The following is a 288,358-nucleotide window of genomic DNA, read 5'->3' as shown; positions in this document are numbered from 1 at the left end:
AGCAGTCAATAAATATTTGTTGATTGATTGGTTGATTCCTGTTTTGAGGACAGCTCTTTAGCTTCTATGACACACTAGCTCTCATTTACATATAGGTATAGTTAAATATAGGTATACATGCACACACACATGTATATGTATATGCATGTGTGTATATATGTGTGTGTGTGTGTATTGTTGTTGTTGTGTTTGTCCTTTTTGCCAAAGAAGACCACGTCAGCAGAGAAATAATGACATGACTTGGAGTTGACTTTGTTCTGAGTGAGGAAGGGCGGTGCAGGTCTCCAGCCTCACTTCTCCTCCAGAGCCATCTGAATCCAGTGACCAGATATTCATCAGGACAACCAGAGACGACCCAGGATGCACTGGGAGATCTTGGCCCTTTTAGGCCAAGGTCTATTCAGGTACTTATTTAGGGTGAGGTAATACCCATTCATTGAATAGGCCTGTTTAAGAAGGGGATGACCCCTTTAATGTGTGTGTGTGTGTGTGTGTGTGTGTGTGTGTGTGTGTGTGTGTGTGTGTGTGTGAACTGATTCTTTTGGATCAGTTAGTATATCTGTTAACTGTTAGCATATAAAACTGTCAACATGCCCTGGATTGCTTAATGAAAAACCAAATCAAGAGCACTGAAGATATTTATATTTCTGCATATTAGAGTCCTTCCTTTGCCTTTCTCTCATTCTATCTTGTATTACCTTAAAAAATTTTATGCCCCTATTTATTAGGAGTGCTTTAAAAAAGACATTTTGCAGTCTGTGAAACATGGACATAGTGAAATGTTATTATTCCATAAAAAATGACATATGAAAAATTAAGGGAAGCATAGGAAGGCTTATATGAACTGAGACAAGGTAAGGTAAGCAGAAGCAGGAAAATAATAATTCAAAATGTAAATGGAGAACATTTAAAAATAGAAACCATGCAGTATGATTACTACAACCACATTTGACCTTAAAGAACAGATGAGGAATGCATCTCTTCTTTGTAGAGGTGGATGGCTATGTGTGTGGAACAGTGCATATACTATTTGACTCAGTTGATGTGTTGGTTAGTTTTGCTAAAAATGTTTGTTTAATATCTCTTTCTTTTTTTGTTCTTTGTTACAAAGGATGCTTCCATGATTGGGGGAGGGAGGTATATTTGGAAAGAAAGATGACATAAAAAAGAAAATATGTCCATTTTAAAAGTTTAAAAATGAAATGCTTTGTTTTTTTAATCATAAGTGCTAAGCAAAAGTCTGCTGAATTTAATTAGTTTATTCTTATACTTATTCATTTAATCACTAAAAATGTATTCTACTTTTTGGGATATTTGCATTGTGCTCAGTCCTGTGAGACATACAAAATCATGTAAGATATAGAAGTTGCCCTTGGTACATTTCACGCTGCTTGTAGGTAATTTGCAGGTCTATATTTGTTCTACAATGATCCAAACATTGTTCCAAGTTTTCTTAAAGAGTAATTCCAGGGAACTGTGAGTAGGACACAAAGCCAGAACCAGGGCACAGCACTAGAGTAAAGCATCATGAAACAACATGTAGGGTGACCACCGAGATTTGTTCACTGGCAGGCAAGCTAAACAAAGACCAGAGATATTGTTGCTGGCAGGTATCCATAGGAAAGGTGCGAATTAGAATGAAATACCCTAGGCTTCCCTTGATACCTTTGCTCTGTGACAGAGACTCAATTCCTTTTCAACCAGAAAGATGGTAGTTGGCTATTGAGAACATCTTTATGCTAACGTCACACCTCTAGAGTTGACTTTTTTAATTGATTTTGTTGGATAGGGTTCCTAAAATGAGTTGAAGGGATACTAATAACTGGGATTTGCAAGGAATTAAAAGGAATTAACATATGTCAGTTAATGAACTGGGCCAAGGACCTTTGATGAAAGTATCAGAGAAATAGTTAAAAGACTAAAGTTCTTGAACTGAATCCATCTGTTGGATTTTGCTGACTGCCTGTCTAGATACCAATGTTATGACCTTAGGCTGTACAGAATAAAAGAACTTGAACATTTACTGCCCAAGGAAAGGTTTACTATTCTACATCATTTTCCCACTCCACCACCCCGAGCCCAATTCACTCCAAGATCAAGAAATCAATGAAACAACTAGTATTTATTAAGTGCTTACTATGCTCCCGGCACTGTGATAAGGACTGGAGATACAAAGAAAAAACAAAAAACAGTCATTCAAGGAGCTTACCTTCTAATGAGGGAGAAAACAGAGAGACAGACAGACAGAGACAGATTACTCAGATGGTAGCCAAGAGCTGCAAATGGCCTGAAATGGACAAAAAATGAAAAGATAGTGAAAGACAGCAACTCGGTGAACACTAGAGACAAGTGCAGGTGCCCAAGAGATAACACAACATCCAGCAGGAAAAGGAAACACACTGTCTAGCATAGAACAACACGATAACACCCATCATCACCTCTGTATCCATCAACGGAGGTGTGAACCACACATGTGCTCTGGTCATAAAAGTCCCCATGTGTGTGTGCCTCTTTACATGTGTTCAGGCTATACACATTCTCTGCATATGTGTCCTTTCAAATATCTCCCCATTCTCAAGTGATACTGCATGTTTCCCTTCATGTATATTTCCTGGCTTCATGAGGTCCCTGCATGCATACTACTTCACCCCTATGCTTTGACCATGCTCTTGTCTGCATGTATGTACTTCTCCCTCCAGCATTAAGGTAATCTCTCGGACAGTATATCCCTGTGTGTATGGGGAGGAGGGAATCTTTTCTTGTCACCTAATCAACTAAGTTATTTGATTAAATGTCTTTTGTTTTAAGCTAATATGTTCTTTCTGACTGGATTACTAAAAATTTACACTTCGATGGGGGCTTATGAGCTGTGATGTTGAGTGAATGTTGACCTATACCTACAAAATATCTTAAAAATGATAGAGTGTTCAGGGGCCCCGTGAGTGTCAAAAGAGCTCCAGATGCTACAAACAACAAGAACATAGGCCCAGAATATACTGCTGAGTTACAATACCTGAACATGGGAGGCTACACGATGTAAAGAAAAGAGATCTAGATTTGGAGTTAGAGGTGGTTGTTCAGTCACGATCAACTCTCTGTGGCTCATGTAGGGTTTTCTTGGCAGAGATACTGGAGTGGTTTACCATTTCCTTCTCTAGCTCATTTTACAGATAAGGAAACTGAGGCAAACAGGGTTAAGTGACTTGCCCAGGGTCACACAGTCTGTAAGTGTCTGAGCCCAGATTTGAACTCAGGTTTTCCTGACTCCAGACCTGGCACTTTTATCTACTGAGCCACTTACTCTGCCCTTTACTGACTGTATAACCCTGGGAAAGTTACTAATCATCTCTGGGCCTCAATTCCCTCAACCACAAAATGAGGCTGGACAAGGTGACCTCAAAGATCCCTTCTAGTTCTAAATCTATGATAGAGTAACACCAAGACACAGCACCAAGGTTTAGCACCATGATCCAATATGACAGCCCTGAGACTCAGCCCTAGGACAAGGTGCCAAGTTTCAGTGATGGGCATAGTGCTAGGAGGTAATACTGGAACACAGAAACAGGATACAGCGCCAAGACACAAAGCCAGGGCACCGAGACACAGTGCCAAGGCACAGATCTGAGACAAAACACCAGGAAACCACACCAGGATAAAATGCCAGAAAACAGTGCAAGGATACAGCAGCAGGACTCCAAATAAAGTACACTCCCAAGACACAGCACTGGGATAGAATAGCATTCATAGAGCATCTTACAGTTTGCAGAGCACTTTATAAGCATCATCTTATTGAACCCTGGCAACAACTCTGGAGGAGCAGGTGCTATTATTATCCCCATTTCACAGATGAGGAAACTAAGGCAGACAGAGGTTCAGGGGACTCATCCAGAGTCACGTGGCTACTAAGTGTCAGGAGGCAAGATGTGAAAGCTCAAGGCCCCTCATTCATTGTATTGGATACAATTCATTGTATCCATTGACCAGGATTCAATATAAGACGGCAGAGCACGAGGGTTCAGCACTGGGACATCGCACCACAGTACAAGGTTAGGACCCAAGACAATGTCACTGAACCAGGACGGGAGAGCATGATACAAGCATTCCATAATAATGATTTTCCATTATTCTATGGATTCTCCCCATTTCCCCACTCTTCTACACTCTGCTTCTTTGTAATCATTTCTCCCCCAGGAAAGTAAAAAAAAACCAAGACACAGAGAGCGAAAACTCAAAAATTAAGTAACACACACACACACACACACACACACACACACACACACACACACACACACACACACACACACACACACACACACACACACACACACACACACACACACACACACACACACACACACACACACACACACACACACACACACACACACACACACACACACACACACACCACCAGTCTCAGAGTGGGGTTTAGGGGTAGGTGATGGGGTGAGAAAGGGCAGGCTGCGGCTCAGAGGCAGAATCCCCAAGCCTTTAGATCTGATTTTATGGATCTGCAGTAGCTAGCTCCTGAATACACATTTACTAAGCTGTGACGGTCCCGTGTTTTGTTCTTTCCTGGACCACATCCCCAAGCAGCTGTTGAGGGCCCAGCAGCTTCTACCATGATCCAACACTGGCCCCTTCTGGATTTCAGCGGGACTACCACCTGAACTGCTGTCCAGTGGAAATCCTTAGGATGACATCTCACCTGGAACCCAAAAGGAAGAACCCAGGAAAAAGAGAAAGGGCCCCATACTTGAGGCGGGAAGGCATGGCAGAGCACAAATCCACTGCTTTCCTATCAATCAACTAGTACTCATTAAGTGCTTACTAGGTAACAGATACTGTGCCAAACACTGGAGATACAAAGAAAAGAGTAAAAATGGTCCCTGCCCTCAAGAAACTTAGATTCTAATGGGAGAGACAACACATACATAAATATATATATATACAGGGTACCTAAGAAATTACCTTTGAGAGGAGAGAACTGTCAGTGGGGAGACAGGAAAGCTTTCAGCAGGAGCTATTCCTTGAGGCAAATCTTAAAGGATCCAAAAGTGAGAAGGGAGAACGTTTTGGGAATAGAGGGAACAGTCAATGAAAGGTATGGAGATGAGAAATGGAGTATTTTGTGTATGGAACAGCAAGTAGACCAGTATGATAAGACAACACAGAGTGTATGGAGGGGAGTAATGTGTACAAAAACTGAGAAGCTAGGAAGGGGCCAGGTTGTGAAGGGCTTTCAGTGACAGAAGGATATATTTTCTCCTAGAGCTAAAAGAGAAGCACTGGGGTTTACTGATTTGGAAGGGAAAGTGGCATGGTCTGACTTGTACTTGAGGGAAATCATTTCAGCAGCTGGGTCGAAGACAGAATGGAGTACAGAAAGACTTCAGGGAGACCAATTAGAAACCTGTTGTGATCATCTAAGGGAGAAGAGATGAGAATCTACACTAAAGTGGCAGGTGTATAAGCAGAAAGCTGACCTATCAAACTAGACCCAGAGAGTGTCAGTCAGGATTGACTTCTGCATGGGCAAAATAAAGTTGCCTACTGGCATGTTTCAGGAGTCTGAAGAAAGCCACAATCCTTACCTGTTGAGCTAATATATGAAATTCCTTTAACAGAAATTCACTCCACTTTTAGAGATGAGGATTAAAATGCTAGTCTCTCAGAGAAAGAACCTAATGACTTAAACCAAATCTTTTCATAGTTTTAGAATCACAATATGTTAGAGCTGAAAGAGATCTTAGACATCATATTATCCAACACTGTTATTTTTTTACAGATGAGGAAACTGAGATCCAGAGAGGAAAAGAGGCTTATCAGAGTTCATATATTAAGGTAGCAGTAGATACAGAATGAGAAATCAGGTCTCCTAATTGCCAACCCAGTGTTCTTTTTACTGCACCATGGATTCTTAATTTGGCATCCATAGATCCTAGATCAATTTCAAGGAGATCTATGAACTTGGATGAGAGGATAAAAAAACACTTCTTTAGTTTCACTAACTTCTAACTGAAATTTAGCATTTCCTTTAATTATTTAAAAATATTATTCTGAGAAAAGGTCCATAGCCTTCACCAGACTGCCAAAATGGTCCATGACATAAAAAAGGATAAAAAAAAAATTAAAAAACAAAACAAAACTCTGCACTACAATTCATTTTTGCCTAGGACCAGCTCTGATGTTTGCAGAGAGATAGGAACATTTAAACCCTTTCCCATTCTTTCAATTCTGTGACATTCTAGAACCCTGGGCTCTTTGGAAGGATACTGAGCCATTCATGGAAGACTTAAGGAATCATATGATCATAAATCTAGAATTGGATAAGACATGAGAAGTCATCTGATCTAACCACTTCATTTTACTTTTGAGGAACCTGAAGCCCAAGAAGGTTAAATGACTTGACCAAGGTCACACAGACAGTAAGAAGCATCAGAGGCAGGATTTGTACCCAGGTCTTCTGATGCCAAAGTCTAAATGTGCTTCCTCGTCTAGGAAGAACCTTGGTAAGAGAGGGAACTCTCAGCAGAAAATATTTCCCTTGACAGAACCACACCCCTTACCTTCCCCACAGTACTCATGCCACACGTAGACTTTTCAGAGATGGATTTTAATACCAGAGAAATGTTCAAGAATCACAGAAAACTGGAGCCATCTTCCTCAGTACCAAGGAAGGGGTTGCCTGTGAGACTCCCACAATGCAAGAGGGTCCCCTTAGCTTGCAGGAAGTGGGTACAAGCTAAGAGATAAGGAAAGGAAGAGTTCTGCTTCAGGATAACAGTTTCTAGGGGGAAAGAAAGAGAAAGAGGAGAAGAAAGAGGGTGGCTCACTGTGGCTCTTTCTATGGTACCCTTCTTGCCTCAGGATATTGAGTCATCCTGCAAACACTGGGTGGAAAGAGCTTAAAGAGGAATTTTCTCTTCTCCTAGGATGGGAGGAGGTCTTTGTGTGGTAGGGAGGAGCCAGGAGAGAAGACTGGGAGAAAAAGAGCTGATTCGACCCCTTCTCCCCCTCCTGCCCCTCAGGTTACTGCTGGTACCATAATCAAGGCCCATGATCTTCCAGAGGGCTGGACTCAATGAATTCTCCATCTTTATCATCACTTTGGGTTCCTTTTGAGGACCACATTGTCATACTCAGCTCCCTTGGACCAGCTGGACAGGGAAACCCCCAAGAAGTCACCCAGTCCACTTTGATAGGGTCGTGTGACACCATTATCAGCTGTGGCCTGTGTCCTCCAGGCCTCACCCTGGGGTTCCTGGGGGCTGTCATACAGGGATAAGGCAGCCACTCCCTCCGGTTCATCATAGATGTGATCAGGATGATGTGGCAGCCGTTCCTCGATGCAGTCATAGAGAGGGTCCACTGAGGGATGGGGAGGGGTGGGCAGTGCTTCCCTGGGGCTATTCCCCAACAGGGACCTAGCCACTGAATCAAAGGGTACAGCATACTCACCCTCTGGAGCTCTGGGATAATGGGAAGAAGGAGGAATGGATGGGGATGGTGGGGGGAGGGAGTCATGAGGCCGGGAATATGGATTTTCAAGTAGTGGTAAGGATGATGATACTACAGTTGGTTGATAAGAGGTTCCACAAGAGGCAGAGTTCTTCTGGGCAGAAATAGCATCCTCCAAAGCCAGAAAGATCTCATTGCCCTTACGGGTTTCAAACTCGAAATTCCCTTCTCCTGAGGCACAGCGCCGGCCTGCTTCAAAGGAAAACGTGACCTAGATGTTGAGGTGGGAGCAAGAGATCAGTTACTGGCCTGCCTCTCCAATCCACCATTTCCCATCTCCCTGTAAGATTTCTTTTCCCTTTGTTTTGCATGCCCGGAGCAGTATAGGATAAATTGAATGAAGCAATTTTTTTACAGATTGAAGGTAGAAATTTAGAGTGGTTTAAAAACAACAGAGTTTAGAACATGGTTAGCAAGAATAAAATAGTTCATTAAAAGAGAAGGCTGCCAGATGGACCCTACTTTGTACTGCCCTACTTGGCAACCTTGCCTAGAATGGCCTCATGCAAGGGTCTGAGGTCTCTGTCTTCCCCACACCAGACAGTATCCTGGTCCCATCCTTAACTGGGCACGCTGCTACAAACCCCAAATGGTTTGTAGTAGTTGCCCCAAAACAAAAACTCCTAGTTACAGCACTGCCCAGGCCCCAGCATTTATGACCTCTTTTCTGAACACCCACTCTTCTCTAACAGCCAAAGACTTCCTTCTTGCCAACTCTCTCTCCCTTGACCTTCTCTATTGGTCCTCATTTTCTACCTCTCCTTCCTATCACTTTCTCTTCCTCATCCTCTTTTCCTAGTTCCTTTCCCCTGTATCTGCCCTTTACTCTCACACTCCTACTGTCTTATTCATTCTACTCCTTTCACTCTACTACCTCATTTCCTGTCTCTTTACTCCCCACCCTTTGTTCCTTCTCCATCACATTTTGACTGCCCTCACATCCTTGTCCATCCCTCCCATTTCTCTAATTCTCGTCTTCCTTATATTTTCTCTAACCCTTCTCCTACCTCATCTTCCTCCCCAAAACTTTTCCATCATGTCCCATCCCCCTTCATGAACACACACACACACACACACACACACACACACACACACACACACACACACACACACACACACACAGCCTTCTATTACCTTATCCCTCCCAAATCGTCGGAGGAATCTGTAGGGCCAAGTATATAGTACAGTGCCTGGTTCAGACCCGCTCCGAAGCTCTAAGGCGCTCTCTCCTGCCCGAAGTTTATAAGACCCCTGAAGCTGGCACCGCTCACTTGCTTCTGTGGGTCTCACAGTCACAACAAAATCCTTCTTTGTGGTCACTATGGAGAGGAAAGACACCATTGTGGGAATGCTGCAAAGTGACACTAATCAATGCTTAGCTCCAGAAAAGAGATATGACAGAGATACAGAGGAGAGGAGGACCTTGTGATATCAGACTCAGTGGATGTGTTAGTTTTGCTGAATCGCTTTATTTATTTGGTTTTTTTCTCTCCTTTTATTGTTATAAGGGATGACTCCTTAGGAAGGGGAGAGATATCTTGGGAAAAACAGATGAAACAAAAACAGAAGATATTAATAAAATTTCCTAAATATAAAGGTGATATAAAAACAAAAGATATTTTAAAATTTTAAGGAAAAAGAGGCTATTTGGGCTAAACTGGCCTTAGTCACCTCTGCTCTGAGTGACCCAGAAGGTCCATAGAGCAACATTCTTTCCCCACCTATCTTGAGAGAAGAATCTCTCTGAATGATTCCACACTCCCCAAATCTTCCAGAAAAGAGTCCCTCTTTTCAACCTGACACATTCACCCTGCAGGCATCAAGCCCCAGCCACATCCACTCCAAGCTTCAAGCCCACATCCTTCCTGCAGCTGCTGCCAGAACCCCCAGTGGTTTCAAGTCATCCAGCTCCCATCCATAGGAGCCCAGCTGCAAGTAAAACTTTTGTCCTAGACTCTACTCATCATAGATACAAGCTAGTGCACCTACCTGGAGAAAGATTGCAATGGGAAAGGTAGGGAAGGGGTCTTCATTCTGACCTCTTTACTTCCAACTGCCCTCATTTACTGATTGAAAAAGGGTTTGTGGACTGGGAAAAGGCAGAGAGGAAAGAGGGTTTGGTCTACCATCAGATACTTCAGAAGTACAAACAATCCAGAAAAAAAATTAGGAAAATAAAGGTTTCAGAATGACCCTGCCACCTTCACCTGGACATCTTTGTATTCTGACCACCCTAAAACTAGCAGAGACAAGAGGGAAGGGACTGGGCCAAGATGAAGGGACTGTACCTTGGACTGATCTTGCTGTCCATGACTCTTGTCCCCACCCCCACCCCTCCTCAGGATCACACCCGGATGTGATGGTGAGTTAGAGATAAATTGGGGGGTGAGGGGGAGAGGTTAGAGAGAGGCCAAGCAGAGGGCCAAGCCCAAACCACAAGACAGGAAGCAAGTGGGCCTTGGATGGGGCCTGTCACTCCTCTCCTCCCCAGTCCTTTGACCCTTACAGCACTCACAGTCAGAGAGCATTCTAGTCCTCAGGACTAATGGAGGGAAGGGGGGTAATCTGGCCTGCTCCCTCTCACCTGAGGATGCACTGCTATACAGAGCATTCTCTTCCATGCATGGCACACCATGCTGCTTTGAAGTCGAGTCTTCCTGCCCCACTGGCTCCCTCCGTTCTATTCTCTGCAACTGAAGAAAAGGGACAAAAGTCCACCAAGGGCCACTTCACTCTAGTCCCAATCCCCAAAATAATCCCAATTTCTCCAACCTGTATGCAAGGAGCACCTGCAAGGCTCATTTCTCCACACCCAAACCTGCCCTTCTCCACACTAGCTGTCCCTTTAATCTTTTGGACTGTGCCCAATTTAATCTGCTACTTCCCAGGGCACTCTAGTCCTGTCTCTTCAACCCCAATGGCCCTTGGTGGAACATTTCCACCAGGAAGTACCTAACAATCCCCCTCCTGTAGCTCCTACCCCCATCCATTCAGGATCCAACCTCTTGGCTCCTCACCGGAAAAGCCAGATGACAAATGGCTTGGAGCCATTCGCTACGCTCAAGGGAGGGGGCAGCTAGAAGGCATAAGCGCTCAGTGGTCTCCAACAGGAAGGGACTGGTATCCTTAGGGCTGCCAGCCTCCCCTCCAGCCTCTGCTGCCCGCAAACAGTCACTGAGTCGGATGACTCTCCGAGCAGCCTCCCCGCGGCGGGGTTTCTCTGGGCCCTCCTGAAACTCCAGCCGGGCCAAGGAACAGCTAGACTCTCCATACAGCACAGCCCAGAATCGCCGCCACTTCTGAGGTCAGGGTGAGACAAAGACAGAGAGGTGATGAAGGACATGTCGAGAGACAGCCACTGACTCATGGGAAAAGCAGGCCAGAGACTGCGACTGCGACTAAGAAAGACCAAAGGGTAATTTTCAAAAAAGAGGCAGAGGCCGTAAGAGTAGCCACTGTCACCACCATCAATTAAAGAGATAGAATAATATAGAGTGGGGAAATTAGACATACATAGAGATTAACTGAATGAAACCAAGATTATCCGAGAGAGACTAAATCGGCTTGAGAAAGATTGCCCAGAATTGAGGAAGGCAGTCAAATGGAAAAATATTCAGATACAAATTGAAAGAAAACCCACACAGATAGATCATGGTTCAGACAGAGACGGAGAGATAACAGAACCAAGGCAAAAAAATCAGATCAGGCTACAGTATCATTTGGGTCCCAAATTCCAAAGAAGGAATGAGGAAAACAGAGGGAGAACCTGGAGTTGAGCCCTCTTGCCCTGGGGAGACTTCCACAAAAGGATTCAGGTTCAGGGACCCTTCCTCAACTCTCCCAGGGTTCTTTTCTGCTTTCTGGGCATTGAGATAAGGGTCAAGATAGAAACTTCTCCCAAGGAGTATGAGACTGTAAAGCACCAAAGACCCAAACTATCCCCAAACAAAGCTATGCTGGGAGAGAAGCCACCCCCAAATGCAAACACCAGCTGCCTAGTCTCCCACCCTCCAGCAGTAGAAGGTACTACCAAGAGAACAATGGACCCTTGAATTTGCCCCCTTTCTCTCCCCTAGGCAGTCTTATGTCACAACAAAGTGAATAGACTGGGGCAGAGGACTTGGGAGAGGAAGGTGACCATCTCCCTAAACGTTTCACTCTGGAGGCTAGGGCCTGTCTGCACAGAGCCCTAGGGACAGTACCCAGGATTCCTAAGATATTCACACGGGCTTTGGGGCACCCAAGGAGACACCTCTACAGCCCTCTCAGCCCAGAACACTCACATACTCCTTCTTACCTTCCCAAAAGTCTGCTGTTGCTGAAAGTATAGGAAGCCTTGCTTTACTATCACCTCACCCATCTCTCGACCATCGCGATGTCCCTTCCTGCCGCTTAACTCTTTTACTACAATCTTTCCTCGTCTCTCCTTCTGGTTCCCCCTTTTCTCTCAAATTTGTTTCCTCTCTCTCTGGAGTCCCCAGCCTTTCACTGGTCTATCTTGATGACGACAGACTGTGTGGTATTTTCGATGACTTGGGTTTCACACTTTAGCTTCCTGTATTCTCAGCTTAGAAAGAAAAAGAGCATGAAAGAAGATTCAGCTGTACTAAGCCCCAGCTCATACGTCGTTTGGGACGCAGAGACAGAAACCAAGAGACTCCAACCTACACAGAAACCAGGGTACAGATGCAGAGTGCTTCTCATGCTAATGTACAGACATACAGAGGCCAACTTCAGCAAAGAAAGCAGTCTAGAAAAACACACATACCCAAACATCCCCAAATGTTGGTCTGGAAGGGAACTGCCATTTTGCAGAAGAGGAAACTGAAGCCCAGAGATGGGAAATAGCTTGTCCAAAGTAATGTCAAGAGTTAAATAACAGGACTAGAGTCACAGAAGGGGCCACCCAGATAATTTAACCCCAAAATTTAACCAAATCTATTCAACTTATCAGTGAGGAAACTGAGACTCAAAGATGGGAATTGACTTGTCACTTCTATCACAAGGAATAGTCAGGATTTGAACCTAGACTTACCCACAAATGCACCTATAGGCCCACCTGCATAGATACTACCCTTCCATATAGAGATATAGAGATCAAGGGTTTTTTAAGTTATTTAAATTATTTCCTGGAGCTCTCCTACCCAAGACAAGAATGTATGAACATATAAAATATATGTGAATGTAATATAAAAGAATATGTAAAATTATATTTTTATTTATATATGTGTATGTATTAGGAATCTCTCTCTCTCTCTCTCTCTCTCTCTCTCTCACACACACACACACACACACACACACACACACACACACACACCACCCTACAGAGACATTCACACTGAACACTATTAGAATGGGCTTACTTCCTACCTCACCCATTGCACAGATGAACTACTTCTTAACCAGTAGAAACTCCCTTAGGGCAATATCTTTGCTAGAGAAAATCACTTCTATATGCTACCTGGAGGGTTGGGGCTTAGGGAAAGGGGTAGAGGATTGAGATAAAATGTGGATGAGGAGAAAGAAAAGAAGAAAGTAGACAATATTTGAAATTTTGGTTCTTTCTAGAAAATAATAAAAGCTCCCACCTTCCTGAACAGAACACAGATTCCATTCAGAGATTTAAAGTAGTTTAGAAAAATCCATGCTTCCTAGGGAATATTGGGTAGAATCTGCACAAGCATATGATATGGAAATCTTGCAAAGAGCTAACAGCTGCAAGTTCCTATGGAAGTAAGCATACAAGGCCATAGGCTTTAAAAGGAAAAAGGTCTCCTTTTAACATTCCATCCCATCCCTTCATTTTACAGGAGAGAAGAGTAAGGCATAGAGAGGTTACCTGTCTTGCCTATTGTTACAAAAGTAGTAAGTGATGAAGTTAGGAGTCCCTCCATTCCCTATCTAGATCCAAGACCAAAGGAAACATGAATGCTGTTGTAGGTAAACTATATCTAGAAGTGAGTCCGAGTATTGAATTTTGGTCTTCAATTATGTTATGGACCGTTTTTTTCTCCCTGTCTCCTCCCTGCTTCCAACTCTTAAATAATCCAAGGAGGATGGATCTCATGGACCAAGTTTCAAAGTTCTTTCCCAATCCTTAGTACATGCCCTGAGATCACTAAATAATAATAGTAGTAGTCATAATGATAATAGTTAGCATTTATGTATCACTTTAAGGTGTGCAAAGTGCTTTACAAATATTATCTTTTTTTTTTGTTGTCCTCACAAAAATCCTGGAAGCTAGGCACTATTTTTATTCCCATTTTGCAGTTGAAGAAACTGTGACAGGTTTGTGACTTGCCCTCAGTCACAGAGCTAGTAAGTATCTGAAGCTGAATTTGAACTCTGGTCATCCTGAATCTAGGACCAGCATCTTCTATCCACTGAGACAAGTTAGAGAATCCCAGTACATAAGAATCATAAGGCATCAGAGCTGAAAGGACTGTTCAAATCCTTCATTTTATTAATAAGAAACCATAAAAACTAACATTTCCTTAAGCACTACTCACCTCAAAAGGACACACACACACACACACACACACACACACACACACACACAACCCCCCCATTTCCCTCCCTTCTATCACTGCCTCTCCCCAACAGTCAGGTAGAACTGTTCCACTCAGAACCACAGGAGGGCGTCTGAGTTTACCATATTGCCGAATGGAGAGTTGCTTGGAACCCAAATAACCCTGGAATTACAGACTCCCTTCCCACATAGAGAGGCAGATGGAGGATTCTTCTATCTGGTTTTAGGGGATTGGGAGGACAATGAGCTGCCCTCCTAACCCTTTCCAGGGAGTGCCCAATAGGCAGGCATATGGTGCCTTCGGAGACAACTTGGAGACCTTGCCCAGGGGTCACGTGCCCCTTCAGAGTCACAGTTACCTCCTGCTAGTGATAAGCGGCAGGGTCCATTCTAGTCTTATCTCTATCACTAATCTAATCTTACCTCTCCACAGAGGGGAAAAAAATAATCTCCTGCCAAAGAATGAGAGAATCCAGCACTGGAGACCCTCTGAGGCAAGAGGACTTCAATAAAACCATACATATGTATAGTATTTTAAACTTCTTTCCTAGAGCACTGGACTGAGAATCAGGAAGACTCATCTTCCTGACAAATCCAGCCTCAGACACTTACCAGTGTGTGACCCTGGACAAGTCACTTGACCCTATTTGCCTCAGTTTCTTCATCTGTAAAATGAGCCAGAGAAGGAAATGGCAAACCCCTGTAGTATCTTTGCTAAGAAAACCCGATGTGGGACAAGAAAAGCCCGATGTGACTGAAAAACAACAACCTCACAATAACCTTATAAAGTAAATGGAAGGGACATTATTAGTCCTATACAGATAATGAAAAACACAGGCAGAGAACTTAAATGACTCCAGGATACTTTCCTAGGCTAATATACTTCATACATTGCCTCATCCATAATATATAGTGGGAGACAAGAGCAGGAGTTCTTAACCTGGAGTCCACAGACCCTCAGGGGATACGTGGATAGATTTCATGGGGTCCCTGAACTTGGATAGGAAAAATAATTACATCTTTATTTCTGCATAATTGTTTTCTTTTTGTAATCCTATTTCTTTTAGAAAGGAAATAAGCATTTATTAAATGTGTCAGGCACCTACTATGTACCAGACGTTGCGCTGAGTGCTATGATCTCTTTTAATCTTCAAAACAACACTGGAAGGAAGGCGTTACTATTATCCTCATTTTACAACTGAGGAAACTGAGGTACAAAGGTTAAGTGATTTGCCCAGGGTCACACACCTTGTAAGTATCTGAGGTTGCATTTGAACTCAGCTCTTTCTGCTCTATCCACTGCACCACTTAGCTGCCTTTTATTTTATGCATTTTAAAACAAAATACTGAGAAGGCATACGGAGACTTCACCAGATTGCCAATGCTATCTATGATGCAAAAAAGAAATAAAAAGAGAAAATGGTTAAGGACCCCTGGCCTAGAGGACAGAATTCACTTAGTAAACCAACCAGGGCTAGTAGTGGGAGCTCAGCCCTGCTTAGAGTAGTGACAGTGACCCAAGGTGCCAAGCATCATACTCCCCTCCCCACCTTGCTTTTTCACTTCTCTTTCTCTCCAGCTCTCTGAGTCCTCTCTCAGGCTCTCTTGACTTACTTCTTCCTCTCCTTGTTTCCAAAAGAAAGTTTCTCTGGGTTCAAATAGAAGGAGAAAAGTCCAGAATTTTTTTTCAGCAGAAGCCACACAGAATCTCTTAATAATAACTAGCCAACTCTTTTTGTGATGGCAAAGAATTACAAATCAAGGGGATCCCCATCAGTTGGGGAATGGCTGAACAAGTTGTAGTATATGATCATGACGGAATACTATTGTATATAAAAATGACAAGCAGGATCTTCTCAGAAAAACCTGTAAAGACTTCCGTGAACTGATGCAAAGTGAAGTGAGCAGAACTAGGAGAACATTGTATATAGTTAACAACAATACTGTATGATGATCAACTGTGAATGACTTAGCTATTCTCAGAAATACAATGGTCTAAGACAGTTATGAAGGAGTTTAGATGACAAATGCTATCCACCTCCAGAGAAAGAACTGATGGAGTCTGAATGTAGATCAAAGCATAGTTTTTGTTTTTTTACTTTCCTTATTTTCCTTTATTTTTTTTTGTCTGTGTTTTCTTTTGCAACATGGCTAATATGGAAATATATTTTGTTTGACTATATATGTATAATCCATATTAAATTGATTGCCTTCTTAAGAAGGGAGGAGAGGAGGGAAAGAGAGAGAATTTGAAACTCAAAATTTTAAAGAAACAAATGTTTAAAATTGTTCTTACGTATAATTGGAAAAAGTGCAATTAATTTTTAGATAATAATGATAAAAGCTAGCATTTATACAAGGCATCCCAATGTTCCAAAAATCTTGGTACAGTTTTAAGCTATTAAATCTTTTTAAAGATATCTTAAATCTTTAATTTTTTAATCTTTAAAATATCTTAAATCTTTTTTAAAATCTTTTTAAGATACCTTAAAAGTTTACATAGTTTAAAACTCCACTAAGACGTTTGGAATGCCCTGTACAGTGCTTTTTATTATAAATATCATCTTATTTTACTCTCACAAGAATTCTGGGAGAGAGGTACTATTATCTTCCCCATTTTACAGGTAAGTAAACTGTAGCACAGAAGGGTTAAGTGACTTGCCCAGAGTCATACAGCTAATATCTGAGGTAAAATTTTAACTCAGATCTTCATTGCACATCCAGTGCTCAGTTCATTTTGCTACCCATCTACCTTTTAGTTCACCCATGTTCTTTACACTCCTGTTTTCTTCCTAATGTGCCTTGGTCTTATTTTATCAGCTAGACTGGGGGAAAGTCCATTTTGTTACTGTTGTTTCTCAAGTGTTTTGTTCCCATCATAGTTTAACTTACACTGAACATCTTTAAAATATTGCACATGAAACATAATAAAATTCCAAAGACAATCTACTTTGCCGAGGGAATGCAATACCACATGATAATTTAGTGTCTTAATTTCCTACCCATTTTGCTTACCTTTCCACTTGTTTTATGACTGCTCTCTCTATTCAAAGGATTTAAACTTGTGCCAGCTGGAACCTATTAATTTGGAACATTAGAATAGATCTTCCAGGAAGACCACATTTTTGAAGGAGCCTTTGCATACTGGTTGTGTTTTCTGGGGGAAACTCTTTGAGTGAGGTGATTTTTGTACTTCTTAGTATCCACAAAGCAAACTGCACTGTCTTGAGAACAGAAAGCAATTATTAATCCCATTTTCTATATAAGGAAACTGAGACTCAAACAGATGGAGAAATATACTTCATCAATTAACTGATAGATGATCTGAACTTAAAAAGTTAAAATCTCACACCTATAATTGAAATTTAATTCAATAATGTATTGGGCACACAACTGTGTGCTCAGAAAAGAGAGGGGGGAAGGAGAAATATATTGACTAAATTTCAGAATAGGAGAAAATATTAACATTGATTCCTAGGACTCCAGTGTCCAGAACTTAAATTTTAGAAAAACCTGGGTTTTAGCAAACTTGTTTCTGCTTTCTCCACTATCCTCCAATTCAGTGAGAAGCAAGAGAGGCTCATGAAAAGGTCACTGGATTGGATCAGGGCACCTTGGTTAAAGTCTCTGCTCTTATAACAGCTATGTGACTAGAGGTAAGTCATTTCATCTTTCAAGTCTCAGTTTCTTCATCTGCAAAGTGTGGAATAATAACACTTGTATCACCCTACCATACAAAAAGTGTTCTTTAAACTATGAAAAATTATACACTAGAAATGATTATTTTTAGTGCCTAGGTTTGGCTGGAAACAAGGAAAGAGGAAGAAACTTCCAGTTTTGTGGGCTACTCTCCTTCCCAACACATTCTCCCTTAATTCCTCCATCATTATGACACCCCCTACACACTCTCTATCTTGACTCTACTATGTTCTAAAGGCTGATTTCCAAGCTCCCTGAACCTCAATTTTCTATTCAATTATACTAGAAGAGGTACATCTGATCACTACATTTCCATCACTGGGAGCAATCCAAGGCCTGCAAACAAGCTATAAACAAGCTTTAGAGGTTTCCAGGAAAATCTAATTTTTAAGGTTCCAAATTAGAGCCAAGAGCCAGATCATATGGAAAATAGCAACCAGTATAACCTGGCAAACAGTATACAGTGAGGGAAACAGAATTCACAGAATTTCACAGCATTTTAAGGGTTGGAAGAGATCTCAGTGACCATCTAGGCCAAGCTATACCTGGAAAAAAATATTCCACTACAGCAAGCAAGACAAGTAGCTGTCCAGTCTATGAAGACATCCTGTGAAGGGGGACTCCCTGCCTCCCAAGGCAGTTATTCCAATTTGACATATGACTATTTGAAAATCTGATTATCAATTTGATGGAATTTTTTCCTTTATATAAAACCTGCATTTAAGGCTTTTTTTTTTAACTTCTTTCTCTTTTTTATCCCCTAGGTTAGCCTAGGTCAGTGGTATCAAACTCAAATAGGAGGCATATTGACTTAGAAAACCACTTATTAACATTATCTATCTAACCTAATATTATCTGTCTACATTATCTATGTTCTATTGTATTTTTATATTTTTTTGTTAAATATTTTCCATTTTCATTTTTATTCAGTTGGGCCCACACTCTGGAGAGTTGGGGTGTATAATGGACCCTTAGGCTTCAGCTCTTTGACACCTCCATTTTAAAGCCAAAGAGCACAAGAGGAATCTCCCGTACATGTACTTGAACATAGCTATCAGGTCCCCACTAAATCTTCTCTGATCCAGGCTAAACACCCACTGTTCATTTAACCAGACTTCATATGTCATTCATCATCCTGGTCACTTTCCTTGAGACCCAATCCAATTCATCAGCATACTTCCTAAAATGTGGTGCCTGAAACTGAATTCAGTGTTGCAGATGTGCTCTGCAAGAGCATGTACCAGGACTACCATGTCCTTATCCCTGGAAGCCTTGCCTGTCATATCACTCTGTTGACTCCTATTACGTTTGCATTGAGGTTCCACAAAAAGTCCTGGATCTTTTGCAGATGAACTCCTCTCTGTCCTCCCCCTTCTTGACTTGCAAAGATGTTTTTTTTAAACCACTTAAGTTCAAATGGAAGGCTTCTGTTTATCTCATCACATTTCTAATTATTAGATTTGGTCCAAAATTCCAACAGTGAAGATCTTTCTGAATCCTAGATCTTGCAATCTAATGCAGATCAACTGTCCCTCCTATCTTTGCATAGTCTGCAAATCTAAATACCTGATAAGCATTGCCTGGAACAATGGTTTTTTCAGTCTTGGTTCTTTTGCAGCATTTGGCCTTGGTGACTGACTTTACCTCCTAAATACTCTCTCCTATCTGGTATTTTTTAGGATTTTACTTTCTCTTTGTTCTCCTACCTCTCTGTTTCTCACTCTCCTTTTCTAGATTAACATTAGAGCCTCTAACAGGAGGTATGTATATCCTCAAAGCTTTATCCTAGGCCTCTTCTCACTCTATACTTTCTTTCTTGGTAAACGTATTGTCTCAATTATTGCCACTACAACTTATTTCCCCAAACTATAGTTTGAGATCTTTTTCCTGAGCTCCAGTTTCACATGCCAACTGCCTACCAGACAATATAAACTAGATGTCTTATAGCCACCTCCAACTCAAAGCACCTAAAATAGAACTCATCATTCTTCCAAAAAAAAAAATGTCTTTTTCTGTCAAGGCAACTACTATCCTTCTAAGCAGGTTCTTAACCTCAGTTATTTTCAACTTCTCACTCTCTCTCATTCCACATAACCAATCAGTTGCTGAATTATGTCATTTCTACATCCACAACTTCTCTCTTATCCATTCTTTTCTCTCTAGTCACACAGACAGCATCCTATTTTGGGTTCTCATCATCTTTCCCTGAGACTATTGCAAAGGACTCTTTATTGATCTCCCTGACTCAGGCCTCTCCCTTCTCCAATCCATCTTTCTAACAACTTCCACATTGATATTCCTAAACCACTATTTCACACTCTTGCTCAATAATGCCCAGTGGTTCCCCATTACCTCAAGGATCAAATACAAATTCCTCTATTTGGTATTTAAAGCTCTTAACAACCTGGTTACAACCTACGTTTTCAAGTTTACTGTGCATACACACACACACCCCCACACACATACACATATATGTAATATATACATACATATGTATATGTGTGCATGTGTATATATATACATATACATACATATATATGCGCATGTATACATATGTACACATTTTTACACATACACACAGATAGAGAGAGAGAGAGAGAGAGAGATACACATACACTTTCATAGACTCCACAATCCAGCTAAACTGACTTTTTTGGCAGTTCTTCCTCATACAGTATACTCTATCCTTGTACTGGTTGTTCCCCGTGCCTGAAATACACTTTTCCTCACCTACGTCTCTTAAAAGTTCTACTTTCCTTTAATATTCAGTACACGCCAACTTCTACATGAAGTTTTTCCTGATTCTTTTCCCCAGTTGCCATTGTCTTTTCAAAGCCCTTGTGTCTATTTAGCATATATGTACTATTTTTTCACTTTAACATGCTATGTAAAAGTTAGCCTAATGAATGCTTGTTTCCTTCCTCTCTTTCCAGCTAAGATTCCATCTTTTTCAAGAAACCTTTCCTACTCTCCCTTAATGCAAGGGCCTTTTGTCAAAGCCCATAAGATTATAACCAATATATCCTGTTTCTTTATAATTTGTTTGTGTTGTTTGCATAACATACATAATCTCAATAGATTCAAAAAAAAGCTTTAACAAAGTACAATACTTTTATACTAAAAACCTTGTAAAATAAAAGCATAGAGGTATATGTTTAAAATATCATAAAAAGCATCAAAAGCAAGTGACATATGCAACGTATATACACTAGAATCTCTTCCAATAACTATAAGTGAAGCAAGGATGCCCACTCTTCCCATTATTATTTAGCAGAATTCTGGAAATGCTAGTAATAGCAATAAGAAAAGAGAAAAGAATAAAGATAAGTAAAGAAGAGATAAAACTATCCCTGTTTGCTGATGATGTACTGGTTTATTTGGAAAGCCCCAAAGAATCAGCAAAAATATCAACTGAGGCTATAACTTTAACAAAGTTGTAGGCAAGAAAATAAATCCTCAAAAGTCAATAGTATAACAAAACATAATAAGCAATAGTAGAAAGGGAAATGCCATTCCATATAACTATAAAATCCATAAAATATTTGAGGAACAACCTCCCAAAGCACACAAAAGACTTGTACAGATTCAATTAGAAAGTTCTCCATAAAGAAATAAAGAACAGCTTAAATAGTTAAAGGAGTATACAGTGTTTATGTACAGATTGCGCCAATATCGTAAAAATGACAATACAACCAAAATTAATTTATACTTTTAATACTATGTTAATCAAACCCATGGGGATACTTTAAAGAGCTTGATAAAATAATAACAAAATTTATTTGGAAAAATAAAATATCTAGAATATCAGTGAAATGATGAAAACACATAAGGATAAAGGGGGTATAGTACTTCCAGAATTTAAACTATATTATAAAGTATTATAAAGTTTAAACAGTCATCAAAACCATCTGGTATTGGTTAAAGAACAGAGAGACAGCTCAATGAAACAGACTAGAGAAGAGAGGTTCAGAAAATATAAGTAACCTAGGGTAGAACTTTCCATTTGATAAAAACTGCTAGAAAATCGGAAAAGCAATCTGGCAGAAATTAGGCTTAGACAAACATCTTAAACCACATGCCACAAAAAATTCTAAATGGGTATGTATCATTAATATTAGAGATCATACTATAAAAGAAAAAAATTAGAAGAAAAACAGATCATGTGCCTTTCTCAGTTGTGAATATGAGACATATTAACTAAATGACATAGAGAGACAATTACAAAAAATAAAACACATAACTTTGATTACTTCAAACTGAAAAGCTTCTGCACAGTCACATTAATGCATCTGGGATAAGGGAAATGGAAGATAGGGGAGAAAAATTTTTGTATTAAATTTCTCTGATAAGGTTTTGGTATCCAAGATACTATAGACACACACACACACATACACACACATACACATGTGTGTGTATGTATCTGTGTGTATATATGTGTGTGTATTATATATAAAATACATACATACACATACATATATATGACTAGTAGCCATTCCTCAATAAACAAGGGAGCAAGGGGCACAGTGAATAGAATAATAGAATGCTGGGCCTGGAGTCAGGAAGACTCATCTTCTTGAGCTCATATCTGCTCCCCAATACTTAGTATCTGTATGATCCTGGACAAGTCACTTAATCCTGTTTGCCTCAGTTTCCTCATTTGCAAAATGAGCTGAAGGAAGAAATGGCAACCCACTCCAATATCTTTGCAAAGAAGACCCCAAATGGGGTCATGAAGACTCAGTCACAACTGAAAAATGACAAATAAATAAGCGGTCAATAGATATGAACAGGAGAGGTGGAGCCAAGATGGCAGAGTAAAGGCAGGGACTTGCTTGAGCTCTCCTCCATACCCCTCCAAATATCTTTAAAAAATGGCTCTAAACAAATTCTAGAGCAGCAGAACCCACAAAAAGATGGAGTTAAACAAATTTCCAGCTCAAGACAACTTGGAAGGTCAGGAGGAGAAGTCTGTTGCACCAGGTTTAAAGAAGAGAGTGGTCCAGTATAGGCTGTGCCAGCATAGACCAGGTCCCAGCAAACCCAGAGTAGGTCTCAGGGGATTGAATCACTGGCAGCAGTGGCAGTTTCCAGACTTCTCAGCTCACAGATGTCAAAGACAACTTAGAATGTCAGCAGGAAAGGTTGTAGAAAGGGTGAGAGTGGAGTACAGTTCATCACAGACCACTCTAGCACAGCCCCAGTCACAGCAAACCAGGAGCAGGCCTTGGAAGCGATTGAATCAGAGGTGACTGCTTCCAGAGTTCTCATCTCACAGAGAGTAGGGGGTTGAAAAACTGGTCAGAAAGAGATTACAAGGGTCTTTCTGCTAGCCCTGAGGTGGGACTCTGTTGCTTTGCCCATACCTGGATCTGGGTCACAGTCCTGGGTGGCAGTCCCAGGGCAAGAGGGAGCACTAACACAGCAGAGTTTGTCACCACAGTAAAGGAGGGTCCCTCCTCACACTTCCAGGGCATAAAAGAATGCTTGTGGTTACTGACAGATCATAATACAGGCCAGGAAAGTAGTAAACACCTTTCCTTAGATCATACCACCTCAAAAAAACTGAAAACTTACAGATCCCTAGAAATATCTCTAAAAACAGTTGTATGAAACCCCTGAAGCTTGGGACAGTGCTCCCTCTGTCCTGGAAGCAGAGTCCCATTTTAGCAATGAGTAAAAAGTCAAGAAATAGGTTTGAAAAATGAGCAAACAACAGGGGGAAAAACTCTGACCATAGAAAAATACTATGGTGACAAGAAAGATCAAAAAATACACTCAGAAGAAGAGACAACAAAGTCAAAGCTCCTACACCCAAAGCCTCCAAGAAACATATGAATTGGTCTCAGGTCATGGAAAAGGTCAAAAAGGGTTTTGAAAATTAAGTAAGAAAGGTAGAGGAAAAATTGGGAAGAGAAATGAGAGTGATGCAAGAAAATCATGACAAAAGAGTCAATAACTTGGTAAAGGAGACAAAAAATACTGAAGAAAATAGCACCTTAAAAACAGACTAGGCCAAGTGGTAAAAGAAGTCCAAAAAGTCAATGAGGAGAATATCTTAAAAAGTAGAACTAGCCAAATGGAAAAGGAGGTCCAAAAGCTTACTGAAGAAAATAATTCCTTAAAAATTAGAATGGAACAAATGGAAGCTAATGACTTTGTGAGAAATCAAGAAATAATAAAACCAAAAGAATGAAAAAATAGAAGACAATATGACATATCTGGCTGGAAAAACTACTGAGCTGAAAATAGATCCAGGAAAGATAATTTGGAAATGATTGGCAATGACAAAAAAAAAAAAAAAAAAGCCTAGACATAATCTTTCAAGAAATTATCAAAGTAAATTGCCCTGATATTCTAGAGGGTAAAATAGAAATTGAAATAATTCACTGATCACCTCCTGAAAAAGATCCTAAAATGAAAACTCTCAGGAATATTAACCAAATTCCAGAGTTCCCAGGTCAAGAAGACAATATTACAAGTAGCCAGAAAGAAACAATTCAAGTATCTTGGAGTCACAGTCAAGATAACACAAGATTTAGCAACTTCTATTTTAAAGGATCAAAGGGCTTGGAATATGATATTCTAGAGGGCAAAAGAGCTAGTATTACAATCAAGAATCACCTACCCAGAAAAACTGAGTATTCAGGGGAAAAATTGGACATTCCAGGAGATAGAGGACTTTCAAGCATTCTTGATGAAATGACCAGAGCTGAATAGAAAATTTGATTTTCAAATACAAGACTCAAGAGAAGCATAAAAATGCAAATAGGAAAAGGAAATCAAAAGGGTTTAATATTTTAAAGTGTTTACATTCCTATATAGGAAGATGACATTTGTAACTCATAAGACCTTTCTCACTATTAGAGTAGTTAGAAGGAATATATATAGACAGAGGGTACATGTGTGAGTTGAATATGAAGGGATGATATCTAAAAAATAAAATTAAGGGGTGAGAGAGAGGAATGTACTAGGAAAAAGAGAAAATGAGAGGTAGAATGGGGTAAATCATCTCACACAAAAGAAAAGGCAAGAAAAAGCTTTTACAGGGGAGCCAAACAGAGGAGAGTAAGGGGGAGCGAGTGAACCTTACTCTCTTTGGAACTGACTCAAAGAGGGAATAGCATACACATGCAATTGTTGTTAGAAATGTATCTCACTCTACACGAAAGTAGGAAAGGAAGAGGATAAAAGAAAAGGTGGTGGTGGTGATAGAAGGGAGAGCAGATTGGGGGAGAGGGTAGTCAGAAGCAAAACACTTTTAAGGAGGGACAGGGTGAAAGGATAGAGAATAGAATAAAAGGTGGCAGGAATAGGATGGAGGGAAATATAGTTAGCAATAGTAACTGTGAAAAAAATTTTGAAACAAGTTGCTGTGATAAAGGCCTCCTTTCTCAAACATACAGAAAACTAAGTCAAATTTATAAATGTCATTCCCCAGTTGATAAATGATCAAAAGATATGATCAGTTTTCAAATGAAGTAATCAAAGCTATCTATAGCCATATGAAAAAAATACTCAAACTCACTATTGACAGAAGAGGTGCAAATTAAAACAATTCTGAGGCACTATGTCATGCCTATTAAATTGGCTAATAGGACAGAAAAGGTAAATGGCAAATGTTGGAGGGGATGTGGGAAAAATGAGACATTAATGCACTGTTGTCAGAGTTGTGAACTGATTCAACCACTCTGTAGAGTAATTTGGAACTATGCCCAAAGGGCTATAAAACCATGCATACCCTTTGACCTAGTAATACTATTACTAGGTCTGTATCCCAAAAGAGATTTTAAAAAAAGAAAAGGACCTATATGTACAAAAATATTTATAGTAGCTTTTTTCTAGGGGTAAAGAATTAGGAATTGAAGGGATGTTCATCAATTTGGAAATGATTGAACAAATTGTATTATGTGATTTTGATGGAATGCTGTTGTCCTATAAGAAATGATGAACAAGAAGACTTCAGGGAGGCCTGGAAGGACTTATATGATCTGATGCTGAGTGAAAGGAGCAGAACCAGGAGAACTTTATGCACAGCAACGACCACAGTGTGTGAGAGTTTTTTCTGGTAGACTTAGATTTTTGTAATAACACAAGAACTTCTTACAAAAAAAAAAAAAAAATCCCAATGGTGGTTCTCAAGGCAAAATGCCTTCCACACTCAGAGAGAGAAATATGGAAGTCACTCACATAATGTAACAGATCATGTTTGTGTATGTGTATGTGTTTGTGTATCATGTTCTGATTTGTTATACGATTTCTTTCATTTATCTTAGTCTGACTACATAGCATGACCATAGTGAAAATATACTCAATAGGAAAGTATATGTAGAATCTATATAGAATTGTATGCAGTCGTGGGGAGGGAAGGGGGGAGTGGGGGGTAGGTGGGGGGGATAAAATCACAATTGTATGGCAGTGATTGTTAAACATTAAAAAATAAAAAAATAAAAAAAATTAAAAAAAATTAAAAAAAAAAAAGAAATGATGAGTAGGATTTTCTCAGAAAAACCTGGAAAAACTTGTATGGGCTGAAGCAGAGTGAAATGTACTGTGGTACAAAGTAATAGCAATATTGTAGGATGATCAGCTGTGAATGATTTAGCTGTTCTCAGCAACATAACAATCTAAGACAACTCTGAAAGACAGGATGAATAAAGCTAACCATAATTAGAGAAAGAACTGATCATATCTGAATACAGATTGAAGTATACTTTCTTTTTACTTTATTTTTTCTTGAGTTTTTTTGTCTGTTTTCTTTCATAATATGACTATTATGGATATGTTTTGCATGACTACACATGTATAATCTATTTTGAAGTGCTTGCCTTCTCAAGGGGGGGAGGGAAGAAGGGAGAGAATTTGGAGCTCATAATTTTAAATATGGATATTAAAAATTGTTTTTATATGTAACTGATGAAAATATTAAATAAAGGTTTAAAATGGGGGTAAAAAAGGATATGAACAAAGAATTCTTAAAAGAACTGCAAAGTATTTACAATCATATGAAAAATGCTCCAAATCATTAATAATAAGAGAAATGCAAATCAAAACGACCCTAAGGTTTTATCTTACACCCTGAAAACTGACAAAAATGGCCCCAAAATGGCAATAGTTAATATTGGAAGGAAGGTGGAAAGATAGGTACACTAATACATTGTTAACGGAAATGTGAAGTGGCATAATCATTTTGGAAAGCAATTTGGAATTATGAAAATCATGTGATGAAAAAGTTCACAACCTTTGAACCAGAAACTCCATTACTGGGTTTATACCCCAAGGAAGCCATCAATAAGAAAAAAAAGGTCGCATATACTCCAAAATATTAATAGCAGCATTTTTTGTGATAGCTAAGAATTGTAAACTAAATAGATGCTTACCAATAGGAGAATGTTAAACAAATTGTGTTATCTCGATGTAAAGGAATATTACTGTACTGTAAGAAATGGTATGATGTAATGAATATAGAAAAGCATGGAACATTCCATATGAAGTGATGCAGAGTGAAGAAAGCAGAGCCAAGAAAACAAGATACACAATGACTACAGCCATGTAAATAAAAAGAATGAAATACCAAAACATCAAAATAGAAATGAAACAAAATTATAAAGATCAAGTGGGTCTTGAATGAAGAGATATAAAAAGATACCCTCCCAATCCTCCCCTTTTATGGTGGTGGGAGATCCATAAGTGTTATACAGTGCACATATTTTCAGACTTTTTCAATGTATTGATCGGTTGTGCTGAATTTTTTCCCTCTCTAAAAAAATACTATTTTTCATATGGGATAGCTCCTAGAAAAGGAGAACAAATGGGATACTATGTTGATACAAGAAACAGAAAATACCAATAAAAATTATCTGAAAAAAATAAGAGAATAGATTTAAGCCAGTGAAATTGACTTTTTTCCAGCAAAATTCAAGTATACATACATACATACACACACAAGCATATGTTATATATATGTACATATATTATTAAAAGGATGATTAATAAATATTTAGAAAAAGAAGTGATCACTAAGTATCAGCATGACTTCATCAAGAATAGATAATACAAAAATCATTCCCCAAGAGATAAATGAACAAACAGTTCTCCAAAGAATTAGAAATAATTAGCAGCCATTTAAAAGAATGCTCCAAATCTCTAATAATAAGAAAAATGAAATCAAAACAATCTTCAGATTTCACTTCACATCCTTCAAATTGACAAAAATAACAAAAGATGAGAGTGGTCAATGCTGGAAAAGTTGTGGAAAGATAGATACACTGAAGCATTGTCAATAGAGCTGTGAATCAGAGCAATCATATCGGAACAAAACTTGGAATTATGCAAATAAAGTGACTAAAATATCCATACCTTTAGATCCTGAGGTTAGACTACTAGGTATATATTCCAAGGAAGCCATTAATTAAAAGAAAGTCCCACATGCAGCCTAATATTTATGGCAGTGTTTTTTATGATATCAAAGAATTTGAAATAAAGTAAATACAATTAGCTGGGGAATGGCTAAACAAGTTGTGGTAATAAATGTAATGGAATATTACTGTGCTGTAAGAAATGATAAGATCTATATAGAATGATGCAGAGTTAAGTAAGCAGAGATGAGAAAACAATCAAAACGATGACTACAACAATGTAAATGAAAAGAACAACCACAGAAAACCCAAAAGTAAATATTGCAAAATAACAAAGAACAGACATGTCTAGTAAAGATATATAAGAAGGTATTCTTACTCTACCCTTTTGCAGAAGTATAATATCTCCAATTATGGTACATTTCACATATATTCCAACTTTTTCAAAGTATTTATCAGTTTAGATGATTTTCTCTGATTTTTCTTTTTGTCTTTAGGGTTTTTTATTTGTTAAATAGGAAAGTTCTCTGAGGGGGGGATAAGCAAGTATACTGGGGGAAATGTTGGAAATGGCATCAATAATTTTTCTTTTTAAAGAGAGATCACGCCAGACTAATCTTATTTTTTTTTCCTGACAGTGGTACTAAGTTGGTAAAGAAAAGAAATGCTGCAAGTTTGAGAATGCTTCTCATGCTGTTCTATTGCAAAAGATGGAGAGACATGAGCTAGAAGATGGCACAATGAAATGGATTAGGAGCTCAATGAGTAGCTGAACTCAAAGAATAGTTATTAATGAGTCAATGTCAACTTGTACAGATGTCACTTATGTAGTGTCCCAGAGATCTGTTTGACCTTGTGCTATTCAATATGTTCATTTGTGTGTGTGTGTTCATCCTTCCTTGCCAAAGAAGACCTTGCCATCAGAGAAATAATGACATGACTTGCACTTGACTTTGCTCTGAGTGAGGGAGGGCTGTGCAGGTCACCAGACTTACTTCTCCTCCAGAGCCATCTGAATTCAGTGACCAGATATTCATCAGGATGACTGGAGATGATCCAGGATGAGGCAATTGGGGTTAAGTGACTTGCCCAAATCCTAGTAAAGGAAAAGAGTAGATCTAGGAGGGATGTGGCAATGAAAAAGGTAGAATGGTGAGAGATTATGCTCTGAGAGAACAGTTTCAGAATTCAAGATGTTGGTGATGGAAAAGCTTTTGGTGACGACAAGGTCTAAGATGTAGCCAAGGTAGAGTAGAGATAGAAGTAATGAAATTCCATGAAATGTTCATGGCATTTGGAATAAAGAAAAAGGATTTATTAAGAACTTAGTATATACCAAGCATCACGCCAAGTGATGCAAAGAAAAAGAGTAAGATAGTTCCTGCTTTCAAACAGCATGCATTTGTGAAGGTTAGTGAAATGTGAGAACAGGATATTCAAAGGATCATCCACATGAATATTGAAGCCACAAAGGAGAAGTAAAGAGGAAAAGCATAAATCAGATACTATCATTGAACAAAGAGAGAAAATGACATACAAGTTGAAAGATGACTGTAATAAATCTAATCCAGACTGCCAGAGTTATTTCACCTGCCTGCTCCCAAGGTATGGTTTTGGATTGGCAGAAAGAATTACTCTCTGAATGCTTTTGTGAAAGATGAAGTTCATTTGAGAGCTTGAAAGAAGACAAACTTCTTTCTTCATTACTGTGCTGAGAAAAGAGACATGTTGTTCTAGACTCTCTTCAGGTAACAACCACAGAGAGAGAGAACCAATTTTAGAAGACAGATATGTAAGGGAAAGCTGACTTTTCAGTACAGCTGCTTTCCAATTCACTTTCCAAGTGAATTAGGGGAAGACTTGAAATTCAGAATAGCCCAAATAGAAGCCAATGATTTTTTGAGATAAGAAATACTAAAACAAAGTCAAAAGACTGAAAAAAATACAAGAAAGTATAAGGTATCTCATAACTAAAACAACCAACCTAGAAAACAGATGAATGCAAGATAATTTAAGAATCACTGGACTACTTGAAAGCCATGACCAAAAAAAGAAAATGTCAGACATCATATATCAAGAAATCATAAAATTGCCCAGATAGCTTAGAACTAGACAGCAAAGTAAAAAGAGAAAGAATCCTCCAGTCAAAAAACTTTAAAATTCCCAGGAACATTAGAGCCCAAATCCAGAGCTTTCAGGTGAATAAAAACACTGGAAACAGCTAGGAAGAGATAATTCAAGTACCAAAGAGTCAGAGTCAGGATCACACAAGATTTAGCAGTCACCACTTTAATGAAGTGAAAAGCTTGGACTATGAAATTCTAGAAAGTAAAACATAAAAGCTTACAGCCAAGAATAACTTACCCAGCAAAACTGAGTATAGCCCTGCAGGGAGAAAATGGATCTTTAATAAAAATAGAGGGCTTCCAAGTATTCCTGATTAAAAGACCAGAACTGCTACGTTAAAACTTTGAAATATAAATGCAGGAATCAAATATAATAAGGTAAATTGAACAAATCATCAAAAGAGACAAAATAAGAATGAACTTTTTACATTCAAATATGGGGAAATGATATGATATGTGTCTTCTCAGAACCCTATTATCATCAGGGGTCATAAAGGCAGCCTAACAAGACAGAGGTTCTAGAGTTTGGTTTTATTTTTTAATGTTTTGATGATCTTGAAGAAAGGGAAGGGAGGTAAAAAGTAATAACCTAGGAGGAGAAAGAGTGGGGAAATTATCTCACATAATTTGAGTATGAAAGTAGGAGACTGCACACACATACACACACACACGAGGAAATGGTGGTAGCAGCTAACATTTGAACCTCACTTTCATCTGAACTGGACAAAGGAGGGAAGGATAAACCCATAAACACATAGAGTTGGGTTCAGAAATGCATTTCAATCAACAGGAAATAAGGAGGGAGAGGGAAGAAAGGAAAGAGGTAAACAAGTGGGAAGGTATATTAAAGAAGGGATTATTTCAAAACCAAGTCTAAACATGGAAATTGGTCTCAAAAAGAGATTTAATAGGAAAGAAAAAAAGAATAAGAATCTGTGATTAGGTTCAGAGTGAGAGAAAGAAAAGAACAGAGGAGCAAAAGTAGATTGCATCAAACATAAAGTACTGATTCTAAGCATACTCCTTCAATCTAGCCATCCCCTTCTTTATAAAGAGGGGTCAGAACATGCTTTTATCCACACAGTGACCAACCATGATTTCAGAGGACTCATGATGAACCATGCTACCTACCTCCTGAGAGAGAGGCAATTGACTCAGGGTACATAAACATACACACACACATATACTGGTACACAGCCACTGAGGAAATTCTGCTTGAAAATGCATTTTTTCAAATACTTTCCCAATTACAGGTAAAAACAATTTTAACATAATGTTTTTTTAATTTTTGAGTTCCAAATTCTCTCTCTCCTTCCCTCCCTCCTTTCCCCCTTTATTGAAAAGGCAAACAATTTGATATAGTTATACATCTGCAGTCATGCAAAAAGAAAACACAGGCTAAAACACAAACAAGCAACAAAAATAAAGTTTAAAAAAGTATTCTTTGATTTGCATTTAGACTCCATCAGTTCTTTCTCTGGAAATGAATAGCATTTTTCATCACAAGTCCTTTGAAAGTCTTGGATCATTGTATTGGTGAACATAGCTAAGTCATTCATGTTGATCATCACACAATGTTGCTGTTACTGTGCATAATTAATGTTCTGGTTCTGCTCATTTCAGTTTGCATCAGTTCATGTAAGTCTTTCCAGGTTTTTTTGAGAGCATCCTGCTCATCATTTTTTATAGTTCAATAGTATTCCATCACAATCATATCCCATATGTTCAGCTGTTCCCCAACTCAATTTCTAATTCTTTGTCACCACAAAAAGAGCTGCTATAAACACTTGTGTATATAGAGGTCCTCTTCCTTTTCTAAAAAAAAGATCTCTTTGGGATACAGACCTAGTATTGCTGGATCAAAGAGTATATATGGTTTTATAGCCCTTTGGAAATAGTTCCAAACTGCTCTTCAGATTGGTTGGATCAGTTCACAACTCCACCAATAGTGCATTGGTATCCCAATTTTCTCAGATCCCTTCCAATATCTATCATTTTCCTTTTCTGTCATATTAGTCAATCTCATAGGTATGTTATAGTATTTCAGAGTTGTTTTAACTTGCATTTCTCTAATCAATAATGATTTAGAGCATTTTTTCATATGACTATAGTTTTAATTTATTTGTGTGCAAACTGCCTGTTCATATCCTTTGGTCATTTAGCAATTGGGGAATGACTCAGGACAATGCATATTTGTCATAAAAGGTTTTTTTCCTTTCTTCTTAAATGTGAGTAGGGGTATGAAGAAAAGTAGGAAAAAATAATAACAATGATAATATAGTTAACATTTATAAAACTTCTACTCTTTGCCAGTCACTGCTCTAACTGCTTTACAAATACTATATCATATGACCTTCACAACAACCCTGGGAGGTGGGTAAGTGATATTATTCTCATTTTATTTATTTTTTTTATTTTTTATTTTTATTAATTTATTTAACTTTTAACATTCATTTTCACAAAATTTTGGGTTCCACATTTTCTCCCCTTTTGTCCCCTCCCTCCACCCCAAAACACCGAGCGTTCTAATTGCCCCTGTCTGCCAATCTGCCCTCCCTCCCTCCCCACCCCTTCCCTTTGGAAGGCAAGCAATTCAATATAGGCCAGATCTGTGTAGTTTTGCAAATGACTTCCATAATAGTGGTGTTGTGTAAGAACTAATTATATTTCCCTCCATCCTATCCTGTCCCCCATTACTTCTGTTCTCTCTTTTGATCCTGACCCTCCCCATGAGTGTTGACCTCAAATTGCTCCCTCCTCCCCTTGCCCTCCCTTCCATCATCCCCCCCACCCTGCTTATCCCCTTATCCCCCACTTTCCTGTATTAGTAAGATAGGTTTTCATACCAAAATGACTGTGCATTTTATTCCTTCCTTTAGTGGAATGTGAAGGGAGTAAACTTCATGTTTTTCTCTCACCTCCCCTCTTTTTCCCTTCACTAAAAAGTGTTTTGCTTGCCTCTTTTATGAGAGATAATTTGCCCCATTCCATTTCTCCCTTTCTCCTCCCAATATATTTCTCTCTCACTGCTTGATTTCATTTTTTTTTTTAAGATATGATCCCCTCCTCTTCAGTTCACTCTGTGCACTCTGTCTCTATGTGTGTGTGCGTGTGTGTGTGCATGTGTGTGTGTGTTATCCCACCCTGTACCCAGATGCTGAATAGTTTCAAGAGTTACAAATATTGTCTTTCCATGTAGGAATGTAAACAGTTCCACTTTTGTAAAGTCCCTTATGACTTCTCTTTGCTATTTACTTTTTCATGCTTCTCTTCATTTTTGTGTTTGAAAGTCAAATTTTCTTTTCAGCTCTGGTCTTTTCATCAAGAATGCTTGAAAGTCCTCTATTTCATTGAAAGACCAATTTTTCCCCTGAAGTAGTATATTCAGTTTTGCTGGGTAGATGATTCTTGGTTTTAGTCCTAGTTCCTTTGACTTCTGGAATATCCTATTCCACGCTCTTCGATCCCTTAATGTGGAAGCTGCTAGATCTTGTGTTATCCTGATTGTATTTCCACAATACTTGAATTGTTTCTTTCTAGCTGCTTGCAATATTTTCTCCTTGATCTGGGAACTCTGGAATTTGGCCACAATGTTCCTAGGAATTTCTCTTTTTGGATCTCTTTCAGGCGATGATCTGTGGATTCCTTGAATACTTATTTTGCCCTCCGGTTCTAGAATCTCAGGGCAGTATTCCTTGATAATTTCATGAAAGATGATGTCTAGGCTCTTTTTTTGATCCTGGCTTTCAGGTAGGCCCATAATTTTTAAATTGTCTCTCCTGGATCTATTTTCCAGGTCAGTTGTTTTTCCAATGAGATATTTCACATTATCTTCCATTTTGTCATTCTTTTGGTTTTGTTTTGTGATTTCTTGGTTTCTCATAAAGTCATTAGCCTCCATCTGTTCCATTCTAATTTTGAAAGAACTATTTTCTTCAGTGAGCTTTTGAATCTCCTTTTCCATCTGGCTAATTCTGCTTTTGAAAGCATTCTTCTCCTCATTGGCTTCTTGAACCTCTTTTGCCAATTGAGTTAGCCTATTTTTCAAGGTGTTATTTTCTTCAGCATTTTTTTGGGTCTCCTTTAGCAGGGAGCTGATCTGCGTTCGTGCTTTGACTGCATGTCTCTCATTTCTCTTCCCAGCTTTTCTTTTTTTTGTTGTTGTTGTTGTTGTTTCCCAGATCAACCCTGGGTTTAGCTTGATAGGTGTGTGGGAGGTGTGGTCTGGTCTCAGGCTATCTCCTCAGCTGGCCTGAGGCAAAGGCAAGGTCCGGGGGGGGGGGGGGGATGGTGATCCCAGCTTCCCTATTGTCTTCCCTTTTCCCCTGGAGGGCTGGGGCACGCCTAGAGGCTAATGCGTGTTCCCGCCCCTCCTGGGGCTCGTCTCCCGGGCTGAGGCTTGCTTGGGTCTCAGTGCGAATTTTCCTCTGCCCTGGGTCGTCTGTCCCTCCAGATCGCCTCCACCACGGTAGGAAGAATCCCCCTTTGCCACCTCTCCAGCCTCTGGTGTTATGAGACCACCCGCCCCCTTCTGCTGCTCCCACTGATCCGGGATCAATCTGGGGAAGAAGTTTATGGTTCCCTCACGGTCATCGGGGGGGAGGGGAGAGCACTTACTGATCACTCCGGCATCCCAGCTCCTGGATGTTCAAGTAGTGACCCACTGAAGTCCCGTCTTTAGGCTGAAGATTTCAAAGGCTGTTGCGCTGATATCATTGGCTCGGCCTGGCTTATCTCCTGCTCCGCTGGTCTCGCCCGCCACTCTCGGGCCCCTCGGGTCGCCTCCCCCCTGCCGCGCCGACCGCGCTGCGCTGTGCGCCGGGGTCTTACCCCCGCGGAACAGATCCCTCCCGTGGACCTTCCAGTCCAGCCTGGGCTCCGAATCTGTCAAAGTCCGTCTCCCACTGGATTCTACACCTCCAAAGTCTGGTCAGACTCTCCCCCCAGATATATCCAGAGGAGTTTTTCCAGGAGCTTAGGTGAGTCGTTGCTTTCACTCCGCCATCTTGGCTCCGCCCCCTCTTCCCAGCTTTTCTTCCACCTCTCTAACTTGATTTTCTATGAGCCCTTCTATGGCCTGAGCCCATTGAGTGGGCTGGGATATAGAGGCCTTGACTTCTGTGTCTTTGCCTGATGGTAAGCATTGTTCTTCCTCATCAGAAAGGAAGGGAGGAAATGCCTGTTCCCCAAGAAAGTAACCTTCTATAGTCTTATTTCTTTTCCCTTTTCTGGGCATTTTCCCAGCCAGTGATTTGACTTCTGAATATTCTCTTCACACCCACTTCGCCTCCTGATCCTCCCAGCCAGCGCTTGGGGTTTGAGATTCAAATGCTGCTTGCCAGCCTCAGGGCTTTTGGCGGGGGAAGGGCTGCTATTCAGTGTGTGATTAAGTTCAGGTGCTCAGGTGGGGGCAGGGCCGCCTCACGGGCTCAGTTCCTTCAGGGGGTTTATGCAGAGACCTTCAACAATGGATCCAGGCTCCTGCTTGCTTGTGGAGCCCTGGTCTGCTCCCGTCTCCACTGTTGCCTCCTGAGGGGGCCTGAGTTATGGGGGCACCCCACTCCCCTCTCGACCCGCCAAAGAGACCTTCTCACCGACCCCTGTCACCTGTGGGTGGAGGGACCCACGTGGCTGCTGGAGATTCTGTCCCTGAAGCCCACTCGGATCTTTTCCTCTCGGTGCAGCGGCAGCAGCAGGGCTGTACTCAGCTCCCAGTCCCAGCGCCCAGTCTGCGGTGCGAAGGACCTTTTGTGAGAGGTTTGCAGGTCTCTCTGGAACAGAAATCTCCCTCGCTCCAAAGTTCTGTGGCCTCTGGGTGCAGAATTCGCCGTGAGTTACTTTTTTGTAGATGTTCTATGGGTTGTGGGTTCAGAGCTATGTGGATGTGCGTCTTTCTACTCCGCCATCTTGGCTCCTCCTCTCATTTTATAGATAAGGAAATTGAGGCAAACAGAAGTTGAATGATTTCCCAGAGTCATATAGCTAAAGAATGTCTGAAACCAGATTTGAACTCAGGTCAGGTCAGAATACAAAAATAAACCTCAGAATAAAAAATAAATGCTTGTTAATTGGGGGGAAAAGAAAGAAAAAGATCTATACATTATGGTCAGTGCAGTGATTAATCATGATACCACAAGATTCATGATGAATCATACTTCCCACTTCTTGAAAGAGTTGACTAGAGGTGCAGAATGATACACATTTTTAGACATGACCAATTAGGAAATTTGTTTTGCTTGGGCGTACTTATTCTTTGAGGCAGTTAGGTTGTGCAGTATAGTGCCAGGCCTGGAATCAGGAAGATTCATTTTCCTGAACTCATATCTGCCCTCAGACACTATCTATGTGATCCTGGGCAAGTCATTTAACCACTTGACCTCAGCTTTCTTTTCTGTAAAATGAGCTGGAGCAGAAAATGGCAAATCACTCTCATATCTTTGCAAAGAAAAGCTCAATTAGAATCACAAAGAGTCAGACGTGACTGAAAAACAACTGAACAATAAAAAGTTATTTGTTCCATGAAAAGGCTTTTATTTGGGAATAAGGGGTAAGGTACAGAGTTAAGGCAGAGTAGCAGAAGTAGATAGTGATCCCTCTCCACCCCACTCAAAAAAGTCTCAATGAAGCATTAAAACATATACAGAAAAGAAAAGCAGGACTTCAGAAGTCAGCATAAACAGTGTAGTATTTGAAGCATTATGCAAAATTTAATAATTGCTTTTAAAAACCAAGTAGTATGCAATAGATATACACTGTGTCACACAATTCTCTTTCTCTTTTCTTCTTTGTATAAGAAAATGTTCTTGTTTGGTCTTGTTTATCAAGTTCATAATAATAAAAAAGACAATTTTGAAAATTAAAAACTATATAACTCTACTACTAAAAAAAGAAAAACTCTGCATTGGTATATATTTGTACATGCATTTATTTATACTCTAATATTTGGGCTTTTTGTACGTGCATTTATTTATACTCAAATATATTTTTTGATATTATTCAAATATTAATTTGTTTGTTTTTTAATTTTCAAAAAATCCTGGGCCGTCACTAACATTGAATTTCTTTTTTTCTAAATGTCCCCATTGTTTGATAAGTCACCTAGATAAAGCCTTTCCTTCCATCCTGCACATGGATAAGAAAATGTTTTTTACAAATCCAGGACCAAGGAATGCTAAGTTTGGCCTCTGACTTCATTGTGGAGATTTCCATGTGGTATATATCACAGAAGCAGAAAAAGGTGACAGGAACTTCATAATGAAATGAGGAAGCAAGTCTCCTTCACATAGGGAAACCCAAAGGCCTGCCAAAGCTATCTCAAACTGTGTATCTGGACACAAAGTTAGAAATCTGCCTCCCATATCTGCACAGCAAGCCTAGAAAATCATACCCTGAAGATGAAGTGTACTAAAGCCATTCAGAGCAACATTACCAACTATTTAAGACCCTCAAAATTTCATCCCAATAAATTTAGTTTTAGATGTACATTTTGTGTGCAAAAGTTTTGTTTTGGGATGTGGTTGTCATCTGTGCACAAAAGGTAACCATTTCTAAATGCTGCTAACTGATGGGGAAGATTGATAAAATCGAGAAGCCCTCTGAACCCTCAGTTCAATTTAGTGGGTAAAGGTCTATTCTCAGACTTATTCTCTTCCTTCTTTACGGTCTCTCCCTTTGTGATCACCCTTTCTTCCATAGGTTCAACTACCTTTTCTATGCTCGTTGCTGTTCAGTTGTTTTTCAGTCATGTCTGATTCTTCATGAGCCCATTGGGGGTTTTCTTGGATGAGATACTGGAATGGTTGGCCATTTCCTTTTCCAGCTCATTTGACAGAGGAGGAAATTAAGGCAAATAGGGTGAAGTGACTTGCCCAGGGTCACCCAGCTAGTATGTGTCTGAGGCTGCATTTGAACTCATGAAAATAAATCTTCTTGACTTCAAGTCTAGTAGTCTACCCACTGCATCACCTAGCTGCCCTCCTTCTGTCTGGATGACTCCTAAATCTATATCTCTGGCCCTGATCTTTCTTTTGAGCTCCACAGTCACATCACTTGTCTACAGGCTATCTCTAGCTTGACCTTTGGGGACCACAGATTAAAACAGAGCCTGCAGTGATAATGTTTCTAACAAGGATCCCAGGATGAGGAAACTGAGGTCCCAGAAGGTTGTGTCTTATCATGGTCATACTGGTAGTAGGCATCAGAATTGGAATACGAACCTTGGACTTCTGACTCCAGAGTCAATCATTCTTTTCACCATGGCTGGTAGGAATTTATTAGCCTGGAACATTGCAGAGCTAATCAAAAGGGCTTTAAACTGAAAAGGAAGGGGTAAAAGGAAAATTGCCTGTGCACACTGACCAGACTAGGTATTCATAAAGTAGCTACAGTATAAGAGAAAAGAGCAGTAGAGATGTCTAGAAATTCACTTGAAACAATATCTGTGAAAGGAGTCAGAAATGAAATGAATGCCTTCAGATGTCAAATAAAATGTTTGGATAACAAGCTAGGTGAACTAAAGAGAATAAGGAAAAGAAGGAAATTTGACCTCACAAATATCAACGAGACTTGGTGGAGTAAGACTACAATATGGCTCTAGAAGTTTATATCATATTCAAAAGAAATAGGATATGTAAATGGATATGCAGTAGAAAGTAATATTGTGTACTAACATGGTATTGTGTGTAGAGGAAAGCATATGAAAAGCATTTGTGAGGATTTCCAGCAAAGAGAACAACATGAAAGAGAGCAGCCAAACCCGTCTTCCCCAAGAAAGCTTTAGTGTGATGATCATCAGAGGCAAAAATGGAAGCCATATTGTCATCAAAGAATACCTACAGATTACAATGAAAGAAGAAATAGATGATAAATTCAGGAAGCAGGTCACAAACTTGGCATTGAGTCATGATAAAGTAGTGATGAGAGATTTCAATTACCCAGATATATGCTAAAGTACTATCTGCCAAAAGTAGTTAGGATTTTTTTTTTGATTTACAATTTGATCAAATAATTGATTTGCAATTATTTTTTTCTTTCAGAAGGTAGAGGAGCCATGAAGCTGAAACTATATTCTGAATCTGATTTTCAACCAACAAGGAGGAACTAGTTGCTGGGATGGAAATCACAGGATCTTTAGAGGAAGTAAATACTCCATTTTAGAATTGGTGACATGGATGAAGAGTAAATAACATTCTGACATTTATCCTAGGAAGAAGAGATTTCAAAAGTTTTTTTTAATTAAATTTTATTATTTTCAACCAATAAAAATTCTCTCCCCCTAACATGAAGAATGAAAGAAAAATAAAACCCCTGTTACAAATACAAATCATCAAGCAAAGCAAATTGCCACATTAGCCATAGTTTTTTTTTTAAAAAGATAAATACACACATACATATGCATGTACACCATCTCTCTATCAGAAGGAAAGTAGCATGTTTCAACATTAGTCTTTTAGAATCACAGTCATTATGCTGATTAGAATTTCAAACTCTTTCCTAGTTGTTTGCTTTACAATATTACCGTCATTGTATAAATTGTTCTTTTAGTTTTGTTCTCTTGACACTGTCATTTCATAAAGTCTATCTGTATTTCTCTGAAACCCTCCCCTTCATTGTTTCTTAAAACACAGTAGCATTCCACTACATTTATTGTTCAGTCATTCCCTAATTGATGCCCCGCCCCCAACCTTCGATTCCAATCCTCAAAAAAAGCTATAGATATTTTTGTACTTCCTTAGTTAGAGTTAGTTTTGTTTAGGATGGGTCTTTCCATTAATATTCTCTCTAATTCTTCTTTCTCCCTTCTCCCCTTTTCCTCTTATTTTCCTGCTGAGTGAAATATATTTCTGCACCCAACTCTAAGTGTGTGTATTCTTACCTCTTTTGACTAATTCATATGTGAGGTTCAAGTGTCAGTCATTCCCCACTCTCTTCCTCTTTATTTTTATAGACTTCTATTTGTACAACCTGATTTTATGAGATAATTTTTTCTAATCTTCTTCTCCTTTTCTCTCCGCTATCATATTCCTCTTCCCTTCCCTTTCCATTCTTTTAAAACCACTCCCAGAACAATAACAGGTCTTGACACAGTAACCAAACGTCTTTTTTTTCTGCTCAGGGTTACTAGTCTGGTAGAATAAGGGGATGTTGTTTACAGTTTATCTAGGTTTTAGGAAAGCATGTGATAGTCTTTCATACTGGTTGAAAAAGGCTGGAGGGGAAGGTTGAGGAGTTGCCTTGAGTCTCTCATCTAAAAGGGGGTTATATAGAGGAGGAACTAGATTTATGCTTCCTCCTGCCCCAAGAGAAAAGAAATAGGAGCCATGAGTGGAAGATCCCAAGACACTATGTCAGGAAAATGATATTAACAATTAGACATATTTAAAGAAAACCTGGCTAGTTCAGGATGTTTCCTGGAACTAGAGACGTTCAGGCAAACGTTGGATGACTATTAGTTGATTACGTTGAAGAGGGGATTCCTTTTTAGTCACAAGTTAGATGAGATGTCCCCTTAATCCCTTACAACACTGACATTCTGTGATGTCTCCCCAGCACCTCCAAATCAACAAAGTCTCAAACAGAGCAAATAATCAATCATTTTTCCTCAGCTTGGTCCTACACTGTCATTTCTTTCTGTGATACCACCCGGCACCCTCTCTCCTATTTTGACAGCCTTTGAGATAGCTTTGGCTATTTTCTCTCCCTTCCCGTTCATATTTTTGTTGATTCCATTTCTGCAATATACTCTGAATCTGTCCCCTTCTCTTTGTTGCCATTGCTATCACCTCTTTACAGGTCTTTATTACAAACATTAGCCTCCCAACAGATCTTTCTAACTCCATTCTCATTCTCACTTTTTCAAATCAGTCTTTCAGAATAATCTTTCCTTGCAAATAAATCTGGTAATATCATTCCACTGCCTTTTTTTTAAACAACAGTCACAACAATCTTCAGTGGCTCTGTACCATCTCCTGAAAAGAATTTAAATCTTTTGATCTGATATTCAAAACTCTATCCAATCTTGTGCCATCCTATTTTTCTAGCCTTATCTCAGAAGAGACTATACTCTGTCCCCCGCGTTATTACTCACTATAGTTACCTATACTTGGAAGACCCTCCCTTGACTTCTTCACTTAGCAAAATTTTTTTAATTATATTTTTCTATTTATCTTTAGTTTTCAATATTCACTTCCGAAAGAGTGTGCGTTCCAAATTTTCTCCCCATCTTTCTCCTCCCCACAAGAGGTGTGTAACTTGATGTAGGCTCTATATAAACTTTCATATTAAACCTATTTTCACATTAGTCATGTTGTAAAGAAGAATTAGAACCAATGGGAGAAACCATGAGAAAGAAGAAAAAGAGAGAGAGTGCAAATAATATGCTTTGATCTGCATTCAGACCCCACAGTTCTTTTTCTGGATGTGCACATCATTTTCCATCATGAGTCCCTTGGAGTTGTCTTAGATCCTTGCATTGCTGAGAAGAGATAAAGTGATCAAATCTAGTCATTGCACAATGTGGCTGTTACTGCGTACAATGTTCTCCTGGTTCTGCTCATTTCACTCAGCATCAGTTCATTTAAGTCTTTCTGCAAAATTCTTTAAAGTCCAACTCAAATGCTTCCTGTTTCAGAAAGGCTTCCCTCTCTGTTCCCTTAAATCAATAAAAGAACCTTTCCCCTTTCCTTGGACTTCAAATATCACCTTGTTTTTAACTATCTAATCCAACTTAACTTTATTATTGTATATTATATTTTGCTGAGATATTAGATGCTTTACCTACCCCTACTAGACTTAAATTCCATGGTTGCAAGAATATTATTTAAACTGTTATCTGCTTTGGAGCTTAGTATAGTGTTTTAAGCAGGGTGAATTTCTAACAAATCTCTTTTTTTTTTTTTTAATGAATGAATAGAAGGACAGGCCAAGCCTGTTAGAGGAAAATTATCTTTCCTACTTTTTTATTGTAAACAATAACAATGAGTGAAAAAATCAAATAAACATACAAAACAAATGGCAAAAAAATCTTAAAATCTTTAGCACTTAATACAATGAAACCAAAGTAATTCACAAATAAGAGCATCCAAATTCATTTAAAGTTCTGCTGTCTAAGATCAAAGCTTGATGAGACCTCAAAGGCCATGCATGTTCTCTTTTACAGATTAGAAAACTGAGACCCAAGAAAGTTAAATATTTGCTCAAGGTCACAAAGGTAGCAAGTATCATTTGAACCTCAATATTCTGATTCCAGAGCCAGTATTCTTCCCACTATACCTGTCACTCTGCCTCCTAATCCACAAATGTTATGCTAGACAAAACATGAGGCCACCTAATCCAACACTTCTTGTCATAAGAAGAAACAGGCCCAGAGAATTTCAATGATTTGCTCAAGGTTACTTAAGTAAGAACTGAAAAACACAGAACTTGAGCCTATTTTAATAATTGCTGTTGAGTCATTTCAGTCATGTCCAACTCTTCTTGACCCCATTTGGGCTTTTCTTAGCAAAGATACTGGAGGGGTTTGCTGTTTCCTTCTCCAGCCCATTTTACAAATGAGAAACCAAAGCAAACAGGGCTAAGTGACTTGCCTAGGGTTACATAGCTTATAAATGTCTGAGGCTGGATATGAACTCAGGTCCTCCTGACTCCAGATCTCACATTCTATCCACTGTGTCACCTAGCTGCCCCAGTTAAGTAGAGGGCCCTAACATCCAGGTAGATCAGGGTCAGCCTCATCTGTCAGACAGTCAACAAGCATTGTGGGTCAAGCAATATGCTGAGCCTTACAAATATAGAAAAAGCAAAACCATGGTCCCTGAAAAGAGTTCACATTACAGTGGAATGCAACATGAAAATAGCTACACCTGTAAAGATACAGACGGTGTAACTGGAATGCAATATCAGAGGGAAGGCATTAGTAGTGAGGAGGACCAGGAAAATAGATGTCCTATAGAAGGTGGGATTGGAACTGAGTCTTGAAGAAGGCCAATTGACACTAGTTGTATGACTGTGAGCAAGTCACTCAAAGGTTCAGCTATTTCACTTGTAAAAACAGAAATCATGACACTTGCAATAAAGGGGAAAAAAAGATTAATGAGACACAAAAAATACACAGAAAAGAGCAGAAGGAAGATAGATCCTCAGAAGAGGAGAGAGACAAGCAACATTAGTACAATGCTAAATTTAGTACCCATTTTAAAAAACAAAAAAACCAAGCTGTATGTAATAACCATAATTAGAAACAGCTAGGTGATACAGTAGATAAAAGGCCGGGCTTGGAGTCAGAAAAACCTGAATTCAAATCCATACTCAGACATCTACTAGCTGTGTAAGTGGGCAAGTCACTTAACTCTGTCTGCTTCAAATTCCTCCTCTGTTAAATGGAAATAGCACTTACCTCCCAGAGTGTAAGGATAAAGTGAGTTAATATTTGTAAAGTGCTTTGACATATGTATATATATAGTTATATTTAATATAATTACATTATATTAGATATATTAAATGTAAATACTAGCTATTGTTAATATTTCATATACTTTTCTTTCTTTATGGGTTGAAATATTCATGTTCATTGATATTTGTTAATTTCACAATAAACAAAAAAGTCCAAAAAAATGCTTCTGTAGCAAGGTAATGCCCCATAGGCACTCTTATATCTGCTTTACAGGCTTGTTACAAGGAAAGTGCTTTGTAATTCTTAGAATACTATATAAGTGTGTTTATTATTGTGGTGTTATTTTGTTATAAATATAAAATCACTGAATCTCAGAGTTGAAGGGGGCCTCAGAAGTTATGGCTCAGGTAACCCAACATATCCCTGAACAGGAATTCTCCTTACAAAATCATTCAATCAATAAGCTATTTTCCTATAACAAGCATAATATGGAATGTGCCCAAAGGAAAGCAGGAGGATGATTTAGGGTAGTGAGGAGACTAAAAGCTACATCATAGGAAAAATCAGTCCAATGAACTGAAAACTTTATGGAAATTAGTTGAAGGAACTGGGAACCTTTAGCCTAGTGAAGGGAATATTTAAGGTGGAATATGCCAACTGCTTTGAAGTATTGGAATGGTTGGCACATGGGAGAGCAATTAGCCTTGTTTTACTTGGGCAACTGAATGGGAGATATGGGGGACAGGCATATATATATATATAAATACACACATATAGGTATGTATATATACATATATTATATATATCTTGCTTTATAGGGGAAAAAGATGGGCAATATTTTATAAGAATCACAGCAAACCCAAAGTGGAATGGCCTACTTTGAGAAGAAATGAGACGAGAGAAGCAGATATGGAGCTGAAAGCAACCATCTCATTTTAGAGATGAAGAAAATGAGTCCTAGACAACTTAAATGACCTGCTCAAGCTCACATAGGTATTAAGTGGCAAAGCTAAGATTTGAATCTAGTTCCTTTGACTCCAAATAAAGCATTCATTGATGCACTCAACAAGCACTTACTAAGTATTTACTACTTGTTCTTCACTGTGCTAGGCTCTGAGGGGAGATATAAAGACAAGGGCAATATAATCCCAGCTCTCAAAGGGCTTATATTCTCTTGGAGAAAAGCAAGTAAGTACACAATAAGCAAATGCAAAACATTTACTAACCAAATAAAAAGTAACTGAGGGTAGAGGGCCTTAATGTCTGGGTGGATCAGAATTAGCCTTATCTGTTAGTTAGCACTAAGGGCCCTTCAGTATGCTAAACCCTTCAGATACAGAAAAAGCCAAAACATGCAAATAATGATGTTAATGCAAGATATAGACAGTGTAAATGGAAGGTAAAATAAAAGGGAAAGCACTAGCTGTGAAGGGGACCCAGAAAAGACCTCTTGTAGAGGGTGGGATGAGAACTGAGTCTTAAAGGAGACCAGGAGAGCCAAGATACAAAGGTGAGAATGGAAAACATTCCAGGCATGGGAAACAGCCAGTAAAAGGGCATGGTATTGGAGATGGAGTGTTGTATGTGAGGAGTGGCAGTAAGCCAGTTTATCTAGCACTAAGGAAAGAAGTAAAGCACAAGCCTGAAAAAAGAGGAAGGCACCAGATTGTGAAGTGTTTTAAATACCCAACAGCATTTTATATTTGATACTGGAGATAACAAGGAGTCATGGGAGTTTATTAAATGGGGGGAGGAAGAGTAACATGGTCAGATCTGTGCTCCAGGAAGACCACATTGACAGCGGAGTGGAGAATGGATTACTATGGGGAGAGACTTGAGACTGTACATCCAACAACTGGGCTACTACAACAGCCCAAGAGAGAGGTGATAAGGTCCTACATCACGATGGGGCTGTGTGTATAGAGAGAAAAGAGGTTATGAGACAGGTGTTGTGAAGGTAGAAGTGACAAGACGACAGCAGATGTGGTATATGAATGTAATGGAATGGTATTGTGCTATAAGAAATAGTGAGCAGGCAGATTTCAGAAAAATCTGGAAAGACTTACGTGAACTGACGCTGAGTGAAGTGAGCAGAGCCAGAAGAACATTGTTCACAGTAACAGCCATATTGTGCAAAAACTAACTATGATAGACTTTGCTCTTCTCAGCAATGCAAGGATCTAAGACAATTACCAAAGATTCATGATGGAAAATGCCATCCACATCCAGAAGAAGAGTCTGAATATAGATCAAAGCATACTATTTCCACTTTTATTTTGGTTTTTCTTCTTTCTCGCAGTTTTTTCCTTTTGTTCTGTTTCTTCTTTCACAACATGACTAATGTGGAAATGTGTTTAATATGATTGTACATATATAGCTTATATCAGATTGCTTGCCATCTTGGGGAGAAAGGGAAAAATATTTGGAACTTAAAATCTTATAGAAATAAATGTTGAAAACTTTTTAAAAATAATTAATTAAAAAGATGACAACAGATTAGGTATATGGAGTGAGTTCTAGTGGGGAGCTGAAGCTGCCACCAATGAAAGAGATATTGTGGAGGTAGAATCCACAATGAGATGTGAGGAGTAAGGAAGAGTGAAGAGTAGATGACTTCAATGTTGCAAAGTATGTAGAGGAGAGTAAATGGTAAGAAGATCAGAGCAAACTGGAAAGGTAAGAAGCAGCCAGGCTGTGATAGACTTTAGACACCAAATAAAGTTTTTTTGATTTGGCCCTGGAAGTGATAGAAAGTCATTAGAGTTTAAGTAGGGAAGTAATATGGTTAGACCCATGTTTTTGGAATATGATTTTAGCAACAGTTGAGTGTGAATGGGATTGGGGAAAAGACTTGAGGCAGGGACACAGGTTAGATGGCTCTTGGCAATAGTTCGGACATGGGATGAGGACCTATACAAGGGTACTAGAGATGTCAGAAGAAAGAATAGGACTCATACAAGAGATCCTGGGAAGGTAGAAATGACCAAACTAGACAACAGATTGGGTATGTAGGGTGAGTTTAAGTGAGGAGTCAAGGATGGCATAAAGGTTGCAAGTCTGGATGACCAAGAGGAAATTAGAAAGAGGGGAAGTTTTGGGGGCAAGAAGTCCTATTTAGTTTGAAATGTCTGTAGGACATTCAATTTGAGATGTTCAAAAGGCAGCTAGTGATGTGGGACTAGAGGGTCAGGAGACAGAAGAAGACTGGATAAATAAATCCAAAAATCATCTTCATAAAAAGGATAGTTAAATCCATTGGTACTGATGAGATTATTGGACAACAAAGAAGAGGGCCTAGGACAAAAGCTTGGGGGACTCCCAGGGTACCTATGATGTCATTCATATCATGATCCCGGAAAAGAAACTGAGAAGGAGCAATCAGACAATGAGAATGAGGACAAAGCAACACCATAAAAAACTAAGGAAGAGTGACGATTAAGTGCCTCCTATGGGTCAGGCATATGCTAAGCACTAGGGATACAAAAGGAGGCAAAAGGAAGTTCTTGTCCTCAAGGAGCTTACAATCTAATGGGGGAGATAACTTGCAAACAAATATATATAAAGTGAGCTATAGGCAGGATAAATAGGAAATAATTAAAAGTCAGAATTAATAGGGTTTGAGGAAGGCTTCCTGTGGAAGGTGGAATTTTAGTTGGGACTTCAAAGGAAGCCAGAGAGGTCAGTAGTCAAGGCAGAGGAGGGAGGGCATTCAAAGAATGGGAAACAGCCAGAGAAGATGTATTCTGTTATTCTGTTCTTTTTCTACCTTCATGTTTTCAAAGAGGACCAGTGATACCATGGCTAATATATTGACTTTCAAGTGAATTGGGTTTATATGAGGCAGAGTTGCACAAAGTCATCACCTCACTCTCTTCCAGAGCCATCAAAGTCCAGTAGCAAGACAAAAGTTAGGATGACAGGCAATGGCTTAGGATGCATTGGGTGACCCTGTTGTCTTTGATGTCTGACCAGGCTCTAAGAGTACTCCATATCATTTGCTTCAGCTGCCTTCATGGTCCTTGGAACAAATTGTTCTCATCTCATTCTTAAGGGAAACATCTTCTCATGCTTGGGATAGACATCCCCCTAACTCACTGATGAGTTTGAGGCCTGTCAATTATCCTCAACCTGGTTTAGCCTTTCTGCCCAGACATTTTATCTGGATGTGGTCACTGCACATGCTACAGCTTCTTGGAGACATAGGTAAAAGTTGGGTGAAGGTGGACAAGCAGCCCTGAAAAGGGTTCAGCAAACCCTCACATGGGAGGTGGTAGTCCTCCCTGAACACGCTCATATACCTTCTACAGTAACAGGGAACATAGGAGGCAGTGGAGGATTTAGGGGAAAAATTAAGTTCTGTTTTGGATATGATGAATTTAAGAAGTCTACTGGACATCTAGTTTGAGATGTCTGGAAGGCATTTGGAGATGTGAGAATAGAGGTCAAAAGAGAGATTAGGGCAAGAAAAGTAGATTTAAGAATCATCAGCATAAAGATGGTAATTAAGTTCATGGGAGCTGATGAGATCCCCAAGTGAAGTAGTATAGAGGAAGAAGAGAAGGCCCAGGACAAAACCATAAAGGACACCTATCAATAGAAGGGATGATCTGGAGGAGAACTTAGCAAAGGACACAGGAGTGGTCTGATAGGTAGGAGGAGATCCAGGACAGAAAAACCTAGAGCAGAAAGAATAGCCAGGAAGAAAGAGCGATCAACAGCGTCAAATGGCTGCAGAGGTCAAAGAGAATGAGGATTGAAAAAAGGCCATTGATATACTTAGGAATCCCAGAGAACCAAATAAAAAACTACTTGAAATAATAAACAACTTTGACAAAGTTATAGGTTACAAAATAAACCCACACAAATCTTCTGCATTTCTATATATTACTAGCAAAGCCCAACAGCAAGAGATAGAAAGAGAAATCCCATTTAAAGCTAGGGTAGACACTATAAAATATTTGGGAGTCTATCTGCCAAAACAAACCCAGGGACTATATGAACACAATTACAAAACATATTTTTCACACAGATAAAGTCAGATCTAAGTGAATGGAAAATATCAGTTGCTCGTTGGTAGGCCAAGCCAATATAATAAAAATGATAATTGTACCTAAATTAATTTAGTTATCCAGTGCCATTCCAATCAAACTATCAGATAATTATTTTCTAGAGCTGAAAAAAATAATATCAAACTTCATCTGGAAGAACAAAAGGTCTAGAATATCAAGAGAACTAATGAAAAGAAATTCTAGGGAAGGTGGCCTAGCTCTACCAGATCTCAAATTGGATTATAAAGCAGCAATTATTAAAACAACTTGGTACCGGCTAAGAAACAGAAGGGTAGACCAGTGGAATAGGTTAGATACTCAAGACACAGTACTCAATGAATATAGCAATCTACCATTTGATAAACCCAAGGACCCCAGCTTCTGGGATAAGAACTCACTGTTTGACAAAAATTATTGGGAAAACTGGATGACAGTGTGGCGGAAACTGAGCATAGACCAAGGCTTGACATGGTGCACAAGAATAAAGTGAGGACATGATCTACATATAAAGACTGATACTAAAAACAAACTAGTGGAGCAAGGAATAGTGTATTTATCAGATTTATGGAGAATGGAAAAATTTTTGACCAAACAAGAGATAGAAAACATTATAAAGTGCAAAATGGATAATTTTGATTACATTAAATTGAAAAGTTTTTGCACAACCAAATCCAATGCAACCAAGATTAAGAGGAAGCAGAAAACTGGGAAAGAATTTTTGCAACTAGCATCTGTGACAAAGGCCTCATTTCTAAAATATATAGAGAACTGAGTCAACTGTACAAGAATACAAATCATTCCCCAATTGAAAAATGGTCAAAGGATACGAACAGGCAGTTTTCAGAGGAAGAAATTAAAGCTATCTATAGTTATATGAAAAAATGCTCCAAATCACTATTGACTAGAGATGCAAATTAAAACAGCTCTGAGATAGCACATTACCCCTATCAGAGTGGATAACATGACAAAACAGGGAGATGATCAATGTTGGAGAAGATGTGGAAGAGTTGGAACACTAATTCATTGTTGGTGGAGCTGTGAGCTGATCCAACCATTCTGGAGAGCAATTTGGAACTATGCCCTAAGGGCTACAAAAATGTGCATACGCTTTAACCCAACAATACCACTTCTAGGACTGCATCCCCAAGAGATCATAAAAATAGGAAAGGGTCCCATATGTACAAAAATATTTATAGCCGCTCTCTTTGTGGTGGTTAAAAATTGGAAATCAAGGGGATGCCCATCAATTGGGGAATGGCTGAATAAATTATGGTATATGAATATAATGGAATACTATTGTGGTATAAGAAAGACTTCAAGGAGGCCTGGAAAGACTTATATAAACTGATGCTGAGTGAAAGGAGCAGAACCAGGAGAACTTTGTACACAGCAACAACCAGAGTGTGTGAGGAATTTTTCTGGTAGACTTAGTACTTCATTCCAATGCAAGGACTTAAAAATTCCCAATGGTCTCGAGGCAAAATGCCTTCCACACCCAGGGAAAGAACAATAGAATTTGATTACAGAATGAAGCAGACCATTTTCGTTTGTATTATGTTTTGTTTTGTTTTATTTCTCCCAATCATTTTAATTCTTCTATGCAACATGACTAAGGTGAAAATGTATTTAATAGGAATGTATGTGTAGAACCTATACAAAATTGCATGCCATCTCAGGTAGGGGAGAAGGAAGGAGAGGGAGAGGGAAAAAAAATCTAAGATATATGGAAGTGATTGTAGAACACTGAAAACAAATAAAATAATTTTTAAAAAATGAAAAAAGAAAAAAGGCCATTGGATTTGGCAATTAAGAAATTATTAGTAACTTTGGAGAGATCATTTTGGGTGGAATGATGAGGTTGGAAGGCAGATTATAAGGAGTTAAGAATATAATGAATGAAGAGAAATTGGAAGCATCTATTGTAGATGGTCTTTTCAAATAGTTTAACTACAAAAGGCAGGAGAGAGGAAGATAGCAGGGATGGAAGGATCAAGTGAGGGCTTTTTTTCAAGACAGAAGAGACACTGGTATATTTGTAGGCAGTAAGAAATGAGGGTTTGAAAATTAGGGAAAGGGTGGGAATAACAGAGGCAGGTAATCTGTTGGAGGAAATGGGATGGAATGGGATCATTCAAACAACTAGAGTTGTTAACCTCGGTAAGGAGAAAGGCCATTTCATCATGTGAAACAGGGGTGAAAGAGGTGATGGTGGCAGAATATACCTGAAAGGAGATGAGGAAGAGAAAAGTGGGTGCTCATGGAGAATGGTCTCATTTTTTTCTGTAAAATATGAAGCAAGGATCTCATCGGAGAGAATTGGGGGTTAGTGGGGAGCCATGGGAGATTGGAGGAGAGATAAAAAAGTTTGGAGGAGCCCCTGTGGAGCATGGAATAGTGAGTTGATAAGGAAGGTATAGTAGGATTTCCTAGCAGCAGTGAGAGACACTGAAATTGCAATTGAGTAACAAATTTTTGGACTCAGACTAGTTCCTTGATTCCCTCTATCTTTGTTTAGCAGCACATATGTAGGTGCAAGCAAAGTCGACAAATGATGGGAGTGTCCCAATGCTGAGATTTTGGCTGGGTATAATTGGTGATAAGGCAGATTGGGATTCAAGAGAAGACAGCGTAGAGTTGAATTGGTTCATCAAGGGGTCAAGAGAGGGAGAAGAGAAGAGTGGCTAGTGTAAGAGAGATGAACTGGGAAAGTTGTGGGGTCAAGGGATTGGAGGTCATGGTTGGGATAAAGTGTAGGTTTCTGTAAGTGAAGGTAGAGGGAGAGATGAAAAGCCAATAGACTATTGTTAAATAAGGGGATTCCAGAATTTTTGGACAGGGAGGTGATATATTTATGGGTGATGGCAAAATGGAAGATGTGACCATCTTTGTGTGTGGCTGAGGAGAATAAATTCGAGAACTGAGTGGTTAGGGTATTTGAGAGAGAATCAATATGTATGTGAAAGTCCCTTAGTCAAAGACTGGAGAGACGTCAAGAAAGATAAGGACTGATAAAAGACTACTGGGCTTGGCACTTATGAGATCGGTAGTAACTTTATTTTTAATACTGTTTTATTTTTTCCCAATTACATGTAAAAACAATTTTGAACATTCATTTTTAAAAATCTTGAGTTCCAAATTGTCTTCTTTCCTTCCTTTCCTTGCCCCTCCCTGATATGGTAAACAAATTGATATAGGTTATACATGTGTAATCATGCAAAACATATTTCCATATTAGTCATGTCATGAAAGAAGAGACAAACCTCAAAAGACTAATAAAAATCTCCCCCAATAAAAATAGTAGGCTTTGATTTACATTCAGACTCTTATCAGTTCTTTCTTTAGAGGTGGACAGCATTTTTCATCATGAGTCTTTTGGATGCCTTGGATCATTGTATTAGCCAGAATAGCTAAGCCATTTAGAGTTAATCATTGTACAATGTTGCTGTTACTGCATACAATATTCTCCTATCTTGTTCATTTCACCTTACAACAGTTCTTATAAGTCTTGCCAGGTTTTTCTGAAAGCATCCTGTTTGTCAGTTTCTTATAGCACAACAGCATTCCCTTACAATCACATGCCACAATTAGTTCAGTCCTTCTCTAACTGATGGGCATCCTCTCAGTTTCCAATTCTTAGGTACCTCAAAAAGAGTTGCTATAAATATTTTTGTACAAATAGGTCCCCATGCCCCCTTTTAAAATCGCTTTGGGATACAGACCTAGTAGTGGTGCTGATGGGTCAAAAAGTATACAAGGTTTTATAGCTCTTTGGGAATAGTTTCAAATTGTTCTCCTGAATGGCTGGAGCAGTTCACAACTCCACCAATTTTCCCATATCTCCTCCAACATTTGTCATTTTCCTTTTCTCTCATGTTAGTCAATCTGACAGGTGTGAGGTGGCACTTCAGAGTTGTTTTAATTTGCATGGATAGTGATTTAGAGCATTTTAAAAATATGACTATAGATAGCTTAGATTGTCAGAAAACTGCCTGTTCATGTCCTTTGACCATTTGTCCATTGGAGGATGACTCCCATTCTTACAAATTTGACTCAGTTCCCTATATAGTTGAGACATGAGGCCTGTATCAAAGACATTTCCAGTAAAAAAAAATTTCCCCCAAGCTTTCTGCTTTCCTTCTAATCTTGGCTGCAGTCAGGGTTAACTTCAGGGAGAGTTGGTTCATTTGAAACGATCGAGTTATTTGCGGTTTAGAATTGCGTGAGAGAAGAGGACCGGAGTCAGCGAGTGTAGACAGCTTTCTCAAGTTCAGCCAGCAAAGGAGATAGGTGGTGGATGGCGAAGCCAGTGAGGGTTTTCTGAGAGTGGGGGAGACGCGGGGCTGCTCCGATTTGGTGGGGGCCCTCTGCTGGGGGAGTGGGGGGGAAGGTCATCTGTAGCCGCGGAGGGCTTTGGCACAGAGGGGCCCTCTTCCTTCAAGCGAGGCGCGTGCACGAGAAGCGGGTGGCAGAGGGCATCTGAGGGGAGTGGGCTCCCAGCGGACGACCCCGGGTCTGCCCCCGACACCCGGGCTGAGGGAGGGCGGAGCCATGGAAGCTCCGAGCAGGGGGGAGGCTCCCCGCCTCCCCCCACCCCCAGGGCCTTTTCCCTCTTTGTTTGCCATTTTTACCGCATTACAGCTACCTGTGGACGAGTCCTGCAGTCCGTGAGCCCACGAGGTTGGGGATCCCTTATCTCTTTCGGGGTCAGTCCCTTCCCTGCCCACTCGCGTCCCCCGAGGCTTGGCACCTTGGGCTGCATACAGTAGGCGCTTAATACATTTTTGAAATGAATGGGAAAGGATGTCCTCCTCCACTCCCTGCATGAAAAACATTTTACTACAGTACGCCTATGTTTAAACAGGTCCGCCCCCACCCCCACCTCCACCGCCGGGATGAGGAGGCTGGTTTGGCTGTTGGCCCGGGAAGAGATGGTAGCGGGTGTAGACCCCCAACTCGCTTAGGGACTGAAAAGACAAACCAAGAGAAAAGCACCAGGATCTGAGAGGCTGAGGTTCTGTAAAGATGCAGGGTGCTAAGGGGCTGATGGGGACGGGGTCTCCAAGGTCGGGTTCACAGAGGAGCCTCGCCCCTGCCGCGCTGGGCCACCCGACCCAGATCCTGTAGCCTACACTTGCCCGCCCGCCCGCTGCGGGGTAGGCTCGGCCCCTTTAAGAACCATGTAAACAATGCTTTGTTCCCCCCTCCCCCTCCTCCGTTCTGGCTCTCGCCTCCTCCCGGAGCCCTCCCTCCCTCCCAACGCTTTCTCCGGGTCGCTGACGTTGCGCGCGTTTACGCCGTCCCACCAGCGCTGCGTATTCTGCAACGGGGTTGGCGGCCGCGGCGGCTCGTACGGTTCTGGGTGGGCTACGCTACAGGCGTAAGGGGGGGGGGGTGCGCCTAGCGCGCAGGCGCATCGGCGGTGGTATCGGCGGCTACGGCGGCGGCGGCCCTGGCCGAGGTGCGCGAGGAAGGGGGGGGGAAAAGGGGGGACCACAGAGGAGCATGAATGGAGCAAAATGGCGGATCATGTGCAGGTGAGAGGAGCCGCGGGGGGGCGGCCCCGGAGAGCCGAGGTGGAGGTGGAGTGGAGGAGAAGGAAGGAGATGGAGGCGCGCGCGGCCCTGGGGGCTCGTGCCGGCGCCGGGGCCCGCGCGGCCTCCGGAGCCTTGCCCCCCCTTGGCGGGCCGGGGCCCACCGCCGGTCGGCCGCGGCCTCCACTGCCCTAATCCTTTCCAGTCCGCCCCGCGCCTGGCCTGGCCTCAGCTCGGCTCTCCCTTCCCGGGGGACCCGAGGCGCAAGAAGCGGCGGCCAGCTTCAGCTCAAACCCGATCGATCCCTCGTCAGGCTGGGCCTCCCCCCCTTTCGTCCCCTCCCCTCGGTACTGGGCCTGGAGGGAGGGGCGGGAGGCAGCCTCCCCGGAGAGAGCGCGCGTGAGGAGGCCCCTTCGGCCGCCCCCCCTCCCCGCGGGGCCTCCTCGCCCGCCTCCCGACCCTGACGGGCAGCGGGCGGGCTGGCGGGCTGGCCGGCCTGCGCCTCGCGAGAAAGGACGCGCCAACCCTTCCCGCGCTCCCCCGCCCCCACCCGAGGAGACCCCCCCCCTCCTCCCCTCCCTGCACGGCCTCCTCTCGCCTCCAAAATGGGCGCCAAGCCCCGAGGCCCCCGCGAGCTCCGGTTCAGCACCCACACCCCCTTGGAAACGAGGGGTGTGTCTGCCCCGAGTGGTGCAGTGCGAGGTTCGGAGGAGCCCGTTCTGGGGAAGGGGGGGTCCCAGGTGTGGCTCCCTTCCCCTCCCCCACCCCGTCTCTCCTGGAGTACCTGGGCCTAGGCCACCTTTTCTGCGGGCTCCTGGACCGCGTGGCCGCCTCGGGAGGGGGACGTTTGGCCCAAAAATGGTGCCAGGAGCATGGGAAGAGGGGGTGATGGTGCTCCAGAAGCGGGGGGAGGGAAGGCCTAGAGCGGCGGGGGCTGTGGGGGGATCCTCCCAGAAGCCCCCGTGGGAGCTCCACGCGGGGGTGGCCAGTGGAAAGGGAGGGCGCCGGCGGCCCACCTGGACTCCCCGGCCGGCCGGGCGCTGGGGGCAGGCAAGTCCCTTAACCTCTCTGACCTTCACTTCCCTCCTTATCCGCAGAATGGGCATAAAGTAATACTTCTAACCACCCATCTTACAAGATGATTCTGAGGAAAGTGCTGTGTCAAAGGTGAATAACCGGGGAAACATCAGCCATCACATTTTTAAAAATAAGTCTTGACCAAAACTGCTGGCAGGAATATGTTCAAGCGGAAGGGACTCATGTAAAGAGAGTGGAAGTGTCTTGACTTTGAGCCCAGTAGCACGCCACCGGAAAATAATAATGATGTCCAAAAGGCAGTTTCTGTAAAAGAGAACCAAAGTGCTTTTCTCTTAACCGAAAAATCAAGTGCCTCACTTGCTAGATATTCAAAAACAAAACCACATAGCCTGCGTCCTCAAGAACAGATTTTACTGAAAGAATACACTTGCACACAGATAAGTAAATGCAAACATTTGTGGAGGGAGAATCAACCAACCAACATTTCTTTAAATGCTTGCTATGTTCTAATAACAAGTACTGTATTAAATGTTGGGATTACTAGACAAAAATTAGTCTTTAGCTGTAAGAAGGAAAATGGGAATTTGTGACTGCTCAGTCATGTTACATGTTGAGCACCCCACACTACCTTGCCTTGTAGTAACAAGGTACAAATATGTCAGTTAGGCTCTGGGAATTCAAAGCAAAAAATTCTTACAATTAGTTTACAAACTTCCACAGTTTAAGCCAAAAGAGAGCCCTGGTAAGATGAATATCAGAGAATCATTAAAATATTCTTCCATAGTGTTGTTTTAGGAAAAAATCCAGTAATTCAGTTTTGAAAGCAAAGAGATACATTCAATACTTCTACTCTACTTTTTTTAAGAGTTTTGGTACAGTATTCCAAAGTAGTGGGTGGTGTTCTTTAGTATTTATCAACAGAACTTGAGAGTTTTACAGATTGCTGCTTTTTCTGTAAGCCTTTTAAGTGATTTCATAGTATACATTCTTCACAAACATTAAGATAAGGTCAAGGGATAACTTTTTATAGTTATTAAAACCTTCCAAGGAAAGACCCATGACAGTATATTCGAAAAGTAGCAATAGATTAATATTATTTAATGAAAGTTAAGTCTGAAACAACCTGGCATAATTAATACAGAGTGGCCTTCACAGCCAGAGACATCCAGGTTCAGGTCTCATCTCTATCACAGTTGTGGTTTGGTGATCCTGAGGAAGTCCCTTTACCTCATAGTGTTGTGGGCCACTCTAAGACTGTGAATTGCAGAGGAGATACAGAGAGGAGAGTACCTGGAAGGAGATGCATTGGTGGAGGGAGTTTCTTCATCTAGATGTTCTCTGTTAATAATGAAATCAAATTCAATCCCTAATCTTCAGTCTTAAATGCAGTGCGTTAAAGAACTTGTACTGTAATACTGTTGGACTTGTCATTACAGAGTCACGATTATTTGTATTTGAAAGTTGCAGGTACACTACTATAATTTTTGGTTCATCACATATTTGGTACCTCTCTGGGCCACCAGGGTGAGTAGTTTATTCAAAGTAAGCATATTCCATGCACCCTGGTGATTTTTGGGTTAGCTGTAAACTAAAGTCATGGAAGGTATTTTCTAAATTTTCTTATGGGATAATAGTTCTAGAAGATTCTAAAGGCTAAAAAGTTTGGTAGAAGAAAAATTATGATCTAATTTTGCATCGTGGTGTCATATTTAACAAGTTACTATAGAAGTTACCCAAGTTTGTCATTTCATCAACCATAAAAATGATTACAGAGTATGATTGAGAAAAAAAACTGTCAGTGTAAGATTCTCTTTACCTATTTTCATTTGCCTTCCTCAGTTTTTTAATATTTAAAGATGAATAAACATACTCTCTAAGAAGTCTGTGTCAGATTGGAATTCAATATTTTAAAAGCAAAGTTACTGTAAATATAATGCATTGTGCAAAATGTGGGCATACAAAGATAAAGGATGACAGAAGCCCTCAGAAGCTTACAAATTTTACAAATTGTGAGAATGACACTTAGTGTGTAATAGTAGTAAGAAATTAAAAGGATCAGATGTTCTACTTGACCCTGTGGCCATGTAATATAAAAAAAAAATTTTAGGATCTTGGCTTAGGGTAGTTGTGGGGGAGAGAAAATGATTATATGAATGAAAAATGATTGTTTTTCATTGTTTTAAACCTGGTCCATGTATACTTTTGTGGAATGTTACTGCCAAAAGTGCTATGAATATCATTAAAGGAGGCACTCATTATTTTAAAGTTTCCAAAGCAGTAATTAAATATTGACTGCTAGTATAACTGGGGAATCGTGAAGAATCATTTAAAACAGGAAGGTTAAAATTTAACAGGATGCAAAACTGTAAGCCCTACTACAACAGATAGAATTGATGGGTATTTAATTGGCCTTTAAAAATATGAAAGATAATGAAGGTAGGAGCCATGGGTGATCTGTTTTGTGAAATCATCTTCTAAAGAGTTACATACTACTTACACATATTTTGTTAATTAATAGAGAAAGAAGACTGTAACTTTAGTAATTCCTTCCTATCCAAAGCAGGATTACTGAAGGTGGAGTACAGTATCCTGATGCTGTTACCCAGGTAGCATGTCAAAACTATCATTAAAAGGTATATGAAAGGATAGGATAGTAATAGAGATGGAAGTTGTTGGGGGAAATGCTGAATTTTTGTTACATGGTTGAATTCAGAGAACTTGGAATGAATTCACTTTTCCACCTCTCTCCCTCTTGTCAGTATACCTGGATGTCTTAAAAACATATTTATATCCACCTCGTATGTCAGATTTCAGTTTCTCACTTGTAAGAATGAGCTTCATAAGTGTTGAGAAGAGACTACCTTTATGCTCACACAAATGTGATTCAAGCTTTATGGAACAGAATCCACAAGAAATAGAATTATATTTCTAAGGGGCTTAAGATTCCTTTTCGTTGTCTTACTAAGTGAATTTTGTCCTTTTTTAAGATTCAAAAAATTACATTGCTACTCACCAGCTTTATTTTCTTTCCCCAGTAGGATTTTAGAAAGAATATTGTACCACAACCCTGAAATTTTTTAAAGTGTAACCAACCAATAAAACCAACATGTTAAAGCCTCTGTTTCTACATATAAGTACTAAGATTATTTTCCTCCTTTAAGAGATCAGGAACTGCATCATTCTTTAGGAATCACCTAAAATCAGTACAATAGATAATGCAACTGTATAGATGTGTTACCTCTCATTTTCATTGACTTTTAAATATACTTTTGATAATTAACCTGTAAAGTGGGTTCTATAACTTTTAAAGCCATGGGAAGAGGAACATATGGAGATGGAGGAGGAGCAGCTTTTTAGATGCATAAGCAACATTATTTTCTTAATACATTAACTTGACCAACTGGCTTTAATAGCATTGCATTGTTAAGTGACCCCACTCCCATAACTTCTTCTCTTACCTCTATGTTTTCATTTCATTTTCACTTATTTGCATAGTTTATTGGGGAGGGGTGACCTTCAGCCCCAAGACCACAAAAACTTGGCTTGGATTCAGTCATAGGGTCACACTTGAGGACCTAGAGGGTCACATGTGGCCTTGAGGCAGCAGGTTCTCCACTTGGTTTATTTATTATCTGCATTTAAAATTCTGTTCACTTGTGATTAATAACTTCATAATCACAATTTCATAAGTTTATGTAGCTATATTTTCTATTTCCAAATCTTTCTCTGGGATTTGATGTTTTGCTTCAGAACTTCACATTGCCCCTAGCAAAGTAGAAAAATGTATATTTTTGTAAGTTGAACTATAAACATAGGAAGCATTATTTGAATTAACTTCATGGTTAGTGAAATAGTAATTTCTCTCTGAAAACACACTGGTTAAAACTTAAAAGAGAGACTGAGAGAAAATTGATATTGGTAGTTTGAGGAATCAGACATACTGGAAAAAATACCTCCTTCAAAGGCAAGATGGAGTTGCAGTTCATTCTTATAGCTGTGGTGAATTTAAAGGAAGGCTTACTGTGGTTGTATGCAAACTAATCTAATGGTCTCCCTGTGTGATCAGGTGACTTAAATTAAGTGGTTTGAAGAGTGTGGTAGCATAGTGGAAAGGATTTTGGAGTTAAACCAAGCATATCTGCAGGAAAGTTTGAGTTGGGTTTGTAGCTGAAAGGTGTGTGATTAAGGCTTGAAGATTATAAAAAGAGGAGCAGTATTTTCTCAGAAACTCTCCAAGTCTTTTCCCCCCCTTCTTCATTCATTTGTTCATTTATTTATGGTTTTCAGCATTTGCTTTTATAAGATTTTGAGTTCTAAATTTTTCCACCTCCCCAAGTAATTTTTAAAATACTTGTCAGGTCCTTAAAATAAGTATAATATGTATCATCACTTTATCTTAAGAAAAGTGCCCTATTTTCCTTAGATTGTGTTGATTAAAAAAAAAAAATTCCATGTATTTCTCCTAATTTAAAAAAAAATGTCTTAAGTTTGACTCGTACAGTTTTTTCATTCATCTCAGTGACTCGACTTTTTTCATATTTTATTTCTGCATTCCAAAAGGATATTGTCTGATTTAAATACAAAATTTAGTTTGCTTTTTAAAAACTTCCAACACCGTTTACCCAGAGGCTAGATAGATGGGTCATATTTGCTGTAGTATCCAACCAGAAATTGCTTTGAATACCAATTTAACATCTTTTAGTAGTTAATGTTTTTACCTTCTACTGTTCTCAACTATTTTTTAATAAGAAAGTTGCATGAAATAGTTTCAGAAGTGGAATGAATGTTGGATTCCACATGGGGTGGAGAGGGTTTTTGTCACTACTACCTTTTCGCCATTGAACAATTTTTGACTTCTCATTTGTAAAATGAGGGTGTTGGACTTGAAGGGTATTAAGATCCCTTCTAACTCTACATCTATAATCTTTACATCTATCTTTTTTTCTTCCTGTCTGGCTGTTACTCTTTTAATTTTATGCTATCAGAAAAGCATAGAATCAGTGACTTCAAACTTCCTTAAAAAACTTTATCAGACCCTATCATTCTAAAGCTATTCTCTGCTATGTGCCAGGCACTGTGCCAAGTGCTGGTGAGACAAAGAAGGGCAAAAGACAGTTGCTGCTCTCAGGGAGTTCATAGTTTAATGGAAGAGACAACATGCAAGCAATGTACAAATCAGCTGTAGAAAGGTGGAGGTTAATTAAACACTAAAATTAAGGAGGATCAGGAAATTTGGGATTTGATGTTTGGCTTCCTTGAAAATGATGTTATGAAACTCATAGAAATGGGGGGAACTAAACCATACATAAGGATCTGACTTAGAAAATTGACTTAGATACTGACTTAGAAAACCACATATTAACAATTTCTGTGTTTTAAAATTTTTTTTCATTTTGTTAAACATTTTTCAGTTACATCTTAATCTGGTTAAGGCCTATGTTATTTTGAGTGTTGGCCCTATGTTTGATATCCTTCTGTAGAAGGTGAAATTTTAGCTGAAAATTGAAGGAAGTTGGTGAAAACAGGAGTCTGAGGGGATAGCCAGTGAAAGGGAGGTGAGTGTCTTGTGTGAGGAATAGCAGGAAAGTCAGCTGTCTATACTACTCCTTCCTCTCCTCTCTGAAACTCCTCAACCCTTTGCATTCTGGCTTCAAGTTAAGTGATGTTGTAATTATTAAATCTGATGGTGTTCTCACTCCTTTTCCTTCTTGACCTGTCTTCTGCACTTGACATTCTAGACCACCTGTTTTTCCTAGACAGTACTCCTGTTTCTTTTGATCACTCCTCAGATTGCTGGTTCATCAGCCACATCAAATCTCCTAAATGTGGGTGTTCACCAGGGTTGTATTCTAGGTCCTCTTTTCTCCCCTCCCTCCCATCTCTTCTCCTCTTATGCATTTTTAACTATCACCTCTGTGTAGATGAGAGTCCCGGATTTATATATCTAGCCCAAATCTCTTCCCTGAGCTCCAGTTCCATGTCACCAGTTGTATATTGGACATTTCATACTGAATATCCAGGCAACATCTCTGACTCTGTGTCCAGAATTAAGCTCATTATCTTCCCCTACAAAACCTCTTTCAGACTTCCCTATTGTGTTGAATTGTTTCATCTCAGTTTCCCAGGTTTGTAACCTGGACCCCGCCTTAGCTACTCACTTTCCCCTTACCCCACAAATCCAGTCAGTTGTCAGATCTTGTCAGATTTCTGTCTTTACAGCATCCTCCCATCTGACTCTACTCACACAGTTACCACCTTAGTTTAGGTCCTCATTATTTATTCGACAGCACTCTGATTGATCTCCCTGCTTCAGATCTCTTTCCCTCTCTGGTCCATCCTACAAACTACTTACTTTGCTGCCATGGAAATTTTCCATAGGTATGGATCTGATGACATGACTTCCTTACTCATTCAAATCCAATGATTTCCTCTAGACTCTTAAAGCCCTTCACACCTAAATCCAACGTATCTTTCCAGCCTCATTGGATGTTATCCTCCCTCCTGCACACTTGGATCCAGCCACACCTTATTCTTCACATAGGCTTTTGCATTGGCTGACTCCCATACCTGGAATGCGCTCTCCCTTAAGCCTGCCTCTTGGAATCCAGTTTTGAAGACATAGCTCAAGTACATAGCTCTTCTGCATGAATCCTCTCCATAAAAGCTTCCCTCCCCCGACTGCCCTCCTTGTACTTAATGACTTTGCATATATTTGTTTACATTTTATTTATGCTGTATATTTTTCTATATGTACTTGTCTCATTAAAATATAAGCAATTATATCATCCTTTGTACTTGTATTCTTAGCACTCAAAACAGGTGGCATTTAATAAATACTTGTTGATTGATTAAACTAGGAAGGACCTTAGAGATCTTAAAATTAGGAGAGAAATTCATCAGCATAAATGAAAACCAAAGCTTATCTGACTTTTGAGTTTTGTAGTTTTAGGATCATAATTTGTTTTTCCTTTGGTTCTTTTTTTAAATTCAGTTTTATCTTAGTTCAAAATTCTCTTTCTCCCCTACTTATTAAGAAGGCAAGAAAAAACCCATTTACAAATTTGTGTGGTCATGCAAAACAAATTTCTGCATTAGCCATGTCAGTTTTTTCTTTTTCTTTTTAGTGAGCACTGGCAAAAGGAGAATGTGTTCAGGATTTTCTAGTTCATCTTGAGAGATGATTTGGATGAGTATTTTTGTAGGCTTTCTAATAAATGGACTAGAAACCTATTTTAAATCAGGCTTCTAAAGATGGGGCTGCCATCTTTGCTCAGCCCAATCCAAGAACTTCAGGAAGATTGAATCACAGTACACAGACATATTTGTGCAGTTTTATGCCAGTGGAAGCAACTCCCTTTTAAGGTGAGCACTCAAGTCCAATCTCATGCTGATCGAAGAGGCAGCTGGTATGGTATAATGAAAAGGGTGCTAAGTCTGGACTTAGGAAGACCCAGGCTCCAATCCATCCTCAAACGCTATGTGACTCTGGGCAAATTCTTGCTTAAGTTTCCTCAAATGTAAAATGAGGATAACGACAGCACCTACCTCCCAGGATTGTTGTGAAGATCAAATGAGATGATTGTAAAAAGCATTTAGCATAGTGCCTAGCACGTAGTAGGCAGTGTAGAAGTGCATATTCTTTCCCCTTCCCTAGACTGGGCATGACTGCTTTGCTTTAATGAGAAGAGGCCCATAACCTTAACTGGCCCTACCTCTACAGAGCCCTTCTAGGTTTATGTGACTAAGTTAGCTCTCCTCTGGATCTGTTGTATTCACCTTGGGCAAATGACTTCATCTCAATGAACTTCAATTTAATTAGCTGTAAAGGGGAATAATAATAACAAGCGACCTCATGGGGTTGTTGGGATAATCTCACTTTATAAATTATAAACCATTATGTAAATAAGAACCATTTTTATTGCCTGGAGACAGATCAGCCTTGAGAATTACTTGCTGTATTTGATCATGATAATCCAGCTACAGCAGGGATTACTATCAGCTTGATAATAAGGGTTTGGTAAATAAAGATATAGTAAATAAATCCAAGATTGTTGAATCTTTTTCCTGTCTTTAGAATTAGAAAAAAGCTTAAACATCATCTATCTATCCAATCTATGTTGTAATTTTTCTGACCAAAAGTCATTCGAACCCTGATCGAATTCCTCTGGTATAAGAGGAATCCATTATCTATTCTAGCAGCCCATTTCATATTTGGGCAATTGTTAGGTTCTTTTTAGCTTAACTCTTCCTGCCCTGAAACTTTCCTTCACATAGTGGGCCTTGTTCTTCCCCTGTGGTCAAGTAGAATAAACATAATCCTTTTTCCGTTTGAAAATTCTTGAGCTCTTCAATGGTAAAGAACAAATCTTCACTTTTCAATCTTCATATTCTTCTGCCTATATATATCACCAATTCCTTTAACTACCCTTCATAGGACTTGATTTTGAATCCTCACTGTTATGAATGCCCTTCTCACACTAATGATTTTCTCCAGGTTGTTGCTGTTTCTAAAATGTCAGAATTGAAAATCTTAAGACTTTGAATAAGTTAGAGAACAGGTGGAACTATAACTTGCTCTTCCAGCCTAAAATAAAATCAAATTACTTTTTTTGACTGTACAGTTAATTCTTCTGTAATGCGTGTTTTGAAAGTGCAGATTTGTTCCAATGCAACTGATGTATCAGGGAACATTTTGAATGTAACTTGGATTTTGAGTTTGCTTCTTCAAGATTTCTTCCACCAGAAGAGCAAGAATGCAGAAAATGGCACTATTTCACAGTAACTCAAAAACTGCAACCCTTCCAGTACTCATGTCTATAAGTAAACTTGAGGACTTTTTCAAGGTAAAGTGCCATATTTATTGTATATCTTGTGATACAGCAGGAACTGTAAGCAGAGAAGGGTACCATCCTTACCACTACCCTTATCTCTTTAGACTTATGCCAAGGCCTCAGGCCTCCAAGCCTTGAGTTGCTGAGGCCTGCCACTAATGTAGAATTTACTTATTTCTGAACTATTTAACATGTATAAAACTGTTACTGGTTTTTATTAGATTCTTTTCGGTATGTGTCACTGATGAAGTTTTTGAGCTTTTGCCCCAGCCCCATTTTTCTTACAAGCTCTATGGTTTTTATTGTGCAATTTTACATACCTTGATGCTTTTGGAGAATGTATATGTTGAGTTATAGCAGAACCAACTATAATTCTTTTTTCCTATTTTGCTTACCGTTTACACTAAAATGTTCAGATCATGTGTGTTCTAGCCTTGCTCCCATCCTGTTCTTGTATAGTAGATTTTCTTCTACCTTAAAGATTTAAAATTTAACACAGACATCCTTGTCTAAAGGTGGGCTTCTCTAGTGCAGGGTGGAGAAAAAAGTATACAGTAGAGAAAAAAAGAAAACTTAGGGAAGCACTGAAAAGCAGGATAGTTTGGAAAATGATGTGTAATATTTGTTACATAGTTTAAAAAAAGTAAACAGCGTGAAATAGAGATGCATGGTTTCACACTGAATTCTTTTTGTGCCATTCTGTGTATATGGACTTTTTTTTTCTTGGTGTATTTAAGTTCAAAATGAATAAAATTTAAAAAAAAAAAAAGATTTAAAATTTAGTGTTAATTTCATCTGCTTAGATTGACACCATTACTTTAGTCTGTCAGAATTTATTTTCAGATCCCAATTGTTATCTAGTATATTAAATATCCCTTTTGCTAACTGCAGATTCAATAAGAATGATTATGATTTCATTGAAGTTGTTGATAAATGTCTGAATAAGATAAGCCTAAAGGCAAAGTTTGGTAGCATTCCACTAAAGATTTCTCTTTAGGTTATTGATCACCACTCTTTGGGTTCTGTTGTTAAATCATTTCTAACTCTACAATTATCCCATCTGTATCTATCTCCACATGGTACAATGGAAAGGGTTTGGAGTTAGAGGACTTCTGGGTGATGGTAGGCAAGCCACTGAACCTCTCTCTCTTATGCTTCTTCATCTGTAAAGATTCATTCTAGCTTTAAATCAATAATCTATAAGGATATTATCACTTTGTCAAATACTTTATTGAAATATGTATGTATCATAGTTTTTGGTATTACCCTACTCTGTTCCTCCAGTAACATTGTCAAATAAGAAAATACAGTCATCTTGACATGACCTGTCAGACTATACTGCTTTGTAGTGATCACTAAACTGTCTTCAGTGCTCTCAAACCATGCTTTTAGCCATTCATTCTAGAATTTTACCAGGAATGATGATCAGGATCACCCTGTATACAGTTTGAAGAATCTGTTTTGCCATTTAAAGAAATTGAGAAGTTTGCCCCTTACCAGTCTTGTAGCACCTTTTATTTGCAACAGTGCCTCAGAAATCATTAGTAACTATGTAGTCATTGCGTTTACAAATTATTTCAGTATCCTGAACGTATACTTTGTCCAGACCAGGTGACTTGAATTTATCAAAGGCAGGTTTCTTAACATTTATTTAGAAGTTTCAGCTACTTAATTATTTTCATTTAAGTTCTCAGTTTGAAGACTTTTCTATTCGTTAGAGAAAACAGGTACAAAATTAAAATTTAGGAACTCTACTTTTTTTTTTGATCCTCTAATATCATTGTTTCTTATTCCTCCTCTAAGAATGCAGGTTTTTCATTTTTATTATTCCTCTCCTACCTCCCCACACCATACATAATTCTGAATGGTGGTGGTGGTTGTTTGAGACCTCTTTACTGTTAATATTTTTAGCAAGATTCCACTTGTTCTGGATTTCAGCTTTCCTAAACCTGTTCTTACAGGATTGTCAGTGCTTTGTAATGGTACTGTTATATACTCTTAATTTAAACTTTAGCACAGTTCCTTTTTTTTTTTTTTTTTTGGTAAGTAACTTATGTTGTTAAACTAAAATGTAAACTTAAATTTACAACTATTTAGACTTTTAAAATAACTTCAGCATACAAGTACCTACATTAATTTAACATCTGACCTTATTGAAATGGAGCTATATTTTTAAAAATTATATAACTACCCATTTTTCCTGAATAACTCACAGAATGCATATTCAGAATTTAATTCTTAAAATTAGTTCCATATTTCTTGATCCTCTGAGTCTCAGGCCACAGAATTCTATCTTTTTATGCAATCTCTTCAGAATCTACTCTCCTAACATCTTGGGGACACATCAGATAATGATACCAGTAATTCCGTTTTTATCTGTCACAGAGGTTTCTGTCATTTTCACTTTACTGATTGATCTTTTCTTATTGGTCAAAGTGGGGTTCAGAATAACCATTCCCTTCATCTCTTCCTCTGTCTTCTGAGGGATAAAATTACTAGCAGTGCACAATGAAGAATTTGTCATACGATGACAAGACTTGGGGTCAGAAGACTCGAATTGGAATCCTGTCTCAGACGTTATAGCTATGTGACTCTGAGCAAACTGCTCGACCTCTTGAAACTATGCCTTAGTTTTCTTATTTGTAAAAATTGGGGTAATAATAGCACCTTCACTATAGGATTGTTGTGAGTTAACATATATAAAGTATTTTGCAAACCTTAACATGGCATATAAATGCTAACTGTTATTGTATTGTCAGAGAAACTTCTAGCAAATGTCTGTATTTGAAGTCCCTGATCAGAATTTTATCCTGCCTCTGTGACAGCTTTGTGATTTATGGCAGACACTCTTTGTCCATTTCCTTCCTTTGTTCTAACAGTTTCTAGTATGTTTCCGGCATGATATGTATCCTTTGATCTTTCTCCACGTGTTCTTCACCATGCTTAGCCATAGGTTAAAGGATTTCTGCATGGATACATGCTATCCTACCTGGTCTATACCTTTTTTGAAGGAGGTTTGCAAAGTTGATCTCTCAACAACCTTGTGTAATAGTTAAGGCAAATAACATTCCCATTTGACAGATGAAGAAACTCACAGATTGTCTTAAGTTTACATAGTGAATGGCAGAGTTGATTCTCAAATCTAGGCTAATGGTCTTTTAATAGTAACATGTTGGGTCTTTCACTTGTAACTATTGAAAGAAAATTTTCCAAGAACTGTCCAGTGAATTTTAGAGCAGCTCTACCTTATGTAATATTTTATTTGCCCTGCAGGAACGATATTCTGAATCAAAACAGCTAAAAGATCCCGTTTTCAAATTAAGTTTAAAAGCCTTCATAATGTAACAAGTTATTTTGTCACTCCTCATGCCTTTGTTTCTAAGTATTTTTTAATTTGAAGATATAATTTCGTCAATATAGAGAATTTGATTAGGAAACTGTTACTAGGCAGAGCCACAACTATTCTGCCTTATTTGCTTAGAGCACTGAGAAGGTAAGTGACAATGTGTATCCATTGTCCCACCACCCAACAATATCAGAGGCAGAACTTGAATTCATATCTTCCTGTTCTGAGGTCAGTTCTTTATCCATTGCTAGATGCTATTTCTTAAGTACAAATATATACGGAGAATTCTGGAATTGCAAAGAACCTCTAGTCCAACCCCCTCCCCTTTTTTTCTTTAATTTTAATATTTTCTTTTTTTTCCAGTTACATGTAAAAACAATTTTTAACAGGTTTTTTGGGTTTTTTTTACAATTCTGAGTTCCACATTCTCTCCTACCATCCATCCCCACCCCTCTCATTCAGAAGACAAGCAGTTTGATAGAAGTTTTGCGTGTGCAGTCATGAAAAACATATTTCCATGTCGATCATGTGAAAGAAAACAGCAAAAATCCCAAGAAAAATAAAATTTAAACAGCAGTATGCTTTGATGTGCATTCAGATTCCATTAGTTCTTTCTCTGGAGGTGGGTAGCATTTTTCATTATGAATCTTGAGAATTATCTTGGATATATGTATTGCTAAGAATAGCTAAGTCATTTACAGTTAATCATTGTACAAAATTGCTGTTACTGTGTACACTGTTCTTCTGGTTCTCATTTCACTTTGTATCAGTTTGTGTAAATTTTTGCAGGTTTTTCTGAAATCATCCTGCTCCTCCTTTCTTATAGCATAATAGTATTACATCACAATCATATACATGTTTAGCTATTCCCCAGTTGATGGGTATCCCCTCAATTTCTCATTCTTTGCTGCCACAAAAAGCTGCTATAAATATTTTTGTACGAAAAGGCCCTTTTCCATTTTTTTTTTAATCTCTTAGGTATGTAGTAGTGGTATAGCTGGGTCAGAGGTTTTAATATGTAAAACACAGTTTTATAGCACTTGGGCATAGTTTCAAATTGTTCTCCAGAATGGTTGGATTGGTTCAGAATACCAGCAGTACATTAGTGTATTCATTTTCCCACATCCTCTCCAGCATTAGTCATTTTCCTTTTCTGTCATTATTATAGCCAGTTGGATAACTGTGAAGTAGTACCTCAGAGTTGCCAAACCCCTTATTTTGAAAATAAGGAAACTTGTTCCTAAAAGGGTGAAGTGATTTGTCCACTGAGTAATAAATGGACTTAAGACCTGGCAGTTGTTTTGGGGGGTGTGGATGGATAAGGGAAATTATACTTCCTATTACCTCCAGGAACAAATATAAAATGCTGTTTGGTCAAAACTCTTTATAACCTAACCCCCTCCTAACTTTCAAGATTTCTTACACCTTTCTCCCAGATGGATACTTGAAGCTGGTTACACTGGCATCCTGACACAGATAAGATACTGCATCTTTCAGCTTAGTATTTTTGCTGGCTGTCTTTCTCTACTCTGACTACTGACCTTCCTAGTTTCTTTTAAATCCCAAGTGAATTCCTCCCTTCTACTTGAAACCTTTTCCAACCCCTTCTTAATTCCAGTGCTTTCTACTCTCATTTATTTCCTATTTATCTTATGTATAGCTTGCTTTGTATGTATTTGTGTATTGTCTACCTCATTAGATTGCAGGCTCCTTGAGGGCAGGGACTATCTTTCTGGCCACTTGTATTTTTAGCTTGACCTGATAGTTCTGAAATTTGACTATAATATTCCTTGGAGATTTTCATTTTGGGATCTCTTTGCTGAGGTGATCAATTTCAATGCCTATTTTGGACATCAGGGCAGTTTTCCTTGGTAATTTCTGGAAAGATGCGGTCCAGGTCCTTGTTGTCAAATGATTCCGATATTGTTTCTCTTGGATCTGTTTTTCAGGTCACTTGTTTTTCCCATAAGTTATATTACTTTTTTTTCCATTTTTCCATTTTTTTGAATGATTGATTCATGGGGAGTCCTGGGATTGGTGTTTGCCTGCTCCACCACACTAGGACTTGGAATCTCCTGCTGATTTGCTGGGGTGGGGCTTGCTGCTATCTTTCTGGGATATTTCTTATCCTGGAATGTGCACCCCATTTACCCTAGTGAGATGGAGCTATCTTACTGGTCCTCTATGTCTTTCAGGCTAAAAACAGACTGCCTCACCCTATCTTTCTGCTGGCTCCTCTGTTCCAGGATTTGTTTTGGGAGCGTTATTTTATGGTTGTTTGGAGGTGAATATGGGAGAGCTACAGAGATTTACTGCTTAATTCATCATATTGGCTCCCAGAAGTCAGTCTGGGGACTGTTTCTGCTCTTTTTTATATTCCCAGGATTTAGTACAATACCTGGCAACATAGGTACTTACTAAATATTAAATGATTGGTTGAAAGTTTTATAAAAGAGTAATTCTCGAAATTAATACAAAATTTTCTTCCTCTATATTAGAGGCCCCAGGAAACTCCTTGGAGAGGAAACTTGCTATCAATGCAAGTTGGTCACCTTCCCCAAAAGGGAAGAGAAATTCCAGAATCTTAGAAGTTAAGTGATTTGTCCAGGCTTACACAGCCTAGGGCAAGACTTGCATCCATGTCTTCCCTGGCTTTAAAGCTAGCTCTACATCTGCTGCTTCAAACTGCTTCTCATTTATTTATACGTAGGTTTATGACCATAGGGCAGTCAGTCCCCTAGGCAACTTTCAGACAGCAAGTTGCTGATTTGCATTAAAGGAGTTTCCTTTCTGAGAATTCTCTAGGCTGATCACAAATTAAATCACAAATTTAAAAAAAATTGCTAACGGTAAGATAAGAACTCCATGTTTTGTAGTACTTTGAATTTTAATAAGCATTTTTGTATGTCCCAGTTGTTTGGTTTGTCATTATCTTTGGTCATCACATATTTATGAATAATATGATTCTGTGTGACAGTGGTTTACAGTCATAAATAATTTTGAAATTGGCTTTATGTAACATATTTACTTCAAAATTAGAAATGCATAATACTTTGCCAGATTGAGACTCTACAAGTTTCAGGTAGTATGCAAAATGTAGTGATACAGTGTGATTTCTAGTCCCAAATACTGCCTAATGTGTCTCACTGATCAGTATCTCAATGATCCTCGATGCATCCTTTAATCTACATGATATTTTGCTATTTTATTAGATATAGTACATACAGTGTTTGCAAGTTGTAGATTTATTACCAGATGTCCAGTGGCTTCCAAAAGCTGCATGAAATACTGTTTACTCGTATGTGTCATCCTAGCAGGGGTTCCTAAATGGAGGTCCATGAAATTTATTTTTTATATACATACGTGTATATGTATGTGTGTATAACTTTATATTTTAGTGTAATTGGTTTATAGTCTTTTTATTTTTTGTATTTAAAAGCATTTTGAGGAAGCCATAGGCTTCACCAGAGTTGGGTCCTTGACCCAAAAAAAGGTTATGAACCCCCTTGATTTAAAAAAAAAAATTATTTTTGGTTTTCAACATCCACCTGATAAGACTTTGAGTTCTTAATTTTTCCTTCCCCACGACGTCATGCAATCTGATATAGGCTATACGTGTACAATCATATTAAACATATGACTAGTCATGTTGTGAAAGAAGAATCAGAATAAAAGAAGGAAAAACCACAAGAAAGAAAAAAAAGAGAAAATAGTGTACTTCAATCTGCATTCCCTCCATAGTACTTTCTCTGGATGTGGATAGCATTTTCCATCATGAATCTTTTGAAATTGTCCTAGATCATGGCGTTGCTCAGAAGAGCTAAGTCTTATAAAGTCTCTCATCACATGGTGTTGCTGTTAACTGTGTACAATGTTCTCCTAATTCTACTTACTTCATTCAGCATCAGTTCATGCAAGTCTTTCCAGGTTTTTCTGAAATCCACCTACTCCGCATTTCTTATGAAACAATAGTATTCCATTACATTAATATACCACAACTTTGAACCTCTTTACTTTAATAATGTTTCTGATAGTAACTGCCAGAGTGGAACCCCCTCAGGTCTTTCTCTGTTTAATCCTTTGCTAAAATGCTCTCAAAGTTTATGGTCAGCATCAAGAGGAAATATTTCATTCAGCTACTGGAATTGAAATTCAAGCCAAATGACCTGGCTTCTTACCCATGTATTGTTCTTCACAAAAGGAAGGAGTGTGTATTTAGGGATTTTTGAATGAACTATGTAATTTTGAAGACTTAGGACCACAAATATCTCTGAACAACAGTTGTAAAATTCTGCGAAGTTTTGCTTCATAGTTTAAAGTCAATTAATTCTGCAATATTATCCCAGTTTAGTTCTCCTACATATATTGTCAAAAAGAACAGCTCTGATTATGAACTATCTGAGAACAGGAACCACTTTTTACCTTCTCGCACCTATTACAGTACTAGTTAGTTAGAATCAATATTTAGTAAACTTTTAATGAATGTTTCAGAAATGTTCAGTAGGTAATTTCCCAAAGCCCTTTTTCATTGCTTTTGTTTTCATGAAAGAACTTAGTACTAAGGGCAGTTATAGTTTAGGTTGTCATGCAAAAGAAACTATTATGAAACTATTAGAGGAAGGATTACGCCAGAGGGGCAAGCACCTATGTGCCACAGTGAAATGGAGTGCTGGGCCTGGAATCTGCAAGACCTGAGTTCAAATGTGACCTCAGATATTTATTAGCTATATGACCCTGGGCAAGTCACTTAACCACTGTTGTTCTCAGTTTCCTCAACTGTAAAATGGGGATAATCATAGCATCTACCTTGAAGAGTGGTGAGAATCAAATACTTATAAAAGCACTTAGCACAGTGCTTGACACATAATAGGTGCCATATAAATAATTACTCCCTTCTACCTGCTTTAGAATCCCAGAGAATCTGAAAACCAGCCTTGAAGGGTACAAGGGGGTGTCCTAAACCTTGGGTTGGAGGAGAAAGTGAGGCTGGTGACCTTGCACAACCCTCTCTCAAATCAAAGTCAAAAGTCATATCATCATTTCACTGATATCCTGGTCCTCTTCAAATATGAAGGACAAACACAACAACAAATCTTGGGTTGATGAATGGAATTTAATAGAGGTGGAATATAGTATTTTTTTTTTATTTTGTAATGTTTAACAATCACTGCCATACAATTGTGATTTTTATCCCCCCCACATATCCCCCACTCCCCCCCTCCCTCCCCACGACTGCATACAATTCTGTATAGATTCTACATATACTTTCCTATTGAGTATATTTTCACTATAGTCATGCTATGTAGTCAGACTAAGATAAATGAAAGAAATCGTATAACAAATCAGAACATGATACACAAACACATACACATACACAAACATGATCTGCTACAATATGTGAGTGACTTCCATATTTCTCTCTCTGAGTGTGGCAGGCATTTTGCCTTGAGAGGTGGAATATAGTATTAAGGAATCACTATCAGGCAGAATGCTTCACTCCTTTGATTTTGCTATAAATACTTGGTTATGAAACTTACAAGTTTCTGGTTCACTCTTCTAAAATAGTGCAGCATTTGGGGTTCTCTCCTGCTGGATACTCTGCTAAGTTTTCATAATGTTTTTTCTTGGTTCTCCTGTTTGTTCTCTCCTTAGTCTCCTTCGATAGATCTTTATTTGTGTACCAAGGCTCTGTCCTGGGTCCTCTTTTCTTTCTGTACATTCTTACCTCAGTGACCTCATCAGTTCCCATGAATCTATTTATCTCTGTGCAGAGAACTCTCAAATCTAGATATTCATAAGTCTGTTAAGCTCCAATTCTGTGTCACCCGATTGCCTATTGGATATTTCCATACAAACCTGCCATAGGCATCTCACACTGTACATGTACAAAATAGAAGTTCATTTCTTTCCCTAAAACCTTGTCCTCATCCTAACTTCCCTCTTTCTGTTGGTGGTACCATCATCCTGATTTAGCAGCCTCATTCAACTTTAACCCTTCATTCTCCTTCAAACCATATATACGTTCAGTTGCCAAGTCTTGTTGATTCTGCCCTGAATTGGACCCCTTATCTCTATTTATATAACTACCACTCTTTCATACCTTTTCAGCACCTTTTGTCTCCTAATAGGTCCCCTTGCTTCAAATTTCTACTCTCTTCCACCAATCCTTTATACCAGGGGTCTGCAAACTATGGTCATAGAACTAAGAATGTTTTAAAATAAAATAAAAGTTTATTTTAAAATGTAAAATCCATTCTTATTGACTTCAGAAAAGCAGGTGTTGGACCAGATTTGGCCAACCCTTAATCTGCATGGTAGCTAAATTAGAATCTCTAAAGCACAGGTCTGCCGAATCTGCTCAAGAAGCTCTAGGTCTAGGATAAAAGCCTGTGTTTGGCTGCAAAGTTATTAAATAAAGGGGGTTTGGGAGAAGGATCACTTTTAAGTTTATAAAGCATTTTACATGTGTTATCTCACTTGATCCTCTCAATAGTCTTTTGAGATATGTGCTGTTACTATATCCATTTTATAAATGAGGAAAGTGAGGCACCACAAGGTTCACTTACTTGCCCCAGATCGTGTAGGGTACTGAATATCTGAGGCAGGGTAGAACTCAAGTAGTGTTCTATCCATTGTATTTTATTTACTAGCTAAACTGACTTAGTTGTTCCTCATGCTTCACATTCTGTAACCTATTTCTGTGCCTCTGCATAATGATCTCCTCTGGAATTCACTCTTTTACCCCTCCATATATTAGCTTCCTTTTGCCAGGGATTCTTACCCTTTCTTGTGTTGTGGATTTCTTTAGCAAGTCTAGTTTTCTCAGAATAATTTTTTAAATGTACAAAATAAAATACATAGGATTACAAAGGAAACCAATTATATTGAAATAAAGTTATAAAAAAATTTGGTAAGTTCATGTATCCTAAGTTAAGAACCCTTACTTTAAAGCTTTGTTCAGATGCCATCTATAGGAGATCTGTCTTGTGCCTATCAGGTGCTAGCATACATACCCGCATTTGTATTTACTTAAACATATTTTGCATTATATGTATGTGCTGTTCTATACTACCTACTGTCTCCTACCCTCAGGAGAAGTAAAGGCCAGTACTTGGTTTTGCTCTTTTATCCCCAGCTCTTAGCACAGTTACTGGTACATCATAACTCTGAATAAATAGCTCTCGAATCAAAGTGAAGAGTAGGGGCCTTAGAGGCTTATTCTTTTGAATCTTTACAGCACCAAAAAAAATTGTTCTTGCCTTGGATATTTCACAGAATCACAGAAATAAGAATTGAAAGGACATTTAAAGAGATTATCTGGTCCAGTCCTCTCATTTTACTAATGAGAAAACTGAGACCCTGAGAAGTTAAATGATTTGCCCAAGATGTTAGAGCTAGTTACTAATGGCAGAACCCAGCCAATTCTTATTTCTAAGTCTAGTGCTTATTTACAAAACATTCTATAGAATTATAAAATATTAGAGTTGGGGGGAACCTGTAGAGGTCACATAATGCAATCCATTTTTCCACTGAATTAATATTTGCCTAAAACGAGTATACTGGTATTTTATATTTTTTATCTTGGTATCAGTGATAATCTTTGTCAGCTTTCTTTGAATATTTTCAGTGACATATTGTTTGTGTGGATAAAATAGCATTTTTAAAACCAATTATGGTTTATCAAATGTCACTTTGTTTAACCAATAACTAGATATTTGGGCTACTTATTTTTTTAATGATATGACCATTTTCATGTTAAAATAATATCTATTTGAATAAAGATTATATCTAGCTTTAGAAATAGGGCTCAGAAATGTAAAATTTCTAGAGAACTAGATGAGAATAGTTAATCTAATGATATGTTGCACAAATTTGCCCCCTTTTTTGAAGATTTTTTGTTTTTTAGTGATTTTCCTTTACTGTATTGGTCATCGTCTAGCTTAGCATATCATATTTATAAGAAACTGAATTTTTGTGTTTCTGTCTTTACAGCATAAGAATTCTTTTTAAATTTTTCTTTCAATCATTAGAAACATCTTAAATCCTATTTCATAAATTAGCAATCAACTAATAGGAAAAAGATTAGAAGTTATGACTGGACACATTTTAACAAAAATACCTGAGGACTGTGTATGTGTGCGTGCGCATGTGTGCGCATGCCATGCTAAAAATAAAGCATTTTGGGGGGGACCTCTGTATAATTTTTTTTCACAATGATAACTATTTTTCAATCTTTAAAAGTTCTTATTTTAGACAGACTCTTGAACAGATAGTTCACAGCCATCAGCCCTTTCTACTTTAGTGCCTGTTTCATCTCCTGAAGGTTTTCCAGAGCCACCACCCTCATCATGCAGTTCCATTAGCTTTCCCAATTCACATTTGGGCTTCTTGAGCATCTTGACTTTTTGGACAAATACATCATGGAGAGAGTAAATGGACTGGCAAGTCTTTTCTGTGTCTTTTCCAATGCTGTCTGGAATTAGTTTATTGACTACTTCTTTCAAGTCATTTGTCTGCACCTCTTGGGTCATGATTTCCATGATTTCCATCATTTTCTTAAGAATTTGATGGACCTGTTGGTGCTAGGCACAAGAGGTCTTATAGATCTGGTTGTTGCACTTTTTGGTAAAACCAACACAAAAGAGGCAGAACAAGTACACATCTGTAGTTTTGACATGTACATGGGCTTCAGTCATGGTCTTCTGCTTTTTGACCATGGAGCTTATCTTGTCCTGGGTAAGGTCCATTCCATGGAAATTAGTCAAACAGTTTTTATCCTAAACATCTTCAGTAATTAACTTGAACTTAAGAAAAGCAACTTCATCATTCTGCAGATCAGCAAGGCTCTCTTCAAAAACTCAACCCTTGAAACCTTCAGAGGCAATTTTTGTTCCTTGAGTCCTTGTAACCAGTGTCTTGCCAATATTGCAAATGGTGAACATAGCTGATGCTTTTACATCATACCAGTCTTTCTTCGAAAATGAATCAGCCGCTTTCTTCTTGGCTCCTTTTGTTGCCGCGTTTGGTGAGGCGCTTATTCTTGCCCACTGATCTCGCTCTGAAAACCAAAAGCCCTCCATATCATCTTAAAGTGAGGGAGACACAGATTCTAAGTTTCCTCCCAACTTGAAAATCATGTGATTTTGATTTAAAGCATGTGCATAGTTGTAGATTCAGATTCTGTTAACAACAGAATTTTGTTCCAATAAACTCTTTTCTGAATGAATTTTAGCACTTAGGTATACTTAATTAAATCATACGTATAAAACAACCCTCAGAGTTCCTAGTGCCCTTCCTTTTAAAAGATTTTTTAATGTTTTTTTATATTTTCTGTTTCTTATATCACCATACTATTCCATGAGTCTCCTCCCCTCCTCTCTTAGAGCCATCCCATATGACAAATAGTATTTTTTAAGAGAAAAAAACTCTGCACAAGTTAAAAAATACATTGAAAAAGTTCACAAACATATTCAATGTGTAAAACCTGTGGACCTCCTACCTCCACATAGGCTTAAGATTCAGTGTACCTTCTCATATCTCTTCATTTAAGTCCTGCTTGATCTTTATAATTTTGTTACATTTAGTTTTGATTTTTTTAGTGTCTCCTTTTAATTTACATTGTTATAATTTCTATGTATATTGTTTTCTTACATCTGCTTACTTTACTCTGCATCAGTCAATTTAGATCTGACCATGCTTCTATGTATTCATCACATATCATTTTTTATAGCACCATTCCTTTGATAAACCAGTTTATTTAGCCATTCCACAGTTGATGGGCATCTACTTTGTTTCTAATTCTTAGCTGTTAGAAAAAATGCTGCTGTAGATATTTTGAAGTACATGGGGACTTTTTTTCTGGCTTCTTTGGGGTATAAACCCAGGATAAATCCAAATTGCAATGATTTACAGCATTTTTCAGTGCGGTTGTGAATGGTTTGCAATTTTTATTTTGACAACTCGTCATTCTTTTCCTTTAACCACTTTCCTATTGGAGAATGTCTGTTAGTCTTAAATATGTTTATTAATTGTTTGTGTATATTAAGTACCAGACCCTTATCAGGGAAATTTGATGCAAAGATTTTTCCCCTCTTTCCACCACTTCCATTTTTATCCTAGATGCATTAGTGTTTTGGGCAGAAGCTTTTCAGTTTCAACTAGTCACTTATTTTATTTGTAAATGCCTCTCTCTTTTTTTAGTTAAGAATATATCTCTTTCCTATAGCTGTAAGAGATATATGATCTGTTGTTCTTCTGATTTTTTTTAATATGATCTTTACATTAAGGTCAGGTATCCATTTGGAATATATTATGGAATGTGGTGTAAGATGTTTATCTAAGTTTAATTTCTGCCAGCCTACTTTTCAGTTTTCCTAGCAATTTTTTATCAAATTGAGAATTTTTCCTTAGGTAGCTTTGTTTTCTACATTGTGAGGCACTGAATTATTCTATTTTTTCTGAATCTCTTGTCTAATCTGTTCCACTGATCTCTATCTGTTTTTTAACTAATACTGTATGGTTGGGTGACTGCTGCTTTATAATATAGTTGGAGGTCTAGAAGTACCATTCCCCTTTTGTCATTTTCATCATTTCCCTTGCTATTCTAGGTTTTTCCAAATTAATTTTGTTATTATTTTATCAAGTTCTTGGTAATTTGACTGATAGAACACTAAGTTATTGGCATTTTATTGTATTGGCATCTGCTCTGAACATTCCTCCAGCTATTTAGGTTCTTTATTTTTTTAAGGAGCACTTAGTAATTTAATCCATACAAGTTTTTGTGTGTAGTGCCTTTCCTTTTGACAGATCTATGCTATTTGAATTACTGACAGTTATACTTCCATGTGATAATGATATATAACATTTTCTCAATGTTTTGACAAAGTTTATTGCTATGAGATTAGATTCTATTTTGTGGAAAATTTTTACTATTTATATGGAACACAAACCACTACCCTTCTACTATAGACAGAACTCAGATCTGATTATTGAGGGAATGGCGTAAAATGTCTTAACTGTTTTTCTACAATATTTGATTTTAATGACACTTCATTTACTATTAAAGGATATAAAACTATACATATGTGATTTGTCATCCAAACTGTCATCTTGAAACAAAAATGATAGTTGCTGGCAATTTACAAGTGAGCAGATCTTTGTCATTAAAAAATGTTTTTTAATTTTTAAAAAAATGCACCTAGAACCAACAGCAACATGGCATTGTGAGTAGACCATTCAGGGCTTGGAATCTTGGAATCAGATCCTGCCTGTGATAATTACTTGCTCTGTAATCCTGGGTAAGTCACATAATGTCATTACATGTCAGGTAATTCCCTGAGCTATATCTACTAAATCTAGACTATTTGGAACTCAGGTTGGTGAAATGAGGAGCATTACTGAAAATTATCCATTCTAGAGAAATCTCGGTTCCTTCACCTATTTATGCACTCTACCTAGAAGTGGAAGAAATATATCATCATCACCATCAAAAAACAGCAAGTATTTAAGTACTTCCTGTGTTCCAGGTACTCCTGGCCCTGGGAATGCAAAGAAAGGCAAATGGAAGTGAGATCCACAGTTTACAAAACTACTAGTATTTATTAGTGTGTTACTTATAACAGGCCACATATTTCCCCAATTTGATATTTGTCAGACTTACAAAATAATACAAACCTGCCTATAGTAGATTATGAAATAGTTTAATTTATTAACTGAATATTAATCAGTAAACATTTATTAAAATAGTACCTACTGTGTACCAGGAATTCTGCTAATATCATTTGATGTCCAAAAGTAATAGTTAAAGTTTCTTAAAATTAGGTTTAAGATGACTGAATAATTAAAAAAATCTATGATATTGTGGACTGAGCCCTTTTAGATAGCTCTTCCCAGTGCTACAGAAAATGAAATATCAATATTAAAAAACTATAAAAGCTTTGTTGCCAGATTTGCTTTCCCTATTCATTAGGGTACAGGAGTCAGTGGCTGTCAATTTCCATGAGTGTCTATAGTGTGTTATCACTGTGAGCCAGCTTTGACTGCTACCACCTTTATACACGGACAAATTGCAGAATGAAAAAGGTATCTTTTGTGAGCTTATTTAGTACAAAGAGTCTTATCTAACCCTTCCTGGAAGTTAATAGCTTAGCCGATTTATAACCTTGGTGTGTAGTTGCTAAAGTACCAAAGAAAACAGAATACCTGGACCAAAAAATATCCTATTTAGAATCATTGTTTTCCTTCTCTAAAAGTAATTGACAGATGTTTATTAAATGCCTTCAAGGCACTAAAAGTAAGTGAGTTGTACTTGGTCTCCTGTAATACTGTTTGAATTTATCTTTAGGATTGTAGTTTGAGAGCTAAAAGGGATGTTACAGGTTACTTAGTACACAAGTTACTTGTCTGGCATTTGTACCAAGGAATCCCTTTAACATCAAAACCAGCCTTCTTTCCACTCTACAGATCTCTGCTTTTTCAAAGGACTTGAGATATGAAGAAATGTAATCGTACTGTACTAGTAATAGTAAATGTAAATGTGATAGTATTGCAACAGATTTACAATAAGACCTTTTTAAAAATTAAAGTGGCATTTCTTTGAATAAAAATGACTGGTAAATGAAATTTTGATTATGTACATGCCCCTTTAACATACATGTTTTTGCTTGTGGCATTTTATCGTCTAATTCATTAATAGTGAAGTAAAGATGCTGGCATTTTTAAATTCATTCGACTAGATTTTTTTTAGGTTAATTTACAAATTTGCCCCACTTTTTTTTTTAAAGAAAATCTTTTCATAGAATGGATCAGTAATAACATGGTTTTATGGTGTATTTTCCTTTTCACTTAAAGACTTAAATTTTTATCAGAAATTCTAGACTAAAAATTAACTGCAAATAAAATTTGAATATTCTGAGTTTTTTAATATAAGATGGATTGAGTTTAAATAAAATGGAATCTAATTAAACTGAATCAGTTTTTACTTATATTACTATTATATAATGGTGCAGTAATAACTATAGAACGCGTTAACAATCTAGAAACAACATCCCTCTGCAGAAGTCCTTGTTCAGTATTGTATCCAGTCACTAAACATTTATTAAGTGTTTACTATGTGCCACACTGGGAATGCAAGGGAAGTAAAAAATGGTCCCTAGCCTCAAAGAATTTCCAGCCTAATTATATACAAAAATATAGACAGGATAATTTGGAGATAATTTCATAGGGAAGGCTTCTTAATTTCATTAAGACCTGCAGTCACATTAAGAAGGACCTGGAAAAACTTCTTGCAGAAGGTAGAATTTTAACTGAGATGATGAGGGAAAACGTTCTAGACATAGGAGACAGTAAGAAAAAAATGCAGTGGTGTCTCATTTTGACATAATGTAACATTGGATCCTCAAAGGCTATGTGAGCTGAGTGCAAGCTCCAGCACATTCTACAAAGCCATTCCCTATGAGCTGCCCTTTCTCCTCCTCTCACTTTATCCAGTGATCTTCTCCTGGCTCCCTTCTGTGCAGGCCCTCATCACCTCACTCCTACCTAGACTTTTGAAATAATCTTCTGGTTGACTTTCCTACTTCTAGTCTCACCATTCTGGTCTATGTCCCTACTCAGCTATCAAAGTAATATTCATCAAGTGCAGGTCTAATCATGTCAACCACCCTATTTTTAAACCCCAGGAAAAAAATAAAATGTTTTTGATTTTTAAAGCCCTTCTAGCCTGGCCCCTTCCTACCTTTCCAGTCTCTTTCCAACTTCAGACTCCATGACTTCTCAGTGACTGTTCTCGTCCCTGGAAGGAGCTCTTTCCCTCTTCATCTCTCATTCTTGGCTTTCCTGACTTCCTTCAAATCTCAGCTGAAATTCCATCTATTAGACTGCTAAGCCTTTCCTGATCTTCCTTTGCTAGTGCCATAATTATTTCCCATTTCTCCTGTATATCTTGTTTGTACATAGTTTTTTGCATATTTTATCCCTTATTAGATTGTGAACTCCTTAAGAGCAGGGGTTGTTTTTGCCTTTCTTTTGCTAGGACTAAGCACAGTGCCAGGCACATAATATTACTTAATAAATGCTTACTGACATGACATAACTTTCTGTGATGGAAAGGTGTTCAGTCTCTACATTCATACTTAATCTTATCCTTTCCTATTTCTTCCAGCAGATTGCTCATGATATCATCCTTTCTCTCTTTAGTCTTTAATCCCTTATTACATACTGGCTTCTTTTGTGCTGCCTGCAAACAACACCCATGTCTTAAAAAACACACCATCCTTAAAGAATCCTCACTTGATCTATCTCCCCTCTAGGTGTTCTTATATCCCTCCTTCTCACCTATGCTTGGTGGTTCCACTTCTCACATTCCCTTCCAAACCCTCTGTAGTCCAGCTTCCATCTTCATCATTCAACTGAAACTACTCTCTGTGAAGTAAGTGATTTCTTAATCTCCAGATATAATGGCTTTTTTTTTCCTTCTTGCCTTCTCTGCATCATTTGATGCAACACAGTTGATTTCCTCCTGGGTAGTCTCTGCTCAGTTGCCCCAACCACCGCAATCACACACCAGCTGTTTTTTGGACATTTAAAATTGGACATCCTACAGGCATCTCAAAATCAATATGTTCAAAACAAAACTTGGTATCTTTTCCTGCCATATCTTCCACTTTTCTAGACTTCCCTGGGGGTTGAAGGGAGTGAGGGGGGAAAGGTAGAAGGGGTGAGGAAAATATAATTGGACTGAGACTATTCAGTTTCTAATAGTGGGTGATGATCCAAAATGGGCAGCAAGTTGATTTGGGAGCAGATTAAATCCAACTTTGTGCAACATTACCACCAGTTATTTGATAATCGCAGAATCCAGTTATGATCAATATATATTGGTGCATTTTTGTCTCACGTGGCAAGGATAGCAATTCCAGAGCAAAACAGCGCTTAGGAGAAGTTGTCTAGCCTTCTGTTTCAGAAAATACAATACAGATTACAGCACAGGGCTAACAGTCCACCTCAACAGCTATATGTACTCAGTAAAATCATGGGACAGCTAAAAGCTGATGAAGACCTCATCACCACCTGGGTCTGCAACAATACCATGTTTAGGCTAGTACTGCCCAATTTTAGCTGATTCTCCTCTTCTCAAAGTACCCATGGGGTTTCTTTCTCTCTTCCTTACATTATTCATACTTCCTCCTCCCACCTTCTTAAAACACTGAAAATAGCATTCTCAAGACTACAAGACTTGAAGTGCGTAGAAACCATGGTGGTGGTGTCACTATTTGAGTGTCTATTCAGAAGTTAGACTAGCTACATCTGATGAAATTTATGTTGTACCATTGCATGCCTTAGATACACTAAGTAATGCAGAAGGTTGCTTGGTTGTTTTTTATTTTTAAGACTTATTAACAAGTTGCTCTAGTAACCTAAAGAAATAAAGGAAGAAATAAGACTCACATATAACATTTAGATATTGATTTGTTCAGATGTTTTGATGCCTTGTTATACAAGTAAACCATGAAAGAGTTACTTTTAAAAAATAACTTCCCTAAATATTGTGGAGGTTACCACCGTTCTCTGAAACACCTCAGCCTCCAACCTCATTGTCATTTGATTCCTCCATCTTTGTCCTACATCACTATTTGTTCAGATGAAGAAAAGATGGGTGAAGCTTATGAAGCTTTTCTTGCCCCCCTATCTATCCACTATTTAACTACTTCATATATCTTTGTTTATTCTTCTATATGTATTTTACATGTACTTGTTCATCTTTGCTGTTAAAATGTAAACTCCTTGAAAGTAGAGATTGTTTTTATTGTTGATAAATGATTGTTGATTGCAGGGGAGCATTAAGAGAAATTCCATTCACAATAACTACAAAATATATAAAATATCTGGGATTCAGCCTCCAGTATACTCAGGATTTATATGCTATTCCTATAAAACTTTATTAGGGGAGCTAGGTGGAACCATAGTGGATAGAGTGCTGGGCCTGGAGTCAGGAAGACTCATCTTCCTGAGTTCAAATCCGATCTCAGATATTTACTAGCTGTGTGATGCTGGGCAGGTTGGCTTAACCTTATTTGCCTCAGTGCCTCATCTGTAAAATGAATTAGAGAAGAAAATGACAAATCACTCCACTGTCTTTGCCAAGTAAACCCCAAATGGGGTGATGAAGAGTTGGACATGACTGAAAAACGACTAAACAACAACAAAATAAAACTTTATAGAAATAAAAGAAATCTTGACTAGAAGTTCAGTGTTCATGGTTAGACCACACAAAGTAATCAAAATTTGTGTAGGACCTAAATTAATTTACAACTTTACAAACTACCAAGGGTTTATTTTATAGGACAGATAAAATAATAAAGTTCTGTTACAGAAACAAAAGGTCCAGAATCTTCAGGGAAATGGCAGAGGGAAGAGAGCTGAAGGAGCATAACATTACCAGATCCTAAACAACAATATAAAGGTTATAATCATCAAAACCCTTTGGTACTACTGAAAAAAATAGATCTGTGGAACAAACCATTTTGTTATCAGTCAAACATTTAAGGGTCAGGCATTGTGCTTAGCTGTGGGGCTATAAATTAGAAAAACAAAATGTCTGCCCTCAAGGAGCTTACAACTTCATGGGAGGGAAACCATGCAAAAAAGGAGGCTGAAACGGAGAACAGGCAGCTTTCATGGATTCAAGAACAAGCTGAATAGCTGAGGTGGTAAATGAAGGTAGAAAAATCTTAGCTGTTTATAAAGCAAGGTCTTAAGAGGAGTTCATTTCTCAGTTTTCTAACCCTGCAGTCAGGGGGAACAGACAAATGATGGTGTTGAATATCTAAAGTGCATCTATTTCCAAGATGATGGGTTTTCAAGTGATGAGCTTATCTCTCAGTGTAGTCATGTTGAAGCCAACTGAAAAACTAATTCCTCTTCCACATAATTGCCTTTAAAATATTTGAAGATAGCTGTGATGTCCCAACAGATTCCACAAAGTTAAATTCCCGATTTCCTTTAACTGACAGGATTCACATGAATCTTCAAATATTATTTAGCCATTTTACAGTCTAAACTCTCTTGAGGGTAAGAACTGTTCTTTTTCCTGGTTGAATGTAAGTTCGGAGGGGGCAGAGGTTGTCCTGTTTGTATTCCCAGCTCTTTACACATTACCCGGCTTATGTAGTAAGTACTTAGTAAATGCTTGTTGAATGATATGGCATTTACTCTGGAGGTCCTTACCATTTTCTGTCCTCTGAATATTCCTCCAGCTTTTCATTTTCTTTCGTAAAATGAGGAACCGAGAACTCCACAAAATATTGTAGCTGTTTTCTGGCTGGAGAAGAGTACAGCATCATTCTTGGAATTTTGACTGCCATGACTCACTATGGAATAATTGATATTGTAGTTCACTAAAATCCCCAATCAGTGTTTTGTTTAATAACTAAACTTTCCCCATCATGTACTTTAAGGTCAGTTTTTTGAACCCAGGTGTAAAACTTTTCATTTAGTGTGACTCTCAGCATGTTAAGTCTTTGTATCATCTGCTTTTATCATCTCAGCTTTGTATCATCTGCACATATGAACAGCATGACATCTGTACCATTATCCAAGTCACCAGTAAAGATTGTTAACACCAAGCCAAGCACAGATCCTGAGGATACTTTAGAGACTTTTCATTCTCTGAGCTCTGCCTTCTTCAACAAGTTTTGAACTGTCATCTAGCCTACATCACTCCCATCTTTTCTAAATATAATCAGATACTTATCTACAGCATTCCCTGGTATGCCAGTTTTAGCACCTCAGTGAGAAAAAGGAAGGAAGATAGGGAAGAAGATTGGTTTGGTATAGTCTGTTCTTGAAGCCATGCTGGGTCTCTGTGATTATTACTTCCTTTCAAAAATAATTTACTAATCATCTCTTAGATTTTTTCAAGGGTTTGAAGTCACTTCATTGTTCTATAGGTTACTGATGCTATTCACTTCCATATTCGAAAAATCAGGACATTTGTCCTCAAGTACTATGGATGGTATCTCTTGCTTTTTTTTCCAGCCCTTAAGCCATTCAAATTTACTAGGTTTTTTTTGTATCCTAGAGCAGGGATGAGGTGAGGCCAGGCATGAGGGTTCCCCACCCCTGCCCCAGAATGTAGTTCATTTGTACTGGGTAACTCATTCATTAAAAAAAAGGCCGTCAGGTGTTTTTGGTGTGTGTTCCCTCTCCCTCTCTCTCCCCCTGCCCCTCCCTTCCCCTCTCCTCATCTCCCCCCTCCCCTCCATATACACATGCACAAATTAATTCCCTATTAGCCGTTTTTATTCTGACCCGCAGAGTCCAAAGACAATAGTGGGAGAAGGGAATCTGTTTAATAAGAGCTGATGACAGAACTGGAGAACAATTTTGGAAAAATTAGGTAGTTGTGTCTAACTCTTAAATTTTCTAGATTTTTTTAAAATCTAAATTTTACATCTTGTCAAAACCCTCTACAATCAGTCTCCAGCCAACCTTTCCAGCCATTTCATAGTACTATTCTTAATGTGTTCTATATCACAGAAGAATGTGCTATCTTGTCATCTTGTTATCTTATTGGTCTCTTCCTTTTCCATTTCTTAGCTCAGTATTAACTCTCCCCAAATCCCATCTTTCCTATCTCTAAAGTCTCTCCTTCAAGCTATGCCCTGTATTAAGCCATACCTAGATATATTCCCCTTTTCAAAATTCTCTTCCTCAGATTTTTCAGCATGTTGCTGAGAAATTGCCTTCCTTTCCTTTACATTTATCATACATATTTACATGTTTCCTTTCTCCACGTTCCCCTGTTCAATTATAAATGCCTTGAAGTTCTTTATATCAATTTCTTTTATCCTTAGCACCTAACAAATAGCACCTTGAAGATAATATACTTAACATGTTTATTGGAAACACTATATAAAAATAAACTATAGCTTCGTCATATTCTGAAAACCTATCCATTGGGGACTGTTAAGAGTAAAGCGTAATATATAGTGTTGGTATAGAGCCATTAGTGGTTACTTACAGTAAAAATAAACTCCTGAATTATGTTTAAAAAGGGCCTATTTTACACTAAATTCCACAGTATAATGAAAGGTGTTAGAGTGAAACACCAGTGTTCATTGATTCAATTGATTGCATCAGCTGTAGCTAGGTGTTAAAAGACTCTGAGTTCTGTTCTCATGTTAATACTTGAGAGTAGTTGTATGATTTAAAGAAAATTTCTGAGCCTCAGCTTCCTGATCTGTTTAATAGAGATTATATTTGCCTGGCTTTGAAAACGTACATGAAATAAGCTTACAAGCTTCAAAGCAGGGGTGGAGTTGTTTTGTTTGTTTGGGTCTTTGTACCTCTAGAACTTCTTAACACTGTACCTTGCTGATAATAGATGTGTAACTAAAGTTTGTTAAATTGTTTCATTGTATGAAAAGTATAAAGCTTTATTCCAAATTAAAGTGGTGGTCTTGATCATTTTTTTTCATAAGCAACTTTGCCAAGTTTTCATTTATTTATTCCCTCATCAATTAGGAGAAAATGGTAGGTAGAGATAGAAATGACTTTGAGAGGAGAGGGATTGAGAGATACTGTAGTAGTTCTTTTAATCACAGGGCATTTTACCTTTCCATTAGGGCAGCTAGGTGGGTGGCATAGTGGATGGAGTTCCAGGCTTTAGAATTAGGAAGACCTGAGGTCAAGTCTGGCCTCACACAGTAGCTATATTACTCTGCACAAGTTACTTAACTCTGCTTCCTTCAGGTTCCTCATCTGTAAAATGAGCTGGAGAAGGAATGGCAAACCACTCCAGTATCTTTGCCAAGAAAACCCCAAATGGGGTCACATAGAGTTGGACACTATTGAAAAACGATTGACTGAAACTTTCCTTTCCCTTCTAAAACGCTGTTAGGAGGACACAGGAATATTTGAAGAGGAATTGGACAAAAAATGTCTTTGTGCATTTGAGACTTCTGCAGATGTTCAGTTGTGGCAGCCCATAGGAAAGCTTTTCCTGAGTCTAGGACATTGGAGCAATGACTAAGCATCTTAGACCTAGATCTGGAAAGGACTTTGGAAGCTATCTAGTCCAGCATTCTTATTTTATTGATAAAGAACTGAGAAGCTTAGAGGTCTTAAGTGACTTGCCTAAGGTCACAGAGTATTTAAACTAGTCACCGAATTCCAGATCCAATTGTCTGTTGCATGTATGTGTGCACACACATTCACACACATGGATATTTCTCCACAATTCCAGTTACCGATTGCCTCAAAATTATTTTCTGTGCTATAGGTGGCTAGACTCTGGATGTCCTGAATTTGTTCCCCCATTCCAGTGTTAAATTCAGGAATTAATAGTGTAGTGAAGGTCAGTTTATTAATTCCATGCTATTAGGGTGAGTATATGCCATTGTATAATTATTTGAATGGCTTTTCTTCCTAAATCTAGCCAAAGTCTTAGTGGCTTACCCAACTTGTGTTCTTCTTGTCATTTGTCATGATATTTCAACTGCTATTTCAGCAAGCATCCTAGATTGATACAGAGGAGCTTGCCCAAGAAATAGTATATATAGTATCCTTTTTATGTTTCCTATACAGGTAGTTGCATGAAGCTGATGGTTACTGGAGAATACGTCTATGTATGCTTTGTTCTTTTATAATTTTGACCAAACAGTAAATTTTATGCATCACATGAAGTACATAATGTTCAAGGAAGACGATTAATTAGGTAAACACACTGTATTGAAAATAATATGTTAACTATAGCTTTAAAGAAAAACAATTTATAGTTTTCCTTCTTTCTTGCAGAAGTTAAAGTATTGTAGATGCTGCCCCAAAACTGCTTTTCCCAGTAATCGAGTAAACTTTAGTCACAGCAAGAAAGGCTATTTCTGAAAGCTAACTTTGGGTTCTGTAGCTCTTGCTTACTTACTGTACAGTAAAAAAGCTTCTAAAACCAAGTAGGGATTGTGAAGTAGGAACCCTAGGTTGATATTCTTTCCAAGTGTTTTTTATTGCTGTGCTTAAGCATCAATCAGTGCATCTTCATTCAGTGTCTTCTATTGTGAGGCTTCCTGTTAATTAAATCAGCTCGTGAATAATTATATTTAGTTTTGAATGATCTGCTAGGCTTAACTTCCTGAAAAAGCTGTTTAAGGATTTTGTACTTTTTGTGAGGAAGACACAGAAACTTAATTTAACTTACCAGTTCATTCCAATTTGAAAAGTTCTAAGTTCCTGAAGTAAAGCTGGAGAGGCCTTCAGGATTTGTGTAACTGACTTCAGCTCTATATCTGATTACTGAAGGAGACAGTGTGATTTTATTCAAGGTCCATAGTCTGTTTAACAGAGTCAGTCTTATTTTGTTCAAATCAGCTCTCCCAAACCATTTTCCATATAGTACTGATATGTCGTAGAATATTCATAAGGTTATGAGGAAATTTGGAGGCTGACAACATTTTTCATCTCTTAAGATGAGATTGTGTGTTTTCTAAAAGTTTATTTGTTGCTAATTTTGGTGTGAAAATAGACTTAATTTCCTCTATTTCTGTTGATATTTTGACACCTCCTTACCCTCTCAATATCCCATTCCACTACTTTTTTTATAGTTTACAGAGCTTTAATGTTATACATTTAGAAGTAAGGTCCATGGTATTTCACAGTCTTCTGTTCTCTAAAATTTCCTCAGTGCCCCTTGATCCCAGGAATATTAGAGGGCCCCAGACCTAATGGATTTTGCCTTTACATGTTCTTCCAACATAATTCAAGCTCCAAACTGACCTATGTCCAGATTAGGTTCCTAGTCCTAAAGGTTTACAAAGTGGAATATCTACAAGTTGATTTCAAAACAAAAGTGATGAAATGTATCCAGTGTCCATTTGGGGTATGTTAGAGCTAAATTGATGTAGTACTTCACAGGACACAGGAGAATTTTCTTAAATCTATTCTGACTCCTTACAGCTATTTTCAAAGAACACTTTCCTCTTAAGATTTAATTAGCTTTAGTAATATTCATTGAAGGCATAGTTTATATTGCTGAGCTCCAGGGGTTGATTTTTATTTGCCCCTTCTAACTTGTGAGATTTCAAATTGTTCTCATGAAGTAGCTGAGCTTCATTGGTCAAATTGTATTGCTGTTTTGTTAGTTGTATTTTGCTAGTTCTTCAAAAAGTTGTCACTTCATTTCAATTTTTACTGACTATTTAGATTGAGACTTTTCTCCCCACAAAGAGCAGGCAACTAATAAACTAACTTTCAAAATCAGTTTGGGAGATGTGTGCCATAGACACTGCCTTTTGGGGCAAATTAGCCTTCCATAGGGTTGAACTTCCTTCTTCTCTAAATTTAAGTGATACTTTTATATGTTATATGTCCTAACTCTTATTTTATTTATTTACTTCTTATTTTTAATTACCTCAAGCACTATAAATTATTTCTTTTCAAGCTGGCGAAGAGGTTGATAGCTTTTTCTGCATTGAGTTTATAGTCCACAAATATTTATATCAACATTGATTTTTCAGTGTACTATGTATGCAAGGCACTGTAGGAGGCAGGATCTTCAGTTTCCTAGTTGTAGAACAGTCAGTGAAGAAAGTCCTCCTATTTATTTAGATCAGCAACAATTCTTGCCACTTCTCTGGAGGCACTGATGAGGGATCATACAGCCACTGGGTATCAGAGGCAGTATTGGAATCCAGTTCTTCCTAAGCTTTTGAGGCATTCTTTTCTACTATACCTCTCTATCTAATAGAATGAGGCCACAGAGATACAAAGAGAGAAAAAAGACATAGCCCCTGTCCTCAAGGATCTTACATCTTTACTCATAGATATAGTATGTACACATGTAATCAAGTAAAAATAATTTCAAGACGGTAAGTACTAGCACCAGAGTAAATGAAGAAAGGTTTCAGTTAGGAGGTAAAATAGCTGAGTATTAAAAGAAACTATATTCAGAGGTAAAGCGGTAATACATTCTAAGTACTCCTATTCAAGGGCCAGTTAGTTGGACCAGTATAAATGTAGAATGTGTGAAAGAGAAAAATTGAAAGAAAGATAGTAAAGATTGATGAGATGCAGGTGCTGAAAGGATTCCAAAAGCCAGTGAATTTTTCAAGAAAAAGAGAACCTGGGTAGACCTGTGTTTTGAGAATAAATTGGTACATTAGATCAAATTGATAGTGATGCCTGTTTGGCAGCCATATGAAGGATGGATTGGAGAGGGCAGAGACTAGAAACATGGATATGAATAAGGTTATTGCAGTATTCCAAGTGGAGATGAGGGCCTGAATTCTGTGAGTAGAGAGAAGGGAAACAGATATGAGAGTTGTCACAATCAGCAAGACTTGACAACTGACTGGTTGAAAGGGGGAGAGAGAGAGAAGTAGAAGATAACTAAGGCTACAGCACCTAGTTTGTTGAAAAGATGGTAAAGCCTTTCATTAAAATAGGGAAGTTGGGGGGAACGGTAGGTTTACTGGGGCGGGAGGGGAATAATGAGTTATATTTTGGACACATTGAGTTTGAAGTATTAGTAATTCAGTCATCAAAATTAAGTGCCTACTCTATGACAGGCACTATGCAAAGCTCTATGGGCACAAAGAAAGGCAAAAGACAGTCCCTGCCCTCAAGGAGCTTACGATCTAATGAGGAAACACTATGCACACAACTTTGTACAAAAAAACTATACAAAGAAAAAGTAGGAAATAGTCAATTACAGGAAAGTCACTTTGAAGTAAAAGGAATTGAGAAAGGTCTCTTGGAAAAGCTGAGATTTTAGCTGAGACTTAAAGGAATCCAGAAGGCAAGAGGAGGGAGGACATTCCAGGCATGGGGACAGCCACTGAAAATGCATATGATAAGAGATGAGGAATGGAGTTTCTTGTTTAAGGAACTGAAAGGAGTTCAGTATCACTGAATGGAAGAATACTTGTTGGGGGGTGGTGTGGGGTAAGGGTGGAGTAGGATATAAGAAGACTAGAAGGAGGCGATGGGGAAAGGTAGGTTATGAAGGGCCTTGACAGTGTAGCAGTGGAGCTCAGGAGAACTACTAATGGACCTTTTGAGTTACAATATTTTATGCCTCTCAGCTTTTCATTAAAGTAAACCAGGATAAAGGAATGCTCATTTAAAGATTTCAAGAAGAAAAGGAAAACTGAGAAAAGAGCAGTTGTTCCAAAGGATAGCATGTAACCAGTCAGTAAATGTTAAGTGCCTACTATATGCCAAACACTAAGCTATGGTCTGAGGGTACAAAGAAATGCAAAAAATAGATCTCTGATCTCATTAGAAGCTCAATCTAATAGGGGAGACAGACAATATGCATGCAACTGTATAAACAAACAATATACTGGATAAATTGAGGGTAATAACTAAGGGAAGGCACTAGAATTAAAGACATAATGAAAGAAAGTAGGCTTTTTAGCTGGGACTTGAAGGAAGCCAGGAAAGCTAGGAGGCAGAGATAAGGAATGAGAGTGTTCTGCGCATGGAGGCCAGCAGGTAAAAGTCAAGAGATTAATGTCTTATTTGAAGAAAGGCAAGAAGGCCAGTATTGCTATATTTCAGAGTGCATGGGGAGGTGGCAGTATTTAAGGTGTTAAGAAGATTGAAAAGGGGGGCAAGGCCAGGTTATGAAGGGCTTGAAATACCAAATAGAAGATCTATATTTAGTCCTGTAGGTGATAGGGGACTATCAGTTTTTTGAGCAAGAGGGTCCTATGATCATCAGACTTATACTTTGGGAAGATCACTTTGCCAGGTGAATGGGAGGTAGACTGGAATTAGGAGAAACTTGTGACCGGCAAGTCAAATAGGAGGCTGTTGTAATAGCCTGGGCATAACCAAGGTGGTAGCACTGTTAAGAGGAGAGAAAGGGTTATAGTCAAGTGATGCTGCAAAAGTAAAGTCTATAGGCCTTGGCAACAGATTGGATATGGGGTATGAGAAATTGAGGAGTTAAGGATAACCTGTAAGTTGTGAGCCTAGGTGACTGGGAGGATGGTGGTATACCCACAGCTATGATGAGGAAGTTTGGAAAAGGAAAAGGTCACCAAGTGAAATAATATAGAGGAATAAAAAGAGAAGAGGGCCCAGAATAGAGCCACAGGGGACACTCACTTCTAGAGTGAAACTTAGATGAACATCTAGCAAAAGAGACCAAGAAATGGTCAGAAGGGGAGGAGGAGAACTAGGATATTAATGTTACAGAAACCTGGAGAGAAGAAAATATCAAGGAGAAGAGGGTAATCAGCAGTGTCAAAGGCAGCAGACAGGTCAACAAGGATGAGGATTCAGAAAAGATCATTAGATTTGGTGATTTGTTAATTGTTAATAACTGGAGAGAACAATTTCTGTAGATATAAGAAACTGAGAGGAATGAAAGTGGAGACACCTATTGCAAGTGACCATGTCAAAGAGTTTAGTCACAAAAGGAAAGAGAAATATGGGACAATAGTTAGCAGGGATGGATGGATCAAGTAAGGTTTTTGTGAGAATGAAGGACTCACATGGGGGAAGCAGCCAGTAGACAGGAAGGGATTGAATGTAAATGAGAGTGGGAATGAGTGAGCAAAATGCAGAGAAAGGTTATGAAAGGATTATTTGTACATATTGGCCACCTCATTTTGTTAACATGGAAGTGAAAGAGGAGATAGTGGAAGAAGTTATCTGGGTGATGTGAGGTGAGGAGGTAAGAAGGAGGAGCCGTTGGTGAATGTCCTCCACTTTTTTGGGAAGATAGGAGGTAAGTTTCTTAACTGAGAGGATGAGGTAAGCTATGGTAGGTTTTTTGTAATTTTCTACAGCTATATTCAGCAGAAGCAGCACTTGTATAGGAACAACGGCAACTGATAGTGGAGTGATCCAAGGCTTACTTTGTGGGCACGGAGTAGCTTAGTAGTTGGTGAAATTAGTTTGAGACTGGGAAGGAATATAGGGGTATGTTTGGGAGACTGTTGTATAAGCATTTCACTCTTACTTAATGCAGTTAAGATTCTAGATGATCGGAATTGGGGAATGTCAGCACAACAGGAAATATATCGGTGCAGCGTCCCCTATCAGTCTACCTTGGACTCATTTAAAATGCCTTCTATGAATAATTGAATCATACTGGGAAGTTTAAGCATATAGTAAGTCAAAATTGTAATAGGTCCCTGATAGTTTCCAGTTCTTGTTACCCAAAAAACTACTATAAAATATAATTTTGTACATATAAGACACTTTTTTCTTTGATTGCTTTAGGTTTTAGTTTTAGCAGTGGTTATCACTGAGTCAAAGTACTATTAAGTAACTTTTGGTTCATAATTCCAAATTTCTTTCCAGAATGACTGGACCGATTAACATTTCCCCATAACTGCATCAGTATGCATGTTTTCTCACAGCACCTCCAATATTTGTAATTTTTTTTGGTCAATTTTGCCCAGAAGAATCTCAAAATTACTTTAATTTTCTTTTCTCTATTGGAGTTTTGGGAGATCTTTTTCCATATGACTTAAATACCCTGGTTGTCTTCCCTTGAGAACTGCCTGTTCATATCCTTAAATTATTTGTCACTTGGAAATGAATACTTACTCTTATAAATTTGAATCAATTCCTTACATATCTTGAAAGTGAGAACTTTATCAGAGAAACTTGCTGCAAAGAATTTTTTCCCTGTTAACTTTTCCCTTCTAATCTAAATCCATCAAAAGGCTAAATAAATAGTAGTATACTGAATGTAATGGAATACTATTGTCTTATAAGAAATAAAGAAAAATATGATTTCAAAGATACCTGAAGTGTGACTTGTTTGAATTGATGCAGATTGAAGTGATCAGAGCCAGAACAATTTATACTATAATATCAGTATTGTTAAAAATGAACAATTCGGAAAGTCCAACTTGAATAAGAAAGAACAAAACTGACCATCTGATAGAGATGGTATACTGATGCAGAATAAGAAACAAATTTTTGGACACGGCAAACAATTGGAATTTTTTTTTTTTTTTGCATACCTGTGCTGATGATACAGTGGCTACTGCTTTTCTTTTTGATAGGAGGCAAGAGAGAGAAAAATGCTGAAAATTTGGGGGTGGGAATGAACAGAAGAAAGGCCAGAAAAAATCACAGACCAGTAGGACAGTTTTGAAAGCTGGATATTGATTTTATTACCTATTTAAGAGAAAAACTAGGAGTAGTCAGGTGATTCAGTGAGTAGAACCCCCAGCCTGCAGTCAGAAAGATCAGAGTAAAGATCTGATCTCACGTAACTTCCTAACTGTGTGACTCTAGGCAAATCTCTTAACCCTGTTTGCCACCATTTCTTCATCTGTAAAATGAGCTAGAGAAGGAAATGGCAAAATAGTTTGCCAAGAAAACCCCAAGTGGGGTCATGAAGAATTGGACACTTTGTACAACAACAAAAAGAAAAGCAAGCCATATATAATAGAGATCCAATTTCACATGCACATATCTTTCTCTTTAAAGCATCTGCGAGGTGAATATTTAATAACATTTTATTATGCAACACATAGTGCCATCCTCCTTCCTGTATTGCTTATAATAGTAATAATTTCAGATCAGTTTTATTAACTATGAAATTTTAAAAACCTTGATATTTAACATCAGTTACAGGCCTTAAAAAACTGTACAGTAAGGCATTGCCTGTTTTATTTTTAGAGTAAAGGGGAAAGGGGTCCGTCACTTTAAAAACAAAAACAAAACTTTGAAAACCATTAGTGATAAGTGTTGGTGAGCCTAGAATTCATCCTGGAAATTTGGAGATGGTGGTTGTGGGACTGGCTGTATCTTAATCTCTGATTTGCCTCTTTCCTAAAGCTGTGGTTGACACTTAATGTGTATTTCACAAAATCTCAGAATTTGAAGGACCCTCTGAGGCCAAGCATAACAAGTATAATTCTTCCATGTTAGCACTTTTAAATAGCAAAGCCATCATTTCCCTTCTAAGTCTTCTATCTAATTTCCCCTCTTCCTTCACTGGAAACTAATGGCATTGACATGCCTCACCATCCTGGTTTTGCCCTTCATCAACTTTTACTATTTTTGTCATGGACCACTGTGGTAGCCTCTATATACCTCACCAGAATGATGATAATGTTATTGTTGAATTCAAATTTAAAGAAAATATTAAATTTTAGTTAGAGATTAGTAAAAATAAAGATATAATTTTTTCTTATCTAATTTCCCAGAACTCCTGAAATCTATCCATGGACCCTTTATGGTGTCTGAGGATCCTGGGTTAAGAAGCTCTTCTCTTGGTTCACGCCTTAGCTCCTGTGAGTTTAATTCTCTGTCTACCAGACTGACATTGACTACCAGATCTCAATTTCAGTTTCTTCTTTGAGCTTCAATGCTGTGTCACCAATTGAACATTTTTAAAGTGGATGTCCAAGAGGCATCTTAAACTCAGTATTTTAAAAACTGAATTAATTATCCTTCCTCCTAAATCCTCTCTGCTTCCAAACTTCCCTATTTCTGATGAAGGTATCTCCACTTATACAATGTCTTAGGCTTATAATCTTAACACCGTCCTCAACTCTTCACTTATTTCCATGTCCAGTCAGTTTACAAATCTTGCTGTTTTTTACCTTCACAACATTTCCCAGGTTTGACCCCTTCTTTCCATTCACATATTTACCATTGTATTTCAGGCCCTTATCACAACTATCCTCTAGATTATTGCAAAAGACTTTTTCTTGGTCTTCCTGCCTTTAATTTTTTTGCCATTCATACTACTGCCAAAGAAATTTTCCTTAAGCACATATCTGACCATGTAACGCCCCTAGGTAGTCAGTTCCAATGACTTCCTGTTGTCTCTAAGATAAAATGTAAGCTCTTCTGTTTAGCTTTTAAAGACAGACAGAACCTGACTCCAACTTGTTTTTCAAGCATCATTGGACACTGCTCCCCTTTTCATGTGTTGTGGTTCTGTTAAACTTGTCTTCTCTTCTGGTCTTAAAACACTACATTCCGGCCCTTGTCTCTTTGCCTTTACACTAGCTGTCCACTATGTCTGGCATACACTCTACCTGGTAGAACTCCTTCTTTGCTTTAATAGGCATCTCAGGCACCATTTAAACCTTTCCTGAGTCCTACAACTTCTAATGTTTACCCTTACAAAGTACCTTTTATTTTACTGCTTTTGTATATTTTTGTATTAACTTTATATTTGTAGGATATATATTTGCATACACACTTGATTTCCTTGTTAGGATATAAGCTTATCTTAGGTAGATGGTTTCATTCTTTGTACTTATATCCCCAGTACCTAACACAGTGCCTGTCACAAAGTAAGTGATTAATATATACTTGTTGATTGGTAAAAATATTAAGTAGTATTGCCCTGCAGACCAATTCCTGTCACACTCTACCAAAGTTGCCTTTTAAGTTGGCAGCAAACCATTGACACTCTTAATTTCTTTTTTTTCCGTGAGTGAAAATTCTTCTGTATACTCTCTCACTTTTTTTAAAAAGAAAGTTAAAAAAAATATGCTTCAATCTGCATTCAGACTTCATTAATTCTTTCTCTCAAAGTGGATAGCATTTTTCATTCTAAGTCCTTTCAGTCATTTCCCTTTCTCTTTTCGCCATCCCCTCCTTTTTCTCTTTTGAGTGAAATGTATTTTTATACCCAGCGGTGTGTTTCTTCTTTCCTCCTTTGACCAGTTTGTGGGAGAGTGAGGTTTGAATCAGCCATTCCCCCCCATTCCACCCTCATTTATGTGGACTTCAGCTTTAACACCTGAACTGTGAGTTAATTTTCCCTAAATTTCCTCTTCCTCCCTAATGTATTCTCCCTTTCCATTCCTCTTTCAAGATATAACAAAACCGTTCCTCGTCTAATTAGACTGCCTCTGTGACCCCCTGATGATGATAGGGTGCAGAGGGTACACATATATCATCTCCCCATATTAGAATGTAAGCTGTTTATCTGTATTTACTCCTTTATTGTTGTTAACCCATATTTGCTTTTTAATGTTTCTGTTGAATCCTGTGTTTGAACTTAAAGGTTTCTTTGTAGCTCTGGTCTTTTTATCAGGAATGCTTGGAAATCCTATTTCAGTAAAGGTCCTTTTTTTTTTTTTCTTCTGTAGGATTGTAATCAGTTTCCCTGGGTAAGGTTGTAAGTCTGTATCCCTTGTTTTCTGGAATATCATATTCCAAACTCTGTGCGCTTTTATTATAGTAACTAGTACATCTTACGTGATTCTCACTATGGCTCCTGAGTACCTGAATTGTTTAAGCCTGCTTGCAATAGTTTTTTTTCTTAGACCTCAAAGATACGGATTTTTGCCATAATATTTCTGAGAGTTTTCATTTTGGAGTTTCTTTCAGGAAGTGACTAATGGATTCTTTTTTTCTACTTTGTCCTCTGGTTTTAAAAGGTTTCTTTAATAATTTCTTGATATATGATGTCTAAATTTTTCTTTTTGGTGGGGGTGAGAGTGGAGTTCATGGCTTTTGTGTAGTCCAGTGATTCTTAAATTATCTCTCTTCCATCTGTTTTGCTGTTTAGTTGGTTTTGCCATGACATACCTTGCGTTTTCTTCATTTGTTCAATATTTTGACTTTTAATATTTCTTGTATCATGGAGTTTTTAGCTTCTGTTTGAATTCTAATAGCATTTTACTAAATAACAAGCATTTACTGAGCACTTACTGTGTGCCAGGCACTACACCAAGCCCTTGGGATCCAAAGAAAAGCAAAACCATGATCCCTGCTTCAAGGAGCTCACATTCTAATGGAAGAGACAATATGCAAATAACTATATACATATATGCAAGATAGAAATAGAATCAATGGACTGGTCTTGCTTCTGCTTTCTTGGGGTAATGAGTAGTATGTTATCCCACAGTCCTGGGGACAGCTCAGGCTGGAATCCTGCAAGATTTCAGTGCTGCCAAAGTGGTCTGATCTATGCTCCATCCTGTGCCCCACTGCCTCCCTGGGTCTGCAAGTTCACGACTTGGGTTTGGATCCAACCACTCTAGTCTGTAGGCTTACCCTATTTGGATTTTCAGTAAACTGCTGCTAGACTAACCACTATCAGCCAGTTGGGAAACTGATGCTTCATAGTGACGGCTTTAAGTTTGCCTTTGGTCTGGAATTCCTGCCCCTATTATTCCTCTGCAGGCTTCAGACTGAGCTGGAGACTGGAATTGAGCTCCTCCACTCTTGTGTCTGAGGCACATAGCCACTACTGACTTCTAAAGTTGCTTTTTACTAACTCCACAGCTCAGGGCTTTTGACTGCCTCTTACTCTGTAAAACCACACCTAGGTGCAGGTCCCCTACTCAGGCCATGCTTGAGTCTTTGACCCCGAACTGGGTAGTGAGCAGTAGAGCTGCTTTTTTACACTTGTTCTGTACTCTGTAACAAGTTCAGGCCCTTCTGTACTGGCTCTTGATATCTTCTCACCCTGATACACATCCTCCCCTTGTACTGAAATGCTCTGCCTGGTCCTTCCTTGCTAGAGCCTTTCCCAGTGTTTGCAGACTTCCCTGTTTCCCTAGATGGAAAATATATGTGATTTTTTTTCCCCCTTTGATTTCTTGATTAGTAGTGGGTCTGGTACATTTTTGTTTTAGATCTATTTAGAGAAGTTGGGAGGGAGGGGATTTGGCTATCTGCCACTCTGCCCTCTTGGCTCTGTTCTTCTTTCAAGAACTCATTCATAATTGCCAATGCTCTGCTGTACATGTGTACCTTGAAGTCCTGTCAGCATCAAACTAGAAATTCATATTGTCTCCAAAACCATCTCTGCTTTTGTTGTTTAGTCTTCTTCTCCCCCCCGCATTAAGTCCATCTCTTCATGAACTTATTTGGGGTTTTCTTGGCAAAGATACCAGAGTGGATTGCCATTTCCTTCTCCAGCTCATTATACAGATAAAGAAACTGTGGCAAACAAGATTAAGTGACATGCCCAGGGTCACACAACTAATAAGTTATCATATTTGAACTCAGTGAAATGAGTCTTCCTGATCCCAGGGCTGGCACTCTATCCATTGCACCACCTGTCTCTCCTTGAAAATTCTCTATTTCTGTGTGTTTCCCTCCTATCTTTCCTGTCATCCAGGTTCACTGGAGTCAGCCCTACCTCTTATCTCCCATCCTAGTCCTGTGTATCAGATCACCTGCTGAGTCCACACAGTCTCCATTTTTATCTTTTTCTTTTTTTATCTTTTTTATCTTTTCCTTTCTTTGAACATAGCCACCACTTTTGGTACAGGCCCTCTTTTTCACTTCTCACCTGGATTATTTTAATGGTCTCCTAATTGTTCTCTGCTGTTTCGAGTCTCCTCCTTATCCATTCTGTCCCCCTCACTGCTGGTGCCTTCATTTATTGTCTGTATCTTGCATGTACATAGTTGTTTGCATGTTGTCTCTTCAGTGGAATGTGAGCTCTTTGACCATGGTTTTGTCTTTATGTCTCAGTGACTTAGCATAGTGCTTGGAACATAGTAAGCACTTAATTGTTGATCAGTTGCTTTTCATACCTTAAAGAGAGGGAGAGGGACTGAACCTGAGATTTCACTGTTATGAGGGACTCTCAGGTGAAAGTGCCAGTTGTACTTTCTCTGCAATTTGGAGACCTGGAGTTAAACTGTCTAGGTTTGCTTTAACTCATAGTTGTCAGAGATAGAACTTGAATGAATCTTCTGTCTCAGAATCAGCTTGATCTAATGTTTTCTCAAAAACCTGAAAGCTCTCTATAAATGTCGTATATTCTCCTGGTTTTACATAGGCCTTCTTAAGGGAAAGAAAACTCAAGACAATTTAATTTAACCAGATTTGACAGAAGTGTAATTCATCCAAAGTTAAGTCAAGCCCCACAAATTTCTTAAAGATACAATATATGAGGGACAAGCATTTGGTTTGTGAAAAATACTGTTGATTTAGCATTTAACATCACTCTGAAGGGGTTTGTCCATTTGAGTCTCTAATTTTTTCATCCCCATTGGTCTGTGAGAAGAGACTAAACTCAGACACCAGTGATATTAATTTAATATCAAAGATGTGAGAACATTTATGTAACAAGGCTAATAAATCAGTAAGTTATTTGTGGCCTATTTAGTTTGGATATTTTATACTTAAGGAACAAGTTGTTTGTTTTGGTTTTTTATTCCCTGCCCATAATTCACAAGTCAACATACGTGTTTATTACGTTAAAACTTGATTAGAATTTTGGTGTTAAATTTAGAAATTTGCAGTTTCATGTGTTAGCTAGTTCATTGCCCTTATCTAATGCCTACCAGACTCCTGCTTTGCATTTATCACTTGTTGAAAGTGTTGTATTTTTATCTTAGTTTTGATAGCTTGTAGACATTTCCCAGAAGCAAAGCAAAATAAGGTCTTGCTTTTTTTATTCTCAGCAACAGCATATACCTGAGTCCTAAAATCTTACTTTATGATTTACAAATAGTGGTTTTTCATATTCTATTAAAATTCAATTCTGTCATTGTTCCAAGAGCATGAATTAGTAAAAGATTGAACTATTACAATTCTAAAATAAAGTTTTCTGATTGTTGATAAACTTCCTTTTTTGGAGTTGATTTTTTTTGTTGTTATAAAGGAAAAAGGGTTAAAAAGATTTGAATTTTCTAAAAGGGGAACAGGAAGAATTTAAGAAAAGTAATGGCTTATAAACACTGTGGTATTAGCAGATTGAAGCAAATAATTTTACACTGCCTCCCTTTGGCTCCACCCTAGGATGGACCCATATTACTGGGTGGTACTAAAATTAAATTGCCTTAGCCTGATCCGTCCAGACCTTTTTGCTTAGGAATGTGCTTGAGCCAATATGACCTCTGTGGGCAAAAGATTCCAGACTCTATTTGTGTTGGTATTCATCTCGAAGTCATCTCATGTTTAAAGTGGCTGAATCTTGAGAACTACTGAAAGCCTGTTCCCATATTCACCTGTCCTACTTATCCTTTGAAACTTTAGATATGAAAAGTAATGCCAAGAAACCTTTTTTTTTTTTTTTGCCTGACACTTTAGACTTAGTTTGGCTTACCAAAAATCTAGGGGCAGGAGGGTGTTCTACCACTTTTTGTATTCTCTCTTTAAGTCAGCTTCACACTTTACTCCATTGTAGCATCTAACTTTGAAGAAATTTGCTGATATTTGTGAACAAACAAGGTTGTCTTATCCTATTGGGATACTATATAAAGAGAAATAGAGTAGGAAAAAAATTTATTTTCAAGGTTTGGTTTTTTTGTTTGTTTTAAAGAATGTAATATAAAGAATGTGTAATGAGCTTATAAAATGTTTAGGTCAAGAAGAACAAAAGCAAAATTATGTGCAATGTAAATAATATAAGCCAACTATGTATGTATATATATATACACATACACATATATATACATACACACACATATATAATGTCATCTCTCCTGATAAATGTGTAGGTTCCTTCAGAATCAAGGATTATTTAATTTTTGTGTTTTTATATTTAGCATTTATCACAGTGCTTGGCACATAGTAGATACTTAATAATTGCTTTTTGATTAATTGATACTGGCTCCTGTGCTTATGCTAACTATTAAGCTTTCAAACTATGGTGCTAGAGAAGACTTTTGAGAGTTCCTTGGACAGCAAGGAGAATAAATTTAGGCCAATACTTAAAGAAATTAATTCAGATTCTACACTGGAAGGTCAGATACTGAAACTGATACTTAAGATACTTTGACCATACAATGAGAAGACAAGACTCCTTGGAAAAGACCATGGTGTTGGGAAAGATTGAAGGGAACAGTAGAAGATGAGATGGACCATCATGGAAACAACAAATACGGTGTTGGAGAGTTAGTGGAGAATAGAGGGGCCTGACCTGCTATGGACCATGGGGTCATGAAGAGTTGAACACAACTGAAGAACAGAAGAATTCAATAGTTTTTGTATTTAAAAAACCTCACTAATTTTGGACTTGAGAAGACCAGTTAGAATTATTTGAATCAATCCCACAGTTACTAAATCCTTAATAACCGAATATTTTTTAAAATTACATTAAATTAATAGACAGTAGCCCCAAACTCTGCTACTCACTAGTTTACAGTGTGGTCTTGGGCTACTCACTTTCTCTCTATTATCTATAAAAATTAGGAGAATGAACCAGACAACTCTTAAGTCTCTTCTCTCAACTCTTAACATTCTTTTGGTCTAAGTACAAAAGTAAGTTAACAAAGTTTTGCAATAATGGAAGGGTTTTTTTAGTAGCTACTTCACTGAATGTGTAATTACCACATCAGTTGGTATCTTAATGTGTTCATTGTTTCTAAGAGCTTAAAAGTGGTTAATTCTCAAGTTGGTTAAACTTAATCTCTTCTCATTTACTAATTTTGCTTAGAAAAATTTGTGGATGCAAAAATTTTTAACCTTACTAAATAAAGAGCTGATAGTGAATCATAGATTGATGGGAGTTTTCACATACGGAGTAGTTTCAGCAGTAACTTTTAGATATAAGGCATCTGATAGTTACAAATATATAAATTCTTGTCTTTTATAAAATAGAATTCCTCTATAATGAGCCTACACACAACTTCTAATAGTTTCAGGTCGTTCAGTTAAAAAAATTTGAGATTGATCTTGGTTTTTTTTCTTGCAGATGTATTCAGTATTTTATTCAGCTAAAAATCATTTCCAGTTCAATACTACGTATTGTTGGCAGTACATATCTCATCCAACACATAATATGATAGCAACTAGTTGGAAAACCAAAGGGTATATCTGATTCTTGAACTGCCTGTTAAAGCTATGTAATATTGGATTGCTTTTAAAAAAGCAACAGTATACTTTTAAAAACAGGGTGCAGAGTAATGTTTCCATATTTCCATCTGATCTGAAGAATGTAAATGATGTTAAAATTAAAAGTCCAGCTTGTGATATAAAATTCATCTTTATCCAAACTAAAATTATTGTTAAGATAGTATTAATAACGTGCAGGAGCCTGTAGTTTCAGCAGGTCACACTTTACATTAAAGATCAAAGTAATTGTGGCCTATATTCTTTCCACCTATGCTTAAGAAACTTGATAACTTAGCGGTACAGCCAAATTCGATAAAAAGGTAAGTTTACTGTACTGATTTTAAGACATGTTAGTTTCTGTTGTGAATGTCATTCCTTTAGTTATTGCTGTTGGTGAAACCAGAGTGGTTCTGGGATTTGGATTTAGGTGGATTGAGCTCCTTGTATGCAAGAACTCTACTTTCCTAATTAGAAATTCTCCTTCCAGTTTTTGGAAGAAGTGTGTCTGTCAAGCATGTGGCTCATTCCAGAATGACCAGGTGAAAATTCATTGGAAAAGACCTTGATTTTGGAAAAGATTGAAGGCAAAGTGAGAAGGAGACAGCAAGATGAGATGGATCATGGAAACATGATCTTGGGCAGATTTGGAGAGATAGTGGAGGATACAGGGGCCTGGCCTGGTCTGTGGGGTCGTGAAGAATTGGACACAATTGAACAAACGAAAGGGTGTGCTAGCCTTTGTATTAAGTGATTGTAAAGCCCATCCAGAGAAGAGTTGGGTAGAGTAATTTGGTTGCTATTCATCTAGGTCTTGAGTAGATACTGTGGTTAGATACTAAAATTTAGCCTCAAGATGTGTTAAGGAAATTTTGGTTTACTTAGGGAAATCTTAGGTAAGTTATTAGAGAAGTGGGGGGAAGATTCGTTGTGATCTCTCTATAGAGCAGGGGTTCTTCACCTGAGACTAGGGATCTTTCAAAAATGTTTTTTAATAACAGTACTTCAGTATAATGATGTCCTATTTTGTGTCTTTATTATTTTTGTGCCCTTAATTTTCCAAAAAGGGATCTGTAGGTTTCACCAAGCTGCTGAAGGAGTGTATGACACACCAGAAAAGGTTAATAGCTCCTGCTTTAAAGGATCAACTTAGTAAGAAGAGCCTTAAAAATTATGAACTCTTTAACTATAAAACTGCTGCACTGATAAAGGCTTGTATTGTCTGCTGAGCCTAGAACTCTTTACCAGATTTTACCCTGCAGCGTTTTGTCAACTGGATTTTTTTTTAAACTTACCATTAACAGAATGTAGGTTTGTAGCGGTGGGGAACTGCTAACAGATGCTTAGCCACAATCATGTCAGCAGTGTGGATGTAATAAACATAAATGAGATACATTTGCAGATGTATTCCTTGTATCTCAAACAAGATTACTGTTTGAATGAATGTTCAGGAGTTATAACTTTATTCATCTATTTGATTGATGCTACTAACAGAAATTCTAAAGATTAATTTTTAGTTAGGAGGAGATTCTGTGGAAATTTTTTAATTATTATGTACAGCTAAAAAAAAACAAACCTGTATCATATCTTAAAAAATAACCTTGTGGCTGAGATTTACCTAATCTTTTATTTGGAGTATCATGAAAACAGGTTTTGAGTTTGTATATGCAGTAGTTCTTCCTTGTAAAAAGTTTTAAGTTTTGCATTTAGAACTTATGCTTGATGCCAGATTTTATGTACACATATAAGTTCTTCCACTTTACCTTGCTTTGAATTAGATAAGATAATAGTAAGGTTCCTGGAAAGTCAGAGGAACAAATTAAATAAGTCTAATGAAAGTCCCAATGTGTGTGCATCTCCCAATTGAAATTGTTGATCCTTATGTGCTGCAATATGTGCCTTGCCTGTTTCCTTCAGGTTGATATTTGAGCTTCAATAAACAGGAGGAGCAAAATAGGAAGTAGTTTTCATGGCCTTTTAGGGCTTACTGCTTAGTAGAGAAGCTGTGATTGTTCAAGTCACAGCATAATGAAGTGAGGCGGTAATGAAAAGCTTTGGGCACACTGGCTGTGTAACTGTATTTATAACTTCAGCAGTCAGTTTATATGGGTTGGCTTTATTATATGTGTGTGAATGGTGCTTTCTGATAACAAGATCCCTTTACTATTAAGAAAGTAAATCCTGTTGCTGCTGAGAATAGTCAAATGCCTACTTTCAATTCAAATCATTCCTGTCAATTTGTACTTGTATTAATGCTCCTTGGCTTTTTTTCCTTATTCATTTCGTAATATACTCTTCTCTCTCCCACCTTCACTATCCAATGAGCCATCCTTTGTATTAAAGATTAAAGGAGGTGAAGGGGTTGTATACAGTCAATATGTTGGGCTGTGCTTAACAGTATATACAATACTACACACACAGAGCATACTCTCTCTCCCATTCATTCACACACTTTAAGGAATTAGGTACATTTTCTCAAACCCTTCCCCAGGACCAAACTTGACCATAATTATATAGCATTTGGTTTTATTTATTTATTATTTATTTATTTATTTTATTTTTGGCAATAGCCTTTTTCAGTTATATGAATTCAGTCCTGGTTTTGTTTACTCAACACTGTTAAATCATATAAGTCTTCCTGTGCTTCTCCTTATTCTTTATATTCATCATTTCTCACAGTCCCATTGCATGTTTATGGGCCCTGGTTTTGTTTCCAATTTTTTTAAGACATTCATTTTAAAGACAAAATACTCTGTTCCCATCATGAAAAAAGAAATAAGTAGAGGTTCCCATTTGTGGACAGAGTTCTTGTGAATAGTCCGTGTCTATCTGTGTGCTAAGCAGTACCATTTTTATCTTTATTGCCAACAAAACGTGTGTGACTCTCTACATTAAACATAACTTTTGCAGGCTAATAATATTTAACATTTTCCAGATATATGAATACGTGTTATGCTAAATACAGTAAAAATTCACTTAAAATCATTGCAGTATTCATAGTAACTTGTATTCTAGTGATACAGTAACCATAATGAGATCCATGAAATCTTTTTTTTTTTTAAACCTTAAAGAAAGAAGGAATCTCCATACTCAAAAAGGTTGGGACACACTGGAATAGATTTAGACCACTTTTTGGTCTTGAATCCTACATTTACATCATCCCTGCTTTCTGGAATTAGTTCAAGATTTAGAGAGAAGGGTTTGTTTGGGGGAGTTTCCTTGTTCTTATCTCCAAGTAAACATATGCTGCAGCTGGGTTTAAATTGCCAGTGTCATTTAAATGTGTAACTGACCCAGGAGTTGCATGTACTGCAGAGAGAGACACTGTTCAACTTGAGACATGAGGTACTTGAGGGAAAAGGTGCGTACATTTTGAAGCTTCATTCTTTTTCTTGGTCTAGACCTGTGATTTCATCACAACTCATCTGTAGCTTACACTCGAAGAGAATTTCCTCAAATGCTGAGAAGCAGACATGTCTATGGTCCCAATAGCTAGTATGTGTTTGTGGAAAGAATTAACCTGGGTTTAATTCTAAAGCTGTCTCTCTCCACTACTTCCCCTTACGGCTGAGAAAAGATTATGTTTTAATTTTTACTCACTGAAATTTACTGCCTTGTATGTATTTCAGCATTGACTCTTAAAGACAAATGGAACATTAGAGATCATAACTGAGTCCCAGCAAAGTTAAATGAACTGTCCAATGTAACATTTTGCAGCAAAGCAAGCAATAGAGGTGAAATTGGAGCCACAGTCAGATGTTTGGGATTTTTCTTAATGAAGTGAACTAGTCTTCTTTTTTGGCAATATAATCTATTTTATAGGGTCACATGAAAGGAGAACTGTAATTCAGAACTCATTACAGTCTATGTATGTAATGATTTATATGTAAAAATGACATACCAGCAATGCATTTGATTCATCGGTGATGAAATTGCTGGCAGAAGTAAATTCTGTTTTTTTATTTGAATGATATTATAGAAGGGGCTTGAGGATAGGAAAATTGTCCTGTAAGAGAAGGTGTATGTGTGTCTGTATGTACCAAATGGAGCAAAATGTTTTTTTTTTAATGGTATCATGTCCTGTAGAAATGAAAGATGTGAGACTTAAACTTTTTGAATGTATTGATTGGCCTCTTAAATATGATATCCTTTAGTGGACCATTCTTTTGGAATAGTATGTAGTGAAAATGCAGTTTCAAAGATTGTTTCGCTGGAAAGCCTGCAAAATACATAACTTTTTTTTTTTAAGAAACCATAAATATTTTTCATTAGCTAGAATTGGATGAGTCTCTCCAAACACTACTCCAAAGTGAAAAATAATCCTGTTTTCATTTTTTTTTCCTTTTCGGTTGATGTTTTCTAGAGCCTAGCCCAACTAGAGAACCTGTGCAAGCAGCTCTATGAAACTACTGACACAACGACCCGACTCCAGGCAGAGAAAGCCTTGGTTGAATTCACCAACAGTCCTGATTGCCTGAGCAAGTGCCAGCTCCTCCTGGAAAGAGGGAGTGTGCGTATGATCTGATGATTTCTGAAGAATAGTGGAAAGCTAAGGAAAAGCACCCAGTGCCGCTTTAACTTAGGGGAAAGAACATGGTCACTTGGGGCCATCTACCCTGGTTTTTTGCTTTGATTGGTGTTGTTTTCTCAGACTTTCTATCCATCATACTCTTACTGTTTGAAAAATAACATTAGTCTGACTGGTAGTTGTAGTAACTGGCTACTCTGAGATTTCAAAATACATTTACATTTCTCTTTCCATGGAAATTGGCTTTTCAGATGAGTAGATCATAGAGGCCAAGCACTGCCATGAGGAAAATTATTTTTAAAATTAATTTTTTTCTTTAAATCTTTTTCTGTCATCTTAAACTAGTTTTTTTGGAACTCTGCTTCCACTTAGTGGTCAAGTTTTTATACTTAATTTACTTTGCTAATAAATGCTTTACATTTAAGTAGAAATGGCTTAATGTCAGTAGCTGCTTTCGTATACATATTTAAATGTCTTCTTTTTCCTGTTATTCAAAGTATTTGCTAAAAATAACCTTCAAGTTGTTATTTAGTTATGCATGCAAAAACTTTGAATCATAGAAGGCTTATACAATTTGCCTATAAACAAGGAAAGAGGGCACTAGGTGGTGCAGTGGAATGAAATACTAGGAATGAAGTCAGAAAGACCCGAGTTCAAATTTGGCCTTAAAATTCTTACTCTGGGTAAAGTCACATAACCACTCTTTGCCTCTGTTTCCTAAACTGTAGAATAAGAATAATAATAGCACCTGGCTGCAGTGTGGTTGTGAAGATCAAATGGAGCATGATTTGTAACATGCTTAGCCATGTAGTAGTGTGTGTATGTACTTATTATTCTCTTTCCCTCCCCTTGATTGCCTATTTTCTTCTTTTACGTTCTAAAGAAAAAATTTCTATAATGAAGATTAATTTAAAGCCTAGGAAATGTACTTGAGGTGACAAGTTTGTGGTCAAAGAACATATACTACTATGGTCTGCAAAATCACTTTTTGACATGGCATTTTAAAGTATGTTCTTTAAGGTATCTCTGCAAATAATTCTTAAAACTACTTGATCATAAGATGCAATATGGTTCTAATTACACATCCATCTCAGGATGTCATTAGTCCTCTTCAGAACGAAGGACGAACAGCATACATACCAACAAACCTTAATGTACCCCCAAAGTGAAATCTGCCGCCTTGTATTGAGACCTCTAGTTTATTTTATTGCCCATATTCTGCACATTTGTGTCTATGCATCTGAGGCCATGAGGACTTATTGCTTCTCCTAGATATAGCCTTTTGTAAGTTATTGGGTCTTTTCACTTTTCTTTTTTCTTTGTCACACTTAATCTTGGTGGTATCTGGTTTAGTGAATTTATCCCTGCCTTCTTTCCCCACAATTTTCAGTTCAAACATCTCTTGGTAGAACAAATCTCTAAAGAAATGAAGTTTACCAATCATTGTAAAAGGTGTTTGATCCATATCTAAAGTCCTCAAATCCAAATCCCCTTCTTCAACACTGTCTTTTTAACCAACTCTTCTCATTCCATGTTGTCCTTTCTCTCTTGAAGGCACATTAGTAATTGAGTTGCAAATAACAACTATACCCATGAGGTCTTTAGTTTCTTGCCTAGGGGGTTATGTCCCTAGCACTGATTTCTAGGATCCTTTTCCAGATCACATAGTAATCATGCATAGTCTGACTGAGAAGCATAAATCATATTTTGTGTCATGGATTCAAGTTCCGTTAGTTTCCCATGTTAGATGCATAGGTGTTTTATTTTAAAATAATATATAACTTTAACATTAGTGGACAGCCTTTTGGTCTAAAAATGCAACTGTATTCATGCAATTGTGTATGACCCTTTATTAAATTATTTTTTAATAATTACCTTGAGCCTGTTCCCTGCTTAATATCATGTTAAAACCATATGGAAGAATTCTTACAAGATTCTTTCAAGTGGATTATAATTAGGTGGAATGCTCACTTTTCAATAGGTTCATTAAAACCTATACTCAAGTGTGACAATTCTACTTACCTCCAGGGAAATTTTTTATTTTTCATAAATTAATTTTATTAATATACTCTAAAGCTCACTTGACACTGAGTAGTATGTACAATTCTCAGAGCTGTAATTGATCAATAACCATGCTGATGGAAAGGTATCATTTTGGGATGAGGTGCAGATCATAATTTCTAATTTTTACTCTTACTGTATACGTATTAAGAATATTTTAAGATAAAAGTCATCAGGCATTCTTAGTTTTAAGTAGTATGAATGACATCTGCTGCTCCAACCAGTTCAAATAGCCTTTCACACTCTTTAATGTGTCTTGTATGCTTCCCTTTGCTCATTGTTATGATCTGCCACCTCATTAATTTAGCAGATATCTGAATTGGGTTCCTTATTATGGTGGATTTTGGGTTTTGGTGTTTATTCCAATTGCTTGAATGTATTTGTTTCCAGATTGAAGCTATATATGCTTGTCCTTAGCATGCTCTGTGACATTTATCCTTGGAATTATATGCTACATTAATTTTCTAAGATTAAAATGCATCAAAATTTATTACTGCTTTTAAGGCAGAGTTTGAGCAACAAATAAATTTAATAAATAAAAACTTCTGGTTTACCAGCTAAACACTTCATTTTGAAACTCAGACTTTCTTGATTTGTTTTCACAGTCATCGTACTCCCAGTTATTGGCAGCTACATGCCTTACAAAGCTTGTATCGCGTACAAACAACCCTTTGCCATTGGAACAACGGATAGACATTCGTAAGTACAAAATTTTCCATGCTGAAGCAAATTAATTGATTTTATTAATATTACTTTGAATAGGAGCTAAATTCATCTTTGCTTGGTAATGTTCTGAAAATTGCTACACATTAAATTATTAAGACCTTTATAAATGATGAGAAGGCATATAAATGTATGTTTGTGAAACAGAGGTAAAAACTTAGTTAATTTTGTAGGTGACTCATCTTTTCTTTATCTGGGATTTTCTTTCATTCAGTCTTTATAGGCACCAGTAAATAAGAAATTTATCAGTAAAGGTTGCACTTCTGTCAAGGATATTTTCTTTAATTGCCTAAGAATGACTACCTTTATGTTTCCCTGAATGTAATCTAAAACTCTATATGTGTAAGATTCATAAGTCTGGACTACTTTTCTAAAATTTTAGCTACTATTTTTTAATAAAAATAGCATGAAATTTTAGAATGAATAGTTTCATGAAAGTTCACAATTCTGTGACCATCCAGTAATTGTAAAGAATGACACTTATTTGTCAATGTCTGCTATTACACTTATTATTTCTGTATTGTAGGGAACTATGTGCTCAACTACCTTGCCACTCGGCCAAAGCTGGCTACTTTTGTGACCCAAGCACTTATTCAGTTGTATGCTCGAATTACAAAGCTGGGTTGGTTTGACTGTCAGAAGGATGAATACGTCTTCAGAAACGTAATCACAGATGTCACAAGGTTTTTACAGGTGAGATTTTTTTTTTTAAATATACTTTGCCACTTCTTCCCTATTCTTTAAAAATTAAATGATTTAACCATCTGAGGGGTAGCTCAGCAGCAGCTTCCTCAGGAATGTAGTAGCTTTAGCACCTGAAGTTCCTATGCAGACTCTCTGCCCCAAATAGAGAGTGAGAATGATAAGCACAAAACCAAATCTTGTTGCTTTTATTTCCACCAGGATAGTGTTGAACACTGCATCATTGGAGTGACGATTCTGTCTCAGCTAACCAATGAAATTAATCAAGTAAGTGCTACAGCCTTCCTCATTGAAGTAAGTGTTCTATTTTTTTCTTTAGTATTGCTGTTTTCTGCTGTGTGTGGGATGATCTTTTTGGCAGTTGTGTGCTTTTGCGGTAAGTGATTAATGTCCTTTCTGGAACAGAGTTGGTTGGTTGGCTTTTTCTCTACATTCACAACCTTCCTTAATCTTAGTGCCACATTCTTCTTTCCATTTCCAAGTATTTGACTCTGCTTTTCCAGTTTCCTTAATGATATTAGTGTTCATTGTTAAAGACAAGAGCCATGATGCTGAAGCACCCTATTCTGTGTTAGCAGCATTTTACCTGTGAAGGCAATTCAGTCCAACAGGATGAGTCACCAGATCCTTGCCAATATCCTTTAGGTGCCTCTCTATTCCTCTACAAATTATTAAATCTTTATACTCATTAAAAAATCTCAACCATCTTAACTGTTATAAAAGTTATTGCCCAGAATGCTTTCAGAATACATAAAATAATCAGTTTTGTACCAAATAATTTTAAAAACACTAGGGGGAAAGTGGCTATTTTAATTGACTTCACAAATTTGTTTAAACAAAATGTTTTTTTGCCCTTTGTCTTGGGACCTATACAGAATATGCTGTTGAAAAATGAATTCTGGATCTTCCTAGTTTGTTCATTTGTTACATAGGCCAATATTAATTCATATTAGTTGTACCCCTCCTTTAAGTTGTCAACAGATTAATTATATTAATCATGCTATTGCTTATATACTTTGCAGACATTTTTATTAACTCTGGCTCTGAGAAAATCTAACATAAGTTAGATTAACTTAAAACTTAGATTTCAGTTTTGCAGTTTGTAGTCTACTAAAGTCAATATCATGTTGTTTTGTTGCATGCAATTCCTGTTACAGTTAGTAGTAGGTAAGCATGAGTTATCCGAATTAGCATACAAATTTTCCTGGGTTTCTTCACTTTCATTTTTAAATATTAGCTTCAGAGTTGGCAGTGTGACATTGGGGTTAAATAGCTTAACCTCTCTGTAAAAAGGTTATAACTCTCTGATGCCCCTTTTAACTTTAAATTCTATATATTTGTGCTATTAAAGTGTTTCCACACATTTTATTATCTTATCCTTCATAAAGGATCAAGATGTGCACAACCTGTGCTTCTCATTTAGACATACGATGCATAATATATTTCTGTCTCAACATTTAGAAATAATGAATTGTTTATTATGTATGATCCAGCAATATGTTTCCCAAAACACATAGATGCAAAAATAAGATACTAGAAAGATTTGGAAAGTGTTTTCAACATCAAATGAGATAATATATCTAAAGTGCTTTGCTATCATCCATACATATTTTCAAGTTGTTGTTTTCCATTGTGTTGTAGTGGCTGGATTTAAGACAGAAAATAGAATTCAGTGGAAGTTTTTTACAACCTCCTTCACTTCCCCCACATAGAACAAACTGAAGAGAGTCCCATGGTTTGATTTTCCTTTTCCCAAAAATAATTGCTGTGTGACTCTCTTAGTGGGGCCAAAAGAAAACTGGCTTCTTTGAGACATAGCTAGTGCGCTCTGAACTTCCAGAGCAAATATCTAGGAAAGCAATAAACTGCTGAAGAAGTACGTAAGTAAGCACCATAACCTATGTGCTTGTCACTTGTTTAGTGTTCTTACACATATTCAAAAGAAGCTCTAAATGTAGTTTACATGTAGGTGGGAAATCAGAATCTATACGAGGGGTCAATGAGAGAATCATACAGAACAGCATAAAGTGATAATGTATGTGATGCAGACTGCGAAAACTAAAGTTCTACTTTAGGGCACGGTGACAAGTTTTATGTCTCCTTTATGAGGACCAGCCTAGGTAAGTCAGAAAATACTGTGGGTTGGCCAAACTGTACTAAAATTACCGGCCTCAGTAATTCTCAAGGGCTATTGGTGGAGCTTTATGAGGATTTCAGTCTGAGTCTGGGGGCAAGAGGGATCTTTCCATTGATTTAATCATGAGCTCTTGAGCTGTTAAAGTACTACGTACATATGGGTAAACCATATTTTACTGCGGTTAGTACTAGGAGAATGTTTCCAAGTTAAACAGCTAATTTAGCACGTGGTAGTTGTTTTATTGAGATGCAGACCTTGCTGCAGTGTCCACTTTGAGGTTCAGCTATAACCTAATGAAGATTATTAACATCTGTTAATTTAGTAGTAATGATGATATTACCTGGCTTAGTTGAAGAAGAAAAGAAAAGATGTTTTACATGTCAGTTCTTCATCTCAACTCTTCTTAGTTGTATTTCTTCATAAAATCTAAAGTGATTTCCTTTTTGATTGCCGGGAGCTAATTTTCCATTGTTCCCCCTTGTTTGTTCTTTGTGATAAAAGGGCATGTAAGTATGTAAAATATAGACTGTAATTAAAATTGCTATTTTCAGTCTTTAATATGGAGCATATGGGAGAAAGTTAGTATTTTTTAAAATATCTAGAATTTTTTTGCCTGCTTTGTTTTTTGTTAATGAATTCTAAACTTGGATTTGGTTTATTCACTTTCTGCACAGGCAGACACCACCCATCCTCTAACCAAACATAGAAAAATAGCCTCCTCTTTTCGAGATTCATCATTATTCGATATCTTCACTCTCTCGTGCAATTTACTAAAACAGGTGAGATTGAAGGTTGGGTCCTGCCTTATATATTTGGAGAAAGGAAAAGTAATTTGAGGTGTGTTAAGATTTCTTTCAATTTAGGTGTTAATCTAATTCATGAAAAATTTATTAAATACCTGCCACGTGCAAGGAATCCTACCTAAGTACTGGGGCTATAAAGACAAAATGAAAAATGTTGCCTTCCCTCAAAGAGCTAAAATTCTTCTGGGAAGAAACTTAAGCATCACCCTCATCTTTTACATCCTTGAGAAACACTTTGGTGCAGTGCAAGGTCTGCTGGGTTTAGTCAGAAGACCTAGGTTCAGATTCTACTTTTATCACTTAGTGATCTATATGATCTAAGGGATGGCACTCACCTTCTTTAGGTCTCAGTTTCCCCATCTATGAAAGGAGGAGATTGGACTAAATGACCTCTACAATCCCTTTCAGCTCTAAATATGCAATTTTCCATAGTGCCTATCTTAGAGGATTTTTAGAGTACCATGCCACAGTGATAATTATTACAAGCCTATACCGCCCCCCCACCCAGACCCAGAGCAGTTAATTGGCTACCTGTCCATCCTTTTCTCTTTTGAGATTTTGTTTATAACCAAAGTTTAAAACGTTATGCCTTTTGTTGAAACTAAGTCTCTCTATCTTGCCCAGGCTGGAAGTGCAGCACCACTTGCCTAATCCTACTGCTAATTGGTATGGAAGTTTAATCTACTCTCTCTTTCCAACCTAGGCTAGTTCATCCTTTCTTAGGCAACCTGGTGGCTCTCTCTCTTCCCAGGGGCTCCCTCTGTTAGTGCCAGATTTATTATGAACAGCCAGTGAGTTTTAGTTTTACTGTAGCTCAGAATTCAAGAGATCCACTAGTGTCAGCCTTCCCCAGCAGCAGAGATTATAGGAAAACCAAATAAAACCTTCCTGTAAGAAGAATAAGCACAATGTTGCTTAGCCTCCTTGTACTCTGGGAGGATATTTAGGCTGCACTATGTTAATTCACAGAAACTAAGCTGGTTTGACTATCTCCCACTGAGTGAAGTACAATAGGCAACATCTATAAGAAGAGGATTTTTAGGGTTGTTTTGAACATCCGTTCAGGTTTTCTAACCTGGAGGGGGAAACTGATATTACATGAGGAAATTAATTTTTTTAAATGAGGAAGTCAGTTGGCTAAAAGTTGCATAATTTATTGATGGAAATGAATTAGCAAGAAAAGTCTTGTCTACACATCAGTGACTCCATTTGAGTACTTTGTCCCATCAAAGGCTAAATGGAATTTGTGGAGTTGTGTGACATGGTTAAGGAAATAATTTAGTCTCCAGATTTTTCTGTTCATTTTTGTCATTCTGTTCTCATTTTCCAGGATGCCCCAATTTTTAGAAACAAATCAGCATTCTTTCTCTTGTGCCCTTTTTTACCAGTTATTTCCACTGCTTCAGAATTCCCAGAGCATACCCAGGTCATACAACTTTCCCAAAAAAGTCTTTTAGTTCACATTATTTTTCTTTGTCAAGGAGAAGCGTTTTATATGCCTGGAAGAAAGATGTCAAACATACGCATACCTCTAATAATACCAGCTGCAATTAGCTAAAGCAGTGACTGAAATGTATGGATACTGTCACTCTCATGAACTCCTGTTACCATTTACCTCTTTAGCTATGTGTCTTGAACTCAAAACTTTCCCTATTTTGGATACTAATACTCTTGGCAAAATTGTATCATCAGAAAAGGATGTGCAGTTAGCTGAGGGACTTTTTTTTTAAGACAAGTTTACAATTCCATCCCCAATATTAGACCTGCCAGGAGCTAACTGGCTTTTGGCCCACAAATGAATTCACTTGGTATCATACTATGATTCAGAATTTCTCTTGTTCATTAAGTCAACAGAAAAATCTAGTGTACAGTCTTTGGAGTTTGACATGTCTTTTTAAAAAGGGAATCTAAATTCTAACTTAATTTAATGTTGCCTAACACTTCCTTTTCTGCAAGGGTTGGTTAAAGATGCCCATGCTTATAAAAAAAGATTTACCAAACATGAGAATTTCTCTACCACCCTTCAGATAGTATGAGTTCCCTGAGCAACATTTCATTATTGTCTCCCCTCTTCCCTCCCCCACTTTCCCCCCATGGCAACACCTGCCCTGGTAGGTAGTGATAATGGTATGGTAACTGAAGTGGTAGGTAAGGAACCACAACTTTTGGCTGATGGGTCAGTTTTGTCAGCATTGGCATCACTTGGGTTTCCTGAGTTCATCTTGCTATTTGTTTTCTCCCCTTTAACCAAGAGTGTTAGCAAGTGGTGACTATTCTGTCCACAAAAAGGATAGATTTTGTGTAAAACTGAATGATTATTTATCCGTGTATAAATATGTTCTTTGTGGGGAAATAACTTTGATCTGCTGAAATGGGAATATTCTTTCAATCTCAACTACTTGTTTTGTATATGTTTAAAATCTCCTGATCTTTACAGGCTTCAGGAAAAAACCTGAATTTGAATGATGAGAGTCAGCATGGTTTGCTCATGCAACTGCTCAAACTCACCCATAACTGCCTAAACTTTGATTTTATCGGCACATCAACAGATGAGTCCTCAGATGACCTGTGCACAGTACAAATTCCCACTAGTTGGAGATCAGGTAACAATTAGAGAATTGGAAAACAACCTCATCACCTGAAATGGATCTGTTTCTGAGACACAGTACTGACAAAACCATTCAAGCATCTTCTCCGGTGGAAATCCTTAAAATCTGAGGGGGAAAATTGGGGCCTGTAGCTTCTCATAGAGAACAAGAAAGAATTATGCCAGCAAAAAGAAACCAGAGATGGCTCGTGAGAAGGAAACCTTTACATGTGACCTTCTTAGAGAGGATTTCTTTAAGGGGTGACAGCTCTAGAGATGTTTGATTAACCTTCTGCATTAATCATTTTAGGGAGTTGTATTTCTCATTTATGATTTTTTATAGTGTCTTAAGATCTTGTCTATTTATATTTCTGAACATATGAAAATCCTTTCTCTTCAGCATCATTTTAATAGATCCCTTAATGCCATTTTGCTTGCTCCTCTATTATCAGTCTTAAATCTATTTCTTAAGGGATCTAAGAAGTCTAATTTAGCTTTGTTTACCTTCTATGGGAATAAACATTTCTGCCCTCAAAATTTTTTTTACCATCTTGAGTAAGCATAAGGGTATATTTGCATATATTGCCAGAAGTATTCCAACAAACAATGATGCAAACATATTTAGTAAAGTGCTTTTTTCTGTTTGTTTTAGCATTCTTAGATTCTTCCACCCTGCAGCTGTTTTTTGACCTGTATCATTCCATCCCTCCTTCATTTTCACCTCTGGTAAGTCAGGACATCAGTCCCTAAAAACAAAGGTCGTCAGCATTGATGAGTGAGCCTTATTCAAATATCTTTCAAGGCATTTGCTTCAAGGTGATATAGTTAGACCAGGGATAAACCCTGTTGAAAACGTGTTTGTTAGAAAGATGTGATTAAACTTACTTTAGGCCAATTAAGCCTGAATGTAAAATATTTGTCAATCAACCAGACACTGAAGATGGTCTGTGTTTTGTTTTGTTTTGTTTTAAGTACCATTATTAAATCTGAGTTTAACTTGTACCTCACATTGCTGTGAAGTAAAGTACCTCTTCTTCCATAGTTGGACTATTAAAAATCAGACTGATTTCTTCAGACATACATTATAGAAATAATGGGTGAAAGGTATACCCTGGGGCCAAATTTGGATGCCTACACAAGCAGTATGGAAACTGCTTGTAAATGACATGCTGTCCTTTTAGAACAATCCTTAACCTGGACAGACTTCTTCAAGTCCTAAAGTTTTATTTGTTCACATACATAGACACCAAATAGCAAAGGAAGGAGAATTTTATAGCTACATGATGAAATATCTACTGTTTTTCATTGTTTCCACAATGGAACTAAGGCTCCTGGATACCTTTATGCTTTTCCAGGTTGCCAAAAAGCTATATCTGTCACAGAAATGTTAATTCAGTGCAGGTAGAAATGATGTGCTTTTTTATGGATATGTCTTTACACTGCAACTTAGCTAAGGTTGATAAAGTACAAAAAGGTTTGCTAAAAAGAAAAACATAGGCCCTTAAGCAGAAATCTAAAGCAATTAAGCTATTAATTGCTTGGAGTTTTAAAGCATTAAATATGTACATCGGCAAGAACAAGAGAGGAACTATTAAACTGGGCAGGGAACAGTGAATCTAATTAGCAGCTATGAACAACTTGGTTCTAATGTTCCTATCTCATAATAAAACTGCCCGGATAGCCTGAGTTATACCAGTCTTGATCTTTCTATGCCATTAAAATTGGAGAGCCCAATGAGGTATAAAATAGATGCCATTATTAGAGATGAGGAAGGCTTCTTTAGTTAAGAGTATGTGAGTAAAATAACCAGTTGTACTATCTTCAGTTCTTTTTTTCTGATTAATTTCTTTCCTTTTCTGTTTTTAGGTCCTATCCTGTTTAGTACAAATTGCTTCAGTCCGCAGGTCCCTGTTTAATAATGCAGAAAGGGCAAAGTTTCTCTCTCATCTTGTTGATGGTGTTAAGCGAATACTGGAAAATCCACAGGTGAGAGTGCCACATTTGGCAATAGACTAAAAAAGAGTGAATCTGAAATTCTCCAGTACAGTGGTGTCAAACTTAGAAATGGAGCCCCTAAACCACATAGAAGACTCTAGTGGGCTGTATGTTGATTTTAAAAAACACGAATTAACACATTTGTTTTATTGTACTTTTATTTATTTTGTTAAATATTTCCCAATTACATTTTCTTCTGGTTCAGGCTGCAGTCAGGAGTGTTGTGAGCCAGATTGTATGTTTAATACCTGCTAAAGTATGCTTGCTTCCAAGCATGGATATGCTTGAGTTCTCTTACTCTGCATGATGTGAGGAACTTGGGGAGGGAATGGATAACTCTGATTATCATGGTAAATTATTATAGCGCTAAATTTTAAAGGAAGGAACCATTTTAGCCAAAATTGAGACTATTAGCATAGTAACCTTATATATATAACCTCATAGCTGACTTTATATAGTGCCTTTAGATTTGCAGAACTCCTTACAAACATCTCATTTGGTCCTTCTTGCTGCCCTATGTGGTAAATATTACTGACTTCATACTGACTTTTTTTTTTTTTTTTTTTTTTACAAATGAGGAAACTAAGACTTAGAAAGATTAAGTGACCCATACAAATCAAGCAGGATTTCAACTCCGTTCTCTCGTAAATCCAAGTCTAGCCAGCCCCCTTTCCACTATGCCATGCTCCTGCATTAGTAATTTTTTTTTGCTTTCAGATATGCTTTTTCTCCATTCCTAATCTACTTTAACTAGTAGTATGCTGGAAGGAGATAAAGGTTTCATCCTAAAATACCAAACTCTGCCCATTCTCTTGTTAATGAAACATTCTCTAACTTTGTATCTATTTGCTGTGCTTAGTACTTCACTTGACAGATAATGTAAATTAATTTTTTGTGACCTAGAGAAATGGTCCTTTGTCCCAAGTATGTCATTAGTAATCATTATAACTTTAGACAAGCCTCCTAACCTTAATTTAAGTGAATCAGTTTTTCCTCATCTGCATAATGGAATTAGTAAAAGTCGCCTTTCATTTATCTGAAGGTGATCTTTACTTGACATAATTGATGTGAAAGTCATCAAAAAAAAGTATTTTTGCACTGTGTAAATATAAGATGTTCTGGATAAAGATTCATCTCAGGAATTAAAAACATTCACTCTCACTTCCTACCTCTGCCCTTCCCCCTCTCCATCATCCCCCTCCAAAGAAACTCCACACATTTACTGTACAATACTAGGAGTTGAAGTACATGACACTCAAACTTTCTTTTCCTTCTCTCCTCCCTTCAGAGTTTGTCAGACCCAAACAATTACCATGAGTTTTGCAGACTTCTGGCCAGATTGAAAAGTAACTATCAACTGGGAGAATTGGTAAAGGTAGAAAACTACCCTGAGGTTATCCGGTTAATAGCCAACTTCACAGTGACAAGCTTACAGGTTTGCTTTGGATTTTATTCCTTTCTCCTTGTCTACAGTGTTCTTCTGCTGCTAATTGATTTTACCTTTGTAGGAATACCACCCACTTTTTTTACCCACTCAAAGACTGACCAACCCAAGGGCATGGTGAACTCATTTCCCCTCACAACTACATTTGATTTGGAGGATTCAACCAATTTGTTTTTCAGGGACCGGTTTGGTGGTTATTTTAGCCTTTTAATTTCCCGCATTTTCACTTACGCTTCATTTTCTGGAGATAATTCTAGAGAATGAACAGAGAAAATGAAAAAGACATTCAAATTCAATTTATTGGGGTGAGAATGTGGTGATGTAAGAGGTTGAAGATCACTAAATTTTGACTGTATTATTCCTCATTAAACAGTAATTTAGAGCTAGCTTCATTGGTATTAAAACAATTTAAATGATGATCTCTAAAGATATTGTGTGAGACTCTGGATTTCCTAAAGTATTTTTGGGCCATCCAGTCTTGTAAACATTTATTAAACCCCTACTCTCTGTCAAGCGTGGTGCTAAGCTAAGACAAAACAGGAAAGAGGGTCACGGTTGTCTTGTTGTGTGGAGTAGAGACCATACAGAGAAGCATGTGCAGAATAGATTGAACAGCATAGCCCAGTTTCTGCCTTCTATAAAGGAAGACGCTGGGAGGAGTTTGGTACTCTGCCCTCTAGCCTTCCAGTTAGAGGGGACAAGAGGCTAAGGGAGGTGCTGTCAGTCAGTGCTTGTGTGTGGGCATTTGTTTTCAAGTAAAATGCCAGTAAATAAAACTTGAATAGGTAAACAAGGAAGTGCCTTTCATTAACTAAAAACAAGAATTTATATTCCCACTGTGTTCTCCAATCAAACCTGACATATGTGAAAATGACAGCTGTTATCTTAGTTGTTCCTTTTCATATAGACTTCCTGCATCCGATTTTTTACTTTACATCAATAAATGCTAATTTTTATTATACCTTTCTTGTTTGTTTAAAAAAAAAAAACTTAATTTGAATCAGAAATGCTCTTTTTTGCCTCTAACACTGTTGGAGTCTTAATTTGTCTAATTTTGCTTCACTTTGAACAGGGTTTTCCTCAAATATATGTAATGGGAGAGGGAAAGCATTTTCAATGTTTTCAATTTTAAGTTAATATATGTTCCCAAAGAAAAACATTTGGTCATAATACGTGCATACATATAATAATACTGATAAATTAACTTGAAGTAATATAATGTTTTTATCAGGACATAATATGTTACAATTTTATTATCCCACATCAGTTCTGCAAGTTATTAATTAAGATTCCCTTAAGTGGAAGTAGTAATGTACAGGATGGGGGAGGTATTACTAACCAAAGAAGTCCTCTTTTGAGTATTTAGGCTAAGTAATACCTTTTCTAAAAGAGTCCTAACTACTATGTCATTTTACCAGTGTCATAGCTCACATAATCAAATGCACAGTGTAGCAATTTAAGTCAGGGTGGGAGGGGAACTGAGTCTCTTGAAGAAGTGCTGAAAAAGTTGTATCTTTCATTTATTTTCTTAAGTACTTATCAGTTAAAATATCCATTAATGATCTTTTAATCAGAAAAATATGGTGGTTAATAACTTTGAAGTGGAACCCTTATCTGTACTTCCTTTGAAGTTTTATTTTGACTCCTTTGGAAGTGCTACATGTAGTCCATGGAGAATTGAGCAAAAGGAACCTCACTTGAATGGTATATTTTCTTTCATCTTCAGGTGCTTTATTCTGAAGTATGCTATATTGCTTTTGTTATAAAGACTGACAATAGATAAAACCACCTTCTCACTCCTCATTCCCTAATTTTTAATATGTTTTTAATATTTATTACTTAATAATTGGCAGTACAAAAATTACTCCTGGGTTTGGTTATATTTAGTAAAAGTTTTCCTTTCAGCTATGAAATATGTAACCAGCAAAGAAACTTAAAAAATATAGAGGTCTTAACAGAGATGGAACTTTGGTTTTGCTCTAAGGTTATCATTTAATAAATATATAACAGTCTTCAAGTCAAATTTATTTTTATCCTAGTTTGCTTAACATAGGGTGGTCAGGTGGTAGGAACAGAAAGAAAGCTTAAAAATTATCTTTTAAACCATCTAAGATAGGATTCCCTCACGTGGCCAAGACATAAAGATTAGAACCAGAGGATTTAAATAGAGGAGATTCTAGTTCAATTAGATTGCCACAGCCAGGTTAGTCATAGAGTATTTATTAAGCACCTCCTGTGTACTAGTCATTGTGCCAAGCACTGAGGATACAAAGAAGAGAAAAGCAACCCATTCCTTCAAGGAATTCACAGTCTAATAAGCAGACAGCTAGGGGTAAACAGGATATACGAAATAAAGGGCAATGGAGTATCTTGTTCAAGGAACACCATGGAGGCCAAAGTCACCGGATCATAGAAAGGAGTAAAGTCTAAAAAGACTGAAAAGGTAGGAAGGGGCCAGATTATGAAGGGCTTTAAAAGGCAAACAGGATTTTATATATGTTCCTGGAGGTGACAAGGAGCCACTGAAATTGATTATAATGGTGATATAATCAGACCCCAATTTTAGGAAGAGCTCTTTGATAGCCAAGTAGAGAATGGATTGTGGTGGGGAGAGACTTAGGAAAAAGAGACCAACCAGCAGACTACATCAGCCTTACAGATGTGAAATGATAAGGGCCTATGCCATGGTTCTGGTAGTATCAAAACAGGGGACATAATATAAGAAATGTTGAGAAGGTGGAAATGACAGCACTTGACTGGATATGTGGGGTAAGAGAGTAATTGAAGATGCCACTTAAATTTGGAGACTTGGCTGGGGGGATGGTGATATACTAAACAGTAATAGGGGAGATTTTGAGGGAAACGATAACTAATTCAGTTTTGGATATGTCAAGTTTAAGATGTCTAGGACGTTCAGTTCAAGATATCTAATGAGCAGTTGAAGATATGAGAGTAGAGGTTAAGTCTAATACATAGTTTTGAAAATCATTAGCATAGAGATGCTAATTGAATCCCCCAAGATCACCAAGGAAAATAGTATAGAAGAGAAAAGGGCTTAAGATAGAACCCTGGAGGAAATCCACTGTTATTAAACTTGACCTGAAGTTGCAACAAAGAACACTGAGAAGGAATTGCCAAATAGGTAGGTGGAGAACCAGGATACTCATGTCACAGAACCCTAGAGAGAAAAGAGTCTCAAGGAGAAGAAGGTGATCATCTGTGTCAGAGGCAACAAAGAGAAGTCAGTAAGGATGAAAATTAAGAAAGGACCATTAGATTTGGCAGTTGAGAGTGTTAGTAAGTTTGGGGAGAGTAGTTTCAATTAAATAATGAGATCAGAGAAACCAGACTATAGAGAATTAAAAAGAGTATGAGATGAAAGTAAGTGGAGTTAACTGTTTTTTATCATATATGGCCTTTTCAAGAAGTTTAGCTGTGAAAGGGAGAAGAGATGTAGATTGATTGCTAATAAGGATGGATATTAAGTAAGAGTCTTTTTAAGGAGAAGAGAGATATGAACATGTTTATAGATAGTAGGGGAGCATCAGGTGGTCAGGGAGAGATTGAAGAAAAGTAAAAGATTGCATTTGTGGGACTTTGGGGAACACTAAGATAAGCCCCTAACCCTCTTAGAAGTTCTCACCTGAGAGAGTGAGAGGAAAAGAGCTATAGAGCAACTGTTTCCTTTATTTTTTTAAAAGTAGGCTCATATACCATATTATATTGGTTTTAAGTTTTTTTGAGGGCAAAAACTGCTGTTTTTCATCTTTGTATCCCCAACACAATGTGTATCTCCCAACACAGTGCTTTTTATTAAAATGAAGGGAGTTATTAAACTATATGCTTCACAGAGAGCAAAGGTTGGGGAAAGGCATCCTTAAAAAAAAAAAAAACAACTTATATTCCCTTTGTTGCAGCATGTGGCCAATCTGTTATTATTCAAAAAAGTAAAAATAATCCTTCCACCTTTTGATTCTCCTTAGCACTGGGAATTTGCCCCAAATAGTGTGCATTATCTCCTGAGTCTGTGGCAGCGACTGGCTGCCTCTGTACCCTATGTCAAAGCCACAGAACCCCACATGCTGGAAACCTATACCCCTGAAGTCACCAAAGCCTACATCACATCACGCTTGGAGTCTGTGCATATCATCCTAAGGTAAGGGAGCTGAGTCACCCTAATTATCCTACCCACAGCCTGTCTGATACCTGAAGTCTACTATGTCACCCCCCTGCCCTCGCCCCCCCCAAAAAAAAGCTTGAGTCATAATTATGGCTAATACAACTAAAGCCTTATTTTTCCTTTTGTTTCAAGAAAAAAATAGAACTAACATGGTACTTGATGTCATACTTTTTGAGAGGATAGCTATTTATTCTTCATTATCCCCCTGGTTTTTCTACTTTTTCACCAGGCATGGCTTTTTCTTTGAAGATAAAAGATATCAACAAAATCTTCTACAAATTCTCTTTTCACATGGGAGAAACATTTGTAGAGCAAAGTTGAAATAAAAAACACATTATGTACAATATAGGTATTAAATATCAAAGCCCTAAAGGTCTAAATTTTTTTAAGATTTAAGTAAGAGTTTTATTTCCTCACAAGATCTTATGTCACTTCTAACTCCAGGATCACTGAAAAACATCCAAAAACAGCCATGACTGTGATTGAAGAAGATGCAAACCCCATCAGAAAGACATTTTATAAAATGAAATAGTTCTTCATCTGGGAGAACCTTCCTATTGCAGGTTGATTGCTACTAAGTGGAATTCTCTTGGACTCTCGAGACTTAGCTTTTGATTTTCTCTCAGTATCTTAGCTTGTTCAGGTGCAAATTCGATTAATGTTACGTAGCTGTGGTCTTGGTGTTGGTGATAGGGAAGAGAGGGAAGGAAGTGAAACATTTATTAAGGGCCAGCTATTTGCCAGGCACTGTGTTAAGTAAGCACTCTTACAAATATTCTCTCATTTGATAGGAAATAGGCAGCCCCAAGACAGGGTAATTAGATTTGAAATTAGGGCTGGACAGGTGTGTTAAGAGGCTTTCACAAGCCAATATACAGAGTCAAGGGATTAAGGTAGGAACTAGTAAGTCAGGGTTTATTGTGACTGAGGGCCAAAAGTCTTATATTCCAGTGATCATCAGAGTTTTAGTCACAGAATCTTGGGGCTGAAAGGACCTTAACAATTATCTAGTCCAATCTCCTCATTTTTACAGAAGAGGAAACTTAAGATGGAATGGAATAACCAACTCTCAAAAGATCAGGGCAGGCAAGAGTAAAAAGTCAAGCAATTAGCTATGTTTAGCTTCAAAGATGAGAGATAGGAGAAAATGGCCCTGCCTCACTCCTTCACAGAGAGAAGAGGTCCATGAGTGTGGAGCATTCAATATGTTTTCCAACTTTTTCACTGTATTGATCAGTTTTCAGGAGAAGGGAGGATTCATTCCTCTTCCTCTTTTTTTTCTTTAAAAAATTGTTATATGGAAAGATTGGTAAGGAAAATAGAGGGATAACAAGGGAGATTTTGGTAATGCATTAAACAAAATGTACAAGTGAACATGTTTTCAGAGTAAAGGCTATTTGCTTTCTTTCCACTTTTCTGCTTTGTATGGTTTAATGATTAGGATCTCTAAGTGATGGGGAAAATGGCTGCAGGTAGAGAATTGACATTATCTGGGCTATCTTCCCTTTTATTGAGTACAGAGATGGTCTGGAAGACCCGCTGGATGATACAGGCCTGGTCCAACAGCAGTTGGATCAACTGTCTACAATTGGTCGCTGTGAATATGAGAAGACATGTGCACTCCTTGTCCAGTTGTTTGACCAGTCAGCCCAGTCGTATCAGGAGCTGCTCCAGAGTGCCAGTGCCAGCCCCATGGATATCGCAGTGCAAGAAGGTGAGTGCTTCAAGCAGGATCTTCCAAAACTGGCTACATGACCTTTAATGGGATTGAGCATGCAATCAGGACTCCTTTTCTAATACTGCATTTCTTTTCTCTTCAGAAGGGTCTCTGTTAATCAGTTTCATCTGTACACCAGAAGAAATATTTTTAGTCAAGTGGAACATAAACTCTAGAGAAATTTCAAATTTCATTTGACTAAAGCAAGGCTTTTATAGACCCTGAAATATTACTGTTGCTAAAAAAAAAAAAAAACAACACACATTTCCCAAGATCAGTCAGTTCAGTGTCTCAAAGTAGCCAAAAAAAAGTGTATGTTGGGAAATCTCTTTTTGGCCCTGGTCACTGAAAGAAAGTTGTATTAACATTGCTTTTTTCCATTGCAGGACGGCTAACATGGCTGGTTTACATTATTGGTGCAGTGATCGGTGGCCGTGTTTCATTTGCGAGCACAGATGAGCAAGATGCCATGGATGGGGAACTGGTCTGTCGGTAAGTGCTTTCTCAGACTCCCATTCTGCAGCATCTCTTCTGAGTTGTAAGGCAGCTGTGACAACCTGCTTCTTCTATGGCTTTCTTCCTCACTCCTTGCAAATGAGCTAGTGAAGCAGATAGTAGTAATAGTGGTGGTAGTGGTAGTGGTGGTGGTAGAGTTCAGATGTAAGCAGAGTCCCAACTACAGTTTGTGGAACATATATGGTCTCATAAGGAAGGCTGAACCAGGGACCTGTTAATATAGTATTAGAAATGCCAAAATGGAGCCTGGCTTCTAGTCTGTTCAAGGGCACCAAAAAATGTTAGGTGAAGTTGATATGTGGACCTGTTATTGGATTGACATAAAATACTAACAGGAAATACTTCTAAGAGATTGTCACTGTTCTATGGGTGCCTCTAGAATTAAGATCATTGGCCTGTCTGTTGGTCCGTTGATCTATGACCATAAATCCAAACAGGCCATACAGTTTCCTGCTTACAAGATTTCTGATGAGTTCATTTAACTGGGATTCTCATTTTACAAATAATCAGTCGCAAAAATGTTTAATGACTTCTCCACTGAACTGAGCCAGAAATGTCGTCATATTAGTAACTCTGAAAACTTGTAATAAAATAGAGACTTAAATGCACATCCCTAAACATTGGTTTCATTGGAGAGGGCTACATTCCAACATAGTGTTTTAGGATTATTTGGTCTTAAGACAGGCTCGTCAAACACCACACTTGAAAGTCCACTTTGTAGTTTAGGGGTACCTTCTAGAAATCCTACTTCTTTCTCCTTCTGTAGCTACAACTTATTTTCATATGCTCTTTTATTTTGCCTTCAGCTTCATAAGTGTGATGAGTTCAGTTTCATTATCTTGTGGCACTTTTTTGGAAGTTAGGGAAGGGAATTTATGTATCTTTATGATTCTGTAGCCAAATTCAAGGGATGCGCATACGTGAAAATTTGGAGTTTGAAAGAAGAGACCTTAAAAGATAATACAGTCCACTCACGTAATTTTGAGAGAAAGAAAATGAGACCCAGAAAGGGAAAGGGTCTTAACCTAAGGTGAGAGAGCTTATTAGTGGCAGAAATAGCTGATTTGGCAGAACTCAAGTGTCTTTAACTGTTAGCCATTGCCTTTTTCCCATTATACTACAGTGTTCTGCTCAAGAGTTTGTTTTAAGAAATATTAAGTGTTTCTGTTTTTGTTCACACCCATGACTTCATTGGTGGAGGGAATTTGAATGAGGAAACTTTACCAGTCCAAACCGGCAATTTCTCTTTTTTTTCTGAATAACCAAGATTTTCTATTATATCATAACCAATGATCTATTCCACAATATAAACTGCAACATTTGATACAAGCTACCCTGCCTCCCTGAGGGGAAAAAAAAAGAGAATGTGAAAATACAGTTGTGGCAGTTACTTACAGAGCTGTGTTCCTTCTACATCTCTAGTGCATCAGTGTCATTAGAACCTAAATGTCTGAATCCCATATGTTAACCCAATGCTAAAGCACTAGCACACTATTCAGAATAGGCAACTTTTCTTAAGAGAGTTGCCTGGGCACTTGAAGTTTAAAGTGACTTGCCCAGGTTTACACAATCAGTGTGTGTCACATAAAACTTGAATCTAGGTTTTCTTGATTTTTCTAGACTACTTCATATTCACAATACCATGCTACCTCTTAAATAATGGGAGGTATTAGTATCTAGCTGCTTATTCATTCCTGGATTAAAGTACCTGCTTATAGGGCATCAATGGAGAATTTACTTCCCTCAACAGAGCCCAAAATCTGAAAAGTAGTTCTTTTAAGACTGGCAAATAATCTTAAGGTATTTCAGAGTAGATTATGTCTCCTAGAACATCCAGGACTTATTGCTATTGAGAAAGTCATTGCTTCTCTACCTCTAGGGTACTCCAGCTGATGAACCTGACAGACTCTCGCTTGGCCCAGGCAGGGAATGAGAAGCTAGAGCTAGCCATGCTGAGCTTCTTTGAACAGTTCCGTAAGATCTACATTGGGGACCAGGTGCAGAAATCCTCCAAGGTAACAACCACTGCCCACCAGCATAGCTTCCCCCTTTGGGACTCCCAATTTAGGTGGGGGCTGGTGACATCCTCAAGACTAGGTACCAGACTGAGAGCAGACTTCCACTCTTAAGGCTTCTGAATTCTGAAAGTCTGCTCAGCATTCTCAACTTCTGTCAAAGAAGATGTGCCCAACAAGCCCCAAGTATGGGGATTTATTTATATATATATATATATGTATATGTATATATGTATATATATATCTGGGTGGCAAAGAGTAAGATTTGAGCAGGCCTCCTTCAGAATTAGGGCATTGTCAGCTTGGGTAGGATGTTTCAGTGTGCCAGTGCAAAAAGACCTGCTCACCCTTTCAGCAGGTGAGATATTTCAACATAACCCTTCATGCCCCTCCCATCCTTAGGTCTAAAAGAAAGTGTTGGTGAATGAATGTGAATATTTTGACTCCTCTCTCCCTGCTGCCCTTTTTTCTTTCACTCTTTTAACAACCAGCTGTATCGCCGACTCTCAGAAGTCTTGGGCTTAAATGATGAGACCATGGTCCTGAGCGTCTTCATAGGAAAAATGTAAGTGTTGGAGCTTGCCAACAACAGGAGTCAGGCCAATGCACTTCCTGTTGCAACAGTTAATTTGTGATCCTGGCAATGTGTTGCCAGTGCTTTGGTCTTTCAGCCTTGATTGTTTTGCGTCAGAGCATTGTGCATCTGAATGTGTGACAGATTGTGTTTAGAGATGTGGCCCGGCCCCAGAGCATTCCAGGGTTGCCCAGAAGGGAATTTAATTTCATCCACTATAGACTCTCACTTTGGCGTTAGGGACACAAATGAAAACTGTCACTTGTTATTACTTAAATGGGCACATACCCAGTCAGTGTTTATGGTCTTTACCAGGGGTTCATACTTGCTGATTTTTCAGCCAGTTAAGACTCACCTCAAAATGGACCTCCTTCTTTGAAATCTAATACTGTTAATTGAACCCAACCCTGAAGTGGAACTTCATTGGCCGTTTTCTTTAGATTGAAAAGACAACCTTATTTTTGTGCCCTTTGGTGACATTTCTAGGAGCTGTTTCTTGAACCACGTGTCAGGAGCCAAATAATCACACCCAGGGCTGTGTATAGGATGGCATTTTGCCTTCTTCCCTTCCCAAACCACACTCAAACACATGTGCTGGTTCAGACAAAATTAAACCAAACAAGGTGGGTCTAAAGGACTCTTCCAATCAGGAATCAAGAAGCAAGGGCTACTAGAATTCTGCAGCTGACAGTGGATGGTGCAGGTGTAGAATTGTATACATCTGCGTGTTATCACTGCCGCAGCAATCTCTTACCCTTGCTGCAGAAATCAGCCCTGGAGTGCCCCAGAATTCCAAGGGCCTGGGTATGGGCCAGTATAGCTTTGGAACCAAGTAGTGAAGATTATCTGAGGATAATTTTGTAGTCATCAAATGTAAGTACAGTGACTTTATACCCATATTTTGTGGTTGTGATGTCTGTGAATTGTTGGAAGAGACTTTTGATGGATAATTTTCCCCTAGTTCCTTCCTCTAGGCAGCAAAGAAAGTAAAAGGTTTGTTTTTTTGTGTTTTGTTTTGTTCTTAGCATCACCAACTTGAAGTACTGGGGCCGCTGTGAACCGATCACCTCTAAGACACTACAGCTTCTCAATGACCTCTCCATCGGATATCCTTTTTATTCATGTCTCTAGTACCTCAATCCTGTGCACATAACACAAATAGCAGCATGCCTCACAATTACAAATTGTGGCCATCCACTCATTTGGTCCTAGTTAAAGTTTAGTGCAAACTCAGATATTTTTGTAGCAGCAAAAGATAAATAGCCAAACAGAAGAAAATTCCAGCTCACAAAAAGGGAACAAACTATTTAATGTAGGTTTCTTCCTGCCATTTCTTGGAATTTTAGTACGTATTTCCACGGCCATGGCTTTCCCTAGGTTGCCCTTTCAATTCATTGGCAGAATCCTAGTTAGGTATCTCTGCAGGAAGGATAGAGAACAAGTTATCCAGCCCTCTTGGATTTCAGACTATTAGAACTTTTAAGACTTGCTTTGCCTCAATCAATGTTATTGCAAAAAGAAAGCCTTGCTTTTCCTCTCCAGAAAAATGTGACAGGGAGTCTTGTCAGCATTCTACTCTTGGACAATAAAGTTTAAATATACATGGGCCAGGCAGCCTTGAATTTTTCTGTTTTTTATACTGATACAGTCAGATATTTTAGATACAGGATTTCAATTATCCAGTTTCTTTACCCTAGCTCCACTTACTTTTTCCTTGACTCCTCTCTCTCTCGTCTCTACGTACAGCAGTGTGAGGAAGTTGGTGAAACTTAGCGCAGTACAGTTTATGCTGAACAATCACACGGTGAGTATCTTCTTTCCTTCTACCAGGTCTGTCTGACCTGCAGACCCTACGCACACGCTGGAGTCACCTTCAGAGTGGAGTTACTTGATGCTATGCTGCAGCAATAGTAGTTCCTAATTTACATTCCCAAATTATAAAGAATATTTAAAAGATGTGTAATCCCTCAGCAAGCATTTATTAAGCACCTATGAAGTGCTGGGGGTGTCGAGAATTCATTGCCATCACCACAGTAAAAGGCACTGTGTGGAACTACTCCTTGAAGGTGGTAAATCTAAGCACGCAAAAATCTCTGGCGTTAACTTTCTCTGCTGATAAATTAGCTGCAAGTAGCAAAAAGTAACAACCACCAATTCCTTAAAAATGTTCAGGTGGCTGTCAGCTGCAAAGGTCTCACAGATTCCAAGGCTCTTGGCTTGTAAACTGTCTTAACTCATGCAACTCATCTATTTGATTTGTTCCTTTTCTTTAATAGAGCGAGCACTTTTCATTTTTGGGTATTAACAATCAGTCCAACCTGACAGACATGCGGTGTCGAACTACATTCTACACGGCACTTGGGCGCCTCCTCATGGTGGATTTAGGTACTACAGTTAATCCTAGGGGTTCCTTAAATTCTCATTGTTTTATATTGTGTTCTGGACATAGGAAGCACTGAATTTGTAAGGTGTTTTCTATCCACGTTAACAGAAAGCTTCCTGAAATGGCAAGGTCATTTAGCCAGAGGAGGAAGGAAATTTGAAATGCTATAATATAGCTCCATGTAACTGAAAGATAAACATATGTCCTTGAAATTTTCTTCTGATGAGCAATGATTTTTAAAAGTCTCTTACTTGTAGGGAGGCTAGGAGGCTTGCAAGCAAGGTCTGGCAGCTTTTCCCTTTATATTTCACATAGACTTTTCCTTCTTTAATTGGTACCAAATCCTATAGGAGTGTCCTACTTAGAGGTAAAGGGCACCTCTAAAGATAGCCTGAGGCTGCTAAGTTCTCCTATCCCATCCTGTTTTTTATGTGTTCATGACAGTGCGGGATTGAATTGTTGGCAGGGGGCTGACACTTTTGGGTTTTTCTTCACTCCTAGGGGAGGATGAGGATCAATATGAGCAGTTCATGTTGCCTCTTACAGCAGCATTTGAAGCTGTTGCCCAGATGTTTAGCACCAATACTTTCAATGAACAGGAAGCAAAGGTGAGTCTTCTCTCATTGATCAGTTGGATTTGAAGGTATTCATTGGACGAGGGATTAAGTTAGGCATCACTGCAGACAATAACAGACCTTCTGTCATATATCCAGTGGTTTTTAATCAGTGACCTAGGGTTTTCCCATGGCCATCCATAGTTATTGTATATGAATATTGGCAATGTTCATGTTAGATTTTACTTCTTACAACTTTAGAGAATTGTCATCTCTTAATTTTTCTTTATTATTTTACTACTTACCCACCTTGTCACTTAACCCAGAGCAACCTCAGCATCCCAGTTTAAACACTAGGACCTTATCACTCTAAAGATTCTTTATAGTTTCTACTGCTTTTAGAAGAATTGGTTTCAAATTCCAACTCTGGCAGTGTGGCTTTTGGCAAGTTTACCATCTCTCTGAGCCTCAGTTTCCCTCTATGTAAAATGGGAAGGTTATTGTAAGGAGAGTGCTGTGCAAACCTTTAAAGCGCTATATAAATGCGAGTTTGTATTACTGCTCCTGTTTCTGATATTACAGGCACCAGGGCTAAGCATAAGTGACAGTAAGCCATGGTCCAGGAAAAAGATCATTTACTTTTGCAGATATATCCCTGGTATCTTTTTCTTCATATTCATAAAGCCATTTCGTTTTAATCATCAGTGGTAGCAGGCGAGTCATGTCAGTATCAGTAATCCTCTCCACACTGTACTTTATTTTTTGAAGTATTGGTACTGAGTTCTAATCGATTGTATTAGCATTTAAGGTAACAAACCTGCCCCAGTATTAAAAATTTTGTTAAGGTAATTTTAATGAAATATAGGTCTTGCTGCTGTAGCCCCAGCTGATAGAACAGCTCTGGTAATACTAGAAAAGAAGTAGCCTAAAGAATCATTGCTGTTACCCACTCCTTTCCTACAAAAGGCTCTCAGAACTACCTAGTGGCTCTTCTGTCTTTATCACTATAAATGAAATCTTTCAGGTTGGCCACTTCTTAGCTTTTAATTTGGGCCTGTCACATAAACCCAGGGGTAGCCTTGGCCTACCCATTGTTTCCTTAAAGCTAAGCTTGTAGCTAGATCTACTTGAGAAACATTATTTGGTTGAGTCATCCTGCCCCAAGGGCACAATTCCTTCTGGACTCTCTGGTGATTTGCAGTATTTTTTGAGTATTTTGATAGGGGCTTCATGCCCACTGATAGACCAAAAAAGCAGTACCGTATAGAGAAACGCTAGACTGTGAACTAATTTGGAGACCTGACTTGTTCTAGTACTGTCATTAACTGAGGAGCCTTGAGCAAGTCAGTTCTCTTTGAGCCTGTTTCCTCATCTAGAAAGTGAGGATTAGATTGGAGGGAGGAACTCTAAGATCCCTTCTATTTCATACAGTCTTTAATTATGTAAATGCTGAAGATGCTTAGAGATAACCCTGCTTTCAAACACATGAACTTAAAAAGACTTTGATACACATTTAACTCTTTTATGTGGTATGGAATGGCTCTTGATGCCAACAGCGTGTCATGATGTAACAGTGCTTTGTGCCATTATATAGTCAGGAAAGCAACCAGGTTTTGGAAAATATAGCTTTTCTACTCTTGTACTGAATTGATCATTTAACTCTCCCATTTTCACACATGACACTTATTTGTAATCTTAAAATTTGTATTATTTTCAGTTAAAGTAATTCATTTCAGCTATTTTAGAACTGGGGAATTAACTCCATTTCCTTAGCACTTACATAAATGCAAGTAAGTTCTCTAAAGCTAGATGATTTCCTTATGCTGACACATAAATGAAAATGATAGGGAAAGAAAAATTTTTATAGTAAAGAGAATTTGACTGTGGAAACATTAAATCCCCAATGGTTTTATCTTCATTAAAAATAATGATCATACCTCTGTTTTTTGCTACAGCGAACTCTAGTGGGCCTAGTAAGAGATCTGAGGGGAATAGCTTTTGCCTTCAATGCGAAGACCAGCTTCATGATGTTGTTTGAATGGATGTATCCTGACACGGAAGGGAATTGGTCTACAGTGAGAATTGACTAAAGGCTATTTCTTCCATAGGGTAGAATTGGGGTAGGCTTTGTGTGTCAGTAATGATGGGGTGGTGAGGAATTTTCCTGTATTCACAGGAAGCATTCTATATATAATCTGTTGAAGAACAGGTAGTTTGGTATTACTTAATGTAGTCAGTAAGTTCGGAGGGTGGGTAAATAAGCCACTCAGACTTCTGTTAGGCTCAAGATGAGTAAGTGCATGTGTACCTCAACAGTCTTACCTTGAGACATTTCCACGCACATTTCACTTCAAATAAGAGTTACAAGTTACTAAGAAAAGATATGTAAGACCATTCAGTGGAAAGATCCAATTAGAAAGCCTGAGTTCTAGTTCTGGCTTTACTTCAAATTGTGACCTTGAACAAATAATGTATTTGATGAAAATAAGGCACCTAAACTTCAAATCAAGAGAATAGCTGGTTCTCTTAGTCATCTCACTGAAGTGATATGAAGATAAATGAGAATTTAAGAACTTTGAGCTCTTTGGGGAAGAAACTATGTAAATTAATAATATATTTTGTAAATTAGTTGTCTTTTAATGTGAGTTTGCTGTATTGGTTTATTGTTCACAAACCAGAGAAACGTGAGTCTGGCGAAATTTGTTGTTGGACCCTTCCTTTTTCTTTGGCAGATGCTCAGAAAATCGTTTTAAATCTGGGGCCTTTTGAAATAGTGCCCAAAGGAGGCTTCCTTAGCTTACTACTTACAGGTACCCATCTTACATGCCAATCCTTCAGAGGGCAATTGAACTTTGGTACCATGACCCAGCCTGTACTACACCTGTACTCAAACTGATGGCTGAATTGGTACATAACAGGTAAGCTTGAAAGGAAAGTCACAGAGTAAATCTCAAGGTAAATTGCTTCTTCTGATGCCCCAGGCAGACTTTGTGTGTACTTTAGGATTCACTCTCTAAAAGCTAACCTATTATTTCCTATCCCTTCACTCATATCGTCTCTCCTCTAGATAAAAGAAAAACCTACCTAATCACACACTACATTGATCCTAGTAGAGACATCAGCAAACACATAAAAATCTTCACCAGTTAAAACTGTCCTAATTAGCAGGCTTACGACAGGCTTTTATCAAAAGAAGTAAGATCAGAAATCTTAGTTCAGGAATAGAAGTTTGACCAAACTGAAAACAAGAGGATTTAATTATTAACTACCAAGTATCTGTGAGATAACAGGCAATCCATAAACAGAGGAGATAGTCCCTTTTTTATTTATTTGAGTCAGAAGATCTTTCACCATGGTATAGAGCAGAAAAAAGGAATATGGTGTAGTGAGCAGTTAGGAACTCAAAAGATTTTTAACTTTGGCTTCAAGCTCTGACTTCCTTTTTGACCTTGAGCAAGTCCCATTCTTTAGTTCTATTAAGAATAGTCTCTGGGCAACCTCTACCACTTTAAACACCTATGCACACTCGTACTTGCCACAGAAACCACGATGAATGAAATCATGTCTTTAAATTTAAAGGTGCTATTAAATGACTATCAGAGACTAAAGAAAGAACAGTGTTTTCTGTCTCCTTCTTGTCTTTTCAATTTGAGTGAAAGGCAGAATATCTAATGTCACATCCTTCAGTATACAAGTAGCATACCTGGTTCCACACCATTGAGCTCATTAAACTTTTTCTTTGAGGGGAAGGAGATGGGCCTAACCCCAGATTCTGTGTCCTGTGTATATGTCCTAATACACTAAAAACTAATCCAGGAAGTCCAATAATAAGCTTTTCCAAAGCACCCAAGACAGGATAGGATACAGTTTGGAGGGTGGAAGGGTGAGGAGTGGCAGGACTTCTTAAAGTTACATTGACCTCTCTAGCACCACACTTGACTCAACAGTCTCCCATATTCTCTGCTCAGGTCCCAACGACTTCAGTTTGATGTCTCCTCCCCAAATGGCATTTTACTCTTCCGGGAAACCAGCAAAATGATAACTACATATGGTAGGTACAGTGGAACAGCTTTGCCTCCTGAGAGGATTATAGTTTGACTACAGAATGGCAAGCAGAAAATATAAGCTTTAGCCTGACTGAGAGCTAGGCTGACATTCCCAGGGATTTATCTAATTTGAGTTATCAGATATTTCTGAAGTGCTCGCTATGTGCAAGGCAGTCTAGATGACACAGGTGAATAGGACTGGTCCTAAGAAACTTTGTTACATAATGCCTTGGGGCAAAGGCAACAAACAGAGGCATCTAAGAATTGTCCAACATTCTAAATAAGAAAAGGAAGGTACAGAGTGGCTTAGCAGTTTTGGGGGGATAATACCCCCAAATATTGGGTTCCTGATGATTGGAGGAATACCAGGAACAGAAAGGTGTAGTGGACTTGCAAAGATATCCGAGCAAGAACCCTCCCTCATTCACAGTCATAAGTTTAATGTCTGTGTCTAGAAGCTGATTTCCTTTCAATGTGTAGTTAGTAATTAGACCAAGAATGGAGAAATGTACCACCCAGTCAGATATGGAAAAGAGAGAATAACCTTGCTTACTCACCTCAGCAATATATCCTTAGCTTAATCATTATTACATTTAGCCAATTTGCATTTTGGATAAAGATACTTGTTAAAATTCTTCTCTTAGTTTCCGTGACTTTCTCTGGAGTGACCAGGCCAGGGACTTAAATGCCAAGTATTCTGTGTCTTACATATGTTTTATGTGTTTGTGCACTCAGGAAATCGCATCCTGACACTAGGAGAAGTCCCAAAGGATCAGGTCTATGCTCTGAAGCTCAAGGGCATCTCCATCTGCTTTTCCATGTTGAAGGCTGCCCTCAGTGGAAGCTACGTCAACTTTGGGGTCTTCCGTCTCTATGGAGATGATGCATTGGACAATGCTTTACAGACCTTCATCAAGCTGCTCCTCTCTATCCCACATAGTGACCTCCTGGTAAGGCCTAAATTGTACTGGTAGAGTCTAGGCCTTCACTTTCATTCAACCTTTCTCCACCTAGAGTTAGGATTAACTGTTTTCATTTTTATTCATATAAGTTAACTATGTTTTGTGTTCTTTATACTTCAGTTAAGTATCAGTAAATTTTCCTCACCCCAGCACCATATCTTGTATCAGTTCATATAAAGTCTACTCATGTTTCTTTTAATTCTCATTTCTTACAGTCAAATCCCAGTCCACAACATTCAATACCAGTTTGTTCAGTCATTCCCCAGTCAACGGAAACCCTTTTTGTTTCCAGTTTTTTCCTACTACAAAGAATTCACCTACAAAGATTTTTGTACATGGGGTGCCCATCTGTCACTCACATACTTGGGGAATATGCCAGTATATCCCTGGACCTGAAAATATAAGCAGTTTAGTAGTCTTTAAAACATAATTCAGAATGATTTTTAGAAGTTGCCATTAGTAGCTCCACCCAATATTTTAGTGTACCTATCTTTGTAGTGCACCTTTAAGTGGTAGCTATTTCTTTTATTGCCTTTGAAATTTTTGATGTGTGAGGTGAAACCTAAGTTTGAGGTTTTTTGGGGTTTTTTATTCTCTAATTATTAGTGATTTGAAGGGGTTTTTTTCATATAGCAATTGCCAGTTTGCGTTCTTTCCTTTGCAGTCTGTTCATAATCTTTACACTCTAAATCTTTTAGGGAGTTGCTCTTAGTCTTATATAGCTGTATCATTTCCCCATAGGTCTTAAGACTATACTGGGTTTTGTCAGAGGTGTTTAATGCAGAAATGTTTTCCTATATAATAAAAATTCTATATTTTGTGATTATTTCTCCTTCATTTGGTTATGACTTTCCCTCCTAACTACACCATGTAGAGCACTTAATATTTGGGATTCATGTACTATGATGTGTTGTTAAAATGCTAGTTTATACCTGTTTTTTTCTGTCAGACTACTTACCTCTACCTCCCATGTTGTTATGATTACCAAAACCAAGTCGTTTTGGGCGACTGATGCTTTGTAATAGCTTTAAGTCAGCCAATGCTAGTCACACCTTTGTTCTAGTGTGTCGGCTTTCAGGTGTTCATGTGTATTTTGTAGTTATTTTAAATTGTATTTTTTCTTTCTGGCTTTTTATCCTGAAGCTTGTTAGTATAGAGGAATTGATGACTTTTGTATTCTGCAATTTTATTGAAGTTGTTCATTGCCCTCAATTGACTTTTATCTGTCTTTTTGCCCACAGGATTACCCCAAGCTCAGTCAGTCATACTATTCATTACTGGAAGTCCTCACCCAGGACCATATGAACTTTATTGCCAGCCTGGAACCCCATGTTATCATGTATATTCTTTCTTCCATTTCTGAAGGACTCACTGCACTAGGTAGATACCTGGGGTCTTTCAACAAGAGTGCACATATTCTTCATTCAGAGCCCACCTTGTATGGTGATAGAGAAGCATTTAGTAACCCCTCTTGGAGTGGAAGACCATTATAACACTTGAACTTCTGAAGTACAAGGTTTCATGGATATATGGAACAAAGAACTGAACATCTGAAAGATTAATCTTACTGTGTTCTCTCCACCCCCCCTCCCCCCAGATATATAGATATCCACCAAAGCAGAGTATAACAATACGTTGGATCCCCAAAACTTGAACCTTTACCCTCTGTAATATTGGCTTAGGCTATCATTTAGTGGTCCCTCAAGCCTTTTTGCCATGAATTCATTTGAATAAAACTCAGTTCAAAATTTCTTTAACATCTGATGATCTCCTACTGGGTACAAAGGTTGTATGGTATTTTGAGGTTCTCCCACCTATCTTTGTTCTCTCATTCATCCTGTCTCACACTGATACCTGATTCAGTTTTATTTTTAAACTGTCTGTAGAGGGTAGTTAAGTATTTTCCTTGACCCTCAACCAATTTTAGTTTAATCTTGGAAACTGGATAGCATCATAGAGAAGAAGGTACTGATTGTCAACCAGTGACCCCTACGCTGACTAATTGAGCTGTGCTATATCCTCCCCTTCTATAAAATGGATAAAATAGTCTGTCTTTTCTGTTAGAAGTGATGTTAGGTCATCTATATGAACGCCAAGATAAACATGTGGAAGTATTATTACTAGATAAATTTGTACAGTAAACTCCACTGCTTTAAATCTGCTTTGTAATAATTTTTCATTTCCACAAAGCACTTAGTCTAGAACTGCACTCTTAACAAATCAGATAGATACATCTAGGATTGATGACTTAACTAGACTGGAGTAGTAATATGTCCATGATTCATTAATTATTTAAGAATTTTATGCTATTCCATGCCTTTTTTGACTCAACTTTAGGAACTCTGCCCTATATGAGAACAATAAGTTAAACGGGAACTAATTATCCTGGTAGAAAAAACTATAAATCACTATAATCTATAAATTACTATAAATCACTACCTGCTGTCAAATGTTAAGCACAAGTAACCTCTCTGCCCAAGGATTTGAGGCAATAGCATCTCAACTCCATTCCTCTCTTCCCTTGGCTCTCCCAGACACTATGGTATGCACAGGCTGCTGCTCCTGCCTGGACCACATTGTGACATACCTCTTCAAGCAGCTATCACGTAGCACTAAGAAAAGAACAACACCTCTGACCCAGGAAAGTGACCGTTTCCTGCACATTATGCAGCAGCATCCAGAGATGATCCAACAGGTAAGCAACTTGAGGGTGAAAGCAGGGAATTGAATTCTATCAGGACAGCTCCTTCCGGCAACATCCATACAAAATGTTTGACCCCTCTCTAACCACCCTAATTGTGAAGTTAAGTCAGTGTCATTTTAGCAAAATGATTGTCATATGTGGATAGGGTCACAATTCCTACCTTCTGTGCTCCAGTTTATCCTGTCCTTTTACAAAGATCCCCCATTTCCTTCCACCCAAAAAAATTCATTAGCCTGGGTTAGGACCTAGGTGTAAAGTTTAAAGAGTAGTAGAAATTAACTATGATCCATCCAGTTGGATCTGGTTTTCTTTGTGGTCTACATATATATTTTGAAGATGGCTGATCAGGGTTAAAGATATATGTGGTCTTAAGATAGTATGAAAATTAGCTGTTCCCCCACAGATCAAATTCAACACTTCGGCATTATAATCATGATGTTCTAACTAACTTCTGTTCCATTAGTAGAGACAATTGATGCCTCCAGAAATGTTATAATTAAGATGAAATGAACTTTTTTTCAGAGGCAGGTTTTAGAAATAAGGACATTTAAAGCTTGGTAACACCCACCAAATCCCACCTACCAAAAATAGATTCATGGAAACCAGAAAAGTTCCATTTACCTTCACCATATTAAGCTGTCCAACAGCTTAGTTCCTGAATAGGCTCAGAGGTTGCTCTCTACACAACAGTCTAAGGACCTCTCTTTAGATTCTTGGTTCTAACTTCCTAGATGCTGTCAACGGTGCTGAATATTATCATTTTTGAGGACTGTCGGAACCAGTGGTCCATGTCCCGACCTCTACTTGGTTTGATATTACTTAACGAAAAGGTAAGAAATCTACTGTACAGAAACTACCCAAAATGCAAAGAGACACACACAGAGACAGGAACCCTCTTCGAACTACTGGCAGCTTGATTTCTGCCTCCAGAACACTGCCAGGTTGATCTTTTGCATAAATCTGTTGTTACTAATGTGTTTAAATGCTTTCAGTTGGCTTATTACCTACCAAATAAAAGTCGACTCCAGCAAGTTCTCATATGTACCTGGCACATGAAGCCCCTCACCTCTGCTCATATTGTTTCCTGTGCCTAGAATGGTTCCCTCCTCCATTTCTGCCTTTTGAAATGCTACAAATTATATGGTTAAGGGCATGATCCAAATCATAGAATTAAACCAAAGGTGCTTTAACCTTTTTTAGGGTATTGGACACATCTGGCAGTCTTTGTGAACGTTTTTAAATACATAGGAGGAATCCAATTATATTTAAAAGAAAGGAATCCAATTATACTGAAATGAAGATTTGTATTTTTTTTTTCCCATCCAAATTCAGAGACTGCCCAAAATCTCTCCATGGGTCCCAAGTAATCAGGGATGCCCAAAGCACTACTAGCAGAGGTAGATTGGGAACCTAGCCTTTCTAAAAGCTTTCTTTCTACTACTGTTTAGAGAACATGAATGCCAATCTGCCTATCAGGCCTTGGGTAAAAAACACTTAAAATTTATTGGTGGACATAGGGGCCTCAGGGAAGAAAGAGTAGGACCTATGAACTATTTCAAATTTATCCTTTATGTAGTTTGTGCATGTTTACCTCCCCCATTAGATTGCCAGCTCCTCAAAGGCAAGGACTGTCTTTTGCCTTTCTTTGTGGCCCCAGTATTTAGCACAGTGCTTAGCACATAGTAGGCCTTTAGTAAATGTTTACTGACTACATTCAGAACTTAAATGTTTCCTTTTATACCCTTACCATGTTTTAGTCTGTTTTACAGCTCTAGACTGTAAAGCTCTATCCAAAAGACTTACCTTCATTTTTATGTTTTTATATATCTTTTCATGTGCAGGGTTTTGTACACAACAAATACTTTTTTGTAATAGTTATATAATGAATTGAGAACTTAGTCATGGCACATAGGTAAAGCCTAAACCATCCTTTCTCTTTCCCTTATCTTTTGTTTTACCCTTCTTACCCACCTAACAGTATTTCTCGGATTTGAGGAACAGTATAGTGAACAGCCAGCCCCCTGAAAAACAACAGGCAATGCACCTGTGTTTTGAGAACCTGATGGAAGGCATTGAACGAAATCTTCTGACAAAAAACAGAGATAGGTGAGTATATAGTGATGTTTCCTAATGTTGCAGCACAGCTACAGGATTTACTTCCCTTAGCCTTTTCCTACTCAGAAAATGTTATAAATGATGCTTTTTGGTGCTGGTAGTGTTACTTTAGATAGATAGCATTACTTTACCCAGGTCCAAATCTCAGCTATCCCCTTTTCCTTATCTTGAATGCTGGGTAACTACCCTGTTTGTCTAATGGAAACATCATAGAATTGTGGAAATACTTCTGGAAACTGAGACCTGTGTGCTTCTCTTAGTTCTGTTAACCTCTGTGTGACCTTGGGTTTTTATAAGTAAGTTTCCTTAGTAAAATGAAAATGTTGGGAAACTCCCAAGACTTTTGAGTTACTAAAGTGTTTCTTATGGATTTTACCCAATTTCGCCTGCAACTTTTCTTCTTTACTATGGACCTGAGACTTAACTAGACCCTTAATTAAACTTGCTGCAGAGCCTTCAGAAAAAGGGGAACATCAAATGGTCAGTGTCAGTTCTCATGTTTAGAGGACTAAAAGGTGGGGGGAAACATTCATAAGACAGACTTTCCTCCTTTCTATAACCCATGCAATTCTTCTACAGGTTCACCCAGAACTTGTCAGCATTTCGTCGGGAAGTCAACGACTCCATGAAAAATTCCACCTATGGCGTGAATAGCAATGACATGATGAGCTGACACCTTACCAGATTCCACCTGTACAGAGCAGTGTCCCTTTGGTCTGGCCCAGAGGGTTGAACAATTCTGAGGGGAGAGGGTATGGCTGACCCTTCCTCCTTCCTCTGGGGGGATTATAAAGGTCAGTTTGGCTGTTTTCCCAGGGAAGAGGGGTGTGAGCCTGTGCTCACTGGGGGGCAGGGCACTGCTTGGTTCCTGGGAGGTGGGGTGGGCTTGGGGGAAGTGGGGATAGTAAGCAGGAAGGTGTGAGAATCCAGCCCCCTCTTCCTGGTGGAGGGGAAGAACCCCCGCGTCCTGACACAACCTGCCTTGTATAAACATGTACATTTTTTCATAACATTTTGAACAAGGTTTATATTGACTCAAGTTTAAAAAAAAAAAGTGTGATTGAAAAATTTTTACAGAGTCTAGTGCACCAATGCTGAAGTGAGGGGTTGTGTATGCGAGTGAGGAAAATGTGTATTCTGGTGGCCTGAAGCTTTACTGGATGAGGGTGTGTGAAAGTGCAGAGATATATTTAGTGACAAGTGTAGAGAGAGGCAAAAAAAGTAATTCCAAATGTATATTTTTTCTTATTGTCCGTCCCTTCACTTCTCCCTGAAATTACCACTTCCTGTTACTGTCTTAACCCTTGTTATTAGGAACTCTAAGCCATGTCCAACCAAGCACCATCTCTCCTTTACTATATCCTTGAGCCGCTACCCCACCCCCAAACAGATACTCCAGCTAAAGTGTTTGATCTTGTTTCCTTCTCCCATTTCCCCAGACTGAGGCCTCTTGCTCTAAGGCAGTGTGATTTTTAACTGTATGTTCAATGATTTCTTGGGTCTCAAGTATGGAGACACAGGAGCTGAAATAAAAGCTTATTTGCCCTGGCGCTGAACAGCTCTGAACATGGCTACTTCCGGCCAAGTTCCTGTGGCCAATAACTTTTAGTCTTCCCCAGCCCTTGAGGCAGAGTGTGTGTGTGTGTGTGTGTGTGTTTGTGTGTGTGTGTGTGTGTGTGTGTGTGTGTGTGTGTGTGTGTGTGTGTAGATGAGTGTGTGTGGATGTATGTGTGTGGATATTTATATATATCTATATATACCCTGCACTCATGAATGTATGAGCTGGAGAAAGTTACCACAATGGAGGGGGTTCTTAATAACAAGGTCTGCCTAGCATGAAATATTTAACATCCTTCCCCTTCTGCCCCCCTTAAAAAAAATACATTGTTTCCTTTAAAAAAAAAACCCACCATATTAAACGTTTTTAACATTAAAAACAAAAAATTACCTACAGAGAAATAGAGAAAGCTGTTTTGCCTTGTACCTTTCCCACAATTGTTGCTGCTAGTTGTGTGCATCTCTAGTTCAGCTCTTGCCCAAGGGATACATCAATTAGGTTTTATTTTCATTTCTATTCCCTTGCCCACCCAACCTTGTTTAGGTTTTTGTTTTGTTTTGTGTTTTTTTTTTTTTTTGGTTGTGTTTTTGTTTTGTGTTTTGTTTCTGTTCTTTCCTCTGGCGATTGTGTGTTGGGTCCTTTCTTGCGTGGTCAGATTGACGGTTGACTTGTAAGGGTGTTTGCTACATACAGTGTAAGCATTGTGACCGCCAATAAACTTCAATGGTTTCTACTGAATTTATTCTCATCCATTCTTTATGTGTTCTAGTCATGGCATGGATATTAAAGCATAATTGGTACAATGCCAATAGCTGGCAGGTTACCATTGTAACCAAACCTGCTTCTAGACATTACAGGAAATAGTATAAATCGGTAACCCACAAATGTACAAGATATATAGCAAACTTGACAGCTGTTATATAGTTGCCCTAGAGTTAGAGCAATTAAAGAGCACATACATTTAAAGAACTATTTACTCAGAGTGCTGGGAAAGAACCAGGAAGGGTAAAAAAGAAAGTCCTTTTTATACAAGTTCCCATATAAAGTTCACAAACACACCCAACAATGTCTCATATTTTTGTATATTTTGTTAAGGTATGGCCTAATATCCATACTAGTCATAAAATCAATTTTTTTCAAAATGATTGCTCCTTGAACAGTTGTGAACACTGCACAGTTCTGAACACTGCCTCTTTTGTACACCCTGAGAAGAGTTTGTATGACACCTCCAGTGGTCCAGTCAGGAAACTACATAGAGCAGATGCCAAATAATGATGTCTCTTTAATCCACAAAGGTTCCTGTGCAAGTTCTCTTGAACATTAGATTCAGTGATCTGAATGCTCCTGCATTCTTTACCTGGACATAGTGCTGTCTTTCTCTGCTGCTCCATTCTGCTGAGCACTGTTGTAAACAGCTCTGTTATAACCTTCCCGGTTCCTAGCTATTTCAATAGCAAAAAACTGTATCCTGGTCACTGGAAAGCAAGGAGAATTAAGTTTCAGACACCCTTTTCTTTTGATTAGAGAATAAAAAAACTTTTCTCCCTCAACTCAAAGGTTTCATCCACAAGAAAACAACAAAGGCCTAGGGGATGAGTTTTATACCCTAGTAGAAATACACGGATAGTAATTTCTTAAGATCCTATCTACGGAAAAAATTTCTGCACTACAGCCTCACCATACTCACCAAAGATAGTGTTTTCTTCACTGTACCCCTGAGTACAGTCCAGTCGCAGCAGTGTACCATAGTTGAAATCTTCAACAATACCATTGAACTTCATGCAAAATGGTCTCCATTTCTGTGGAAGCATAACATAGACCAGAAAAATCAAACATACCCATCTACTATGGCCCTACAAAGACCAAATCTCTAGTAGGAAACAAGCTTACACCAGGATTCACTGGTGAGACAGAATTTTAAGAATACGTAGAAGGACCAAACTGTGTTCTTATCCATATAGCTAAGAAAACAGACACAGAATGAAATTTTTTCTATCAATTGATGCACCTGGTCCTAAAGTTAAAAGAGAATACAGCTGGGTACACAGGGAGCATTAGCTACTGGGGAAGTTAAGGCTGTTGGAAATTGCTTGAGTCTGGGAGTTGCTGAACAGATCAGATATCTGCACTAAGTCAGGCACTAATATGGTGAATTCCTGGGAGCAGGGAGCCTAAAGACGGGCAAACTAGCCCAGTGCAACAAGGTAATTTTTCCACGTGGATCAGCAGTTGGGGCCAGGCTCATGAACAACCACTGCACCTCCTCCCTGGCTGAGACAAGGTGATCCATCCTCAAAAAAAGAAAAGGTGGACATTAAACCCTCAGTCTGTATTAAACAGTGCTCATAATCATTGAATATGTGATAATTATAACTAACACCAATAATGCCTTAAGTGGGAAAAACAGTTAACTAATTAAAGTAACTAAAGTTACAAGTTAAATTTTAGAAGTGCAGCCAATTTCTAACAATCTAGTCATGGGATAACATATCCAAAAGACCTAAAATGCCTCATTTTAACCTTTTCTTTAAATACTTTGGAGTAAGCTACTTACCATAGAGATGCCAGTAACATGTGAAATAGCCAGAAGGCAAGAGACCCACACAATCCATGAACCAGATAAGCAGCCTCTGAATATCTATAACCATTCACTTCCATATTAAAATAAATCCATAAACCACAATTTTAATTCAGTTCTTAGAAGATCCTCCTTACTTCTTTAGCTGGTTCTGATTTGAGCTCTTCTGGGTCCAACACATCTATCTTGAGCTTCCCGAAGTTCTCCCGGAAGTCTGAATAAATCTGGTCATCCACTTTAGTGAGTCTTAGGAACAGTGGGTCAACTGAAGAAATCAACTGCCAGATAAGAGGAAAGCAAACATAAATCTTAACTCCTAGGCACAATGATGTCATTACTATAAAGAACAATGCAATCCCCTTGACCTTAGTCTACTCTTTCCACTGTATGATCTTAGATCTGGAGTGGGAAGGAACATTTAATTCAAGCTATTCATTTTACAGAAGAGAAAACTAAGTGATCTGCCCATGGTCCTACAAGTAGCAAGTGGCAGAAGTAGAATTTGAACTCAAATCCTTTCTTCTCAAATGTAGAACTTAATTCTACTACACTACTGTCTCCTAGGAATTAGAATCTGAGAAAGAATGAGAAATAAATATAGTAGTTCTTTTCCCATGCCAAAGCCAAGTTCTCCATCTTTTTCTGCTCTTTACCCATTTACCCATTTTTTCTACTCTTCTACCCATTTCAACCTCCCAGAAGACACATACTATAAAATGTTTGGCACCATGAAGGGTCTCCTTAATTCTATTTGAATAGTTGAATAAAAAAGACTCACATTGTAATAAACCTCAGCATGCTGCATAGCCTTCATGGCCCAAACCATCTCAATGTTAGGCTGCAATACAACAAAGAAGAAGTCATCTCTCAGCATTGCTCCCAGTGTGGACACAAAACAGCAAGCAACCTAAACTGAAGGAAACGGCAAACTAAAGAGGAAAATGAAGCCCAGCTCTTCTGGGCAAAAAACTGACAAGATTCAACTATGACTGACCAGAACACTATCCAGGATACACCACAAGACAAGGGACAACCACCAAGCTGTCCTATGTCGCTAGATGGATCATGACTCACCAATTACATTGCTATAACAGATGGAAGATAGGACAGCCATGTAAATCCAGCTCTTAATGAAAAAGAGTACTGAGTAGACTAGAGTCAGGTCAACTATTTGTTTAATTCCTTAGCTCTTAAGACTGACTTGATTTGCTTGCACACCTGAGTTCTTCAACTGTAAAATGAAGTTAATCTGTGCTTCTATATCATCAAGCTCTTTGTATTCATAGATCCTATTCCATTATTAAGTATATAAATGGCACTGTGAAATGCAACAAATTAATATAAATTAAGTGCATAGAAAAGGTACATGAGAGATACTATTTCTAGCTAGGCAATCAATGGAGATGGAAGAGATGAGGAAAAGTTTCATGGAAGAGGAAAAATTCAACTTAGGATTCAAAGAACAGATAATGATTTAACATGAGACTGGAGGTAGAAGCATTAAGGATAAAGGTCACAAATGAAGGGAGAGTTCAGGGAATGGTGAGGAGTTGGAGTCATGATGGGAGGCCTTAAATGCCAAGCTAAGGAATTTGGACTTTATTCAGTAGGCAGTAAGTGTTTGATGGTTTACAACTAAAAAATTAGCTAGTAAGTAGTATACAGGATTGACTGAAAGGGAGAACATGAAGCGAGAGAGACCATTTACCAAGTCAAGATGTAACAGATCTAAAAGTGTTATACAAAAACAAGGTATCAGTAATAATCATTAAAGCATCCATATCCTCCAGTGCCTCATCTTGACCCCTGGTTCTTAGATAGCCATGCCAAGTGAGCCCAAGATCTGGGAGATACTCTCCTAACAAGCTCGAAAAGTTTCAAGAATGGATCTGGTTTAAAACTACAAAAATCTACTGGCAAAAGTCTAGCTAATGCGAGAAGGTCATCACTGTAAAGCTAGCTACCTCATGAACATTTTCAGCCACAGCAACTCATGAAATAACATCTATCAACGTGTCAAAGTACACATGTAAATCAATAGAAAAGGTATTCACATGGACAAAATTACATTTGCCTAAAATAAGATCATAGCTAGGATGGGTCAGAGACAGGATTTTAATCTAGGTCTCCTGAATCTTTCAGACCAGTCCTCTTAAGAATAACACTACCACCTCACTATTAATCCATATGCAACTTTTCTAGTCAAATGTGTCTCACTGAGTACATCTTATCTCAACCCTAACCTATTTCAAGGCCCAACCTGACCCTAACCCACAGATTGAATGAATAGTCTCTCCTAGGACTCATAGTAGCACATATTACTAACACTCATTCAATACATTATTCTCCTTGAACACCTTCAATAAGCTCCCTTGTAGCCTAGAACATCAAGTCACAATCAAGATAAGCTCTAACCTGCCTTAGGTCATCTCTTCTTCACATACTCAATAGAACACTTGGTTGATACCTTAAATGCTTATTATTTTACATTGTAATTCACAGGATCTTCAGTCCTGTAATCCATGAGCCTCATTTTTACAAATGAGGAAACATAATCAGAAAGGTTAAGGCACTTGCTCCAGATAACAAAGGTAGTTAGTAGCCAAGTAAGGATGCAATTCCAGGTTCATTCAGTTTCAAATCTAGGGCCCTTCCATCACACCGTGCCTCCTTCATTATTGTGCAGGTGCTCCAACACCTAAGCTCCAGGACGGCAGGGGTAATGATGTCTTATTTCATCATATTTCCCCAGAACTGAACAGTACCTTTGCACATGCCTGTAGGCAGAACAAAAACCTGGCTTCTGTGACCAACCTGATAAGATTTCAACAAGCCACTTATTAAACACCCACCCACAGCAAGGTGGACCCATTGTGCTAGATGTTGGTTATACAAAGAGAATAGGGAAAGAGACTCTCCTTCCAGAAGACTGCAAGACAACAGATAATTTGGGGAGAGTGGGCAAGGTAATAACAGCCAGGCAGATCAGGAAAGGAATCATGTAGAAGTTAGTACTTGAGGTGAGCCTTGAAAGATGCTAGATAAGCATTCTAAGAGGTGGAAACCTAAGAAGTGCCTTCCAGGCACGAGGGACAGCTAGTACAAAGAAGAGAGTGTCCTGTATGGGAACAGAAAGACAATTTGACTGTACTGTAGTTTGTATGTGAAGGAGAGTAATGTATGGGGTCATTTTGTTGTGAAGAGCTGTTAATGCCTAAAAATGTATATTCAGCCTCAAAGGTGACAGGGAGCCAATAGTTTACAGAGAAGGGGAATGACATGGTCAGACCCGCACTTCAGAAAAATTTCTTTGGCAGCTCTATGGAAGATGAATTGGAGTAAGGAAAGGGGAGGCAAGAGACCATTTTGGAGGTTACTGGAACAGTCCAGGCCAGAGGTGATGGGAGGGGGCCTAAACCAGGAAGAATGGCTACCTAAGTTTAGAGAAGGGGTCAGATGAGGGAAGATTTGACAACTGATGAGAGGAGGAGTAAGAGAGTAGGTAAGGAGTCAGGATGACGCCAAGGTTTCTAACTTTGACGACAAGATGGTGGTACCCCCAACAAAGAAGGGAATCTAAAAGACGGAAAATATACTGATTGTGAGATGCCTATGGAATACCGGGTTTGAAATATTCACAGATCTGGATCTGAAAAGAACCTCGGAGGTGGGCTGATACAAGCCTTCATTTTACATTTGAGGAAACCTCTGGGAAGGTCCTAGCTTGCCTAAGGTCACACCAGAGCGGGACTTCAGCCCCACTCCCTCTCCCTCGCAGCCAAGGTTCTCCGCCTCGTCAGACGCCGCGGACCCCCTGGCACTCTAGGGAGGCCAACTGACTCCTTCTCGGATTCGAAGCACGCAGGATTACGGTGGAAATCAAACATACTAAGTAGCTATCAAACACATATTTTTTGAAACCTGTTCATGGCCCCACCGCGTAAAGACTGGGGTAAAAGACCTGTTTGCAGGCAGCAGGAAAAGAAATTGAAAATGGGGGGAGGGTGAGCGCGGCAGCGGAGAAGGGCATGCGGGGGCGCGCGCAGAGCGTGGCCCGCTCAGGACCGGTCGTCAGAATCAGTCTTGGGGGAGGGGACAGTGGCGAGGGCTGTCACGGGGTCGGGAGCTGAAGAGGAGGCGCTCAGGGCACGCGCCCCGCCCCCCGCCGGATGTCCCCCGTGCGTCCCCCCTCCCCCCACCCCTGCCCGACGCTTAAAGGCTCAACGCCGCGGCCTCGGGGACGTCGAGCGTCGGGGGCGGGGCCTGGGGCCCAAGGCCGGCACGGGGTCTGACGGGCAGGGGGCGGGCCGGCTGGTACTCACGTCGTTACCGTAGGCCTCTGCCGGCAAGGAGAGAGCGTGGGCCGCCGACAACAGCTCCCCGGGGCCCTGCGAAGAGAACAGCGGGGACACCGCGCGGGTCACAGCCCCGTCCCGCCTCGCCCCGCCTCGCCCCATCCCACCGGCCTCGCGACCCACACTCACCAGCGCATCCAGGCAGTTTCCCCCGCTCCCCGCCGCCATGGCTGCCCAGTAAACGCGCCCCTCCCCCTGACCCTCCTCGCAAGCGCCGGTTCCGGGAAGCTACCGGAAGTAGATCCTCGCCTGCGAAGGGGAAGGAAGTGTGGCAAGAGTAGGGAGAATGGGCGGAGCCGCCAGTGCGCCTGCGGGGGCGCGCTAGCCGCCCCTACACCGGCAGAAAATCGAAGTGGGGAAGAGAATTGGTCCCTTCTCCTCTCGTCCTCCTCCCTCCGCTGCTGAGGCGGGCAGCGCCGTTTGGCGCGGGCGCTCTGGGGAGGCCGGCTCTGGGCTGGCGGGAGGAGGCGGTAGAGGGGAGCCTCTAGGGACGACTAAGGTCTGGGGCGCTTCCGAAGCGTGGCCGAGGAGGTCGTCGTCTGTACCCGCCTGTTGGCCGGGGGAAGCCTTACTCCGATGTCCCGGAAGTGCTTCTGCCGCGAACTCTCCTCCTGGGAGATTGCTTCCCAGCCTGGCTGCGCCTCTCCCCTCCTCTGCAGCCAGGAGTGCAGCCTCCAAACCGACCCCCTGGCCACCGTGCACCTCCGTTCCCTCCGTGCGCATCTTAGTTCTGGAACCTTGCTGGGGTCTAAGCTGTCATGTCCCAGGTTGACCGTGCCAGCCTCCTCCTCCCCGGGGCATCCCCACCCTCAGGTCCGTCTAGGGACCTGCGAGTTGTAAGCTCCTTGTGGGCAGACCCACTTAGCGCAGTGGAATGGAAGTGCTTCTTCATTCTCCTCCTCAGGAGGGTAAAAATAAATTACATAGTTTTACTGATGGCTTTCCCGAACCTGAGTCCTGCTGCCAGTATCGCCACCCTGGCTTGGCAGAGTGGGAGACAGATAAAGGGAGGTCCAGCAGCTTGCCAACGGCACGCAGCTCCTTGGCGATAACATTGGGAGGCTTAGATGGAATTAATACCTGGGAATTAAGGTGGTGTCTCCAGCCCGAGGCTTCCAGTGGACTCAGGACGTGCTTTAACGTTGAAGCTATCCAAGGACAGGACGCTTGAGATCAGCCTAAGAAAAAAAGACCAACAACCGCTGAATGAAACCCCAAGAGATATCTAAGGGGTACTGAGTGTTAAGAATCTTTTTCAGAAATATTTTTTCATTTCTTAAGAAAAACACTTCCCAATTAAATTTTTAAAAAGTTTTAACATTGATTTTTAAAAATGGAGTTCCAAAATCTCTTCTCCGCTCCTGCCCTTTCCCCGCCCCTGGAGTGATTATACATGTGAGATCATGCGAAATACATTCCATGTGGAACATGTTGAAAAAGAGAAACACCAAGAAAAAAAGTGAAACAACTATGCTTAAGTGTGGAGTGTAGAGGATCTTCCGCTGGACCTCAGGAGACCCAACATTAACTCTATGACCTGGAAATAGAACTGTGGGTCGTGTTACCTGTCAGTCTCATTTGTAAAATGGCAGTACTTCATTAGGTTTTTGTGAGGAAAGTGATTTTTAAATGTTAAAAGTGAGCTTTTGTTAAAACTCTAACAGACCTTTAGTTGTGTCCCCCTGATAATCCTTAGCCCTTTGCTCCATAGGTTGTCTCCCCTCTGATCTCTTCTCTCAGGTTTTAAGATGATCCCAGGAGCCTTAGCTTCCAACTTCCAGGTTTCCTCCTAGAGTACTAACTCTCCACCTGTGGGGGTGAGAGGGTTTGGGGCGGGGGGAATCGTCAGTTAGTTGAACTAATCCTCTCTTAATATTCCAGCCATTTGGGGAAAGCACTTCATTATTCAGGTCAGAGTCCACGGCCGCAGAGAGGAGTTTCCTCATCCGAGGAGTTAGAAATTAGGACCTTATCCAGTCTAGTCAGCACTAAGCAGCCAATAGAGGTTCTAGTTCCCATGCACACCCACCACATTAAGGATTGCAGGCCAGTCTTCCCAGACCTCCTGACTTTAAGAACCAGATAGACATATTTGATACCTGGAAGAGAGTGGTCAGCTCCAATTTGAAAACAACTCTTCTTAACTCCCCTGTAGAAAAACCCAGACTTTGCCTTGTGAATTATTATCTGCAAAGGTGAGCTTATCACAGTGCTTGGCACATAGAAGGTATTTAAAAATGTTTACTGATTGATTGGTTAAGGACTTGCCCTAGGATGGGAATTCCCCTGGAAACCACAAAGACTAAAATTGTCCAACCTACAATAAAAGAAACTGAGGTAGAGCTCTGAGCCAATGGCACTTTATTAAATGTCTGTAGTCCCTGCTAATGAAGTGGACCTCAGATCTTCAGACTCTAAGATGCTCACTTCTTCCAGGGCCTTATTTTTATATATATTTATATATATATATATTTTTATAAAGTTTGATACCAGATTTGATACCTGAGCATTCTAAAGGGCTACATAAAATGTAGAATCCCATTAGTCGATAGACCTTGTTTCAAAGGCCAAAAATGATGCACTAACTAGAAATAGTATGTTAGCAAGGGGGTCGCAGGTTGGGGGAAGCATGAAGGAATCTCCATCAACTAAGTGGTCGTAAGATGGTCACCTGTTCATGTTGAACAAGAGAGAGCGGTCCAGAGGTACAGAAATAAGTTGAGGGACTTTCCATGTAATTGAATCATCTCAACAAGAGTGAAGGGCCTCTAGTTAGCTTCCTGTGATTAAGAAAGTGAGCTTACAATCTTCAGCTCACAGTTCTGGGGTCTAATATACAGAATTTTATAATCACTACCCCTATGGAATCATAGCAAATGAATAATACTGATTAAACTACAGTAGGGGTTCAAAGAATTATTTCTTACATCCCCCTCTCTTCGATTCACAGAAAGACCCCAATCTTTCTGTGAATCATTACAATCTAAATGGATACAGTGTAGTTTTCCATGGGTGACACAAAATCAGAAGGGGGCAATCCTATTACTTAGGCACAAAGATGACATTAGAAAAGAGGGAAATTGGCACAACTTATACTGATTATGTTTCATTTGATTAAACATTAACTCATAGCATACTAAATATATAATAAATGTCTGAGGTGACTCTCGTTGACCAAGAAGGACGGTAAAACATGACCTGTAAGATATATATAAATCAGGGCACCATTGCGCATTTGATCAAGAGCAGCAGTACACACATTGTTTGCCCTACACATGGGCTCTGGAAATCTTTTGAATTTATGAAAATGATTCAAGCAATTTTGACAAACAACCAACCCGTTATGGTGAAGAGAGGCAACATCCCAGCAGACAACACGAACAGATCTAGATAACTAGTATAGGGAGTGGAGGAAAATAAGGAATAGGTTGAGGTCTATGAACGAAGGAATCCTCAATTAGTGGTGGTGGTGGTGGAGCAAAAGCTGGAGTAGAAAGAAGACTGAAAGACTCAAGGTTCTAGTCACTGCAGGCTCAGGAATAGGTGGATTAGGAATCATTTGTGGAGGGGATGATGATAATGATGATGATGAAGGGGTTGTACTTATTCATCAGATCTCGTACAGTTGCCCAGCCTCTTAAACATCCTCTGATGCAATCCTGTGCTCCTCTGGAGAGCTCTCCTCTTAGCATTATTGGAATGAGCAGAGTTTCAGAGCAGTTTCTAGTGAGTTTGCTTCTCCAGTTCAGGTCAAGATTGGTGAGTCTATCTTCACACAAGTTGTCAACAAGTGACAAGTTGGACAAGTGGCTGTCTTGCAAATTGCTACTGGATAGCTGGATTATCTGGAGTAACCCACTGTTACTTAATTAAATCTATTTGTGTGCTATAATGATGCACCCTTTCCCCCACACATCCACCCCTGCTTATAAACTAAAAAAGTAGGTGACATCTTTGGGAAGCATGCATCTACCTGTTTTTGCATCTTTTTGGTAATAATCAGAGAATTGTTGAATAAAGTTCTCTCTCTTGTTATCTTAAAAAAAAAAACAAAACCCGAAAAAAAGTATACCTGGGGAGGAGTGGCTTAGTTTCTTCAGTTACACAGACACAAGAGAGCTGTAACATTGTATTACTGTTTCCTCTTCTTCACCACAAGTTCATACACAGTGAATAGTCAAAATAATAGCATTATAAGATATAATTACATGATCCCAAATGACACCCACTTACTATTCAAAAGTTTTCATTTCTCTATTTTGGATGGGAGAGGCCCTAGTTCTCCCAATGGCAGCGCTGCTGAGTTTCACAATGCCCCACCAGCAGGGCTCACCCCAAACAACCTCACAAACATCTCGTAAGAGGACTTCATCATTCTTTTCTCCTAACAGTCACTTATTTACTGATATTATTATTATTTTCTAGTTTTTTAAAAATATATATTCCAATAAAATAACATATTTATAATGTAACAGTATTGGGATTGAAAAGAGGAAGAAATTTGCTTTAACAGCTTCTCTTAGCCTTCTTATATTTAAAACACCACTCAGGTGATAATAATTTAGTTAAATACCTTTCAAATTTATCACTTCATGGAAACTCATTTATTTTATTACCCCTGGCATTTTCCTACTAATCATAGTAGTTTACGTAGTGCCCACCCTGTGCCAGGCTGTTTCTATGCTTAAGCCATTTTTAAGTAATGTTTTTAAAATGTGTAGTCAATAATTTCTCAATTTTGTTACCATTCCATACGAATTCGAAAAAGCACCTAGAAATGGGCTAACCTGTTTCTCGATTATATTCCTACAGGGTCTCAACACTACAGTACTCATCCTTTACAGTAAGCCAGGCACTGCATTAAGCAGTTCACAACTATGTGTCTCTCCCAACAACCCTGGTAGATAAGTGTAAATATTTATTATCCTCTTTGTACATACAAGAACTGATTAGATTCTCTAATTTTCATTACAATATTTTCAGCGCAATCAGTTTTGATTTAGAATGACTAGTGGCAATAACTGAACTTCATTTTTACCCAAGGTGCAATTATTTTTAGTTGACTTATATTTTTAAAAAAATTCATGGTGATACTACCAACTTGCCATTACTGCTTATTTTTCTTTTAGTTAACCAAAGAGCCAAACAAATTCCTTTAAATTTTTGAAATTACTAATCCTTTAGCATAACTATTTAAACCAGAGCAAAGAGAAAATCCTTTATCAATCACCCTGCATTTTATGAAACTTACTTTGTAGTCTTATATTGACTTGGGCAGGAAAATATGCAGCAACTATCAAAGAATATTGCTTTAAAAAAATTCCTAAATCCTTTTTATTTCAGTGAAATTAAGACCCTCTCTGAAATCTCCTTTTCAAAACTCCAAAACCCTTTACTTTGAAACCTTGAATTTACACTGTCAGGGCAAAAAAACTCCACCTTTCTTTACCCTTCTACTCATTCTTAACTTTTCTTATTTCCTTATGTAACACTACTATTTGTTTCTTCTACTTACTTAATTCCTCTAGTAAACCCCTTCTTGGTTCTTGGTGGTTATAAATGCATAGTTCATACCAATTTCCTTAAGGGCTACTGGGCAATTAGAACTAGTTACAATCTCACACACAGTTTTTGTAAGTGATGGGCAAATAGACAAAACAGCTCCCTCAGCACAACAGGTTCCTCATAGTACAGTGTCACAGATTTAAGTAAACTGGATGACTTTGGAGAGGAAATCATCTATTCCTTCTCAAAGTTAACTTCTTTTATGCTGGAAAGACATTCATTCATTCAGCTATTTTGGCAATGCCCAAGGGGATTGGCCATGGCCTAATAATTATGGCACAAGGATGTCACAGGTATTGGTAGTCTATAAGGTTCTTTGCTATTCTCCTCACAATAATAAGTTACTATTATTGCTCTCTCCTTTATTACTTACTCTTATTGAAACACTGAATATTTTTCTCAAAGGCAACTTCTGTTTTGGTGCTTGTTGACTGTGAATGCTCCCAATTCCTAATTGCCTCTTTCTTTTCCAAAGGTTTGATAGTTTCCAAAACTGTAGTATCCCTGTTAGAAATTTTATGTTTGCCTCTCATCACAAGAGAAGCCAATTTCCTAGTAGTTATAAATTAACAGAAATCCTTATTATACTGATTCAACTTTGAAGTCACCTAAATGAAATATAGGTCAATAGTTAGAAAATCTTAACTTTCACAAAGGCTATTAACTGCCAAGATTTCAGATTTCAGGGCCCAATATCATCAATATGCTCGTGCTTTAATATATATTTGACAATGATTTAAATTAGATAATTTTAGTATTTATTTTATTATTATAATTTCTTGATTTAAAGTTTCTATTTTTATTAAAATGCCGTTCTGAGTTCATATAGTTAACAGAAATTGTACTACTTAAAACTATCTGATGGAGATAATATTTTTCTGAAGGGATCAGAGGTACAACTTTTTCTCTATTTCCTTTCAAATCACTCAAAAATTAAAGCCATTAATTTTTTTTCTAAACCTAACTTATTATAAGGAATCATTTAGTAGGGAATTCAGTTCACTGTTTATTTTATGACTTTGCAAGCTTCCAACTGATAAGAATTTCTTTTATAAGTTTCCTTACTTCATCCTATAAAATATTTATTTGTCCTGAAATAATTTGCGAGTTTTGCTTTTTCCTCTCAAAATTTTGGTATTTTATGCTTTTGTAAGCCATATGCTCATTTTAATTTGACCTTTTGTAATCTAAGCACCTTCTATTAGGTGTGCATGCAATTAACTTATTCCTATATCTGTCTTTTTTATGTTCTTGTTTATTCAGTAATATTCAGTTATCCTTTCCCTAACTCACTATAGCCTTATTTATACAATTTGGACTTATTTTCAATAAACAGTTTCAGCACCTCTTACCTAAACAATTTATTTAAACTAGTAATATCATTAAATTTCACTTACTTTCAGTTGCAATCTGATTTCAAAACATGCATTTCATTCCTAGGATTGATCTTCAATCTGGAGTCCCACTCAGGACTTGTGGAGTACCCTCAGGTTGGTTATGTAAAAGCAGGAAACAACAGGAGAGTAAAGGAACTCCAATTGGACCCACTTTTATTCTTCTATGAAGATGCTCTAAAATTTTCTTCTAATAATAAAAATTCTTCTCTGCAATAGACATCTCAATTTTAAATACAGTTTTAAGTATACTTTTATTCTACATTAAAACTAAAATCAATTTCATAGATTGATACCCTAAAATTTCAGACTTAGGGATTGGCTAACTAAAACTTCTTCAGGCTTAGGAAATGTGTTTCCTTTTAAAATTTTGAGTTGTAGAATAATATAAGCTCATAACAGTTTTAATCTAATTTCTCTTATACTCTGTTTTTCTTATTTTAATGCTCCCCTGAATTCCTATCTCACGGACTCTCTTCTGAACAGATTCATAATGAATAAAACAGTTCTTAAAATTAGAACTTCAGCTTTAAATCAGTCCCTAGTCATTTTAAAGGTCCCATTTAACAAATATCTGATCTGTGACTTTGTTATTCATGTTTTCATTAAACTCTACAGAGTTTGCTAGTACTCCATAAGCTCATCAAAATACTTTATAAAGAAATCCGTATTATAATTTAGAAACGAGAGAAATTGGATTATTTTTTCACAAATTTGGCTTTTGTATTTCAGTTTTCAATTAATTTCTGTATCTGTTTTTCATCTCAGTGATCTCCAACATGGTCAGTGTTGGAAACAGAGAAAAAAAGAGATTTGTCCTCTTTTAAGACTTTTTTTGGGGGAAAGTTTACATTTTCACAGTTTGTTTCTTTGGTTGATGATGCCAAAAGAAAAGGCATCGTTAAAACACCTGTTAGCTATGGGTTAGTACAAAGCACAAAGTAGCACAGCACAAACACAACAGACACATTTCCCATTCTCTTAGAGATTTTCATGTAAGGTCCCTTTCTATGTGAAGTAAAGAACCCACTATTCTTAAACTTAGTTTCATCCTTTACAAAATGAGCCCACACAGAATACATAACATTTAATCAGACCTGAACTTGTCTGAAGTTTTTCTTTAAGAGATTTTGAAGCCAAGATCTTACCTGTCCCCTCTATTAAGTATAAAACTTATGACCATCATAGCTGGGGGTCCTGCTGTCAGCCAAAGATAATTCTTCTGCTTCTGAATTATGTTAATGTTTTATCAAAAAAAAATTAGTAATGATACAAAATTGCTTTAGTTTAATTTGTCAATTTGTTTCACCCATTTAAAGTGTACTTTGTACTTAAAACAAGTCCCTAATAGAGAAGCTGGTTAAAGTTCTATTCCTCTAGACTTTTTGCCAAAGTATAATCACAGGAAGAAAAACTGAAAATGATGAAGAATTTACCAGCATCAGTAGTTCATTTGTTCTAAACTGATTTAGGGAGATTGTTCAATAAAATTCCATAACTTTTTAAATAATCAAAAGCTCCATGCTTTGGCCAAAACAAACCCCTAAGCCCTTTGTATTCTCAAACCAAACTTTATATAGCTTAATAGCTCTTTCTTTAGTCATCTCTGGACAGGGAGTCCACCCATGTCCCAGTGGGGATCCTATAGGATGCATCTATCCTCTTATGCCCAACCCTATGTCTCCTGGGGTCATCCCCAACCAGGAGTGGTACTCCTGAAGTGAAGGAACTTCTCCTGAAAGAATTGGACTAGATTCCTGAGGTACATGCCTTTTTAACTTACTCTGTGTGAGAAGTGAAGACACTGGACATGGCTCCCCTCTTCTGTCTGCCCGAGTTCTGCCTATATGGAAGTTCTTTTCCTACATCTAACACTGTAATATTCAGGGATTTGTTTTGGCAAACTCTCCACTACTTCCAGTTGTTAATCTCTGAGCTTAACCTCTAGGGTCCTAAAACCAGTCAACTAGGGCCCAAAGGTCTTTTATAAGTGAATATTCAGCAAAATTTATTGCCATTTTCCTTTAAAACTTCCTAAAAATGTAGATTTGATTGTCAACAACTGCTCCTAAGAATATAAGTGATAATAACCTTACTCTTTAAATGAAAGGGAGCCTTTTCCTTTCCCTGTCTGTGTAAAACTAAAATGAACATTCTTCTCAGGTCAGAAGAGGTTGGGATTGTTTCCAGGGTAGAAATGCCTTGACAGCTTACCACTGAGGTGGGAAATCTTTTTCCTAAGGCTGTCGAGTCCAGCCCAAATTATTGCTCCCTCAAGATAGTGTCAAAGTGGGGAATCACTCCCCCAAACCCTACCCATCTAGGGACTAACTGATCATAGGGTCATTCAGATGGATTCTTTACCCAACTGTGAACCACTGAAATGAGTTCCCTGTCAATTTGTTTGAGAGACTTTCCTCCTCATGACAAAAATGAGTTAATTACTCCTTGATAAAAGAATTTAAAGGTGAAAAAAAAAACCTATTTTAACCTACCAACAGATAGTTTTAAAATTAGCTAGGTGGCTAGCTGACTGAAAATGAGAAACTAGCAGTTCCACTGCTGAATCTCCCTGGTCTTTACAAAATGAAAGTAAAGAAAATGGAGGAAAAGAAAAGAGAGGGAAAAAAAACATATACACGTATACATATGTATAAAAATTTAAAATTATGTCCACCTCATTTTTATAAAAATATAATTTGAGTGCTCCAGAGCTCACAAATTTAGACAGATTAGTCACAAATTCAAACAGTCCGTCTTAATCCGATTGGGGACCCTTCTTAAAGAAAATGAATTTAGGGTAAATCAAGACAGACTCACCGATCTTGAAGAGACTTACCTCAGGCTCAGAGAATTTGAGTACTGACAGCAGGGGGAGTCCAATCTCATAGAGCCAGTGTCCTCGGGGAAGCCATCAGTGAAAATTCATCCTGGTGTGTACTTCCTTTTTGGGTCTCATGCTAGGACTAGCATAAAGATGTTGAGATCCACACATCGGTGTTCCATTTTGGAGTGCCAATAATGGAGGGATTAAAATGATCCAACTTACAATAAAAGAGACTGAAGTAGAGCTCTGAGCCAATGACATATTATTAAAGGGTCCATAGTCCCCTCTAATGAAGTAGATCTCAGATCTTCTTCAAGATCTAAGATGCCCCCTTCTTCCAGGACCTTATTTTTATAAGGCTTGATACCAGATTTGATACCTGACCACTCTAAAGGGCTACACAAAATATAGAATCCCGTTAGTTGATAGACCTTGTTTCAAGGGCCAAAAAATGATGCATCAGTTAGAAATGGTGTGTCAGCAAGGGGGTCTCAGGTTGGGCAAAGCATGAGGAATCACCACTAAGTGATCATATGATGGTCACCTGCTCATGTTGGACAAGAGAAAGTGGTCCAGAGGTACAAAAATAAGTTGGGGGACTTTCTGTGTAACTGCATCATCTCAGCCATGCTGGGCTTGGTCAGCATAACAAGGGAAAACAAGGGTGAAGGGCCTCTGGTTAGTTCCCTATGATAAGCAAGTGAACTTAAAATGTACAGTTCACAGCTTTGAGGCCTAATATACAGAACTTATCATCACAACCCCTATGGAATCATAACAAACTGGTTAATACTGATTGGACTAAAGTAGGTGAATTATTTCTCGCAAATATTTGGTATCTTTGTAAACCATAAAGTGCGGCAATAAAATTGAATTATCATCATATCTCCTGCCTCCATCAGTAATTCAGATAATTAAGTATCAATTGTCTAAAAACATTTAAGAAAAGCTAAGTAGATACAGGATGACTGGTGCAGTCCATTGTACAATCCACTGAATTTGTTCTTCTCTCTTTTTTTTATCTCTGTGCACACACATATATACGTGTATATGTATATTATATGGGTGTATCTTGGATAGGCAGGATAAGCATTACAAATGGGCGATGAACTGGTCCCAGGATTATCAGAAAATGAGTTGAATCGTTTTGGGGAAACTGCGTATCACTCTCAATGATCCCAAGATGCTCCCTGAGACAAAAATTCATCTTTTAAAAACATCACTACTCTCTCAAATACTCTAAATGGGAGTGAACCATGAAAGGCCACAGTCTCCAAAAGATTATAATTTCAAGTTACCCATAGGACAATGAAGAGATGAATGGTAAGCATGAATAGGTTATAGTATATTACCAAACATGACTTGCACACAAGGAGAGACATAAAATACATCATTCAGGAGATATATAATGAGAAAAAGAAGTAGTAGGACTGTCCTATTAGCAAGAGTGATGGATGACAAAGGGATAATAACCCACTTCCTCCATCAGCACCACATAATGTTAAAAGATGTATAGGAAGACCCCTGGTGCATTAGGTGGATTCTTTACGGAGTATTTATGGACAGAAGTATAGATGGATTGTGATTTGCACTATTGGAAAGAGTGTCTACATTGATGAGATCTTGGACTTATTGAAGTATTATTATCTGCCTTGACTTGTGACCTCCAAGATGCTCTCCCAGCTTTCTCAATGTCAATGGTACTAGGCTCACTTCCTCTCAGCACCACTCTTTGCAACATTCTCAGTACCTGGATGACCCTTCTAACGCCAAGACTTGAAGTTCCTTAACTTCCTTGATTCCTATGACCTTCATTGTCCACACTACTTCAGCTATCTAATGCTGGGTCCAAAATTGTCCAACCTATAATAAAAGAAACTGAGTCAGAGCTCCAAGTCATAGGACTTTATTAAAGGGTCCATGCCTCTAATGAAGTGGAACTCAGATCTTCCTCACGATCTGAGATGCCCTGTGTCTTTAAGGCCTTAGTTTTATAGTGTCTGATATCCAGGTGATACAGAAGAGGCACCACAAAACTCAAGGCCTCATTGGTTTATAGATCTAGACCTTCCAGAAGGTTCTATACAACATGCAGAATTCCTTTGGTTGGCAAACAAGCTGATAAGCAGACCTTGACAGACCTATCAACCTTTCAGGAGGTCCTACTGAGCTGATGAGCAGACCTATGGGCTGGGCTGATAAACATATACATGGGCCAGTGGACTGTTAGAACGGCATTAGAATGCAGTCACAGACCAACTAGCAGGGTCACTTATTGGTCAAATGCTTATGGCCATCTCCCCATGTAGGACATAGAAAGATAACAAGGGGCAGAGGGACCATAAAGATAGTTGGAGGACTTTTCATGTCATTGAGTCACCTCTGCTGTGCTGGGCTTGGCCACCATAACAAGGTAAAACAAGGGTGGAGTTAATCTAGCTAGTTTACTATGATTAAGCAAGTGAACTTACAATCTGCAATTCACAGCTCTGGGGCCTAATATACAGAACTTATAATTACCATCTCTATGGAATCATATTAAACTGATTAATTCTGATTAGAATAAAATAGGAGTCTAATAAATCATATATCACACTTAAACTTCACTATCCCTTGAAACTACTCAGTCTCCAAGATCTTGAACTCTGAAATTCCTCTGACAACTTGATGAGTGTGAGGTTGTTTTAAACTATATTTCTCTTGTTATTAATGATTTGGGGCATTTTTTCATATCACTTTTATAGTTTGAATTTTTTCTTTTAGGAACTACATTTAGCCATTTATCTATTGGGTAACAGTTGTTGTTCTACTATATAATTATAGGTAAATAGATAGATAGATAGATAAATAGATAGATATATCAAAATTTTATCAGAGAAATTTGCTGTAAAAGAATTTCCCCAGTTCACTATTTCCCTCCTAATTTTAACTACATTGATTTTGTTTGTGCAAAAGCTTCTCAATTTAATGTAATCAAAATTATCCATTGTATTTTCTGTTAGTGATCTTCTGCATCTCTGGTTTGGTCATGAGAATTTTTTTCCCTTAACCATAGTTAGAAAAGTTATCTCCTTCCTTGCTCTGGCTTTTTATGATGTGACCTTTCACGTCTAGGTTATGTATCTTTTTGGCATTTATTTTGGTGTATGGTGTCAGTTTTTTTTTCTACAACTAGGTAGGGCACTATTTTGGAGACTGTGGATGGAAACATGAAATGCTGAAATATTGAATAAGTATTAAATGTGTGCTAGTCTTATTTCTAATCTATAAGATTGTGTCCTCAAGAACTTGCCATTCTCATGTTTCTTCCTCATTTCCTAGCACAGGGCTGGACAGAACCTAAATTCTCCATAAAATACTTTAGGATTTATTAGGAAAAGAAAAGAGTAGGACATGGAAAAGGGTCTCTTCTACTTTAAGACCTGCAACCAGCAGGTTGATTGAACCTAACAAGCTTCATAAGAACCATCTGTGTGACTGCCTGCCCCATGATAAAAGGGGAATGAAGCAGGGGTGAGTATGGAGGCACTGTGACTGAAGGAATGGAGGCAGAAATGCTGGGCAGGATGGAATGACTACGGGATTAAGAGGGATAAGAAGATTGGCACTGCAGGGGTGAGGTAGGAAACTGGAAGCTAAAGCTGCGTCCTGATCTCAGGCTTCTTTTTATCTACAAGTTTCATGAAGCCCCAGGAGAGAGGGATGATGGGTACCTAAGAGAGGAAAGGGTGCCTTCTTTAACACCCCATAGTTTAGAATTCAACTTGGCTTTTATTCACGGATTCATTATGCCATTAGTTCTTCCTAAAACTTAGGTCATTGGTGGAATACAAAAGAAACCTAAGGAGAAGTTAGAGTTTATCTGAGGATAGAAGGTCTACACCCCTAAAAATGGGTATATGACAAAGCAAGACAGATAATTGACTGGAGGGGGATAGACAGAGGGCGCAGCAACTGGAGTTCAGGGGCCAAGAAGATCCCGGTGGGCCAGGATTGTCAGACCAGCCCTTATCTGTCTCCCCTCTTCTCCTTGTAGCCTTAGGTGCCCTTAAAACACCCTCTTCACGAATCATGCCTCTAACCAGTGTCAGAAGCAAGGCTGAAAAGTCGTTGGCCCTGTTCTGGAGTAAGTAGGATGGGATTCTACTTCTAGAAAAGTCAGGGGGTTGGGTGGTGTTCCCAGCTTTGGGGATAAAGAGAACCCTTCTTTCCTTCCTCTTGGGATTGCCCTCATCTCTACTCTGTTCTCAACACTGGAACTAGAAAGCCCTCTGTGGCAAGAATTGTTGATTGATGGCTAGAGCTCCATCTTTGCTGACCTAAAATGCTAAAGAAGAGGGCATGGGAGAGGGCAGAGAAAAGGGGAAAGTATTCTTCAAAGCCACCCTTCCCCAGTCTCTCTTTCTCAGGCTGTGAGTTGAACTGGGATAATCGCTCATACACCTTTGACCCCAAAGAAGAAAGGAACAGTGGCCATAAGTTAATACTGAACACGGTGAGTGAGCCCTTAAGCAGACAACCGAGTCTGACTAGGAAGTGAGAGGACAGGGTTGCCCTTATCCTAGGGAAGAATGGGGAGAAATCCTGAATAGGAAAGAAGTGTTCCTGGGGCCCATACAGGTAAATGCCCAGGGCAAAAGGCAGTTTAAAGGAGGAAGCTTAAATCTGCTCCTATGCTCCCTTGCAGATCTGCCTAGGGCAGAAGACCAATGATGATGTGAACATGGTGGAGATCATACCACCCCCTACTGAGGATGGCAAGGAGAGACGCCCAGTTCCCATTGCCACGCTGAAGTCTTCAGTCCTGCCCACGGTAAGTCACTGCATGGACCATCAACTGAGGGTGAAAGAGGAGTAGGAACAAGTTGCTTTCTCCAAAATTCCACCCTTAGAGATTCATATCTTTAAAATCAAATATTGCCAATCTCTTTAAAATGCAGCTTCTGGGAAAGCTAACACTTCCCATTACTACTACCTTAGTATGAATAAATATCAGTACAGGAAATAAGAGGGACCCTGGGTACTTGAAGAACTAGAGAAGCTGAAGGAAGCAAAGGAAAAGAAAGGAAGAAAGAAATATGATTACGATGACTCCCGAAGTCCCTTTCAGCACAGATACAGGGTCATCTTAGTGCAATTTTAAATTTTAATAGCTTTAAATAATAGATCAGGCTCAAATAATAAGATAAACTATTCAAGCTAACTTTGGGGATACCCGTAGCTTAAGCCTGACCAGCTTCCCCTGCTTTTCTCTCAAGGTTTTCTTAGCAAAACCAGAGTAGTAGGCAGGGGCAGAGAAATTCTGCTTCCCGGTTGCTTTCTTCTTTAGGTCAACATTTCAGGAATGGAGCTCACTCCCCCCATCACTTTCTACCTTCGGTGTGGTGCAGGGCCAGTCTACATCAGTGGCCGTGATCTTACTGGTAAGTCAGAGGGGTAGAGTGTGAGGTTGCCATGCTAGGTCCATGATAGGCAAAGGCAACTGGGCTTCCCCACTGTCCAAGGAACTTTGGCCTGGGATTCAAAGTCCCCCCCCCCCCAATTTGTCTCCAACATGCCTTGCCAATTCTATTTTTGAATTGATCCTGAGTCTCAACCTCCCCAAGTGAACTTATTCAATCCTGCCTTCAAAGTCTTTATTCTGGCCCTTCCTCCTTCTTGAAAAGCCCTCCCCTCTGAGTCTTTCTAAAGACTTTTCCTCCCCTCCCATATGCCCAACATGTACAAATGTGCATGCAAACACACATGCACACTTACATGTGGATACAAGTACATGTATACATACACACATACATGCAGACTTCCACCAGGAAGCTTTCCATGACTTCCCCAGCCTACAATATAAAGTCCTACGGTGCTTGGATCACATTGCTTTTTATTTATTCACATTTCATGTGTATGTGTCTTCCTTTTCAACATCCATTTATCAAGCACCTAGCATGTGCAGAGAACACCATCCTAAAGGTTTTGTGCCCTCTTAGTTCAGTCCCTCCCCTTAAAGTTTTACTGATCTTTGGGTCTTCCTCAGCACCTAGCACAGTCCTCATAAGCATTTTGTTGGTTGATTTTTTTTTTTCTTTTTTATCTTTTACAAAATTTCCCCATGTATCTATTCCTTCTCTCCTCTTGAAAAGTCATTCCACAATAACAAAGAAACTTGGAAAGGAGGAAGGGGTGTGTTTGTATGCGGGGGGTGGGGGTGGGGGAGTGGTTAAAAACCTATTAGTACATTAAAAAAACACAATATATGCAATATTCCACACCCATAGACAACCCCCTTGCCTACACACTCATACTCACTCACACCCCCCCACACACCCACACACATACCCCCACAAAGGTGTGGAGAGAGGTATTTTTTTCATAGCTCTTCTTTGAGTCTGATAGTGTTCTTTGTAATTCTGTAATATTCATTTCCAATTGTTTTGTGTTACGTTGATCACTTCATGTGCCGTTTTCTCAGCCCTGCATCAGTTTATTCAAATCTTTCCGGGCTAATTGGTTGATTTTTAACACTGAGGAAGAAGAAAGGGTTTTGGAAATGCAGGTTCTTGTGCTTCCATTACTGCAGTGACTTTAGACCCATCCTGGGAAGAGGAAGAGAAGAATAAGGACACTGGGGAGGATGCTGGGGAGGACAGTGAGGAAGAAGAGGAAGAAGAAGAAGAAGATGATGATGATGACGACAATGATGATGATGATGATGATGATGATGATGACGACTACGATGATGATTCTAATGAGAGATCCCTGGAGGAGATTTCTCCACCTAAGCCAGCTAAGCGACGGGCCTCTAACATTCAGACTGGTATTGCAAAGGTGAGAGCAGAGTTCCTGGATGGTGTCTGGGATAGGGGGCTTAAAAGAAGAAGGGCAGGGGCTCATCACCTTGGTTCTACCTTATGTACAGCCTGTAGGGCCAATGGTCTCCCTGGATAAGATAATGAGGAAAGAGCTTTGGATTTGGAGCCAGAGGCAAAGTTCAACCCTAGGCTCTTCTGTTTACTTCCTGTGTGACATTGATCAAGTGCGGGGGAAAAATGTAGCATCTACAGATGAGAATGAAGGGATTGCCCTGGAACTTGAAGGTCCTATCATGCTTTAAATCCTTTTCCACCTAAAGGCCTCATCATGTAGTAGACAGAGTTGTTGGACTTGGGGTCAGAAAGATGTAAGTTCCAATACCACCTTTGACCCTGACAAGCTGTGTGACCTGAAGTGGGACCTCTCAGAGCCTCTGTTTCCTCATCTATAAAATGAAAGGGTTGGTCTAGCTGGCATCTAATGTTCCTATAACCCATGCCTAATGGGACCCTTGAGAATCGGGTGTTGCCATCAGATACCCAGAAGCAGAAGTAACAGAGCATCTAGTACATTGTTTTAGAGTAGTCTTGGCTAGAGGCCGTATTGGTCCATCCTAGCTACTGCTCTTTTCTTTAACTGCAGAAAAAGAAGCTGGAGGAAGAGCAGGCAGAGGTGAGTCTAAGAGGTGTCAGAGTCTAGGAGGATGTGTTCTCCCTTACCTCACCCATGCCTCCTCCCTTAACCCCAACTGCCCAAAGTTCAATTCTTCCTGACTTTGGGTTCCAAGACCCCATTCTCTCTTCTTAGAATCCCATCCCTGAGGAGCCCTGAAATGAAGGTAAGAACCGAAGGAAAAGATGGCAGGGGTTATAAGAAGGTGGGGTCCGATGACCTGGAGTGGGGAACACAAAGCCCTTTTTTTCCCCAACAGGCCACAAGCAACAAGGCAAAGACCAGACCCAAGAAATAAAGGCAATCTACAAGACAAGTAGTAAAGGTGAGTGAGGCGTAAAGTCTGACCCTAAGGGAATGAGCAAGATGCCTCGGTTTCCCCTAAGGTCTGATGCTAGACTGAGTTGTGTCCCCAGGGAAGAAGTTTGTGTAAGAACAGAAGAATGTCATATCCTGTTCCTTTTCCCAGCCCCTAAGGAGGCTAAGGTGTGGCTGGGAGGGGGACACCCCTAGAGGCTGAACAGCTGGGGTCCTACTCTTCTCCCATTACCCTTCTCAGCCATAGGCTCTCTTTGCTTTTTACAGGTTCAAGAAAGAGGAAAACGGGAACTGGGAGAAAAAAACTGAAATAAATGTCTTCTGGAACTCTGGCTTCTTGGGCTATTTTCCCCTCTCGGCCGTCGCCCCCCCCCCCCCCCCCCCCCATCACAGCCTTCTCCTTCCTGCCTACAATTGCATGCAGTTGACCTGAACCTCCAGTAGAGGTCAGGTCTGTGCTGCTGAAATCCCTCCCCTGCTCCAAATTCTGAGCAGTACTTTGGGACCCCCTTCCTTCCCTGGAAGCTGCCTCTGATGGAGGCAGAGTAGTCTCTGCAGATGACTCCTAGCCCTTACCTGTCTCCATTTCCCGCTTTCCCAAACTCTCCTCCCTTTCTTCTGGAAGTCCTCCTTTAGAGAGGATGTTTCCTTTTTTGTCTTTTTGAAAAACTCTGCTCCTGTCCCCTACCCTTGTGCCTTCACCAGCCTTGACTCCTTCCCCATTTTCCTGACACCCAGTGAACCCAGATTTATTCTTCCCAAGTCCTCACTAACAGAGAATGATTTATTGGGGGGAAAAAATAGAGGCTAAGTTTTCTCCATGCTTACTTTGGGCAGGCATGATTAATCCAACAGAGAGTGATCTTGTAGATGCCAGGTTCTGTGCCAAATGCCCAAAGATCTGTAAAAGGTGGCTAGCTAGTTTAAGGACCCAGGGCCATGAAATGGGAGTGAAAAGCCAAGGGGGTTGAAATAGGGGAAGCCCACAGATGTCCAAAAGAGAATCAGGTCAGAATGGGGTGGATAACTTAAGAAGATGTGGGAAGGGGAGGATAATTGGGAGAAGTTTGTTTCTGGAGAGGAAGGAGGAGGTATACCTGCTAGTGAATGGAGAGAGATAGGAATATAAAAATTGTGTTAGAAGAAAGAGTATCTCTCACTCACTGGAGGGCTTTATGGGAGAGAATGGGATCTGGCTGGGTTGCCAGGTTAAGTCTTAGGTCTGGCTTTCTTATTAGTCCCTACAAACAGGGACACCTGTAGCCCACACCTAGAGTTCTAGCTGAGGAAGAAACTGAAGCAAAGTGGCTGGAGAAGGTGTCTTTCTCCCCTCCCCCCAATCTAACCACTAACGTATCACATGAACGCACCTCTACCCTAGCCCCTGTACCTACGAATGCAGACACAAGTAGACATCTAAAAGACCGGGCCCCAGCTAAACCAGCCTCCCCCCCCCCCCCCCCCCCCCCCCCGCTCCATTCCAAACCAGAACAGTCCTGAATAGGGGGACACAATAGGGGATTAGGGAGCCATGGGGACCCCATTGTGCACCATTGACCTGGTCTTGGTGCTGGCCAGAGTGAGGATTTGCTGCATGGCCTCATTGCTGGGGAGCAAAGCCGAATACAATAACCAGGCCAGGTGTGTGGGGAGGTGTATGTAGGGGGAAAAATTGGATAAAAACTTCAGGGATGTCCTTAGGTGTACAGAGAAGGGTTGGAACCTAAGTGCTTAACATTCCCTTTCAGTGTGAGAAACCAACAAGGAAAGTCGGTGTGTGTGTGTGTGTGAGGGGAAGGAGGGGGTGACTGGGGAGGAGGATTGCCTTATTACCTGGTATATAATGCTCTATAGTGGTTGAAGCGCTGTTCAGTCTGATTCATATAGCACCTTGAGGGAAGTAGGAAAGGGATAATCAACCTATGTTTTAGTGATGAAGAAACAGGCTCCGAATAGGAAGATGTCCAAGAATCACGTTTTAGCCCGTGACCCTGCTGAGACTGGAACTCGGATATTCTAGCCCTAGTCCAGAGCTCTTTACAGAGGAGAGCACATGTTCTCCGGCTGATCTTTCTGTGGTTGGTGGGATTTGGGTTCGTAGGAGGGGGAAATCAAGAACTGGACACCAAATGGATTGCCAGAGAACTGAGGAGTGGCTTCTTTGATTTTTCCCTCCTTTCTTCCCTCAGATATTTTTGGTGGGTCAGAGCAGAGAGTCTTGTATGAGGCAGGGTGAAGACTTTGTGGTTATGGGGGATGGATGTTATGGTGAAGTCTTGTTAGCAAACCTCTCAACTGTGTGTAGGGGGGAGAAGTAGGTGTGAGACCGCTCCTGCTGAGGAGGAGCTGTGTTGAACTTGGCACTAGAGATTAACCAGTACCAAGGTCACTTCTCACTTCTCTCACCTCTTGGCCCCCCTGCAAGTGTAAATGAATCTGCCTGTTCTGCCCACTTCTCCTCCATACAGGGGGCATGAGCATAACCCTAAAATGAGGAAAACTGAGGCAATGGTGACAAAACAGGTAGTCTACTGAGCATTGGTATAGAACTTTATACTTTGTAATAGCACAGAATCAGAGGATGGAGCTGGAAAGAACTTTAAAGTTCATCCAGAATAGCCTCAGCCTTTCACATGAGAAGAAACTGAAGCCTAACAAAGGGGTGACTTACCCAAGATCACAAAGTGAATAGACCCAGAAGTAGAGGCCACATATGCGGAGGTAGCGGGGTGACGTGGTGAAGACCCTGGGCAAGTCAGGTTTCTTCTTCTGTAACATGGGGATGATAATAGCACCTACTTCTCAAGGCTATGGTGAGGATTAAATGAGATCACATTTGTAAAAACCACTTATCGCAATGACTGGCTCCTAGTAAGAGCTATGTAAATGCCTGTTCCCTTCTGCTCCCCTTCCCCTGACTTCAAGTCAAATCTTGTGTACTTTCCACATTGTACAATATTACCTGGGCCATGAGGCCTTTCTTCCCTTCCTCCTGACTTTTGGGTGTGGGAGGGACAGAAGAGGAAGGAGGACAAGCCTGAGGTAGAGATGGGCAGGGAGGACTACGCCCCTTCAAAGATGGACTTATGTAAGAAGATCATGGAGACCCAGGGTTGGCTAGAGGCCTACGCACTGGCTATGAGCACCTCCTTCATGAAGAGGATCTTTGTCCATGGGCTCTCTCCCATTAACTGATTGGTCAATGAGAATGGACCAGAACCAGGCAGGGACTGCTACCCCATCATTTTCTTGATCAGTATCCCCACTTCTCAGTCTTCATCTCTTCTTACCCATTCCTGTTCACTTGGAAGCAAGGTAACTTCTCCCCACCTCAAGGGAAGAGAAAGGGAGCAGGGAAATAAGGAAATGTATAGAAGGAGTATAGTATTACATACTCAAAGAATTCCAGATCTGGAAAAACCACAGACAGCAGTTGACAAAGGATCTCATGGTACCTGTACCCTATGTCCGGTGTTCCCCCACACTGCTGTCAAAAGTCATTGGTGAGCCTTAGAAACGGCACTGAACTCAGACCAGAGTTTTCGTATCTGTTGATAGGCAGCTGTTACAACTGTGACCTTTGCTCCTCTGAGACATAATATGAGGAATTCAGACTGAAAACGCTTTGAGCTGTAAAACTTTTTCTGTGATTTAAAAAAAAAACAAAACAACTCCCTGGGCATTGCAAGCACACGCATATACATCCCATGACAAGGGAAGAATGACTAGAAAGATTCTCCAACCTTCCTCGTTAAGATAGTAAAGCAGGGAATGATGGGGGAAGCGGTGTTACTGACAGCTTTGAGGATTCGCTAGAGTTCAAGGAGATGAGAGAATGCCAAAGGTGAAAGAAAGCTTCCTCCTTCCCAACCTCATATAAATAAATAAATTCATTTCCTCCTCTCTGCCCTTTCTAGCTAAATTTGGAAGAACCCCAGGAGACAGGATGCAAAAATATTCTGAACCTGGGATTCGTGTGAAGGTAACTTCCCGAATACCTGAGGCCTTCCCTCAATTAGACACACACACACACACACACACACACACACACACACACACACACACACACACACACACACACAGTGTCACTCGGATTACTATGCTGAAATTCAACTCCAAGAAGCTGATGATCAACTTTCCCTAGCTCCCATTTTTCAGCATCTAAAAAAATTTTACAAATATCTTCTGAGTTCTATTCTATACTAGGCACAGTATAAAATACAGAGGAAACAATCTATGAAAAGAGCCTTCAATGAGTTCCTAAAAGGAGAAGGCTCAAATCAGATAAAATCAAGCACCTGGGGAAATAATGTGCTGTCACCTTGCAAAGGGACATTGAAGAAGATGGTCATTGGTTTTCACACAACTAGCTTACTAGAAAAGGTTACCAGTCCTATGCCCACCCCCATATCTCAGGCACAACCCCCACACCACTCTTCCTTTTAATTCCACTCCAAGTTGACCTGGGGATCCTAGAGGAGTCCTTGTCCTGAGTCAGCAGTACTGACCCCAGCCACAAAACCCAGAAGGCTTTAAGGACCCTACCCCCAGACCCCCACTTGGAGCACCTGCTGCCACTCAGGCCAGAGTTAACCCCTCCCTCCCCTGTGGGCAGACCTTGGTGAAAATTGGAGAGAGAAGGGGAGGCGGGGACAAGGGAAGTGATGGAAGTGACTGGCTTAGAGCCATGCCCACCCCCCCCACTCCCACCCCCCCCCAAAAGGTAATTCCTTTAAAGGTCTTAAAGGATTCCCCATACACAGGGCAAAAAAGTTGGAGGAAGATGTCCATCCTGTCCCTGACTCAGCCTCAACTTACTGTTGAGGGAGAATGAAATACAACTTGGGGAAAAGGAGGAGCCGACTCTATTCTGGGTCTGTGGGAGAGACAGGAATAATGGAAGCTAAGGGGACCATCCTGTTTTCCAGGAAGGCTCTACTGGTTCCAACCTCTGGATAGCCCATCAGAAAAGAGATAGATAGAGGAGAAAAAGAGAAAGAGAGAAGCCCCCCACCCCTGTTCCTCCTCCCTCTTTTACCCCCACCCCCCAAGTCTGGAGTTTTGCAGTCACACTGAGACTGGAAGGTGGACAGATCACACCTCTGCTCTCCCTGTGACTCCCTCCTCCTCCTCCTCCCCTTCCTCCTCCTCCTTCTCCCTCTCCTCCTCTCCCCCCCTTGAGGACCTGTGTTTCCAAGCTCTTTGGTTGTTCTGGGACTCTACCTCAGGGGCTGTCCACATCTGCTCTGAGTTTTGGGGGGAGAGGGGGCATCCTCCCCAAGAAATCTCTTCAGTGATGGGAGCCTCCTGTCTCCTGGCAAACCTCACTCTGTAAGTCTGTGTGCTGACTTGAGTTTTGTTACCATTTCCAGCCTTGATGGAAGTTTAATCTTACTCGGACTCCAGGGCTGCCCACTCTGACTAGATGGGAGGATGAGGATGAGGATATGTGTGTATGTGTGTGTGCGTGCGCACGTGTGTGTGTGTGTCTGTGTCTGTGTGTCTCTGTGTGTCTGTGTGTGTCTGTGTGTCTGTGTGTAACCAAACCTTGGATTTGTTTTCTCTCTCTTTACAGATGCTTTCAGCTCCTGATCCTCTGCTGCTGCCAAACCCAGGTAGGCTAGAGCTCCCCACTATTTTGTTTTCTTCTTAACCCCAAATCTGGCTGCTTTTGGGGGGATGATGGTAGAGTCCTATGGTATCTGGCCCAAACAGGGACACTGTATGGTTGGATACTATGCAATACGATGGAGTGGACAGAGAGGGTGAGGAGACTGGAGAGACTACGCCTCTTACATTTCCTCTGTCTCCCCCCTTTTCCACTTCTACCTGACCACACTTGCCTCTGTTCTTGCCCTCTTTCTATCTCACTTCTTTATCTAAGTCTTTTGCAAACTTAAAGGGAATCCAAGATAGAAAGGCAAAAGTCCGGGGTGGGGGAGATGAATGTGGCAAGATGCTGCCCTTGCAGCAGCTGTCCAAAGGGACTGATTTAATTTTGCAACCAATTTTGTACCCCCCCACCAACAATGAATGTGAAGAAGGTAGGCCTCAGACCCATATCACCTACGGAATATCTTCCTGCTTATTCTGGAGGGAGGCATCCTTGAAACGTCCAGGGCAGGTTTCAGGGACTCCGAGCCTTCAGGGCAATAAGGGTCAAACCCAAGCACTTTGGTTGGGATTTCATCCAGAATTTGTTTGCTACAAATACTGCCTCCATCACCTCCACCACCACCTCTGCCACCTCTAGCCTGACTACAGGTCTCCTCCTGACTAGTCCACCTCCCCCCACTCCAAGCTTCGGCCCCTTCTCGAGGCTGGATCCTTTCTTGTGATCCTCCATAAAAGTGCAACTATTAAAATGCACTGGTCCAGAACCGTGCCGGAGAGCTGGCCTGCCTAGCGTTCCCAAGGCTGAGGCTGGGGGCTTCCCTTCACATCCAGTTGGGACTTTTTTTGAAGGTAAATGCCTTTTCTCTGGGAGAGGGAAAGGGTCTGCCTTTGAAGCAGTGGGGGGGTGGGAGAGAGAGACAACCCCCCCTTTTTTTCTTCCCCCTTTTGCTCCAACCCCATTCCAGGCCTTTTGCTTCACACATCCAAGGAGAGTGAGAAGAAAGCCTCGGCCTGACTGTAGGGGGGGCTGGGGGTGGGACCCAACCTGTTCTGGAAGGGGAATTAGCACAATGGTGCGGAGGGACTGGGCGTTTATTGCCCGGCCTGAGGCCCCATTCAGTTGGAAGGGAAGGTGGCAAAGCCCTCCTTTTCCCCCTTGAAGTGCCCCCGCTCCCCCTGTGGGGGGAGGTAAGCAGGCCGGACTATAGCCATGCTTGAGGGGCTGCCTGACAAGCAGCTGTCTGAGGCGGGTAGAAGGGGAGGTTCCCCCCACAGCAGGGGCATTAAAGAGCTGGGCAAGGTCCCACGGGGAGAGCGGCTTGTGGGCTGTGGGCCGTGGGGGCGTGGGGCAGCCTTTGTGCAGGGCTGGGGGTGGGGGGGCTGGGGCTGATGGCCCCTCCCTCTGCTTCTGACCTGGAACGGACAGGGAGAATAAGGCTGCCTGCCAAGAAGGGCGGGGGGGACCTGAACCTGAGCCAGGAGGCTTGAGGGGTTCAGGGCCTGCTCCCAGCCAGCCAGCCTCAGTTCTCACAGAACTCCAGGGCTGAGGCCTTTCATTATCCTGCTGGCCTCCCGGGCATTTACCTGGTGGACCTGGCAGAGTGGAGATTGGTGGGAGAGCAACACGAGGAGTTGGGGTTGGCAGAATTAGATTTAAGAAGTAATTGGTGTTAGAAACTAGCCCAGAGGCAGAGGTAAATTGAGGAACAGGAGAGAAGTGACCTGAGCCTCAGGAAATAGCCTCGGCCTCCCCTTGACAAATTCCCAAATAGAAGATAGAAGGGGACCTTCCAAGAGATCGCTCCTCTTGCAGTGACTCGATCCAGATGATTGGGATTAGGGCAAAATGGGGCGGGGTTGGGAAGGGAGCGTAGGGGCTGGAACTGTGACTTCTCTGGTATGGGGAATTCTGGGGAAGAAAACTTCTTTTACCAGTGCAAGGAAGCATCATCTGGACAATTCATAGTCTAGAGAACTGCCTAGACTAAAGTCTGGGGTCGCAGTCAGTATGAGTCAGGGGTGGGGTCTGAATCCAGCTCCAAAGCAAATTCTTGTTCCACTATACTATGCTTCCTCTAGAGGATTAGATAGTCAGGCACCTGAGCAGAGAGGATGTTGGAACATATTTGAGCCAAGCTCCCCAGAACCCAAATCTAGGAGGGGGGAGGGCAGATGGAATTTGGGGAAAAGCTATGTTTGGATACTTTGAAGAGGGAAAGAAAATCCTTTGCCTTGGGACTTTTGATAGATATTTATATATAAAACTTGGGAGTTCATGTCTATATTAATATATAGAAAATGCATATATGTATATATGTACATACAAACATGCATTTAAAACAAGAACCAACAGATAGATGAGCCAAGAGCACAGTGGAACATGACTTATAGAACAGGTAAGAGATAGGAAGACAAGCATTCTTCATATATATAAACATCATTTTCTAAATAAGTAAACGGAGGCCAAAGAGAAGGTACTTGCCCTGCATCATACAAACAGTCCCAAGTAGGAACTGAACTCAAACCTTGCTATGTCCATGCTTTTATCTTTCACCTGCCTGCCTCCTCCTTTCTCCCCCCTACCCCCTCCCAAAACTTCCACATGCCCATGTCCCTATCCTGGGCTCCAGCTGTCCAGAAGAAGCAGGCAGCACCCCTGGCCAGCCTCCAGCTGTGAGACAGCCAAGCAGTGGTAACTTTGTGACCTCAAGTATCTGCATAGGCGTGAGCAGTGAAGGCAGCTGGAGTTGGCAACATTTTTTGGCTGCTGTTGCTTCTCCTTCCAGCCCAACAGGGCACCCAGACCCTTAAATATAAAGCAGTGACAAGACCTCTGTCAAGTCCAGGGGTGGCTAGAGACCAGCAGGTAGGAGGCTAAAGTCAAGTGGACCACCCATGACTCAGAATTCCTGGGTCAGCTCTCTAGAAACCCACCTCCTTCTACTGATGATTGTTTAAAATAGAGGTTCTTAACCGTTTTAGGGGGTATACCCCTGTGACGGTCTGGTGAAGCCTATGGACCCCTTCTCAGAATAATGCTTTCAAATAGTTGAAGAAAATGGTAGACTGCAGTTAGAGGTTACTGAAAATAAAGATGTAATTGCTTTTCCCATCCAAGTTAGTGGACCCTCTATTTACAGACCTTTTGGGAGCCCATGGACCTTAAATTAAGATCCCCTAGTTTAAAATATCCCAATGGCTTAGGAGACAAAGAAACCCTCATAAGACCCACCAAGATTCACTCTGTTGGTTTTTCCTGCTCCTTGCCAGGGATTTCAAAGCATGTAACAGGCTTAATTTCTATTAATGGATGTTATGTGGGAGAGGAGGGAGGAGAGAAGTTTATCTTCATGGTAAATAGGCCTAAGTCTGCTGAGTCTTGGTTCTCAACTCCACCTCCATTCCCCTAGCAGAATTACATATTTTCTCTTTGTCTCCTGTGTTTTTCCATTCTCCATCTCCTTACCTCCACCTGGCTTGGCAGGACCTGCCCAATAGCAGAGACCTGGAGGTGATATTCCCTTTGTAGCCATGGAAAGTAGAACTCAGGAGAGCTCTATTCCCAGTTCTAATGCTAACTCACTATAACTTTAGGCAAATCATTTACCTTCTCTAGGCCCATATTTACTTGTCTAAAAAATGAAGAGATTAGGTTAGATTTTCCCCCTCCAATCCTAGAAAGAATGGAAATGAGAAAAGAGAGAAGCATACAGGTGAGGGTGCAGGGTCAGTCACTGAACATATGGAGCATGGAATCTTCTATCCTTTCCTTTCTCAGGCTTTTGAGCATATGCTTATATGTTCCTCATAACTCCTGCTCCACCCTTTACCTTCTTATCCCCACCAAGACCAACCTCACCCTTTACCCCTTCTCCTTTGGGGTGGGCCAGTAGTGGTGGTGCCCAAAGCAAATTGACACTATTTTTCCCTTGGTAATTGCAAAGGGGGAGAATCACGCGTCTCCTAATTTTAACCAGTATGTGAGGGACCAGGGTGCCATGACTGACCAGCTGAGCCGGCGGCAGATCCGAGAATACCAGCTCTACAGCCGGACCAGCGGCAAGCATGTTCAGGTCACTGGGCGCCGCATCTCCGCCACTGCTGAAGACGGCAACAAGTTTGGTGAGACCCAATCCACTTTTCCCCAGCCCTACCCCTGCCTCCTCAATCTTGACAAGGGATACATAAAATGTCACTTGGGTAACAATGACCCCTTTTGAGGGTGAGCAGGAAGGGATCAAATGCTCACACTGAGAAGGGGTGGGGGTGGTTGGGGAGAGTGAACCTGGCTCTGGGGTTGTGGCTGATCATGTGATGAAAAACAAAGATAAATAAATACCTGCCCAGCTCTAGCTTCCCAAAAAGTAGTTGCTTCCCACCTCCCGGCCCACTGCACTATGAGGGGTGGAGGGCCCAGGCCGGCAGCCCCGACGGACGGCTCTCTCTCTCTCTCCCTCCCTTCTCCTCTGAACCTCCAACCTAAACCCCAACCTCTAAAACAGCCAAGCTCATAGTGGAGACAGATACATTTGGCAGCCGGGTTCGCATCAAGGGGGCTGAGAGTGAAAAATACATCTGCATGAGCAAGAGGGGAAAACTCATTGGGAAGGTGAGGCCTTGGTGGGGAAAGGGGTTCATGGGTGGGAGTGAGAACTGAGTTTTATGACACAGGTGTCTGTGGAGGGTGGGATGGGCAAGGTCGGAGTGGCTCCTCTATGGCATCCCTCCTCCCTCTGCTGGCCACCTGGGGTCAGAACACCTTGGTGGAGCCGCCCTGGGAACAGCAGGAGGTAGGGATCCACAAACACCTGTTCCTCCATCTTTCTCCAATTCCTCCTTCATTTTTGGGCCAGCTCCTTGTTTCCCCTTTGGACCCTTAAATGAGCAACCCCCACCTCTTCCCTGAGTCTTAATGAGTAAAATTTTCTCCCCCATGCATCTGAGGGTGGTCCCAAAGAAACCTCTCTGTTTATAGATTATCTCCCCTAGTATTAATAAATTGTGTTTATGAGCACTTACTCTATGTTTGAGGCCCTGGGCTCTGTGAGGTGGGTGATGAAGATTAAAGAAAGGATATAATGAAGTGTCGGCATTTATAAATTAGGCAAGATTTGGAACTTAGATGCTTTCTGTACCTTCTTTTTAACACCTAGAACTTAAAATGATTATAAAAATGCACAGCTAAATGCTAGCTTATATAGAATTTTCTGGCATTTAAAACATGTGCATTCTTTTTTTTTAACCATATATATTTTTTAAAAATGTCTGTTCATCGCATCCTTTTGAGTGTTGGGCCCAAGGCACCAGCCTGCCCCTGTCCAAAAGCTGCCTTAATATGCCTGAAGAGGACAAACTGTATTGACTAAGTACAGTAAGACTATAGGGAAGGATCTTAAAACTTCAGAAGGATCCTCTGAATCCTCACAACAGCCTCCCCATTAGAGATTAGTGGGTGATAGCTCCCCTCTCCTCCTTACCCCATTCATTGCTAATCGCACTCCTGAAAGGAGTCTGGGAAGCATCGCTAGGGTGTCAGGGCTAAATGCAGACTTTCCCAAGGACTGCACCCAAGGTATCCCTATAGAGATATAATTGACTCCACTGGGACCCCCATCCCAGAACCCCTCTTTTCCTCCTTCCTCAGCCCAGTGGGAAGAGCAAAGACTGCGTGTTTACAGAGATTGTGCTGGAGAATAACTACACAGCCTTCCAGAACGCCCGCCACGAGGGCTGGTTCATGGCTTTTACCCGCCAAGGCCGGCCCAGACAGGCCTCCCGCAGCCGGCAGAACCAGCGGGAGGCCCATTTCATTAAGCGTCTCTACCAGGGCCAGCTGCAGTTCCCCAACCACGGGGAAAGGCAAAAGCAATTTGAGTTTGTGGGATCAGCACCAACCCGCCGGACCAAGCGCACCCGGCGACCTCAACCCCTCACGTAGTCGGGGAGAAGAGTGGGCATCCTGGCCCAGAACCAACCCTCCCACCCCCGTTCCTGTAACAAGGACTGGGGTGAGGGAGGGGAGGTCACCCCCATCAGACTCACAGAGGAGCCCCGTGGACCCCGAGGGACTCAAGAGCTCCTCCTTTTGAAAGGGGACAGGACTGCAGCAGAAAATGGGGGTGTCCTGGGGCTTGGGGAAAACCACCAAGAAGGTGATACCCCCCAGATCACATATGGAATGGAGAGAGGGAGAGGGCGAGGAGGCGGGGGAGGAAAAGAGAGATGATGGGGGGGAGAGGGGGAGCGAGAGAGAGCGAGAGAGAGAGCGAGAGAGCGAGAGCGAGAGACCGAGAGCGAGAGACCGAGAGCGAGAGAGCGAGAGCGAGAGCGAGAGCGAGAGAGCGAGAGCGAGAGCGCTCCAGCTTAGGGCAACTAGGCAGAGACCAAAGTGAGAACTCCAAGTGTCGCTCTGAACACAGACACCTAACTCCATTCTCCAGGGAAATGGAGCGGAAACGGCTCAGAAATGACACACATATGACAGATGGATTCCAGGGTTCGCAGATACTCTTGGACAGCTCTCCTCAGATTTTGCTCCGCGTTCGTCGCTATTGCTCCCCAGTCCCTGTTGGCATGAATCCTTATTGTAGGAACCAGCCTCTCCAGTCCCACTTTTTAATAGAAAGAATGAAAAAAAAAAGGCTGGCCATCCTATGTGTATTTCACCATTCTGCCACTCCTCGAATAAAACCATTTTCCTGCAAAGGGTAGGGGATTTTTTGTTTGAGAGGAGGGCGAAGGGAATCGAGCAATTTCGATAATCTACTAGCAACAAAGTTTCTTCTCCGAGAGGCCGGCGGAGAAGCGCCTTACGCTAAGCGGGATAGACGAGAGGCGCTCTGCCCGGGAGAGCTGGGAGCAGAGTGCGGCGGGATAGGTGCGGAGGGGGCGCCGCCAGGGGCAGCTCTGGAGGCCGAGAGTCGGCAGCCCAGGGAAAGAAAGACTTGGCAAACTTCCTTTTAGTGCGGTGGGGAGGAGGACCTGCACAACCTTGGCCCAGGAAGTTTTGGCTTCTGGGAGGGACTTTATCGGGGGAGTGCGGGGAAGAAGGAGACTTGTCCTAGTTGTGGAGTGGGGGAGGGGAGGAAGACAGTCTGGAAGCCCCCACCCCCAAGAGGGAAGGGACAGTTTTATAATGTGACCTAGCCAAGGGCTTGCGTCTTTCTTGTGGTGTGTGTGTGTGTGTGTGTGTGTGTGTGTGTGTGTGTGTGTGTTACCCGCCACAGTGGCGAAAACTAAACCCACTAGACTAACTTGAACAAGTCTGGGGAGGGGGACCAGAGAAGCGGCGGGGGTGCAGGATGGGTTCGGGCAACAGTCAGGGTCAGCACAAAGAAAGAAGCGAAGTCTCTCCCCCTCCCTACACACACAGGCGCGCACACAGCACACACAAACACTGCCCCCCTCTTTGGCCAGGATGGCGCGGGGCACCCAGACCCCCGGCCTGGCCGTGGCACTGCCCCAGGGCTCCCCAGTGGCCAGACTGCTGAACTGGCCCAATCTCTACAGCCCGCCTCCCAGTGGCGGCCGAGCCGGCCCGCGGAACACCTGAAGCTGCGGAGAGCGAGGGTGGAAAAGATCCCCCGATACCCAGCTTTGCTCCGATCGATCCGGTGAGGCGGGATGGGAACCTGAGAGGTGGTGATTATTCAGAGGGCAGAGTGGGTGTGGTCCGCCGAGGCTGGCCAGGCCGGCCTGCGGACGCGAAGCGGACACACCTGAATGGGAATCTCAGTGCGTGGAATAATAGGGCCTGGTGCGCACGGATGGGGGCGGGGAGAGACCTAAGTGAGGGTACCCCCTCCCCTTCCCCTTCCCTGGGGTCACTCTGAGGGGCACCCTGCCAGAAACCTCTGGGTGGGTGGGTTGGCAGGGGTGTGAAGGTTTGCGTCGTCCCCCAGGAAGGGGAACAGAGCCACCACAAAAAGCGGTCTTCTATTTTCCTCCCTCCGTCCCTTTCCTTTTTTTCTGCCCTGCTTAATCTGGCAAGGTGTGAGGTCAGTTTCCCACCGCCACACTACTCCACCCCCACCCCCAAACCCTTACCCAAGGCGCTATGAGATTTCCTCCCTAGACCTTTCTTCAGGAGGTCGGGCCTCAGCGCAGCACTAGGAGGGAGTTCTAATCCACACATGTAAACACGCGTGTGCGCCTGCTGGCTCTGCCTCAGTTTCCCCATAAGAAGGAGACTTGGACCTTCCCTTTTCCTTCTGAAGGATTTTCATTGGTGTAGTCAGGTTGGCGGCGGAATGAAAGAAAGACACCTCCCTTTCTCTAGAAAGGGAACATTAGAAATTTGAGTGGGGAAGGGGGCAAACTCCTCTTCTAAACTGGCGGGCATCGGGAGGAACTGGGGGACGGCGCCCTCGTCTCTCTGCTAAGAGAGACAAACAGCCACTTTCTCCGCCTCCAACAGACGCCCCTCGGCACTGAACTATTTAGAAGGTGGTAGCTGCAGCCAAGAGGGAGGTCCTTCAGACCCCCATGGCAGGCTCCCCTCCCCCTTCCAACCTGTCATAATTGCTTTTTACCATATTGCATTTCTTTCCCTCCTCCCATCACAAAGAAGCTTAATCCTTGCCAGGAGGCTGTGGAGCTGATGGTGGGTTGGGGGAGGGCGAGGGTTGGGGTGAAGGGCAGCCGCAGCAACTGATAACTTTGGCGTTCAATAGAATTTTCAAAGTAGGGTCAACACCCCCCAGCCTTTCTAGAGGACAATGGTCTGAGGCCCCCCAGGTGTGACAGGCTGGCTTAGGGAGCTGGGAAGGAGGTGTGTGTGCTCTAAGGCTGCCATGTAAGTGGGGGCGGGGGGGGGGCGGGGAGGAGAAAGTCCATGCAATCCCTCTGGTTTCTACTGGAATTTGAGACTTTCTTTAAAACTTTTGACTGGCCTTGCCTCCCCCTACTCCCTCCCTCCGGTTAGAAACAGCTTCAAAGGTGGACCCGGGGCTTTTGTGTTGCCTCTGCTTTCTTCTTTTCCTTTCTCTTGGCCCCTCCCTCCCACCCTCCCTTTCTCCCTCCCTCTCTTTGGCGTCCCCAGCAGAGACAGGCCTCTGGGGGCCAACTGGAGAAAGCTCTCACTGTTTCCTTTCTTGTTTTTTGAGGTGAGACCTGTCTGGGAGGGGCAGGGAATGGGGGGGGGGGAAGGAGGAGGGGAGAAGGGAGGACTGAGGAGGAATGACAGTGTATAGTAAAGGGTGCAGTCAAGGGTGGTATCTCCATACCCCCCTCCCAACCCCACAAGCCTGGGTCCAGGGATTGTCCTGGATAGAATTGGGAAGGACTCGGGTCTGTTTTTGATGGCCCTTATCTCTACTTTCTACGTTCTTTTCTTTCTCCTCATTCTCAGTATCCAGTATCATCATTGTAGTATCTGTCATGCATGGGGGAAAGTGCCTGATAAACATATTTATTAACTTAAAAGATAATGATAATCACATGATATTTAAGGTTTGCCAGGAATATTATATCTCATTTGATAATAACTTCAATAACATTAAGTGTAATTTCATTTGCCCCTCCCAAGAATTTTAAAGGAGACACTCATGAATTCATACACCAAACATTTATAAAGTGCTTACTCTATGCAGGTCACAGTACTAGGTTCTGGGAATACAGATGACAAAGACCCCTGCCTGAAGGGAGCTTACACTGGGGAATGAAGCATGTGCTAAGATAACCATAACACCAGGAAAGTTGTGATAGGGTAAAACTGAGATCTGGACCGAATTTGAGATGGGAGCAGAATCATCCAGGAAGGCTATCCCAGGGAGGACGGGGGGGCCTAAAGGAAGAAAGAAGACAAGAATTTGGAATCTTTGGAGATGAGAAGAGAGCTCATTTTGGGTAGAGGGACCAGCCTGTCCAAATGCAGGTAGTGCCCAGTAACACGAATGAAGGCTGGAAAGGCCGGTTGGAGCCAGACTGCAGAGGTCTTTTAATTCTAGGCTAAGAAATGTATAATTTAATTTGATAGATGAAAGGAGTCATTGAAAGTTTTTTTGAGATGGTGAAATGACATGGTCAGACCTGGACTTGAGGAAGATTATTTTGGTAACTCTGTAAAGACAGACTGGAGAGGGGAAAGAGATTGGCTTGGACAGACTAGTTATGAAGCTATTACAACACTCCAGATTGGAGGTGTAATGAAGGCATGAACTAAGGTGGTGGCAAAGATAAGTGGAGAGAAGGGGACAAGTGGGAGCCATATAAAGGGAGAACGTAATAAATTCAAATCTCTAAAGATGGAATTGCAGTCCCTGTGACCAGTTGTTGGGGCTGGTTTTATTTTTGAAAGAAGGCTGTGGTATGTTCCTAGAATACCTTGACCACTTTTCTAGGTGATTCTGTGTATAGAGAAAAGGTACCCTTACTTGGTGTTGCCTTAAGATGCTAAGCAGATGGCATATTTGTTACAATGGCTTTGTTTTTCTTTCTTTTTCTTCCTAATGGAGAAAGGAAGGTGGTAGGGAGAAAAGAATAGATTTTCACTAATTTTTTAAAACCCCACAGTTAAAAAAAAAGATGCTTGGCAGAGAGAGCCAAGACTAGGGGTGGGCAAGGTCAGCATCTGCAGAAGGCATTATGCATAGTGTAGAGAGGGGAGTGCAAATTTTCAATACAATCTTTTACAAATGAATATTTTTAATGCCAGAAAATCTTACTGTCTGTGGATATTTTGTTGTGATAGATTACAATAGTGATTGTTATTGGCTAATTTTTTTAAAAGTTGATATTTAGCACCTTGAAGTTCACAAAGTGCTTTATCAAATTTGAATTGATTGTGTTATATCTCATATAGATTCTCTGAGGAAGCTACTACAGGTATTACCCTTTAAGAAGACAATAAATGGCGGGGGGCAGTTTTCAAAACTTGGTGAGGATGCACAGAGGTTTTGTTCCAGTCTTGTAAACAGATTTAGAGTTTCAGAGGATACCTTGCCAAGACCAGAATAAAGGACCAAGATCACCCTAAAGAGAAGGCAATATTATGGAAGAAGCAAACAAGAGCCAGCTGACTATATCCAAGTGTTATTATTTACATACTTTCCTACATAATTTCAAGGAAGCAAATTTAGATTTGATGAAAAGGAAAATTTCCCAACAATTACATCTATGCCAAAATGAAAAGGATGATCTTGGGAAGGAGTGGGTTTCCCCTCATTGGAGAATTTCAAGGCAAAGTTGGGTGATGATTTTTTCAGTTCAGTTGTAGCAGGGATGTTTGTTTATGAATTGCACTAGAACTCTAAGGTCCCTTCCAACTTCAAAAATCTATGTCACCTGGAAGAGGAAATAGACATGTTCTGTTTGGCCCCAAGTGGCAGAACAGAAACAATAGGAGTGAGTTTGCAGAGAAGCAGATGTAGGCTTGTGATGTCAGGAAAAACTTTCAACAAATTAGAGCTATCCAGAAATGGAACTGGGTGAGAGCAAGAGGGCCTCTGGCAAAGGTTGAATAACCACTTCTCCGAGGACAAACAGAATGGAAGTCTCATTCTAGTATAGCTAAAGTTAGATGAGCTCTGGGTGTTTGGCTATCTGAGGCTGTGATGCTGTGTTCTAACTGTGGCTAGTAATAATACCACTTTATAATGATGCCTCCACTTGTTTCTTCTAAGGAGTTCTGAAGCACACTGGGAAAGAATATTTTCTGTTCTCCAGATATCCCTTGTAGACAAGGAGAAGTTAAGACAGGTAGATTAAAAAGAAAATTCACTAGAAAAGCACCCAAAAGGAAAGAATTTTCCCAAGGTCTCAGAGCAGCTCAGAGGCAGAGCCACATGTTGGAAGGATGGAGTAGCTAGGTGGCAGAGTGGCTAAAGCACCAGCTCTAGAGTCAGTAGGAACTGAGTTCAAATCTGGCCTCAGACACTTACTAGCTATGTGATCCTGGGCAAGTCAGTTAACCTCAATTGCTTCCAAAATATGAGAGAGAGAGAGAGAGAGAGAGAGAGAGAGAGAGAGAGAGAGAAACCATGTGTTGGAAGCCATATGTAAATTCTAGAGTCACCTTCCACTATTTCTCCATGAAGAATTCTTAGAATTGAACATTGGTAATGGTACCTAAGCACCTAGCCAAGCAACACGTATATTTATTGAATGTCTACTGTGTGCACAAAAGTGGTCTAAGCCACTGTATGAGATACAGCAATGAATAAAACAGTCTGTGCCCTTGAGAAGCTTAGCTTCTGTTGGGGAGAGAAGATTCCCCAGAATTATGGGTATAAGGGAATCCTATATAGGCTCTATTTTTCTTGGGGGAGTTCAGAAGACATCACCATGGACTAAAGCGGTCAAGAAAAGCTTCCTGGTTGTAGGCGACAGGGAAGGGGGGAACTCCAGCTTTTCTTGAGGAATATTTATTAAATGAATGGATTTTCATGGGCACATGAAAAAGGAGAGGGGTAGGGAAAACCTATTGGTGGGAGGAATAGCAGGAGCAAAGGCTTGGGGGCAGAAAAGAATCAAGCTCATTCTGGAGGAAATATACCCCATTGACCACCATAAAGGGTTTATGAAGGTGAGTAGGAAGAGAAAAATAGGCTAGGCCCAATCCTGGAAGATTTTGAGGGCCAGGCTAAGGATTTTGAACCTCTTGGAGACTGTTTCCTCATGTGTAAAATAAGAGGTCCCAGTAGGTCTAAGGACTGTTGCAAAATGTTGAGAGTCTTTTAATCTATGTCTTTATCATGTTGGGCAGTAAGCAAGATTTTTGAGCAGGGGAGTGAGATGATGAAAGCATTTTTTTTTTTTAAGGAAGATGAATCTGCTAATAGTATACACGATAGCTTGGACAAGGAGAGACCATTGTGGCCAGGGTTATGAAGTCATTGAGCTAAGTGACTAGGAGGCAGAGGATGGGTTTGTGGTATGGTTCTCTGGATGGCTTCCAAGAAGTGACATACCTTCCTCTGACCCAGGGCTTCTCATAGCCCAGTGCCTTTACCATGGACTCCATGCTGCCAATAGGGCGTATGGTTATTGTGAGGATAAAGTGAGATACTGGATCTTTAAATGCTCTGCAAAATGTAAAGCACTGCACACATATATTATTAACAATGAAAACAGTGATGGGGTGGGTGAGAATAACTAAAGCCATGAGCCTATCGTTGGACCGTTTTGGAGTTTTAGAGTCATTCTAACAAGCTGTCGACATTTGGCAAACGTTTAAATCCCAATTAGTTTTTGGTCTAGTGGAGAGACAGTGAGGAAAGAGTGCTGGATTTCAGGCCAGAGAATCTGGTTTTGAATTTTAGTTCTACTTCTCCTAACTATGTGATCATGGTCTGCTCATTTCTCCTCCATGGGGCTCAGTTTATCATCTGTGAAATGAGGGTTGAGATAAGTGGTTCTCTAACTTTTTGCTTCCATTACTTTTATACTTTTTTCTTTTACCCCTTTATATTCTTAAAAATTATTGAGGGTTCCTCAAAACTTTTATTTATGTGGGTTATATCAGTATTCTATTAGAAATTAAAATGTCTTAGTATTGTTGTGAAAAAAGAATCTGGAGGCCCCTCTGGTAGTCCCCAGACCACACTTTAAGAACTGCTCTACTACATGATGGCTCTAAATCCTATAACTTAGGTCCCTGCCCCTCCTTTTCTTCTTCATTCCTCGTTGCTCAATATCATGGACACTCAGAACATTTTTTCCTGATTAGATAGCACCCAAGACTTCATAGGCAGAGGCTTAACTACTACAGAGTGAATGGGCTTGGCCAGGGATGGAAAACCTGCAGCCTCAAGGACATATATGGCCTTCTGTGTCCTCAAGTGCAACCCTCTAACTAAAGTGGACAACCCTGGGCTTGGATACAGGGCACCAGTGTTGGTATGCTTTCCTCTAATCGAGTGAGTGAGAATAGTTAAGGCTATGAATGAACATATTGCTGGGCTGTTGGTCTCATCTCAACCACCAGGGCCACACCATCCCCTGAAATCCATCTCCTTCTCAAGGCCATCCTTCCCTCACACTCCATGGGTATAAGGGCCACCATATTCTTTGGGAAGCAGGCTGCCCCCCTTTCCCAACACAACTTGACCTACAGTTGGACTGTCCTCTTCAAAACTGCCTATGGCCACTCCTACCACCTTTTGTTTTTTGCTCCTAGTAAAAAAATATCTCTAACTAGGGCTCTGCCAGCAGACCATAAGGGTCTAACCACAAGCTACAGATGTGTCACTGACTGTTACCAGGCGACATGATAGCAAATGTGGATCAATCGGTGATTGTAATTTTTAATAATCAGGCCATATCCACATAAGTATCTGATGATGTCCCCACAATTGAAAAACTTGAATTCCCTTGACCTATATCATTCTCCCTTTTATTCCTCCTTCCTCTCTGGAGCCCAGCTTGGTCAATGGTTAATATTTAGCCTCTGTTGGGTAAGCTTCCCTCCTTCCAACCTCCCTCAGCAGGGCCTAGGAAGCCTTGAGAGGGGGATGGGAGAGGGGGCAGGAGGAATGTGTGATAGGAAAGGGGAGCACTGGAGTGAGACTGAGTTAGATGGAAAAGCCCCACTGCGCAGGCCTAGACTTTGACTCAGGCCTGAGGCCAAGGTGAGCAGAGGAAGCTGAGAGGGAGCCAAGAAAGAGGTGAGTCTGGACAGCTGGCATGAGTGACCTTCCTCCTGGTTAAAAGAATCAAAGACCGGGTAGGGACATCTCTGAAAGTGGAAGGCTCTTCACAGAACCCTGGATTTGGCCACTTTGAGATGGCAAGTGTCTCTCCGTCTGACCACTGGAAACTAGGCAACCAAAAGCTATGCTGAGTTACCTGTATGTATGTAAGGGAATATATTCTACCAGGAGGTAAAGGAGGTACCTTCATAAAATAACTCCCAGATCCTATTTGGGTGGGATGGGGGTGGTTCAGGGTGGGGAATGTGATCCTGTGGAAGGGCTAATTCTGGCTCCACCCCTCCATGGGAATTTTTGCTTCCCAGAACTACTCTGCCAATCACTCTGGCCTCTATCAGAAGATTTGACCCTGGCAAGACAAGGGGGAAAGGATCAAGTTGTCCTCTTCTTTCAGCCAGCTAGAGTGTTTCCTTCCCATGAGAAAAGGAGGGAGGGAGGGAGTTATTGCCAAAGACAGAAGCAGAAAAAAAGAGGAAGTCCTCCACAGGCCTGGGAGGGCCCATTCATAGCTATGAGGTGGTGGATTCTGGGGGAAAGGGAATGATCAACCATCTTTGCTCAAGAGCCTCTCCCCCTCTACTGCTCCTGGGAGATAAATGCTACTTTTCATTCTGGTAATGACCTTGACAGTGTGCAGCCCACAGCTGTGGTCAGTAGGGGGAGCCCGGACACTCCAGGCCCTTGTGCACTAGAGCTTGGTTTGAAAGACTTATGTATAGTCATTTCTGGCAAGGGGCACATCATCAGGTTCCTAGAGTTTGGGGCAGAATAAATATACTTGCTCCACCATAACTTTATTTGCCCTTTGACTAAGTGGGAATTGAACATGAGAGGGACTATGGGATTGGGAGAGGGTGATCCTTCAGGCCCCCTCCCCACCCCCTCCTGCAGTTGGGAACTAGAGCAGGGAGGGCTGTGATGGGATGGGAGAGGTCAGGTGGTATCCTCAGCTTCATTTGGCATTTCAGTCAGAATCTTGGCCCTGTCCTGGTTCTGGTCATGTTGTCTGTGCCTGTATCTCTCCCAATCTGAGGTCACCTATGGGGAGCATCTATATGATTGCCTCATTAAGTACATATCTTTGTCCAGGCCTGTCATTCCCTATCCTATTCTCCTCACTACTTTTGAACAACTCTACTCCAGGCTTTCTATCTCCTATTCCCCCCTGCCAACAAGGCCAGTCCTCACCTCTCTTTGGTCCTGAAATGAGGGTGTCCCCAGAGATAGCCCACAGAGCCCACCCCTTACCTCAAAGGAGGTTAAAAACACAGAGCAAAACAAAACAAAGGGCAGGAGTGAACAAGGAAGACAGATGGATTCCTTGGAACTGCCCGTTTCTTCCATCCATACCTCCCTATCCCCATCTCTATGATACTATCTCCTCTCTCTCTCTCTCTGTCCCTCTCCTCTCTCTCCCCTCTCTCTTTTTCTCTCTCTCCTCTCTCTCTTTCCCTCTCTCTTCCACTTTCTTCTCTCTCTCTCTCTCTCTCTCTCTCTCTCTCTCTCTCTCTCTCTCTCTCTCTCTCTCTCCCTCCTCTCCCATCCACCCCCCCCATCAGGAAGAAGAAGCAGGAGGAGCTGCCTCCTCCTTGCTGCTGTTGCTACTGCTGCTGCTGATCTGGCCAGGAAGTTGTCGTGGCAACGAGAGGCGGGGAGGAGATGCACCGAGGGATGGAGGTCTGTGTCACCGCTGCTGCTGCTGCACCTCAGCCCCATGCCCAGGGGCCTTGAATTAAAGGTACTGCAAGAATTCCCTCCCCCCCCCCCCACTTCCATCCTTTACCTTCATCTCCTTAGCCCCCGCCCCAGTCCCCAACCCTCGCTTCCCTCCTACTTATGCTTCTATTGAGAGAGAGAGAGATGTACTCCCCCGACCTTCCTCTTTTCCTCCTGCCACCACCCTGGCTCCCAGTTATCCCTCTCACTGCCCTCTGGGTGTCAGCCTCTCCCAGCCCCAGAGGAACCTTCCTGGTTCCATTACAGTGATGGTTTTCAGGAAAGGGAAAGAAGTGGTATGAGGAGGTCCTTGGGGTGGGGTGGCGGAAAGGATTAATCTCAGGCTGCTGATGATAGAAGGCTGCCTGGTTTTTATCCTCACATCTGTGCTAGGGTATGTGCATGTGGATGTTTTTTTCTGGGCTGAGGTAGAAGCAGGAAACTGGGGAAAAGGGAGGTATATTCTCCCAGGCTCCTAGGCAGAAGGCCACCTATTCCTTATAGGCCTCCCACTGTTACTGATGTGAGCTCTGATTCAGGGTGCAGCAAGAGTAGAATTGAGGGGAAAATAAAGATATTGTATTGCCCATTCCCAGGGTCATTTCCACCTTTCCTAAAGGTTATATGCTTCTTCCAAGGGCTTCATCTGTTCTCCTCCTCTTTTTTTTTTTCTGTTTATAAAGATCAGATTTTTCTTCTCTTTCTCCAGGTTTTCTCTATACATTTCCACATGCCCTTCTGCATTCCCTCACCCCAGGATTATATCAGCCTTCATAAGCCACCCAGTTCTGCTCATCTCATTCATCTGACTCTTTCCCCCACCTAACGTCTCCTCCCTCTTATTGTGTATACCCTGTCCCCTAATAATGCCTCTTCTTGCCTTCTCTACCAAACCCTTGAGAAGAGGAAATATTTCCCCTAGATGCCTGGGACTAGATACCCTGATATTTGCCATAAAAATGCCCAAGACCCCTTCCTCAAATCCTGGGTTTCCTGGACAACTGCTGCTACCATCTACTGACTGACTGTGGGTAGCAGTTACTAGGGCAACAGTGGGGAATATTGAGGTATACAAGTGAGGACAGGATGAGAAAGAGGAAGTTTGGAAAAGTGGCATGAGAACTTGAAGATCTGAGCTTCTGGTCTATCCATGACCTGACGGAGCTGCGCCCATATTCACTCCTGGCAGGTGGGAGAAAGGATGGGTACAGAGGATTCTTCAGCTTTGCCTCAGTTTCCCCAGGCTTTTTGTTCCTGTGAGTCTTGGTAGCAACCCATGAATGTTTTATGTTGTCTGACAAGGAGGGAGCAATTCCTGTGGCCTGGCCCTTATAGAAATGTGCCTGGTTTGAGGTTTTCAGGGTTTTAGGGGGAGATCACTTGATCCTCTGTGTATATACAGGGAGGTAAGGAAAGGAAAAAGCAGACCTGATAAATAATAGGGCCTTTTCTACTCATTTTACTTCAGCTCTCAGGTGTGGGTAGGGGGTTTCAATTAGGTGGGTAGGGCAGCCTAGGGCTCCAAAGATCCTGAGACTTTCATTTTCTCTTAACTCCTAACCCCCTTGGTGAGCCACTATAATACCTCTAGCCTTCTCCTCCTTTATCCCGACCACCACTATTGCCCCCAGACCATGCCCTGTGGCATCCCTGAGAGGGCTTTGTCCAGGAGTACTGCCCACCCTGAAGAACTCCCCTGCTGCTTGTAAGGGTGAAGCAGAAGAGAGTTTCTCCAGGTATTTGGAGGCTGAGGTATTCTTAGGATCACAGGACAGGCCTAGGCCAGGGCTGGAGTTGTTCATTTCTTTGTGAGGATACCGTGTGTGTGTGTGTGTGTGTGTGTGTGTGTGTGTGTCTGTCTGTCTGTCTGTCTGTGTGTGTGTGTTTGTTTGTGAGTGTGATAAAAGAAGAAAAATTGACAGTCAGATGGATGGACGGTGGGTCGTGGGAATTCTGCTTTGTCATGATGCTGAGCTAATTCTCCTCTTGTTCTGAAATGGTTAGAGCCAGCAGCAGAGCAGGGGTGGAAGCAAGCTCAGCTCAGGCATTAACTCCAATGGAGAGTATGCATACACACACATACACACACACACACACACACACTCACTCCCTCACTCCCTCCCTTCCTCCCTCCCTCACTGCTCAGGCCCAGACACATGCTATCAGCTAGGGTGGGGAAGCTTGGAGGGTGTGTATGGAGGAAATCAGCCAGCCAACCATCTAGCCAGCTGCCCTGCCTGACAGCCAGATACCGGCTCCCCAGCATCAGGGGACCAATTCAAACCCAGAGATCATCCCGACAGGCTACAAGGAACCAGGGAACATGGGTGAGAGGGGGCTGGGGGCATGGAAAAGACAGAAATTTGCTTAGCCAAGGCTAGCCACCCCCTTTCCTGACTCCTGCCCAAACACCTACCCCCAATCTGGCTTTTTTCCTGTTATTTTTATTTTTATTTTTTCACTCTGGAAAAGCCAGTGCCCATTTGCCAGGAGAGAAGACCATTACCTAGGTGGATGAGTAAAGGAAGGCCAGTGGATTTGTGTTTGATCTCCCCCTACCCCTCTCCTCGATCTACCACCCAGGACACACGGCTATCCAGGGCTCTGGAGCTTCTCAGGAGGTAGGTGGCACATTTCCCTTCTCTCACTCACAGTGGGACATCTCTAGCCAGGCAGCAAGGACCATTCCCCCCACCCCAGATTGACTGAATTGAGATGGGGGAATGGGAGAGTGGTTACCTTGGCAGGATAATTGCCCTTATTTTGGAGGAAGGCCTTCTGGATGGGCCCATTCCTTGAAATAAGCTGAATTGTGTCTGGGTTTGGCCACTTGACTGAGAAAGGGGGACCGCAGTTTGAACAGGAACCTAGGATTGTATGATCTCTGCCCTGGCTACAGAGGATCTGTCCCACGCATCTAGATAGAACTAATCTGCTTGCTCTTGCCTTCTTTCAGGAGTGAATGGGGTCACAGGGGTATGGGAAGTGTTAGCATCTTTGTTGAATAATCTGAAACTTAGCATCCTCCCCTCCCCTGAGGGATTTCCTGAGTTAGGTAGCAACCTAAAGCTTGGTCTTGTTACCATAGGTTTATCATTTCCATTTACAAAGGTGAGTGGACCACATCAGTCCCCATCTTATCCAGGCCTGTTCCAGGCCGCGCACAAAGAGTTAACTCACAATGGTTCTGGGCCAGGGCTGGTTGAGGAATGAGGATGTTAGAAGGGTGAGGCTTCAGGCCCTGACCCTGCTGCTACTTGTTACATAGGAGAGCCTGAAGTACATGAAGCAGATGGGGGCTACACAAAGTCTTAGGCCCAGGAAGGTCCCCAGGGCACCTCAACCCTACCCTGTCCTTTCTCTCACCTCCTTCTTCATACCTCCTCCTTCCCACATTCTGCCCAGTAGGCATGGTACCCATTCCCTGTCTCTTGTCTGTAGTTCACTGTCACCTTGGGAATATCTGGAGAGCTGGGTAAGGGGATCCAGGAGGGATAGAGGAGTACTCTGTTGTGTACTAGAGGGATAGAGGAGCTCAAACAATAAACACTTATTAAGTGCCTACTGTGTACCAGGTACTGGAGAACTCTGTGAGAGAGGAGGTACATGAGAGGGTATGTGTGTGTGGTGTGTGTGTGTGTGTGTGTGTGTGTGTGTGTGTGTGTGTGTGTGGACAAATGTAAGCACATGGCATGGATGGCTGAGTGAGTGGGTGGTGCCAATGGGAGTGGGTGTCATCTGAAGAGTGTGTCAGTAGGGTGCGTGGGTGAATGCCTGTGCTTGTGATATGGTTATGTATCACTATGTTTCCCTGCGTGGTGTGTTATGCAACAGCTTGTAAGTTTTTGCATTGGTGTGCATGAAACAACCATGTTGGCATCTCAGGCAGGCAAGCAGTCAGCAAGCATGTGTGAAAAGCCTACTATGCACCACGCTCTGTGGTGAGTGCTAGAAATACAAAGTATAATAACATCCCCCCTGCCTTCCAGAAGCTCACATTCTGATGGGGTAGAGAGCACAGCAGTAACTGTGAGCGTGGGAGGGATATGAAGAGTAGATGGGGTATGATTTCAGAGGGAAGGCACTAACACACCGGTCATGCTTATTTCATGTGTGTGATGTAGACTACCAACATGTATGTAAAACATGTACATTTGTGTGTGTGTGCGTGTTTGTGTAAAAACTAGGGCCAAAATGGTTTAAAATCCCTTCTTCCTAGCTCCATAGAAGGGATGCCCCCAGGCAGATGAATTTAGGGCATAGGGGGATCATCCCTATAGCATCCTGGGCCCCTCCCTCTCCCACAGTGGTAATCAGTGCAGCTTGGATAAGTGACACTATTACCAGCCAGTAGTGCCAGCTATAAATAGGGGCTGGAGAGAGAACATGGGCACCAGAGGAACTGAGAACCACCTGGAGCAGGGGAGGGGCAGTGAGGACATATTAGAAAGAGGACAGGATAGGGTACCCCTAACTTTGACCATGATACGACTCAAGTGGAAAGGGTATCCCATAGATTCAGAGAGGACAGAGGTCACCTTGGCTGTTTCTTGCATTTCTCTCCCTCCCCCACCTGCCCTCATCCTGCTGGAGAGCTAGTTACTAAAAACCCCAGAGCATCTGGCTGCTAGGTGAAGGTCCAGGCATGGGGTCTGGGCCTGGAAATGCTCGTGTCATCTGGCCACTCCTCTCCTCACAGACTAGAGCTAGAACCGCCTATTGGACATGGTATGTCAGGCCCAGAACAGCCCTAAACACAGCAGACGGAGGTGCATGGGGCTGCTATGGAAAAGAGAGGAAAAGAATGAGGCGAGAGGAAACAGCTGTGTTGCTTTTCCCAAAACAACAAACTCTCAGAGAAAGCCAGAGACTGGGGCTTAATTCTGCATCGGTGGCATTTCTAGTGACAGGCAACAGAGTACATACAGGGCACTGGTCAGCTACTAGTCATCCCTACCCATACAATGACAGTGTCACTTAGACCATGCCCTCCCCCAACCAGCCCAAGGTGCCATTTTGGAAACTTGTGACCTAGCTGGATTCAGTCTTTATTTCAGGCATCCAACTGTTGCCACAGTAACTTGGGGGAGAGAGAGCATGGGAGAGGGTGAAAGGGGAAACCGGGAGAAAAGATGGTGAAAGAAAGGGAAGGAAAAACAGGGAGGGAAAGGGAGAGAAGGGAAAGAAGGAGAGGATGTGTGAGAGAGAGACAGAACAATAAATAAGACCTTGAGAAAACTGGACAGGAATTCCTTGGGGCAGAGCTGCCCCTAACCCCAACACTCACACTCATGTGGACCTAGTTTCCTAATTTTTTGACTGTCAGTGTGGGCTGATTTCATGCCTGCCCTCACCCTGCTGCCACTACAAGGGACTAGGAGGGTGTGGCGTCCATATGTGTATGTATCTCCCCTGAGTTTCTTCCTGGATATGCTGCTCCAATATACCCCACCCCGGGGGAGAAGGTTGGGGAACAGAGGACGTGACAGAAGGTATACCAGTAATTAGAGGCAAGTTAAACTAGATGACAATAGTAGCTATAGTATAATATATATATGATAGTATAGTAATATAATATGTATTTTATATTTATGCATATATGCATATACATACATATACATATATGTATAAATTATATACATGCTTAAATATATCCATACACATATATATAATATTGCACATTCCTCGCAACAGTTGGGGGAAGGGAGAAAAGTTATTTAGTCTGTATCATTATCATCAAAACTATTAACAGAATGAGAAGTTATCAATCATTCAATAACTGTTCAATGCCTATTCTGCTCCAGGCACTGCCTAGGCTGGACATACACATACAAAAGAGGGAGTTGTTGTCCTCAGTGGGCTTACATTCTCCTAGGGAATGGGAGCTCAAGTTACTCAGCAAGGTCACACAGCAAGTTAAGTGTTGGGACCTGGGGTCAGGTCACCTGACTCTAAGACTCCAATTCTTTCCACTATACCTCTCTCTAAGGTCCCTTCCAACCCTAAAATTCTTGAACTTGTGTTCAAATCGGGCTTTTGCCTCTTGTCGTCCCAGAGCCACTGATCTGGGCATGTTCACTCCATGATGATACTTAGACCCCCATCCTACAGTGAGAAGTCTGGCTTGAGTGGCTAGGAGGGAAGAACCTGGGAGGCCCATGTGGGTGGGTCTTATCAAGGCAGTGTGGGGGCCTTGGAGGTTCTGGTTGCCATAGAGATGGGTGGGTGGCTTGAGGTAGCACTTGGCTGGTGTCTCAGATAAGGAGGGAGGAGCAGAAGACGAGAGTGAAGGCTGGAGGAGGAAGACAGAGTGTGTCTGAACTGGAGAGAGAAGCCTGGGACAGGAGAAAGAATGAAGGGTATAGGAGAGGTCCTTTCTGGCCTCTGGCCTCCCTTCCTCCCAGCTTCCCTCCACCACTTCCTTCTATGCCTCTCTTCCTGCCTGAAACTTGCCCTCCAGCTCTCTGAGTCTCTTGGTCTAATTGTCCACTAGTCGTTACTGATTTTTAGAGAGAAAGGGAGTATGAATGGAGGGGATGTGGGCAAAGGAAGCCATGCTGCTGGAGATTATGTTAATTTATGAGATACCGAGTATAAGGGTGAAAATGTTCACATCCGTGTGCAAACAGGGCTGATGCCCAAATCAGGCAAATCAGCTGGAGTGCGACACTTGAATAATCGATCAAATGCTAGACTCATGAGTCTGGCAGATCTGCTTTTGAACCTCACTTCTAACACTAACTGTGTGACCTTGGTCAAGTTACTTAACCCCTGAGCCTTAGCCTTGACTAGAAAATGAGGAATATGAGACCTGTAGTAGCTACGTCACATCTGAAAAGCACTTTATAAACTTTAAATGGGTAACTCGATCACTAAATTTCTTTTTTGAGCTTCAGTTCTTTATCTGTAAAATGGGGATGAGGATACTATCTACATTATCTGCCTTGTGGAGAAAGTTGTAAGGATCCAATTGATAATAGAAAGAGCTTTGCAAATGTCAAAAGTCAGTCAACTATTGTTAATTCATGAGACACTGAAATTATTTGGGGGAAGGATGTGACAGTGCACATGTTCTGTGTATAAACAAAGCTGACCTGATACTGTAATCCCAGCTGTTTACATGATATAGTGTGAGGGACTCTAGGAAGGTCCCCCCTCCAGCATCTCCCTCCTAAATGCCAGGAGTTCTTAAAATCAAGTCATTCCTTTGGGTTAAGATCAGTCATGTTCTCAGTGTGCTGTTCAATGATGACTGGGGGTCTCCAAGAACCTTTCTAGGGGTCCATGAGGTCAAAACGATTTTTATGATAATTCTAATATGTTTTAGTTCTAATATGGTAAATGTCAATAGATATCTCATAAACTAAAGCTTCCTTAGGGGAAAGCTTCTCAATTTTTGAGAATGCAAAGGGGTACTAAAACTAAAAAGTTTGAGAACCAGTGGTCCTGGGTTTTTTGGATAACCATTGGATAATCATTCTTTCCCTCATGTACTCGTGAGGTCTATCTCTCGAACCCAAGTGCAAGGTATGACAGTGGCTCCTTCTACAATTTCAACTTATTAGTGTCAGTCTTTAAGTGTGTTAAGATCTGTTTGTATCCCCTGCATATCCTCCTGAAAGGGTAATTTATTACCCTCTTATCTACCATTAGCACCTTAATTAAGGGGGATAATTAATCCAATTACCTTTTCTACAAAAGGATTTGCTAAAGTTCTTCAAACTAATCACCTGAATTTCTGAGTTGGAAGCGACTTCAGCCAACCTCTAGTTCACCCAACCCCCACCTGAAAAATAACTCTCCCTCTTGAATGGACATTTACATAACACTTTAAGTAGGGTTCCTCTCCATTATCTCATCTGATCTTTACAACTACCCAGTGAGTTATGCATTTGATTGAGGCAAAAACAGAGGATCAGAAAAGTTAGGTGATTTATCCAAGTCACAAAGCTAGTAAACATTAGAAGAAAGATTTAAACAGTAAGTCTTTTCTGGCCCCAAATTTAGCATTCTTTCCACTAAGCCACGCATGGCCTCTACATCAAACTTGATAAATAGTCATCTGGACTTTGGATGGTCCCCCCTAACTGGAGGAACCCACCTTCTTCTGAGGAAGTTCATTCATTTGTGTGATAGTTTCAATCATCAAAGAAAATTTTTCCTTATATTAGGCCTAACTCTGCCTCTTACTAACATCTAGCCATTTCCCCTAATTCTATTCTTTGAGGCCAAATGGAAGAAGTCTAATAATTGTCTCTTCTAATGCCAGCCTGGTAAGTATTTGGAGATGGCTCTCCTATTACCTAACCTAAGTATCTTCCTATTCACCAACCTGAGTATCTTCAGTTCCTTTAACCAATGCCCACATGTCATTGACTCAAAGCTCTTCACCATCCTCATTGCCCTTCTCTACTTATATTTTAAATTTAAATCGAGCCTCAGACACTTACTAGCTGTGTGACCTTAGACAAGTCACTTAACCTATGTTTACCTCAGTTTCCTCAACGGTAAAATTAGGGTCATGATAGCACCTGCCTCCCAGGGTTATTGTGAGGGTCAAGTGTCTTGCACACATATAAATGTTACTGTCATTATTCTCAACTGTAAAATAAGAAGAATGAGAGTGCCTACTTCTCAGGGTTGTGGTAAGGATCAAATGATCAAATGAATTGTAAAGTGCTTAGCGTAGTGCCTGGTACATTGTAGGCACCATATAAAAACCAGGTATTATCATTATTGCCTTAAGCTTGTTAATTTCCTTCCTAAATTGTGGTGCCCCAAATGGAACATCGTATTGCAGATGTGTGGCAGCTAAGTGGCACAGTGGATAGAGGACTGGGCCTGGGATCAAGAAGACCTGAATTCAAATTTGCCTTTAGATACTTCCCAGCTATGTGAGCCTGGGCAAGTCACTTAACCATAATTGCCTCAGTTTCCTCATCTGTCAAATGAGCTGGAGAAGGAAATGGCAAGCCTCTCCAAGTATCTTTGCCAAGAAAACCCCAAATGGGATCATGAAGAGTTGGACACGATTAAAAAAACAACTGAACAACAATAAAACAACATTGCAGATGTGGTCTGATGAGGGCAGAGCACATTGGGACTGATTATCAGCTCCTTGTTCCTGGAAGCTTTATCAAATCAGCTTTTTTTGGGTGGCTACATCACACTGTTTATTCATTATGAGTTTTCAGTTAACTAAAACCCCCAGATCTTTTTCAAACAAACTGTTAAATTAACCATTCTTTCCCTCATGTACTTGTGAAGTCTATCTCTTGAACCCAAGTGCAAGGTATGACAGTGGCTCCTTCTACATTTCATCTTATTAGAGTCAGTCTTTTAGTGTGTTAAGATCCGTTTGTATCCTGCCCCTGTTGTTTAGTGTGTCCACTGTCTCTCCTACCTTTGGGTCACCTTCAGATTTGCTCAGGATGCCATCTATACCTTTGCCTAAGTTACTGAGAAAAATGTTAACTCACACAAGACCAAGCAGAGACTCGTGGGGTACTCCATGGGGAACTCTTCTTGCAAGTTGACAAGGAACCATGAATGAAGAAGCTAACTTATATTTTAATACTCTTTAATATAAATATTTAATGTCTCCTCCTTCATTGAGACTATGGTACACAATTAGACAAGGTAGTATGCTGGAAAGAACAATCATTGTCGTCAGAAGACCTTGGTTCAAATTCTGATTCTGCCACTTTCTACCATAAGAATTTGAGGAAATCACTTTGCTTTTCTAGACCTTAGTTTCCTGATTTACCAAGTGAAGGTGGTTGGGCTAGAGGACCTCTGAGGGCCTACCAGCTCTAAATCTAGGTTCTGATGATGATCCTTTGATCTTGTGGGACCTTTCAGGAATTAGGATACAGCACAGGATTATTTTTATGAGCATAAGGGGGAAGAGATAAATGGGGAGGAGGAATCGAATGGGACCACGTAGAGCACATTGTGGTCATGAGAGAGAGGCTGTGGTAGTTAAGGGGCAGTCCCACACATGATGGATAAGGGAGCAAAAGAGGAAGAGCCATGAAAAAGGAGACAGACATGATCAGAAAGATAGAGATAGAGAGAGGAGAGAGACAGAGAGAGACACATACACACAGAGAAGGACAGTGAGACTGTAGGAAAGACATCTTGCCTATTTCCTAATTTTGCCTTAAATTGAAACTTTATGAGCATGTTTCCATTTGAATATGAGAATGAGAGATTAAATGAAAGAAGAGGTAGGGACCAGTGAAATGATCTAGATGTAGAAGAGGCCACCAAGTCCCAAAGCCCTTCATATTACAGGGGAGAATATTAAGATTCAGGGAGGCTCAGTGATTTGCCTAACATCATGTTGTCAGTAAGGGGCAAAGCTGAGATTTAAACCTAAATCTAGTGTCCTTACTAGCATTCTAGTGTAGACCTCCCATCCCAAACCTCAATTACTCCATTGGAAGCATTTAGCACAGCCTAAAACCTGAGAGTCACAAGAGTCTGAGTCAATTACTTAGGTTTAAGCTAAGTGCCAGAGTGTCCTTAGCACTGGGAGAATCCTTTTCCTGAGGTGGTAATTGATTATAGTCTACTTAGAGGTGGTCTTGGGGTGGAAAGGTGTTGGTGTTTCTAGACTGCCCCACAGAGATGATGCTGGCCAAAGTAAAAATGTACTGTATCAGGAGAACTTAGAAGAGGTCTCATGGTCCACAACCTGAGTCAATCCCTTGATGCAGCTGAAGAATATCTTCGCTGCACTTTTCTACTTCTTATTCTATTTCCCAAGATATCTCCTCCAAACCTTCTCTTTCATCCCCAGCAGGTGACCTGGCTTCCTCCCTCAATGAGACTATCAAGCTACTCATTGTGAGCTTCCTCAGTTTCTCTCCTCCATTTAGCAAACCTTTTCAACATGATCTGTCACCCTCTCTGGATTCCTTTCTTCTACCCCACCACTTTAATGAAAATGTTTTCTCGGAGGTCACCAATGACCTCCAAGACAGTTCTCATCTTTAGGATCCTGGGTGATCACCTCCAGTCACTAAATCCAGCTACTGTTTCTCAGTCTATTTTTCTCCACACTTTTTTGAAATTTTATTACCCCTCTTCCAGCTAGACACTACTTCCTTCTTCAACTTCAGAAATGTCATGTTCTCACCACATTTTCTTGACTTCTCTAGCCTTAGCAAGAGAAGTCCCCACAAGTCCATCTTTGGCCCCCATCTCTTCCCTAGGAGATAATATTTGTAAAATGCTTAGCATAGTGTTTGGCATATAGTAAGCACTTGCTCTCTCGCTCTTTACACAGACTTGCTTTGTGGTCTTTGCTCTCATGGCATTAGCTACCATGGATGCAGATGACTCCCAAATCTCGAACTCCATTTGAGTCTCGAGATCCAGATTTCTAGTCATCTCTGCCCAGCTGTCCACACTGGCATCTCAAACTCAATGTAGATATTTGGGACTGAGCTCTCCACCTCTGACTTGAAACTGCTCCACTTTTGGATTTCACCATGTCTTTCACAGTTCACCATCTCTCTAGTATACCTAGTCTTGGGTTAATGAGGCAACTGGATGACATGGTGACTAGAGTATCAGACTTGAAGCCAGAAAGATCTGAGTTGGAATCTTATCTCGGAAAATTCCCAGATGGATGACCCCTGGCACATCATTTTAACTTCTCAGTCTTAAATCTGCACTAAGATTCTTGGAACACCCTATACATGTATAGCACCTTGCAAACCTTAACGTGCTATGTCAATGCTAGCTGTCGTTAGCTTTAACTCCTCCCTTGATTCTCAGTCATTTCCTAGGTCTTATTGAGGCTAGAGCAGCAACATGTTTCCATCTGTTCCCTTTCTATTCCTTCTGCCGTTACTGTACTGCAGACCTTTATAATTACTCACCTGGGGTAGGACTGGACTCTCAGAATAACCCCCTACCAGGTCATCTTACCTCCCTTTTCTCCTCGTTTCAATCCATCCCAAATACCAGAATAATCTTTCTCATGCTTCGTAGGTTTCTGTTGCCTAGCAGATAAAGCTCAGCCTACTCTGCCTGTCATGCAAAGCATGCTGTGACCTAATGATGCTGCTGCTGATAGTTAAAATTCACGTGGGGGTAGCTAGATGATGCAGTGGATGCAGCACCAGGGGCCTCGAGTCAGGAAGATCTGACTTCAAATCCAGCCTCAGACACTTACTAACTGTGTGACCCTAAGCAAGTCACTTAACCCTGTTTGCCTCAGTTTTTCATCTGTAAAATGAGCTAGAGAAGGAAATGGAAAACTATTCTAGTGTCTTTGCCAAGAAATGCCCAACAAAGAATCAGATACAACTGAACAACAACATTCCTGTAAAGCTTACTATGTACTAGGCACTATACTCTGCCTTCTCCCAACAGCCTGCAAGGGAGGTGCTATTACTATCCCCATTTCACAGATGATGAATTGGGGTAAACAGAGTTTAGGGACTTGCCCAAGGTCATGTAGCTTGTAAATGTCTGTAGCTGAACTTGAACTCAGGTTTTCCTGACTCTAGGTCTAATGCTGAGCTACCCAGCTGCTTCAGTCTTATGCTGCCCTGCCTTTACAGCCTTGTCTCATGTTATTCCTTTCCCTAAACAATTTTACTCTTTTTTATTTCGGTCATCTTTCCCCATCTCTTCACCCATTGAATTCCTTTTCGTTCTTTAAAACCGTATTAGAACCAGGGGTGAGAAACCTGCAGCCTGAAGGCCACATGTGGCCTTCTAGGTCTTTGGTTGCAGCCTTTTGACTGAATTAAAGTTTTAGAGAACAAATCATTTTATTAAGGGCATTTGTTCTGTGAAATTTGAATTCAGTCCAAGAGCCACACTTGAGGACCTAGAGGGCCACATGCACCCTTAAGGTCACAGGTTCCCCACCCCTGAGCTCATTCTCTCTGCTCCCACACCCGGCTCCCCGGTGCTAGGCCCGGGTAGGTAGGTGATAAATGCTTGTTATCTCATGCAAATAAGCTGACCGTGGCTCCCTTTCTTTGCATTAACACTCTCTGTTGTGCTCAGCTTTGACCCTTAGATTGAGAGAGGAGAGAGTTTCAGGTCTGTGTTTCTGCTTTGCTCGACTGGGGCCATGCAGGTAAGCAGGTGGAGAGTCAAGCAGCTGGTGACTGGTCAGTGATGGAGAGAATCTTCAGAGTGGACTGCCGGCTGACTGTCTGACGCTCCTTCTCCTCTAAGGGGAAGGAGGCTGCGGCAGAGGTCTTGACCTCTTGACTCTGGCACAGAGGAAACCAGAGCTCAGAATGCAGTCCTTCCTCCTAGCCATTCTTATCTTGAATCCAGGTCCTCCTTGTGTAAGCCCCCAGAGAAGAGAAACAGTTTCACCAAGGGAAGCCTAACCGAGGTCCAGCCAATTTAGTAGGTATTTATACATGTCTAACCTTCTGAGACCCTTGTGATTGATGATCTGTATCAGAGGATGTATATATAGAAAAGGCTTCATGAGCAGAACTGTGGGTGAGAATGTTTCCTATTTACCCATGCACCTCCCGTAATTCCGAGTCCCCTTTGCTTTCTTTCTTTCTTTTTTTTTTTTTTTACAAATTAACTTATTTATATTTAATTTGCAACATTCACTTCCATAAGTTTTAAATTTTCTCCACCTCCCTCTCTTCTCCTCTCTGCAAGACTGCATGCAATTTGATATAGGCTCTACATGTACATTCTTATTAAATATATTTTCACATTAGTCATGTTGTATAGAAGAATTAGAACATATGGGAAGAGCCATGAGAAAGAGAGACAGCAAATAGTATGCTTTGATCTGCATCCAGACTCCAGAGTTCTTTGTCTGGACGTGGTAGTCTGCTTTCTTTGTCTGGCTTTACCCAGATGTGTTGGACAGTGACTGCTCCTTGCACTGCCTTTAACCAAGAGAGTATATATGCAGGAAGCCCATAATCTGGAAAGTGCCCAGAGGAGGACCAGCGGACTCGTCAAAGGCCTTGAGTACATGTCATGTGAATCAGTTGAAGGAACTGGGTACCTTTAGGATAGTCATCATTAAGAATTCTAAATTCTGTCATATGGAGAAAGGATTAGCCTTGTCCTTTTTGGCCCAAGAAGACAGAACCAGTAGGAAGAGTTGGAAATTACAAGGGGACAAATTTAGGAAAACTTTCTAGCAAATAGATTTCTGGAAGGGGTTGTCTTTCCCCTCTTGGAGGTCTTACCACTTATTGAATATGTTATAATGGGGCTTCCTTTAACATATGTGTTGGAACAAATAGCCACTGGGATCCCTTCCAACTCTTATATTCCATGATTCTGAATCTATTCTTGCCCCAGGACTGTGCATCTTACGGGGATGCAAAGATGTCAATAGTTTCTGCCTTCAATGAGCATAACATAATGATAGATAACATCATATAAATATATGTGTTTGTGTGTCCACACATACAGTACTTTATGGTTTGGAAAGCACTTTTTGTGGAATCATGGATGGAAAGCTAGATTTCGGTTTCATAATGATACCTGTATAATAGCACCTATGTAGTAGCGCTTTAAAATTTGCAAAGCACCTTAGCACACTAACTAGCTGTGTGATCATTGGCAAGTCACTTAATTTCTCTGAGCCTCAGTTTTCCTAATCTATAAAATGGAGATAATAGTGCTTGTATTTTCAGGGTTGTTATAAAATTCAAATGAGATGTCCACAAAGGACTTTGCAAACTTTAAAACTGATCACAATCAGCTGTATTGTGATTTCTACACCCCAGTATTGTTTGTGTCATAGGTAGGGCCAATATTCTCATTTCCATTTTACTGATAAGGAAACTGAAGAGTAGCCAAGTGAAGTGATTTATGATAGGATCTTAGGATTTAGAGATGGAAGACACCTTAAAATTCATCTAGTCCAGCCCCAATTTGTTTTATAGGTGAGGAAAACAATTCCCAAGGTCACACAGGTATTAAGTATGTAGTAGAACTAGGATTTAAACCTAGATCTTCTGACTTCTAGGTCCTCTGCTTTTCCCGAGCCATAGCTGCTCGCCTATCTGATTGGAGAGATAAGACTAGCTTTTATGAAGCAATTAAAAAGCCAGGCCAGACAGCATATGATTAAGTGCTAAGTGGTGTGGTATTGCTGATAAGTGCATCTGTAATTCCAGGAAGGGAGATATTGATGTGGGATCATCTGGTTAGGCTTCACTGAGAAGCTGGGAGTTGGGTTGACCCTTGAAGATTTATGAAGTACATACACAGCAAGTAAAGGAGACATATTGGACTCTGTCTTCTTTGGATTCAGGATGATATGAACCCTTTTCCTTCCTTCCTTCCTTCCTTCCTTCCTTCCTTCCTTCCTTCCTTCCTTCCTTCCTTCTTTCCTTCCTTCCTTCCTTCCTTCCTTCCTTCCTTCCTTCCTTCCTTCCTCCCTTCCTTCCTCCCTTCCTTCCTTCCTCCCTTCCTTCCTTCCTTCCTTCCTTCCTTCCTTCCTTCCTTCCTTCCTTCCTCCCTTCCTTCCTCCCTTCCTTCCTTCCTTGCCTCAGTCCTGGTTAAAGAGAAAAAAATGATGACCAGTTCTCTCCTCCTTACATTCGAGTACTTCATAGGATCTCAAAATCTCAGGGCTAAAAGAGAGTGCCCTTGAGAGACTTGTCTGGCTTTCCAATGACTTGTGGTCTCCAAAACCGAGTACTACAGGGCGCATATGGCCTGACCAGGGCCACATATAGTACAATGGGAACACTTCCTCTCTTGCCTGGATATGATGGCTCTCTTAATGGAGTCTAATATCAGATTAATTTTATTGATTGCTATATCACCCTGTTAGCTCCTGTTGAGCCTTTGGTGTCTAAAAATCCCAGGTCTTTTTCAGAGATCTGCTGTCTGGCCACACCTTGCCCATCCTGTGCTGCTAAAGTTGATTCTTGAACTTCCTCCCTTGTCAGGGGTGGGGAACCTGAGACCTCGAGACCACATGTGGCTTTCTAGGTCCTCAAGTGCAGCCCTTTGCCAGGATTCAGTCAAAGGGCCATACTTGAGAACCTAGAGGATCACCACACACGGCCCTGAGGCTACAGGTTCCCTCCCCCTCACACCCCCCTTGCAGAGTATACCTAATTCCTACCTGGATGAGAGTCCTTTGTTTGAACACCTCCAGTGACAGATCACTCACTATCTACTAAGGATGGCCCATTCCACTTTGGGAGAGTCCTGAGGTTTCGATGTTTGCAGCAACCATAAATCTGCCTCTAAATAACTCATTGTTCCCAGTTCTCCCTCTGTGTCCACAAAGAACAAATCAAATGTCTCTTGGGTCCTTCACATATGCTTGCCCTGCCCCCTTCCTCTCTCAAGTGGTCTCTTTTCTAAGCTAAAAATCCCCTCCTTCCACCAGCCCTCAAGTATAATGCCCTTGAGAGACTTGTCTGGCTTTCCAATGACTTGTGGTCTCCAAAACCGAGTACCACAGGGCGCATATGGCCTGACCAGGGCCACATATAGTACAATGGGAACACTTCCTCTCTTGCCTGGATATGATGGCTCTCTTAATGGAGTCTAATATCAGATTAATTTTATTGATTGCTATATCACCCTGTTAGCTCCTGTTGAGCCTTTGGCGTCTAAAAATCCCAGGTCTTTTTCAGAGATCTGCTGTCTGGCCACACCTTCCCCATCCTGTGCTGGTGAAGTTGATTCTTGAACTTCCTCCCTTGTCTGAGTGGCCTCTGTGGGCATTTCTGATGTTCCACTGGGTCATTCCCTTCCCTGGCACTCAGTAGCAATCTGGGAAGTAGGAAGCAAAGCAGGGGAGGGGTTCTTGGCAGACAGGGGGGCTGAGGGTGTTGAGGTTAGCAAGAAGAGAGAGATAAGAGCCAGGATGTCTGAGAGTGAGGGTGCTACAGAGATGCAGCAGGAGGGCACTGGGTTCAGGAGTTGTTGAGGGAGGGGTAGTAAGGGGATCCTAGGTGGGCAATGGGTTAAGGGAGAGTGGGGGCAGGTACCTCAGTGGGAGTAAGATGTTGAGGCAGGAAGCAGGACCTATACTCCTGCAGTCATTTCCTCTCCAACCAGAAAACAATGGCTCAAAACAAGTGTAATACCCCACCCCCTGCTACCATCCTTTCCCACCCCTCCCCCAGTGTACACTTTCTCTTGGGGTGAGCCAATGGAAAGGTTGAATCCATGAAGCCCCTGGCTCTCCTCTGCTGGGGGCTCTGGACCTTCCTTCCCTTGCACTGGAGCCAGTCCCAGACTCACCTAGACTGGGGGGGAGGGCTCTGGCTAGGGGTATCCGGTGCAGTGACAGCCTGCCTCCACCTTCCCTTTTCCTCCCATTCCCATGATTTTGCAGATTCTCCCACAGAGGAGGTCTTACAGACCCCCCTTCCCCACCCCCACCACTGAGGGATGGGGAACTCCTGGCTTTGCTGGTATGTGCTTTCTGCCTCCTGCCTGGCAGAGCTCCATTGAACTCTGAACTCTGGGGCTGTTGGGGCAGAGACAATTGACATTCATTTTATTCTATCCTCCCCTGCCTTGCCCCCCTCTTCACTTCTCCAGGCCTCTGTGAGTGATCCTGTCCCCAAGATTCGGCTGCATGGAACGGCTGCAGAAGGTAGGTAGCAGGCTGGGGACTCCATCATGCCCTGTCCCCACTCCCAGAGAAGGGGAGAGGCAAGTGAGGGAGGGAGTATATGGGGGGGAGGAGGGGAGAGGCCCAGGACCAGGGTTTCACCAGCCTACATGCCTCACCAGCTTGACAATCATGCCACCTGGTGGTTGCTCATGCCATAGTGGCCCAATTCTAACACCATCGCCTACATTTTTTAGAGGATAGAATGGAGGTGGGGAGGGAGTGTTTTGAGTAGAAGGTGACCCTGTCCCGTCCCCAGTACCTACACCTACACCTCCCCTCACCCAAGTCCTTTCCCCAGACCTCTGTTCAACCATGTCTCCCACTTCCCAGCAACCGCTCACCTCCCCTGGGAGCGTGAGCTCCTCCCGAGACTCCAGTGTGCCTGGCTCTCCCTCCAGCATTGTGGTGAGTACCCAGCCCCCAGCCCTGGTCCTCAGCCCCCATTAGGCGTGTGTCTGGGGTGGGGTTGGTCAAGGGGGTGAGAGATAGGTTAGATGAGCTAAGCTGAGCTCTAAGCCTCTCTGGGATCAGGAAGCTAAGGCACAGCTGGTGAAGGCTGCTATGTCTGCCTTGGGGTAAGGGGACCCAGGTATCCTGGGTAACAAGTTTGGTCCTGTCTTGTCTCTGTCTTCAGGCCAAGATGGATAATCAGGTGCTAGGCTACAAGGACCTGGCAGCCATCCCCAAGGACAAGGCCATCCTGGACATTGAACGACCAGATTTGATGATCTATGAACCACACTTTACATACTCCCTCCTGGACCATGTGGAGCTGCCTCGAAGCAGAGAGGTGTGTGTGTGTGTGTGTGTGTGTGTGTGTGTGTGTGTGTGTGTGTGTGTGTGTGTGTGTGTGTGTAAGAGGTGCTCCTTTGGGGGAAAGAAAAAAGTAATAGCTTTTATATACTTTTCAGTCTTGTGTTTTGCATTTATCTCATTAGATCCTACAACAACCTGAGGTACATGTTATTTTTATCCCCATTTTACAGATGAGTAAACTGAGGCTGAAAGGTGAAGTGACTTGCCAAGAGTCATAGCTAATAAGTGTTTGAGGCCAGATTGGAACTCATTTCTGCCCAACTCAAAATCTAGCATTCTATCCACTTTGCCACCTAGCTTAGCTACCTTTCAAAAAAAAGTGATTTAGAAGAAACTTTCATTGTACCTTTTGTCTAGGCAGGAGAGAGAGATTCAAAATGATGAGAAATGGGAAATGTGCCCCGGGAACTTGCATGGGACATGCTGGGTTTGGAATCAGAGAACTCTCACCTCCTCAGCCCCATACTACCTGACCTACCTTGGGCAAAATGCTTTTCCTGCTCTGGGCCTCACCAAGGAAATGAAAGGGTTGAATTAGATTCCCCCTGTCCCCCTGCTGTTACTATTAACTCTGGCTCTATGACTCTGTATGATAACTAGTATTAATTGAGTGCTTAGTAATAGTAGTTCAATATTACTATGAGTTAAATAACACCTTTTAAATTTAAGTTGTACTTCTGTTACCTGTTGTTTAGAATACAGGAGCAAACAGAATGCTGGGGCAGGAAGGAGTCCAACCCACTTTACAGAGGAAACTGAGGCATAGCAAAGAAAGCGATTTGTCCACAGCTACAGAACAAGTTATTTAGAAGAGCTAGGACCAAAACCCTAGCACAGTGGATAGAGTACTTGTGGTCAGAAAGACTTGAGTTCAAATCTGGCCTTAGATACTTACTAACTGGGTGACCCTGGGCAGGTCACAACCTTTGTTTCCCTCAATATTCTCATCTGTAAAATGGGGATAATAACAGTACTGACTTCCCAAGATTGTTATGAGGATCAAATGAGATAAGAGTTGTAAAGTGCTAAACACGGTGCCTGGCACCTCTATCAGTGCTATACAAGTGCTGCTTATTATTAGTTATCTGCTATTATGTCGTGCTCAAGACAGTATCAACGAGATCTAAATGGATAAGAGGCATGAGTTCCTTAGAGTGTAATGTTTGCCTCTAGATGATGTCCCTGAGATAATGTTTGTAAAGCATTTAGCAGAGTGCCTAGCATTTAGTAGGTGATGAACCAATGCTTGTTCCCCTCGATCATCCCTTTGACCTCGTGAGGTAGGTTGGGCAGTTATTCTTATGTGTTTAGTCTTTTTTTTAAGTCGTGTCTGACTCTTCTTGACCTCATTTGGGTTTTCTTGGCAGAGATCCTGGACTGGTTTGCCATTTCTTTCTCCAGCTCATTTTACAGATGAGGAAACTGAGGCAAACAGGGTTAAGTGACTTGTCCAGGGTCACATAGCTAGTAAGTATCTGAGGCCAGATTTGAACTCAGGAAGATGAGTCGTCTGGATTCCAGACTCTGTACTCTATCCACTGTGCTACCTAGCTGCCCACAGTTATTATTACCATTCACCAAATGCAGAAACTGAGGGACAGGAAAGATTATCAGTAAAATTACTAGTAAGTTGCCAGAACTAGGACTAGAACTCAGTTTTATCTGGGCTAGGTGCTTTGGGGAGAGAGGAGTCCCTGTCTTCAGGAAACACCGTCTAGCTGGGGAGATAAGACGCAGATAACTGCAGAGATAACCAAGTATTATTTTAAAAAGACCCCCTGGCTAGGGCAGGGTGACTGACGTTTTGTCCCAGGGCTCCAAATTTAGAAGGAAGTGACAGCACTTTCAGAATCCTTCAGCAGCACAGAAACAACAGCACTTGCCACTTAGTTAGCAAGAACATGGAGTTAAAATAGGAAAGCTACCAGATGGCAGCTGGCGGGAGTTTCTTCCCACCCCACCTCTGCCTTGCTTTGCATTGTAACAGGTGTTGGGGTCTCTGTTCTCCACCACATGGTGGCATCTACCTGCCCCTCCTCAACCAAGGTGATGCTTTTGGTTGTTTTTCCCTGCTAGTTACAGCTGTGGCCAGATGCCCATCTGCCTTAACAACCATAAACATTTATTAAGTGCCTAGTATGTGGGTGGCACCATGCTAAACCCTTCACGATGACTGCTTCCCAGCACCAGGAACAGATCACAAGTATCTCACGTGAAACTCCTTACCTGTGCAAAAATCCTGGCAGCAGCTATAGATGTTATACACATTCTTCTATTTTATTTGGCAAAGTTATTAACTTGCTGGAAAAAAAAACCATAGCAGTCTCCAAGTCAGAGAGGAGAACAAGTCAATTCATAAAGAATCTCTTTACTTATTCCCTTCCCCATAAAGTTTCCTTCACTCATAGTCCTGGTTTCCCAGATTCCTCCTGGGACCTGGGGCTGAAGCTGGGGTTCTAGATTTGTTCAGGGAAAATTCAAGATAAGGAAACCAGGTTGAAGAGGAGAGTTAGCTATTGATCACCGATTTCTTTCCCTGCTATCACTATTGATTCATCCAGCCATGTCCAGCTCTTCATGACCTCAAGGACCACAGCATGCCAGATGCTTCCATCCTTCACTCTCTCCTTAAATCTGCTGAAACTCATGTTCATTGCTTCTCTGATTCTATCTATCCATCTCATCTTCTGCCTTCCCCTTCTCCCTTTGCCTTTAGTCTTTCCCAACATCAGGGTCTTTTCCAATAAGTCCTGCCTTTTTATTATGTGACCAAAGTATTTAAGCTTCAGCTTCAGTATTTGTCCTTCCAATGAGTAATGTGAATTAATTTCTTTAAGTATGGCCTGATTTGATCTCCTTGCTATCTAAGGGACTCTCAGAAGTTTTCTCCAGCACCAGAATTTGAAATCATTGATTCTGCAGTGCTCATCTTTCTTTATAGTCCAATTCTCACAGCCATACATTGCTACTGGAAAAACCATAGCTTTGATTATATGGACCTTTGTTGGCAAGGTGATGTCTCTGCTTTTTAGAATGCTGTCCAGTTTTGCCATAGTTTTCCTTCCAAGAAGCAAGTGTCTTTTAATTTCGTGGTTTCAGTCATTGTCTGCAGTGATCTTTAAGCCAAAGAATATAAAATCTGACACTGCTTCCGTTTCTTGTCCGTCTGTTTGCTAGGAAGTGATGGGACCAGTTGCCAGGGTCTTAGTATTTTATTAACGTCAAGCTTCTCCCTGAGGTCCTCCTTGAGGAACTATAGGAATGGCTATATTCTGGTCATAATAACTGTTCAGTTATAGTGGGTTGGGGTGTCTAGAAAAGACTTCCTGGAGGAGGGAGTCCTGGAAGGAGGGATAGGATTTGGCAGAGAGAAAAAGGAAGGCAATCTGGTAGAAACAAAGGTGTGAATGTGGGAGGAGTACAGTTTTTCAGGGGAAAAGTGAATCCAGGTCAATTGAACCAGAGGCTTCCTATAGGTAAGACAGGAAAATAAATATATCTTTACACATACATTACATATACATATATATGTAAAATAAATACTCTAACAATAAATACAATAACATATAACATATAGTAAAAGCTAAGAAAATAAGTAACTATAGTAGAAGTGTAGGAAGATAAAAGACTAGGGCCAGGTTGTTAAGAGCTTTGAATGCCAATCAAAGGGATTTGAATTTTCTTCCCTTCGGCTTTGGTTGGTCTTATCTTCCCTATTAAATTATAAAGCTCAAAGGCAAAGGACTGCGTCTGCTCTTTAACAGGCCTTAAGGATACTTCTTGAAACCACAGTTAGCCCTTTAAACACTTGTTGCATAAACAATGTAACATGGAAGCCAAACACAGTAGGACCAAGGCAGGCTTAGGCTACGTGGATAGAAGGATGTCTGGGACAAAGTGGGTAATAGTCCCACTACCTTCTTTTCCAGTTGGACCAGTTTCAGACTCTTTACATTTTAATGAATGAATGAATGAAAAAGCATTTGCTAAATGCTTGGTATGTGCCAGGTAGTGTGATGAACACCAGCAATGCAAATATTAAGGTGGAGAAAGCCTTTGCCCTGAAAGGACTTACATTCCTTTTTTTTTTAAAATTTATTTATTTAAGTTTTCAACATTCATTTCCACAAAATTCTGAGTTCCAAATTTTCTCCCCATTTCTCCCCTCCCCCCACCCCAAAACACCGAGCATTCTAATTGCCCCTATCTCCAATCTGCCTTCCCTTCTAACATCCCTCCCTTCTCTTATCCCCATCTTCTTTTTTGTCCTGCAGGGCAAGATAAATTTCTATACCCAATTACCTGTATTTCTTATTTCCTCGTTGTATGCAAGAACAACACTCAAGAGTTGTTCCTAAAACTTTGAGTTCCAACTTCTCTTCCTCCCTCCCTCCCCACCCATCCCCATTGGGAAGGCAAGCAATTCAATATAGGCCATATCTGTGTAGTTTTGCAAATGACTTCCATAATAGTCGTATTGTGTAAGACTAACTATATTTCCCTCCATCCTATCCTGCCCCCCATTTCTTCTGTTCTTTCTTTTGACCCTGTCCCTCCCCAAGAGTGTTGACTTCAAATTGCTCCCTCCTCCCATTGCCCTCCCTTCCATCATCCCCCCCACCCTGCTTATCCCCTTCTCCCCCACTTTCTTGTATTGTAAGATAGGTTTTCATACCAAAATGATTATTCCTCCCTTTAGTCGAATGTGATGAGAGTAAGCTTCATGTCTTTTCTCTCATCTCCCCCCCTTTTCCCTCCACTGAAAAGTCTTTTACTTGCCTCTTTTATGAGAGATAATTTGTCCTATTCCATTTCTCCCTTTCTCCTCCCAATATATTTCTCTCTCATTCCTTGATTTTATTTTTTTTAAGATGTGATCCCATCCTATTCAATTCACCCTGTGCTCTCGGTGTGTGTGTGTGTGTGTGTGTGTGTGTGTGTGTGTGTGTGTGTGTGTGTGTGTGTGTAATCCCACCAACTACCCAGATACTGAAAAAAGTTTCAAGAGTTACAAATATTGTCTTTCCATGTAGGAATGTAAACAGTTCAACTTTAGTAAGTCCTTTATGATTTCTCTTTGCTGTTTACCTTTTCATACTTCTCTTGATTCTTGTGTTTGAAAGTCAAATTTTCTTTTCAGCTCTGGTCTGTTCATCAGGAATGCTTGACAATCCTCTATTTCATTGAAAGACCATTTTTTCCCCTGAAGTATTATACTCAGTTTTGCTGGGTAGGTGATTCTTGGTTTTAGTCCTAGTTCCTTTGAATTCTGGAATATCATATTCCATGCCCTTTGATCCCTTAATGTAGAAGCTGCTAGATCTTGTGTTATCCTAATTGTATTTCCACAAGACTTGAATTGTTTCTTTCTAGCTGCTTGCAATATTTTCTCCTTGACCTGGAAACTCTGGAATTTGGCCACAATGTTCCTAGGAGTTTCTTTTTTTGGATCTCTTTCAGGAGGTGATCAGTGGATTCTTTCAATATTTATTTTGCCACCTGGTTCTAGAATATCAGGACAGTTTTCCTTGATAATTTCATGAAAGATGATGTCTAGGCTCTTTTTTTGATCATGGCTTTCAGGTAGTCCCATAATTTTTAAATTGTCTCTCCTGGATCTGTTTTCCAGGTCAGTTGTTTTTCCAGTGAGGTATTTCACATTATCTTCTTTTCATATTTTTTCATTCTTTTGGTTTTGTTTTGTGATTTCTTGGTTCCTCATAAAGTCATTAGGCTCCATCTGTTCCATTCTAATTTTTAAAGAACTATTTTCTTCAGTGAGCTTTTGAGCCTCCTTTTCCATTTGGCTAATTCTGCTTTTTAAAGCATTCTTCTCCTCATTGGCTTTTTAAACCTCTTTTGCCAATTGAGTTAGCCTGTTTTCAAAAGTGTTATTTTCTTCAGCATTTTTCTGAGTCTTCTTTAGCAAGCTGTTGACTCACTTTTCATGATTTTCTTGCATCTCTCTCTTTTCTCTTCCCAATTTTTCCTCCACCTCTCTTACTTGATTTTTCAAAATCTTTTTTGAGCTCTTCCAGGGCCTGAGCCCATTGAATATTTATTTTGGATGTTTAGGATACCGAAGACTTGACTTTTATGTCTTTCCCTGATGGTAAGTATTGTTCTTCCTCATCTGAAAGGATGGGAGAAGATATCTGTTCACCAAGGAAGTAACCTTTTATAGTCTTATTTTTTTCCCCTTTTTTGGGCACTTTCCCAACCAGTTACTTGACCTTTGGGTCCTTTGTCAAGAGTAGGGTATACTCTGAGGATTTGTAAGATCTCAGTTCCTCCAAGGTGGCACAATCAAGCATGTACACTGGTCTGGGAGCAGGAAGAGATTTTTGTGCCCAGAATCTTAGCAGAGTTTCCTCTTCACAACCACCTCACCTCCAGTTCCGCCAAGCCAGCACTGGGGGGCTGAGATTCAGATAAGCTACAGGGGCAGGGCCACCATTCAGTGTGAGATAAAGATCAGCTGCTCTAAGGACTTACATTTCTAATGGATAAGATATACAGATAGTAGTGGCCAGGGAGGGGTATTTTTGTTTGACAAGTTACAAAGATGGTGAGTGGAGACATAAAGGATTAGATTGTGATACCCTTTCCAGCAGAGATGGCAGCGTTGATAGGATTATGGTTTCAGAACTGGAAGTAGGGAGGAAGCCAAGAGGAGGGCACACTCAAGGTGGCAAGGTCAGAAGGTGTTGGAAAAGAAGATGGCCAGAGAGTAAAGCAAAGCATGACTAGAACCAGCCTACATATGATGGGCCCATCAGGAAGAAGATTGAAGCTATGAGAGCCTGGGCCAGTCAATTCAATTTTTGGTGCCTCCAAGCAACTTATTAACACTATGGAGAAGTTGGTAGAGGGAATCTTTGTACAAGGAGATACCCATGCCAATGAAATCACAAGACCTGATGTCACTCCATCTCTTCCCCCTGCCCCTAAAAAAAAGAAAAACTGAAGTATGTCTAAAGAAAGATGGCCAAAATTATGAGGGAATCTAAACCCATCTTCTGTATATTTCTTGTTTCCCCATTAACATGTTTTCCTTGAGAACAGTGACTATCTTACTTATCTATTCGTATCCCCAGCTAATAAGCACAGTGCTTTGCATGCAGCCCTCACTTAATGAATTAATCTCTGTTAATTAATTAATTGACTGATTAATTCATATGAGGATAGTTTGAAAAACTTGAATGTGTTTAACCTGAAGAAAAGATGGCATCGAGGTGGCTATGATACACTAGCTATCTTCAAGTATCTGAAGGACCCACTTATGGCCCCAAAGGACAGAATGAAGAGAAACTCATGATAAAGAGGCAGGTTTTAGGTTGGATGCAAAGGAAAATGGAATCATTAAAGCTATCCCAAAGTGGAGTGGGTTGCCTTGGGAATGAATGAAAGTGATGAAAGAACTTGACTCTCCATGTATGTGAGGGGGTGGGAGGGTTATTTTTCTTTCTCAATTAGGGGTGAGGGATGGGAAGGAGAAAAGCAGATTTTTGTTGGTTGAAAAAGAAAATGATTGAAAAAGCTTTTATTAAGGAAATACTAAGCGCTCTGATAAGACTGGCAGATACAAGTGGAAAAATGAGACAATCCCTCTACTCAAGGGGCTCTGATTGGGGGAGGGAGGGCATATGGAAGGGTTCATTTAAAGTGCAGATTAGGGAGATAATGGGTCCCTCTCCCCTCACTAGAGGTCTTCAAGGGAAAGCAAGATAAATATGAGCCAGGGAAGTTCTACAAGGGTTAACTGTCCTGGTATAGGTTAGACTAGGTGCCCTCTGAGGTCTCTTTTGACTCCCTGTGTCCCTGAGTTAAGGGATGAATGCCTGCCTGATAGATAGATGGTCATGAGCATGGATGTAGTAATGTATGACAGGAAGACGCAACTAGGTGGCACAGTGGGTAGAGTGTTAGACTTGGAGTTAGGAAGACCTGAATTCAAATCTTGCCTCAGACACTTACCAGTTATATGTCCCTGGACAAAAGTCACTTAGCCTTCATCTGCTTTAGTCTTTTCATCTGTAAAATGGGGATAACAATAGCACCTCCCTCTTGTGGTGGTTGTTAGGATCAAATGAGATATTTTTAAAGTGCTTTCTAAATCTTAAAGTACTATATAAATTCTGGCTATTATTATAATTATTATGAAAATGATCATAGAGGACATCATGTGAAAGGTAGACCATGGGGATCTGAGGATGAGGAAATAAGTACAAAATTTTGTGTAAGGCAGAGGTTCTTAAACTTCTCGGCAGTCTGAGAAGCTTACGCACTCCTCAGAATGATGTTTTTAAATAATTGAAATAAATTATATATTTCAGTTAATGAAAACAAAGATATATTTTCTTTCCCATTCAAGTTCATAAACCCCATGAAATTTATCTGTGAACTCAAGGCTAAGAACCCCTGGTCTAAGGAGACAAGAATGGGTACAATACTTGAAGGAACAGAGATGGGAATTTTGGCAATCTAAGAAGAATGAGTATCAATGTTACCTCTTGAACCAATAATCAGTAATTACTTATTAAGTGTCTCTCATGTGCCAGGCATTTCTAACCCATCTCATTGTATCTTCACAGCGCTCTCTGTCACCCAAATCCACATCTCCCCCACCATCCCCAGAGGTAAGTCCCTTGTCTCTTTCACCTGGACCACAAGCTCAGCTCTTTCCATATCCTATCTATATGCTACCAGGCTGAGGATATTAGTTACATGTTAGCACCTCATTCCCATTCTATATAGTCCATTGGACAGGAGAATCATGGAACTAAGAATCTTTCTTTTACGGGGACACTAGTTAGAGTTCATGGTACCACTGACTAGTTCTCTGTCTGCATAATCCTAGCAATGCATTCATGGCTACTGACCAGTAGCCCTGGTCAGTCTCTCCTGAGATCTCTCTGTTGTCATGGCCTTATATTGAGCTCTGAGAGTGGAGTAGGGTTACCAGGGTGGGGGACTTGGGAGCTTTGAAAGGGTAGAGGCCACAAATAGATACACAATGAGTTATTCTCTCTCTCAGGTGGGATGGCCAGAAAGCAGGACACCAGGGACCATATCTCAGACCCCTGCACCCAGGACTACTGGGACCCCCCGGAGCAGCCTGCCTCATTTCCATCGACCTGGTGGGTTTCACTGTCATCCTCAATGCTTCCTTTCTTCTAGATTTGACTTCTCCTGACACTAGGTACCAAAAACACAATCCACTCCTTGAACCGCAAGATGAGGGAACCTCTGTAGAGCAGACTGGGAAAATTCCCATAATTCTCAGTTCACTAGGTGGTGGTTCCTGAGGCTGGTACGTCAATGTTTTACCTCTACTACCCAGAAAATGCCAGAACTGTAGGTTAACACCATCACCTCTCCCCAAGCCAATGACTGACTCTTCTGTGAAGTTGTCCCATTTGTGCCTTGGACCATATAGCAAGACCCGACCAATTCCGAGCCCAGGCACTTACTTTTCCCTTTCTATATGACTTTCCTCTTTTCTCACCTGTCCTCTCAGCTCATCTTCCTTCCACATGACCTTATTTTCATTCTGTCTTGCTTCTTTTTCACAGAGACCACCCGTGCAGAGTTTAACATTTATAAGAAACCCCCCATCTACAAGCAGAGAGGTAGGATTTCCTCCATATCCCCTTCCCTCATTTATATTTGAGTTGTAGGGGCATGAGCACTATGGGTGGGGGGATGGTAGAGGAATTAGGACAAAGATGGGGTAAAGGGAACTTGGGCAGAGGGTAGGGTGTGTGGTAGTAGTTAGGAAGGGGAAAGTTTGGCTATGCGTTAATTGTATGCATTGCTCTTGGCCTTATAGAGTCTGTGGGAACAAGTCCCCAGAGCAAGCATCCCATTGAGGACCTCATCATCGAGTCATCCAAGTTCCCAGCAGCCCAGCCCCCAGACCCCAACCAACCCGCTAAGATCGAAACTGACTACTGGCCATGTCCGCCATCTCTGGCTGTTGTAGGTATGAGAAGTAAGGGGTAGGGAACTTCAGGAGTCTCACTCACATATTCCTTCTTATTCCCACTTTAAAAAATGCCTTTTGCTTTTATATCACTTCTAAGTATAATTTCCCTTCCCACTCCACCCCTCAATTGAACCATTATTTGTAAAATATTACTGATACTTGGATCACATGTGACATTGTTCAATATCCCATGTTTATGGTCCCCTCCATTCCCCAACTCTATAAGGAGGAAGGACGTGTTTCATAATCTATTCTCCAGGATTTGGGCCTCTATAGTCCTCTTCCCCTCAATCTAATACTTCTTGCCTCTTCCTTTTTAAAATGGTATTTTATTTTTTCCAATTACATGTAAAGACAAATTTTAACATTTTTTAAAAATTTTAATTCCAAATTTCCCTCCCTCTCTCACCTCCTCCCTCCCTAAGACAGTAAGCAATTTGATATAGGTTATGTATGTGCAGTTATGGAAAACATATTTCCATATTAGCCATGTTGTGAAAGAAGAAACAGACCAAAAGAAAAAAAACCACCAAAAAAAAAATAAAGTGAAAATAGTGTGCTTCAATCTGCATTCAGACCCCTGCAGTTCTTTCTCTGAATGTGGATAGCATTTTTCATCACGAATCATTTGGAATTGTCTTGGATCATCGTATTTTATTTGTTTTCAGTGTTCTATGATCACTTCCATGTATCTTAGATTTTCCCCCTCCCTCTCCCTCCTTCCGCCTCCCTCCCCACTCCCTTCTTGAGACAGTTTTATATAGGTTCTACACATACATTCCTATTAAATACATTTTCACCTTAGTCTTGTTGCATAGAAGAATTAAAATGAATGGGAGAGATTATAAAACAAACCAAAACATAATACAAAAGAAAGTGATCTGCTTCATTCTGTGATTGAATTCCATAGTTCTTTCTCCGGATGTGGAAGGCATTTTGCCTTAAGAGACCATTGGGAATTTTTGAAGTCCTTGCACTGCAATGAAGTACTAAGTCTACCAGAAAAATTCCTCTCACACTGTGGTTGTTGTTGTGTATAGAGTTCTCCTGGTTCTACTCCTTTCACTCAGCATCAGTTCATATAAGTCTTTCCAGGCCTCTCTGAAGTCTTCCCGTTCATTATTTCTTATAGCACAATAGTATTCCATTACATTCATATACCACAATTTATTCAGCCATTCCCCAATTGATAGGCATCCCCTTAATTTCCAGTTTTTGGCCACCACAAAGAGAGCTGCTATAAATAATTTTGTACATGTGGGACCCTTTCCCATTTTTATGATCTCTTGGGGATATAGTCCTAGAAGCAATATTGCTGGGTCAAAGGGTATGCATATTTTTGTAGCCCTTTGGACATAGTTCCAAATTGCTCTCCAGAATGGCTGGATCAGCTCATAGCTCCACCAGCAATGAATGAGTGTTCCAACTCTCCCACATCTTCTCCAACATTTATCATCTTCCTGCTTTGTCATGTTAGCCAATCTGATAGGTGTGATTTGGTACCTCAGAGTTGTTTTGATTTGCATCTCTCTAATCAATAGTGATTTAGAGCATTTTTTCATATGACTACAGATAGCTTTAATTTATTCCTCTGAAAATTGCCTGTTCATATCCTTTGACCATTTGTCAATTGGGGAATGATTTGTATTCTAGTACATTTGACTCAGTTCTCTACATATTTTAGAAGTGAGGCCTTTATCACAGACACTAGTTGCAAAAATTCTTTCTCAGTTTTTGGATCACTGTATTGCTGAGAAGAGCTAAGTCAATCAGAGTTGACCATCATACAATGTGGCTGTCACTCCTGATCACCTCTTTTTTAAGACCTGCTCTGACTACCACAGCCTCCGGTGATCTGTTCCTTTCTCTGAGCTCTCATAGACTGTGTCATTCATTAGACTTTTACCATATATTGCTGTGTTCTTAAGTTAGATACTTATTACCCCAAATAGACTCTGAGCTCTCTGAGGGCAGGGACTAGATCATCTGTCTTTTTGCCATCTCCCATAGGTGCTCAGCGCAATAGGTAGCATATAGTAGGTGCTCCAGAAAACTTGGCTGAATGACGAACTAATGCACCTGACTTTTCAGTATTTTCTTTTTTTCAAATAATTGATTGATTGATTTCATTTAAAAGCTTTCTTGATGCCTTGTGTTTCTACACTAGAGTCATTTCATATTTCTCCTGTCTCCCCTACCCCAACCAACCCTTCCTTATAACAAAGAGATAGTAATGAAAGGAAACCAGCCAACATTTTGCCCTATTTTCCAGAGACAGAATGGAGGAAGCGGAAGGCATCTCGGAGAGGAGCAGAAGAGGAGGAGGAGGAGGAGGAAGACGATGACTCAGGGGACGACATCAAGGCTCTAAGGGAGAGGCAGAGAGAGGAACTCAGTAAGGTAGCATCCCACTTGTTCCTGGGCCTCATGTCCATATTTCCCCTTAAACCCTATGGCAGCTCCCATCTGGTCCATCCTGGAAAAGCAGCCCATTTAGAATGTGTGAGGAAGGCTTTTTCCTGCCAAATGTTACATAATGTTCCTGAGGGCAAGGAATGTCCTAAAAATACTGCCTGGACTCGGTACATTTTTTTTCCTACTTGGGACAGAAGCATAGACAAAGTGGGATGAGCAGGGCCAGGCCAACAGCTGCCTGATCCTTTGAAGGGATGAAGGATTGGGCAGAGGGAGGACATAATCAGTATCCAGGTCGGAGTTAGAAGGGGTAGAAGACGCAGACACATAATCTGAGGTTACTCCAGGGGGTTTTGTTGTTGGCATTGAATCATTTCAGTCATATCCAACTTTTTTGTGGCCCCATTTGGGGTTTTCTTGGCAGAGATACTAGAGTGGTTTGCTATTTCCTTCTCCTTAACAGATAGGGAAACTGAGACAAACAAGGTTAAGTGACTTGCCCAGGGTCACACAGCTAGTAAGTATGAGACCAGATTTGAACCCATGAAGATGAGTCTTTCTGATTCCAAACCTGGTGCTCTATCCACTGCACCACCTACCTACAGGGTCACAATCCAATTGAATTTGACAAACATGTACTAAGTACCTGCTGTGTAGAAAGGCATCCTACCAGGTGCTTGGCATAAAAAAAGACCAAAAAAAATGGCCTCTGTCTTCTCGGAGACTGTATTCTTCTGTGTACTGGGGAGCAGGGAGAGGAGATACTGTATGTATATAAATAAATACAGTTTAAAAAGGGAGAAGTAGTAAAAATTGTGGGGTGCAGAACAGACATCAGGAAAAACCTAGTAAGACAGTGGGCACAAAACTGTGTTTTGAAGCCACCTAGGGATTTTACAAGCCTGAAGTGAAGAAGAGGGAACACCTGGGGGACAACTGGGACAAAGACACATAGGTGGGAGATGGGTACAAAGAACTATGCTTCCCTTTTCTGATCCTTGGTTGGGGATAAGGACAGAAAAGATGGCAAAGGTATGAGGTCCTCCTATTAGCCAGGGTAGGTTCTATACCCTGTCCTCACAGAAGTCAAAGCCATGATATAAGAGATCATGGGACAAAAATAAGAAAGTATATAGAGTTTAGGGGCACCCACAAGAATTTCCTGTCTATGCCTGGCATGGCACCTATTGGACCTCTATATCTGTCCCTTCTAGAAATGGTACAGAGGAATCCCACGTATTGGGATCCATTCACAGTCTTCTTCTTCCAGGTTACCTCCAACTTGGGGAAGATGATCCTGAAGGAGGAGATGGAGAAGTCCTTACCCATCCGTAGGAAAACCCGCTCCCTGCCTGACCGAACACCCTTTCATACATGTAAGTTTTATTGAGGGAATCCTGGATCCCAAGTCTCCCACTCAGCGCTGGGGACCAGAATCTATAGGCCAACAAATACTTATGACAGTACTTGTACTAGGGGTCTGGTCTTTTGTACTTCAGCAGTAGGACTCAGTACTATTGAGCACTTAATGCCTAGTGTGTTTAGCTACTGCTGAACATACAAGACCTGAAGAAAATTTGCTATCCCTGCTCTTCAGAAAGTCATCCCACCTTGGGGGAGGGAGATAAGACTGCACATGAAAAATAGTATTGGACAATAAAAGACATGTAACTAAGGGCTAACTCGTGTTCCATAAGCATTGTGTACTGTAGTGTTACAGAAGCAATGGATATGAGAAAGAGCTGGAGTGATCAGGGAACCAATCAATAGATAATACAAATTAGCTAGAATTTATATAGCCTTTAAGGTCTACAAAATACTCAACCTAAAAAGGAGGTAGGTGCTATTATTTCCATTTTATAGATAAGGAAACTAAGGCAAAGAGCTGTTAAGTGACTTACAAGTCCAATGCTCTTTGCTGCCTGAATCAACAAACATTAATGAATGAATTAATTAATTTTGAACTTTTAGATATCTTTTATATTTGGATCACCCTTATTTCTGAATATCCTTCTCTTTCCTTATACCCATTCTCCTCCAGTGAATCATCCCTGGTAATAAAGAATATATGTATATTTTTAAAAAATTGTTCAGTAAAACTAACAGATTAACTGAGACTGGCAGTAGATGTAATGTTCCCTACTTAGTTCCCTATCTCTGCTAGGAAGGAAAAAAGTGCATCTTTTCAACTCTTCTTGTGGTCAAAGTGTTTACTCTGCACATGTATTGTGCTAGGTGCTGGAAAAGATACTAAGAGAGAGAAGATGTAGCTCCAAACAATCCTCCATCTGACTCTAACCCACAAGTCTTTCCGTCTCTCGCTCTGCCTTAACCTCTCCCAAACCTTTGTCCAAATAAGATCTCCAATCTTTCCTTCCCTTAGTATTTCCTCAAGCCATTACCCCTTTTCTGATTTCACTTTCCTCCCTTTCTAGTTGTGATCAGTTCAACTCTACCCTGTCTTATAGCCTCCAAACCTTGCTTCCTCATCTATTCCTTGCCAAACTCCAACCTAGGATTAGTGCTACCATCTCACTCCTCTGATCCTATTTACATACTGATGAGTGGAGCTGGAGGCGATCACAAAACTGAGCTGATAGGATTCATTAGGACTTTATGTTATCTAACCTCAACTGGGCCCTCACTGCAGCATGGCAATCTTTTTACTCCTTATCCTGTCCCACTCCTCACATAGGCTTTCCTAAACCTTTTTTCTCCCTAAGCCTCCCACACTTCTCTCTCCAACACCCTCTCCCCCCAGCTGAGAATATAGGACCCATTTGCTGTGAGCTTTTCCTTCTCTCATCTTCAATTCAAAATCTCTCAACATTGCTTTCCTCCTCTGCTTCAGTCTCTGATAACAATGTAACTCTCTCTGTTGATCAAGGTCAACTCCTCATGGTCTGCCCTTCATCCCATCCCCATCCATATTATTACCCTCTCAGTTATACTCCCTTTTTCTCTCTAATGTTCAGTCTTTCCTAACTACTGGTTCTTTCCCTGCTGCCTACTAATATGCACAAAATTCCCCAATCCTTAAAAAAAAATCTTCAATAGATCCTACTGCAATAGAGTCTACCCTTGTGGGACCATGTCAGAGGATTGGATACCCTCAGATCTTACGACTCCCTTCCCTTTCTTTGCCAAACTCCTAGACAAAGCTGTCTGTACCCTTTGCCTCCACTTTTCTCGGTCACTACTCAGCCTTTTGCAATCTAGTTTCCTATGTCATTACTTAACTGAAATTACTCTCTCCAGAGTTACCAATAATATTTTAATTGTCATACCTTTTTGTTTTTGTTTTTCTCATTCCTCATTCTTCTTAACATTTAGACAGAATTTGACACTGTTGACCAGTGTTAGACCACTGTTGATCTTTCCCCCTGTACATGTCTTCTCTGAGTTTGGGTGGGGTTTTTTGACTATTCTCTCTTGGTTTTTCTTCTTCCATGTCCAAAGACTTCCTCTCAGTCTACTTTGCTGGCTCGTACCTCCCCCCAATTATGGGTATACCCTTGGACTTTGTCCTGGGCCCTCTTTTCTGTCAGTCAACTACCATTTACTATGCTGTATACAATATTTACTATGCGCCAAGCACAGAGAATATAAATACAGTAGAAAAAAAGACAGTCTCTGCTTTCATGGAGCTTATATTCAAATGGGAGGAAGACGAGGCATAAAAGGAGTTTGAAAACCAGAGGGGAGAAGACATGAGTACTCTGCCTTTGGGGCCTGGAGAGGTGTGAGGTGCATGTAGTCTGGGTGCCTTCCCTAAATGAAGGACAAGTCCACTCAGAAGGAGAGTCTGCAAAGGTATAGAATACTGCCAATGTAAGGATTTCATGACTGGAGTGAGGCTTGAGGGTGAAGAACTTGGGAGTCTAGAAGAGGAAGGACAGAGTGCAGTCTGGAGATGACCTTTTCAGATCTCATGAGTTGAATGATCATTTCTATGCAGATGTTTGTACATAAACATATGTGTATATATATATATATACACACATATATACATATGTATATAAACATATATATGCATACATGCATGCATGCATCCATCCCAGTCTCTCTCTTAAAATTCAGAATGGAATCACCAGCTGCTATCAAACATTTTGAACTAGATGCCCCATAAACACCTCAAACTCAGCCTGCCTTATCAAATCCTCCCAACTGTTCTCTCTTCCAAACTTTCCTATTTCTTTGTAAGAGCATCACTATATTCCCAACCTCAGGGTCATCCTCATTTTCTCACTCTTCCTCATTTTATATTTACAATCAGTTGCCAAATATTGCTGTTCTTACCTCTTCAATATCTCTCTCACTCATTCTGTGCTCATCATTCACAAGCCACCATCCTAGTTCAGGCCTTTGTGACCTCTCCCCTGAACTTTTGCAGTAACTTCCTAGTTGATTTCCCTGCCTTAAGTCTCTCCCCATTCCAATGTGTCTACTTCACTGCTGGCATAATTTTCCATAAGCACAGATCTGCTCATGCCACTCCCTTACTCAAATAAATCCTATTGGTTCCCTATTGATTCTAGATTAAAATACAAATTCTATGAAGCTTTTAAAAGCCTTCACAACCTGACCTCAACCTCCCTTTTCAGCTTTATCACACAGTTTTTCTATTCCTATATTCTACATAACTAGGTAGCACAGTGAATAGAGAGCTAGACCTGTCAGGAAGACCTGAGTTCAAAAATGACCTCAGACATTTACTAGCCAACCTCTGTCTGCCCCAGTTCCTCATCTGGGGCTATAATAATAGCACCTACCCATCAGGGTTGTTGTGTGGATAAAATGAGATAACATCCGTAAAGTGCTTTGCAAACTTCAAAGCACTATGTCATTGCTAACTATTATGACAATCTATATAGCCAAGCAGTCCTTCCTCCTCCTCCACACACACTTGATTACATCCTTGGCCTTGGTGTCTTTGCACTGACCCTCCTCCATGACTAGAATCCATTATTCCCTCAATTCTGACTCATGGAAACCATCTCTTCTTTCAAGACTGAGCTCAAGCATCACCTACTGAAGCCCTTCATGTCCTACACACACACACAGCTGCTAGTGACTCCCTCTCCACAGTACTTTTTATCTATTTCGCATTTATTCTTAGCGCACTTATTTATACACATATTATCTTCCCATCAGAATGCAAGTTCTTTCAGGGAAGGGACAATTCCATTTTGAAATTTGCATCTCTAGTTCCTAGAACAGACTGGCACATAGTTGTTTTTTGTTGTTCAGTTATTTTTCAGTCATGTCTGACTCTCTGTAACCCCATTTGGGGTTTTCTTGGCAGAGATACTGGAGTGGTTTGCCATGTCCTTCTCCAGCTCATTTGACAGATGAGGAAACTGAGGTAAACAGGGTTAAGTGACTTGCCCTGGATCACACAGCTAGAAGTGTCTGAAGACAGATTTGAACTCAGGAATATGAGTCTTCCTGACTTCAGGCCTGGCACTCTATCCACTGTGCCACCTACCTGCCCCTGGTACATAGTATATATTTAATAAAATACCTGTTAATTCGTTAATTTAGTGATTCCTTTCTTCAAGGGGTTTATTGTCTTTTTTAAAAATGAAGATCCACCTTCTCTCTTTCTCCTTCCCCTTGTCTTTTCTCCTTCCCCCTCCCATTGAGAAAGCAAGAAAAACAAAATCCCCATGCACAGATATAGTCAAGCAAAACAAATTCCTGTATTGGCCATGTCCCCTCCCACCCAAATGTTTCGGTCTGCACTATGAGTCCATCACTTATCAGCAGATGAGTAGCATATTTCTTTATGAGTCCTCTAGAATTATCGTTGGTCATTGCATTGATCATTGTTCCTAAGTCCTTCATAGTTGTTTGTTTTTAAAATATTCTTGTCATCGTATAAATTATTCTCCTGGTTCTGTTCCCGTTATTTTGCACCAATTCATACAAGTCTTCCTAGGTTTCTTTAAAATCCTTTCTTACAGAACATTAGTATTTCATCCCATTTATATACCATAACTTGTTCAGTCATCCTCCAAATGATGTCTGGGCACTCTTTCAATTTCCACTTCCTTACCACTACAAAAAGAAGTGCCATAAATATTTATATACACAGGGGATCTTTTCTTCTACCTCTGATATCCTGGAGGTACAGACCTAGTAGTGGTATCACTGGGTCCAAGGATATGCACAGTTTAATAGCTTTTAGAACATATTTATAAATTACTTTCTAGAATGACTGAACCAGTTCATATCTCCACCAGTAGTGCATTAATAACCTGTTTTCCCATAGCCCCTCCTGCATTTGTCATTTCTCATTTTTGTCAGCTCTGCCAATCTAATGGGTGTAACATGGAACTTTTAAGAGTTGTTTTAATTTGCATTTCTTTAATTATTCCCATTTTTTTTCATTCTTTCCCTTGAGATTCTTAACCTTTTGCTCCTCCAGATGAATTTGTTATTATTTTTTCTAGTTCTATCAAATAAAACTTTGGTAGTTTAGCTGGTATGGCATGAAATAATAAAATTAATTGAGGAGGTGTTTATTTTTATTATATAGGTTCAGTCTACCCATGAATAATTAAAATTATTAAGATCTGTATTTATTTGTATAAAAATTTTTTTATAGTTGTGTGCATGTAGTTCCTGTGTGTGCTTTAGGAAGTAGACTCCTAAGTATTTTTAATACTTAGCAGTTCTTTTAAATGGAATTTCTCTTTCCATCTCTTTCTGCTGGATTTTGTTGATAAAATATAGAAATATTGGTGATTTTGTGGGTATATTTTATATCCTGCAACTTTGCTGGAGTTGTTAATTATTTCAGTTTTTTTAAAATAACTATTCAGGGTTGTCTAAGTAAGCTATCATGTCATCTTCAAAAAGTGATCATTTTGTTTCCTCTTTGCTTATACTTATACCCTCAATTTCTTTTTCTTGTCTTACTATTATAGCTAGCAATTCTAGCACTATATTGAATAGTAATAATAATAATGAACAGTCTTGCTTTATCCCTGATCTTATTAGAAAGGCCTCTAGTTTGTCTCTACTACAGATAGTACTGATTCTTGCTCTTAGAAACTATTTATTATTATTAAGGAAAGATCCATTTCTTGCTATGCTTCTTAATGTTTTTAATAGGAATGAACGTGGGCTTCTTATCTAATGGGGGACTAAGATGTAAACACAGATAACTATAACATACAATACCACACACAAATGGATTAGCTAGGGGCAAAGCAAAGTGCTATTTACTAATATGGAGGATCAAGGAAGCCTTCTTGGAGGAAGTCCTATTGAGGATTGGCTTTAAAAGATTTATAAGAACAACCACAGTGTGTGAGGAATTTTTCTGGTAAACCTAGTACTTCATTGAAGTGCATGGACTTAAAAAATTTCCAATGGATTCTTGAGGCAAAACACCTTCCACATCCAGAGAAAGAATTATGGAACTGGATCGCAGACAGAAACAGACCATTTTCTTTTGTATTATGTTATGATTTGTTTTGTTTTATGGTTTCCTCCATTCATTTTAATTCTTCTATGCAACATGCATAGAACCTATATGTAGAACCTACGTAAGACTGTATGTAGTCTCAGGAAGGGAGTGGGAAAAAGAGGGAGGGAGTGGAAAAAAATCTAAGATATATGGAAGCGATTGTCGAACACTGAAAACAAATAAAATAATTCAATTGAGAAAAAAAATAAAAGATATATAAGAATGCAATGGGCAAAGATAAGAGAATTCCAGGCAGAGGTAGCAGCCTAAGCAAAGGCAAGAGAATCCAATGTATGTTGGGATAGAAAGAGGGGACTGGTGCTTTCAGCTGAAATGAAGCTTAGGAACAGGGAGTAAAGAGAAATAAGACAGGATAAGGCTGGAGAGATAACATAACATCAGATTGTGTAAGCCCAGGAAATGGACTTTGAATTAAACAAATATTGAACTAGAACTCAGCGTTATAGAGCAAGGTAAGGCAAGCGCATTTATTAAGCTCTTCCTATGAATGTTTGACATGACCAGATGCATAGGGAAGGCTGTAGGGAGAAGATGGGATTTGAGCAGAGTCTAGAGGTTTGGAGAGATAAAAGGAAAACAGGGCAGGCATCCCAGACACTCCTCAAGAATGTTCCTCCTTTCGGTGTGGATGGGAGGAGGGGGGAGAGGAAAGGGGGTGTATATGAGATATAAACCAAAAGGGCTCTCATCCTTCCAGTCCCTATCTCCTAAGTGACAGCTTTATGGTCTCTTTCTGTCTTCCAGCCTTGCACGCAGGAACATCCAAGTCTTCCTCACTCCCAGCCTATGGTCGGACCACTCTCAGCCGGGTAAGGCCCCAGGATGTCAAAGGGAAATAAGTGAGGGATCCCTCATTTGGGGGCAGGGGAAACTCCCTTATTCTAATGAATACAGATGAGAAACACTTCTAGATCCTCCTCTGACCCTATTGTGTTCTTTCCAGCTACAGTCCACAGAGTTCAGTCCATCAGGGAGTGAAGCAGGGAGTCCAGGTGAGCAAAAGAGGACCAGGTCCTGGCCACTGGGGAGGGAGGTACTGGCAGCCTCCTTGCGGTGCCTATGTATTCACTAATTTCCTCTTCAGAAGAAAGTTGTGATGAAATGGAGATGGGCAGTGGAAGTTGGGGGAACTTGGGTCAAGTAAAAGGTCTGGAGGGCCTGCCTGGTCCTGGGGTTCTCTCTGAACAATGGCTATTTTCTTCCACAGGTCTTCAGGTGAGTGATCTCCGGAAGGGAGCAAGATCCCTGCCAGGAACTTGGAGTTCCCAGAATGTCACCTGGGAGGTGGGAGGGAATGAGGGGGCTGAAGAGCTGACTGATGAAGAGGAGAAAAGCCCAGGGTAGGGCTGGGGAAGTCTCCCCTCCCCAGTCTGGCTCATGGCGACTTTGGTCCCCTGCAGAATGGAGAGGGCCAGAGGGGGAGGATGGACCGGGGGAACTCCCTGCCTTGTGTGCTGGAGCAGAAGGTGAGGGGAAGAGCCAGGGAGCTTCTGGGCCTGGAGGGTCGGGGGAATGTCAGTGGGGATTAAAGCAATCAGAAGATGGGGGGAAGGGCTGGACTAATCTTACCTGGAAGGACAACAGGGGACATGGGTGGACAAGAGGGAGAAATGGCATGAGACACAAATGTACCCTGAAAGTTGATAAGAGGTTCTGGCAATTTGGGGACTTTGAGACTAAGAGTCCTAAGAACCCAAGAGTCTCTCTCCCTCACCCCCAACCCTCAGCAGATTTATCCTTATGAGATGCTGGTGGTGACCAATAAGGGACGTTCCAAGCTGCCTCCAGGTGTGGATAGGATGAGGCTTGAGGTACGTAAGACCAGATATACTGGTTGTCATTAGGGGAGGAGGGTTGCACAGGGGACTTGCTGGGCCTGAGCTCTCCTGTCTCAAAGTGCAAGACAGACAGCTGGCTGGCAAAGAGAGAAGGAAAGTCTTGGATAAAGCTGTTTGCACACTGTCTCTTAAGATACGCCCGTATGGTCTCCCCTTACAGAGACACCTATCAGCAGAAGACTTCTCAAGGGTGTTTGCCATGTCTCCTGAGGAATTTGGCAAGCTGGCTCTGTGGAAACGCAATGAGCTCAAGAAGAAGGCCTCCCTCTTCTGATTGCCCTCACCCTCTCTTTGACCCAGCCCCAAACATCTGCTTCAGGGCTTTGGACATAGGAGTTGTGAGATCCCAAAGTACCTTCTTTCCCTGCTGAGTGGGAGCAGCTACCTCTTAGGGAAGTGGAGGGGTGGGGTGAAGAAGAGGTAGACAGGGTACCCTAGGGCAGAGGGGAAGAAGATGGGTAAGGCTAAGACCTCTATAGGTCATGGGCCTAAGAACCAGAGGCTTTCTCTCACCCGTTGATGGTTCTAGGTTGACCTTAACTCCTTTAATCACTCTTACTTTCCCACCACACAAGGCAGACCTAGGCCTGGTACAAAAAGGGTTAATGTTTGCCCTGGTTGAGGGCCCAGACTCCACTCCCACCCCTACAACCAGGTATTAAAGGCTTAATATTTGCTCCAATCAGGTACTAAGAAATGGGCTAAAAGAAGGGAGGGTAAGGGATGTGAGAACAGAGAAGGTGGAAGGCAAACTCCGATAACTCCAGGATTCTTCATGTGGTGTCTACAAGCACTCTCCAGACTCTGTTTCCCTTCCACTGGGACTCCCTTAGAGGCTGCTGGAGTCCTAACCCCAAGCTGGGGAGCTTTCTTCTAGCTCAGTCTGCTCTGTTTCCCACTACCCTAAGCTCTGGAGACCCTTGTTACAGCTTTTTGCCTCCTCCGATGCCCTGGCTTAGCTGGGGATGTTCTGAACACAACCTCTCACTCCATCAACAGCTTCAAGTCAGAGCCTCATAGAATTCTGGTTTCTGGCACTGACCCAGCCACTGGGGACAAGCTGCAGGGAAGCTTCTACATGTTGCTGCTCCCAGGCCTTTTACAGGCACCCACTCATCCCACACTGAGCTCTTAAAAGAATGTAATTTATTGGGGCACTTCCTAGCTGCTCTCCCCACCTAATCCACCACCTCCCCCCATCCTCATGACCACCCTTCACAACACTCCTGCCTTCTCATCTCTACAAATTATATATATGTATATATATTTTTTTCTGCTCGGGCCTGGGCTTTCTTCCTCCCCAGACTGTGGCACCCTTGACCACTTTGTGCGTGATTATGCTGGGGATGGTGGAGGGAGAGAGGGAGAGGGAACTCTGATTGGAATTAAATGACTGGATCAGGCCTTCAGGTCTACTAATTCTTTATGGGACATCCATGTCCAGGGAAAGAAGGGCTGGGAATGTGTGCAGTAGGATAGGGGGTGCATTCCCAACAAGGCCAAGATACAGGTAACCTCATTGCTGTAACTTACATCAGTGTCTACACAATCTCACTGCAGTAGAATGAGCACAAGATTGGGGACTCAAGTTCTATTTAGTTCCAGCTTTGCCCCTAATTCACTGTATAACTTTGAACAAATCATCTCCCTGGGCCTCAGTTTCCTTCACCATCAATGAGGGGATTAAATTATTTGAATAATAGCTCATGTTTAAAAAGCACTTTACAGTGAATAGAACCCTTTCCTCGCAATAACCCAGGGAGATATGTGATGCAAGGACTGCTCCAGTTTGGAGGTGAAGAAACAGAGAGAGGTGCCTCCTTTTGTATTCCCAGCACTTAGCACAGTGGCACATATTAGGCACTTAATAAATGTTTATTGATTGAAGTGACTTGCTCAAGGTCAATAATAATAATATCATTATTATAGCATTCATATATTGTTTTATGGTTTGCAAAGCACTTTATAAATATCTCATTTGGTCCTGACAACAACCTTAGGAAGCAGGTGCCATTGTACAATTTTGCGTTTTATGATTGAGGAAGCTGGGATAGATGGAGATTATGTGACTTGTCCAGAGTCACACAGCTACTCTCTCTGAAGCAGGATCTCAGGTCTTTCTGACCCCACATTCAGCTCTCTCTATCCAATGTGCCACCTAACAGTCTAAGGTCGTATAGCTACTAACCATTGGAAGAAGATACAAACCCAGACAGGTCTTCTACCTCCAAACCCTTTCAACTGCATTATGTTGTACCAGCTGTGTGACTTTGGACTGTGACTTAAGATTTATGAGCCTCAGTTCCTTAAATGAGGGTAATAACACCTACAGTACCTATATCCAGGGTCTGTCTCAAGTGAGATAATGTATGTAACTTATTTTGCAAACCTTAAATCTCCATTAGCTTAGAGCTATTATTATTTTCCAAAGAAAGGTCAAGGTAGGAAGTGGAAGTCTTGGGGTCATGGACGTAGAGCCAGAACAAAGATGGGAAGTCATTTAGTCCAACCCAGATGATTTATCCAAGTTAGACAGAGGTAGGAGGTAAATTCAGGTCTTCTGAATGTAGTTAAGGTATTATGAAGGACAGGCCAAGAAGCTGCTTGAATTAATGGAAAATGCCACCAACAATGAATCCATCAATGCAAATTTTTCACTTGACCTTCCTTTCTGAGTCAATTGTAGAGAAGTAGAGGCTTATTAGAGGTAAGTACTAATAATAATAACTGGCATTTATAAAGCTGGTTGCTATCCTTCATTCTTAAAGAAAACCAAAATGACATTACTATGTTGGGGTCAAGGTACAGCGTGTCCAGCTGTGGCTGATCAGACTAATACAAGCTTGGAAGACTGCCACAGGTTGGGTACGAATAGTCCAAGTGAACATTTGGGATTGAGATGTCTCTAAATCTGCATATCTCACATTTCTTTTGAGCTACTACAGTTCTACTTTGCTCAAAGAGCACAGTTCCTTCTTTGACATGGGCACACCATGCTAAGCAGTCCTGTGCCAGGGTTTCCCATGTCTCACAATCAATTCCAAAGTTCTTCAGAGAAGCCTTGAGTATGCCTTTCTATTGCTTCTCACCTCCATGTAAGCACTTGCCTTGTGTGAGTTCTTTATAAGATCACTTCCTATGTGTCAGGCACTGTGCTAAACAGTTTACAAATATCTCATTTGATCTTCACAACAACCCTGGAAAATAGGTGCCATTTTACAGCTGAGGAAAATAAGGCAAACAGAGATTGACTTGCCCAAGGCTACCCAGTTAGTGTCTGGGCCTTTGTTTACACTCAGGTCTTCCTGACTCTAGGCCCACTCCCCTAACTACTATGCTGTCTAGTTGCCCCAGAAGCTACGTAAAGTTTGTCTAACTAGAATAGAGGATTTGGCTTATTAATGCCTAATTTCTGTAGATAGCCTTCTCTAATTTTCACCCTGTCAGTGTCGTTTTTCAGTTCTGTTCAACTCTCTGTGACCCCATTTGAGATTTTCTTAGCAAAAATAATGGAGTGGTTTGCCACTTCCTCGTCCAGCTCATTTGACAGATGAGGAAACTGAGGCAAACAGGGTTAAGTGGCTTGCCCAAGGTCACACAACTAGTGAGTGTCTGAGGCCAGATTTGAACTCACTCTGGCACTCTATCTGCTGTGCCATCTAGCTTGCTTACCATCTTGTTTGCCATCTTGTTTACAAAGTGCTTTTCTTTATATGTTTCCTTCAAAAGCCCTGGGGTTTAGTGGAGTATTGGTTTTGGAATCAGTAGACCTGGGTTCATATCCTGTCTCTGCCCACTTATTAGTTATGTGGCCTTGGGCAAGTCACTTTTCTGTTCTTCTGTTTCCTCATCTGCAAAATGAGTGTGTTAGACTCAAGGGCATGCTGGAGCCAGCTCTAGTCAGCTTGTGAGAGCTGATTGTGAATTTTTCACCATTTCATAATCACAAATTTTCACAATGTGAGCACTTACCTCAGAAATCAGCAGTCACTACAAATCAGGGCTTGATTTATTGTTCTGTTCACTATCAGACTGAAGAAAGCATTAATTATGTAGATTACAATTAGAAGTGAGTGTTCATAGTTTTCCCCTCTGAGAGCAAAATTGTTAAACATTTACCAGCACCCCATCCCTCCCCCGCCATTAGATTTGATAGTTCTTAGGTTGTCCACAGCATTGAAAGCAGATCCAAATTCTTGAAATAACCCTACAGGGGAGGGCAAGAACTATTACCCTCATTTAAAGACATTGAGGCATAGAATGGGTAGGTGACTCAACTAAAACTAATTAGTGGTAGAGCAAGGAGAAGATTTATGTTTGTTTTTTACTTCCAACTCTGGCCTTCTTCCACTCCCCCTGTATTGTTATCCCCCAAGAGAGGGGTGGGAAGTTGGGGCAGAGAAATGTATAGTTGACTTTAGGATTTCTCCTAGAAAGGGAAATCAGGCTAAAAGAATGGTATGGGGTCTTCTGGTGTTATGGTTACCTATGATCAATCTAAATTGTTGGGGTTCATCTAAAGACAAAGCTTCAGTCTGAACCCTCTGATTCTAAAAACCCTAAGGAGACTATGTGAGGGTCTCAGGCTCATTTAGCTATTGGTTCCTGAAGCCCCAGTTCCAGAGACACCCTTAGGATAGTTGGACCACATTCACATCAATAGCCATATTATGTCCCACTAACAGCACCTTCAGATCCCAAGTCTATAGTTGGGACTCTAGCACCTGGGTGCAGCATGGAGTAGTGAAAAAGAGCAGACCCAGGAAACCTGGGTTCAGGGTCTGACTCTGCCACCAACAGGCTGTGTGACTGGCTAAATCACTTAATTTCTCTGGGCCTTAGTTTTCTCTTCTGGAAAATAAGGAAGCTGCCACTAAAGGATCTCCAAGGTCCCTTGCAGCTCTAACAAAACTCTCTTTTCATTCTGTTCGTCCCAAAGGCTTGAAGTGTTATCAAGTGACTGAAAAGTCAAAGCCCAAAACTAGGACAAGAATTAGAGGAGCCCAGGGCTCCAGGAGTTAGGATGTGCTCTGTTCCACACTCTTCCCCATCTTCATTCGGGTGAAAGAATTCTTTGTTGTAGGTGGTTGATGGAAAACTTGTAACACAAATCCAAGGTGATTCCACTGGCCCTCTCTGAAAGCTAGGCTCAGGCCCTCCTTGTTGTGACCTCATCAGTCACAGGTCACAACAGAGAATAAGCTGAGCCTAGAAGACCAAGTTCCTACATCAGACAGGTAGCTGTGTGACCCTGGGCTAGATTCAGGACCTTTCTCTCCACTTGACAGCATTATATTATACTAGCTATTATTATTCTTATTATTACACTAAAAGGGGACTAAGAAATTTGGGTTCTAATCCCTACTCTACCACTGGGTAGCTCAGACTTTGGGCAAACCACTTTACTCTTGTAAAAGTTGGGAAATACCAGCCTGGAGGCAAACATAAACTGTGCCTACCCTCAAGAAGCTTATATTCTGTTAGAGTTGGGAGAAAAAAGATTTACCATGTACACAAATAAAAATAATATAAGGAAATCAAATTTGACCGTAGATACTTCCTAGTTGAGTGACTCTAGGCAAATCACTTAACCTCTATTTGTCTAAATGCATTGGCAAACCTCTCCAGTATCTTTGCCAAGAAAACCCTGTGGGACAGAATGGTCCATGGGGTCATGAAGAATTGGACATAACTAAACAAAAACAACAATAACAAGGAAATTAGAGGTACACACAATTAATGGGAGAAGATGCAGTCAACTGAATGAAGAATTGAGCCTCAAAAGAAGATGTACTCAGAGGTGGAAGTGAAGAGAGTATAAGAAGGAGGTGGAGAGAGAGTAAATTCCAGGCAAAGAGACTGTTGATGTGAAAGCCTTGAAGTGCACCAAGGGATAGAAAAAGAGTACTAAGGCACTACAATTGGAGATAGAGTGAGAGGAGTTTATGGGCCATCTAGAAGTTATATTGCACTAGAATGCAGAGTTCACAGTGGGAAGAGAGCCCCTTGAAATAAGCCTAGGAAGACAAATAGGAGCCAGATTGTAAAGGGCTTTAAAAATGACAGGCTAAGAAGTCTACATCTACATAAAATAGGAAGCCATCGAAGGATTTGGAGTACAGGACTGACATGATCAGACTTATTTTTTTTTCCTTAAGTACTATTTTACTTTTTCCCAGTTACATGTAAGGGCAATTTTTAACATTAATTTTTTTCAAAATTTTGAGTTCCAAATTTTTTTTCTCCCTTCCTCCTTTTCTTCCTCCCTGAGATGATATGCAATTTGATACAGGTTATACATGTTCAATCATGCAAAACATATCACCATATTAATCATGTTGTGAAAGAAGACACAGACCCAAAGGAAGAAAAAACAAAACAAAAGTACCAAAGTAAAAAAATAGTCTGTTTTGATCTGCATTCTTACTCCATCAGGTCTTTCTCTGGAGGTGGACAGCATTTTTCATCATGAGTCCTTTGGAATTGTCTTGGATTATCATATTGCTGAAAATAGCTAAGTCGTTCACATGTGATCTTTGTATAGTATTGTTGTTACTATGTACACTGTTCTCCTGGTTCTGCTCACTTCACTTTACATGAGTTCATATAAATCTTTCCAGGTTTTTTAAATCAGTCTGCTCATCATTTATTACAGTACAGTAATATTCCATTATAATCACATACTACAACTTGTTCAGCCATCACCCATTTGATAGGCATCCCCTCAATTTCCAATTCTTTGTCACTACAAAAAGAACTGATATATTTTTGTATATGTGGATCCTTTCCCCTTTTTTATGATCTCTTTGGTATATAGACCTAGTAGTGGTATTGCTGGATCAAAGGGTATGCAGAGTTTTATAGCCCTTTGGGCATAGTTCCAAATTGCTCTCCAGAATGGTTGGATCAGTTCACAACTTCACCAACAATGAATTAGTGTTCCAATTTTTCCCACATCTTCTCCAACATTTATCATTGTCCTTTTCTGTCACATTAGCCAGTCTGATAGGTGTGATGTAGTACCTCAGAGTAGTTTTGATTTGCATCTCTCTATCAATAGAAAGGGCCAGTGGAATCACCTTTGGATTTGTATCACTGAGTTGTTTTAATTTGCATTAATCAATAGTGATTTAGAGCATTTTTATATGACTATAGATAGCTTCAATTGTTTTGTCTGAAAACTGCCTGTGCATCCTCTTTGACCATTTATTAATTGGGGACTGAGTTGTAATCTTGTAAATTTGACTCAACTCTCTATATATTTGAGAAATGATACCTTTATCAGAAACACTGTAAAAACTGTTTTCCAGTTTTCTCCTTTCCTTTTAATTTTAGTTGCATTGGTTTTGTTTGTGAAAAAACTTTTTAACTTAATGTAATCAAAATTATCCATTTTGCACTTCATAATGGTCTCTATCTCTTGTTTGGTAATAAATTCTTCCCTTCTCCATAGATCAGACAGGTAAACTATTCCTTGCTCTCTTAATTTGCTTATGGTACCACCTTTTATGTCTAAATCATTTTGATCTTCTCTTGGTATACAGTGTGAGATATTGTCCTATGCCTAGTTTCTGCCACATTATTTTTCTGTTTACCCAACAGCTTTTGTCAAATAATGAGTTCTTATTCCAGAAGCAGGAGTTTTGGGGTTTATCAAATGGTTGATAACTATAGTCATTTAATACCACATCTTAGAACGTACCTTATTCCACTGATTTACCACTCTGTTTCTTAATCAGCACCAAATAGTTCTGATGATTGCCACTTTATAGTATAGTTTTCGATCTGGTACAGGTAGATCACCTTCCCATTAATTCCCTTGATATTCTTTACCTTTTGTTCTTCCAGATGAATTTTATTATTTTTTCTAGCTCTATAAAATATTTTTTTTTGTAATTTGATTGGTGTGGCACTGAAAGGTAAATTAATTAAGATAGAATTATCATTTCTATTATATTAGTTCAGTCTACCCATGAGCAATTGATATTTTTCTAATTGCTTAAATCTGACTTTATTTATGTGAAAAGTGTTTTATAACTGTGTTATATAGTTCCTGAGTTTGTCTCGGCAGGTAGACTCCCAAATATGTTACATTGCCTATAGTTATTTTAAATGGAATTTCTCTATCTCTTGCTTCTGGGCTTTGCTGGTAATATATAGAAATGCTGTTGATTTATGTAGATTTATTTTATATCCTGCAACTTTGCTAAAGTTGTTCATTGTTTCAAGTAGTTTTTAATTGATTCTCTAGAATTCTCTAAGTATACCATCACATCATCCGCAAAGAGTGCAGATTGCCCATTCTAATTCCTTCAATTTTGTTTTCTTCTCTTATTGCTGAAGTTAACATTTCTAACGTTGAATAATAGTAGTGATAACAGGCATCCTTGTTTCACTCCTGATATTATTGGAAAGTCTTTTCTCTTATCTCCATTACAGATAATGCTTGCTGATAGTGTCAAATAGATACTACCTATCATTTTAAGGAAAGCTCCATTGATTTCTATGCTCTGTAGAGTTCTTAATAAATATGGGTGTTGTATTTTATCAAAAGCTTTTTCTGCCTCTGTAGAGAAAATCATATGATATCTGTTAGGTTTTTTTTATTGATATAATAAATTGTGCTGACAGTTTCCCTAACATTGAACTAGTCCTCCATTCCTGCATAAATCCTACCTGATTATAGTATATGAGCCTTGTGATATATTGCTGTAATCTCCTTGCTACTATTTTATTTAAATTTTTTGCAACAATATTCATTAAGGAAATTGGTCTATAGTTTTCTTTCTCTGTTTTAGCTCTTCCTGACTTAGGTATCAGCATAATATTTGTGTCATAAAAGGAATTTGGTAGGACTCCTTCTTTATCTATTTTCCCAGTTTATATACTGTTGGAATTGTTCTTTAAATGTTTGGTAGAATCCACTTGTGAATCCATCTGGCCCTGGGGATTTTTTCTTAAGGAGTTCACTGTTAGTTTGTTCAATTTCTTTTTCTAAAATGGGGCTATTTAAGTATTCTATTTCCTCTTATGTTAATTTGGGCAATTTGTATTTTTGTAAATAGTCATAATTTCACTTAGATTGTCACATTTACTGGCATACAATTGGGCAAAATAGCTCCTACTTATTGCTTTAATTTACTCTTCATGTGTAGTGAATTCATCCTTTTCATTTTTGATAGTGGTAATTTTGTTTTTTTCTGCCTTTTTTTAAAAAACCAGATTAATCAATGGTTTATCTTTTTATTGGGGAGGTTTTTTCACAAATCAGGTCTTCATTTTATTTATTAGTTTAATGGGTTTCATACTTCCAATTTTATTAATCTCTCTTTTCATTTTAGGGATTTCCAATTTGGTATTTAATTGGGGATTACAAATTTATTCTTTTTCTAGATTTTTCTTTAGTTGCATAACTAATTTATTAATCTGTTCTTTCTCTATTTTACTGATGTAAGTATTTAGAGATATAAATTTCCCCCTAAGTCTTGCTTTGGCTACATCCCATAAATTTGGGTATGTTGTCTCATTGTTGTCATTCTCTTTAATTGATTGATTGTTTCTGTAATTACTCCTTATTCTTTAGGATTATATTATTTAGCTTCTAATTAATTTCTTATCTATCTTTCCATAGCTCTTTACTAAATGTAATTTTATTGCATCCTGATCTGAAAAGGATGTATTTTATATTTCTACCTTTCTACATCTGATTGTGAAGCTTTTATGCCCTAATACCTGGTCAACTTTAGTGTAGGTGCCATGTACCACTGAGGAAAAGGGATATTCCTTTCTCTCTCCATTCAATTTTCTCCAGAGGTCTATCATATCTAACTTTTCTAAAATTCTATTCACTTCCTTAACTTTTTTCTTGTTTATTTTGTGGCTAGATTTATCTAGTTCTGAGAGGGGAAAGTTGAGGTCTCCCACTAGTATAGTTTTGCTATCTATTTCCTCCTAACTCATTTAACATTTCCCTTAAAAATTTGTATGCTATACCATTTGATTCATATATGTTTAGTATTGCTATTACCTCATTGTCTATGATAACTTTTAGCAAGATGTAGTTTCCTTCTTTATCTCTTCTAATTAAATCTACTTTTTTCTTTTGTTTTGTCTGAGATCAGGATTGCTACCACTGCTTTTCGTACTTCAGTTGAAGCATAATATATTCTTCTCCAACCTTTTACCTTTACTCTGTGTGTGTCTCTCTGCTTCAGATGTGTTTCTTGTAAACAACATATTGTAGGATTCTGGTTTTTAGTCCAGTCTCCTATCTGCTACTGTTTTATAGGGAAGTTCATCCTACTCATATTCAGTTGTAATGACTGTATATTTCCTTTCATCCTATTTCCCCCATTTATACACTTCTCTCTCTTCTTTCACTCTGCCTCTCCTCACCAGTGTTTTGTTTCTGACCACTGTCTCTCTCAATCTTCCCTTCTATCAGTCTCCTACCTTTTTTTTGTTCCCCATCCCTACTACTTCCCTATATGGCAAGATAAATTTCTACACCCAATAATTCTTAAATTGTGTCTCCTGGATCTATTTTCCAGGTCAACTGTTGATTGATTCTTGATGTTTCATGGAGTCATTAACTTCTACTTACCCATTTCTAATTTTTAAGAAATTTTTTTTCCTCAACTAGCTTTTATACCTGCTTTTCCATTTGACCAATTTGATTTTTAGGGAGTTATTTTCTTTAGTGAATTTTTGTACATCTTTTTTCCATTTTTTGTGCTTCTTTTACCAAGCTGTTCACTCTTTTTTCATGATTCTTTTGCATAATTCTCATTTCTTTTCCCAATTTTCTTCTACCTCTCTTATTTGATTTTTAAAATCATTTTTTTGAGACCTTCCAGGAGTTCTTTTGGAGTCTAAGACCAATTCATATTTCTCCTTGATGCTTTGCATATAGGCATTTTGACACTGCTGTCTTCTGAGTTTGTGTTTTGATCTTCCCTGTCACCATGGCCACTTTCTACAATCAGGTTTTTGGGTTGTTGGTTTTGGTTTTTGCTCATTTTCCAGCCTATTCATGATTTAAAGTTGAGCTCTGCTCCTAGAATACAGGGGGAACTATCCCAAGCTTCTTGCACTGGGGGCTAGAGACACTGGCAACACTTCTGCTCTGGGAATCTCTGGGTCTGGCAGCTTGCCTGACGCACCTGTGACTGGAAACCTCACAGCTAGCTCTCTTTGCTAGGGCCTCAGGACCTCAGTTGCTGACCTGGGCTGGGGTAGGGACCTCCTGCTGGCTTGGCTGGATGCTGCCTGTGTTGGGTCGCACTCTCCTTTTACCCAAATGAGGCAGATGTTGCCTACAATTCTTCTAAGTTGTCTTGGGCTGGAAAATTATTTCACTCCATCCTTTTGTAGGTTCTGCTGCTCTGGAATGTGTTTTGAGGTGTTATTTAAAGTTGTTTGGAGGCAAATTTTGGGAGAGCTCAGGCAAGTTCCTGTCTTGACTTTGCCTCTTCAGATTTTATTCTTTAGGAAGACTATTTTGACAAAGGATGGAAAGGAGAGGGGAGTGTTTTGGAAGTAATGATAATAACAGCTATCATTTATATGGTGCTTTAAGGTTTAAAAGAATTTTATAAATATAATCTCATTTGATCTTCACAATCTTAGGAGTAGGTCCTATTAATAATATCTCCATTTTACAGATGAGATTATCAAATGAGATAATAATTATAAAATACTTAGCACAGTGCTTGGCACATAGTAAGTGTTATGTAAATAGTAGCTATTATAATTATTATTAGATCAGGAAACTGAGGCAGATAGTGGTTAAGTGATTTGCCCTAGGCCAAACACCTCCTTAAGTCTCTGAGTCAGGATTTGAATTCAGGTCTTCCTAACTCCAAATCTAGTACTCTATTCACTGTGTCACTAGTAAAGCAGTCCAAGTAAGAAGTGATGATGGCATAATCTAGGGTGTCAGCCATGTGAGTAGAATGAAAAAGACATATTTGAGAAAGGCAGAGGACGTATGTTTCCAACAGGGACCTCCTCTTGTTCCCCTAATGTCCTGGGGTCTCCCTCCCTCCCTTTCCTATCAATAAGTGCAAAAGAGTATTTTTTAAATATGCATATCATAGTCCCAGCCCTCAATCTCCTAGGATGCTGGGTTATGAGAAAGAAAAGTAATTACTAAAAAGTTCAAATCTTCAGGCCTTTTCCTTTGTTACAGGATTCCATCAGCTTAATTCATAAGGCTTTTTTTCCTATTTAAACAAAATTAGGAATGTACATCAAGATAGTCTAATTGAATTTTATGAAAGCATGAACATTTTACTTTTAAAACTACCAGAATGATAAATAGTAATTATAACCAGCATTTACATACCACATTAAGGTCTGCAAAGCTCTTCTTATATATTTTCTCAGTTTTTCCTTACAATCTGTATGTATCTAGGCAACACAGCATAAAGTGGTATGCTGAAAAAAATAGCTCTTTCTTTTAATTAATTTAATTGTAATTAAATTTTTTCAATTATCAAACATTTTCCCCTCCATCTTTCCCCTATCCAAAAAATTTCCTCATAATAAATATGCATATTCTAACAAAACAACATCCCACACTGGCCATGTCCAAAATATGTCTCATTCTGTATTCCTAGTCTATCACCCTTCCGTCAGGAGGTGGGGAGCATGCTTTATTCTCACGGGTTCTTTTTCAGGAAAATCCCTTGCATTCCCCTTACCAATTCTCCCACATAAGTACATCTGACTTCTTAAAGGAGAGGGATTGTCATTTCTTTGCCATCCAAAAATAACTCCCAATCCTCTTCATTTTGAGAAGAAACTGAATAGATTTCATCATGGACCTAAGTTCAAAACCAGCCTCAAGACACTTACTAGCTGGGTAACACTGGGCAAGTCACATCTATTTGCTTCACTTTCCTCAACTGTAAAATGGGGATAATAATAAGACCTACCTTGAAGGATTATTATGAGGTAATATTTGTAAAATGAGCTTAGCCCAGGGCCCAGCATATAGGTAATATGTAAATGCTTATTCCCTCATCCCATCCCTACCATGAGACCTCTCAGAGGGACCTACTTCCTATGGCAATGAGTTTCTGAATCTATTTCTCTCCTCAGTTACCTTTTCCTCCCCTACTCCCACCTCCAGCTCCTCTTACCTGCCCCATCAGAATCACCATGTGTCCTATCAATTTCCATCCATGTCGCTGGATCCCCCTGCCCTCTGTTTCCGTTCAAGTCAGTCATTCTAACACACCCTTCTTTTCCATCAGATTCTCCTAATTCCAAATTCATTCTTAATATTCCATTCTATTCATAGAGTCAGGGCAAGTAGGTAGCAAAAGTGGATAGAGCAGTGGGCCTGGGGTCAGGAAGATTCATCATCATGAGCTCAAACCTGGCCTCAGACACTTACTAGGTGTGGGACCCTGTGCATATCACTTAACCCTGGTTGTCTCAGTTTCTTCATCTGTAAAATGATCTGGAGAAGGAAATGGCAAACCACTCTGGTATGCTTGCCAAGAAAACCTCAAATAGGGTCACAAAGAGTCAGACATGACTGAAATGACTGAGCAATATTCATAGTTACAGAATTTCAGAATCAGAAGGGATTTCAGACGTCACTTGGCTCAACCCATAACTGAGTAGGAATCCAACTCACAACATCCCTAACAAGTGATTGTCTAGCTATCAAGTCTTCTCCACTCTAGACTAAACACCCCCATTTTCTTCAACAGATCCTTCTGTGGTACAGTTTCCAGTTCTCTCACTACTCAGAATACCATCCTCTGGCTAAGCTCCAGCTTCATCAGTGCCCTTCCTAAAAGATGACCTCCACAAGGGAACACAATTCTTCAGGTGTGACCTTAACAGGCAGACCCTTATTCAGGACACACAGTTCTTCATGAAGCACACCACCAGCGTTTTTGGCTGCCCTGTCATACTGTTGACTCACATTGTGCCCAAAATTCTCTCTGTCATCCTCTTATCCAGAAGCACATTTCCCTTCTTGGATTTTCATGTCCCCAGTGTTCAGTCGATGAGAAATTTATACATTCACATTGGTCTTTTTTAGACAGTTCTCCCTTTTCTTCGTCATAGAAATCATTTGCATTTGTGATCAGTATCTCAATGATAACCTCTATGCAGATGACTCCCAAGTCTGGAATCTCAAATGCTGAGCTCTTCTTTGAGTTTCAGACTCTTATTCCCAACAGCCTGCAGGATATCTCTACTTGGATGCCCCTCTAGCACAACAAAGGCAATATTTCTAAAACTGAATTCACCTCCCCTGAATTTTTTCCAGTCACCTAGGCTTGAAACCTGTCATAAACTCCTAGATCTAGAGCCCCTCATTTTACAGATAAGAAAACTGAGGCCCAGGGAGTTTAAGTGACTTGCACAGTCACACAGGTAGCAAGTATCAGAGGTGGGATTTGAACCAAGGTTTCACATGCTGCCTCCCTCTTCCTCCGCTCCCATATCCTCTGCTAAGTCTTGTTGATTCTAAGACAAGAAATCATCCAATTATCCAAATTATTCCTTCGCTCCATTCATTCCTTTCCAGTGACACTAACACCACTCTATTTCTGATCCTCATGTGTGAGATAGTGACCCTTGTGGAAATTTTGGTTGCTGACAGGAGCAGAAAAACATTTGTGTGTAGAACACTAATAAAATCATCTTGAGAAGAAATATAGCTCATCAGATAAAAGGTGTTGAGAGACACAGACTGTTCTGAGATAATGAGAGAGAATAAATCTTTCTCAGAGGCAAAATCCCTGATGGAAGGTGAGGATGGGTGCAAGGCACTGTCCATCAGTTCACTTACCTGACTGGGTTCAGGGTTTTGAAGGATATAACTGAGAAACTATAAATCAAATAACTATTTAGGTACTATCAGAGTCATACCTGAAAGGTAGATTTTTAAAATTCCATATCAGAGACAAGTCAGAAAACATTAAGGTGCCGTTTTCAAGACATTGGAGGTTGGGGGAGGGGGAGGGCAGATGAAGTCAGAAGACAGAAGTGAAAAAGTCAAGGGGAAAAGGAGACAGAAAAACCTGGAAACAAGATCTAGATCTGTCTTTTATCTATCTCTTTTCCAATTAATCTTTTACACAGCTGCCTGAGAATTCTTCCTAATTTGCTTTTCTGATCACATTACTCCCCTGCTCTAAAGACCTTCACTGGCTCCTTATTGTTTACAAAATGAAGCATAAATTCATGATTCTGGTTTTCAAACCCCACCCCCACCTTATCTCACTACTCCTCCTTACCTATTTCATCTTCCAGCCAAACAAGATTCTCTTCCCCACCCCCATTTCATACTGCTGAAGTAATAATAATAGTTAACACTTATACAGCTTTTATTATGTATCAGGCACCATGCTGAGTGTTTTACAAATATTATCTCATTTGATCCTCACAATCATAGAAGGTAGACGCTATTATTATTCCCATTTTACAGCTTGGAAAACACAGGCAGACAGAGATTAAGTGACTTGCCCAAGAGTCACACAGCTAGTACATGTCTAAGTTCAGATCTGAACTCAAGGTCTGGTACTCTATCCATTGTGCCACTAGCTCCTCAGACTTCACTTCCTTCAAAGTCTAATTCATGTGCCATTTCATGAAGTTTTCTCTGGGTCATCTCCCAGTTGAAAATGATCTTTACACCTCAGATTTCTTCTTTATATGGCATTATCAGGACATCTCCCATGCACTTTCTACTTCTCCTCTGTATCTTGGTTACTTGTGTGTATTTCTTTCCTCCAATCTCTCTCTGAAGAAATGTCTATCATATCTCTCTTTGTATCCCCAATACTTAGTGCAATATATCCAGTGGACTTTCCTTTATCTTCATCTTTCTTGATGTTTCTGTAGCCTTGTTGATTACCTTACCCCTCCCAGTCACCAATGCAGTGAAACAAAGCTCTATGCTCACTTCCATGCTTTTTAGCATGATGTTTTCAGCAATGTGGTCAGATGCTTTCAATGAGGACTGTTAAGTGACAGGAAGTGACTCTGAAACTGACAGGATGAACACAGAAACAAGGTCATCTAACACACTGATGGTAAATTATTTAACTTGAAAAGGCTACAAGCCAAGACTAGAGTGGAGGAAATATTGGTATATGGTTTTTTGTTTGCAGATGATTGCGCACTCGATGCAGCCTCAGAAGCTCAGATGCAACAAAGTATGGATTGATTCTCTGCTGCTTGTGCTAATTTTGGCCTGTAACAATTAACACCAAGAAAACACAGATGCTCCACCAGCCAGTATCACACCATCCATACATGAAACCATCAGTTAGGGCAAATGGAGAGTTTTGAACACCGTGGATAAGTTCAATGACCTTGGCAGTATATTTTCCAAGGATGTACACATTGATTATGAGGTTGAGCCACACATTGCCAAAACTAGCTCAGCATTTGGGAGGCTCTGAAGAAACATTTGGAAGGAAAGAGGTATTAGCCTGACTACCATTCTGAAAGTCTATAGGCCCCTTGTGCTGACCTCATTGTTGTATGCCTGTGAAATCTAGACAGTATACCAGTGCCATGTCAGGAAACTGAATCACTTCCATCTGAATTGTCTTAGGAAGATTCTGAAGATCACCTGACAGGATAAGGTATAGAACACTGAAATCCTTTCTCAAACTAAACTGACAAACATTCAAACTCTATTGCAGAGAGCAGTATGGGCTGGCCATGATGTTCAAATGCCAAATGTACACTTTCCAAAAGACTTTTAAGGAGAACTCACACGGGGCAAATGTTCACATGGTGGTCTGAAGAAGCGAAACAAGGATACTCTCAAGGTCTCTCTGAAGAACTATGGAATTGCTTGCCTGACACAGGAGACGCTGGTACAGGACCACTCAGCATGGAATGCCCACATCAGAGAAGGTGCTGTGCTCTATGAGCAAAGCAGAACTGAAGTAGCTTAAAAGAAATGTAAGATGCACAAATTTAGAGAATCCACCCCAATGTTCACATGGACTATTTGTACCTGACCTGTGGTAAAGCATTCTGAGCTCATATTGGTCTGATCAGTCACAGTCAGATGAACTGTAACTTGACTCTAACATAGTGATGTCATTTTGGTCTTCTTTGGGAAGGAAGAACAACCAAGCAACCCCTCTCCACCATTACTCTCTCCTCTCTGGGTTTTCCTGTTACTCGTCTCTCTCCTCATAACTATCTAATTATTCTTGCTCTGTCATCATCTTTGTCCCATCCCCTAACTGAACTGCAAGTCTCTGTCTTTACCTCTTTTTTTCTTTCTATATTCCCTTTCTGGGTGGCTTCATCCATTCCCATAGGTTCAATGATCAGTTTTCATTGCTATATAGATTACTTCCACATCTACATATCCCACCCTAACCTTTCCAACTGGATGTCCCAAGGACAACTCAAACTCAAGACATCCAAAGCAGAACCCAGCCCTTTTCCTCACTTCCTTGTTTTGGTTGAAGGTACCACCATTCTCCTTGACTTCTTACTCTTCCTCTCTAAGACATAGCCAATTAGTTGCTAAATTTTATCGATTCAATCTCTACGTTCCATGCATATGTCTCTTCTTCACTCCCATGGCCACTACCCCAATTCAGGCCATCATCCTTCACCTGTGCTATAGCAACAGCCTGTCAGTCTGCCTGTCTCAAAATCTCTCCCTTGTTCAACCTGTGCTTTCCACAGTGATCAATCAAATTGATCAACAATTACACACATTTAATAAAGTACCTACTGTGTCCCAGGAACTGTGGAGATTAAAAAAATAAAATGTTTCCTGACCTCAGGGAGTTTTCATTCTAATGAAGAAGACTATATGCATGGATATAGGTACACGCATACAAAACAAAACATACACAGCAGATACAAGGTAATCTTCGGAAGGTTGGAGCAGTTGGGGGAATCAGGAAAGGGCTCATGAAGAAGGTAGCATTTGATCTGAGCTTTGAAGAAACCCGGGATTCCATGAGGCAGAGGTGAGGACAAAGCATTCCACAAATGGGGACAGCCAGGATAAGGGTGGATGATGTGGTACTTGTGAGACATGGCAAGAAAGCTAGTGTGGCTGCACTGTTCAGTTTTCAGAGGGGACTAATGGGTAATATGACCAGAAAAGTACGATGTGGCTAGATTCTGAAGAGCTTTATATCCCCCTAAGTGGATTTTATAATGAATCTTACAGATGACAGGGAACCATTGGAGTTTTTTGAGCTTATTACTGAATTTGTTATTATTATTATTTACTTTGACATTGTCAAACCTTCATTTTAGCGACTGTATGACAAAGAGGTGGAACAGCTAGGTGGCCTAGTGTATAGAGTGCCAGGGCTTCGAGTCAAAAAGACCTGAATTCAAATCCAGCCTCAGGCACTTACTAGCTGTGTGACCCTGGGCAAATCATTTAATGTTTGCCTCAGTTTCCTCATCTATAAAATGAGCTGGAGAAGGAAATGGCAAACCATTCCTCTATCTCTGCCAAGAAAACCCCAGATGAGGTCATGAAGAGTCAGACACAACAGAACAACAAAATGTCAAAAGAGGCATTTAAAGATTTTCACAATTTGCCTTCAGTTTTCATTCCATATTCCTTATACATAATTCCTCTTCAGGCACAATGTTATAATCGAGTCAAACTGACTCTACCTATTTGCTGTTCCTCACATGCTGTAGCATTGTATTTCCTATTTCTAAGATTTTGCACAGTTTATATATACCTCAGGCCTGGAATGTATTCCCTTCCCCCCCTCCATTTCTTAAGATTCCTACCATTCTTTGGAGTGTAACTCAAATGCTACCCCTTATATCAGGCTTCTCCAGATTCTGCCCTGGCTGCTAGTGCTTCCTCCCCTTCCTCCTAATATATTGTTTGTATCTATTTATATATATATCCATATTAATCAATGTATTGTTTGCCTTCTCAAGAGGTGGGGAAGGGACAGGAGGGAAGGAGAGAATTTGGAACTCAAATTTTTTTAAAGTGAATGTTAAAAAATTTTAAAATGTAGTTGGGAAATATTTAATGAAATAAATAAAAATACATTGTATGTATCCATGTTGTTTTCCCCAATTAAATCTAAGTGCCTGGAAAACTGGGATTATTTTCTTTTTGTCTTTTTATCCTCTAGGCTTAGTACAGTGTCAGGCACACAGTAAAGGCTTAATAAATTCTTATTAATAAATATTTGATTACTAATAAATGTTCGTTGTGGAAATAATAGAAAAGTCTCTGAGGTCTAACAGTTATTCCTACTTTTGAACTAATGTTAGAAAGTTCTGCCTTACTATACTTAGCCAAAATCTACATCTTTCTGACTCCATTTACCACCTTTCCTCCTAGCTGCTAGGCAAAGCAAAACATAAAACCAAATGGCAGTCTATAGACTATAGACTATAGACAGGGGGCCCCGGAGTCAGGAGGATCTGAGTTCAAATATGATCTCAGACACTTACTAGTTGTGAGACTTCAGGCAAGTCACTTTGCCTCAGTTTCCTTATATGTAAAACAGGGATAATAGCAGCACTTACCTCTTTGTTTTCCCAATGCCCCGCACACTGTAGGTCCATAATGAATGTTCATTGACTGATTCCGGAGTCTACTTCTTTCATCTTTAAAATAATAGGTAGCATTTATGTACTTTAAGGTTTGCAAAGCACTTTATGTATTATCTCATCTCCCATGCCTGTAAGTTCTCTCTCCACCAAAATAGCTTCTAATTGGCCTGGCTTCTTTAAATCCCAATTAAAACCCTCCCTTCCCCACAACCCCTCTTAATTCCAGCCCTTTCCCTCCTTGATCATTCCTTATTAATCCTGGATAGAGCTTGTTTGTCTGCATTCTGTCTTCCCCATCAGATCGTGAGCTCCTTGACTTTTGCCTCATTTGGGGTCCCCAGGGATTAGCGCTGTGCCTGGCCCATAGTGTATTGGTCCTTCCTTGACATCAGAGAAATAATGACATGACTTGCACTTGACTTTGTTTTGAGTGAGGGAGGGCTGTGCAGGTCACCAGCCTCACTTCTCCTCCAGAGCTATCTGAATCCAGTGACCAGATAGTTATCAGGATGACTGGAGATGACCCAGGTGAGGCAATTGGGGTTAAGTGACTTGCCCAAGGTCACACAGCCAGTGAGTGTCAAGTGTCTGAGGTGAGATTTGAACTCAGGTCCTCCTGACTCTATCCACTGCACCACCGTTCATTGACTGATTTGATTGACACAAAACAACCCCGTGAGATAGACATGTTCGCTCTATTATTATTATAATTATTATTGATATTTCTACTCTTCCAGCCTCCAGAACGAATGACTTAAATAAGGCACGGAGTCCGTTGTATCCCGTAGCGGGAAGGACCCCGTCCTTAACCCGCCCGGGAACTCTCCAGGAGGGGGGAGGGGCTGAGCGGGAGGAGCCTCCAGCTGGGGGCGGGGCCCGCCAGGCGGGGCGTCACGTCACTCCGGAGTGGGCGGAGCCTGGCCGGGGGCGGGGCTCGTCCCACAGCCCCGGAGCCTCCTCCTCCGCCTGGGCCTCGGCCTCTACCTCTGCCGCCGCCGCCGCCTCCGCCACCCGCACAGGGATCCCGCCGCCCCGCCAGGTCCCCTCCCCGGCCCGGGGCCGGGGCCGCCGCCGCCGCTGCGGCCATGCTGAGCCGGCTAGGGGCGCTGCTGCAGGAGGCCGTGGGCGCGGTGAGCCGGGCCGGGGAGGCCGGGGAGGCCGAGCCGCGGGGCAGGCCTGGCCGGGGCCTAGGCCCGAGGAGGCGGGGGCGGGGCAGGGAGGAGCCTCCGGGCCAGGGGTCCCCGGGGAGCCCGCCCCCCGCCACGTTGGGGGAGGGGGAGGAAGGGGCTGCCCCGCCCTCGGGGGCTCCCCGATCCTACAGGCCCGTCCCCTCCCCGTCCCTTCCGCCTCGACCCCTCCCCTCCCGTCTTTTCCCCTGCTTCTTCCCCACCCCCTCCGCTGTGCCCTCAACTTATTTCATTCTCTCAAATCTCTTCTCCCCATCACTCCTAATCAGCCCCCCAGGTCTCCCCCTCCCCCTTTCTCTCCTTCCCCGTGCTTTACCCCGGCTCTCCCCTCCTTAGGCCCTTTTCCCCCATCTGTCTCCTTCCTAGTCTCTCTCTGCCCCCACTTCACCCCCTCCCCAAATCTCTTTTCTCCCCCACTTCTCCCCCTCCCTAAGGGTCTCTTCTCCCCCTCCCCAACTCTCTCCTCTCATGTATCCTTCCTTACTCTCCTCCCAGACTTCTCCCCAAGTCTCTTCCTAGTCTCTTCTTCCCCATCTATCCGTTCTCCAAGTCTTCTCCCCAACTCTCTCCTTCGCCATGCTTTCCCTCTTCATCTGCTCCCTACCTAAGTCTCCCTTCTCAGTTCCCTCCTTCCCCAGTCTCTCCTTCCTCATCCATCACCTCCCCAATTCTCACTCCTCCCGATTCGACCCCTCTTCCCCCTCCTTTTCCCCCAACTTTCGCCTCCCCAGCCCCTCTTTCCTCCATCAATCATCCTCTCCATGTTTCTTTCCTCCCCCTCTCTTTACCTCCTCAAGTCTCCTTTTCCCCTTCTCTAGCCTTTTCCCTCCATCTATCCTCTCCTACCATCTATCCCATTCCCAGATCCTCCCCCATCTCTTCCCACTCCTCTCTCTTCCCCATCTGTCTCCTTCAATTTTCTCTTCTTCCCCATCTGTTCCCTACTTAAGTCTCTCGTCTCCTAAACTCCTCTGCCAATTTTCTCTCCCCGTTTCTCTCCACTGTTCCTACAGATAACCTCCTTTACCATCTTTTCCCCCTCCCCTTGTTCCTCTTTTCCCATCCCACCCCAGTTTATCTCCTCTCCCTGGTCGGGAATCTTTCCCCCAGGTGATAATTCTTTTATAGAAGTGAAAAAAAAAAACCCTTCCTTCAAATTGATCAGTTTTTAAAATTTTTTTCCAAGGGGAACAGAATCTCAAAATCAGAAGGACCCTCAGAAACAATTTAGCCCCATTCATAACTGATCCAGAATCCTCTCTGCAGAATTCCTAACAAGTGGTCATCCCACTTCCAAGTTCTAGTGAGAGAAACCTAATACCTCCTGGAAGGCCTTGTGGAGCTTGGATTGTTAGAATGATTTTTTCCCTTATATTATCTAAACTTTCCTCTTTTCCACTTCTATGTCTGCTCCTAGTTCTGTACCCTGGGGCCAAGTCTTCATGTAGCAGCCCTTCAGATATTCAGAGTTACTCTATCTCCCCTGGGTCTTATTTCCTAACTTCACAACAACCAACCTGTACCCCTCTTTAAAAAAAAAATCCAGCAAAATAAGAAGTCGTCTGAAAAGTCCCTTCTTTTCCACCTTCCCACATCCAGCACAGAGCCTCACGTACAGTAGGCACTTCATAAATGGGAATTTAATTGAATATTACCCCCTGAATAATCTCACTCAAATAATCCCCCCAAAATTATCCTGACTCTACTTTAAAGCATCCATTTTTAACTTATCACAGCTAGCCTTAGAAATTTGGGGGATAGGAACTAGACTAGGAATGATATAGGGAAGTGATGAGAAAATTCCCTCTACCAAGAAGGCAAGATCAGCCAGCACCTTCTCTATAAGTCACTGGCAGAGAGCTGCTGAGAGCAGTGGTATTGAACTCAGAAACAACCACTAAATGTACTTAAGGATCCCTGTAGGTCTGGAGTCAGAAAGACCCAGATTCAAATCTGGTTTCAGATTCTAGTTGGTGTAACCCTGGGCAAGTCCATAGTACCCACCTCCCAGGGATAATAATTGTGAAGTGCTTAGCACAGGACCTGGCAGCTAGGAAGTACTATTTGAATGTTAGCTATAATAATAATTATGGTATCTTTATTTTGCTAAATAGTTCCCAAGTACATCTTAATCTAGTTTGGCAGCACTCAGGTGGGTGGGCAGCCCACCTGCTTTTTGATGCCTCTGGCTGAGAGCACCAAGAGGCTAAATGAGCTTTCTCAGGCTCACTCAGCCAGTATATATCAGAGGCAAGACTTAATCCAAGTCACCTTGTCTTTCCAAAGCTAGCTTTCTATTCATCATTCTACACTACTTCTCACTTTTGTGAGTTGAACTCCTATCTCTGGTTCTTAACTTTAATGGACCTTAGTGTCAATACATTGTCTGAGAGTCCCTGCCTTAATTAGACGGCTCAATGTTTTCCTGAATTTGGTCAACCCTAATATATTCCTGTCACCAAAACCCAATTACATTGGTCTGTATATCCTGCATGGAAGAAGTACAGAGAAGGATGCAAATTTTCATTTAATGACTGCATGTATTCATGTCAATCTGACGAGTTCAATCATAAGCTCAAATCTAATAAATCAGTTTATATTAAGGGATAGTGAATGAGTGATTTAGGCTCTCATTGATATCTCTGCCTTTTCCCATTTAACCAAAGAAATTCATTTCTAACATTGGAATGACAGGCATGGTTTGAAAGGAAAGGCATTTTTAGGTAGTATGCCCCCTCAAAAGTCACACCGTGGCATCAACAGCCTATAAGAAGGCTGGCCCTGTATAATGATACGTAGTGCTGGAAAGAACTCCTTCCTCTCATCCCATTTCCTGTCCAACTCTAAATCTGTGATCCTTTAGCCCTGGCCCTCCTTCCTCCCCTCCCCCAACCCAAGGTAGCAAGATCCCTGGACCTTTTCTTTCCCTAAGTTACTGTCACTTTTTAACTGGTTTTGTAACCTCAGGTCAATTGTTTCACTTTCTTATGCTAGTTACTTCTGTAAAACAGAATGTGGTTTAATTGCTATTTTGTAAAACAAGCATCTATAAACTGAGAGAAACTGGCCTTGCTCTCTAAGTTCCCTTCTAGCTGGAGAGCCCATGATCCTAGGGCTATCTTTTTAAAAAGCCAATGTGAGGAAACTTCATTGGGAAGTATACTAGGAAAATCATCCTAATAATAAACCCTCTTAAACTTCTCAAGGTCTGTTGGGTAACTGGTCAATTATCAGAATCGTTCCATTTGACTGAAGACCAGGAAGAGACTTTGGGAGTCTGAAGTTAAATATTGGGTTGGTAGGGACTTGGTCACAGAATACCTAATGTGATCGGGAAGCCCACCAAGAAATAGACTACATCCAGGAAACATATGGAACATTCTGAACAGTTGGAGACGCTTGAGGGGGAAAGGAATAAGTATTTATGTAGTGCCAAGCACTGGGCTAAGTTAAGTGCTTCACAAATATTATTCGATCCTCACAACAACCTGGGGAGGGGAGGGTAAGGTGCTATGATTCCCATTTTGCAGATGAGGAAACTGAAGCAGGCAGAGGTTAAAGTGACTTGTCCAGCATCCTGAGCTACTAAGTGTAGCTTGCTAAGTGAGGTCCGATTTGAATTCTGACCTTCCTGACTCCAGGTCCACCCTGGAGTTCTGTCTAACAACAAAATTTGGGAATTTGGAAGCCCCAAGATGCAATCTTCTATACCCGTGGCTCCCTCCCCCTCCGACTTCTGCAGAAGGGGAGAGGTGCTTTTTCATGGCTCTTCTATGGGGCCAGGCTTGTTCTTTGTAGTTTCGCAACATTCGTTGTTGATTGTTTAGTGGTGTTCTTTCCATTTAGCTGTACTCATTGTGGATGTTGTTTTCCTGGCTCTGCTTACTTCACTTTACATCAGTTCATATATGTCAGCAGTTTCAATAATGGTCTTGTTAGCACCCTAAAATCCCTGGTCACCTTAGCTGAGGACAGATCCCTGGGGGATATCTATGGTTGAGGGGGTGGGAAGAGGAAGAACCAGCAGAGGAACTGGTCAGGTTGGAAGAAAATCAGGATAGTATATAGTCATAGGAGTTAAGGGAGAGAGCTTCATGAAGGTAGATGATAGAGATGTGCATGATCTAATCCCCCACCACATGCCCATGCACACATGTATACTCTATATTTTCAGATGGGAAAAGCGAACCCCAGAGAGGGAAAGTTGTTTAGGTCACACAGAATAGCAAAGTGGAATTAAAATTTGGGCCTTCCAACTCAATATCTAGTGCTCATTCCAGTATTACACAGTCTTCTAGAAATAGTGCCAGGCAAAAGTTTCAGAAAGACATGTCTTTGTCTTCATGAAGACAAAGCAGGAAGTTGGTCAACACCAACTGTGGGGTCATGGAGCAGAATGTTCTGATCCAAATCTTAGAGACCCCCAAAAGATCTGGTATAGAGTTTTTTGTGGACACTGTCCATGCTGGCCGGTAAAAATAGGCATTGCTGAAGAGCTGGGGCATCCACTCTAAGTTGTACCTTTCTCACACTCACTTTCTGTCTTTCTAGCGAGAGCCCAGCATTGATTTGCTAGAAGCCTTTGTGGAGCACTGGAAAGGTATCACTCACTACTACATTGAAACCACAGGTGAGACCTAATTGTCCTGGCTTCCTCTCAGATCTGTCACAGGGGATGAGGTCACATCACTACCTGGATCAGAAATGGGGGGTCTGAAGAGAGCGTAAATAAATAGCCTACCCTGCTAGAATGCAAAGTGAGGGGAGAAGGCAGAAATTGGAACGGCATTTGGAATAGAAGGGCCTATCCTTTGGGCTCCCAGTGTCTCTCCATCTTTACTCAGTTGAGTAGATCATTCCATCTGGGAATAGCATTGGGCATGCTCTTCCCTCTTCAGTGAGCCAAGAAGATGAGTGTTTTACTTTCTTCCAGGCCCTGCAGGATCTAAAAAACATCCCAGATCCCCAAGAGGACATTTTCCAGCTGAGGACTGAGGGAAAACATCTCCTCCTTCCTTACTTGTTAAGAGAACTTATGACAGTAGGCCCCCAGTAGGCCAAGAATCAAACACTTTCACTGTCAGACATGGGCTGATCACTGAGTAATCTCAGACTGCATCCTGTGTGCTCACTTCCCAGGGTTTATATTAGGTCTGACTTAGGGATGGGGAGTTACATCAGTCTTTACTGGGTAGCAAACACTAGACCTGGAGTCAGGAAGACCTGAATTCAAATCCAATCTCAGATGCTTACTTGACTAGCTGACTAGATTATGCAACCATAAAGCCAAAAGAAATGCATAGTTAGGGACTGTTCTTTTGGAGAAGAGACAGAAAGGCAGAAATCAGCCTTTGGCAATACTGGCACCTAACATTTTGGATCCCATCATCTGCTCTAGCCCATGTTCATGAAGGTGTCTATTTCAGGAGAGGCTTGAGAATGGCAGACTGCGGGCACATGATCAGCCTTCTCCACATATTTGAAGAACCAGCATGTGAAAGAAGGATTAGACTTGTTCTGCTTGACTCCAGAGGGCAGAAGTAGGAGTGAAGAATGCATTGAGACTGATCTAGGCTGGAAGGAAGGGAAGACCAATGAGAAGTGCAGGAGTCTGCTTGGAGGTGGGGGTGGGGAGTGTCTCCCTCCACAGAGTGAGAGGTCCTCAACAGGAGGCAAAATGGTCTCCTGTCAAGCTGGTTGGAGCGCAGATTCCTGTTTAGGTACAGGTTGGATGATATAGCTTCTGAATTCCTGTCCAACATTGACTAGTTCTAGCCTGCCCCAGAGATTTAAGTGGTTTGTATTGGTCCTAGAATCACCCAGAGAATTCCTTTGACTGGCAGAATTCTAGAATATCCAGAGCAGTCCTCTCTGCCTCTCTAGAAATAGCATGGTGTATTGAAGAGGACATTGGTCTTGGAATCAAGAAGACCTGAATTCAAATTCTACCTCAGATACTTAATAGCTGTGTGACCTAACCTTTCTATGCATTATCTGAAAAACAAGACAGTTGGGCTCAATAGTCTCTAAGGTTCATTCTAGCTCTAAATCTATGATCCTTTGATCTACTGGGGGATCTCCCTAGAACCACGGGGAATCCTGTGTCTAAAGTAGGATTTGAACTCAGGTCTTCCTGACTTCAGGTCAGGTGCTCTAACCTCTGCTGCTCTGGCTGGCTTGGATCATAAACCCAAGGTTCTTCATGTCATCAGTCTTCATATTAAGCTGGAATGGTCACCCCAATGTGGGTGACTAGCACTCTGGACTCCATGTTCAGCAGAAAAGGTGACAGGCACTCTTAGATCAGCAGGAATGTATTAAATGCCACGTGTCAGGCACCCTGCTAAGTGCGGAGAATTCAAAGAAAGGCAAACGACCCCTGCCTTCAAGGATCTTAAATTCTAATGAGGGAGACAACATGTAAATAAATGGGTACATACAAGATACAGGAAGAGGAAGTGGAAGGGAACCTTAAAAGGGAGAGCTTGAACACACAGTTGGAGACCAAGTCAGTGACCTTGAATGAAGGAATCCCTAAGGTCAACTCAAAATCAACCCAGTCTTGCTCTTGTTCCCCAGAGGTGACCAGAGCAGATAGAGCAGGGAGGAATCAGAGCCCATGGAGATAGTGGATTTGGATTTTTCTCCCATACTAACATGCAGTTATGATTTTCTCATTATGGAAAGAATGACTAAACAGAACTCAAGAAACGATCATCCAATAGGCTTCTTAGATGTCTTCTGAGTCAGACTCTAAGATAAAAGGTGCCCCAAGCTGTCTGTTGTCCAAAGGCCAGTCCTGGACATCTCTAGCCACCCTGCCTCTTGAAGGCGGGAGAATAGTGATGCCACCATCATTTTGATGGGCAATTGTCTAAAGAGCACTTGGCCTTTGGAGCCCCAAGGGACCCAGTTTTTGTCTTATTGAAAGGGAGTCTCATCTGGGAACCCTCATTTCTTTTCGCTTGTTGTTGGGATTGGATTTGACTTCTGGATCTGACTCCACATTGTCTTGCATGGGCTGTCCCCCGTTCCCCTGTAACTTTTCTCTATTCTCCAAAGTATACTTTTTTCCTCCATTTTGGCAAGAGGATTCTAAATAAGAGCTCTTCCTGTATGTGCTTTAGATGAAAACACTCCAGCCAAGAAAACAGACATTCCCTGGAGGCTGAAACAGATGCTAGATATCCTAGTGTATGAAGAAAAGCAGCAGGCAGCAGCTGGAGAGGCAGGGCCCTGCCTCGAGTACCTGCTGCAACACAAGATCCTGGAAACCCTGTGCACCCTGGGGAAGGCTGAGGTAGGGCACAGTATACCCTGACCCCTAAAGGAGCTCCTAGCCCATGCAAACAGAGGAAGTCTCCGAGGACCACCTCAAGAGGAAAAGCAAATGCCATGCAAAGCCTGGCAGGAATCCAGGAATTAGAGTTCCTGGATTCTGTTCTCCTCTCCTGTCCTGTAATCCTAAATCACAGTCCCCTGAAGAGGCCTAACTGGGCTGACCATTTGCATAGACATGATGGAGGGGTGATCTGGGACCAGGAATTACGACTATGGCAATAATAACTCTTCCATATCCCCTAAGCCTACATTTCAGAGTCTGGTTTTACCCATTTCTTGACCAAAGCTCACACCAACATTTTCTCTCTAGGGGATCTGGAATCCCTACACCCACCCACCCACCCACCCCCTGCCATGCAATAAGGGAATTGTTCCCATTGATAGGATGGCAGTCTTCTCATCAATTTCTCTATTCACTGGCCCCTCAGTATCCCCCAGGTATGCGCCAGCAGGTGTTCCTGTTCTTCAGTAGAATCTTGGCCCAAGTACAACACCCTCTTCTACATTACCTCAACGTCCACCGCCCTGTGCAGGTATGGGGCCAGTGACTGGGGTGGGGAAGGGGATGGAAGGTGTAGCTGGATAAGCAAATGTAGCATACTGCCCCCTCCCTCCCTTTTCTTCCCCACCAGGACACCCTACCTTATAGCTACTGTCCCATGCTCTTCTCTGTTCCCAGAAACTCCTTCAGCTTGGTGGGACTGCTGCTGGATCTCCCACAGAAAAAGAGGAGGTACACTTCACCACAGTTCTTTGCACCAAGATCCAGCAGGATCCAGCCCTGCTAACCTACATTCTAGAGGTAGGCATTGGCCCTAAGAAAAGGAGGAGGGAGAGCCTGGGGCCCCCCTGGGGTTACACCTCCAAATCACCCAAGGCAGGCCCAGCTTGGAACCAAAGGCTCAGAGTTCTAAGGCCCATTAGGAAATTTCAGCTTTCTAGGTTCTAGACTAGTGGTTCCATCTCCTTCTGGGAGTGGAGAGCGAAGGAGAAGGTGCCCAAAGATGAGCGTCTAGAAGGTCATGCTAGCTGCTTTCTAGTCTATCTGGGGCTGATTTGAGTCCTGGCATAGAGTAAAGCTAAAAGGGACCTTAGAGGTATCTAGCCAACACCTCTCTCTCACCCCCATTTTACAAATGAGCAAACTGAAGTATAGAGGAAACTCTGTGTGACAAGTCCAAGTCACACAGGTAGTGTTGACACATTCTGCCTTTCCAAGGAGAGCCTGCAGGAATGCTATGACTGAGATTCATTAGGACTTCTTTGCAGGGCAAAAAAGTTGTGGGGAAGAAGGAGACATCTAGCCACCAGGACAAGAGCTCTTCCCTTGAAGAGTCCTCCCGCAGGGTCCCCAAAGTTGATGGGGAATCCTGCGGGGCCCAGGCCACTGGTACCTACTTGCCAGGAAGAACTGAAGAACCTGACAGTGGGCTTGGGGAGAACAATCTACTCACCTCCTTGATTGGGTTGTGCAAAAGCAAGGTGCTGGCCAAGGAGGGGGTAAAAGGAGGCTGGGTGGTGAGTGGGTAGCAGGGGCCAGGAAATGTGGGGAGGTGATTCTGGGGAGGGAATGGATGGGACAGGTGGAAGAGGAGGACCTTGGTTTCTCCAAGTGCTCCTCTCCCTGATATTCTCTGTCCCTATCCCCTAGAAGAGTCGGGTAGCCCTGAAGGCCCAGGAGAACCTGCTGCTCCTGGTAGGTGTTGCCCCCCAGGCAGCAGCCACCTACTTGGTACAAAGGAGCCCTTTGTGCTCTGCAGTGGCAGAACACCTTTGCCAGCTATATCGGGCCATGCCCAGCTTCCTTGACCCTGCTGACATCGCCACCCTAGAGGGCATCAGCTGGAGGTAGGCTTTTGGCTAGAAGCATCCTGCCACTGGCATCAGATGCGGGACATCTTCTTTCTGTGTGCCTCTTCTTGCCACCTTCAACCAGAGCTCATCAGATAACCTAAAGAGCAATCTCTCCCTCAGGGAAATTACCACCTCTGTTCTTTTGGCCTGGCTTAGAACCTTCAAGGAAAGACACTTAGAGGGGCCAGGAGACCCTCGGGGACAGCTCCCCGGAGCCCTCCCTCCCACCCAGACCCTCCCTTCTCTCCTCCCTGCAGGTTACCCAGCGCCCCCTCAGATGAGGCCTCCTTCCCAGGCAGAGAGGCGTTAGCCGCATTCTTGGGCTGGTTTGATTATTGTGACCACCTCATCACAGAGGCACATGAGGTATGGGAGAGCTGGTCTGGGTTCCCAGCCCTCAGCTCTCTGTCCCCTCTACCATGAAGCATCTTTGTAGGAACTGAATGGGTTGGGTATCTCTAATTGTCTCCATCAGTGGTCTGAAGAAACCAGCACACAGGTTGAGTCCCATCTTCCTCACTTTTTCTCATTTAATTAAATTTATATTTATCAAGTATCATCTCCTGGATGCTTGAATACTGTGGATGGGTACCTATTGCTGAACACTTGCTCCTTAATTCAGACGAGGTAAAAGATGTGTTCTTTTGCCCCTAGGTTGTTGCAGGTGCCCTGGCAAAGGCTGTGATTGAGAAACTGTTTGTTGCAACCCTGCAGCCCCAACTCTTGCATGTGTAAGTTGGGGTCATCATCCTCCAGGCATACACGAAGTGTAGGCTCAAACTTAGTGCCTCACCTTCCACCTTCCATCTCCCAGGATCACGGGTATCTCAGGCCAGTCATCTTCAATGAAAGCTACTGACATTTACCCACCAGATATACTGTGCTGAAACTGGACATCCTGAGCCAGTCTTTTCCCTTCATTTTGACTCTTCACACTTCATTAGGGATGGGGAAGGAGATAGTCAACAGGGAAGCTGCTGCTCTCACAGGCCTCTCCCATTCTAAGGTCATCTCCCTTCACAGAGCAGAGCAGAGAATCCTGACCTCCACAGCCCTACTGACAGCCTTGCTGCACCAGCTTTGCTCACCAGCCCTGCTACAGGAAGCTGTGGGTTTCTTCGTGGGCACAGACCAGCAGCCTGAAGCTCCTGAGGACAGCCCCCATTCTCTGTGCTCTCATCTCATTGGACACTGTGACCACCTCTCTGATGAGGTGAGGATGGGAGAGGACCTCCATTCCCTCTTCCCTCCTAGGTCCTGAGCCTTCTCTTTAGCTAGAAGACTGGCAGCTTTCTAGAACCAGGAAGCTCCCTAACATGTTTCATCTTTCCTTGGCTCTTTTCAGGTCCAGAACCTCCAAAATTTAATAGGTAACTAGCAACTTAGCATGCAAATATTTTTTGCATCTAAGTTAAATCTATCTAGGACTTTATAATTTGAAAAGCATTTTACATCTGTGAAGTAGACATGGCAGGTATCATTGACACCATTTTACCAGAGGAAACTAAGATATAGTCAATGGACTTGGCCAGGGTCACACAGCAAATTACCTTCAGATATCCTGACTCCCAGTTCAGGCTTCTTTATTGTTTCTTGTCCTCTCCCCCTATAACCATCTCACTTCTCAGAGTGCAAGCACAGAAGCCTAATCTTCGTGAGCATTGTAGCTGAACAGTCTCCATACCTGTAGACCCTGTCTGACTCCTCCTCCATACCCTCTCCTGTGTCTTCTGTACTTCCCAGATCAGCATAGCCACCCTGCGGCTCTTTGAGGAGCTGCTGCAAAAACCGAATGAGCAGATCATCCACATGCTGGTCCTCCGGAACCTGGAAGGCCGCATGTACGTGGCCCGGGGCTTGCCTGAGCCAGAAAACTATGAGGACAGTCTGTGAGTGAGGACATGGGACTCTGGGCAGGCAGGCCGTGGGAGGAAAGGAATAAAGGAAAAGGAGGAAGGGAGAAAAGGCAATGGGAAGGGAAGGGAAGAGACTGTCTGCAGCACACCCTCACTTTCACCCTTGGCCCTGCAGAGACCTAGAAGAAGACCCTTACTTCACAGATGGGTTCCCAAACTCTGGCTTTCAGCCTGCCTCCAGACTTCCAGCTCCCACCCCCCACCTGGATGGCAAAACGGCAGTGACAGAGATTGTCAACAGGTGAGGAGTCCAAGGCAGGAACTTGGTTTTCCTTGCTCTGGGCGGTGGTCCTTTCAGATGGGAAGGGCATAGAGAACTGATGTTCTATCACACAGGGATCCCAGCCTTTGGCCTCTCAACTGGCAATTAGGTGAGCAGACTGGGAGCCAGAAATGACTGGGGCCTCATCTTCTGTCTCTGGGCCATTGACCACCAGCTATGGGAGATCAAGTAGGGAGAGAGAAAAGATCCCAGAGGTCTAGGACCCAGACTCAGGTGAAATGTCCCTGCTTGAATTCCTTAACACCTGGCTGTCTCCTTACTGTATCTCTCAGTTTCCTCTGCCTAGTGCCAGAAGAAGCCAAGACTGCAGCCTTTCTAGAAGAGACTGGTTATGACACCTATGTCCATGATGCTTATGGGTTGGTGAGTTTTTCTTGCTGGTTCCTTGTCTCCCATCTTCATCCTTCCTGTTGTGGGGATCATTTTCTTGCTGTATCATCATTCACTCTCTAGACATGAGCTCCCGCCATTCAGCATACTTTCATTTCTAAAGACCTGAGAATCCAACTTCCTCTCTAAAGTATATGGGTATAGGAAAAATATCCCTGATTCCCAGTAGGCTCCATGTCTCAGACTGTACCTAAACCCAGTATTTCTGTCCTGTCTCAGTTCCAGGAATGCTGTTCCCGGGTTGCCTCCTGGGGTTGGCCTTTGGCTCCCACCCCACTGGATCCCCACGAGCCCGAGACTCCTTTCTTTGAGGGTCGCTTCCTCCAAGTGCTCTTCAATCGGATGGCACGGATCTTGGATCAGGTAGCAGGATAAGTATAATTCGGCCTGGGTAAGGCATTGAAGAAGCAGCATGAGGAAGTCACCCAGGATGAAGCCAGGCTTGTGCCAGACACAGTGGTGCCACAGCAGGATGACTGATTGTAGGGAGCAGGTTGCCTATCAGGGTCTTGGGTTCTAATACTATGTCCCTTCTTCCTGCCTTTCTCTCTTTCCAAACCCACATACTACGCTAACCTTCCCCAGCTGGGAAGCCCCATCATGCCTTTGCAGTTCCTGCCCCAACATACTCAGCCTTCAGCCCCAGGGAATCCATGTCACAAATATCATGTGCAGTTTGCCTCCCCCACATGTTAACATTGGCCAGGAGCTCTGCTTGAGGGGAAGATGGAGAATGCTCACTGGTCCCCTCATTAACATTGCCTACCATGTTCTCCACAGCCATACAGTCTGAATCTGCAAGTGACTTCCGTCCTGTCCCGCCTAGCCCTATTCCCTCACCCCCATATCCATGAATACCTCTTGGACCCCTACATCAGCCTGGCACCTGGTTGCAGGAGTCTCTTCTCTGTGCTTGTGAGGGTAAGGATACCAAAAAAACAAGAGGCAAGCTGAGATGGAAAGGGCAGTAAAGGGGATCCAGAGGAGGCTCACTGTCCACAACATGTTATCACGGGCAGTGAGGCACTGGTCAGAGTCGGGTGGACGAGGGATAGGCTCCTTCCTTTTCCTTCCCCATTCCCACGGTGACCCACAGCTGGCACCTCCTAAGGAAAGGCCATGAGAGGATCCCATTGCTGTACCCCTTCCCCCTCCCATCCCAGCCTTCTAGTCATTTCTTCGCCTTTATCTAGGTAATTGGAGACTTGATGCAGAGGATCCAGAGGGTGCCCCAGTTCTCAAGCAAGCTACTCCTGATTCGGAAACAGTTGACTGGGCAGGTCCCAGGAGAGCAGTAAGTACCTATTCAGGTGATGCTGATGCTTTGGGAAATGTCCTAGTAGGAGGCTGGAGTGGTGGCAGGGCAGGGGGAGGGGTGGGGGTGGCAGTGGAGGTGGGGGAGGCGGGGGGAGCGCTGCTGGGGAAGGGCTCTGCTGTTTGCCTCTGGCAGGTTTCTCTGCTATGCCCTGTAGGTATCAGGGAAGGTACACCAGGGGAACACCAGTCCCTGAGCAGCTGTGCCCTTTTGCTCTTTTTCTGTAGGATGGACCATCAAACCCTCCTGCAGGGGGTGGTAGTGCTCGAAGAGTTCTGCAAGGAGCTGGCTGCTATTGCCTTTGTTAAATTCCCCCCAAACAGTCCTCACTTGAACCTGCCCTCACCCCCACAGGGACATGTCTGAGCCAGAACCATGGGGGGGGGGGGGGGGGGAACGCCATGTCTACACCTTTGCCTCAAGGCAGCCTCTTCCCCTGGCATGCCTAGCACTGTTCTCCCTGGAGTGGGGGGAGGCCTGACTGCCTCCTCAGATCTCAGCAATGGCGCCTGCTTTTTCAAGGCCATTAGCACTCAACTCCTGGCTTGTAGACCATATCTTCCAAGGTGGGGCTCTTGAAGATTGCCAAGGAAGCTGGGAGAGGAGGCTACAGCTCTTCCTTAGACAAACATTGTTCAAAGAGAGAGAGAAGTGGAGCAGATGCCCAGTACCTACCAACCCTTTGATTTTTTTGTACCCACTACCTCCCTTCTTCCATTCTAATCATCCCTGTTAAGGGATGGGCAGAAGAGAGCAATTGGCTCTAAGGCTCTTCAGTCTTGGGAGGTGGAACCTATTTTCATACTAAGCATCAAAGAGCTGCTGAGACTTAGACCCCATCCGCCCACCCAAGCTTGACCCAAGGGGATGTGAGCAGTGAAGGGAGAGCTCAAGGAGGCCCCCTCTTCCTCCTCTGCCTCTCCTTTAGGCAGTTGCAAAATTCCCAACTGCAGCATGGCAAGCACCCAAGGTATGTTCCGCACCCAGGCGGGGGCAGCTGCTAATGAGAACCTTGATGTGAGTGCAGCCAGGGTGGGAAAGGGCCTGAGGAGAAGAGCAAAGAGCCAGCCTGTGGCTGGTTTCTCTGGCGCCCTCTGAACCCGTCTCGGCAGGTCCCTGACACCTGGGCTGAGGCACTAGGATCCAGGAAGGGCCATGCCCTTAGCAGCCCGCCCAAGTCCCTGGCTCCAAAAGAGCACTCCTCTTGGGAACATCAGGCCTCAGCAGAGTTCTGAATGAACAAGGCTAGTGTTCATTGGCCCACCTGCAGACCCGGCCGGGAAGGGGCTGGAGGAAAAGCAGCCAAAGCCTGTGGCCACTCCTGTGTTCTCTGCTGCTGGGGTTGCCACCCCGCTCACCCTGGATCTGTTTTGACCTGCAGTAGGTGGTGCTAGGCATTACCTCAGAGGACTACAGTTGTTGGCTTCCCTCCCAAGCAGGGAGCAGCAGCAGCCCAAAGCCCCTTTTTCCCTTTTCCTGGCTGCTTTTCTCTGCAGATTGGACTTAAACTGCCAAGGGGGTAACATGCAAGGGGAGGAAACCCACTGACCTCCCTAATCCCTCCATTCCCCACTGCAAGCTGGGAGGACTATCGACTGGCTACTGCTTCTCAGGGTGGGCATATGGAGGCTGATCTCAGCTGCTGGAGAGAACATGGGCTACCTTTATTTCAGCTTTGGGGACATAATGGGAGGTCCGAGAATTGAGCTCTCAACTTCTATGCACTTTGGCCTATGCATGGTGCCCCCCATGAGGCAGCACAGCAATAAAGCGGTGTGGTTGTACAAACATTATGGCTGTACAAACATTATGGCTCCATCCTTTTCAGTGCTTTGCAGCCCTCCAAGTACAAATCACAGAGAAAACTGCCTGCTTGCTATAGCCCTGAGACTGGCCACAAGGGCAGACAGCATCTCACCCTCTCCGGTGATAGCTTACCTCAGAGCTGGCCAAGCTCCTCCTCAGAAGGCACATTCTGTTCATTCATTTGCCCCTTTCATCTTTGAGACATTTCCTCCTCAAGTGGGTGAGACCGAAGTGAGGCCCCACTAAGGGTTACAGCCCCACATCTTCTCTTCCTGTGATCAAGAACCCTGGACCACCCAAGCAGGTCAGTTTATGAAGGCCAGCTCAGTGAAGGAACAAGCTTCTCCCTTTGGGCAGTGCAACTAGAACACTTCTGTTTTTGTTTCACAGTCACCCAGGCAGACCTCAAGGGGAATTTGATCAAACATTTATTAAGCACTTATGTACTAAGTGTTTAGGGATATAAAGGGAAAATCGGCCCCTGCCCTCAAGTTTACATTTTACTGTAGGAATAGACAGTTACAGAGGCATAACACAAAGTAAACAGAGAAAAAGAATTAACTGGGGAGTTAGTGACTGCTTCATGGAAAAGGTAGCACCTAAGCTTATCCATGAAGCAATCAAGGATCCCAAGAACTGGAGATATGGAGGTGCATTCCAAGCACTGAGGAAAACTCATGTAAATACACCAATGGAGGAGATGAGTTCCATAACAGCAAACCAGTAAAGCTGGAATGTGGACTTCATGAAGGGAACAAGTATGTAATAAGGCTAGAAGCATAAGTAGAAGTCAGATTGTCAATGGCCTTAGATGCTGGGTATAGAAGTTTATATTTTATAGAGCTGTTTTTGAACAGGGGACATAGACACCCAGTTGCTCAGGAAGAGGGCACACTGCAGCACTGGAGGAGCTTCCATTTTACCCTTCTACTGGTGTACACAAGCTTCAGCACTGTAGAAGATAAGGATGTTATCACTGGCAAGGTGGCCGCTAGAGATAAGCAGACATGGTTTCCTCTGCAGCCAAGCTATTCTAATAGTCTCAGGCTCTGGGCTGAGTAGGCTTTCAATTTGCCTTAGGTGACCAGTGTTTGGGCTCTGAACTCTCTGCCCAAGTCCAGTCATTGTCCCTCTTGGCAAGCAAAGAGCAGCACTATGGGGTGGAAGAAGCATGGTGACCAGAGAACCAAGAGGCCCCTTTTATCCCCATGAAGATCTCTGCGGGTCCAATTCCTAGGTATCCTAGAAAATTCAAAACCATGGATGTATGGCGTCAGTGTCTACATGTGTGCTCATCTCCCAGTAGCTCAGTTAACTATGGATTGGGACAACAGACACTTGTTGAAGTCTCTTTAGTAGGTGGCTTTGCACATCTTCCTCTTCCACCTGCCACCAGCAGAAGTTGATTCCTTGAATCTCAGGTGGCTTGTTGAGGACACCTGGATTTCTATAAGCCACCGTTACCAGCACATTCAGGCAGATCCCATCAGCCTGGTTCTTGCCCAGGTGCTGAAGCCCCAGGACACCCTGGGCTTTCACTGTCAACTGGGACAGTGTCAAGCACTGTTGTAGGAGTCGAAACACAGACACCATAATGCTGCTATTCTGCTCTGACGGAGTGAGTCCAGAGGCTGTGATGGGCAAATGGAGACCGCCTTCTGTACCCGCCAACACCCATATATTCTTGGCACTGGTAAAGGCAGCTATAAGTCGCTGGCAGATAAGCTTGCATGGAAGCTCTTGGGGTAGAGTAGGAGGATGTCTAGCTTGTTGGTAATAGTGAGAACCCAGTTTTATGAGGGGCACGATGTCATGGGAACGAAGAGGAGTGGGCAAGGAGGTGTGAGGGTACCAGCCAGCTTGCAGGGACTCCTTATCTGCTTCCTTAGAAGTCTTAAGGATCCCACCTGAAAGAAGGCGGACGGGAGAAAAAAGCATCAGCGATAAAAGAAAAAAGATGCCCTCTTTGGCAGAAAGATTTATGCCAGTTGATTATTCTAGGACAGTCAGTCGGGAGAGGGAAGGTTTGAGGAAACAAGAAGGGAATGAGGCACTCCCCATCCACTGCCCACCATGTGGAGAAGTACCTGTGGGGCGGGCAAGGAAAGCAAAGCGGATCCAGCGGGGACCTCGTTCTTCCACTGCCAGCAGTGTCAATGGCTCACACTCCAGGCCTGCCTCCTCCTTCACCTCCCGTCTCAGTGCCTCCAGAATGGTTTCTCCAGGTTCCATTCTCCCAGCAGGTAGATACCAAGACCCATGGCACTCTCTTTTGGCTTCCTGGATCATTAACACTTCACCCTAGAGAAAGAGAGAAGACCTCCCATCCCAGCTGTTGTCCATTGCCCCCCACTTGTCATTTTCAGGCATGACAAATAGCACACTGCCTTATTTTGCATCACAAAGGTCCTTACTAAGACCTCTGAGGGTTTGTCAAGCATGAAGACCTTCTCTCCTCCTATCCAGGACCTTAACAGGTGTCTCAAATACCAGAGTTGGGATGAATGTAGCAGGCAGGGAAACATCAAAGCACTATTTACTGGGTTACCCCTGCTCTTCTATGGTGTCTGAAATATTTTCACTCCCCACCATTTCAACAAGTTCTCTCTGAAAAGCAGACCTACAGGTGCCAGGATTTCAGAGCCTTATCCAGGGTTTTGGGTGTACCAGACACCAGGCCTGTGCCTTATTCCCAGTGTGCGTCTGTTCTCCCCTCCCTGCTAGATTTCAAATTATTAAGAAACATCTCAGACTTGTTTTGATGATCCTACCTCACAGAGCAGTGAAGATCAAATGAGATATGTATGTACAAGTCCACTCTGCCTTCCCTCTGGTGATCACCTCTAATTTATCCTGTCTATGCATATCCTGTCTGTCTGTACATAGTTGTTTGTAGGTTGACTCTCCCAATAGGTATGAGCTCCTTGGGAGTAAGGGACTGATTTTTTGCCTTTTTTTGTATCTCTAATGCTTACTACAGTACTTGGCACATCAGAGGTGCTTAATAAATGCTTGTCAACTGACTTTAAACCTTAGAATGCTATTCAAATGGCCAGCTGTCATCATCCTTGTTACTTTAATTCCTCAGGCCTCACAAATTCTCCCCTGCCTCAGCTCCGATGACCTCTATCACCTCTTTACCACAGCCTCTCACTTAGGTGGTCAAATCTTAGACCTTGCCATTACTTAAAACTATTTCACCTTTGAGATCATAAACTATGAATTTCCTGTCTCTGACATAAATCACTCCCACTTCTCCAGGTCTCCTTTTCATGACCTCTGGTCACCTGATTCTTTCCTCTTTCAGCCACATCCTCTTCTGACTTGTCTCCCTACACAGTCAACCACATGATCACCTCTTTCAAAGTCCCACTCTTCTTTATTCTTGAATACCTTGTCCTTTGACTTTCTGTCATTCTTGCCCTAATTTAAAATCCTAGATGAGGATGAGCTCCCTTCTCTGCTCCTATTCCTGAACTGCCTTAACAAAGTAGAAGTGATGAAAATCCCCTGATGGGGTGCTAGAAATGTATGCTAATAACCCTCAACTGGGACTTCCCTTGATTCATGGCAATTATTCTATTTATGTCTATTGATTCCAAATCACCTTCCCCTCCCCAGCTACTCCAAAACTCCTTTCTCCTCAAACCCCCCAATTCTAATCTATCCCACTCACTGTCAGTAGTTGGCCCCAATCTTAGGTGGTCATCTGCCTGAAACTTCCCTCAATTTCCCTCTTCCACACCTCAAAGTCTGTGGTAATACCCAGACCCAGGCCCAGTTCCTTTCCTCTGGTCTCTGAGGAAGAGGTGACCTCCCTTTCTGGCCACCTGGGCCCATCTCCTCCCTCCTTCTTCAGGACCTGCATCAAATGTATATTCTCCCATCTTTGGTCTCTTCCTCTTTAGTGACGCCTTTCCTTTACTTACAAACATATCCAGGTTTCTCCTAACTTAAAAACAAACAAACACCCTTCTAAATCAGCTATGCCCTCAAACTATTCTTCTTTCCTCTTTAGAAAGAATAGTTATGCACTTCTAAACTTGCCTTTTGACCATTCACTTTTTAATCTCTCTCTCTGGTGGCTCCTCTTCCAGCTCCTGAAAAACAGGGTGGGTGGAGGGAGGAGGTTCCTCACTTCTCTTTTTCCTCAGTATCTCTCCCATCTCCCAGTAACTGACTCTTCTGTCTCAATATCTATCTCTTAGTATCTGCCTCTCTCTCTCTGTCTCTCTCTCTCTGTCTCTGTCTCTCTCTCTCTCTCTCCCTCTCTCTCTCTTTCTCCTTCCCTCCCTCCCTCTCTCTCTCTCTCTCTGTCCCACCCCCATCACTGTCTCTTTCTCTTCCTTTCTCAACTCTGCCTCTCTCTCTTTCCCTCTCTTAGTATCTGCCCCTCTCTCCTCTCCTGTTTCTCTGTATCTTTCAGGATCTGCCTCTCCCCCCCTCCCCTTTCCACTCTCTGTTTCTCTCAGGATCTGCCTGTCTTTCTATAAAGTTTCCCTTGATGATTTCATCAACTTTCATGGCTCCCATTTTCACCCCAAGGCAGATGACTCCCAAATCTTTATCTCTAGATTTGATCCTCCCATGCATGCCAATCCAAGGCTTCCAATTGCCTGTGGGTACCTCCCATATCAAGATGTCCTGTCAGGACTTCAAAGTCAGTGTGTCCTAAACTGAACTCATCATCCTACCTCCAAAACCTGCCCTTCTTGATTTCTGTATTTCTGTTAATAATACTAACACCCTCCCAGTCACAAAAGACCGTAAACCTCAGTAATCTTTAGTTATTCCTCCTCCCCTTGAGGCAGCTAAGTGGTAATAGATCACTAGGTCTGCAGTCAGGAAGATCTGAGTTCAAATTTGACCTCTGGTATTTACTATGTGCGACCCTAGTCGAGTCACTTAACCTCTATCTACCGAAGTTTCCTCAACAGTAACATGAGGACAATGGTGGTACTTACCTCCCAGGGTTGTTGTGGGGATCAAACAAGACGATATTTGTAAAGTGCTTGGCACACAGCAGTGGTTTAAAAAATACCTGTTCTAATCTCCCCATGTCAGTTCAATAAACATTTATTTACCCCAATAAAATATAAGCCCCTTGAAGGCAGGATGTGTTTTGTCCTTTTATCTTTGGATAACCTCAGCATGTGGTACACAGTAGATGTTTAATAAATGCCTGTTCTCACTCTCCTCCCCCTATATCTATTCAATAAGCATTTATTTCCCCCGAGTAGAATACAAACCCCTGAGGGCAGGGACAGTTTTATCTTTTTATCTCTGTAACCCCAACATGTGGCACATAGTGGGTGCTTACTAAATCCTTCCTGAACAGCTGGACAACTGCTAAGGTTTCCCTCTTTATTCAAGACCCGGCTCATGGAGCCAGTCATGGAGCTTTCTCTAAACGTTTGGTCTGCATCTTTCCTATACGTTTATCACACTCCCACCTGCAAGTGCCGACAGGTGAGCTCCCTGAGGGTAGGGATGGTATCTTGTTTCTCCTCTCGGTCTCCTTAGCTTACGGTGAGCGAGTGTTTAATCAATAAATGGTGACTAGAATTCTCCGTGCTTGCACCCTGTGGCAGCCAGCGCGGTGCGCTGTGCCCAGCAGACACTCAGTCAATGTTTGGGGTGAATGTTAGACTTCTTTGGGTGTCACTCCTGCAGGGCACGTAATACAATGCTGAATGAAAACGGGGTCAGCACCTCGCCAATGAGGGGGGCCTCTCCTCGTCTCTCCTTCCTAAGCCCATGGGTTACATGGGCCCGGGCTCTGGGGTCCTCTATCTTGGGGTGTCTGGGGTCCCAAAGACTTTGGAGTCAGGGTCCTGGCTGCCTCTCACCTGGTCGTTGAAGAAGACAGCCAGCACGATATAGGAGACATTCTTCCTGAGCTGCACGGGCACAGGTGAGACCTTTAGCGGTACAGAGTCATAGTCCAGCACCGGCAGCCCCTGGCCCCCCAGCACGGCCCTCAGGTCCCCTGCCAGGCCTGAGGATGCCATTGGCAAGGGCGGGGGTGGAGGGTGGGGGTGGGGAGGGATGCAGGGGAGAGGCTGAGACCCAGACTGGATCACGTGGGGGGGTGTGGTTGGGGTGGAGCAGGGACTCTGGACTCAGGTGGAGCCCCAGGAACCAAGATGGAAAATTTGGGTTCAAAGGAAACGGATCCCGGGGGACACACGGGACAGACTGGAGCTAGGGGCTAAGGGCGCAGAGAGGGCAAGGTCAAGGTCAGGGTCAAGGCCAGAATCGGCCCTCGGGAAGGCTCAGGCCCAGTCGGACGAGTGGGGGGAGTTAGAGGGGGAGGGGAAATCAGGGCCTGCTCGGGTTCCCTCCTCCGGCCCCACCTCTCCCGGGAGACCCAGGCGTGCCCTCCCCACCCCCGCTGTTATGACGTTAGCCGTCCCGGCCCCTCCATTGGCCATTGGCCTTCCGGAGGTGGAGACTGTTCTTAAAGGAGCCGAGTCTGAGGAGTGACCGCTCAGACTTCCGCTTTCCCTGCTTGCGCTGCCCCCTTCGCTTCTCCCTCCGGCGGCGTGATGACGTCACCGCCCCCTGCGGATAGCAGATGACGTCACCCACAGAGGCGGGTGGGTGAGGCCTAGGACGGCTTCGGAGTGACGTCACAAAAAAGCGGTGACAGCTCCCCCTGACCTTTGCCTACCGCACCCCCGCTGTCTACTTCGCCCTCCCCCCTGCACCCCAGTCCGACGCAGCCACTGCCGCCCTCCTCCCTCGGGCACCCCTAAAGCTGCCCCCTGCATCGCCTGGCGCCCCTCAGAACTGGGTCAGTGCCTTTCCCCAGGTCGGCCCTTCGGACGCTGGGAGCCGGCTCGAGCCCGCAGCTCCGATTCCTTCCCCGCCCCCACCGCGCCCGGTAGTCCTTGGAATTTGGACGCTTGCGAACCGAACGCTTGTCTTTGTCTACCCCCAAGTCGCGGCCGCGGGGTGCCCCTGGCCTCCGAGCTCGGGGCTAGCGCTGGTCTGCCCACGCGCGCCCCCGGGGGCCGCGAGCCTTCTCACGAACAGGCGCCTGACCCCGCCACCCCCCCCGCGCCTCTGCGTGTCTGATCCTGCGAGTGGCTTTACGCGCGTCCGTGCAGCCCTGGACGTGCCGGGCAGCCTGGGGCTCTGCCGGGCCGCGTCACCGCGGAGAGCATCCCGCGGGCCGCGGGCTGGGAGGGGCGGACGGTCGTTACCTGGTCCGTTCGGCTGGTCCAGAGTCTGGCTCCCGCGCTCTCCCGGTGCGGTAGCCAGAGCGCCGGCCCGGGGTCAGGAGACCAGCCTTAAAGTCCCACCTGCTCCGTCCTCGGGACGTGAGGGGAAGAGCGCCCACCTCCCAGCGCCAGGTGAGATGGCATTTATAAAGCACCTGGCGAACTTGGAAGGGTTATTGCGATACCGGAGTGGCCCCGGGCAAGTCACTGAACTGCCTGCCTCAGTTTCCTCATCTGTAAAATGGAGGTAACGTAGCACAGACCTCTCCGGACTGTGAAGATCCAGTGGTGTAATGTTTGTGAAGGACCTTGCAGACCTTGAATTGCAGTATGAATGCTCATTCTCATGACTGCTATTAGCCTTCCGACACATCGGCTAGGGGAACCAGGACCAGTCATTTCACCTCTAGGCGCCCTTGGCAGCTGGGACTATAATAAGCCAAAGCGTTGACTTTCTTTGACATAGGGAGTTTCCTCATATTAGGGTTACTGTATCAGTGAAACCATAGCTCCGGTCCAAATGCCCTGAATAGGCTCCTGGTTCTTGTCACCCAACCACTCTCCCTTCCATCTTTATGTCATCTACAGATCTGATAAGCAAACCAGTTATACCTTCATCCAAGTCATTGATAAAAATCTGAAAACAGCACAGGGCCAAAGTCTGGGCATCCGTCAATGGCATCATCATCCATGAATGTTGGTTATACCAGAATCCCCAAATTCCCCTGTCTGACCCAAACCTCTCCACCCTTCCCCAAGCTTCACCCCTCTTAAAGTGCTCTTCCTCACCTGAGTCTGCAATGCCAGTTCTCCCATTTCCTCAGCCAGTACTGTGGCCCTATTTACCTTCTTTCCCAGTGTTCACATTAGAGTAAAACCAGTTCAACTTTATTCTGTTTTCTGCTCTCCAAATCTCTAACCACCCCCTCCACAAATACCTACATCAAGTCATTAAACTTCTCTGTCATCTGTGATATGGGGATCATAAGTGCACCTACCTCCCCAGGTTTTTGTGATGCCTCTAGGCATCTCAAACTCAACCTTTCCAAAATAGAATTCATTTTCTTTTCCCCAAATCCTCTTCTTCCAGACTTCCCTATGCACTTAGCATAGAGCTTTGTACATAGTAAGGGCTTAATAAATTCACTATTCCTTCAGTCTTAGGTGTGGGAGTGGGGGAGAGACTCACCACCATTCTTCCAGTCACCCAGGCTCTCAAATCTCAGCATATCTCCCCTTCCTCACTTTCCCTCACCCTATATATCCAGTCCATTGCCATGTCTTGTCATTTCTCACTTCTCAATATCTGTCCAGCACATCCCCTTCTTTCTACTCATGCAGCCATCCAGGCCCTCATCACCAGTCTCCTGGTAGTGGTTTCCCTGCCTCAGGTCTCTTTCCAATCCAATCCATCCTTCAATCACTGCCAAATTATTTTCATGAAATACAGGGGGCCATGTCACCCCCTTGATCAGAAAGCTGCAATGCCTCCCTATTACCTCCAGAATCAAATATAAAATCCTATGGTATTGAAAGCCTCTTACAACTTGGCCCATTGCTAACTTTCCAGTCTTCTTATACCCTACTCCCCCTCATGATCCAGAAACAATGGCCTCTTTGAAGTTATTTCCTTGAATAAGACATTCATCTCCCACCTCTGTGCCTTTGCACTGGCTGCCCCCATGCCTGGAATGCTCTTCAACTCAAATTCCACTTTCTCAATGGCCCTTCCCCCTCGCTCCCCCCCCCCCCCCCCCCCCCCCGTCAGATTACTTTCTCTCTCTCTCTCTCTCTCTCTCTCTCTCTCTCTCTCTCTCTCTCTCTCTCTCTCTCTCTCTCGTATGTACCTAGTTATTTACATCTACTCTCTCCCATTAAAATCCCATTAGATTAATCCCATTAATTACATTAATCCCATTAGAATTAGGCCCTTGAGGGAAGGGCTTGTCTCTTTTTTCTTGTCTCTCTTTTTTTTAATCTCCAGCACTTAGTACAGTGCTGGCCACCTTTCTGACCAGCTAAGTGGCACAATAGATAGAGCACTGAGTCTGGAGTCAGGAAGACCTGAGTTCAAATCCAAGTGTGTGAGCCAGCAAGTAATTTAACCTCTCACTGCCTCAGTTTCCTCATCTGTAAAATAGAAATGAAAATAGCACCAACCTTCCAGGGTTGTTGTGAGGATCAAGTAAGATAACAATTGTAAAGCACTTTGCCAACCCTAAAGTGCTATGTACAAATGCTAACTATTATTAAATAATTATTGACTCACTGATTGTGCTTACTGTATATTTTTCACATTTGCTTATCTGTATATATACATATATGTGTGCATATATGTATGTGTATATACATGTGTGCATGTGTGTATACATACACATACACACATATATATGTTCTTTCCCCACAATAAAACATAAGTTCATTAAGGTCAGAGTCTGTTTCATTTTTGTCTTTGTACTTAGCACAAAGTAGAGGCTTAACAAATGTTTTATTTATAATTTATAATAAATGTTTATTGAGTTGAGTTGTGGATATGACAAATCCCTGTAGTCAGTGGAGACAGTTCATACTGACTAGGAAAATGCTACAAACCAGGACTTGACTTCTCATTTTGTAGATTGTCCAGATTTAAGAAAGTTATGGAGAAAATGTTAATAATTCAGATTAAAACCAAAAGTGTATCCAATGTGCTTTTTCTTCTCCAAAGAAGTGTTTGTTAAATGCTAGGACATCCCTGTCTGTGGCCATTAAACTTCAGACATCAGTGCAAGCAAAGTACAGTCATTCAACCAGCTTTGTATCCACTCTACAGCACCTTTCCCATTCTACAAAATTTTTCAGAGATGATCAACCATAGCTAAGCACTCACATTACAAGTTATTTTACTCTGGGAGTAGTTCTTCTGGACCGGTGATAAAAACTCATTGAGGACAGCTCTTTTTCCCTCATTTATTTACTCATTAGCACATTTCCTCATTCACTTGTTCACTCATCTATTTAATCATTTATTCATGACTCATCAATTCTTTGCCATACTTACCCATTCACTCACCATTTGTTTGCTCATTCATTCATTCATTGAAAAAAAATTTAATCTGTTGTTAAGTAGAGCATTGTAAAGAAAGATAAAATAGATATCTGACTTTCCAGAGCTGAGACTTGAAGGATGAAGAGGTTATAAATCTTTGTTTCATTGAATTGAGTTGAATTAAATGATGGCTAAGTGAAGAAGAAGGGGAGGGTACCCAAAGAGCCCCCTAGGGTAAATGCTCAGAGCTGTGGTCCTAGTTCCTAGTCTTCCTCATCTGCGTCCACATTTTGGGGGGAATTCTTTTGGGATTTTTTTATGGGTCCACTCAGTGCCCAGGACAAAGTCTATGCCCACCACATTCTTCCCGTTCTCTTTCTGTGTTCCCCACCCCTTACCCTCAAGCATCTGATCCATCTTACCTGGTCCAGTGACCGCCAAAGGCTGCTTCTGCCTGTAAGGATTCCCATGTTCACACTTGTCTTTCTTCCCTTGGCTCTTTGCCCAGACTCTCCCTGTCTGCACTTGCATTTTGGAGCACGCTCACAACAGAGACCCTCTTCTATTCTTACTGAGGCTATAGGCTTGGGCACACAGTAGGTGTTCTGTGATGGATTCATTAATTAATAAGGGATTGCCCACCATAGAGCTCACCACCTATTCTCCATTCAGATTCTTTCAAGGCTCCCAGGGTCAACCCATTAGCCAAGAACAGGGAGTCCTGGGGCAGTGAGTCAGGACGCCTAAATTCCAGACCTATTCCACACTAATTTGCCTTGTGAGTGTTTGGGCCTCAGGTATTCCTGTCTGTAAAGTGGGGATGATGATCCCAATCTCCTCCCTGCCTCCCAGGGATGTGGTGAGAATGAATGAGATCATGTCTGGGCAGGGCATTGAGTGCCTCTGAGACAGAGGCTAAGATAAACACCTGGTTGGAAAAACCGAATGCAATAAGGAAGACATTTCCTTAGTCCTTACTTGCTTTCTTCCTTCCTTTCTCCTTTCCTTCCTTTCTTCCTTTCTTCCTTTCTCTTTCTCTTTCCCTTTCTTTCCTTCTTTCTCTTCCTTTCTTTGTCTTTCTTTTTTCTCTTTCCCCCTTTCACTTTCTTCTTTTCATCCTTCTTCCTCCTTTCTTTTTTTCTTCCTCTTCCTCTGTTTTTTTCTGTCCTTTTTCTCTTTTTTTGCTTTCTTTCCTCCTCTGTGTTCCTCTCAACTTATGGATTCACACAAACTCCTAGGTTCAAAGTGGGGTAATTTGAGGAATAAGTGTACCTTAACAGGGACTCCATCATAGTTCAACTGGGAACCTCTAAAAATTATTTAAACTCAGTTTGCATCTTACCAGCAGACTGGCCAAGGAGCATGCTTTTCAAAAGTTAAACATTTAGTCAGGACTACAGGAAAACCTATCTCAAATACCATTCTCAAATACCATATCTCAAACCATTCTCAAATAAGTAAAAATTCATTCCCACTTCTTACTTCCTACCAGAACAGCCTGGGAAAATAAATTCTCCAAGACACATGGCCCCAAAATAGGAGAATAGAAAGTGCTTTCTCTCTCTCTCTCTCTCTCTCTCTCTCTCTCTCTCTCTCTCTCTCTCTCTCTCTCTCTCTCTCTCTCCCTCTCTCTCCCCCTACACCCCTCTCTGCCTCTGTCTCTGTTTGTCTCTCCATCCCCTTTCTCCCTCTCTGTCTCTTTCAGTATCAGATTCTCTTTCTCCAAAATTTCACTTGATGAGATCATCAACTTTCATGGCTCAGTTTTTCCCCCAAGGCAGTCTCAGCACCTTCTCACAGCCCAGTTGTCTGCTCATGTTGCTCACTGGGGTCTCAGAAACATGTCAGGACTCCTGAGCTCCTGCACAGTGGTAGTACAGTCTCTCCCCATATGGCTGCACTTTTTCCTTCTACCCAGAGTTCTCTGTCACTCTCCTGAAGGAGGTTTTTTCCCTCTCCACCTCTGTAGCAAAGGCATAGCTTTTCCTGGGAAATGAAGTCCTAGGAATATCAATTAGGCTTGATGTTGAATTGAGGGTCTTATGAAAAATGTAGTCCCTTCAATCATATGTACCCCTATTAAATCCGACCCATGATAAAAATAATTTCACTCCCTACAAATCACACTTGGTGAATATATACAGTTATACTTCATAAAATATCCATTGATTTGTATGAAAAAAATCACAATTATCCCTGAGACATATCATAAGAACATATAATGTTCAGTTAATATCTCATATAGTAGACCAATCACATAAATTCCAAGCACAGAGAAATAATTTGTAGCAAGCAGAGTTGCATATAATAGATAGAATGTATGTTACATGTAAATAATTATTTGATTTCTTGAACTGGTTGTCTTACACTCAACATATTCAGAGCTGAACTTATCTTTCTTCCTAGATATACCCATCTTCCTAACTTATCCATTAGTGTTAAGAGATGAATATCTGGTCACTGGATCCAGATGGCTCTGGAGGAAAAGTGAGGCTGGTGACCTGCACAGCCCTCCCTCACTCAAAACAAAGTCAAGTGCAAGTAATGTTATCATTTCTCTGATGGCATGGTCTTCTTCAGCAGTGAAGGACGAACACACACACACACACACACGCACACAGGCACACACACACAATTATCTTCCAGTAACCCAGGCTTTCCACCTAGATGTTATCTCCAACTCCCTCTCACTACCCATATCCCATCAGGTGCCAAGCCCTATTATTCCTACCTTTATAGCATCTCTCATATGTGCCCTTTCTCTTCTCTGACACTGCTACCACCTGCTACAGGTCTTTATCACCTCCCATATGGACTGCTGCTGGGTCATCCTGCCTCAAGTTATTCCCCATTCTGATACATCTTGCACTTAGCTATCAAAGTGATCTTTCTAAAGCACAAGTCTGACCATGTCACCCTTCAGGATCAAAAATAAAATCCTGTTTGACTTTTAAAGCCCCTCATGACCTGGTCTCCACATTTTCAGTCTTCTTACACCTTGCTCTTTTCCATGTACTCCATGTACTCTGTGATCCAGTTACATTGGCCCCCATGCTGTTTCTTGCACAAGACGCTCCATCTCCCTACTCAGGGCATTTTTACTGGCTGTCCCCCAGGCCTGAAATGCTCTCCTTTCTTGTCTCCAACTCCTGACCTCTTTGGCACGCATCAAGTCTCAGTCAAAATACCACCTTCTGCAATAAAACTTTCCCAGCCTCCTTCAGCGTTAGTGCCTTCCCTCTGAGATTTTTTCCCATCTAATCCCATATATAGCTTTGTACATAGTTATTTATATGTGTCTCCCCCATTAGGTTATGAGCTCCTTGGGAGCAGAGACCATTTGTGCCTTTCTTTATATCCCTGTTGCTTGGCACAGTATCTGGCATATAGTAGACATTTAATAAATACTTGTTGACTTGACTTGCACATGGCATTACATCATATGTTGTGTTTTCATTGCAAAATGCACATTAATGGGCACCTTCTAACAAAATGAGTAGTGTATCTTCTTCTATGACCCTAGGAACATCGTATGCCAGCCAGGTCCCTGGCCAGATAGTTCTTGTACTTCTGCATTGCCATCTTGTTACATCTGCGTCCCTTGTCTCTAGAAGCCCTGTGGGTGAGTCAATGTCCTCAGGCTTATTGGCCTTCAGTCCTAATTCCAGGCCTAATAAATGGTCTCAATTAAAAACCACTGTTTCCAGACCCTGATGAATCAGGCTCTGTAGAAGAGGGAACTCCTACAACTGGTATATGAGCCAAGAAGGGGACAGCTTCTGGATTCAGCCATCCCCCCATCTAAGTAGAGACCCCCTTCAGTCGGAGCAACCTTGACAGGGCTCCTCAACTTTCAAGAAGGTAGCAATATGCAGGGTTGTTTTTTTCTAATCCCTTATCTTGGTCCATATCCTCTTCATACAGGACATCATTTGGTTCCATATTCTAGGGAATCTTACTAAATTCTGTAGGGGAAACAGGTATTGCCCTTGCTGGGTCCCGATCACTCTCTGGCATGATTTAATAGACTAGCAATTTACCTACTTTTTTAAAAATTTAGTGAGGCAACTAGGTGTTAGAGGAGAGAGAATGATGGACTTGAAATCAGGAAAACTCAAGCTCAGGTTCTTCCAGCAGACTCTCTTTAGCTCTGTGACCCTAGGCAGACCATGTAACCTCTCTCAGCTTCAGTTTTCTCATCTGTGAAATGGGCACAGTAATAGTACCCCATCACAGAGTTGTTGTATTGAGCAAATGAGATAAAATGTGAACTGTTTTGTTAACCTCAAAGTGCTATATAAATAAATAAGATATATTATTGATATATGATATATTAATCAATAATAAAAATATATTGAACATATATAGCAATTATTATAATTATTAACTACTTGGTACAGGGTTTTCTGTAGCTTCTTAGTAGCCCCTGGCTGGGGTACTCGACCGTGAACAAGCGCATTAAGGCATCATTTCTCCTTTACCAAACTTTCCTGAGCTGAGGCCTCCTCCAAATAATCTCTCAGTTGAGTGAAGAACTAGTTGGGAGACTCCTCCTGTTTATATCTAGGGCTTCCAGACACAGTTCTCTGCTCCAGACTCTCCACAGTTTCCCATCTGCTCCCAGCCTGGGCACCTTCCCCTACCCATTAGAATGAATGCTCCCTTGAAGGCAGGATCTACCCTTCTCTGTAATAATTGTGTTCTCATGCTTAGCTCAATGTCTGGCACAGGTTAAGTCTTTAATTAATGCTTCTTGACTGACTGACAGATCAATGACAGATCTGCAAGGCTATCACTCCAACATAAAGGGATGAAGAATGAAGCCTGTTTTATTGTCCTGATGGCATTATACACATGTGCTGGATGTATTGACTCCATTGCACTTCCCCTTTAGGCCTCCGAGTCCAGCCTGTTTATCATGGTGTAATTAAAACAGTCTGGCTGTGGGTCTCCTTGAGGATGTAGTTTTAGACTTCTTGATGCATGCCAAGGCTAGCACCAGTTTCAGCAGGATGTGGGTTATGTTCTTCCTGTCCCTTTCTAGAGGCAAGAAGTTTATGAACACCAGCTTCAAAGGCTTGGTGCTTCTGCACATGCTCTTCTGGCAAGCAGTTAAGTCAGTTTATCACCTTTCGTGGAACACACAATGCAGGGCTCACACTTATGGAAATTCCCTGACACCCTGGGTTGATAGAACCTGGCCAGTAAAAGCCTATCTAGAATTTTGTCTGGGCGCAAGAGAGTGCCAGATGTCATCATCATGGAGTGCTTTCTTAGACAGTAGACCTTTGGTGGTACCAATTTCCTTCTTGTACTTCATGCAGGATTGGTCACTCTTCAGGTCAGCACTCCACTGCACAGATTTATCTTTGCCTTTCCACACTGAGCAGGTAGTTTCTGGGGCTCTAAGCTTGTGTCTTCAAGGGTCATGTTCCTTATTCTTGGTCTGGATCACTTTATATAGACATTCCTTCCACATCTACATTCACTACCAATCATCCAAGGATACTTGACATAGGCAAGACTGGCTTAGTGCTACCATATTTACCCTCTCTGCTGGGTTGTCCCAGACTCCGTTGCACTTTCTTGTCTTAACAGCTTTCCCTGCTTCAGGTTACAGACTACTTTTGCTGCCTCCAAAGGGATCACCAGTGTTTCTGAGGGGTAGGCTTTCTGGATAACACACCTGCATTCATATTAGTCTTCCCTGGCTGATAATGAACACTGAACTCATAGTTGGCCAGCACCTGTACCTGTCCCTGGCAGGTGGCATCCAATTTAGCATTTGTCAAAATATTATCCAGCAAATTATTGCCCATCCATACTTAGAATTGAGACACATCATCTTGGCACTTATCGGTGACAGTGACTTCGGAGCCATGAATGTCAATTTGTGGGTAGAATAGCAAATTTCAACATCATTGAGTCATTTACTGGCAAAGTGATAAGTGGTGGCCATAGCTTTCCTGGAATAAACTGTTTCCACGCCCCACAAGGCTTGCCTGGATCTGCAAAAGGCAGCGCTAAAGCAAAATGACCAAGTCCTTAAAAGACTGCTCACTTTTCTTATCCCAACAATCTCTAACCAGTCCCAGAGGACTTAGGGCAAGATTACCCTGTCTTGCCTTTCTCTTCAGCCTGAGATCATTAAGAAGCTTTGAGATAATGGCATATAGAGTTCTTCGCATGTTTCCAATAGTAGCCATCAAAACCTAGGAAAATCTTTGGATACAGTCAGTTAAGTATTTTATCTTTTCAGGGTCACTATTTCCTATGGGACCCACACACTGCTGAACTTGTACTTTTTGATTGACAGATCTAGACAAGTAGCTTCATCTAATACCTTTAGCAGTCTTTTCTTATACTCTCCCAATATCTTTCCAAATATGATGGATGAGATTATCCAGGCACATTAGCTCCTCCAAACAATGATTCATGTCACTAGTGACTTTTTCCATGAATCACTGAGAAGCGGACATAGTTTCAGAAATTTCTTGGGGACACACATTTAGATTAGTAGAACCCCACTGAATGGAAGGCCATCTCTTCCTTTTCTTTCTCTGCCAGAAAGTTCTAATGATACCTTCTATGCAGACCCCAGATTGAAAACCACTGGTTGCCCAGCAGACAGTCCAAGACATCTTAAATTTATGACATAATGTCCTGTTTGTGATTCAAAGAGTGATGGTCTATTCATGTCCTGATTTCCCCAGGCTCATTCTGGAGCTCATTCTCTCAATCTACAGTTGAAAGTGAGGCATACAGACTACAGGACAGTTAGTAAGTCATCTCTGTTATTTTTGGCTAAGCTCTTAAAAAGTTCAGAAGCCACTGAGTTGGATTATGTGTGTTTTCCCTGGGTATGCCCCTTACCCTACCCATGGAGTGAGAATGTAAGGCTGGGTTTCCTCCTCAGATTATCCTTCCATTCCTCAGGCTCTCGAGAGTGTCCAAATCCAGCCTTGAGTTGGAGGTTCCTGGAGGCTTTCTGCCAACCCTGTCTTCTACCTCTCTGTAAGCCTCTGCATAGGAGACCAGCTGTTAGAGTATGACAGAGCTAACCCCTCCACAGTACTCTGCCAGTACTTTGAAGAGTCTGGAGATGGTCCCAATCAGCTTTGAAATTCCAGAGAGGTTTGCCTACTTTGAACTAAACCAGGGTCATGGTGTCCACCTTTGAAGAGGACACTCTGTTCTGGTTCATTAACCCATATTTAGGTTTCCAATGTTACCTGTGGGACATAAGGGAGGGGTGGGAAAGCAAGGAAAGCTTGTTTGTTTTTTAATTCTATTTCCTCCTCCTAGGGCTTTCCACAGAACCCCCATTGACAGACTGAGGTCTGGGAGCAGGGTCTGCTGTTGTATTCCGTGATCTGCACTTAATCTACAAACTCTTGGGGAGCTGCCTGATTATACTGAAGCCTAATCAGCCTGTTCCATTCAGTTCTTGGTAGGCTCAGAACTTTATTAGTCCTTCTACTTACTAAACTTCACCCATCTTCAAGTCCATAAACAGAACTAAGTCCTAGGTGAAGCAAAACTTTGTAAGAGTAATAGTTGACATTTATACAGCATTTTAAGGTTTGCAAACAGCCAACATTTATATGGTATTTTAAGGCTTATGACTCACCCTGAATAATGCCTAGAGGCAGCTAGGTGCCATGGTAGACAGAGCACTGGATCTGGAGTCAGGAACATCTGAGTTCAAATCCAACCTCAGACACTTACCCTTGGCAAGTCAATTAACTGCTTTCTGACTCAGTTTCCTCGCTTGTAAAATAAAGATAATAATAGCACCTACCTCCCAGTTTGTAAGAATCAAATGAAGTAATATCTGTAAAGCACTCAACACATTGCCTGGCTGCATGTGCTCATTCCCTTCCCTTAGCTAGTAATTGTCTGAAGTAGGATTGGAACCCAGGATTTCTTGACTCCAAGTCTAGCACTCTACCCTCTATGTCACCTAACTCATATAATTCTCTTGCCCTTCCAGCTTCTCCCTTCCAACAACCTCCATGAGGGTTGGTCATGAGAGCCGTAAGATGCTTCCTTCACTTTCAACTCTTAGAATCTTTCCTTTAAGATTCACATCAAGATTTGCCTCCTACACAAAATCTTACTGTTACAGTGTTCCCCTACCAATGTGTTTATATTTGTGCTAAATGATAAAATAGATTTAAAACTTTATATCACTCTGTAAATGCTAGTCATCATCATTATTAGCTATTATGATTTATTTATTTGTATCCTCTGGGTGTAACAAACTTAAGAATACAGTAAGATTTTTGAGACACCCTGTCTGCTATTTCCACCCAGTACAATGTAAGTTCCTTCAGCACAGCGACTGTTTTAGTTCTTTCCATCCCATATGCCTAGCATTGTGCCTGGTATATAGTAGGTGCTTAATAAATGCTTGTTGAATGAAAAGTCTCTCCTGCCCAAATACGTCTTTGGGTTTAAATAAATCCAATTTCTAAATAAACAAATTTCTCTTATGTTTTCTTTTTACCTCGTCCCCATATAGCAATACCTATTTCTTACTACCGATGGTCTATGTCCAAGTAAACCAGCAGCAGGCTAAAGGTTAAAACCAGAGGACCATTTGTTAGATCTGTTGTAGAGGGGGTAATCAGGTATGAATCGGATGAGATAGCTTCTGAGGTCCCTTCCAGCTCTGAGATTCTGTGACATATGATGAATTCTGAAAACTATCCATTAGGGATTCAAAAAGTAAAATATTGATGGACCTAGAAGATAATGAGAATGAGAAGTATATTGTTCATGTGACCTTGAAAAACAGTTAGGACCACGAGATGGGCCACCAGGGCACAAGAATAATTGCCAAGAATTCTGCTCATGGGTCAGTGTAAGACATTTGTTCCTACGTCAAAGCTGATGGACTCTTGTAGGCCACCCTCAGCACAGAGTTCCCATGTAACAGGGCTTCTTAACCAGGGATCTGTAAACTTTTTTTAAATTTTATTTTGATAACTGTATTTCAATATAATTGATTTTCTTTGTTAACCTATGTTTATTTATGCACTTAAAAAAACATTACTCTGATAGACTTCAAAGGGGTCTGTAACACCAGAAAGGTCAAAGGCCCCAGAGTAGCTACCCTGACTTCAGCCTACCTCTCTGGGTAGGTGCTGTCAGCTTTGAATGGGTCAGGATTTAAAGACCAAGCATTACACGGGTCAGTGATTTCAAAATAAACAGCTTAACCAGGCCACTATGAAACTGAGTTTTTATAGTTATCCTAGAGGCCATGATTAGTCGTTTTAGACATTACCCTAGACACAGACTATTTTTATTAGGACAATTCAGGTGGGTAAACTCCTAGTGGTAGGGCTAGCTAAACAAGTAGAGGCAAGGGGGCAAGAATGGGAAAGCAGAAGTTGGGGAAAACAAAGGGAAGTATCTGGGAGGAATTTTCTCATTGGCCAAATTGAATATTTGAATGTTATATAAACATTGAACCTATAGAATGAGTATGATACATATCAGTACTGAGAAGTAGCTAGGTAGAACAGTGGATAGAGTGCAGGGCTTGTGGGGTTAGGAAGACCAGAGTTCAAATCCTACCTCTAAAACTATCCAGTTGTATGACTCCAGGCAAGTCACTTAACCTCTGACTGACTTAGTTTCCACATCTGTAAAATGGGGATAATAATAGCACCTACCTTCCAAAACTATTGAGAGAATCAAATGAGGTATTTGTAAAGTGCTAATAGCAGGTACTTAATAAATACACGTTTCCTTCTTGAGCATACAGTAAGCCCTTAGTTTTACCTGTCTCCAATTATTAAGCACCTACTATGTTCCAGCTACTATGCTAAGTCCTTAACAAATATTATCTTATTTGACCTTTGTAAGTGCTATCATTATCCTCATTTTGCAGTTCAGGAAATAGAGACAGACAGAAATTGCCCAGGGTCACACAACTAGGTGAGATCTGAACTTTAGTCTGCAGCCCAGTGGCTCCAGGCCCAAAGATCTATCTACCTCACCACCTACCTGCCTCTAGACCACATAAGAGTAGATCCTCACTCACTACATAAAGGCCAAGCCCCTGTGTGGCTCTAGGAGTTGAGGTTTTAAGTGCTGGTTATAAAATGAGTAGAATATCATTGTCACTTGGGTTCCACTGTCCAGCACTGCAAAACATTCTGCATCTTTGATTTTTATTGTTTCTGGGACCTGTTAAGTTGGAAGGGATACAGAGGAGGATAATGGGGAAAAGATTAGTTTCTTTGGGGCATTAGAAAGTCTCTATCTTTGAGCTCATCTCTTTTTTTTTCATTGTAGATCCAGTGAATTTCAGCTTCTGGAAAACCAGCTCTGAACTCCTTTGTTGGGGGTACCCAACAGGTTATTTCTCCATCTAGTCTACAATCATAGCAAATTACAGCTTGATTTTTTTTTGGCTGCATTCTATTGACATTATTCCAAAAATAGGCTACCATGACCTCTGGTCCCAGGTGCGTAAATTGATACAGAGTGAAGTAAGTAGAACCAAGAAAACATTGTCTATTGACTAGAACAATGTAAATGGAAAGATTAAAAAAAAAAACCACTAAACTGAACATTGTGTAATTATGATGACCAAAATTGGCTCCAGGAAAGAGTCTAGAGAAATATAACTCCCTCCCTTATTTGCAGAGGTGGAGGAACATGGGTATATTGTGCTTGTATTGTTAGATACAATTGTTATGTTGTCTTGGTTTTGATGAATTTTAAAAATTATTTTTACTTATTTCATTAAATATTTCCCAATTATACATAAAAAAATTTTTAAACAATCATTTAAAAATTTTTTGAGTTCCGAATTCTCTCCTTTCCTCCTATTTATTCCTCCCCCCTCCTTGATCAGGCAATTTGATTTTGATAATGCATGTGAGGTCATGCAAAATATATTTCTATATTAGCCATATTGCAAAAGAAAACTCAAATTTTTTTTTAAAATAAAAAGAAGTATGCTTCAATCTGCTTTTAGAGTGCATCAGTTTTTTCTCTGGAGGTAGATAGCATTTTTCAACTTGGATCCTTTGAAATTCTCTTGGATCATTGTCTTGATCAGAGTAACGAAGTCTTTTGTAGTTGATAATTTTTACAGTGATGCTGTTAACAATGTTCTCCTGGTTTTGCTCATTTCACTTTGCATCAGTTCATATAAGTCTTCCCAGGTTTTTCTGAAATCATCCTGCTCAAGATTTCTTATAGTTGAATAGTATTCCACCACAATCATATGCCACAACTTGGTCAGCCATTACCCAGTCGATGGACATCTGCTCAGTTTTCAATTCTTTGCCACCATAAAAAGTTACTAAAATATTTTTGTACAAATAGCCCCTTAACACTTTTCTTTGATCTCTTTGAGATACAGACGTAGTAATGGTATTGCTGAGTCAAAAAATATGCATGTTTTTACAGCTCTTTCAGTGTAGTTCGAAACTGTTCTCCAAAATGGTCAGACTAGTTCACAACTCCATCAACTTCCCCTCCAGCATTTGTCATTTTCCTTTTCTGTCATGTTAGCTAATCCAACAGATGTGAGGTGGTATCTCAGAGTTGTTTTCATTTGTATTTCTGTAATGAATAGTGATTCAGAGCTATTTAAAAATATGATTATTGGAGGGTGGAGCCAAGATGCTGGAGTAGAAGGATGACCTGTGGGAGCTCTCCCCCCACAGCCCATAAAATACCTGTAAAAAATGACTCTAAACAAATTCTAGAGCAGCAGAAGCCACAAAATGACAGAGTGAAAGAGATTTCCAGCCCAAGGCAGCCTGGAAGGCTGAGAGGAAAAGTTTATCACACCAGGCTCAGAGAGGAGCACAGCCCAGTCTTGGCAGGGACAGGACCAGAGCAGGCTTCAAGATGCCACTGGCAGCAGCTGCGGTTCCCAGATCCTTCAACCCACAAGTGCCAGAGACAGCTTCAAAGGTCAGTGAGAAAACTCTTTCACCTGGGTGAGAAGGGAACAAGGTCCTCCCCTAGCTCTGGTTCTAGGCGGCAGCAGCAGCACAGTACATTTTTGAAGCCCTTGGCCTAAAGGCCTTGGGGAAATTGAGTTGCTGATCTGAATCTCAGCCCTGAGTGGCTGTCCTGGGGTGAGGAGGAGCACTGATTGGTGGAGCTGGTGGAGGCTCTGGAGAGGGAATTCTATTTTCAGATCCTGGACAGAAAAGATTGCAGTAGCTCTCAGACCAAAGCACAGACCAGGAGGGGAGTAAACTCCTCTCACTTGATTGTGCCACCTTGGGAGAACTGAGAACTTACAGGTACTTAGAGTATGCCCTCCACTTGACAAAAATCAAGTAACTGGTTGGAAAAATACCCCAAAAAAGG

General features: G+C 41.1%; 9 protein-coding genes and 1 pseudogene across 34 annotated transcripts; 6 read left to right on the top strand and 4 right to left on the bottom strand.

Moving 5' to 3' along the window:
* Positions 1-6,600: 6,600 nt before the first annotated feature.
* Positions 6,601-11,980, bottom strand: DOK2 (docking protein 2). The gene is made up of 5 exons (XM_072634955.1): positions 11,819-11,980; positions 10,539-10,820; positions 10,106-10,214; positions 8,656-8,840; positions 6,601-7,732 (listed from the first exon to the last, which is right to left on the bottom strand). Exons 1-5 carry the CDS (start codon positions 11,879-11,881, stop codon positions 7,106-7,108), a joined length of 1,266 nt encoding a protein of 421 aa, XP_072491056.1. The 5' UTR covers positions 11,882-11,980; the 3' UTR covers positions 6,601-7,105.
* A 42,075-nt stretch (positions 11,981-54,055) lies between these two features.
* XPO7 (exportin 7) lies at positions 54,056-144,183 on the top strand. 2 transcript variants are annotated; one of them, XM_072634943.1, is made up of 28 exons: positions 54,056-54,202; positions 107,505-107,651; positions 110,336-110,429; positions 110,980-111,146; positions 111,357-111,422; positions 113,967-114,071; positions 116,533-116,698; positions 117,335-117,408; positions 118,549-118,668; positions 119,966-120,112; positions 124,105-124,277; positions 125,822-126,015; positions 126,405-126,510; positions 128,414-128,549; positions 129,041-129,114; positions 130,149-130,229; positions 130,864-130,927; positions 131,400-131,508; positions 132,008-132,114; positions 134,016-134,104; positions 134,871-134,978; positions 136,029-136,111; positions 136,842-137,056; positions 138,310-138,448; positions 139,603-139,763; positions 140,504-140,602; positions 141,751-141,878; positions 142,467-144,183. In XM_072634943.1, exons 1-28 carry the CDS (start codon positions 54,185-54,187, stop codon positions 142,558-142,560), a joined length of 3,264 nt encoding a protein of 1,087 aa, XP_072491044.1. In that variant the 5' UTR covers positions 54,056-54,184; the 3' UTR covers positions 142,561-144,183. The 2 variants fall into 2 exon arrangements, with proteins under 2 accessions (XP_072491044.1, XP_072491043.1); XM_072634942.1 differs by lacking the exon at positions 54,056-54,202 and adding an exon at positions 106,426-106,502.
* On the bottom strand, positions 75,603-76,234 carry LOC140520750 (small ribosomal subunit protein eS1-like; annotated as a pseudogene).
* LOC140520749 (protein PBDC1-like) lies at positions 144,170-150,603 on the bottom strand. Of its 2 annotated transcripts, XM_072634952.1 has the most exons (6): positions 150,508-150,603; positions 150,346-150,411; positions 146,802-146,861; positions 146,161-146,301; positions 145,133-145,244; positions 144,170-144,920 (listed from the first exon to the last, which is right to left on the bottom strand). In XM_072634952.1, the coding sequence occupies exons 1-6, from the start codon at positions 150,544-150,546 to the stop codon at positions 144,799-144,801; spliced, it is 540 nt and encodes a 179-aa protein (XP_072491053.1). In that variant the 5' UTR covers positions 150,547-150,603; the 3' UTR covers positions 144,170-144,798. The 2 variants fall into 2 exon arrangements, with proteins under 2 accessions (XP_072491053.1, XP_072491054.1); XM_072634953.1 differs by lacking the exons at positions 150,346-150,411; positions 150,508-150,603 and adding an exon at positions 149,985-150,213.
* Positions 150,604-152,429: 1,826 nt separating this feature from the next.
* Positions 152,430-168,285, top strand: NPM2 (nucleophosmin/nucleoplasmin 2). 8 transcript variants are annotated; one of them, XM_072634950.1, is made up of 10 exons: positions 152,430-152,573; positions 157,384-157,433; positions 164,201-164,290; positions 164,574-164,659; positions 164,852-164,977; positions 165,494-165,587; positions 166,736-166,983; positions 167,611-167,640; positions 167,900-167,965; positions 168,226-168,285. In XM_072634950.1, the coding sequence occupies exons 3-9, from the start codon at positions 164,236-164,238 to the stop codon at positions 167,936-167,938; spliced, it is 678 nt and encodes a 225-aa protein (XP_072491051.1). In that variant the 5' UTR covers positions 152,430-152,573; positions 157,384-157,433; positions 164,201-164,235; the 3' UTR covers positions 167,939-167,965; positions 168,226-168,285. The 8 variants fall into 8 exon arrangements, 6 of the variants coding, with proteins under 6 accessions (XP_072491051.1, XP_072491050.1, XP_072491045.1 ...); XR_011972629.1 differs by lacking the exon at positions 152,430-152,573 and adding an exon at positions 167,776-167,806 and having other exon boundaries at positions 157,330-157,433; XR_011972630.1 differs by lacking the exons at positions 152,430-152,573; positions 157,384-157,433 and adding exons at positions 163,653-163,784; positions 167,776-167,806.
* An 8,741-nt stretch (positions 168,286-177,026) lies between these two features.
* FGF17 (fibroblast growth factor 17) lies at positions 177,027-179,857 on the top strand. The gene is made up of 4 exons (XM_072634951.1): positions 177,027-177,287; positions 177,519-177,696; positions 178,077-178,183; positions 179,219-179,857. The coding sequence occupies exons 1-4, from the start codon at positions 177,258-177,260 to the stop codon at positions 179,510-179,512; spliced, it is 609 nt and encodes a 202-aa protein (XP_072491052.1). The 5' UTR covers positions 177,027-177,257; the 3' UTR covers positions 179,513-179,857.
* A 1,214-nt stretch (positions 179,858-181,071) lies between these two features.
* DMTN (dematin actin binding protein) lies at positions 181,072-231,508 on the top strand. Of its 12 annotated transcripts, XM_072634941.1 has the most exons (18): positions 187,086-188,177; positions 189,782-189,960; positions 192,411-192,559; positions 207,474-207,528; positions 207,880-207,954; positions 208,184-208,339; positions 216,960-217,004; positions 217,403-217,505; positions 217,941-217,997; positions 218,198-218,350; positions 220,626-220,753; positions 222,039-222,144; positions 229,011-229,075; positions 229,210-229,258; positions 229,474-229,481; positions 229,667-229,732; positions 229,994-230,077; positions 230,265-231,508. In XM_072634941.1, exons 4-18 carry the CDS (start codon positions 207,511-207,513, stop codon positions 230,376-230,378), a joined length of 1,227 nt encoding a protein of 408 aa, XP_072491042.1. In that variant the 5' UTR covers positions 187,086-188,177; positions 189,782-189,960; positions 192,411-192,559; positions 207,474-207,510; the 3' UTR covers positions 230,379-231,508. The 12 variants fall into 12 exon arrangements, with proteins under 12 accessions (XP_072491039.1, XP_072491040.1, XP_072491033.1 ...); XM_072634932.1 differs by lacking the exons at positions 187,086-188,177; positions 229,994-230,077; positions 230,265-231,508 and adding an exon at positions 181,074-181,187 and having other exon boundaries at positions 192,415-192,559; positions 229,474-229,695; XM_072634929.1 differs by lacking the exons at positions 187,086-188,177; positions 229,994-230,077; positions 230,265-231,508 and adding an exon at positions 181,074-181,187 and having other exon boundaries at positions 229,474-229,695.
* A 19,118-nt stretch (positions 231,509-250,626) lies between these two features.
* FHIP2B (FHF complex subunit HOOK interacting protein 2B) lies at positions 250,627-265,737 on the top strand. The gene is made up of 17 exons (XM_072634910.1): positions 250,627-250,791; positions 255,400-255,478; positions 257,976-258,148; positions 258,618-258,722; positions 258,869-258,991; positions 259,459-259,671; positions 259,841-260,037; positions 260,301-260,409; positions 260,698-260,774; positions 261,067-261,256; positions 261,787-261,932; positions 262,075-262,200; positions 262,515-262,605; positions 262,852-262,995; positions 263,413-263,553; positions 263,826-263,926; positions 264,175-265,737. Exons 1-17 carry the CDS (start codon positions 250,747-250,749, stop codon positions 264,311-264,313), a joined length of 2,199 nt encoding a protein of 732 aa, XP_072491011.1. The 5' UTR covers positions 250,627-250,746; the 3' UTR covers positions 264,314-265,737.
* Positions 265,738-266,164: 427 nt separating this feature from the next.
* On the bottom strand, positions 266,165-273,043 carry NUDT18 (nudix hydrolase 18). 6 transcript variants are annotated; one of them, XM_072634914.1, is made up of 5 exons: positions 271,603-271,676; positions 271,207-271,420; positions 269,801-269,853; positions 267,841-268,054; positions 266,165-267,660 (listed from the first exon to the last, which is right to left on the bottom strand). In XM_072634914.1, the coding sequence occupies exons 4-5, from the start codon at positions 268,040-268,042 to the stop codon at positions 267,065-267,067; spliced, it is 798 nt and encodes a 265-aa protein (XP_072491015.1). In that variant the 5' UTR covers positions 268,043-268,054; positions 269,801-269,853; positions 271,207-271,420; positions 271,603-271,676; the 3' UTR covers positions 266,165-267,064. The 6 variants fall into 6 exon arrangements, with proteins under 6 accessions (XP_072491015.1, XP_072491014.1, XP_072491018.1 ...); XM_072634913.1 differs by lacking the exon at positions 271,207-271,420 and having other exon boundaries at positions 271,603-271,669; XM_072634917.1 differs by lacking the exons at positions 269,801-269,853; positions 271,207-271,420; positions 271,603-271,676 and adding an exon at positions 272,962-273,043.
* On the top strand, positions 272,153-286,588 carry LOC140519225 (uncharacterized). Its single transcript, XM_072632045.1, has 4 exons — positions 272,153-272,200; positions 272,406-273,111; positions 283,313-283,457; positions 286,316-286,588. The coding sequence occupies exons 1-3, from the start codon at positions 272,153-272,155 to the stop codon at positions 283,342-283,344; spliced, it is 786 nt and encodes a 261-aa protein (XP_072488146.1). The 3' UTR covers positions 283,345-283,457; positions 286,316-286,588.
* Positions 286,589-288,358: the final 1,770 nt, after the last annotated feature.

Source organism: Notamacropus eugenii, chromosome 1 (assembly GCF_028372415.1).
Source record: "Notamacropus eugenii isolate mMacEug1 chromosome 1, mMacEug1.pri_v2, whole genome shotgun sequence".
NCBI lineage: Eukaryota > Metazoa > Chordata > Mammalia > Diprotodontia > Macropodidae > Notamacropus > Notamacropus eugenii.
Note: the sequence above shows the minus strand (reverse complement) of the source record. Positions and strands in the feature narration are given on the sequence as shown.

Bases quoted from the DNA above. Each gene is read 5' to 3' on its own strand.
- DOK2 (XM_072634955.1), bottom strand. From the start codon at position 11,881: ATGGGTGAGGTGATAGTAAAGCAAGGCTTCCTATACTTTCAGCAACAG. The intron at 8,841-10,105 runs GTGAGAGGGAGC...TCCTCTCCATAG, and splicing joins GTATAGCAGTGCATCCTCAG to TGACCACAAAGAAGGATTTT. The intron at 7,733-8,655 runs GTAATAGAAGGC...CTCAACATCTAG, and splicing joins GACGATTTGGGAGGGATAAG to GTCACGTTTTCCTTTGAAGC.
- NUDT18 (XM_072634911.1), bottom strand. From the start codon at position 271,764: ATGGCATCCTCAGGCCTGGCAGGGGACCTGAGGGCCGTGCTGGGGGGC. The intron at 268,055-271,602 runs GTGAGAGGCAGC...CTCTTTCTCTAG, and splicing joins CTGTCTTCTTCAACGACCAG to GGTGAAGTGTTAATGATCCA. The intron at 267,661-267,840 runs GTACTTCTCCAC...GCCTTCTTTCAG, and splicing joins TTTCCTTGCCCGCCCCACAG to GTGGGATCCTTAAGACTTCT.
- NPM2 (XM_072634944.1), top strand. From the start codon at position 157,367: ATGCATTTCATTCCTAGGATTGATCTTCAATCTGGAGTCCCACTCAGG. The intron at 164,291-164,573 runs GTAAGTAGGATG...TCTCTTTCTCAG, and splicing joins GTCGTTGGCCCTGTTCTGGA to GCTGTGAGTTGAACTGGGAT. The intron at 167,641-167,899 runs GTGAGTCTAAGA...TTTCCCCAACAG, and splicing joins TGGAGGAAGAGCAGGCAGAG to GCCACAAGCAACAAGGCAAA.
- XPO7 (XM_072634942.1), top strand. From the start codon at position 106,482: ATGAGGTACTTGAGGGAAAAG. The intron at 117,409-118,548 runs GTAAGTCAGGAC...TTCTGTTTTTAG, and splicing joins CTCCTTCATTTTCACCTCTG to GTCCTATCCTGTTTAGTACA. The intron at 128,550-129,040 runs GTAACAACCACT...TTTAACAACCAG, and splicing joins AGGTGCAGAAATCCTCCAAG to CTGTATCGCCGACTCTCAGA.
- LOC140520749 (XM_072634952.1), bottom strand. From the start codon at position 150,546: ATGGCGGCGGGGAGCGGGGGAAACTGCCTGGATGCGCTG. The intron at 146,862-150,345 runs GTGAGTACCAGC...GTTGTATTGCAG, and splicing joins CAGAGGCCTACGGTAACGAC to CCTAACATTGAGATGGTTTG. The intron at 145,245-146,160 runs GTAAGGAGGATC...ATGCTTCCACAG, and splicing joins AATCAGAACCAGCTAAAGAA to AAATGGAGACCATTTTGCAT.
- DMTN (XM_072634941.1), top strand. The intron at 208,340-216,959 runs GTGTGTGTGTGT...GTATCTTCACAG, and splicing joins AGCTGCCTCGAAGCAGAGAG to CGCTCTCTGTCACCCAAATC. The intron at 229,076-229,209 runs GTAAGGCCCCAG...TGTTCTTTCCAG, and splicing joins GTCGGACCACTCTCAGCCGG to CTACAGTCCACAGAGTTCAG.
- LOC140519225 (XM_072632045.1), top strand. From the start codon at position 272,153: ATGACGTTAGCCGTCCCGGCCCCTCCATTGGCCATTGGCCTTCCGGAG. The intron at 272,201-272,405 runs GTGGAGACTGTT...AAGCGGTGACAG, and splicing joins TGGCCATTGGCCTTCCGGAG to CTCCCCCTGACCTTTGCCTA. The intron at 273,112-283,312 runs GTGAGATGGCAT...TCCTCCTCCTAG, and splicing joins CGCCCACCTCCCAGCGCCAG to GGCTTTCCACAGAACCCCCA.
- FGF17 (XM_072634951.1), top strand. From the start codon at position 177,258: ATGGAAATGAGAAAAGAGAGAAGCATACAG. The intron at 177,288-177,518 runs GTGAGGGTGCAG...GTAATTGCAAAG, and splicing joins GAAAAGAGAGAAGCATACAG to GGGGAGAATCACGCGTCTCC. The intron at 178,184-179,218 runs GTGAGGCCTTGG...CTCCTTCCTCAG, and splicing joins GGGGAAAACTCATTGGGAAG to CCCAGTGGGAAGAGCAAAGA.
- FHIP2B (XM_072634910.1), top strand. From the start codon at position 250,747: ATGCTGAGCCGGCTAGGGGCGCTGCTGCAGGAGGCCGTGGGCGCG. The intron at 258,149-258,617 runs GTAGGGCACAGT...CTGGCCCCTCAG, and splicing joins GCACCCTGGGGAAGGCTGAG to TATCCCCCAGGTATGCGCCA. The intron at 263,554-263,825 runs GTAAGGATACCA...GCCTTTATCTAG, and splicing joins TCTTCTCTGTGCTTGTGAGG to GTAATTGGAGACTTGATGCA.